Here is a 286,486-nt window from a genome sequence, read left to right as displayed (position 1 = left end):
GTAAGTAAGGGGGTAACTGGTGGGCTGAGGGGGAAGGGCCCGCTGTGGGGGGGCCGCTCCTCACCCGCTTGCTCCTGGCACAGGGGGGCTTCGCGGCGCCCAAACGGTGGCGCCGCCTCTTCACCTTGCCGCCGGCCGCTCCTCCTCCTCCTCCTCCTCCTCCTCCTCCTCCTCCTGCTCCTCCTCCTCCTGATCGGGCTCCTGGGCTGCCGCCCGGCGCCCCGCCGCCACCGGCCCTGCCACCGCCGGCCATGCCGCTGCCGGTCGCGCCGCTACCGGTCGCGCCGCCCGAGGCCATACCGCCCCCCCCCCGCGTTCGGTGCCGTCACGGGGCCCCCCCGCCCCCCGCCGCCACGCGCCGCGGGGCCTGCCCTGCCCCTCGTGGGAATAAAAATGTTGTTTTTGCAGAGTTACGTTGTTTAAAGGTAAGGAATGGGGTATCGAGGTGTGCTTGCAGCGATAAGAACGCTTAGCAGGCGACCTTGTAAAATGCAGACAACCAGACTCCGTAGAACAATTCGGGGAAAATCACGGTGTTGAGTCAAGTCAGGTAAGTGAAGAACCATTATCGCTTCAACCAGTAAAAAAGTCGAAAGAAATTCGAAATTTAACAGGCCGGCAACTGAAGGCCATGCATTGTCTGGGAAGCATCAGACAGATTGTGAGCCTGGATCACCCCCTCAGTGGGGAAACAGGGGAGGGTCCCGTCATCAAAAAGTATATAAACTGGGTTTTGGAACCAGCAGGGGCGCTCCTGCTCGTGGGACGCCCGCCACTGCGATCGCGAATAAATTCCTGCTTCGCTGAGCTCCTCGCCTGAGCCCAAGTTATTGGCTACGGAGTGTTTCTCACAATTTGGGGGCTCGTCCGGGAGCCAGTCGCCTACTGGGGAGCCCCACCGCCGCAGCAGCAGGAAGGCATGCCCCGCTGATTTCAGCGGTCCTGTGCATCGACGGCGGCGGTTCTGCGGAGAGCTGACAGAGGGCCCGAGACTGATGAAAGAGGCAGGATCCGTGAAGGAGTGGGGAAGGGAAGAAGGCAGGCACTCCGGCTTTGAGAATTGATCCGGTAACTCTGTGCACAGACCAAGGTAAGAAATAGGAAGTATTGCCTTGGGGGTCGGGTGAGACTCTGTGTGCCGTGTGATTGAGACGTACTTTTGTACGGAGCGAGTGTGGAGTCCTGATCCGCGGTTCCGCAGCTCCGCGAGGGGCGCGGCCGGAGACGGACGAAGCGTGAGATAAGGGAGAGAAAGGAAGAGTCTCGGGAAATGTGGTGTATGGTAAGCCCTTGCACGGGGAAGTGCTTGGCAATACACCAGGGAAATTTGGTGTGCGGTAGTCCTCGCACGGACGGGACGCCCGCCACTGCGATCGCGAATAAATTCCTGCTTCGCCGAGCTCCTCGCCTGAGCCCAAGTTATTGGCTACGGAGTTGTTATAAATGACTGAGTCCCAAATAGGATTACAATCAGAGTTTACAATTTATTAAACGAATAGAGGCAAGCAAACAGCGCTGGGTGCGCCGGGAGTCTCTGCTCCACCGGGACGCACACCTGTTACGTAAGGCGGCTGGTTTTTATGCTCCTAGGCTAATACATATTCATTACTACTTCTAGAAGAGGCAGGGTTATTATAATTGGTTTCCCGAATCCGAAGTCCTCCCAGCTGCGCCTGCTTATCAGTCTCTGTTACTTTCTCAGGGGCCGCTCGAACAGGGAGACAGGGAGGCTCATATTTTCCTCCTTATCTAGTGGTCCAGGGAGACAGGGAGACAGGAAGGCTCTTATTCTTCCTCCTTATCTAGTGGTCTCTTGGCCGGCTATCAGAAGTTACTGCACATCCGTGCAAAGTCAGCAGTTTTTCTCCGAAGAAATCCCTTTGTTCTTTTCTCGCCTAAACCCAGGCCTCAATGTTAACCCTTCAAAACCCCTTAGTGGCACGAATTGCTGGACCATTTCTTACAATTCCTCCCTTTTTTTTTTTTTAATCATCAATTCGTGTCTCTCCTTCAACCTTTGTCAGTAACAATTGGATTTCATCAGTCAGTTCTCGGGGTGTCCACTTCTTAAGCATCATTATCGACATGTCACCTTTTCTCTCCACTGAAGTCATCACAAATTGGGTGCTATTTATTACTCGCCGTATCAACAACGTAAAGCAAGGTATCATACAAGGTATAAACAATAATGTCATTACACCACATAAAAATAAAAACAGCATCCTTTTAACCCATGGTTCACCAGGCAACCATGAAAAGAAATCCCAATCCATACCCTTCCAAGTTTGTACTGGGACGTGGGCTAGCTTTCTAATTTCCTTTGTTATCTGCTTGACCACTTTTCCATTATCATCAATCTGTAGACAACAATTAGAATCGTTCAGTTTTCCACATACTCCCCCTTCTTCTGCTAGTAAATAGTCTAAGACCATTCTATGTTGGAATATAGCATTTCTCATTTGAGTGGATTGGTCAGCCAAAAGATCCAAGGCTGTCGCTGTTTGATTTGTTACAACTTCGAGGATAGCTTGCAACCTAATTATTCGGTTCAAATTATAAATAGGTTCTCGGGCTCCTGATATCAACTCATTTGGGTTCCAGGTAGCTGGCCCATAATGCTGTATGATTCTTTCAGGAGGCCATTCATCCTTTCCCCATTTTTGGGCACTATCCCCGGATAAGGAAGTATCAATAGATCGTTTTACTCTGTTCAGGTCATCATATAATCTTATTCCTAAATGATTTCCTTGTGTTTGTGACAATAAAAAGAACAAGGGTCTTATGTACCCCCCATAGCATATTCCCGACCAGTTTCCAGGTAGCCTCTTGTAAGCATGTTTGCCACACACCCAATAATGTCCCTTTAGGGCCCACGTCCCGTTTGGAAAATGACCATCCCATCCATCTTTACCCTTTGGGGCGTGATAATACAGAGTGTCCTTGTTACCGAGTGGTCCTGTTACAATGTCTGCCCCGTTTGTACTCGTATATGCACGCTTCCAAGCTCCCACGTTGGGTTTCCACTTACAGTCACAATTCAGTTCTCTTTGGCGACCTGTCATATTATAAGCCTTTTTCGCCGTCCAATCTTGAGAGTGTGGGAAGCGCCTTCAATCATGGGGTTGGGCCCGCTTTCAGAGCTTGTGTTACCATTCAGCCCTTCAGGGTGATCCAGCTCCTGGAAAAACTAATCACAATTTTATTATGGGTTTAAAAGGTTCTCATGTTATTTTTCTCAGGACAAACTGATCTTGGTGTGGGAGAAGTCCGGTCGAGGCACTCTCACTCGGCGGTCAATACCCATAGGGGTTGCCTCCCTCGGTAGACCATACACGCCGCAGTGGAGGGTCCTACCCCGGTCTTGCCTTCTCCCTTTCCTCCCTTCAGCCTTGTCCTCATTATCCAGTGCCCTTAATTCATGCAGAACCTCATTGCTGGGATATCAGTTCCTCTTTAGTCTCAGTTTCAGTTCCCCAGGAGTGGACTCAACCCTCCAGGCTTCGGTAGTTATTGGTCCTTTTATTCTGGATGCGTGGGTCCAACCCCTTCTTGCTGTTCTCACAGCTGTTTCAGTAGTAAGTAAAACAAGGTACAGTCCCTCCCATCGGGGGTTCAATGATTCTTCTCTCCAGGTTTTTATTAAGACCTTGTCTCCTGGTTGTATTTTATGAATAGCAAATCCTAAAGGTGGTGTCTGAGTCATCATCCCAATTTCTCTTATCTCCTGTAATCTCCTTCCAATGGTAATTATGTATTTCTGGATACTATGATCCTCAACTACATTGTTCCCTAGGGGCATCCCTTGAGAATAAGGCATACCATATAACATTTCATATGATGATAACCAGTCTCACTGTGTGGTTTAGTTCTTATGTTTAAAAGTGCCAATGGTAAGCATTTCGTCCAGGGCAGCTGCGTCTCGATCATTAACTTAGCCAATTGTTGTTTTATTGTTTGATTCATCCTTTCTACTTTCCCTGAGCTTTGTGGGTGCCACGGAGTGTGGTATTCCCACTGAATACCTTTCAAGGGGTACATCCTTCAAATCTTTGTGGCTGGCGTATGTTCGATTATTTCCACACAATTGTGTTCCAACGGTCCTTCTTCTGGAACGGTTCCTAGAAATACTGCTGGATATAACAGGTTAGTCGTTTTCAAGGTTATGTCATCTTGTTCAGTTAGGATTGCCTGATATTTCATCATCCGGCTGGGTGATAACCAGTGCCCCCCCCCCCCCTTTGTTCCAAAACGGTTGTTACCATATGTGGTCCAAAAACTTCAATACGTTTTCCCATTTGAAGGCAAATAATTTTCTACTATCTTTATCAAGAGGTATGCAAAAGAAGGCATCCTTTAAATCTATCACGGTAAACCATTTATATTTCTCTTTCACAGATGTTAACAATGTGTAAGGATTAGCTACTACCGGGTGAATATCCTTTGTTATTTCATTTATTGCTCTAAGATCTTGTACAGATCTATACTCGCCATTCGGCTTCTTTACTGGAAAAATTGGAGTATTGTATTCCGATTTACATTCTTCCAGAATCTGATATTTGAGAAATTTGTCAATAATTTTCACTATTCCCGTGCCTAGCTTCTATCTTAAGTGGATATTGTTTGATTCAAACAGGTTTGGCTCCTTCCTTTAATTCCACCTTTACCAGTTGTGCCAGTTTCGACTTCCCTGGTACATCTGTTTCCCGTATTGTTGCTATAACTGCATTTTCTACTTCTCTTGGAATATTAACAAAGGGTTTATCTTTGATCATTAGGATTTGGCCTACTTTGGACTCAGGTACCTTCATTATTAATTCTCCATCCTCAAAGGTTATTGTTGCATCTAATTTGGCTAATAGATCCCGTCCCAAGAGTGGCATCGGGCATTCTGGTACATACTAAAATTTATGGGTTAGTTCCTTACCCCCAAAACGCAAATCAAGGGGTCGTAAGAATGACCATTCTTCCTCTTTCCCTGTGGCTCCAATTATTGTAGTTGTCTTAGTTCCTAATCGTCCTTTTAAACTATTTAACACTGAATATGTTGCTCCTATTACATTTACAGCCTAATTAACACAGAGAAAGAAGCTCCCATAACCAACAAAAAATTCAAGCCTGTCTTCGTTTCCTAGCTTTATTTCAACTAGTGGACCTGCTAGGGTAGATGCCCCAGGTCCCCATCATTCCTGACTGTTGTTTGTCCTGCAGCCTAAGACAATTTCTTTCTGATATCAGGGGCTGATTGCCCTGGAAAGAGGTTAGCCAGTTGCCTCTCTCTCTCTCTTTTTTTTTTTTTTTTTTTTTTTTTTTTTAAGCCAGGTCCACTTTTTTTTTTTTTTTCATTGCATTTCAAAGTTGGTCCAGAAATTCAAAAATTCCATAAATTCCATAGGGGTTTCTTTTGGACCTTGTTGGAACAGATTCTCAATTCCCAATAGCCAATTTAACCAGATTTTAGTATTTACATAATTTCCGGGGTGATTAGGGTCTCAGTGAGGGGGTCGGTCAGGGGAATGCAATCATTGAAAGTTCCCTGAGCGGTCCCATTGGCAATCTGAGCTCACACAGGAACTCAGGTTGTTTCAAGAGTTAGCTGCTTTTCTGTTTCTACGACAACTCTCTCGGACCCATCACGGTCCCCCTGCCCCAGAGGGCTCACACCGCGATTTAGAGATCTCAGCCTCGGGTTGAGGCGGAACTATTAACATTCCTACATCCTCTTCCCCTGCTCATTCAACTTCAAACAGCTCTGTTAAATACTACATGCCACACAGCCTTTAACACCTTCAACAACCCTTTTAACACTTCCTTTATCTTTCTCCAGCCCGTACTTTTCTAATGCCAACACCAAAGGCTCAGTCAGGGGCCAACTTAATTCCAAACCTTTTCCCTCCAACATGCTGAAACAACATATCACTATACAACATTTCATCCTATTTTCCTTCTCTCCTCAAAAACATTAATTGCAAGACACTGTTATTGATCCATAAAGTGGCCATTTAGTTTATATAGTGGCCACCATTGATTGCAATACTTAGTGAAAGTCCTCTTGCTTTCTGTGCCCCCATTTCTAACAATATCCTTCCAATGTGCCACTATGCACCCAAGGAGGCTTTTTCTTTTTTAGGACGTCTTTTTTTTTTTTTTTTTTTTTTTTTTTTTGGATTTTCCCCTTTTCCTTGATTTCCCATTCCCTTTTATTTATTTATATTAGTTACTGTCCCTTGTTTCAATTTCCACACAAACCTTTTTATTGCAGGTTTTTACTATCTTTTCCTAATCTTCTTCCCAAATGTCCCAATTCTCTGGGATTAAACTCTTCTTTCCACATACAAACTTTACTATTTCAGATTATTAATGAGCCCCATTCCAATCATAAATCCGCAGGACTTCGGAAAAACACCTGAAGCACTCAGCCTTCTGTCTTCTAGACAAACAATAACACCTTTTCCACAAAATTTACATTTCAACAAGACCGAATTTCAAGCCGAATGCTAATTTTTCTCATGCACTTTGTTAGTAAGCCTACACAAAACAAGGAATCACTCCTGTGTATCCGTCAAGATGGGGGTTTAAAAAGGTATTGAGGCCTAAATAAATTCGCTCTCCCCCTTCTTACCAAATTCCCAGGGCTCAGGCCCGAACCACCAAAGAAGTGACTCTCCGTTCTACCACTTTGATAATCAGTCAGCCCCGCTCCCCCGATACTTGGGAAACTGACCGAACACCACCGCGAATATACCCAAACTTCTAAACTGTTACTTAGATAATGCTCCCACCTTCCTCCTTGACACAGTCAAAACATTTAAGAACAAAACAGGATTACAAGATGCACCACCGGGGTGGATTGTTAGGATATAGAGGTGGTAGGTTATCCAATGACTCCCATTCATCATCTTTTTCCTGTTTTTTTTTTTTTTTTTTTTTTTTTTTTTCTCTTCTTCTTCAAACTTCTCGTCTGCTTTTAGTGTAAATATTGAGGCTGGAAAAGGACGTGAAGTCCTGATCCATAATCCTGCATAATCACTTTCCTCCTGGCTAAAAGGTTCCTTTGAATTAACATGTATATTTAAGGCCTGGCAAACCCAGTCTTCAAAGGATCCGAAAACGGGCCAAAAGACATGTGGTCTTAAAGGCTCCTTTGGCCATTCTGTCATACAATACTGAACCATTTTTAATTTACTTTTTTCCTTTTCTGGGGCCCCTATCGTTCCAATTTCTAATCATTATCCCTAATGGACTTTCTGGTGGTATGTCTGGTAATTTGCTCCCTTTTCTCTGGTCCCGGGTCTTCAATTTTGTCTGACCCATCTAGGAATTTTACTGTGGCAATTCCTACAGCCCTTGGTTGCCTTAGTGAGAGTGTCTTGCAGGGGGTTTAGGACCTATCACCCACCCACGAATCCTATAGGAATCGCTTCGGTCCTTCACCGGCCAAGTCCCTCGCGGGAGATTGGAACCGCGGTTAGAAGACCTCCACAATCGCTTCGGAACTACGTTCCGTCTCAATCACACTCTCACACACACAGGCAACCGAATCCCACCCAACCGAACGGTATACACATTAAATACTTACGACTCCGTCGTCTTCGTTCGGATCTTCGCGCGCAGAATTACGGGCAAAATATAGTGCTGCAGCCGGCAAAGGGAGCTCATAAAAAAATCTAAATCTTTGCTTGCCCTTATTCAGGTTCAGGATGGTGTTAGCCCCGACCTGACTCGAACAGGAGCCACCAAATGGTGGGGGCGCCCCTCCTAGATCAAGTCAGAATTCAGGAACCAAGACCATCCCGGACGAGCCCCCAATTGTTATAAATGACTGAGTCCCAAATAGGATTACAATCAGAGTTTACAATTTATTAAACGAATAGAGGCAAGCAAACAGCGCTGGGTGCGCCGGGAGTCTCTGCTCCACCGGGACGCACACCTGTTACGTAAGGCGGCTGGTTTTTATGCTCCTAGGCTAATACATATTCATTACTACTTCTAGAAGAGGCAGGGTTATTATAATTGGTTTCCCGAATCCGAAGTCCTCCCAGCTGCGCCTGCTTATCAGTCTCTGTTACTTTCTCAGGGGCCGCTCGAACAGGGAGACAGGGAGGCTCATATTTTCCTCCTTATCTAGTGGTCCAGGGAGACAGGGAGACAGGAAGGCTCTTATTCTTCCTCCTTATCTAGTGGTCTCTTGGCCGGCTATCAGAAGTTACTGCACATCCGTGCAAAGTCAGCAGTTTTTCTCCGAAGAAATCCCTTTGTTCTTTTCTCGCCTAAACCCAGGCCTCAATGTTAACCCTTCAAAACCCCTTAGTGGCACGAATTGCTGGACCATTTCTTACAGAGTGTTTCTCACACCCTCCCCCTCCCTCCCTCGCGCGCCCCCTCCCCTCACGGGAACGCGCGCCCCCCCCCTCCCGCTGCCGCTCCCGTTCCTCGCCCCGCCCCGGTCCCGTCCCGGTCCCGCCGCCCTCCCGCTCCCGCCCTCAGGACCCGGCCGCCATAATGAACCCCGGCCCGGCCACCGTAAGCACGGGGCTAGGAGTCACCTCCAGAGCCTCCCCGCGCCGTGGCGCCGACCGCTGGTGTGCCGCAGCACCGCGCCGGGCGTGGGACGGCGCCCCGAGCCCACAGTGCTCGTCAGAAAAGCCCCGCACCGACAACCGATACCCCCGCACCGACAACCAACAGCCCCCACGCCGACAACCAACGCACAAGCAGTGTTTTAGGCCGGATTCGTGGCCCCGTTGGTCCGGGAAGCAGTCGTCACGCTAAATTCTACCCCACGGCAGGGGAACGATGGGCATCGTGACAGATCGCCGCCCCAGAAAATAAACACATAAATAAAGAATAAAAACGATAACGGGACATGAATCGTGCCCTTAATAACAGACATTGGGCAGTGAAATCACCGACTTTGCAACAATACGTGCTCAGGGAACTGACTAAAACCCCTCCTGCATCGGCCATGTAATAGCTAGGCAAACATCACATAATACTTCCCTCCCTCATGTACACCAAACCTATTAAGGCAACCATAGTAGTGTGATAACGTGATTTTTCTTCTCCAGATCAGCGTCAAAGGCAGCTACGCTAGGTTTGCTAAGTTCAAACGCTGCTTTATTTATTTATTTGAATTCCATTTTTCTTATTTAGAAGGATTTCCATAGGGTGACAGGCCTTTAATGACACTCACGACTCAGAAACATTTGCCGATGCAGTCAAACGGTGTCTATTAACGCGAGGCACTGAAGTTAATTGGTATTAAAAATGAGCCAAAACGAAAGGCAAGTATCTGCGTGTCCAGCAGAATGACAGCGATCATCACCATTTGATCAACCTTCCCTGTGAGGTCTATCTGCAAGTTACTTTGAGGTAGTGCTAGAAAGAAGCGGTTAGTCCAGAGCATCCCTGCAAAAAGAAACATCCACGGCTTAAGTACCATTTACTCTTTTGGTATCCTTTTAAGTACTTTTTACCCGTTTCGGACTCCTGCCTTTTCCCGGCTCACTGATGACAGCCTTAGTAGCCCCTCAAGCTACTGTCCTACAGCCTTTCCCATCAGTGAAGAGATAGGAAAAACCCCACTACTTCTTGGAAGAGAAAACCAGCAGGTTTTTGAATAAAAGCACTCTCTGTTGCAGCTAGGTACAACGAAAAGAGTTTATGAAATCATTACGGGACATTCTTGTAGAAAACTTCCTCAAGCTTGGAAGAAAAAAAAACATTTCAGCTAAGTAAAACAGAAAATAACTGGAAGAAGTGAAGTATGGCGGTGTTGGAAAAGTTGCTTCAAAGACTTGTTTAATTAAAAAGAAGGAAAAAAGCAAGTTCCTACTGCAATCCCATCTTTGTCAAACTGATGGCGGGCACCAGTACGATGTGTTCAGCTAACACAGGCTGGAAGTTGTAACTGCAGCTGTGAAGTTTACCCAGTAAAAAGACTCCGCAAAGCATTCTAGCAGTTCCGATGCAATCACTGCTTCCTGAATTTGTGACTCACGGTTAACACGGCAGTACAGGAAGAAGTCTGGCATTCACTGTGCTCTTACGGTAAAGAATCTGCACTGCGCACACCATCCCAAGCCAGGTATGCGCTCCTAACAGGAAAGGACGATAGGCTGATAAGTCTCAGCAGAGGGAAAAAGACATCAGAGAACTACTTTATAACAGCAGCACGCGGGCTGCAACCAACGTTCTCTTCCTCTCATCATTTTCATTTCTGTGGACTCCAAGAGAATACACTCCCAACATTTTTCAGCTCTGGAGAACAAACAGCCCAACCAATCTCATTCACTGAACTACAAAACTGGTATTTTCGCTATCTAGTCCGGAAAAGGAGGCGCACGTCTCTAACGTACAGTGTAGAGACCTTGTTAATAGGCAAAGTCTGCATAAAATAGGTGGCCACAGCCTGATTTTCTGACGTTCAGGGCCTTGGGTCACACACCACCACAGCATCAGACTTAATGAAGTCACCAATCTATGTGGGCCTCTCGTTACACAGGTCACATGTTATGGACCAACCTCTCAAAGGCCAAAAACCAGCACTGATACTGCCGGGCCAACACATATCTGTAGCATCCCATTTCTGGGTGACAACACAATGAATGTTTCCACAAAGTACTCGATGCAACCTAACTACTGTGTTTGGTGATGCAAAGCAAGCCGTGTCAAAGCAGGGTAGCACCCAGGCACATTCCTGGAAGATGTTTTGCTGCTCACGTTGAAGAAAATAGATAAAAAAATCCTGTGCAGTTTGCACTTCTGAGCTCAAGTACCACAGCTATGCACTACAATTGAAGTGGCATCAAACCTTGTAAGGTTTTGAAGCTTCAGCACTGCCATCCAAATTCAAGGAGGCTGCATCTATTATCTTGAATTTGCCCCAGCTCAGTCCCCTGAAACAATTCCATAGACACGTACAAGCAACCCTTTTCCCACCCAAATTCTTTGCTTCATCTATTGCACCTCTACCTTGTGTCATATTCTTATTAATCTGCCCCTCAAAAGACTCCCTGGCTCACACAAAGAAGCAACCCAACAAATCCCTGTTCCCAGCCACGTTGCTTTCATGCTTTGGGAAGAGTTAACTGCAACAGCTCTAACTGTGATGCCACCTCACCCCCTCCACCTATGTGAGGTTCTTTGCCTTCTGTCTCCTCCTACGTCTACACCTGCACTAGAACCAGGAAGAATGTGCTTCCTACAATACTCCAAGAGCCTCTTCTGTTTCAGGATGTCATCATTTCAATTCAGGACTGAAAGTATTCCTAGCAAAAACCCAACAGCTAATAGCTAACAGAAGCAGTTGCTGGTGATCAGCTACAAGCAACCTGGAAGTACTGAGGAGTCACAAAAGAGAATTTGCATTATATTTAAGAACAGCATGCAGCTTAGGACCACTGCTTTCACTGACTACACTAAGCCATAAAAAAGAATTGGATTCTTACCTGCCATCACAGCAATTATGGTTTATGTTGCCCCCAAAACACACACGGCAGTACCAGAACTGTGTCAACTAGCTTTAACAGCTTCCCCAGCTATTAAGTACAGTAATTTCTGCTTCCTTTTTTTTCTTGGAGGAATATTCTTTTGTTTCCAGCCTCACTTACTTATTATACACACTGTTAATTAGCAACTATTTCTCCATACTCATAGGGTTATGGAGTCCCTATGACTGGAAAAGACTCTGTACCCTTCAAGATAAGAACAGCATAAAGGCAGCAACTCGCAAGACTGCTCTAGCTTAAAGCAAAGCTTTCCTCATTGCTCTCATCTCCTTTGACTTGAGTACTGTCATCCTTCTACCAGAGCTTTAAAAACTTCATTACCACGAATGAAGGAAGACCAGAGCAATCAGAGAGGGTAGCAGAGGGTATAACTTAAGGAGCTGTTACTAGGATTTTTTTGTTGTTCCTGGTGGACTATTTTTCTCCTTGCCAGCAAGGAGGGAAAACCAGCAAGTTGTTTTCTCCAAGATTTTTTTTTTTTAGGTTTAAGAACACGGATTATGTTGTAGCAATTTCTTCGCTGTAAAGCGTCAGCTGAGAAGTCTAACAGTAAGAAGGGCAAGGGAAAACTGAATGCTGATGCAGAGAGTGCCAGCAGACATCATCCTCATTCCACGGGATGTTTGTAGCTATGGCAGTTGAAGTCTACACTTCCATATGCTTAACATACCCTATTTATAAGCCAATTTTAGCTGACCTAGCATGTATCAGTAGTACAGTTAGAGCCAGCAGCCTGCAGGAAAAAGTGGGCACAGGTGTTTCCATAGCAAGGCCTGTGAGTGTCTCCCATACATACTTCCAGTCTAAGCAAGCACATGAAAGGCTTGGCTTGTCGCTTACCTAAGGAACCAGGAAAACAAGGGGAAGCTAGATTTTGCTTGTGTCCTAATGCCCATATAAAAATAAAGACAGATGAAATACCCTTACTACCTTGTTAAATTCCATAAGCCGGAAGAGAACATGCTGCACACAGGTACAAGTAAAATCCCTTGCTGGCAGGTTTGCAGAAACAAATTTTTTATTTACACAGGCAAGTCTATCTTTAGACCCCATTTACCTCTTTACATTTCTCGAATATTTACATGACTTCATGATGCTCCAAGAAGGGAGTGATGAACAAAAAGATTACAGAAACTGTCAAAAGCATAGCAAAAAAAACCCAACCTATCATTGTGCTTTAAAACTTATGAGCTAGAATAATGTAGAAGAAATGTAGTTTTAGCACTTTGGTCCTAACGGTCATGCTCTAGAAGACGCTTAAATAGCAGAAGGGATTTCAGAAGTGACCGTATCCAGAGGTTGCCAGTGACAATTCATGAGTGAATCGTAGAGTTCTTCGCTTGTCTCCGTGAATTGTCTGTTCATTTCATCAACATCCAAGTAGAGCTGTGGATCTGAAAATAAAAGCCTGGTAAGTCCAAGTATCAAATCTGAGGCATGCGCACAAAAAAACTTCACGTGAAATGGCTAATAAAATGTATTTTAAGCTAAGCGTAATAAGCTATTAGATCTACTAATTTTAGTGAGGTATTTAGTCCTCTAAAATTTTGAGCCTCACAGCTCCAACTTTTGGGAATTTTTATATTAGAAGGCTGGGACTAGAACTGTCTTTCAAGATAAAGACAAAGACAATGTTTAAGATAGTAAAGATAACGTTTACGGATAATCAGCCATGAAACCCTCTCAAGAGTCATTTAATTCACTTCTACGGCAATACACGTTACATAGGATAGTTTCTAAACACTAACACAAAATGCCTCCACGTGAGGAACTTTGCAAACCTTCCAGGACACAAATATGTTTTGTACCGTATTTGTAAGTGCAAGCTGAATCCTCCTTTTGGAATCTGCAACATAAGCTTTTACCTCAGGGTGGAGAACAAAGCTTTTGCATATTACTGAGTTTCTAATATAAAATCTGTTTAGCGGAACCAATACAAAGAACAAAATTCTGTATTAGACCATTTTCAAATGGGAATGAAGGCACAGGTACAAGAAACCTGCTGCGAAGCATTGACAGTGTCCCGTTTTACTTGATGCGGTCAGTGTATGCTGTATCAGCTTTAAAACCCCAGCTGATTGCAGATCAACCCCACAGAGGTTTGACCTCAGCTGAATTTTCAAGATGTTCTTCATCCAGTAGAGGTTGGCTTGTATTGTTAAAAGGCACAAGGATGGCTAAACTCAAGTGACAATGATAGAACCCTTATTACCGTCAGTAATTAGGTCATCACCGATTGCAGTCATAACTGAAGATTCCTGAAAGACAGAAAAGGCTAAGTTTAATCATAACTCATTTCAGAAAGCATCACAGATTCAAAGTGCTGCAGTCTCAACCCATTCCTTCTTCCTACAACTACAAGGATAGATGGCATTTTATCTACTTATTTTTAGAAGAAAGCCAATATTACAGTACAGGTTGGAAGGGACCTCCGGAGGTCACAACTAATACATTGACCACGATAAGACCACTTACAACAACTGTTTAATTTGCTTTAAGCAAAGCAAATCAGAAGAACAGGAACAGAAGAAGCGTACGCAATTATGCTGTCAAAACCATTCTTTGGTATGCGTGAACAAATAATGGTGTATAAATCACTAATTCTATGGATTTACTATTTAAGCACTTAAATACAAACACCTCTGAATGGAATCTGCTCTTTTAACTTCACACTAAGCAGAAAGCATGTTTTCAACTTCGGATTCTTTTTGCTGATTCACACAAATCTGTACAACATATTATCTGTGAAATATTTTCTTTACAGCAAGCGTGCACTATCTTTACCTCAAAAACAGCTGGAGCCATTAAAGAATCTCCTAAAGAGCAGTCTCCAACAGCTTGCATGCTGTCATAGGGAGCATAGGAGCTGTAGTTGTAGTCAGCGTAAGCATCGTAACTCCTCTGCGAGTGGTAGTTCTGGTAATCTTGGCAATAAGCATTATAGTTGTATGACTGGTACCGCTGCAATTCTGCTTTCAGTCTGAAACATGAGAAGTTGCATACAGTCAGAGAACAGAAACTGTAAACCCAGTTCTGAACTTAAACAATTTGTCAGCTTACATACTTCAAAACTTAAAAGGAAGCTTTCCTAAACAGTCACCTAAGTGACAGCTTAAGTCACAGCTCAAAACCTCATTTCTATAGAAGCAAGCATCCTCACCTTTGCCAATACCAGAAGGAATTGTTCTCATGGATTAACTCCAGAGCCTTGACATGGTTACCTGTACACATCAAGTATTTTTAGCGTTGGCATAAGCAAGCTGCTGCTAAGTCTCTGTGCTTTGCTAAAGATTGATTTAAGACCAGAGACATTTATCAAGCACAGCTGCTTTAAAGATGCAGTCTTAACCCTTCTATCTTTTGTTTGGTTAATTACTAGATCTTATTTCCAGAAAGAAGTGAATGGAGTCAGATTATCCATTTCAAAGAAGCATCTGACACCGCCTGTCAGTTTGCCATGTCTACCTCCACCTGCTCAGTTTTTTTGTTTGTTTAAAGTCCATTAAACATTCAACAGCTGCCAACTATACCGCTCAGGTGAAGTCAGTCTTGCTTAACAACACAATCGCGATTCTCCAGCGTGACGCCTTATTATTAGTGGGAGAATTACAAAATACACTGGTTCTTAAGAAGAAAGGGCCAGCTGATTAGCTTTCACTACTTTCCCTTTCAAGATTTTCTCAGGGGCAGCTTCAGACTAATGACAAGAACCAAGACAAGTGCTATCTGTACTAAAACTGAGGTACACTGCATAAAGAACATTCAGATAACCCAGCTGCATATTCAAAAAAATCCGCTGTTTAGACTTGTCTTCACTGATTCTGTACAGGCAGACCTCCTGTGTTTGCAGTGCCCAGTTTCTCTGACTTGAATTGGGGATGCAGAGAAGTGAGTTCTATGCTTTTGGGGAAGAATACAAGCTGAAGGCATTCTGAAATAGCTTCCAAACTAAGCAAACATGAGGGACAAACTAATCCAATGGCTGGGTATTTCAATGCTAAGAGAGCACGGTACTCAGCCATTCAGAAATGTATTACTGATGTGTATTTTAATACCTACATTTGTTTCAATACTGCAAAGCTACACAAGTTCTAATAAAGAGGTAATCCATTGTCTTGTTACTGTAGTAAACAAACAGAAGATACATCACCTTAGGTCTTCTGCTTCCAACTGCACTCTTCCTACATACAGTTGTGTAGGGAAGGAAAATCTGAAAATACTGTTGACGTTCTTCTGGATAGCCGAAGCAAGAAAACATGTTTGTGGCTTATTCTTGTTTTCAAAATAAAACAATATTAATTTAATCAAAAAATTTTGGCAAAGAAGTTTGGACAGTGCTCTCTTGGAGAAGAGCATTTCCATTCTAAAGCAGAAGGAGGCAACATTTGCAGAATTATGCTAGGTAAACAGAAACAGAAGTGTCATTTTTTACTATTTAACAGAACGCACAAGCTAACCTCATGAACATACTGAAATTGTTTATATGAAGTCCTGTTTTGTCAGTATCCTGGATCAAAGTTCATCAAATTTGGTATCAATTCTTTAACCGTTCAGAGACCTGAATTGCCTTAAATAAGTGATAGAACTGAGCCGGTAGAGTAAGAAACCCTCTCAGGAAGTGCTAAGCTTTAAACTCCCCATTGCCCTAAGCTCATGAAAAGCAAAGAATAGCATTCTAAACCTGTTCTAGTAATAACGCCTTTGGCTTTCTCCCTGCGTTCCCATTTTTCCCCCCCACTTCTTTCCTGTCAACCCACTGTAAAACTAGTTATGTGCTTCTCTCAAACTAGAGGGAAAGCTCTAAGAACAAGAACTCCCTAGCATATAAAACCACTTCTTGTCCCTTCTACCTTATGCAGGCCCAAACCTGAAAATATTTTCCAATGCATTCAGCTTTGCTACTGTTGAGAAACAAGGCTGGTTACAATGGCAGCTAAGCCCAAGTTGCGCTGTCTGGCTAGACTTAACAGTTGGATTCCCCCAGCCATCCTGAAGCAGGTTGATGAATCCAGGGAGTCAAAACATAGGACTTCTGCATTTCTGGTTTTGTAGACTGCATCCTGTGTACAGCCACTACAGCAAGGGCCACAGACTTTCCAAAGGCAGAGCTACAAGAATCTGATTATTTAGAATAACTGTATCAATGCACAACTCCTTGGTTACCTTTTAGAAATTCCTATGCTCAGCCGGATTCCTTTTCCCCCCAGACCTGGTGCGTTCTGGCAGTCTTGCAGTGCCCTCATCTGATCACCTTGCTCACCAAATCTGACATAGGCATACCCTCTACTATTTTCAAAAGGGAGAAAACCAATTCTGGTATGCATAACAGTTACAAAGCTAACGAATTCAGTTTCTGTCTTCTACAAAAAACAGAAGATAGCAGCTACTATAGCTTCTATTACTTAAGCAACCTCTCTGGCATGTGCACGTGCACAGAAAAGGCTTTCACCAAATTAAAAAACTTGGGCCAGGAGCAAAAAGCTTATTCCTTGGTAGCATTAAGATGCAACTCACTGAGAGCCAGCAAAACAATACATTTTAAGTGCTCTCTGCGTAAGTAATCAGATTCCATATTTCTGCATATACAGCAGTTAATCAGTTAGCACTAACCCACTCCTTTTGGAGCCACAAACTTTATTGGTCACAAACACCAAGAGCTGGCTGTAATTATCTGAACCAGTATTAACCGGTACCTCTGAACTCTTCAAACAAAAATATCTTTCAGGTGCTCTTAGAAGAACAACATCAATTGCCTGCAACAATTTGATGGCTTTGCTAAACGGAGCACTGAAAAGCACAGTGGTACAGTTTCTTTTGTAGCCTGTTCAGAAATTATAGCCCCGTGCCTACAGCTTCAAATCAGGCCAAGCTTACCAGCCCAACTCTTACAGCTTAAGTTCACTGCACTCGAATGCCTTCAAGACGTGCTTTTAGGAGCCATGGAGAAGAACCCTCTGGTAAGACCACCATTATAAAGTACTGAGTGTTGTTTTACACTTAAAATAGAACTATCTGTTACAGTCATTCATCAGCTTTCCCTAGGCTGCTGCTCTCTCACTACTGAATGTGATCCTGCTCTCAGTTTCCCACTAACTTTTTCCCCCAGCGTTTATGGCCTCTTTTCATCTATGACACTTTTAAGGGACTACACCGTGTTGAAAAATGCTGGTTAACATTTCCTTTTACACAAGGTGCCTCATCGAATTTTCCTGACTAAACCAAACCCCAGAACCTTAACTAGAAGAGGAAGCACACAAACACACACGCCTCCCTGGCCACCATATCTCCCCAAAACATATCTGTTCAGTAACAGACCAACTGTAAGAATACTGCGATTAAAATCAGTATAGCTCTATACACTGCTTTTGTTCGGGATTACTAGCTAATGTCCTTTCCCTTACCCCTTCTGGAATTAATACTGAATTCTGTACTCCAAAACGTGGTTCTTAAGTCATACAAATGACATTTAACAATCAGAATTTTTCCACACAGTGATCCTCAATAAAAACTTCAATCCTCTACTGCAGTCTTTCAACAAATTAAAGGAATACAAAACTGGCTAATAACTGTTCAGTGATTTTTGGACCTTTGTAGCACTAGAGTAACAGCAGTACACTCTGCAGCATAGTTGCAAGTACGTGGGAATAAGATACTCTCTCTCATCTCTTTTTTTCTCTGAAAAGTGTGAGGCCTCTATTTCACCCTACTAAAGATTTTACCACCAACTGTACTGCTAGCATTGAGACACTGCAACTTCTGTGCTTGTATGAGATGCAGGACAGGTTCCTTAAGGTGTCGCAATTTTTTGTCTAAACCTAGTGTTGAGATCAAAAAAGGGATTGCTACTAATTGCGTACGTATCAATAACCAGGACAGAAGACATGCTGCATATAGGAATTAAACTTTTTCTAAAGCTCTAGTACATGAACATATCAAATCCCGCAGATTTTTTCTAGTATGGTTTCAGAGGTCTTACTTGATGGACATAAGCGCACAAGTGAAGACAAAAGATATTCTGTTTACCTGAAGTACATGAAGGTTTGAACTACATTCTAGTCCTGATCTTTCCAGTCAAAACTGTTTAAAAAACAACCCACCAAACAGTAAAACAAACAAGAAAACCCCATGCTTCCTCTCTACATAAAACTTTTCACAATTGTGTTTTCTGCCCACCACCTGGCTTTAAAAAGTATACGAACTTCTTTGAAAGATCATGTTTTTAGTCTGAACTCCAAATGAACAACGTGTAGGGCATGTAAAGAACAAGCACGTCATTAATGAAAGCTTTTCTCTAAAAAGGATAAACTTATTCTTGGGGAAAAGTGTGGAAACAGATGTTATCTAGGCAATATTCCTACAGGAAAAACGAATAATTTTGCCACACCTCAAAGGAAAAAATAATTGTGCTTAACAGGTAAGAAAATAAAAAAAATCAGAGCAAACCAAAAAATAAATCACAGAATATGCATCCTCGTTTTAATCATTAAGGATTACCTTTGAGCTCTGCTTTGGTGCTTGGCTTTGCACTTTCACAGGCTACACACTTCGTGGCCTCTGCTTTGTTTTGAACCAAGCAGGTCTCCCAATCCCAGCTTCCTTCAGGCTTCTTGAATTTGTCTAAATCCAGAAATTCTCCAGAAGGAGCAGAAAATGCAGATGCACTGCTACTGGTCACAGGTGTTGGACCCTCTGTGAGACAAACAAGACAGTTAACCATCCTGTTTGAACATGAACTATAAAATGAACATTAACTTTTAAATTTGATTTGTCAAATCCCACAGAAATGTTCAAAACTACTCCGCAACTCCCCCCCCCCCGCCCCTGAAAAAAATAAAAGCCACCAAAAACCCACAAAGAAACAAAGAAACAAACAAAAAAACCAGAGTGGAACTCAAAGCTTCCAAACAACACACAACTCTGTTCAGCACACAAGCTTCTGCTGCTGTTGACCACAGTGTAACCTCCATAAAGAGGCCTGACAGGTGCCTTTTAAAAAAAAGGTGCCTTTTAAGAGAGAAGCAGAAGATAACGCTTCAAATTCAAAACCGGAAAGACAAGAATGGCTCTTCCCTTCCACAGCACACGCAGAAAACTTTTATCCTAGTATTACTTGCATCGCTCTTCCTCCTGACAAGTGCAACGTAACCGTGCAATTCACTGCACCATGGTCACAGTAAACCCCTCATTTCCAAAATTCCTCCTTGCAATGGCAAGAGCCTCAGACAAAGATGCCGACTGACCGCTCAGAGGTTGGAAGTCCAAGAGAATCAACTCTGTCTGAAATCCATTATCTTACCTCATGAAATTTCAGTCTTACCGCACAGGATGATTACAAAAGCCCGGTCTAGTCCATCTTAATTTGTTTCTTCCACGATATATTTGCACAGGTGTTTTTCGATGTAATGGCATGTTAAATGACATTTAGAGTCAAAGTTAGAATTAGAATCGTATTTTAAAAACAATACAACCACGCTCAAAATCAATTACGGTCACACACAATGGGAAACAACCCAGTACTGCCCTGAAGAAGTTACCCAGCGGGTCACTCGCTTTCTTGAAGCCTACCACTGACCTTCATAGGCATCTCTCTGCTTTAGCTTAAGACTAGTTAAGACTACACTGTCTTGAAATCTGGCTTCACATCTCCCCTCAATTACATACAAACGGTGAGTAGAGGCATTTTGGACACATTCTGTAATTTTTTTTACTTATTTTTTGAAAGAGAAAAACGCAGTCATTTTTAACTCTTTCTATGGAGTTCTCATTTTCGCCAGTGAAAAATCACTATGTTGTTTTTAAATTAAGTCACTCACTTCAGCCACCTTCCCTCACCAGCTGCAAAGCCGGGGGTATCTGCATTGATCCAGCTCCGTACTAATACATTTCACAATCAGTTCAATTTATGCGACAGGCTGGAACCTGGGCTGAGACCTCTGAAGTGCCTGTAAACCAATCCTGCAGACAGCCGCTAACCCATCAACCGTACCTGGGAATCGTGTTGCTTAAAATATTCCATATATGCAACGTACTTTTATTCTGTACAAGATTCACAGAGGCTAGGATGGAAACAACAGGAAAAAAAGGACCATACCTGGTTTCTCAGACTGACAGGCTACACATTTGTTATCTTCCGTCTTATTTGGTACAAGGCATATTCCACAGTCCCAAGAGCCTTTCGCCTTCTTAAATTTGTCTCCAAAGCCCAGAGTGGCTGTTGTGTCAGTGCTGCTCGAGGAGGATGTCACTGTCACCGAGCTGTCTGTGACCACTGGTCATGTCAGAGCAGGCATTACTCCCGTTCCAGGTTTTGGTGTCTCACATGCTATACATTTTGTAGCTTCCGGTTTGTTTTGGACAAGACATGTATCACAATCCCACGTTCCAGGTACTGTTTTGAATTTGTCTCCAAAGCCCAGCATCCCTGCTGGGGGCGCTGCTGGCTTTGAGGTGTCGCATTGACTTGAACTTACTGTCTGTTTCATACTCTCAACTGTTGACGCTTTAGTAGCTTGACAAGTTACACATTTGTCCTTTATGTCTTTGTTTTGCAGAAAAGGGTCACATGTATCAGATTGCCAGTACGATGCTTGTTTAGAAGTCTCTTTACCTGCAGAAAAAGTTGTTATTGCAGGCCTAGTATAAACCACTGTGCTTGTTGTAGGTTGTGCAGACGTAGAAGAGCGTGTTTTCAACAATCCAAAGTCTAGGAAGCAAGAAAAAAAAGTCTTCCTGTTAGCGCAGCACCTCACTACATGTAACTAAGTGACTTTACTAGAGGGCAAAAATTTCAACTCAGGTGCCAATGGTTACAACTAGACATTCAGACCGAGCGCAACAGGAAGTCCCCAGAAATCTTATCTAAACGGATGAAATTTCATCTGCTGCACTGGGTCACAACAGAACATTTCGTTAAAGCTTCATTTAACTCTTTGTTTCCAAGCAAGCTTTAAATCAACATTTTCACTGGTCGATACAAGTACAAACAGACAGTAGCTGACTGAAATCTGACAGTCCAACGTGGAATGGAAATAATACAATTTGATTAAGACGCGATGCCCAATCGAATCAGATTTCTAAAGCTCCTCCTTCCGTAGCAGATGACTCAAATCTACTCCAGTAACTGTACAGAAGTTTGTACTCGGAGCAGCAATCCATACGGTATTTTCCCACAGATGCTGAATATTAATTAAATAATAAAAACTCAAGACAATTGAACAACTGTCTAATTTTCTATAATTAGGACAACTCCTTATTTAAAAGGTGGCAATTTTAACAGGAAAGACAAGCTACTAATACAGAAAGACTAAAGGAAATGCATCTTAAACAGCAGCTCAAGTTGCTTGTAAATCTACCTTGAACATAGTTGTTTTGTGGTTTGTTTGTTGGTTTTTTTTAATCAAAAATGAAGTCTTCGAACAATGTGGATTTAGATTCTGCTTCTTTTAAACCGATAAAGAAAGTGAATGTCACTTCACTCAGAGGTCTTTCCTTAAACAAAATGCACAATGTATTTTCTCTCACTTAGCTCTTTCCAACAGAGAAATGTGCTGCCTTCTTAACAAGTATGTAAGTTAGAAGAAGACTTTTGGGAAAAGATCAAATTCAATAAAGCCCTTTTTCTTAAAAGATATCTTTTCCACAGACACACTTTATGAAACTGTTGAAAACAATTGCAATTGCTTAAAAACAAAATTCAGAAAAGGGTTTTTAACGTAAAACACTCCACTTCTGTTTGCAGTTTAAATTTTAATCCACAGGAGCCATTGTAAGCTAAGGCCCAAAGATTCGCAGCTTTCGCCATGTATTTGGAACTGAAGCTCTTTCCTATTCTTTCTTCACCTGGGCTGAAGGTGGGACAGGAGTGTTGAGTTTTACAAACATTTCCTTTTCAATTCCACAAATTGTATTTACTTAAAATGAAACACCGATTATCTGGCTAATTCTCTTAGTACCTCATTTACAATTACATCCTAACACGTAAAGGAGATGCAACCCATCTGCTTTTCATCTTGCAGTTTTACTTCCAGCAACAAACACCACTTAGAATAGAAGGGGGCAGATGCACCCTAACAAACGCAGCGCTTAATGTAATGCTCTCCTACATTCATATTTATAGCAGATACTCTATTAACCATAAGTCGTGTGTTGGTTTTTTTTTAATAAAAAATGCTAGCGTATTTTTTGCAGCATCTTTTTAAAAGGAGTTCATTATCTCACCAGGATTTTTTAGAACGTCTAAGACGCTTCCTTCCTTTAATACGTGGGCAGTGGTGAAGGGACCACCAGCAAAATCTTTGACCTCCTCTTTCTGTGTGTTGATGTTGGTTGAGGTGGTGGTGTCTTTTGAAACAAAAGAAAACAAAAACAGCTTTCACAATGTGACCTAGTTAGAGCAGATTATACTCACTTTTGTTAGAAACAAGAATTTCCAGCTTTCATGCTTCTCACATAAGAATCTTCACAAATTCTACTTACTTTGCAATGCTTTATGATTACAAGCAAAACAAAAAGCAACAAAACAAAACAAAAATTATAAAAGCAGATCTGTCACTGGAAAAATACTGCAGAAGTCCAACACTGCCTGGAATTGCTAGCATGCGCAGACAGGACAGATTGAAGATTTAATAAAGAAAAAAAGGAAAATCAGCACTTCAGATCTGAAGTGCTAAAGTTTCAGTTACCTAGGGTAAGAAAGGGCGTCACTGGAGTACCACTGGGTCCAGAAAGTTCTGCCGATTTTACAACGGGAACACTAAATGTAAACCCAATCTGCTATGAACAAGAGAGGTTTTTCAGATTCTCAAGCCACAGGAACTCCAATCGAATGCACACACAAAACCAAATCTGAAAGCTGCTCTTCACATTTGTAGCACGCATGCTGAATGACAAATTATAAGCCAGAAGCCTACATACTTTTCTCCATCAAGGCAGATTCTGCTTTAGTGTTCTGCAACAGCCTACTAAATGCCTAAGAAAAAAAGTCAAGCTCCTTTATTATTTTACTTACAGAAGACGTAGGTAGCACTTCTGCCTCAGTAGATTTCACAACTGGAGATGAAAACGCAAACTCAGGACTGCTAACAGTACTTGTTGGTTGTATCTGTATTTTCAAAAGAATTAAAGGTTTATATTTAAGAGCAACAACTACCTGAATTCACTACCCAACAGAAGTCCCGCAGTGACGTCGAAAAACCTGATGTTTGAGTTATTTTGCAGATAAAAGTAATAATAAAACACAGGGAAGTTTCCAAGTGGGTATAGGACAATATCTTCAAAACCAAATTCCAGAAACTGAGAGGAAAAGCTGGAGATGCTACTTAGGTCTAAATGCACGGAAAAGCAAGCCAGGAAGCTGAAGAACGGCAAACTCAGCCCAATGATACTCCAAGAACTTCAGCAAACACCTCAACATGTTAAAGCAGCTGTCTACTTCAAACCGTACAAAAAATATTTCAAGTACTCTGGAACAGATTAATGTTTATTTTATTGCAATAATATGCCAATTATTGCACCCTAGGCTCATTCTATGTGAGGCTCATATGACCACGTTACCTCTAATTTAATAACTTAAATAAAGTTGTGGTTTAACCATTGCAGGCAACTAAGCACCACACAGCCACTCGCTCACTCCCTCCAAGTGGAACAGGGAAAAGAACTGGAAATAAAGAAGTAAAGTTGTTAAATTTGAGGTAGCATTAATGACTCATCGCATGTAATGGCTACCTGGAAAGACAAATGCCATAACCCTGTACATACTCCCCACTCCTTCCCCTTCTTTCCCCCAGCATTTATTGCTGAGCACGATGCTAAATGGTGTGGAATATCCCTTCAGTCCTCTGGGCTCCGCTGTCCCGGCTGAGTGCCCTCCCAGCCTCTTGTGCATCCCCGACCTCCTCGCTGGCAGGGCAGCGTGAGAAACAGAAAAGGACTTGTCACTGTGTAAGCACTGCTCAGCAACAGCTAAAACACCAGTGCCTTACCAACACTGTTTTGCTCACAAATCTGCAACACAGCATCATCTACTACGAAGAAAATTAACTCTACCCCTGCCCAAACCACTATAAATAACTTGGCATAAAGTCCACACCCCCCTTCCCCCGCAGACTTCCACAGCATTTGAAGCAGTTATACAATCACGTTAAATGGGAGTTGGCAGGCTCTAAGACTGAGAGAAGCAGAATCAAAACATTTATGCCTTTTTCCCCAAACTGGCATACAACCCCAATTCATTCAGCTGCGTAGAAACTAATATTTGTTAGTTTCATGAGCACCACAGAAAAAGTCAACTCGCAATAAAGCAGTATACTCATTGTAAACATTATTTATAGCATAAAGATTTACCTTGCCCGCCGCCGTCGCTGCTGCATCTGCCATGCCTGCCGCCTCCGTTGAATTTGCCACGCTTGTCGTTGCCGCTGTTGACCTTGATATGTCCTTTGTCATCAGTAGATATGGCATGCCCGCCGCCATTATTGGATATGTCAAGCCTGAGGGCACTGTTGAACACGTTATGCCCGACGTCGCCGTTGTATAAATCATGTCCTCCACCTCCTCCTCTGATAGATCTGTCAAGTCCTCCACCTCCGATGGATCTGTCATGCCCTCCACCTCTGATGGATCTGTCATGCCCTCCACCTCTGATGGATTTGCCATGCCCGTCGCAGCTGCTGGAGTTGCCGTGCTCATTGCTGCTGTTGAAACAGCGCTCGGTGACGCTGAGACAGCGCTACTACCAATGAAACTAGAATTGAACTGAGGCAGCGATGCAGCACTGATGGGTAGGGGTATTTTCGGTAGCACTGGTTCCTCCACTTCCTAAAGTTGCAAATTTTAATTTTTCTTATACAAGACATACTACTTTCTCACCCCATCCCACCCAATTTATTAACAAAATTAAATAGAACAAAAATCCATACAAATTAAGAGAAAGCAAGTTTCCAGAAGAAATCCCGATCTCCCCACCTCTGTCTACCACGTCATTTTAATTTATGGCAGGCCTGCTTCCACATTATACTCTATTCAACAACTGTACAGCAAGAACACTGAAAGTTAACTCAAAACCTGTGCGGAACAGAGATGCACAGATCACATTTTTTTTCTTTCTTCTCTGTACTTTAGTCATCAAAGCTCTAGAGAAGCATCATCCTTTCTAACTACCCTCGCATGGCTTCAATTAAGAGTACACTCTCAAGACAAGTGAGAAAGTGTTCCTCTTGCAAAATTAGGCAGGATAGCTGCCAAAGTTTCTAAAGTCATTACAGCAGTGAACGTGGAAAAAGGTAATGTTTAAAGAAGCAGGTAGGTTCAACAACCAAACTAAACACAAAAAGCACCAAAGAAAGTCAGACTAGCAGCACTGAAGATTGTGTTCTGGTAAATACAGTCTATACAATGTATCAGGATGCAAATATAAAAATCAGAAAACAGCCTCTTAACAACTTCAATTTTCATCCCTGCCACTTACTTTATTTGATTACTAAGATTGGATGAGTTATGTTTTAAATGGCATAGAAAATCTGACCAAAATTTGTACAGTACTATCATGATCTACTTAGAAATGACTAGGCAGGGATGTAAGTTGGTACTACTGATATTCAGTGCATCCTGTAGCTTACATCTGTTTCACAGTTTTGATTTGAAAAGTTTATGGAACTTTTGATATTTGGACCATTATTTTATTTGCGTTACAGGAATAAACAACAGTGTTTACGATTTCTTTATATTGCATCATCCAGAAGTCCCATTTAATGATTTGTAACTTAAATTAACTTAAATACTTAATATTAACTTAATATTAATTAAATACTTAATGTTAACGTAAATACTTAAATTAACTTACAGGCAGCTTATATAACATCCAATAAAAGAAAAAATAATCTGAATATTCATGGTCATAGTTTTATGGAATAGATTTTTCCTATTAAAATGAGAAAAAAACTCTCTCACAATGAGTTTGGTGAGTATCAAAAACTGAGTCATCGTTAGCAGACATGCAGAATGCTCTCTTCTACTACTCTTTTTCACACTCTTGGCCTGTATCTTTCTGTATGACTTAAATATGAAACCAAAAATTAAGCTTTTTTTTTTCTTTTTATACTTGGCACTCGTTTCAAGTATCATTCCTGTAGAAAAACTATACAAACCTTCACCAAAACATTACTTCTCCTCTTAGGACTCATTCATTCAATTGCTAACGAGAAATGTTATAGTTTGAAAAATCTCCAAGGTAAGAGAATTAAAAATTTCAAAATTACATAAGCAAAGTTCAGGTATTCAAACACAGGAAATCAATTGGAGCCTGCTCTGAAACCCACAAGAAAACAAAAACAATGCAAAAATAAAGCGGTATTGTTATAATTTACTATGATGCAATAAAACTGACACACTTAGCTAGTTACTTCAGTAAGCTCAGTGACAGCAATTAATTTAAGAGTCACTTACCTGTTCTTGTACAGCTCTTGATAAATAGTGTATTCCTCTTTCCCTTCTCATTTTGCCGCCTCCGCTACTCACTCCTGAAGACAGACCACTGGACGCAGCAGTACTGAATTTGTAGCTGGTCACATTGCTAGCACACGACAGTACAGAAGTTGGGGGAAACAAGAGAAAAAAAAATTACCAGCCAAATTTTTTTTTCAAGATATTAGAGCTGTTATTAGTCCTAGAATTGAAACCTGCTGATCAGAAAAAAACTAAAGCTGTCTCACAAGTTGCTAAACGCTGGTAAATACTTGATGTTCTAAATAGGAAAAACTTTATTAACAGCAGCAATGAAAAGGACATACATAAGTGCACCGTTCACATGGGAACAATGACTAAGCCAGAAGACCTGAAATAGAAGAGCTGATTTAGATTGTTATTTTCCAGTGCTTCCTTTAAATAGGACTGGTTCTCTGATTCTGCGATGCACGTGTATCTTTTGCAGGGATATAAAAGAACAGCTCACAAAAATACAGAAAGAGTGCACATATGCACACATACACATGGGAAACACTGCCAACAGCTCTGATAGAATAGGGATGCCTTAGACTTGTGTGGCAAGGTAATATGGCCTAAGCTTCAGAAGCAGCTCTGGCTTTCATGTGGCCATCAGCAGGAACAGCAGAGGTGTTTGGGTATGCCAACATTCCAGAAGTCTTTTCAGACATGAATACAGATCCCTTTTGTAAGGCATACAAAGGCGTTTTTCTGGTACTTAAAAAAGCCTAGCTCAAAACCAGAAAGATATCCTAATCCAAGAGCAAATGGGGAAAAAATAACCCAAACCAGAAGTGGAATAGGGAATAACTCTAACAAAAGTACTATGGCAAGAAAATGAAGTATGCCTGGAAAAACCGTGACATCAAAGCTTATCTTGCAGCCAATCAGTCAGTCAGTACAGAAGTGCATTAGATCGCACTGGAAGACACCAGGTCAAACTCCCACAATACTGAGGAGGAGAACTGGTCTAAACTTGTCAAATACTTGACAACAGCCTGCTTAGCACTGTAACTGCATAGAGGAAGACAGATCCCTAAGGCAGATGCTCAGACTTTTCTCTAATCCAAACTGTCAATCCATTAGAATTCTGAAAAAAAGTCTTACATCAAAATAGATCTTCATTCAGACAACTATCGCTTGCCCATAATAGCCCATATTCCTCTTTCTGTTAACACCTGTGAGCTTCAAGGGGGCAAAGACAGTTGTCAGCCTTCAAGCAAGTCTAATCTACAATTGGACTCAGGATATAAAATATATATATATATACACACACACGCATAGATATATAGCATTGGTGGGCCAGAGATTTACTGAGTATTCCAACTCAACTGTCCAAAGGGACTCTTGCCAGCAGATCAGTGTGGTGCTCCTGCTCCAGAACATGGCACCCAACAGAGACCAGCATCACAAAAAACACTACCACCACTACCTACTCTACAAACAAAAGGTAGGGCACTGCAATAAACTTTGTGAACGAAATCAAAAGCAGTATGAGTTTGCTGTATCTCCTTCCTAAATGGAGAAGTAGAAAGGAGTTCTAGCAAAGACAATTTAGAACAGTTTGAAAAAAACATAATTACAACCCAGCACCTGATTGCACCTGTACCAGAACCTTAAAGCCAGTCGCTTCCACCCCTAAAAAGGTGGTTGTTGTGAAGTCCAACTTTTAGATGCCAAAACAAAGTGTTGAGTTCTTTCTGCAAGCCAAAGAATGCCCATGGTCACCTAAGAATTGCTTGGCAGATGAGCATAGAGTCAACAAAATTCCCTGCTACTGTTCTTTGAAAAGAGCGGCCCCCCTAAAAACCGAGTGCAAAGTCCCTTAACTCAAGCATTATTACCCAAAACACCATTTGCCCAGAAGGAAAAGCCATCAATATTATCTGGAGGATAACTCATTTGACCTAAACCAAGAAAGCAGTATAACACAAAGCAGTCTCCTCAAGAAGAAATTCAATTAATTCTGCTGGATTTTTTTTATTTTAGAGATGAGTTAGCATTTGGCCTCAAATGATCCTAAAGAACACATGGTCTTCATGTGAACTCAAAGCAGACAATTAACTTCATCATGAAAGGAGTATTAAAAAAAAGAATAATAAATCATAAATCTTCCTCCATGTTTTTGCTTAAAAAATAAAGAAAAAAACACATCAATAAACATCCTCCTGAACTGTAACTCACTTCCCCTACTTCACCTTCTAAAGAATGCTTCAGAAAGAATCATCCCATTAGGACAGAGCTTTCAAACTGCAAGCAATTAAATAGCTAAAACTAATAGCTTTTCCCCTAGGGAACATTAGGAGGGACAAATTATTTTGTTATAAGTAAACTGAGTTATAAACCATGAAATATCTGTCAAAGCAAAATTTGTAACGCTACAGATTTAGTTAAACTACAAAATGAGCCATATTTCCTGTAGAAGGAAAAAATTAGGCCTCCAATAGCAAAGATCCTTTCTGTGGATACAGAAAACGTGCCTCGTTTCCCATCTTCGTATCCTACTCAGAAGATAAACTTGGGATAAAAAGTGGTGTATCAGTACTTTTATTCTTGCTCATCTTCCTTCCTTTCATAAAAACAACAATTTTCTCAAAGTTATATTGATCTTCAAACACAATCCAGACTTTGCAGCTGCCTCAAAATACAAAATTTTCATTGGATTTCCCATTCCTTTTACTGAGAACTGTCACCACCTTTCAGGTGCAGACCATACTGAAAAAGGAGATGTCTTTCTTCCTTCAAGTAAGTTTTAAATTAATAGATGTCATACCTTTCAGATGGTTCTGCTCGCTGTTCTGCAGGCAAAGTCTTCTCTCTCATCCCCTGCAAGTTAAGTTTAGTTCAAGACTTAGCTGAATATGTACAGAATACACAAAGTACCAACAACCACTTCATGTGGTTTTTTGTGGTTTTTATTTTATTTATTTATTTTTAATTTTATAGCACTGAATACACCTCACCTACTTAACGTTGTTCCCTAATTCAGCATTGTGGGTACAGTTCAGTTAAATTTTGGGGCTAAAGTAAGCACACTGGTTCACTCAGCATTGAGGACAAACTGATAGAACACTAAATCAAATTTGTCAAATCCTCTAACAAAGAAAGTAATTATTTTAAACAAAATGACAAAAATTGTGTGTGGGTGGGAGAGTTTTCATCAAAACTTGTGTTTACCAACCCCGTAAAAGGGACATACTTTTCTGTTTTCTGTCATTTATGAACAAACAAGGAAAAAAAAAAAACTCTACCCCCCTAAAAACTAAGCAGTTGCTGCTACATTCATTTTAGAACTTTACCAAATGGAGATTGTGCTGGCTAAACAATACAGAGATTGAAAGAGTTAAAAGCAATAAGCAACCAGTATTACTGTCCACTTTGATTTCCAGCCTAAGAAGCCCATACACTTAACACGTGGTCATTTGTACACTCAGACTGATACTGGAAACACAGATGTTTTCGCAGAAAGAGATGCCCATTTAATTTTATGGAAAATTTATCAGACTCCATCTACTCCAAAGCAATCAAAACCGATAACTCAGCACATTGTCAGAACTCTCACTTGGAGCACATAGCTCACCTGGAATAGTTTACACAGAACACGAGCATGTTTCATCAGTGACAGCTTTGTGTACATGAGAATATAAAAGGAAAACATTTCTGTCTTTTAATATTCTTTCACTGAGAACAGGATGACTCAATAGCACATCATGACATCGTGAAAACAACCACAAGACACTGAGTGTTCCAAAAACAGAATTAAATCCATAAAAGCTCAATCTATTTCACAATGGTTCCCACTGCCTTAAAGCTCGCCTCAAACATACTATCAGTACTTTTTGCAAAGATAGGATAACAATTGGTTTGAGAAACATTCCAAGACTGGAAAAAAAAAACAGGCACATAAAGACTCAAAAATGTACTCACTTGGTACTTTGTGTCTCCTCTCTGGCAAATTTTGCTGGACTGAGTAGTTGAAGTCGGTGATGGTTCAGAATACCGCGTATAACGCATCGGTTGACGGTTTACCGTTGGTGTCACAAGTCTCTTAACAGGTGGAGGCTGGAATGCATTCTGGGATTCCAGCTTTGAAAGGGAAACAGCAATCAATTTATCCTTACGTCCACCCAAATTAATTCCAATATTTATTGATGAAAACAAATTACAGAACTATAAACCTCCCCCCATCGGTCTTGGCACTCAATGAATACAATTTGAAAATTCTGAAGACCGTTCAACTTGTAGAGGGAAATCACCAGAAAACCAGTAACGAAATCCATAAAGCTATATATAAGTAGCCAAAGTCTGACTGAATTCCATTTCAAAATTTGGCAGTTAGCTTCATAGACAAAATAATTCATGCTACCATAATTAAAATAACCCATGTTCCTAGAATATGCTCCTATCTTTTCCTCTGCCCACACTGTGATTTTTTTTTTTTAGTAGCTTAATTCATTAATTTAACATTTGAAGTGTTAAGCAACTAATTATACAGGCTTCTGGGCTTCACATTCCCTACATTTTCCCTCTTCAAAGTTACACAAACAATAGAACACACTCAAAAAAACCAACTTGTCAGTCTTACAATAATCTCATTCATTAAAATATGATCCAATGCTTTACATGTACATTAGATGCACTTCAAGTAGTGGGTTTGACTTCCCTTTTCAAAGCATTTTCACAGACCAGAGTTAATTTTTAACACAGACCACTGCGTGTTCTGCAAAACTGACTTAACTGAACTGTCAGACAGAAAACAAACCCTAAAGGCTACAAGATTTACCGATGGCTCCGCCTGCGGTCTTAAGGATCAGAAAATACAGTCTTAGGAAGCATGCTATTGTTCAAATCAATACCAACAGGAAATTTTTGTTTACGCTGCAGCTTTAATTTCACAGTATCTCCCAGCTCTTAGTAATAGAATTCACACTCTCTCTAAAGTATATAAAAATACATCTTTCTAAAAAATATTACATTCAGTTTGAAACCTTGAATAAGACATGTTTTATGTAAGTTCACAAATCTACTTCGAGTGAACGATGGTTCATTGCTGGTTTTAAAGGTAAAAAAGAAAAATATTAATTCCCCCAGTTAGGCATTCAATACACCAAGAGCTATTCTGCCTGGTACAGTTCCTTGAAATAAGAAAAATACCACATCACTGCTACCCACTGCAGAAGTTTAGCCCGAGTGCACAAGTGTTCCGTCAACCGCATGTTCACTTTAGCAGGAAAACACACGATCGTCTCCTCAGCAAATAATTGCTTCTCATCACGGGCTACCCTTCTCCCGCCACCATTATGAATTCTAGTATTATGAATAGACAATCTATCTCCTTTCACCCACTGACAGCTGCGTGCAACATTCATTTAGTGGCTGACAATTTCAGGCTCTCTGTTGCAAATCTGGCAGATCTTTCTTAATGCCTTATCACAGGTGTATTGCTATAATATAACTGAGAATTCACACCAGATTTGGTTTTAGTTATTTGGATAATATTTATGATATACTTCACTTCTCCATGCCCTTGTAATTTGGCAGATGGTGAAAAGATGGTCCAGGAAATCTGAGATGTTTGTAAACTCTGAAGTGATTGTAAACTTAATTATACATCCATCCAATCAAGGAATTAGCACAGAAACTTCTTGAGACACTGTCCCTTTTCTCATTAGAACAGAAGATGAAAAGTTTGCACATCTTGTTATTTCCTTCAGTCACCTGATCTTCAAGTGGTCATTTAAGGGTTTTGCAATTTAATAAGCCCAAGGATACCCCTAACTAAAGTCGTCAAAAAAAGATGACTAGTTTTCATTTTTTAAAGAAAATGAAAGGAAATCATGCTTTACCACACCATTATCACCAGTTCTGTGCTACCTCCAAATAGGAATTTAGGAGCGTAAGATTTATAGCGTCGGAAAAGAAAAAGAAAAAAAAAAACCTCTACCCCCCTAAAAACTAAGCAGTTGCTGCTACATTCATTTTAGAACTTTACCAAATGGAGATTGTGCTGGCTAAACAATACAGAGATTGAAAGAGTTAAAAGCAATAAGCAACCAGTATTACTGTCCACTTTGATTTCCAGCCTAAGAAGCCCATACACTTAACAAGTGGTCATTTGTACACTCAGACTGATACTGGAAACACAGATGTTTTCGCAGAAAGAGATGCCCATTTAATTTTATGGAAAATTTATCAGACTCCAACGATGGTTCATCGCTGGTTTTAAAGGTAAAAATGAAAAATATTAATTCCCCCAGTTAGGCATTTAATACACCAAGAGCTATTGTGCCTGGTACAGTTTTGCAATTTAATGATACCCCTAACTAAAGTCATCAAAAAAAGATGACTAGTTTTCATTTTTTAAAGAAAATGAAAGGAAATCATGCTTTACCACAGCATTCTCACCAGTTCTGTGCTACCTCCAAATAGGAATTTAGGAGCGTAAGATTTATAGCGTCGGAAATTAACAATTTTCCTCCTCTTTACTTTGAATGGTGATAAAAAGCACAAAAACTAGTTTTCTGTGCCCGAATGAACACGGAAGTCTGTACAAAGTCTATATGACCACTCAGTCAGTATTTTTCTATTTGTGATCATTTCTTCAAGAGCAAACTTGCCTCAACAGGAATTTTAATATGCAGCTTCACCCCAAGTTGGGGGACAAGATAAAACGACTTGGTGTGTTCTAGAGTTGGTGCTCTCAACTTACAAAGATAACATAATTCTTAACCTGAGTAATCTTCACAGCCCATCATCTACTGTGGATACATGCCAATATTAACTTGATTTGATGTCTATGTTGTCACTGAGGTTTGAGAAAATTTTTCTAATAGTGATAAAGCATTGAAAAAGTTATCTACCTCAGCTAAAGACATTATTGGTTCTTACCTTTCTTCGTTTGGACTGGAAGTCAGTAATATCCGGTTTATCTATGTCCGGAGGCTGAGGAAAAAACAAAGCATAACTATTAGAGGGCAATTTTTTTCTCCTGAGAGAGAGGGTTCCCTGCAACAAAAATGTGGGGGTTCATGGTCAACTTACACAACACAGCAGCAAAACAGATGCCATTCTTTTAGCATCCTGTTGAAAAAACAGCGCAATAAATTAAACCGGCCACAACGTAAGGAAGAATAGTTTTATCTTTATCCTTTGATGGCACATTTACTAAGTTTTATAAACACATGAAGCAAAAACAGATTAAAAGAAGTGCTATTTACCAACAAAGGGCTTGACAGCTTCTCCATTGCCTCCAAGATGCGCCGTGCTGAGGTACTTAACGTAGCGCGGGACCACACAGTTTCTTGTCTAGCTTTCGCTCTCCTTTGTGCCTGAAAAATTAGCATTTTAAGTGTTACAATGGTCAATTCTGAGCTAAAGAGGCATGTATTTTACGTCCCAAGGCTACACTGATGATACAATCAATATATTCTGATGACAGAGAAAAATGCAGTCACTGGGAGTTCAAGCCATAAAGAAGAGAATACATTCGGAGTTTAATGAAGTTTACCTTGGGCCTCAGTGCATCTTGCACGTGCTTGTTGCACGAGCAATAAAAGAACTCCGTACTTGTAAAAGGTCAAGACGGATGATGCCAGGACTGCTAAGGCCTCCGAAGCAGTAATCAGGGAAACAGAACTCAAGAAAAGGCTTGTGGTACAGAAAGCATTTTCAGTAACAACACAGACCTCAGAGTTTCACGATGGTCTAAGTGTACCATCTTAAAATCAGTGTATACAATCATAACCAGGAACTAGTTTTACTTCTCTCTTGCTTCCTCCCTTCCCCCAAGATTAAAGTTGGCTGCAAATCTTTGTCTTAAAAGATAAAGATCTGATTTAAACTGTAACAGATCTAAACATTACACTGAAAAAGTAAACTGTTTATTTGCACCACCTAACTTCAAATATCAGTCGAAAACTTCCTTTGGTGTGACTTTTTTTCTTCCCAGGTTAAACCCCTCATATAACCACACTGTGCTTATCACACGATGTGAAGACAGGAAGCAGACCACGCAGCATGTAAAAACACAAGTGAGACTCACAGAACCACAGAATGGTTAAGGTTGGAAATGACCTCTAGAGATCGCCTGGTCTACCCCCCCGCTCGAGCAGGGCCACCCCGAGCAGGTTGCCCAGGAACATGTCAAGTCAGCTCTTGAAGACCTCCAAAGAGGGAGACTCCACAGCCTCTCTGGGCAACCCGTGCCAGGGCTCCATCACCCGCACAGTGCAAAAGCATTTCCTGATGCTCAGACAGAGCCTCACGTTTCAGTTTGTGCCTGTTGCCTCTTGACCTGGCACTGGGCACCGCTGAAAACACAATGGCTCTCTATGCTCTTTGCACCATCCATTCAGGTATTTATATACACCAATAAGATCCCCCCTGCACCTCCTCTCCTCCATGCTAAACAGGCCCAGCAGTCCCTGCCTCTCCTCAGAGGAGAGGTGCTCCCAGTCCCTTGATCTTCTTGGTGGCCCTTCGCTGGACTCTCTAGTACCTTGCTGTCATTCAAAGCAAGCAGCAAGAAGCAAGCTACTCTCTCCTTTAAAAGCCTAGTATTTTGGTTCCTCTTTTTACCATAATGCAGTAATATTGTAAAAAACAAAAATAGCCGACCAAAGAGGGTTCCCAGCTTTGCACCACAAGGTTTCAAGGTTTCCCGTAAGTGAGGTACTTGTACTGCCCTTTTTCCGTTGCACAAATGGACTGTCAGAACAGAGCCAGCAAACCCGCGTTTTCATTTTCTTCAAATTCCTTTTGATTTATCGATAAAAGTCACTTTCATTTAAATACATTCCTACCAAACCTGATTTGACTTTCCTTTTCGATTCAGCTCTAGCTAATCAGAGTTGTCAGCAGTTTTTATTTGCTATTTCCAAGAACTCTTGGGGGCAAATAACTCTCTCCAAGAACTATATGAATCGTTCAAAACAGAAAGCATGTTACTGCTTATCTTGGGACTGCATTTAGTCCTGCATGCCTCTGTGTACCAGAAGAACAAAGGATCAGCAAAGTTGATTTTAGATATTTTCAAAGACTGCAGGTTTATACAACATATCCATAGCATGAATGTAGGCATGCTTGGAAAAGAAGATCCACAGATAAATATTAGCCAGGTTTATCTACTGTAGCTTTTGCTACCATAAACACAAGTTTTCAAAGTTATGCTGTCATTGGCTTTTTTGCATCAAGTTATTTTAACGTAATGTAGTCAGAGGCAGACAATGGCACTTAAATGGAATTTTTTGAAAGACCTAACAACAGAGGAAACCCCAACTACCAACAACTAGCCCAAACTGTCATTCTTGTTCTTTCTGACAAGTATTACCTGTGGTAAAAACTGTCATTAAAGAATTTAAACAGAAATCAATCTCAGACGTCTATTTTTGTAGACCAAGAGGGCAGAAGAGCAACTGTTACCACATATTCAGCTCCCTGCTCAAAGCTCCTTTGGCAGTGCTGCTTTTTTTATTTCCATCACTATTTCCCACTACACTACTTTTCTCATACCTGATAAGGTTCCGTCTTTGGCTGCCTTGATCTTACAGCTGCACCACCAGCATAGGCCGTCTTTCCGGGGTAAAATGGAGAAAACCCAAGCTGGTTTTGCTTAAAAACAGACGTGCTTCCACGTACCTACGGAAACACAGTATGAGAAGTGGATAGAAAAGCAGGTACACATTCAAACTGATTAAAAGAAATACTGTGCAGTACTTACAGGACACAGTCCTCCAAAAACAAATAAACTGAATGCAGGTTTCTTAGAGCTAGCTGCAGAATGCTGCGAGAGGGAATGAGTTCTTTCATCTTGTGTGGGCCAGAGCAGTGACGATGAAGTATTTTTTAAAACTGCAACATCTGCCAAAATGACGTATGCTAGATGTAAATGCCTCTCGTACGTACAGAACTTTAACAATAAAGATCACACTAATTCAAGTTCTTCAATACAGAAAAATAAGCATGACTTCAGCTTCTTTAAATAGATCAACTTCACGTACAGACTGAAAACCAAGTATCACCTACAAACTTGAAAACTGTTCACAGAGCTGCAAGTAGTTTTCACCAATCTTACCAAGTTAATACTGTGCTTCCAATGCAGGTATTTTTTTCCTTCAGGCTAAGATAAAAGAGGACCGCATAAACATCAGTGCATTTGTACGGACAAAGCTTTTTTCTGTGTTGGTAAAAGGCTGGAGGCCAGCACAGATCATAATCGCACAGGTTTTAAACCTGGAAGATTCCCCAAAGGCTGCTCTAAGAGTTAACGATCTTCTGCCCATGTATGTTTTACGAAGACACACCAGAAAGTTCTAGTGCACTCAGGTTATATTGCTAAAGCCCAGCAACTCTACTCTCAGCTGTACAAAAGTTCTCTGGAAAACCTGCTGAGCACACGTCAGTCCCTGTCTATATGGGGGACTAGAAAAAGCTGCAAACCTGCTGTTCGCCCTTTCAGCGAGAAGACCTACGTACCAACCTACATCGACACGATGCTTATTTTTTATTTTAAAATGGTGTGCTTTCCTCAATGAATTTGGCAAAAGACATGAAAGTATTGACAGCTGAAGCCTTCTACCAAGAAAGGTCAAAAAACAGCCTATAGCTTATGACAGAGTAGTTTCTTTATCTTCTCTTGCTGAAACACAGGAAAACATCTCGTGTTCCTATTTGTCACCTGCACTTATTCACATTTAACCAGCTGTCTGTTAGATATTCTGAGTCACTCTTCCTTCTAGACAATCAGCCTAGTTGTCAAGCTACGGCAAGTCAGCCTGATTTCCTACCGTCCCAGTTCAAAACTTACATATAACCTAGCTGAATGTGTATATTTCAGCATTGACTCTTTCTAACATCAGGGTATCATAAACGTATTCCAAAGCACGCTTCTATTAAAAAGGTGATAGGATTATATACTTCTAAAACACTAAAAATTCAATTTAATTCTCGCATCCAAAGTTGACATTCACCTATTTTATTTACTAAGGTGATGTGGAATATTAAAGAATGCAAGGTACTTCACATTAAAAAAAAAGTCAATTAAACAGAGAACACAAAAATCACCTTCATCAGATGCTCTAGAGGAGGAATCACTGGTTGTTGAGATGTTATCATCGTCTTGTTGAGAGGTAGAATCTTCTATTTCTTTTATCAAGGACAGCCTAGGACTGCCAATGCCAAATACAGAAGATGTCGAGGGCTGACAAGGTGGGACAGGAGAATCCAGCATGGTATAATTCAGACGGCTCCGATGAAGAGAGGGCCTTGTTAACACAACTGGGAAGTTCAGTGCTGATCTACTTGTGGATGGTTCTAGACAAGAACAGGGAGATAATTAGCTTTGCTATAGACAAGCTCACAGAAGCCAAAACCTGTTTCCTATCGACAGCCATGCTATTGCCAAGTTCTAAGCACAAAAAGAGAGAAGCCAAATTTAACTTCTTCCTCACCCAGATACAGTTGCATCTAACTGTCTGGCTACAACAACAACACTGCTTGCGATACACAGTATTAATGTTGCATCCAGAAGTAGTTAACTATGAGGTTTTACAACACCACATTCTGACCCCGTGCTCAAATGCTCTAACGCTGACTTGGCCGTTCACTAAATCAAACATATATACTCCTTCTCCCATGTACAGCTTGCAATAAGCTTTACAAAATTTGAGATTACACGGTAAATTACAGATAACACTGCAGCTTCCATAATATTGGAACAAAGGTTACATTAATCTGAATACACAACATGAAAATGAACGTTTGCAGTACTTTTTTCCCAAGTTCTTCCATATCAGCTCACGTTAGAGGCAAAACATCATCTCCTACCCATTAACTATTGGGATTTTGACCCAAGGGACAAGGATGTTGACCCAAGTAACCAGACGAGCATTTTTCCCTCTTGAAGCAAAGGGTCTGCAAACAATGCTAGTGGCCTGGAATAGGTGGCCTTGAAGTCTATCTTGCTAAATGAATGGAACTATTCATGGGTATTTTGCCTGATGAAAGCCTACTGTCTCTCCCAGGAATCTGGGCAATTCAAATGACTTTGAGCCACTATCCTCTTGATACTTGAACTGAAGCTTAAACTAGTTAGTTCAATCTTCATAACCACTGCAGTACCACTAATTAGCTCTCCAAACCATGAGCAGATTTTTAGGACAGCACCGTTTGAGATACAGAAAGGTATTCAGGCGGAAGGCCACCCAATATAGGCTCCAGCACACTGATACCTCAGAACTGAAGAAACACATTGGTTTCAAAATGTAGTAATAATTAAAAAAAAAAATCTTATTCTTAAGCATAGTAAGCGACACCCACGGACAGCAACATAAGCTGCAAAAGGTTCCAGGGTGTCCACCTGCTCCTGATCTCCTGGAGTTAGCAAGCTTGCAGTGCAGCTGTTCTTACTGAAAGCTCCTTTCACGCAGTTACATAGGAAAGCCAACATGTGTTCCTCAGTCACGAAGACCTTCTCTATTCTTTTCTCCAAACTCATTCCCAAGCTACAGCTACACAGAAAGCCATCAATCTCCTTGTTTACAATTAGATGAGATTGGAGGCAAAGATATTTCCTCCTTATTTTTTGATTCTGCCAACAACAGAAGCAACTGACTTTCCACATTATCTATGGTTACCTACGCACGCTCAGACAAAACTTCTTTACTTATTAAAAGCTGACTTCCCCAAAACAGCTAATTTAAGAGAAACTCAAATAAGAATAGATGCAAATTTATACAACAGGACTACAGGAACAGTGAGAGGCACTGGATATAAGACAAATTAATCTTTCATGAGGTAAAGGAGTTGCAAACCTCGTTGCCAACGGTCCAAATACCTTCTCAAAGACACCCCCTCCCCCCGCGTAGACCTTAAAGTTATTGAATATTTTAAGGATAATAATCTCATAAACCACATCCGTGCACAAGTTCCCCAGTTCACCATCAAGTTAACGAGGAACTTTACTAAATTGATCAAAGCCCAAAACAAAAAAAAAAAACAAAACAAAACAAACAAAGTCGGGACACGAGACGGAATTTTCCTCTGCCATTCTAGCATCTAGTCTTTTGTTTCGAAGACTGCAAAACAAATTAATTTTTTTAATTGCCTTAGGCAATTAGACAGATTTTCATTCCATATCTTTTAAAAGATGGAAAATGCAACCCAGCACACTTGCAAATGACTTATTTTCAGCATTTAGCACCTGGCTAATAGAGTACCTAAAGTTAACTGATGCCTTCCAAGAGCATAAGATGTATGCTTCGTAACTGTGTATACAGTTTAAAGCTAAGACGGTTTCACAAACAGTTGTTTTGACTTTTTTTGGGTTTTTTTCATTCTGTCAAAACCCTCATTCCAATTTCCTTTTGAAATTCAGATTCAAAACTAGAAATCTGTGAATAAATACAGATGGCCAGAATTCCAAATGATTTTTCACATACCTCGTCTACTAATTCCTGCTGGTTCAGGCGTGAATCTCTCATCGATTATGGTATCTTCATCTGAATAATCGTGGTGATAGTTTACCGGAGTCTCCTCCTGGTTTGCAGATTCATTTCTGTCTACACACTCCTCCTCACGCTTATTGAAATACTTCTGCAGCCAGGCCGGTACAATATTTTTCACCGTTTCTGTCATTCTGCTAATTATTCCCTGCTTGAAAGAAAAAACACTTGTTTAATTACAGAAACGCAGTCAACAGCATATGCTGCGATACCACCTTCCACGGACCTTGAAGACAGATATTATACAGCAAATATTCAGAAGACGACGACGAGGTTGATCCCTGGCATAGGATCGCTACACTTCTGGTAAACCTAAAATTCACCTAAGATTGATTTACAACTACCTATCACTTTCTGCACTTCCAAGTGACCTTGGCAAGGTTCAAAGTTTTGAAACCTCTGCCAAAATTCACCAGCAGGTCGTCAATCTGCAAGGCTATCAGGAAACTCTACGCCTGAACAGCTCCTGACCTACAGACTTGTTCCAGGACTCTTCCTCTTCGCACCCTCCCGTGAAAACCAACTAAACCAGAAGTTCAGCAATTATCTACTGCGACAGTCAGGACCATACTACCCATTAAAATCAGTGAATCTAAATATTTTCAATTTTAGTAATGCTGAATTGCAGTGACTATACGCACAAAAAACAGTTCTGCTCTCAACAGTCAGGCTAACCCAGAAGATGTCCTGGAAGAAACACAGCTATAGCTATAGCACCAGCACCTCCTCTTGCAAGAGCCTTCTAAAGCTGTTGCTGTATTTTGTAGAAGACTGACTCTGCGGCATACATCGGGTACGATCGGAGAATTCCCACCTGACCGAAAGCCCCAGGAACTACGGTTAAATAAAAGATAAATTAATATAAATGAATATAATTAATAATAAAAATTAATAATAAAAATTAATATCCAGAAAGCTGACAATCATGAGCTAGGCATCCTGCTAATCATCCCTCCTGCAGGCAGGGGGAAAAAAAAAAGGTAAATTAGATCCAGGACTAGTTCCCAGGAACTTTGAAGCTGCTAACTATACTGTCTACAGTGCCCAGGCACCTTCAGAGCTTAATGGTAAGAGACAGAGGGTTTGGTGGGCTGTAATTACGATCACAAGCACACAAAACACATCTATTTAAGTATTTCTAAGAATCGACTTATCGACTAAAGTTGTAGGGGGAAGGATGAGAAAAACAGCGGGGTAGGGATCAGAACCAGAGGTATAACCTCACAAAATCGCATCGGTCGCTTTCGTGCCTCCCCAACTGCATCACTGAGAGACAATTAACATTAAGCCACAGAACCTTCTGCAGAGTGGACATGATATTGAAGATAAACTGAAATTAATTGACAAATGCTCTAAGCAAGCTATCTGCTCAAAGCTCGTCCTTTTACGTTATGAACATTTGCACGATTCGTCTGGTTACAAAGCTAACTGCTATAATAAATGCACACATGTAACACCTATCAGTTTGTCTATTTATCAAATCATTAAAATTCTTCCCCGATAAGTTACTGTTAATTTGATCTGCGCTGGATGTGCAGCAGCCATTCTCTGTGCAGAATCCCCCAGATATCCCCACGCACGTGTTTGCTCTGGCACACTCTTTAAATAAACCTACTGGAAAACACGCAGAGATAACAGACAATGGAAAAGTTAGAAAACCATCTCCACTGATTATTTTCAATCCACGTGTAAGGTTTATCAGTTAGCTACACAGTGTCGGCACACGCAAGCTATGGCACTTTCAACATTAATGCACTGTTCAAGCCAGAGGTTTCAACGGTTGCTCTGTAAGCGTGGGGAATGTTTGCATTGCCCTTCCAGGCCAGCTTTAGATGGACAAGATTGATTGTCAATATGTGGTATAAGGGACTTGGCATTTCTGCAAGTGATAAAAACCTAATTGAGCAGCTATCCATGCGTAGCGCTCCCTTGGTTTTGCATATGATAATCAATCCCCTCAGCTACGTTGCTCATTTAATAGCGGAGAGGTTTTGGCTGAACAAACATGTGCAGAGGGCATCTCCAGAGCATCTCTCTGGGCGTCCTGACATTTCTTAGCAAAGAGCTGCTGGGAGGGATCTCGGCGCGTCCCCCCTCCAGCACGGGGATTTTCACACCCCGAATTGACGGACCGCTTTCACCGTCAACCTGCTGTACCCTACAGCACAAACGAGAAGCAAAGCCTGGCAGGTAACGTTCAGAGAATTGATGATGGGCTGAGGAGGGGTGCAGGGAGCGGGGAAAGCCCTGGGGGTGGCACTGGGGGTCCTGAGGGCAGCGGGCTGGGGGTGAAGGGGAGGGGGAGGAGGGGGGTAATGGGCTGGGTAGAGGGGTAAGGGGGTAAGTAAGGGGCTGAGGGGGTAACTGAGGGGGTTAGGAAGGGGCTGAGGGGGTAACTGAGGGGGTTAGGAAGGGGCTGAGGGGGTAACTAAGGGGGTAACTAAGCCGTTGAGGGGGTAACTAAGGGGGTAACTAAGCGGTCGAGGGGGTAACTAAGGGGGTAAGGAGGTGGGTAGGGGGTAACTAAGGGGATAAAGGGGCGGGTAAGGTAAGGGGGTAAGTAAGGGGGTAACTGGTGGGCTGAGGGGGAAGGGCCCGCTGTGGGGGGGCCGCTCCTCACCCGCTTGCTCCTGGCACAGGGGGGCTTCGCGGCGCCCAAACGGTGGCGCCGCCTCTTCACCTTGCCGCCGGCCGCTCCTCCTCCTCCTCCTCCTCCTCCTCCTCCTCCTCCTCCTGATCGGGCTCCTGGGCTGCCGCCCGGCGCCCCGCCGCCACCGGCCCTGCCACCGCCGGCCATGCCGCTGCCGGTCGCGCCGCTACCGGTCGCGCCGCCCGAGGCCATACCGCCCCCCCCCCGCGTTCGGTGCCGTCACGGGGCCCCCCCGCCCCCCGCCGCCACGCGCCGCGGGGCCTGCCCTGCCCCTCGTGGGAATAAAAATGTTGTTTTTGCAGAGTTACGTTGTTTAAAGGTAAGGAATGGGGTATCGAGGTGTGCTTGCAGCGATAAGAACGCTTAGCAGGCGACCTTGTAAAATGCAGACAACCAGACTCCGTAGAACAATTCGGGGAAAATCACGGTGTTGAGTCAAGTCAGGTAAGTGAAGAACCATTACCGCTTCAACCAGTAAAAAAGTCGAAAGAAATTCGAAATTTAACAGGCCGGCAACTGAAGGCCATGCATTGTCTGGGAAGCATCAGACAGATTGTGAGCCTGGATCACCCCCTCAGTGGGGAAACAGGGGAGGGTCCCGTCATCAAAAAGTATATAAACTGGGTTTTGGAACCAGCAGGGGCGCTCCTGCTCGTGGGACGCCCGCCACTGCGATCGCGAATAAATTCCTGCTTCGCTGAGCTCCTCGCCTGAGCCCAAGTTATTGGCTACGGAGTGTTTCTCACAATTTGGGGGCTCGTCCGGGAGCCAGTCGCCTACTGGGGAGCCCCACCGCCGCAGCAGCAGGAAGGCATGCCCCGCTGATTTCAGCGGTCCTGTGCATCGACGGCGGCGGTTCTGCGGAGAGCTGACAGAGGGCCCGAGACTGATGAAAGAGGCAGGATCCGTGAAGGAGTGGGGAAGGGAAGAAGGCAGGCACTCCGGCTTTGAGAATTGATCCGGTAACTCTGTGCACAGACCAAGGTAAGAAATAGGAAGTATTGCCTTGGGGGTCGGGTGAGACTCTGTGTGCCGTGTGATTGAGACGTACTTTTGTACGGAGCGAGTGTGGAGTCCTGATCCGCGGTTCCGCAGCTCCGCGAGGGGCGCGGCCGGAGACGGACGAAGCGTGAGATAAGGGAGAGAAAGGAAGAGTCTCGGGAAATGTGGTGTATGGTAAGCCCTTGCACGGGGAAGTGCTTGGCAATACACCAGGGAAATTTGGTGTGCGGTAGTCCTCGCACGGACGGGACGCCCGCCACTGCGATCGCGAATAAATTCCTGCTTCGCCGAGCTCCTCGCCTGAGCCCAAGTTATTGGCTACGGAGTGTTTCTCACACCCTCCCCCTCCCTCCCTCGCGCGCCCCCTCCCCTCACGGGAACGCGCGCCCCCCCCTCCCGCTGCCGCTCCCGTTCCTCGCCCCGCCCCGGTCCCGTCCCGGTCCCGCCGCCCTCCCGCTCCCGCCCTCAGGACCCGGCCGCCATAATGAACCCCGGCCCGGCCACCGTAAGCACGGGGCTAGGAGTCACCTCCAGAGCCTCCCCGCGCCGTGGCGCCGACCGCTGGTGTGCCGCAGCACCGCGCCGGGCGTGGGACGGCGCCCCGAGCCCACAGTGCTCGTCAGAAAAGCCCCGCACCGACAACCGATACCCCCGCACCGACAACCAACAGCCCCCACGCCGACAACCAACGCACAAGCAGTGTTTTAGGCCGGATTCGTGGCCCCGTTGGTCCGGGAGGCAGTCGTCACGCTAAATTCTACCCCACGGCAGGGGAACGATGGGCATCGTGACAGATCGCCGCCCCAGAAAATAAACACATAAATAAAGAATAAAAACGATAACGGGACATGAATCGTGCCCTTAATAACAGACATTGGGCAGTGAAATCACCGACTTTGCAACAATACGTGCTCAGGGAACTGACTAAAACCCCTCCTGCATCGGCCATGTAATAGCTAGGCAAACATCACATAATACTTCCCTCCCTCATGTACACCAAACCTATTAAGGCAACCATAGTAGTGTGATAACGTGATTTTTCTCCTCCAGATCAGCGTCAAAGGCAGCTACGCTAGGTTTGCTCATAAGTTCAAACGCTGCTTTATTTATTTATTTGAATGCCATTTTTCTTATTTAGAAGGATTTCCATAGGGTGACAGGCCTTTAATGACACTCACGACTCAGAAACATTTGCCGATGCAGTCAAACGGTGTCTATTAACGCGAGGCACTGAAGTTAATTGGTATTAGAAATGAGCCAAAACGAAAGGCAAGTATCTGCGTGTCCAGCAGAATGACAGCGATCATCACCATTTGATCAACCTTCCCTGTGAGGTCTATCTGCAAGTTACTTTGAGGTAGCGCTAGAAAGAAGCGGTTGGTTCAGAGCATCCCTGCAAAAAGAAACATCCACGGCTTAAGTACCGTTTACTCTTTTGGTATCCTTTTAAGTACTTTTTACCCGTTTCGGACTCCTGCCTCTTCCCGGCTCACTGATGACAGCATTAGTAGCCCCTCAAGCTACTGTCCTACAGCCTTTCCCATCAGTGAAGAGATAGGAAAAACCCCACTACTTCTTGGAAAAGAAAACCAGCAGGTTTTTGAATAAAAGCACTCTCTGTTGCAGCTAGGTACAACGAAAAGAGTTTATGAAATCATTACGGGACATTCTTGTAGAAAACTTCCTCAAGCTTGGAAGAAAAAAAAACATTTCAGCTAAGTAAAACAGAAAATAACTGGAAGAAGTGAAGTATGGCGGTGTTGGAAAAGTTGCTTCAAAGACTTGTTTAATTAAAAAGAAGGAAAAAAGCAAGTTCCTACTGCAATCCCATCTTTGTCAAACTGATGGCGGGCACCAGTACGATGTGTTCAGCTAACACAGGCTGGAAGTTGTAACTGCAGCTGTGAAGTTTACCCAGTAAAAAGACTCCGCAAAGCATTCTAGCAGTTCCGATGCAATCACTGCTTCCTGAATTTGTGACTCACGGTTAACACGGCAGTACAGGAAGAAGTCTGGCATTCACTGTGCTCTTACGGTAAAGAATCTGCCCTGCGCACACCATCCCAAGCCAGGTATGCGCTCCTAACAGGAAAGGACGATAGGCTGATAAGTCTCAGCAGAGGGAAAAAGACATCAGAGAACTACTTTATAACAGCAGCACGCGGGCTGCAACCAACGTTCTCTTCCTCTCATCATTTTCATTTCTGTGGACTCCAAGAGAATACACTCCCAACATTTTTCAGCTCTGGAGAACAAACAGCCCAACCAATCTCATTCACTGAACTACAAAACTGGTATTTTCGCTATCTAGTCCGGAAAAGGAGGCGCACGTCTCTAACGTACAGTGTAGAGACCTTGTTAATAGGCAAAGTCTGCATAAAATAGGTGGCCACAGCCTGATTTTCTGACGTTCAGGGCCTTGGGTCACACACCACCACAGCATCAGACTTAATGAAGTCACCAATCTATGTGGGCCCCTCATTACACAGGTCACATGTTATGGACCAACCTCTCAAAGGCCAAAAAACAGCACTGATACTGCCGGGCCAACACACATCTGTAGCATCCCATTTCTGGGTGACAACACAATGAATGTTTCCACAAAGTACTCGATGCAACCTAACTACTGTGTTTGGTGATGCAAAGCAAGCCGTGTCAAAGCAGCGTAGCACCCAGGCACATTCCTGGAAGATGTTTTGCTGCTCACGTTGAAGAAAATAGATAAAAAAATCCTGTGCAGTTTGCACTTCTGAGCTCAAGTACCACAGCTATGCACTACAATTGAAGTGGCATCAAAGCTTGTAAGGTTTTGAAGCTTCAGCACTGCCATCCAAATTCAAGGAGGCTGCATCTATTATCTTGAATTTGCCCCAGCTCAGTCCCCTGAAACAATTCCATAGACACGTACAAGCAACCCTTTTCCCACCCAGATTCTTTGCTTCATCTATTGCACCTCTACCTTGTGTCATATTCTTATTAATCTGCCCCTCAAAAGACTCCCTGGCTCACACAAAGAAGCAACCCAACAAATCCCTGTTCCCAGCCACGTTGCTTTCATGCTTTGGGAAGAGTTAACTGCAACAGCTCTAACTGTGATGCCACCTCACCCCCTCCACCTATGTGAGGTTCTTTGCCTTCTGTCTCCTCCTACGTGTACACCTGCACTAGAACCAGGAAGAATGTGCTTCCTACAATACTCCAAGAGCCTCTTCTGTTTCAGGATGTCATCATTTCAATTCAGGACTGAAAGTATTCCTAGCAAAAACCCAACAGCTAATAGCTAACAGAAGCAGTTGCTGGTGATCAGCTACAAGTAACCTGGAAGTACTGAGGAGTCACAAAAGAGAATTTGCATTACATTTAAGAACAGCATGCAGCTTAGGACCACTGCTTTCACTGACTACACTAAGCCATAAAAAAGAATTGGATTCTTACCTGCCATCACAGCAATTATGGTTTATGTTGCCCCCAAAACACACACGGCAGTACCAGAACTGTGTCAACTAGCTTTAACAGCTTCCCCAGCTATTAAGTACAGTAATTTCTGCTTCCTTTTTTTTCTTGGAGGAATATTCTTTTGTTTCCAGCCTCACTTACTTATTATACACACTGTTAATTAGCAACTATTTCTCCTTACTCATAGGGTTATGGAGTCCCTATGACTGGAAAAGACTCTGTACCCTTCAAGATAAAGAACAGCATAAAGGCAGCAACTCGCAAGACTGCTCTAGCTTAAAGCAAAGCTTTCCTCATTGCTCTCATCTCCTTTGACTTGAGTACTGTCATCCTTCTACCAGAGCTTTAAAAACTTCATTACCACGAATGAAGGAAGACCAGAGCAATCAGAGAGGGTAGCAGAGGGTATAACTTAAGGAGCTGTTACTAGGATTTTTTTGTTGTTCCTGGTGGACTATTTTTCTCCTTGCCAGCAAGGAGGGAAAACCAGCAAGTTGTTTTCTCCAAGATTTTTTTTTTTTTAGGTTTAAGAACACGGATTATGTTGTAGCAATTTCTTCGCTGTAAAACGTCAGCTGAGAAGTCTAACAGTAAGAAGGGCAAGGGAAAACTGAATGCTGATGCAGAGAGTGCCAGCAGACATCATCCTCATTCCACGGGATGTTTGTAGCTATGGCAGTTGAAGTCTACACTTCCATATGCTTAACATACCCTATTTATAAGCCAATTTTAGCTGACCTAGCATATATCAGTAGTACAGTTAGAGCCAGCAGCCTGCAGGAAAAAGTGGGCACAGGTGTTTCCATAGCAAGGCCTGTGAGTGTCTCCCATACATACTTCCAGTCTAAGCAAGCACATGAAAGGCTTGGCTTGTCGCTTACCTAAGGAACCAGGAAAACAAGGGAAAGCTAGATTTTGCTTGTGTCCTAATGCCCATATAAAAATAAAGACAGATGAAATACCCTTACTACCTTGTTAAATTCCATAAGCCGGAAGAGAACGTGCTGCACACAGGTACAAGTAAAATCCCTTGCTGGCAGGTTTGCAGAAACAAATTTTTTATTTACACAGGCAAGTCTTATCTTTAAGATAAGACCCCATTTACCTCTTTACATTTCTCGAATATTTACATGACTTCATGATGCTCCAAGAAGAGAGTGATGAACAAAAAGATTACAGAAACTGTCAAAAGCATAGCAAAAAAAACCCAACCTATCATTGTGCTTTAAAACTTATGAGCTAGAATAATGTAGAAGAAATGTAGTTTTAGCACTTTGGTCCTAACGGTCATGCTCTAGAAGACACTTAAATAGCAGAGGGGATTTCAGAAGTGACCGTATCCAGAGGTTGCCAGTGACAATTCATGAGTGAATCGTAGAGTTCTTCGCTTGTCTCCGTGAATTGTCTGTTCATTTCATCAACATCCAAGTAGAGCTGTGGATCTGAAAATAAAAGCCTGGTAAGTCCAAGTATCAAATCTGAGGCATGCGCACAAAAAAACTTCATGTGAAATGGCTAATAAAATGTATTTTAAGCTAAGTGTAATAAGCTATTAGATCTACTAATTTTAGTGAGGTATTTAGTCCTCTAAAATTTTGAGCCTCACAGCTCCAACTTTTGGGAATTTTTATATTAGAAGGCTGGGACTAGAACTGTCTTTCAAGATAAAGACAAAGACAATGTTTAAGATAGTAAAGATAACGTTTACGGATAATCAGCCATGAAACCCTCCCAAGAGTCATTTAATTCACTTCTACGGCAATACACGTTACATAGGATAGTTTCTAAACACTAACACAAAATGCCTCCACGTGAGGAACTTTGCAAACCTTCCAGGACACAAATATGTTTTGTACCGTATTTGTAAGTGCAAGCTGAATCCTCCTTTTGGAATCTGCAACATAAGCTTTTACCTCAGGGTGGAGAACAAAGCTTTTGCATATTACTGAGTTTCTAATATAAAATCTGTTTAGCGGAACCAATACAAAGAACAAAATTCTGTCTTAGACCATTTTCAAATGGGAATGAAGGCACAGGTACAAGAAACCTGCTGCGAAGCATTGACAGTGTCCCGTTTTACTTGATGCGGTCAGTGTATGCTGTATCAGCTTTAAAACCCCAGCTGATTGCAGATCAACCCCACAGAGGTTTGACCTCAGCTGAATTTTCAAGATGTTCTTCATCCAGTAGAGGTTGGCTTGTATTGTTAAAAGGCACAAGGATGGCTAAACTCAAGTGACAATGATAGAACCCTTATTACCGTCAGTAATTAGGTCATCACCGATTGCAGTCATAACTGAAGATTCCTGAAAGACAGAAAAGGCTAAGTTTAATCATAACTCATTTCAGAAAGCATCACAGATTCAAAGTGCTGCAGTCTCAATCCATTCCTTCTTCCTACAACTACAAGGATAGATGGCATTTTATCTATTTATTTTTAGAAGAAAGCCAATATTACAGTACAGGTTGGAAGGGACCTCCGGAGGTCACAACTAATAAATTGACCACGATAAGACCACTTGCAACAACTGTTTAATTTGCTTTAAGCAAAGCAAATCAGAAGAACAGGAACAGAAGAAGCGTACGCAATTATGCTGTCAAAACCATTCTTTGGTATGCGTGAACAAATAATGGTGTATAAATCACTAATTCTATGGATTTACTATTTAAGCACTTAAATACAAACACCTCTGAATGGAATCTGCTCTTTTAACTTCACACTAAGCAGAAAGCATGTTTTCAACTTCGGATTCTTTTTGCTGATTCACACAAATCTGTACAACGTATTATCTGTGAAATATTTTCTTTACAGCAAGCGTGCACTATCTTTACCTCAAAAACAGCTGGAGCCATTAAAGAATCTCCTAAAGAGCAGTCTCCAACAGCTTGCATGCTGTCATAGGGAGCATAGGAGCTGTAGTTGTAGTCAGCGTAAGCATCGTAACTCTTCTGCGAGTGGTAGTTCTGGTAATCTTGGCAATAAGCATTATAGTTGTATGACTGGTACCGCTGCAATTCTGCTTTCAGTCTGAAACATGAGAAGTTGCATACAGTCAGAGAACAAGAGACTGTAAACCCAGTTCTGAACTTAAACAATTTGTCAGCTTACATACTTCAAAGCTTAAAAGGAAGCTTTCCTAAACAGTCACCTAAGTGACAGCTTAAGTCACAGCTCAAAACCTCATTTCTATAGAAGCAAGCATCCTCACCTTTGCCAATACCAGAAGGAATTGTTCTCATGGATTAACTCCAGAGCCTTGACATGGTTACCTGTACACATCAAGTATTTTTAGAGTTGGCATAAGCAAGCTGCTGCTATGTCTCTGTGCTTTGCTAAAGATTGATTTAAGACCAGAGACATTTATCAAGCACAGCTGCTTTAAAGATGCAGTCTTAACCCTTCTATCTTTTGTTTGGTTAATTACTAGATCTTATTTCCAGAAAGAAGTGAATGGAGTCAGATTATCCATTTCAAAGAAGCATCTGACGCTGCCTGTTAGTTTGCCATGTCTACCTCCACCTGCTCAGTTTTTTTGTTTGTTTAAAGTCCATTAAACATTCAACAGCTGCCAACTATACCGCTCAGGTGAAGTCAGTCTTGCTTAACAACACAATCGCGATTCTCCAGCGTGACGCCTTATTATTAGTGGGAGAATTACAAAATACGCTGGTTCTTAAGAAGAAAGGGCCAGCTGATTAGCTTTCACTACTTTCCCTTTCAAGATTTTCTCAGGGGCAGCTTCAGACTAATGACAAGAACCAAGACAAGTGCTATCTGTACTAAAACTGAGGTACACTGCATAAAGAACATTCAGATAACCCAGCTGCATATTCAAAAAAATCCGCTGTTTAGACTTGTCTTCACTGATTCTGTACAGGCAGACCTCCTGTGTCTGCAGTGCCCAGTTTCTCTGACTTGAATTGGGGATGCAGAGAAGTGAGTTCTATGCTTTTGGGGAAGAATACAAGCTGAAGGCATTCTGAAATAGCTTCCAAACTAAGCAAACATGAGGGACAAACTAATCCAATGGCTGGGTATTTCAATGCTAAGAGAGCACGGTACTCAGCCATTCAGAAACGTATTACTGATGTGTATTTTAATACCTACATTTGTTTCAATACTGCAAAGCTACACAAGTTCTAATAAAGAGGTAATCCATTGTCTTGTTACTGTAGTAAACAAACAGAAGATACATCATCTTAGGTCTTCTGCTTCCAACTGCACTCTTCCTACATACAGTTGTGTAGGGAAGGAAAATCTGAAAATACTGTTGACGTTCTTCTGGATAGCCGAAGCAAGAAAACATGCTTGTGGCTTATTCTTGTTTTCAAAATAAAACAATATTAATTTAATCAAAAAATTTTGGCAAAGAAGTTTGGACAGTGCTCTCTTGGAGAAGAGCATTTCCATTCTAAAGCAGAAGGAGGCAACATTTGCAGAATTATGCTAGGTAAACAGAAACAGAAGTGTCATTTTTTACTATTTAACAGAACACACAAGCTAACCTCATGAACATACTGAAATTGTTTATATGAAGTCCTGTTTTGTCAGTATCCTGGATCAAAGTTCATCAAATTTGGTATCAGTTCTTTAACCGTTCAGAGACCTGAATTGCCTTAAATAAGTGATAGAACTGAGCCGGTAGAGTAAGAAACCCTCTCAGGAAGTGCTAAGCTTTAAACTCCCCATTGCCCTAAGCTCATGAAAAGCAAAGAATAGCATTCTAAACCTGTTCTAGTAATAACGCCTTTGGCTTTCCCCCTGCGTTCCCATTTTTCCCCCCCACTTCTTTCCTGTCAACCCACTGTAAAACTAGTTATGTGCTTCTCTCAAACTAGAGGGAAAGCTCTAAGAACAAGAACTCCCTAGCATATAAAACCACTTGTTGTCCCTTCTACCTTATGCAGGCCCAAACCTGAAAATATTTACCAATGCATTCAGCTTTCCTACTGCTGAGAAACAAGGCTGGTTACAATGGCAGCTAAGCCCAAGTTGCGCTGTCTGGCTAGACTTAACAGTTGGATTCCCCCAGCCATCCTGAAGCAGGTTGATGAATCCAGGGAGTCAAAACATAGGACTTCTGCATTTCTGGTTTTGTAGACTGCATCCTGTGTGCAGCCACTACAGCAAGGGCCACAGACTTTCCAAAGGCAGAGCTACAAGAATCTGATTATTTAGAATAACTGTATCAATGCACAACTCCTTGGTTACCTTTTAGAAATTCCTATGCTCAGCCGGATTCCTTTTCCCCCCAGACCTGGTGCGTTCTGGCAGTCTTGCAGTGCCCTCATCTGATCACCTTGCTCACCAAATCTGACATAGGCATACCCTCTACTATTTTCAAAAGGGAGAAAACCAATTCTAGTATGCATAACAGTTACAAAGCTAACGAATTCAATTTCTGTCTTCTACGAAAAACAGAAGATAGCAGCTACTATAGCTTCTATTGCTTAAGCAACCTCTCTGGCATGTGCACGTGCACAGAGAAGGCTTTCACCAAATTAAAAAACTTGGGCCAGAAGCAAAAAGCTTTACAGCAACTTTGTAGCAGCAACTGCTTAGTTTTTTGTGGGGGTAGAGGTTTTTTTTTTTCTTGTTTGTTGATAAATGATTGAAAACCGAAAAGTACGTCCCTTTTACGGGGTTGGTAAACACAAGTTTTGATGAAAACTCTCCCCCCCACACACACAATTTTTGTCATTTTGTTTAAAGTAATTACTTTCTTTGTTAGAGGATTTGACAAATTTGATTTAGTGTTCTATCAGTTTGTCCTCAATGCTGAGTGAAGCAGTGATGCTTACTTTAGCCTCAAAATTTAACTGAACTGTACCCACAATGCTGAATTAGGGAACAACGTTAAGTAGGTGAGGTGTATTCAGTGCTATAAAATTAAAAATAAATAAATAAAATAAAAACCACAAAAAACCACATTAAGTGGTTGTTGGTACTTTGTGTATTCTGTACATATTCAGCTAAGTCTTGAACTAAACTTAACTTGCAGGGGATGAGAGAGAAGACTTTGCCTGCAGAACAGCGAGCAGAACCATCTGAAAGGTATGACATCTATTAATTTAAAACTTACTTGAAGGAAGAAAGAAATCTCCTTTTTCAGTACGGTCTGCATGCCTGTCTTTTTGGAAAGGTGGTGACAGTTCTCAGTAAAAGGAATGTGAAATCCAATGAAAATTTTGTATTTTGAGGGAGCTGCAAAGTCTGGATTGTGTTTGAAGATCAATAGAACTTTGAGAAAATTGTTGTTTTTATGAAAGGAAGGAAGATGAGCAAGAATAAAAGTACTGATACACCACTTTTTATCCCAAGTTTATCTTCTGAGTAGGATACGAAGATGGGAAACGAGGCACGTTATAATGCTGTATCCACAGAAAGGATCTTTGCTATTGGAGGCCTAATTTTTTCCTTCTACAGGAAATATGGCTCATTTTGTAGTTTAACTAAATCTGTAGTGTTACAAATTTTGCTTTGACAGATATTTCATGGTTTATAACTCAGTTTACTTATAACAAAATAATTTGTCCCTCCTAATGTTCCCTAGGGGAAAAGCTATTAGTTTTAGCTATTTAATTGCTTGCAGTTTGAAAGCTCTGTCCTAATGGGATGATTCTTTCTGAAGTATTCTTTAGAAGGTGAAGTAGGGGAAGTGAGTTACAGTTCAGGAGGATGTTTATTGATGTGTTTTTTTCTTTATTTTTTAAGCAAAAACATGGAGGAAGATTTATGATTTATTATTCTTCTTTTTAATACTCCTTTCATGATGAAGTTAATTGTCTGCTTTGAGTTCACATGAAGACCATGTGTTCTTTAGAATCATTTGAGGCCAAATGCTAACTCATCTCTAAAATAAAAAAAATCCAGCAGAATTAATTGAATTTCTTCTTGAGGAGACTGCTTTGTGTTATACTGCTTTCTTGGTTTAGGTCAAATGAGTTATCCTCCAGATAATATTGATGGCTTTTCCTTCTGGGCAAATGGTGTTTTGGGTAATAATGCTTGAGTTAAGGGACTTTGCACTCGGTTTTTAGGGAGTCGCTCTTTTCAAAGAACAGTAGCAGGGAATTTTGTTGACTCTGTGCTCATCTGCCAAGCAATTCTTAGGTGACCATGGGCATTCTTTGGCTTGCAGAAAGAACTCAACACTTTGTTTTGGCATCTAAAAGTTGGACTTCACAACAACCACCTTTTTAGGGGTGGAAGCGACTGGCTTTAAGGTTCTGGTACAGGTGCAATCAGGTGCTGGGTTTTATTTATGTTTTTTTCAATCTGTTCTAAATTGTCTCTGTTAGAACTCCTTTCTACTTCTCCATTTAGGAAGGAGATACAGAAAACTCACACTGCTTTTGATTTCGTTCACAAAGTTTATTGCAGTGCCCTACCTTTTGTTTGTAGAGTAGGTAGTGGTGGTAGTGTTTTTTGTGATGCTGGTCTCTGTTGGGTGCCATGTTCTGGAGCAGGAGCACCACACTGATCTGCTGGCAAGAGTCCCTTTGGACAGTTGAGTTGGAATACTCAGTAAATCTCTGGCCCACCAATGCTATATATCTATGCGTGTGTGTGTGGGTATATATATATTTTATATCCTCAGTCCAATTGTAGATTAGACTTGCTTGAAGGCTGACAACTGTCTTTGCCCCCTTGAAGCTCACAGGTGTTAACAGAAAGAGGAATATGGGCTGTTATGGGCAAGCGATAGTTGTCTGAATGAAGATCTGTTTTGATGTAAGACTTTTTTCAGAATTCTAATGGATTGACAGTTTGGATTAGAGAAAAATCTGAGCATATGCCTTAGGGATCTTTCTTCCTCTATGCAGTTACAGTGCTAAGCAGGCTATATAGCAAACTATAACATTTCTCGTTAGCAATTGAATGAATGAGTCCTAAGAAGAGAAGTTTTGGTGAAGGTTTGTATAGTTTTTCTACAGGAATGATACTTGAAACGAGTGCCAAGTATAAAAAGAAAAAAAAAGCTTAATTTTTGGTTTCATATTTAAGTCACACAGAAAGATACAGGCCAAGAGTGTGAAAAAGAGTAGTAGAAGAGAGCATTCTGCATGTCTGCTAACGATGACTCAGTTTTTGATACTCACCAAACTCATTGTGAGAGAGTTTTTTTCTCATTTTAATAGGAAAAATCTATTCCATAAAACTATGACCATGAATATTCAGATTATTTTTTCTTTTATTGGATGTTATATAAGCTGCCTGTAAGTTAATTTAAGTATTTACGTTAACATTAAGTATTTAATTAATATTAAGTTAATATTAAGTATTTAAGTTAATTTAAGTTTCAAATCATTAAATGGGACTTCCGGATGATGCAATATAAAGAAATCGTAAACACTGTTGTTTATTCCTGTAACACAAATAAAATAATGGTCCAAATATCAAAAGTTCCATAAACTTTTCAAATCAAAACTGTGAAACAGATGTAAGCTACAGGATGCACTGAATATCAGTAGTACCAACTTACATCCCTGCCTAGTCATTTCTAAGTAGATCATGATAGTACTGTACAAATTTCGGTCAGATTTCCTATGCCATTTAAAACATAACTCATCCAATCTTAGTAATCAAATAAAGTAAGTGGCAGGGATGAAAATTGAAGTTGTTAAGAGGCTCTCTTCTGATTTTTATATTTGCATCCTGATACATGGTATAGACTGTATTTACCAGAACACAATCTTCAGTGCTGCTAGTCTGACTTTCTTTGGTGCTTTTTGTGTTTAGTTTGGTTGTTGAACCTACCTGCTTCTTTAAACATTACCTTTTTCCACGTTCACTGCTGTAATGACTTTAGAAACTTTGGCAGCTATCCTGCCTAATTTTGCAAGAGGAACACTTTCTCACTTGTCTTGAGAGTGTACTCTTAATTGAAGCCATGCGAGGGTAGTTAGAAAGGATGATGCTTCTCCAGAGCTTTGATGACTAAAGTATAGAAAAGAAAGAAAAAAAATGTGATCTGTGCGTCTCTGTTCTGCACAGGTTTTGAGTTAACTTTCAGTGTTCTTGCTGTACAGTTGTTGAATAGAGTATAATGTGGAAGCAGGCCTGCCATAAATTAAAATGACGTGGTAGACAGAGGTGGGGAGATCGGGATTTCTTCTGGAAACTTGCTTTCTCTTAATTTGTATGGATTTTTGTTCTATTTAATTTTGTTAATAAATTGGGTGGGATGGGGTGAGAAAGTAGTATGTCTTGTATAAGAAAAATTAAAATTTGCAACTTTAGGAAGTGGAGGAACCAGTGCTACCGAACATACCCCTACCCATCAGTGCTGCATCGCTGCCTCAGTTCAATTCTAGTTTCGTTGGTAGTAGCGCTGTCTCAGCGTCACCGAGCGCTGTTTCAACAGCAGCAATGAGCACGGCAACTCCAGCAGCTGCGACGGGCATGGCAAATCCATCAGAGGTGGAGGGCATGACAGATCCATCAGAGGTGGAGGGCATGACAGATCCATCGGAGGTGGAGGACTTGACAGATCTATCAGAGGAGGAGGTGGAGGACATGATATATACAACGGCGACGTCGGGCATAACGTGTTCAACAGTGCCCTCAGGCTTGACATATCCAATAATGGCGGCGGGCATGCCATATCTACTGATGACAAAGGACATATCAAGGTCAACAGCGGCAACGACAAGCGTGGCAAATTCAACGGAGGCGGCAGGCATGGCAGATGCAGCAGCGACGGCGGCGGGCAAGGTAAATCTTTATGCTATAAATAATGTTTACAATGAGTATACTGCTTTATTGCGAGTTGACTTTTTCTGTGGTGCTCATGAAACTAACAAATATTAGTTTCTACGCAGCTGAATGAATTGGGGTTGTATGCCAGTTTGGGGAAAAAGGCATAAATGTTTTGATTCTGCTTCTCTCAGTCTTAGAGCCTGCCAACTCCCATTTAACGTGATTGTATAACTGCTTCAAATGCTGTGGAAGTCTGCGGGGGAAGGGGGGTGTGGACTTTATGCCAAGTTATTTATAGTGGTTTTGGCAGGGGTAGAGTTAATTTTCTTCGTAGTAGATGATGCTGTGTTGCAGATTTGTGAGCAAAACAGTGTTGGTAAGGCACTGGTGTTTTAGCTGTTGCTGAGCAGTGCTCACACAGTGACAAGTCCTTTTCTGTTTCTCACGCTGCCCTGCCAGCGAGGAGGTCGGGGATGCACAAGAGGCTGGGAGGGCACTCAGCCAGGACAGCGGAGCCCAGAGGACCGAAGGGATATTCCACACCATTTAGCATCGTGCTCAGCAATAAATGCTGGGGGAAAGAAGGGGAAGGAGTGGGGAGTATGTACAGGGTTATGGCATTTGTCTTTCCAGGTAGCCATTACATGCGATGAGTCATTAATGCTACCTCAAATTTAACAACTTTACTTCTTTATTTCCGGTTCTTTTCCCTGTTACACTTGGAGGGAGTGAGCGAGTGGCTGTGTGGTGCTTAGTTGCCTGCAATGGTTAAACCACAACTTTATTTAAGTTATTAAATTAGAGGTAACGTGGTCATATAAGCCTCACATAGAATGAGCCTAGGGTGCAATAATTGGCATATTATTGCAATAAAATAAACATTAATCTGTTCCAGAGTACTTGAAATATTTTTTGTACGGTTTGAAGTAGACAGCTGCTTTAACATGTTGAGGTGTTTGCTGAAGTTCTTGGAGTATCATTGGGCTGAGTTTGCCGTTCTTCAGCTTCCTGGCTTGCTTTTCCGTGCATTTAGACCTAAGTAGCATCTCCAGCTTTTCCTCTCAGTTTCTGGAATTTGGTTTTGAAGATATTGTCCTATACCCACTTGGAAACTTCCCTGTGTTTTATTATTACTTTCATCTGCAAAATAACTCAAACATCAGGTTTTTCGACGTCACTGCGGGACTTCTGTTGGGTAGTGAATTCAGGTAGTTGTTGCTCTTAAATATAAACCTTTAATTCTTTTGAAAATACAGATACAACCAGCAGGTACTGTTAGCAGTCCTGAGTTCGCGTTTTCATCTCCAGTTGTGAAATCTACTGAGGCAGAAGTGCTACCTACGTCTTCTGTAAGTAAAATAATAAAGGAGCTTGACTTTTTTTCTTAGGCATTTAGTAGGCTGTTGCAGAACACTAAAGCAGAATCTGCCTTAATGGAGAAAAGTATGTAGGCTTCTGGCTTATAATTTGTCATTCAGCATGCGTGCTACAAATGTGAAGAGCAGCTTTCAGATTTGGTTTTGTGTGTGCATTCGATTGAAGTTCCTGTGGCTTGAGAATCTGAAAAACCTCTCTTGTTCATAGCAGATTGGGTTTACATTTAGTGTTCCCGTTGTAAAATCGGCAGAACTTTCTGGACCCAGTGGTACTCCAGTGACGCCCTTTCTTACCCTAGGTAACTGAAACTTTAGCACTTCAGATCTGAAGTGCTGATTTTCCTTTTTTTCTTTATTAAATCTTCAATCTGTCTTGTCTGCGCATGCTAGCAATTCCAGGCAGTGTTGGACTTCTGCAGTATTTTTCCAGTGACAGATCTGCTTTTATATTTTTTTTTTGTTTTGTTGCTTTTTGTTTTGCTTGTAATCATAAAGCATTGCAAAGTAAGTAGAATTTGTGAAGAGTCTTATGTGAGAAGCATGAAAGCTGGAAATTCTTGTTTCTAACAAAAGTGAGTATAATCTGCTCTAACTAGGTCACATTGTGAAAGCTGTTTTTGTTTTCTTTTGTTTCAAAAGACACCACCACCTCAACCAACATCAACACACAGAAAGAGGAGGTCAAAGATTTTGCTGGTGGTCCCTTCACCACTGCCCACGTATTAAAGGAAGGAAGCGTCTTAGACGTTCTAAAAAATCCTGGAGAGATAATGAACTCCTTTTAAAAAGATGCTGCAAAAAATACGCTAGCATTTTTTATTAAAAAAAAACCAACACACGACTTATGGTTAATAGAGTATCTGCTATAAATATGAATGTAGGAGAGCATTACATTAAGCGCTGCGTTTGTTAGGGTGCATCTGCCCCCTTCTATTCTAAGTGGTGTTTGTTGCTGGAAGTAAAACTGCAAGATGAAAAGCAGATGGGTTGCATCTCCTTTACGTGTTAGGATGTAATTGTAAATGAGGTACTAAGAGAATTAGCCAGATAATCGGTGTTTCATTTTAAGTAAATACAATTTGTGGAATTGAAAAGGAAATGTTTGTAAAACTCAACACTCCTGTCCCACCTTCAGCCCAGGTGAAGAAAGAATAGGAAAGAGCTTCAGTTCCAAATACATGGCGAAAGCTGCGAATCTTTGGGCCTTAGCTTACAATGGCTCCTGTGGATTAAAATTTAAACTGCAAACAGAAGTGGAGTGTTTTACGTTAAAAACCCTTTTCTGAATTTTGTTTTTAAGCAATTGCAATTGTTTTCAACAGTTTCATAAAGTGTGTCTGTGGAAAAGATATCTTTTAAGAAAAAGGGCTTTATTGAATTTGATCTTTTCCCAAAAGTCTTCTTCTAACTTACATACTTGTTAAGAAGGCAGCACATTTCTCTGTTGGAAAGAGCTAAGTGAGAGAAAATACATTGTGCATTTTGTTTAAGGAAAGACCTCTGAGTGAAGTGACATTCACTTTCTTTATCGGTTTAAAAGAAGCAGAATCTAAATCCACATTGTTCAAAGACTTCATTTTTGACTAAAAAAAACCCAACAAACAAACCACAAAACAACTATGTTCAAGGTAGATTTACAAGCAACTTGAGCTGCTGTTTAAGATGCATTTCCTTTAGTCTTTCTGTATTAGTAGCTTGTCTTTTCTGTTAAAATTGCCACCTTTTAAATAAGGAGTTGTCCTGTGTCCGATGCATTTTGAAAAAGATTATAGAAAATTAGACAGTTGTTCAATTGTCTTGAGTTTTTATTATTTAATTAATATTCAGCATCTGTGGGAAAATACCGTATGGATTGCTGCTCCGAGTACAAACTTCTGTACAGTTACTGGAGTAGATTTGAGTCATCTGCTACGGAAGGAGGAGCTTTAGAAATCTGATTCGATTGGGCATCGCGTCTTAATCAAATTGCATTATTTCCATTCCACGTTGGACTGTCAGATTTCAGTCAGCTACTGTCTGTTTGTACTTGTATCGACCAGTGAAAATGTTGATTTAAAGCTTGCTTGGAAACAAAGAGTTAAATGAAGCTTTAACGAAATGTTCTGTTGTGACCCAGTGCAGCAGATGAAATTTCATCCGTTTAGATAAGATTTCTGGGGACTTCCTGTTGCGCTCGGTCTGAATGTCTAGTTGTAACCATTGGCACCTGGGTTGAAATTTTTGCCCTCTAGTAAAGTCACTTAGTTACATGTAGTGAGGTGCTGGGCTAACAGGAAGACTTTTTTTTCTTGCTTCCTAGACTTTGGATTGTTGAAAACACGCTCTTCTACGTCTGCACAACCTACAACAAGCACAGTGGTTTATACTAGGCCTGCAATAACAACTTTTTCTGCAGGTAAAGAGACTTCTAAACAAGCATCGTACTGGCAATCTGATACATGTGACCCTTTTCTGCAAAACAAAGACATAAAGGACAAATGTGTAACTTGTCAAGCTACTAAAGCGTCAACAGTTGAGAGTATGAAACAGACAGTAAGTTCAAGTCAATGCGACACCTCAAAGCCAGCAGCGCCCCCAGCAGGGATGCTGGGCTTTGGAGACAAATTCAAAACAGTACCTGGAACGTGGGATTGTGATACATGTCTTGTCCAAAACAAACCGGAAGCTACAAAATGTATAGCATGTGAGACACCAAAACCTGGAACGGGAGTAATGCCTGCTCTGACATGACCAGTGGTCACAGACAGCTCGGTGACAGTGACATCCTCCTCGAGCAGCACTGACACAACAGCCACTCTGGGCTTTGGAGACAAATTTAAGAAGGCGAAAGGCTCTTGGGACTGTGGAATATGCCTTGTACCAAATAAGACGGAAGATAACAAATGTGTAGCCTGTCAGTCTGAGAAACCAGGTATGGTCCTTTTTTTCCTGTTGTTTCCATCCTAGCCTCTGTGAATCTTGTACAGAATAAAAGTACGTTGCATATATGGAATATTTTAAGCAACACGATTCCCAGGTACGGTTGATGGGTTAGCGGCTGTCTGCAGGATTGGTTTACAGGCACTTCAGAGGTCTCAGCCCAGGTTCCAGCCTGTCGCATAAATTGAACTGATTGTGAAATGTATTAGTACGGAGCTGGATCAATGCAGATACCCCCGGCTTTGCAGCTGGTGAGGGAAGATGGCTGAAGTGGGTGACTTAATTTAAAAACAACATAGTGATTTTTCACTGGCGAAAATGAGAACTCCATAGAAAGAGTTAAAAATGACTGCGTTTTTCTCTTTCAAAAAATAAGTAAAAAAAATTACAGAATGTGTCCAAAATGCCTCTACTCACCGTTTGTATGTAATTGAGGGGAGATGTGAAGCCAGATTTCAAGACAGTGTAGTCTTAACTAGTCTTAAGCTAAAGCAGAGAGATGCCTATGAAGGTCAGTGGTGGGCTTCAAGAAAGCGAGTGACCCGCTGGGTAACTTCTTCAGGGCAGTACTGGGTTGTTTCCCATTGTGTGTGACCGTAATTGATTTTGAGCGTGGTTGTATTGTTTTTAAAATACGATTCTAATTCTAACTTTGACTCTAAATGTCATTTAACATGCCATTACATCGAAAAACACCTGTGCAAATATATCGTGGAAGAAACAAATTAAGATGGACTAGACCGGGCTTTTGTATTCATCCTGTGCGGTAAGACTGAAATTTCCTGAGGTAAGATAATGGATTTCAGACAGAGTTGATTCTCTTGGACTTCCAACCTCTGAGCGGTCAGTCGGCATCTTTGTCTGAGGCTCTTGCCATTGCAAGGAGGAATTTTGGAAATGAGGGGTTTACTGTGACCATGGTGCAGTGAATTGCACGGTTACGTTGCACTTGTCAAGAGGAAGAGCGATGCAAGTAATACTAGGATAAAAGTTTTCTGCGTGTGCTGTGGAAGGGAAGAGCCATTCTTGTCTTTCCGGTTTTGAATTTGAAGCGTTATCTTCTGCTTCTCTCTTAAAAGGCACCTTTTTTTTAAAAGGCACCTGTCAGGCCTCTTTATGGAGGTTACACTGTGGTCAACAGCAGCAGAAGCTTGTGTGCTGAACAGAGTTGTGTGTTGTTTGGAAGCTTTGAGTTCCACTCTGGTTTTTTTGTTTGTTTCTTTGTTTCTTTGTGGGTTTTTGGTGGCTTTTATTTTTTTCAGGGGCGGGGGGGGGAGTTGTGGAGTAGTTTTGAACATTTCTGTGGGATTTGACAAATCAGATTTAAAAGTTAATGCTCATTTTATAGTTCATGTTCAAACAGGATGGTTAACTGTCTTGTTTGTCTCACAGAGGGTCCAACACCTGTGACCAGTAGCAGTGCATCTGCATTTTCTGCTCCTTCTGGAGAATTTCTGGATTTAGACAAATTCAAGAAGCCTGAAGGAAGCTGGGATTGGGAGACCTGCTTGGTTCAAAACAAAGCAGAGGCCACGAAGTGTGTAGCCTGTGAAAGTGCAAAGCCAAGCACCAAAGCAGAGCTCAAAGGTAATCCTTAATGATTAAAACGAGGATGCATATTCTGTGATTTATTTTTTGGTTTGCTCTGATTTTTTTTATTTTCTTACCTGTTAAGCACAATTATTTTTTCCTTTGAGGTGTGGCAAAATTATTCGTTTTTCCTGTAGGAATATTGCCTAGATAACATCTGTTTCCACACTTTTCCCCAAGAATAAGTTTATCCTTTTTAGAGAAAAGCTTTCATTAATGACGTGCTTGTTCTTTACATGCCCTACACGTTGTTCATTTGGAGTTCAGACTAAAAACATGATCTTTCAAAGAAGTTCGTATACTTTTTAAAGCCAGGTGGTGGGCAGAAAACACAATTGTGAAAAGTTTTATGTAGAGAGGAAGCATGGGGTTTTCTTGTTTGTTTTACTGTTTGGTGGGTTGTTTTTTAAACAGTTTTGACTGGAAAGATCAGGACTAGAATGTAGTTCAAACCTTCATGTACTTCAGGTAAACAGAATATCTTTTGTCTTCACTTGTGCGCTTATGTCCATCAAGTAAGACCTCTGAAACCATACTAGAAAAAATCTGCGGGATTTGATATGTTCATGTACTAGAGCTTTAGAAAAAGTTTAATTCCTATATGCAGCATGTCTTCTGTCCTGGTTATTGATACGTACGCAATTAGTAGCAATCCCTTTTTTGATCTCAACACTAGGTTTAGACAAAAAATTGCGACACCTTAAGGAACCTGTCCTGCATCTCATACAAGCACAGAAGTTGCAGTGTCTCAATGCTAGCAGTACAGTTGGTGGTAAAATCTTTAGTAGGGTGAAATAGAGGCCTCACACTTTTCAGAGAAAAAAAGAGATGAGAGAGAGTATCTTATTCCCACGTACTTGCAACTATGCTGCAGAGTGTACTGCTGTTACTCTAGTGCTACAAAGGTCCAAAAATCACTGAACAGTTATTAGCCAGTTTTGTATTCCTTTAATTTGTTGAAAGACTGCAGTAGAGGATTGAAGTTTTTATTGAGGATCACTGTGTGGAAAAATTCTGATTGTTAAATGTCATTTGTATGACTTAAGAACCGCGTTTTGGAGTACAGAATTCAGTATTAATTCCAGAAGGGGTAAGGGAAAGGACATTAGCTAGTAATCCCGAACAAAAGCAGTGTATAGAGCTATACTGATTTTAATCGCAGTATTCTTACAGTTGGTCTGTTACTGAACAGATATGTTTTGGGGAGATATGGTGGCCAGGGAGGCGTGTGTGTTTGTGTGCTTCCTCTTCTAGTTAAGGTTCTGGGGTTTGGTTTAGTCAGGAAAATTCGATGAGGCACCTTGTGTAAAAGGAAATGTTAACCAGCATTTTTCAACACGGTGTAGTCCCTTAAAAGTGTCATAGATGAAAAGAGGCCATAAACGCTGGGGGAAAAAGTTAGTGGGAAACTGAGAGCAGGATCACATTCAGTAGTGAGAGAGCAGCAGCCTAGGGAAAGCTGATGAATGACTGTAACAGATAGTTCTATTTTAAGTGTAAAACAACACTCAGTACTTTATAATGGTGGTCTTACCAGAGGGTTCTTCTCCATGGCTCCTAAAAGCACGTCTTGAAGGCATTCGAGTGCAGTGAACTTAAGCTGTAAGAGTTGGGCTGGTAAGCTTGGCCTGATTTGAAGCTGTAGGCACGGGGCTATAATTTCTGAACAGGCTACAAAAGAAACTGTACCACTGTGCTTTTCAGTGCTCCGTTTAGCAAAGCCATCAAATTGTTGCAGGCAATTGATGTTGTTCTTCTAAGAGCACCTGAAAGATATTTTTGTTTGAAGAGTTCAGAGGTACCGGTTCCTGAAAGATATTTTTGTTTGAAGAGTTCAGAGGTACCGGTTAATACTGGTTCAGATAATTACAGCCAGCTCTTGGTGTTTGTGACCAATAAAGTTTGTGGCTCCAAAAGGAGTGGGTTAGTGCTAACTGATTAACTGCTGTATATGCAGAAATATGGAATCTGATTACTTATGCAGAGAGCACTTAAAATGTATTGTTTTGCTGGCTCTCAGTGAGTTGCATCTTAATGCTACCAAGGAATAAGCTTTTTGCTCCTGGCCCAAGTTTTTTAATTTGGTGAAAGCCTTTTCTGTGCACGTGCACATGCCAGAGAAGTTGCTTAAGTAATAGAAGCTATAGTAGCTGCTATCTTCTGTTTTTTGTAGAAGACAGAAACTGAATTCGTTAGCTTTGTAACTGTTATGCATACCAGAATTGGTTTTCTCCCTTTTGAAAATAGTAGAGGGTATGCCTATGTCAGATTTGGTGAGCAAGGTGATCAGATGAGGGCACTGCAAGACTGCCAGAACGCACCAGGTCTGGGGGGAAAAGGAATCCGGCTGAGCATAGGAATTTCTAAAAGGTAACCAAGGAGTTGTGCATTGATACAGTTATTCTAAATAATCAGATTCTTGTAGCTCTGCCTTTGGAAAGTCTGTGGCCCTTGCTGTAGTGGCTGTACACAGGATGCAGTCTACAAAACCAGAAATGCAGAAGTCCTATGTTTTGACTCCCTGGATTCATCAACCTGCTTCAGGATGGCTGGGGGAATCCAACTGTTAAGTCTAGCCAGACAGCGCAACTTGGGCTTAGCTGCCATTGTAACCAGCCTTGTTTCTCAACAGTAGCAAAGCTGAATGCATTGGAAAATATTTTCAGGTTTGGGCCTGCATAAGGTAGAAGGGACAAGAAGTGGTTTTATATGCTAGGGAGTTCTTGTTCTTAGAGCTTTCCCTCTAGTTTGAGAGAAGCACATAACTAGTTTTACAGTGGGTTGACAGGAAAGAAGTGGGGGGGAAAAATGGGAACGCAGGGAGAAAGCCAAAGGCGTTATTACTAGAACAGGTTTAGAATGCTATTCTTTGCTTTTCATGAGCTTAGGGCAATGGGGAGTTTAAAGCTTAGCACTTCCTGAGAGGGTTTCTTACTCTACCGGCTCAGTTCTATCACTTATTTAAGGCAATTCAGGTCTCTGAACGGTTAAAGAATTGATACCAAATTTGATGAACTCTGATCCAGGATACTGACAAAACAGGACTTCATATAAACAATTTCAGTATGTTCATGAGGTTAGCTTGTGTGTTCTGTTAAATAGTAAAAAATGACACTTCTGTTTCTGTTTACCTAGCATAATTCTGCAAATGTTGCCTCCTTCTGCTTTAGAATGGAAATGCTCTTCTCCAAGAGAGCACTGTCCAAACTTCTTTGCCAAAATTTTTTGATTAAATTAATATTGTTTTATTTTGAAAACAAGAATAAGCCACAAACATGTTTTCTTGCTTCGGCTATCCAGAAGAACGTCAACAGTATTTTCAGATTTTCCTTCCCTACACAACTGTATGTAGGAAGAGTGCAGTTGGAAGCAGAAGACCTATAGTGATGTATCTTCTGTTTGTTTACTACAGTAACAAGACAATGGATTACCTCTTTATTAGAACTTGTGTAGCTTTGCAGTATTGAAACAAATGTAGGTATTAAAATACACATCAGTAATACGTTTCTGAATGGCTGAGTACCGTGCTCTCTTAGCATTGAAATACCCAGCCATTGGATTAGTTTGTCCCTCATGTTTGCTTAGTTTGGAAGCTATTTCAGAATGCCTTCAGCTTGTATTCTTCCCCAAAAGCATAGAACTCACTTCTCTGCATCCCCAATTCAAGTGAGAGAAACTGGGCACTGCAAACACAGGAGGTCTGCCTGTACAGAATCAGTGAAGACAAGTCTAAACAGCGGATTTTTTTGAATATGCAGCTGGGTTATCTGAATGTTCTTTATGCAGTGTACCTCAGTTTTAGTACAGATAGCACTTGTCTTGGTTCTTGTCATTAGTCTGAAGCTGCCCCTGAGAAAATCTTGAAAGGGAAAGTAGTGAAAGCTAATCAGCTGGCCCTTTCTTCTTAAGAACCAGCGTATTTTGTAATTCTCCCACTAATAATAAGGCGTCATGCTGGAGAATCGCGATTGTGTTGTTAAGCAAGACTGACTTCACCTGAGCGGTATAGTTGGCAGCTGTTGAATGTTTAATGGACTTTAAACAAACAAAAAAACTGAGCAGGTGGAGGTAGACATGGCAAACTGACAGGCGGTGTCAGATGCTTCTTTGAAATGGATAATCTGACTCCATTCACTTCTTTCTGGAAATAAGATCTAGTAATTAACCAAACAAAAGATAGAAGGGTTAAGACTGCATCTTTAAAGCAGCTGTGCTTGATAAATGTCTCTGGTATTAAATCAATCTTTAGCAAAGCACAGAGACTTAGCAGCAGCTTGCTTATGCCAACGCTAAAAATACTTGATGTGTACAGGTAACCATGTCAAGGCTCTGGAGTTAATCCATGAGAACAATTCCTTCTGGTATTGGCAAAGGTGAGGATGCTTGCTTCTATAGAAATGAGGTTTTGAGCTGTGACTTAAGCTGTCACTTAGGTGACTGTTTAGGAAAGCTTCCTTTTAAGCTTTGAAGTATGTAAGCTGACAAATTGTTTAAGTTCAGAACTGGGTTTACAGTCTCTTGTTCTCTGACTGTATGCAACTTCTCATGTTTCAGACTGAAAGCAGAATTGCAGCGGTACCAGTCATACAACTATAATGATTATTGCCAAGATTACCAGAACTACCACTCGCAGAGGAGTTACGATGCTTACGCTGACTACAAATACAGCTCCTATGCTCCCTATGACAGCATGCAAGCTGTTGGAGACTGCTCTTTAGGAGATTCTTTAATGGCTCCAGCTGTTTTTGAGGTAAAGATAGTGCACGCTTGCTGTAAAGAAAATATTTCACAGATAATATGTTGTACAGATTTGTGTGAATCAGCAAAAAGAATCCGAAGTTGAAAACATGCTTTCTGCTTAGTGTGAAGTTAAAAGAGCAGATTCCATTCAGAGGTGTTTGTATTTAAGTGCTTAAATAGTAAATCCATAGAATTAGTGATTTATACACCATTATTTGTTCACGCATACCAAAGAATGGTTTTGACAGCATAATTGCGTACGCTTCTTCTGTTCCTGTTCTTCTGATTTGCTTTGCTTAAAGCAAATTAAACAGTTGTTGTAAGTGGTCTTATCGTGGTCAATGTATTAGTTGTGACCTCCGGAAGTCCCTTCCAACCTGTACTGTAATATTGGCTTTCTTCTAAAAATAAGTAGATAAAATGCCATCTATCCTTGTAGTTGTAGGAAGAAGGAATGGATTGAGACTGCAGCACTTTGAATCTGTGATGCTTTCTGAAATGAGTTATGATTAAACTTAGCCTTTTCTGTCTTTCAGGAATCTTCAGTTATGACTGCAATCGGTGATGACCTAATTACTGACGGTAATAAGGGTTCTATCATTGTCACTTGAGTTTAGCCATCCTTGTGCCTTTTAACAATACAAGCCAACCTCTACTGGATGAAGAACATCTTGAAAGTTCAGCTGAGGTCAAACCTCTGTGGGGTTGATCTGCAATCAGCTGGGGTTTTAAAGCTGATACAGCATACACTGACCGCATCAAGTAAAACGGGACACTGTCAATGCTTCGCAGCAGGTTTCTTGTACCTGTGCCTTCATTCCCATTTGAAAATGGTCTAAGACAGAATTTTGTTCTTTGTATTGGTTCCGCTAAACAGATTTTATATTAGAAACTCAGTAATATGCAAAAGCTTTGTTCTCCACCCTGAGGTAAAAGCTTATGTTGCAGATTCCAAAAGGAGGATTCAGCTTGCACTTACAAATACGGTACAAAACATATTTGTGTCCTGGAAGGTTTGCAAAGTTCCTCACGTGGAGGCATTTTGTGTTAGTGTTTAGAAACTATCCTATGTAACGTGTATTGCCGTAGAAGTGAATTAAATGACTCTTGGGAGGGTTTCATGGCTGATTATCCTTAAACGTTATCTTTACTATCTTAAACATTGTCTTTGTCTTTATCTTGAAAGACAATTCTAGTCCCAGCCTTCTAATATACAAATTCCCAAAAGTTGGAGTTGTGAGGCTCAAAATTTTAGAGGACTAAATACCTCACTAAAATTAGTAGATCTAATAGCTTATTACACTTAGCTTAAAATACATTTTATTAGCCATTTCACGTGAAGTTTTTTTGCGTGCATGCCTCAGATTTGATACTTGGACTTACCAGGCTTTTATTTTCAGATCCACAGCTCTACTTGGATGTTGATGAAATGAACAGACAATTCACGGAGACAAGCGAAGAACTCTACGATTCACTCATGAATTGTCACTGGCAACCTCTGGATACGGTCACTTCTGAAATCCCCTCTGCTATTTAAGTGTCTTCTAGAGCATGACCGTTAGGACCAAAGTGCTAAAACTACATTTCTTCTACATTATTCTAGCTCATAAGTTTTAAAGCACAATGATAGGTTGGGTTTTTTTTGCTATGCTTTTGACAGTTTCTGTAATCTTTTTGTTCATCACTCCCTTCTTGGAGCATCATGAAGTCATGTAAATATTCGAGAAATGTAAAGAGGTAAATGGGGTCTAAAGATAGACTTGCCTGTGTAAATAAAAAATTTGTTTCTGCAAACCTGCCAGCAAGGGATTTTACTTGTACCTGTGTGCAGCACGTTCTCTTCCGGCTTATGGAATTTAACAAGGTAGTAAGGGTATTTCATCTGTCTTTATTTTTATATGGGCATTAGGACACAAGCGAAATCTAGCTTCCCCTTGTTTTCCTGGTTCCTTAGGTAAGCGACAAGCCAAGCCTTTCATGTGCTTGCTTAGACTGGAAGTATGTATGGGAGACACTCACAGGCCTTGCTATGGAAACACCTGTGCCCACTTTTTCCTGCAGGCTGCTGGCTCTAACTGTACTACTGATACATGCTAGGTCAGCTAAAATCGGCTTATAAATAGGGTATGTTAAGCATATGGAAGTGTAGACTTCAACTGCCATAGCTACAAACATCCCGTGGAATGAGGATGATGTCTGCTGGCACTCTCTGCATCAGCATTCAGTTTTCCCTTGCCCTTCTTACTGTTAGACTTCTCAGCTGACGCTTTACAGCGAAGAAATTGCTACAACATAATCCGTGTTCTTAAACCTAAAAAAAAAAAATCTTGGAGAAAACAACTTGCTGGTTTTCCCTCCTTGCTGGCAAGGAGAAAAATAGTCCACCAGGAACAACAAAAAAATCCTAGTAACAGCTCCTTAAGTTATACCCTCTGCTACCCTCTCTGATTGCTCTGGTCTTCCTTCATTCGTGGTAATGAAGTTTTTAAAGCTCTGGTAGAAGGATGACAGTACTCAAGTCAAAGGAGATGAGAGCAATGAGGAAAGCTTTGCTTTAAGCTAGAGCAGTCTTGCGAGTTGCTGCCTTTATGCTGTTCTTGTCTTGAAGGGTACAGAGTCTTTTCCAGTCATAGGGACTCCATAACCCTATGAATATGGAGAAATAGTTGCTAATTAACAGTGTGTATAATAAGTAAGTGAGGCTGTAAGAGGCCGTAAGAGCACAGTGAATGCCAGACTTCTTCCTGTACTGCCGTGTTAACCGTGAGTCACAAATTCAGGAAGCAGTGATTGCATCGGAACTGCTAGAATGCTTTGCGGAGTCTTTTTACTGGGTAAACTTCACAGCTGCAGTTACAACTTCCAGCCTGTGTTAGCTGAACACATCGTACTGGTGCCCGCCATCAGTTTGACAAAGATGGGATTGCAGTAGGAACTTGCTTTTTTCCTTCTTTTTAATTAAACAAGTCTTTGAAGCAACTTTTCCAACACCGCCATACTTCACTTCTTCCAGTTATTTTCTGTTTTACTTAGCTGAAATGTTTTTTTTCTTCCAAGCTTGAGGAAGTTTTCTACAAGAATGTCCCGTAATGATTTCATAAACTCTTTTCATTGTACCTAGCTGCAACAGAGAGTGCTTTTATTCAAAAACCTGCTGGTTTTCTCTTCCAAGAAGCAGTGGGGTTTTTCCTATCTCTTCACTGATGGGAAAGGCTGTAGGACAGTAGCTTGAGGGGCTGCTAATGCTGTCATCAGTGAGCCGGGAAGAGGCAGGAGTCCGAAACGGGTAAAAAGTACTTAAAAGGATACCAAAAGAGTAAACGGTACTTAAGCCGTGGATGTTTCTTTTTGCAGGGATGCTCTGGACCAACCGCTTCTTTCTAGCGCTACCTCAAAGTAACTTGCAGATAGAACTCACAGGGAAGGTTGATCAAATGGTGATGATCGCTGTCATTCTGCTGGACACGCAGATACTTGCCTTTCGTTTTGGCTCATTTTTAATACCAATTAACTTCAGTGCCTCGCGTTAATAGACACCGTTTGACTGCATCGGCAAATGTTTCTGAGTCGTGAGTGTCATTAAAGGCCTGTCACCCTATGGAAATCCTTCTAAATAAGAAAAATGGCATTTAAATAAATAAATAAAGCAGCGTTTGAACTTATGAGCAAACCTAGCGTAGCTGCCTTTGACGCTGATCTGGAGGAGAAAAATCACGTTATCACGCTACTATGGTTGCCTTAATAGGTTTGGTGTACATGAGGGAGGGAAGTATTATGTGATGTTTGCCTAGCTATTACATGGCCGATGCAGGAGGGGTTTTAGTCAGTTCCCTGAGCACGTATTGTTGCAGAAGTCGGTGATTTCACTGCCCAATGTCTGTTATTAAGGGCACGATTCATGTCCCGTTATCGTTTTTATTCTTTATTTATGTGTTTATTTTCTGGGGCGGCGATCTGTCACGATGCCCATCGTTCCCCTGCCGTGGGGTAGAATTTAGCGTGACGACTGCCTCCCGGACCAACGGGGCCACGAATCCGGCCTAAAACACTGCTTGTGCGTTGGTTGTCGGCGTGGGGGCTGTTGGTTGTCGGTGCGGGGGTATCGGTTGTCGGTGCGGGGCTTTTCTGACGAGCACTGTGGGCTCGGGGCGCCGTCCCACGCCCGGCGCGGTGCTGCGGCACACCAGCGGTCGGCGCCACGGCGCGGGGAGGCTCTGGAGGTGACTCCTAGCCCCGTGCTTACGGTGGCCGGGCCGGGGTTCATTATGGCGGCCGGGTCCTGAGGGCGGGAGCGGGAGGGCGGCGGGACCGGGACGGGACCGGGGCGGGGCGAGGAACGGGAGCGGTAGCGGGAGGGGGGGGCGCGCGTTCCCGTGAGGGGAGGGGGCGCGCGAGGGAGGGAGGGGGAGGGTGTGAGAAACACTCCGTAGCCAATAACTTGGGCTCAGGCGAGGAGCTCGGCGAAGCAGGAATTTATTCGCGATCGCAGTGGCGGGCGTCCCGTCCGTGCGAGGACTACCGCACACCAAATTTCCCTGGTGTATTGCCAAGCACTTCCCCGTGCAAGGGCTTACCATACACCACATTTCCCGAGACTCTTCCTTTCTCTCCCTTATCTCACGCTTCGTCCGTCTCCGGCCGCGCCCCTCGCGGAGCTGCGGAACCGCGGATCAGGACTCCACACTCGCTCCGTACAAAAGTACGTCTCAATCACACGGCACACAGAGTCTCACCCGACCCCCAAGGCAATACTTCCTATTTCTTACCTTGGTCTGTGCACAGAGTTACCGGATCAATTCTCAAAGCCGGAGTGCCTGCCTTCTTCCCTTCCCCACTCCTTCACGGATCCTGCCTCTTTCATCAGTCTCGGGCCCTCTGTCAGCTCTCCGCAGAACCGCCGCCGTCGATGCACAGGACCGCTGAAATCAGCGGGGCATGCCTTCCTGCTGCTGCGGCGGTGGGGCTCCCCAGTAGGCGACTGGCTCCCGGACGAGCCCCCAAATTGTGAGAAACACTCCGTAGCCAATAACTTGGGCTCAGGCGAGGAGCTCAGCGAAGCAGGAATTTATTCGCGATCGCAGTGGCGGGCGTCCCACGAGCAGGAGCGCCCCTGCTGGTTCCAAAACCCAGTTTATATACTTTTTGATGACGGGACCCTCCCCTGTTTCCCCACTGAGGGGGTGATCCAGGCTCACAATCTGTCTGATGCTTCCCAGACAATGCATGGCCTTCAGTTGCCGGCCTGTTAAATTTCGAATTTCTTTCGACTTTTTTACTGGTTGAAGCGGTAATGGTTCTTCACTTACCTGACTTGACTCAACACCGTGATTTTCCCCGAATTGTTCTACGGAGTCTGGTTGTCTGCATTTTACAAGGTCGCCTGCTAAGCGTTCTTATCGCTGCAAGCACACCTCGATACCCCATTCCTTACCTTTAAACAACGTAACTCTGCAAAAACAACATTTTTATTCCCACGAGGGGCAGGGCAGGCCCCGCGGCGCGTGGCGGCGGGGGGCGGGGGGGCCCCGTGACGGCACCGAACGCGGGGGGGGGGGCGGTATGGCCTCGGGCGGCGCGACCGGTAGCGGCGCGACCGGCAGCGGCATGGCCGGCGGTGGCAGGGCCGGTGGCGGCGGGGCGCCGGGCGGCAGCCCAGGAGCCCGATCAGGAGGAGGAGGAGCAGGAGGAGGAGGAGGAGGAGGAGGAGCGGCCGGCGGCAAGGTGAAGAGGCGGCGCCACCGTTTGGGCGCCGCGAAGCCCCCCTGTGCCAGGAGCAAGCGGGTGAGGAGCGGCCCCCCCACAGCGGGCCCTTCCCCCTCAGCCCACCAGTTACCCCCTTACTTACCCCCTTACCTTACCCGCCCCTTTATCCCCTTAGTTACCCCCTACCCACCTCCTTACCCCCTTAGTTACCCCCTCGACCGCTTAGTTACCCCCTTAGTTACCCCCTCAACCGTTTAGTTACCCCCTTAGTTACCCCCTCAACCGTTTAGTTACCCCCTTAGTTACCCCCTCAGCCCCTTCCTAACCCCCTCAGTTACCCCCTCAGCCCCTTCCTAACCCCCTCAGTTACCCCCTCAGCCCCTTACTTACCCCCTTACCCCTCTACCCAGCCCATTACCCCCCTCCTCCCCCTCCCCTTCACCCCCAGCCCGCTGCCCTCAGGACCCCCAGTGCCACCCCCAGGGCTTTCCCCGCTCCCTGCACCCCTCCTCAGCCCATCATCAATTCTCTGAACGTTACCTGCCAGGCTTTGCTTCTCGTTTGTGCTGTAGGGTACAGCAGGTTGACGGTGAAAGCGGTCCGTCAATTCGGGGTGTGAAAATCCCCGTGCTGGAGGGGGGACGCGCCGAGATCCCTCCCAGCAGCTCTTTGCTAAGAAATGTCAGGACGCCCAGAGAGATGCTCTGGAGATGCCCTCTGCACATGTTTGCTCAGCCAAAACCTCTCCGCTATTAAATGAGCAACGTAGCTGAGGGGATTGATTATCATATGCAAAACCAAGGGAGCGCTACGCATGGATAGCTGCTCAATTAGGTTTTTATCACTTGCAGAAATGCCAAGTCCCTTATACCACATATTGACAATCAATCTTGTCCATCTAAAGCTGGCCTGGAAGGGCAATGCAAACATTCCCCACGCTTACAGAGCAACCGTTGAAACCTCTGGCTTGAACAGTGCATTAATGTTGAAAGTGCCATAGCTTGCGTGTGCCGACACTGTGTAGCTAACTGATAAACCTTACACGTGGATTGAAAATAATCAGTGGAGATGGTTTTCTAACTTTTCCATTGTCTGTTATCTCTGCGTGTTTTCCAGTAGGTTTATTTAAAGAGTGTGCCAGAGCAAACACGTGCGTGGGGATATCTGGGGGATTCTGCACAGAGAATGGCTGCTGCACATCCAGCGCAGATCAAATTAACAGTAACTTATCGGGGAAGAATTTTAATGATTTGATAAATAGACAAACTGATAGGTGTTACATGTGTGCATTTATTATAGCAGTTAGCTTTGTAACCAGACGAATCGTGCAAATGTTCATAACGTAAAAGGACGAGCTTTGAGCAGATAGCTTGCTTAGAGCATTTGTCAATTAATTTCAGTTTATTTTCAATATCATGTCCACTCTGCAGAAGGTTCTGTGGCTTAATGTTAATTGTCTCTCAGTGATGCAGTTGGGGAGGCACGAAAGCGACCGATGCGATTTTGTGAGGTTATACCTCTGGTTCTGATCCCTACCCCGCTGTTTTTCTCATCCTTCCCCCTACAACTTTAGTCGATAAGTCGATTCTTAGAAATACTTAAATAGATGTGTTTTGTGTGCTTGTGATCATAATTACAGCCCACCAAACCCTCTGTCTCTTACCATTAAGCTCTGAAGGTGCCTGGGCACTGTAGGCAGTATAGTTAGCAGCTTCAAAGTTCCTGGGAACTAGTCCTGGATCTAATTTACCTTTTTTTTTTCCCCCTGCCTGCAGGAGGGATGATTAGCAGGATGCCTAGCTCATGATTGTCAGCTTTCTGGATATTAATTTTTATTATTAATTTTTATTATTAATTTATTCATTTATATTAATGTATCTTTTATTTAACCGTAGTTCCTGGGGCTTTCGGTCAGGTGGGAATTCTCCGATCGTACCCGATGTATGCCGCAGAGTCAGTCTTCTACAAAATACAGCAACAGCTTTAGAAGGCTCTTGCAAGAGGAGGTGCTGGTGCTATAGCTATAGCTGTGTTTCTTCCAGGACATCTTCTGGGTTAGCCTGACTGTTGAGAGCAGAACTGTTTTTTGTGCGTATAGTCACTGCAATTCAGCATTACTAAAATTGAAAATATTTAGATTCACTGATTTTAATGGGTAGTATGGTCCTGACTGTCGCAGTAGATAATTGCTGAACTTCTGGTTTAGTTGGTTTTCACGGGAGGGTGCGAAGAGGAAGAGTCCTGGAACAAGTCTGTAGGTCAGGAGCTGTTCAGGCGTAGAGTTTCCTGATAGCCTTGCAGATTGACGACCTGCTGGTGAATTTTGGCAGAGGTTTCAAAACTTTGAACCTTGCCAAGGTCACTTGGAAGTGCAGACAGTGATAGGTAGTTGTAAATCAATCTTAGGTGAATTTAGGTTTACCAGAAGTGTAGCGATCCTATGCCAGGGATCAACCTCGTCGTCGTCTTCTGAATATTTGCTGTATAATATCTGTCTTCAAGGTCCGTGGAAGGTGGTATCCCAGCATATGCTGTTGACTGTGTTTCTGTAATTAAACAAGTGTTTTTTCTTTCAAGCAGGGATTAATTAGCAGAATGACAGAAACTGTGAAAAATATTGTACCGGCCTGGCTGCAGAAGTATTTCAATAAGCGTGAGGAGGAGTGTGTAGACAGAAATGAATCTGCAAACCAGGAGGAGACTCCGGTAAACTATCACCACGATTATTCAGATGAAGATACCATAATCGATGAGAGATTCACGCCTGAACCAGCAGGAATTAGTAGACGAGGTATGTGAAAAATCATTTGGAATTCTGGCCATCTGTATTTATTCACAGATTTCTAGTTTTGAATCTGAATTTCAAAAGGAAATTGGAATGAGGGTTTTGACAGAATGAAAAAAACCCAAAAAAAGTCAAAACAACTGTTTGTGAAACCGTCTTAGCTTTAAACTGTATACACAGTTACGAAGCATACATCTTATGCTCTTGGAAGGCATCAGTTAACTTTAGGTACTCTATTAGCCAGGTGCTAAATGCTGAAAATAAGTCATTTGCAAGTGTGCTGGGTTGCATTTTCCATCTTTTAAAAGATATGGAATGAAAATCTGTCTAATTGCCTAAGGCAATTAAAAAAATTAATTTGTTTTGCAGTCTTCGAAACAAAAGACTAGATGCTAGAATGGCAGAGGAAAATTCCGTCTCGTGTCCCGACTTTGTTTGTTTTGTTTTGTTTTTTTTTTGTTTTGGGCTTTGATCAATTTAGTAAAGTTCCTCGTTAACTTGATGGTGAACTGGGGAACTTGTGCACGGATGTGGTTTATGAGATTATTATCCTTAAAATATTCAATAACTTTAAGGTCTATGCGGGGGGAGGGGGTGTCTTTGAAAAGGTATTTGGACCGTTGGCAACGAGGTTTGCAACTCCTTTACCTCATGAAAGATTAATTTGTCTTATATCCAGTGCCTCTCACTGTTCCTGTAGTCCTGTTGTATAAATTTGCATCTATTCTTATTTGAGTTTCTCTTAAATTAGCTGTTTTGGGGAAGTCAGCTTTTAATAAGTGAAGAAGTTTTGTCTGAGCGTGCGTAGGTAACCATAGATAATGTGGAAAGTCAGTTGCTTCTGTTGTTGGCAGAATCAAAAAATAAGGAGGAAATATCTTTGCCTCCAATCTCATCTAATTGTAAACAAGGAGATTGATGGCTTTCTGTGTAGCTGTAGCTTGGGAATGAGTTTGGAGAAAAGAATAGAGAAGGTCTTCGTGACTGAGGAACACATGTTGGCTTTCCTATGTAACTGCGTGAAAGGAGCTTTCATTAAGAACAGCTGCACTGCAAGCTTGCTAACTCCAGGAGATCAGGAGCAGGTGGACACCCTGGAACCTTTTGCAGCTTATGTTGCTGTCCGTGGGTGTTGCTTACTATGCTTAAGAATAAGATTTTTTTTTTTAATTATTACTACATTTTGAAACCAATGTGTTTCTTCAGTTCTGAGGTATCAGTGTGCTGGAGCCTATATTGGGTGGCCTTCCGCCTGAATACCTTTCTGTATCTCAAACGGTGCTGTCCTAAAAATCTGCTCATGGTTTGGAGAGCTAATTAGTGGTACTGCAGTGGTTATGAAGATTGAACTAACTAGTTTAAGCTTCAGTTCAAGTATCAAGAGGATAGTGGCTCAAAGTCATTTGAATTGCCCAGATTCCTGGGAGAGACAGTAGGCTTTCATCAGGCAAAATACCCATGAATAGTTCCATTCATTTAGCAAGATAGACTTCAAGGCCACCTATTCCAGGCCACTGGCATTGTTTGCAGACCCTTTGCTTCAAGAGGGAAAAATGCTCATCTGGTTACTTGGGTCAACATCCTTGTCCCTTGGGTCAAAATCCCAATAGTTAATGGGTAGGAGATGATGTTTTGCCTCTAACGTGAGCTGATATGGAAGAACTTGGGAAAAAAGTACTGCAAACGTTCATTTTCATGTTGTGTATTCAGATTAATATAACCTTTGTTCCAATATTATGGAAGCTGCAGTGTTATCTGTAATTTACCGTGTAATCTCAAATTTTGTAAAGCTTATTGCAAGCTGTACATGGGAGAAGGAGTATATATGTTTGATTTAGTGAACGGCCAAGTCAGCGTTAGAGCATTTGAGCACGGGGTCAGAATGTGGTGTTGTAAATCCTCATAGTTAACTACTTCTGGATGCAACATTAATACTGTGTATCGCAAGCAGTGTTGTTGTTGTAGCCAGACAGTTAGATGCAACCGTATCTGGGTGAGGAAGAAGTTAAATTTGGCTTCTCTCTTTTTGCGCTTAGAACTTGGCAATAGCATGGCTGTCGATAGGAAACAGGTTTTGGCTTCTGTGAGCTTGTCTATAGCAAAGCTAATTATCTCCCTGTTCTTGTCTAGAACCATCCACAAGTAGATCAGCACTGAACTTCCCAGTTGTGTTAACAAGGCCCTCTCTTCATCGGAGCCGTCTGAATTATACCATGCTGGATTCTCCTGTCCCACCTTGTCAGCCCTCGACATCTTCTATATTTGGCATTGGCAGTCCTAGGCTGTCCTTCATAAAAGAAATAGAAGATTCTACCTCTCAACAAGACGATGATAACATCTCAACAACCAGTGATTCCTCCTCTAGAGCATCTGATGAAGGTGATTTTTGTGTTCTCTGTTTAATTGACTTTTTTTTTAATGTGAAGTACCTTGCATTCTTTAATATTCCACATCACCTTAGTAAATAAAATAGGTGAATGTCAACTTTGGATGCGAGAATTAAATTGAATTTTTAGTGTTTTAGAAGTATATAATCCTATCACCTTTTTAATAGAAGCGTGCTTTGGAATACGTTTATGATACCCTGATATTAGAAAGAGTCAATGCTGAAATATACACGTTCAGCTAGGTTATATGTAAATTTTGAACTGGGACGGTAGGAAATCAGGCTGACTTGCCGTAGCTTGACAACTAGGCTGATTGTCTAGAAGGAAGAGTGACTCAGAATATCTAACAGACAGCTGGTTAAATGTGAATAAGTGCAGGTGACAAATAGGAACACGAGATGTTTTCCTGTGTTTCAGCAAGAGAAGATAAAGAAACTACTCTGACATAAGCTATAGGCTGTTTTTTGACCTTTCTTGGTAGAAGGCTTCAGCTGTCAATACTTTCATGTCTTTTGCCAAATTCATTGAGGAAAGCACACCATTTTAAAATAAAAAATAAGCATCGTGTCGATGTAGGTTGGTACGTAGGTCTTCTCGCTGAAAGGGCGAACAGCAGGTTTGCAGCTTTTTCTAGTCCCCCATATAGACAGGGACTGACGTGTGCTCAGCAGGTTTTCCAGAGAACTTTTGTACAGCTGAGAGTAGAGTTGCTGGGCTTTAGCAATATAACCTGAGTGCACTAGAACTTTCTGGTGTGTCTTCGTAAAACATACATGGGCAGAAGATTGTTAACTCTTAGAGCAGCCTTTGGGGAATCTTCCAGGTTTAAAACCTGTGCGATTATGATCTGTGCTGGCCTCCAGCCTTTTACCAACACAGAAAAAAGCTTTGTCCGTACAAATGCACTGATGTTTATGCGGTCCTCTTTTATCTTAGCCTGAAGGAAAAAAATACCTGCATTGGAAGCACAGTATTAACTTGGTAAGATTGGTGAAAACTACTTGCAGCTCTGTGAACAGTTTTCAAGTTTGTAGGTGATACTTGGTTTTCAGTCTGTACGTGAAGTTGATCTATTTAAAGAAGCTGAAGTCATGCTTATTTTTCTGTATTGAAGAACTTGAATTAGTGTGATCTTTATTGTTAAAGTTCTGTACGTACGAGAGGCATTTACATCTAGCATACGTCATTTTGGCAGATGTTGCAGTTTTAAAAAATACTTCATCGTCACTGCTCTGGCCCACACAAGATGAAAGAACTCATTCCCTCTCGCAGCATTCTGCAGCTAGCTCTAAGAAACCTGCATTCAGTTTATTTGTTTTTGGAGGACTGTGTCCTGTAAGTACTGCACAGTATTTCTTTTAATCAGTTTGAATGTGTACCTGTTTTTCTATCCACTTCTCATACTGTGTTTCCGTAGGTACGTGGAAGCACGTCTGTTTTTAAGCAAAACCAGCTTGGGTTTTCTCCATTTTACCCCGGAAAGACGGCCTATGCCGGTGGTGCAGCTGTAAGATCAAGGCAGCCAAAGACGGAACCTTATCAGGTATGAGAAAAGTAGTGTAGTGGGAAATAGTGATGGAAATAAAAAAAGCAGCACTGCCAAAGGAGCTTTGAGCAGGGAGCTGAATATGTGGTAACAGTTGCTCTTCTGCCCTCTTGGTCTACAAAAATAGACGTCTGAGATTGATTTCTGTTTAAATTCTTTAATGACAGTTTTTACCACAGGTAATACTTGTCAGAAAGAACAAGAATGACAGTTTGGGCTAGTTGTTGGTAGTTGGGGTTTCCTCTGTTGTTAGGTCTTTCAAAAAATTCCATTTAAGTGCCATTGTCTGCCTCTGACTACATTACGTTAAAATAACTTGATGCAAAAAAGCCAATGACAGCATAACTTTGAAAACTTGTGTTTATGGTAGCAAAAGCTACAGTAGTCAAACCTGGCTAATATTTATCTGTGGATCTTCTTTTCCAAGCATGCCTACATTCATGCTATGGATATGTTGTATAAACCTGCAGTCTTTGAAAATATCTAAAATCAACTTTGCTGATCCTTTGTTCTTCTGGTACACAGAGGCATGCAGGACTAAATGCAGTCCCAAGATAAGCAGTAACATGCTTTCTGTTTTGAACGATTCATATAGTTCTTGGAGAGAGTTATTTGCCCCCAAGAGTTCTTGGAAATAGCAAATAAAAACTGCTGACAACTCTGATTAGCTAGAGCTGAATCGAAAAGGAAAGTCAAATCAGGTTTGGTAGGAATGTATTTAAATGAAAGTGACTTTTATCGATAAATCAAAAGGAATTTGAAGAAAATGAAAACGCGGGTTTGCTGGCTCTGTTCTGACAGTCCATTTGTGCAACGGAAAAAGGGCAGTACAAGTACCTCACTTACGGGAAACCTTGAAACCTTGTGGTGCAAAGCTGGGAACCCTCTTTGGTCGGCTATTTTTGTTTTTTACAATATTACTGCATTATGGTAAAAAGAGGAACCAAAATACTAGGCTTTTAAAGGAGAGAGTAGCTTGCTTCTTGCTGCTTGCTGTGAATGACAGCAAGGTACTAGAGAGTCCAGCGAAGGGCCACCAAGAAGATCAAGGGACTGGGAGCACCTCTCCTCTGAGGAGAGGCAGGGACTGCTGGGCCTGTTTAGCATGGAGGAGATGAGGTTCAGGGGGGATCTTATTGGTGTATATAAATACCTGAATGGATGGTGCAAAGAGCATAGAGAGCCATTGTGTTTTCAGCGGTGCCCAGTGCCAGGTCAAGAGGCAACAGGCACAAACTGAAACGTGAGGCTCTGTCTGAGCATCAGGAAATGCTTTTGCACTGTGCGGGTGATGGAGCCCTGGCACGGGTTGCCCGGAGAGGCTGTGGAGTCTCCCTCTTTGGAGGTCTTCAAGAGCTGACTTGACATGGTCCTGGGCAACCTGCTCGGGGTGGCCCTGCTTGAGCGGGGGGGTAGACCAGGCGATCTCTAGAGGTCACTTCCAACCTTAACCATTCTGTGGTTCTGTGAGTCTCACTTGTGTTTTTACATGCTGCGTGGTCTGCTTCCTGTCTTCACATCGTGTGATAAGCACAGTGTGGTTATATGAGGGGTTTAACCTGGGAAGAAAAAAAGTCACACCAAAGGAAGTTTTCGACTGATATTTGAAGTTGGGTGGTGCAAATAAACAGTTTACTTTTTCAGTGTAATGTTTAGATCTGTTACAGTTTAAATCAGATCTTTATCTTTTAAGACAAAGATTTGCAGCCAACTTTAATCTTGGGGGAAGGGAGGAAGCAAGAGAGAAGTAAAACTAGTTCCTGGTTATGATTGTATACACTGATTTTAAGATGGTACACTTAGACCATCGTGAAACTCTGAGGTCTGTGTTGTTACTGAAAATGCTTTCTGTACCACAAGCCTTTTCTTGAGTTCTGTTTCCCTGATTACTGCTTCGGAGGCCTTAGCAGTCCTAGCATCATCCGTCTTGACCTTTTACAAGTACGGAGTTCTTTTATTGCTCGTGCAACAAGCACGTGCAAGATGCACTGAGGCCCAAGGTAAACTTCATTAAACTCCGAATGTATTCTCTTCTTTATGGCTTAAACTCCCAGTGACTGCATTTTTCTCTGTCATCAGAATATATTGATTGTATCATCAGTGTAGCCTTGGGACATAAAATACATGCCTCTTTAGCTCAGAATTGACCATTGTAACACTTAAAATGCTAATTTTTCAGGCACAAAAGAGAGCGAAAGCTGGACAAGAAACTGTGTGGTCCCACGCTACCTTAAGTACCTCAGCACGGCGCATCTTGGAGGCAATGGAGAAGCTGTCAAGCCCTTTGTTGGTAAATAGCACTTCTTTTAATCTGTTTTTGCTTCATGTGTTTATAAAACTTAGTAAATGTGCCATCAAAGCATAAAGATAAAATTATTCTTCCTTACGTTGTGGCCGGTTTAATTTATTGCGCTGTTTTTTCAACAGGATGCTAAAAGAATGGCATCTGTTTTGCTGCTGTGTTGTGTAAGTTGACCATGAACCCCCACATTTTTGTTGCAGGGAACCCTCTCTCTCAGGAGAAAAAAATTGCCCTCTAATAGTTATGCTTTGTTTTTTCCTCAGCCTCCGGACATAGATAAACTGGATATTACTGACTTCCAGTCCAAACGAAGAAAGGTAAGAACCAATAATGTCTTAAGCTGAGGTAGATAACTTTTTCAATGCTTTATCACTATTAGAAAAATTTTCTCAAACCTCAGTGACAACATAGACATCAAATCAAGTTAATATTGGCATGTATCCACAGTAGATGATGGGCTGTGAAGATTACTCAGGTTAAGAATTATGTTATCTTTGTAAGTTGAGAGCAACAACTCTAGAACACACCAAGTCGTTTTATCTTGTCCCCCAACTTGGGGTGAAGCTGCATATTAAAATTCCTGTTGAGGCAAGTTTTCTCTTGAAGAAATGATCACAAATAGAAAAATACTGATTGAGTGGTCATATAGACTTTGTACAGACTTCCGTGTTCATTCGGGCACAGAAAACTAGTTTTTGTGCTTTTTATCACCATTCAAAGTAAAGAGGAGGAAAATTGTTAATTTCCGACGCTATAAATCTTACGCTCCTAAATTCCTATTTGGAGGTAGCACAGAACTGGTGAGAATGCTGTGGTAAAGCATGATTTCCTTTCATTTTGTTTAAAAAATGAAAACTAGTCATCTTTTTTTGATGACTTTAGTTAGGGGTATCATTAAATTGCAAAACTGTACCAGGCAGAATAGCTCTTGGTGTATTAAATGCCTAACTGGGGGAATTAATATTTTTCATTTTTACCTTTAAAACCAGCGATGAACCATCGTTGGAGTCTGATAAATTTTCCATAAAATTAAATGGGCATCTCTTTCTGCGAAAACATCTGTGTTTCCAGTATCAGTCTGAGTGTACAAATGACCACTTGTTAAGTGTATGGGCTTCTTAGGCTGGAAATCAAAGTGGACAGTAATACTGGTTGCTTATTGCTTTTAACTCTTTCAATCTCTGTATTGTTTAGCCAGCACAATCTCCATTTGGTAAAGTTCTAAAATGAATGTAGCAGCAACTGCTTAGTTTTTAGGGGGGTAGAGGTTTTTTTTTTTCTTTTTCTTTTCCGACGCTATAAATCTTACGCTCCTAAATTCCTATTTGGAGGTAGCACAGAACTGGTGATAATGCTGTGGTAAAGCATGATTTCCTTTCATTTTGTTTAAAAAATGAAAACTAGTCATCTTTTTTTGATGACTTTAGTTAGGGGTATCCTTGGGCTTATTAAATTGCAAAACCCTTAGATGACCACTTGAAGATCAGGTGACTGAAGGAAATAACAAGATGTGCAAACTTTTCATCTTCTGTTCTAATGAGCAAAGGGACAGTGTCTCAAGAAGTTTCTGTGCTAATTCCTTGATTGGATGGATGTATAATTAAGTTTACAATCACTTCAGAGTTTACAAACATCTCAGATTTCCTGGACCATCTTTTCACCATCTGCCAAATTACAAGGGCATGGAGAAGTGAAGTATATCATAAATATTATCCAAATAACTAAAACCAAATCTGGTGTGAATTCTCAGTTATATTATAGCAATACACCTGTGATAAGGCATTAAGAAAGATCTGCCAGATTTGCAACAGAGAGCCTGAAATTGTCAGCCACTAAATGAATGTTGCACGCAGCTGTCAGTGGGTGAAAGGAGATAGATTGTCTATTCATAATACTAGAATTCATAATGGTGGCGGGAGAAGGGTAGCCCGTGATGAGAAGCAATTATTTGCTGAGGAGACGATCGTGTGTTTTCCTGCTAAAGTGAACATGCGGTTGACGGAACACTTGTGCACTCAGGCTAAACTTCTGCAGTGGGTAGCAGTGATGTGGTATTTTTCTTATTTCAAGGAGCTGTACCAGGCAGAATAGCTCTTGGTGTATTGAATGCCTAACTGGGGGAATTAATATTTTTCTTTTTTACCTTTAAAACCAGCAATGAACCATCGTTCACTCGAAGTAGATTTGTGAACTTACATAAAACATGTCTTATTCAAGGTTTCAAACTGAATGTAATATTTTTTAGAAAGATGTATTTTTATATACTTTAGAGAGAGTGTGAATTCTATTACTAAGAGCTGGGAGATACTGTGAAATTAAAGCTGCAGCGTAAACAAAAATTTCCTGTTGGTATTGATTTGAACAATAGCATGCTTCCTAAGACTGTATTTTCTGATCCTTAAGACCGCAGGCGGAGCCATCGGTAAATCTTGTAGCCTTTAGGGTTTGTTTTCTGTCTGACAGTTCAGTTAAGTCAGTTTTGCAGAACACGCAGTGGTCTGTGTTAAAAATTAACTCTGGTCTGTGAAAATGCTTTGAAAAGGGAAGTCAAACCCACTACGTGAAGTGCATCTAATGCACATGTAAAGCATTGGATCATATTTTAATGAATGAGATTATTGTAAGACTGACAAGTTGGTTTTTTTGAGTGTGTTCTATTGTTTGTGTAACTTTGAAGAGGGAAAATGTAGGGGATGTGAAGCCCAGAAGCCTGTATAATTAGTTGCTTAACACTTCGAATGTTAAATTAATGAATTAAGCTACTGAAAAAAAAAAATCACAGTGTGGGCAGAGGAAAAGATAGGAGCATATTCTAGGAACATGGGTTATTTTAATTATGGTAGCATGAATTATTTTGTCTATGAAGCTAACTGCCAAATTTTGAAATGGAATTCAGTCAGACTTTGGCTACTTATATATAGCTTTATGGATTTCGTTACTGGTTTTCTGGTGATTTCCCTCTACAAGTTGAACGGTCTTCAGAATTTTCAAATCGTATTCACTGAGTGCCAAGACCGATGGGGGGAGGTTTATAGTTCTGTAATTTGTTTTCATCAATAAATATTGGAATTAATTTGGGTGGACGTAAGGATAAATTGATTGCTGTTTCCCTTTCAAAGCTGGAATCCCAGAATGCATTCCAGCCTCCACCTGTTAAGAGACTTGTGACACCAACGGTAAACCGTCAACCGATGCGTTATACGCGGTATTCTGAACCATCACCGACTTCAACTACTCAGTCCAGCAAAATTTGCCAGAGAGTAGACACAAAGTTCCAAGTGAGTACATTTTTGAGTCCTTATGTGCCTGTTTTTTTTTTCCAGTCTTGGAATGTTTCTCAAACCAATTGTTATCCTATCTTTGCAAAAAGTACTGATAGTATGTTTGAGGCGAGCTTTAAGGCAGTGGGAACCATTGTGAAATAGATTGAGCTTTTATGGATTTAATTCTGTTTTTGGAACACTCAGTGTCTTGTGGTTGTTTTCACGATGTCATGATGTGCTATTGAGTCATCCTGTTGTCAGTGAAAGAATATTAAAAGACAGAAATGTTTTCCTTTTATATTCTCATGTACACAAAGCTGTCACTGATGAAACATGCTCGTGTTCTGTGTAAACTATTCCAGGTGAGCTATGTGCTCCCAGTGAGAGTTCTGACAATGTGCTGAGTTATCGGTTTTGATTGCTTTGGAGTAGATGGAGTCTAATAAATTTTCCATAAAATTAAATGGGCATCTCTTTCTGCGAAAACATCTGTGTTTCCAGTATCAGTCTGAGTGTACAAATGACCACGTGTTAAGTGTATGGGCTTCTTAGGCTGGAAATCAAAGTGGACAGTAATACTGGTTGCTTATTGCTTTTAACTCTTTCAATCTCTGTATTGTTTAGCCAGCACAATCTCCATTTGGTAAAGTTCTAAAATGAATGTAGCAGCAACTGCTTAGTTTTTAGGGGGGTAGAGGTTTTTTTTTTCCTTGTTTGTTCATAAATGACAGAAAACAGAAAAGTATGTCCCTTTTACGGGGTTGGTAAACACAAGTTTTGATGAAAACTCTCCCCCCCACACACACAATTTTTGTCATTTTGTTTAAAATAATTACTTTCTTTGTTAGAGGATTTGACAAATTTGATTTAGTGTTCTATCAGTTTGTCCTCAATGCTGAGTGAAGCAGTGATGCTTACTTTAGCCCCAAAATTTAACTGAACTGTACCCACAATGCTGAATTAGGGAACAACGTTAAGTAGGTGAGGTGTATTCAGTGCTATAAAATTAAAAATAAATAAATAAAATAAAAACCACAAAAAACCACATGAAGTGGTTGTTGGTACTTTGTGTATTCTGTACATATTCAGCTAAGTCTTGAACTAAACTTAACTTGCAGGGGATGAGAGAGAAGACTTTGCCTGCAGAACAGCGAGCAGAACCATCTGAAAGGTATGACATCTATTAATTTAAAACTTACTTGAAGGAAGAAAGACATCTCCTTTTTCAGTACAGTCTGCACCTGAAAGGTGGTGACAGTTCTCAGTAAAAGGAATGGGAAATCCAATGAAAATTTTGTATTTTGAGGGAGCTGCAAAGTCTGGATTGTGTTTGAAGATCAATATAACTTTGAGAAAATTGTTGTTTTTATGAACGGAAGGAAGATGAGCAAGAATAAAAGTACTGATACACCACTTTTTATCCCAAGTTTATCTTCTGAGTAGGATACGAAGATGGGAAATGAGGCACGTTTTCTGTATCCACAGAAAGGATCTTTGCTATTGGAGGCCTAATTTTTTCCTTCTACAGGAAATATGGCTCATTTTGTAGTTTAACTAAATCTGTAGCGTTACAAATTTTGCTTTGACAGATATTTCATGGTTTATAACTCAGTTTACTTATAACAAAATAATTTGTCCCTCCTAATGTTCCCTAGGGGAAAAGCTATTAGTTTTAGCTATTTAATTGCTTGCAGTTTGAAAGCTCTGTCCTAATGGGATGATTCTTTCTGAAGTATTCTTTAGAAGGTGAAGTAGGGGAAGTGAGTTACAGTTCAGGAGGATGTTTATTGATGTGTTTTTTTCTTTATTTTTTAAGCAAAAACATGGAGGAAGATTTATGATTTATTATTCTTTTTTTTAATACTCCTTTCATGATGAAGTTAATTGTCTGCTTTGAGTTCACATGAAGACCATGTGTTCTTTAGGATCATTTGAGGCCAAATGCTAACTCATCTCTAAAATAAAAAAAATCCAGCAGAATTAATTGAATTTCTTCTTGAGGAGACTGCTTTGTGTTATACTGCTTTCTTGGTTTAGGTCAAATGAGTTATCCTCCAGATAATATTGATGGCTCTTCCTTCTGGGCAAATGGTGTTTTGGGTAATAATGCTTGAGTTAAGAGACTTTGCACTCGGTTTTTAGGGAGTCGCTCTTTTCAAAGAACAGTAGCAGGGAATTTTGTTGACTCTATGCTCATCTGCCAAGCAATTCTTATGTGACCATGGGCATTCTTTGGCTTGCAGAAAGAACTCAACACTTTGTTTTGGCATCTAAAAGTTGGACTTCACAACAACCACCTTTTTAGGGGTGGAAGCGACTGGCTTTAAGGTTCTGGTACAGGTGCAATCAGGTGCTGGGTTGTAATTATGTTTTTTTCAAACTGTTCTAAATTGTCTCTGTTAGAACTCCTTTCTACTTCTCCATTTAGGAAGGAGATAGAGCAAACTCATACTGCTTTTGATTTCGTTCACAAAGTTTATTGCAGTGCCCTACCTTTTGTTTGTAGAGTAGGTAGTGGTGGTAGTGTTTTTTGTGATGCTGGTCTCTGTTGGGTGCCATGTTCTGGAGCAGGAGCACCACACTGATCTGCTGGCAAGAGTCCCTTTGGACAGTTGAGTTGGAATACTCAGTAAATCTCTGGCCCACCAATGCTATATATCTGTGTGTGTGTGTGTGTGTGTATATATTTTAAACCTGAGTCCAATTGTAGATTAGACTTGCTTGAAGGCTGACAATTGTCTTTGCCCCCTTGAAGCTCACAGGTGTTAACAGAAAGAGGAATATGGGCTGTTATGGGCAAGCGATAGTTGTCTGAATGAAGATCTATTTTGATGTAAGACTTTTTTCAGAATTCTAATGGATTGACAGTTTGGATTAGAGAAAAGTCTGAGCATATGCCTTAGGGATCTGTCTTCCTCTATGCAGTTACAGTGCTAAGCAGGCTGTTGTCAAGTATTTGACAAGTTTAGACCAGTTCTCCTCCTCAGTATTGTGGGAGTTTGACCTGGTGTCTTCCAGTGCGATCTAATGCACTTCTGTACTGACTGACTGATTGGCTGCAAGATAAGCTTTGATGTCACGGTTTTTCCAGGCATACTTCATTTTCTTGCCATAGTACTTTTGTTAGAGTTATTCCCTATTCCACTTCTGGTTTGGGTTATTTTTTCCCCATTTGCTCTTGGATTAGGATATCTTTCTGGTTTTGAGCTAGGCTTTTTTAAGTACCAGAAAAACGCCTTTGTATGCCTTACAAAAGGGATCTGTATTCATGTCTGAAAAGACTTCTGGAATGTTGGCATACCCAAACACCTCTGCTGTTTCTGCTGATGGCCACATGAAAGCCAGAGCTGCTTCTGAAGCTTAGGCCATATTACCTTGCCACACAAGTCTAAGGCATCCCTATTCTATCAGAGCTGTTGGCAGTGTTTCCCATGTGTATGTGTGCATATGTGCACTCTTTCTGTATTTTTGTGAGCTGTTCTTTTATATCCCTGCAAAAGATACACGTGCATCGCAGAATCAGAGAACCAGTCCTATTTAAAGGAAGCACTGGAAAATAACAATCTAAATCAGCTCTTCTATTTCAGGTCTTCTGGCTTAGTCATTGTTCCCGTGTGAACGGTGCACTTATGTATGTCCTTTTCATTGCTGCTGTTAATAAAGTTTTTCCTATTTAGAACATCAAGTATTTACCAGCGTTTAGCAACTTGTGAGACAGCTTTAGTTTTTTTCTGATCAGCAGGTTTCAATTCTAGGACTAATAACAGCTCTAATATCTTGAAAAAAAAATTTGGCTGGTAATTTTTTTTTCTCTTGTTTCCCCCAACTTCTGTACTGTCGTGTGCTAGCAATGTGACCAGCTACAAATTCAGTACTGCTGCGTCCAATGGTCTGTCTTCAGGAGTGAGTAGCGGAGGCGGCAAAATGAGAAGGGAAAGAGGAATACACTATTTATCAAGAGCTGTACAAGAACAGGTAAGTGACTCTTAAATTAATTGCTGTCACTGAGCTTACTGAAGTAACTAGCTAAGTGTGTCAGTTTTATTGCATCATAGTAAATTATAACAATACCGCTTTATTTTTGCATTGTTTTTGTTTTCTTGTGGGTTTCAGAGCAGGCTCCAATTGATTTCCTGTGTTTGAATACCTGAACTTTGCTTATGTAATTTTGAAATTTTTAATTCTCTTACCTTGGAGATTCTTCAAACTATAACATTTCTCGTTAGCAATTGAATGAATGAGTCCTAAGAAGAGAAGTTTTGGTGAAGGTTTGTATAGTTTTTCTACAGGAATGATACTTGAAACGAGTGCCAAGTATAAAAAGAAAAAAAAAGCTTAATTTTTGGTTTCATATTTAAGTCATACAGAAAGATACAGGCCAAGAGTGTGAAAAAGAGTAGTAGAAGAGAGCATTCTGCATGTCTGCTAACGATGACTCAGTTTTTGATACTCACCAAACTCATTGTGAGAGAGTTTTTTTCTCATTTTAATAGGAAAAATCTATTCCATAAAACTATGACCATGAATATTCAGATTATTTTTTCTTTTATTGGATGTTATATAAGCTGCCTGTAAGTTAATTTAAGTATTTACGTTAACATTAAGTATTTAATTAATATTAAGTTAATATTAAGTATTTAAGTTAATTTAAGTTTCAAATCATTAAATGGGACTTCCAGATGATGCAATATAAAGAAATCATAAACACTGTTGTTTATTCCTGTAACGCAAATAAAATAATGGTCCAAATATCAAAAGTTCCATAAACTTTTCAAATCAAAACTGTGAAACAGATGTAAGCTACAGGATGCACTGAATATCAGTAGTACCAACTTACATCCCTTCCTAGTCATTTCTAAGTAGATCATGATAGTACTGTACAAATTTTGGTCAGATTTCCTATGCCATTTAAAACATAACTCATCCAATCTTAGTAATCAAATAAAGTAAGTGGCAGGGATGAAAATTGAAGTTGTTAAGAGGCTGTTTTCTGATTTTTATATTTGCATCCTGATACATGGTATAGACTGTATTTACCAGAACACAATCTTCAGTGCTGCTAGTCTGACTTTCTTTGGTGCTTTTTGTGTTTAGTTTGGTTGTTGAACCTACCTGCTTCTTTAAACATTACCTTTTTCCACGTTCACTGCTGTAGTGACTTTAGAAACTTTGGCAGCTATCCCGCCTAATTTTGCAAGAGGAACACTTTCTCACTTGTCTTGAGAGTGTACTCTTAATTGAAGCCATGCGAGGGTAGTTAGAAAGGATGATGCTTCTCCAGAGCTTTGATGACTAAAGTATAGAAAAGAAAGAAAAAAAATGTGATCTGTGCATCTCTGTTCTGCACAGGTTTTGAGTTAACTTTCAGTGTTCTTGCTGTACAGTTGTTGAATAGAGTATAATGTGGAAGCAGGCCTGCCATAAATTAAAATGACGTGGTAGACAGAGGTGGGGAGATCGGGATTTCTTCTGGAAACTTGCTTTCTCTTAATTTGTATGGATTTTTGTTCTATTTAATTTTGTTAATAAATTGGGTGGGATGGGGTGAGAAAGTAGTATGTCTTGTATAAGAAAAATTAAAATTTGCAACTTTAGGAAGTGGAGGAACCAGTGCTACCGAACATACCCCTACCCATCAGTGCTGCATCGCTGCCTCAGTTCAATTCTAGTTTCGTTGGTAGTAGCGCTGTCTCAGCGTCACCGAGCGCTGTTTCAACAGCAGCAATGAGCACGGCAACTCCAGCAGCTGCGACGGGCATGGCAAATCCATCAGAGGTGGAGGGCATGACAGATCCATCAGAGGTGGAGGGCATGACAGATCCATCAGAGGTGGAGGACTTGACAGATCTATCAGAGGAGGAGGTGGAGGACATGATTTATACAACGGCGACGTCAGGCATAACGTGTTCAACAGTGCCCTCAGGCTTGACATGTCCAATAATGGCGGCGGGCATGCCATACCTGCTGATGACAAAGGACATATCAAGGTCAACAGCGGCAACGACAAGCGTGGCAAATTCAACGGAGGCGGCAGGCATGGCAGATGCAGCAGCGATGGCGGCGGGCAAGGTAAATCTTTATGCTATAAATAATGTTTACAATGAGTATACTGCTTTATTGCGAGTTGACTTTTTCTGTGGTGCTCATGAAACTAACAAATATTAGTTTCTACGCAGCTGAATGAATTGGGGTTGTATGCCAGTTTGGGGAAAAAGGCATAAATGTTTTGATTCTGCTTCTCTCAGTCTTAGAGCCTGCCAACTCCCATTTAACGTGATTGTATAACTGCTTCAAATGCTGTGGAAGTCTGCGGGGGAAGGGGGGTGTGGACTTTATGCCAAGTTATTTATAGTGGTTTTGGCAGGGGTAGAGTTAATTTTCTTCGTAGTAGATGATGCTGTGTTGCAGATTTGTGAGCAAAACAGTGTTGGTAAGGCACTGGTGTTTTAGCTGTTGCTGAGCAGTGCTTACACAGTGACAAGTCCTTTTCTGTGTCTCACGCTGCCCTGCCAGCGAGGAGGTCGGGGATGCACAAGAGGCTGGGAGGGCACTCAGCCAGGACAGCGGAGCCCAGAGGACCGAAGGGATATTCCACACCATTTAGCATCGTGCTCAGCAATAAATGCTGGGGGAAAGAAGGGGAAGGAGTGGGGAGTATGTACAGGGTTATGGCATTTGTCTTTCCAGGTAGCCATTACATGCGATGAGTCATTAATGCTACCTCAAATTTAACAACTTTACTTCTTTACTTCCAGTTCTTTTCCCTGTTCCATTTGGAGGGAGTGAGCGAGTGGCTGTGTGGTGCTTAGTTGCCTGCAATGGTTAAACCACAACTTTATTTAAGTTATTAAATTAGAGGTAACGTGGTCATATAAGCCTCACATAGAATGAGCCTAGGGTGCAATAATTGGCATATTATTGCAATAAAATAAACATTAATCTGTTCCAGAGTACTTGAAATATTTTTTGTACGGTTTGAAGTAGACAGCTGCTTTAACATGTTGAGGTGTTTGCTGAAGTTCTTGGAGTATCATTGGGCTGAGTTTGCCGTTCTTCAGCTTCCTGGCTTGCTTTTCCGTGCATTTAGACCTAAGTAGCATCTCCAGCTTTTCCTCTCAGTTTCTGGAATTTGGTTTTGAAGATATTGTCCTATACCCACTTGGAAACTTCCCTGTGTTTTATTATTACTTTTATCTGCAAAATAACTCAAACATCAGGTTTTTCGACGTCACTGCGGGACTTCTGTTGGGTAGTGAATTCAGGTAGTTGTTGCTCTTAAATATAAACCTTTAATTCTTTTGAAAATACAGATACAACCAACAAGTACTGTTAGCAGTCCTGAGTTTGCGTTTTCATCTCCAGTTGTGAAATCTACTGAGGCAGAAGTGCTACCTACGTCTTCTGTAAGTAAAATAATAAAGGAGCTTGACTTTTTTTCTTAGGCATTTAGTAGGCTGTTGCAGAACACTAAAGCAGAATCTGCCTTGATGGAGAAAAGTATGTAGGCTTCTGGCTTATAATTTGTCATTCAGCATGCGTGCTACAAATGTGAAGAGCAGCTTTCAGATTTGGTTTTGTGTGTGCATTCGATTGAAGTTCCTGTGGCTTGAGAATCTGAAAAATCTCTCTTGTTCATAGCAGATTGGGTTTACATTTAGTGTTCCCGTTGTAAAATCGGCAGAACTTTCTGGACCCAGTGGTACTCCAGTGACGCCCTTTCTTACCCTAGGTAACTGAAACTTTAGCACTTCAGATCTGAAGTGCTGATTTTCCTTTTTTTCTTTATTAAATCTTCAATCTGTCCTGTCTGCGCATGCTAGCAATTCCAGGCAGTGTTGGACTTCTGCAGTATTTTTCCAGTGACAGATCTGCTTTTATATTTTTTTTTTTGTTTTGTTGCTTTTTGTTTTGCTTGTAATCATAAAGCATTGCAAAGTAAGTAGAATTTGTGAAGATTCTTATGTGAGAAGCATGAAAGCTGGAAATTCTTGTTTCTAACAAAAGTGAGTATAATCTGCTCTAACTAGGTCACATTGTGAAAGCTGTTTTTGTTTTCTTTTGTTTCAAAAGACACCACCACCTCAACCAACATCAACACACAGAAAGAGGAGGTCAAAGATTTTGCTGGTGGTCCCTTCACCACTGCCCACGTCTTAAAGGAAGGAAGCGTCTTAGACGTTCTAAAAAATCCTGGAGAGATAATGAACTCCTTTTAAAAAGATGCTGCAAAAAATACGCTAGCATTTTTTATTAAAAAAAAACCAACACACGACTTATGGTTAATAGAGTATCTGCTATAAATATGAATGTAGGAGAGCATTACATTAAGCGCTGCGTTTGTTAGGGTGCATCTGCCCCCTTCTATTCTAAGTGGTGTTTGTTGCTGGAAGTAAAACTGCAAGATGAAAAGCAGATGGGTTGCATCTCCTTTACGTGTTAGGATGTAATTGTAAATGAGGTACTAAGAGAATTAGCCAGATAATCGGTGTTTCATTTTAAGTAAATACAATTTGTGGAATTGAAAAGGAAATGTTTGTAAAACTCAACACTCCTGTCCCACCTTCAGCCCAGGTGAAGAAAGAATAGGAAAGAGCTTCAGTTCCAAATACATGGCGAAAGCTGCGAATCTGTGGGCCTTAGCTTACAATGGCTCCTGTGGATTAAAATTTAAACTGCAAACAGAAGTGGAGTGTTTTACGTTAAAAACCCTTTTCTGAATTTTGTTTTTAAGCAATTGCAATTGTTTTCAACAGTTTCATAAAGTGTGTCTGTGGAAAAGATATCTCTTAAGAAAAAGGGCTTTATTGAATTTGATCTTTTCCCAAAAGTCTTCTTCTAACTTACATACTTGTGAAGAAGGCAGCACATTTCTCTACTGGAAAGAGCTAAGTGAGAGAAAATACATTGTGCATTTTGTTTAAGGAAAGACCTCTGAGTGAAGTGACATTCACTTTCTTTATCGGTTTAAAAGAAGCAGAATCTAAATCCACATTGTTCAAAGACTTCATTTTTGACTAAAAAAAAACCAACAAACAAACCACAAAACAACTATGTTCAAGGTAGATTTACAAGCAACTTGAGCTGCTGTTTAAGATGCATTTCCTTTAGTCTTTCTGTATTAGTAGCTTGTCTTTCCTGTTAAAATTGCCACCTTTTAAATAAGGAGTTGTCCTGTGTCCGATGCATTTTGAAAAAGATTATAGAAAATTAGACAGTTGTTCAATTGTCTTGAGTTTTTATTATTTAATTAATATTCAGCATCTGTGGGAAAATACCGCATGGATTGCTGCTCCGAGTACAAACTTCTGTACAGTTACTGGAGTAGATTTGAGTCATCTGCTACGGAAGGAGGAGCTTTAGAAATTTGATTCGATTGGGCATCGCGTCTTAATCAAATTGTATTATTTCCATTCCACGTTGGACTGTCAGATTTCAGTCAGCTACTGTCTGTTTGTACTTGTATCGACCAGTGAAAATGTTGATTTAAAGCTTGCTTGGAAACAAAGAGTTAAATGAAGCTTTAACGAAATGTTCTGTTGTGACCCAGTGCAGCAGATGAAATTTCATCCGTTTAGATAAGATTTCTGGGGACTTCCTGTTGCGCTCGGTCTGAATGTCTAGTTGTAACCATTGGCACCTGAGTTGAAATTTTTGCCCTCTAGTAAAGTCACTTAGTTACATGTAGTGAGGTGCTGCGCTAACAGGAAGACTTTTTTTTCTTGCTTCCTAGACTTTGGATTGTTGAAAACACGCTCTTCTACGTCTGCACAACCTACAACAAGCACAGTGGTTTATACTAGGCCTGCAATAACAACTTTTTCTGCAGGTAAAGAGACTTCTAAACAAGCATCGTACTGGCAATCTGATACATGTGACCCTTTTCTGCAAAACAAAGACATAAAGGACAAATGTGTAACTTGTCAAGCTACTAAAGCCTCAACAGTTGAGAGTATGAAACAGACAGTAAGTTCAAGTCAATGCGACACCTCAAAGCCAGCAGCGCCCCCAGCAGGGATGCTGGGCTTTGGAGACAAATTCAAAACAGTACCTGGAACGTGGGATTGTGATACATGTCTTGTCCAAAACAAACCGGAAGCTACAAAATGTATAGCATGTGAGACACCAAAACCTGGAACGGGAGTAATGCCTGCTCTGACATGACCAGTGGTCACAGACAGCTCGGTGACAGTGACATCCTCCTCGAGCAGCACTGACACAACAGCCACTCTGGGCTTTGTAGACAAATTTAAGAAGGCGAAAGGCTCTTGGGACTGTGGAATATGCCTTGTACCAAATAAGACGGAAGATAACAAATGTGTAGCCTGTCAGTCTGAGAAACCAGGTATGGTCCTTTTTTTCCTGTTGTTTCCATCCTAGCCTCTGTGAATCTTGTACAGAATAAAAGTACGTTGCATATATGGAATATTTTAAGCAACAGGATTCCCAGGTACGGTTGATGGGTTAGCGGCTGTCTGCAGGATTGGTTTACAGGCACTTCAGAGGTCTCAGCCCAGGTTCCAGCCTGTCGCATAAATTGAACTGATTGTGAAATGTATTAGTACGGAGCTGGATCAATGCAGATACCCCCGGCTTTGCAGCTGGTGAGGGAAGATGGCTGAAGTGAGTGACTTAATTTAAAAACAACATAGTGATTTTTCACTGGCGAAAATGAGAACTCCATAGAAAGAGTTAAAAATGACTGCGTTTTTCTCTTTCAAAAAATAAGTAAAAAAAATTACAGAATGTGTCCAAAATGCCTCTACTCACCGTTTGTATGTAATTGAGGGGAGATGTGAAGCCAGATTTCAAGACAGTGTAGTCTTAACTAGTCTTAAGCTAAAGCAGAGAGATGCCTATGAAGGTCAGTGGTAGGCTTCAAGAAAGCGAGTGACCCGCTGGGTAACTTCTTCAGGGCAGTACTGGGTTGTTTCCCATTGTGTGTGACCGTAATTGATTTTGAGCGTGGTTGTATTGTTTTTAAAATACGATTCTAATTCTAACTTTGACTCTAAAAGTCATTTAACATGCCATTACATCGAAAAACACCTGTGCAAATATATCGTGGAAGAAACAAATTAAGATGGACTAGACCGGGCTTTTGTAATCATCCTGTGCGGTAAGACTGAAATTTCCTGAGGTAAGATAATGGATTTCAGACAGAGTTGATTCTCTTGGACTTCCAACCTCTGAGCGGTCAGTCGGAAATGAGGGGTTTACTGTGACCATGGTGCAGTGAATTGCACGGTTACGTTGCACTTGTCAGGAGGAAGAGCGATGCAAGTAATACTAGGATAAAAGTTTTCTGCGTGTGCCGTGGAAGGGAAGAGCCATTCTTGTCTTTCCGGTTTTGAATTTGAAGCGTTATCTTCTGCTTCTCTCTTAAAAGGCACCTTTTTTTTAAAAGGCACCTGTCAGGCCTCTTTATGGAGGTTACACTGTCGTCAACAGCAGCAGAAGCTTGTGTGCTGAACAGAGTTGTGTGTTGTTTGGAAGCTTTGAGTTCCACTCTGGTTTTTTTGTTTGTTTGTTTGTTTCTTTGTGGGTTTTTGGTGGCTTTTATTTTTTTCAGGGGCGGGGGGGGGGGAATTGCGGAGTAGTTTTGAACATTTCTGTGGGATTTGACAAATCAAATTTAAAAGTTAATGTTCATTTTATAGTTCATGTTCAAACAGGATGGTTAACTGTCTTGTTTGTCTCACAGAGGGTCCAACACCTGTGACCAGTAGCAGTGCATCTGCATTTTCTGCTCCTTCTGGAGAATTTCTGGATTTAGACAAATTTAAGAAGCCTGAAGGAAGCTGGGATTGGGAGACCTGCTTGGTTCAAAACAAAGCAGAGGCCACGAAGTGTGTAGCCTGTGAAAGTGCAAAGCCAAGCACCAAAGCAGAGCTCAGAGGTAATACTTAATGATTAAAACGAGGATGCATATTCTGTGATTTATTTTTTGGTTTGCTCTGATTTTTTTTATTTTCTTACCTGTTAAGCACAATTATTTTTTCCTTTGAGGTGTGGCAAAATTATTCGTTTTTCCTGTAGGAATATTGCCTAGATAACTTCTGTTTCCACACTTTTCCCCAAGAATAAGTTTATCCTTTTTAGAGAAAAGCTTTCATTAATGACGTGCTTGTTCTTTACATGCCCTACACGTTGTTCATTTGGAGTTCAGACTAAAAACATGATCTTTCAAAGAAGTTCGTATACTTTTTAAAGCCAGGTGGTGGGCAGAAAACACAGTTGTGAAAAGTTTTATGTAGAGAGGAAGCATGGGGTTTTCTTGTTTGTTTTACTGTTTGGTTGGTTGTTTGTTAAACAGTTTTGACTGGAAAGATCAGGACTAGAATGTAGTTCAAGCCTTCACGTACTGCAGATACACCGTGGGTTACGGACTTGACATTCACTTATTTCTGCAGGTTTTGGTACTGCGACTGCGTCCACAAAATGCTGCCTTGCCATCATTTACATTCGGTGTTCACTCAGAGTGTTCAGGTGCAGAGTCTGCAGCTGCCTCACAGTTTATTTTGGGAAGGACAGAAGAGAAGCAGGATTCTGTCACTACTGCTGCTCCGTTAGTGTTTGGAAAGAAAGCTGACACTGAAGAGTCAAAGACACAGCCTAGCTTTTCAGTTGGGAAGTCCGAGCGTACAAAAGAAGAGAGCACAGCAAAACCTATGTTCAACTTCAGTTTCGTTAAACCATCAGAGAAGGAACCTGAGCAAGCAAAGCCAGCTTTTTCATTTGGGGTCCAAACCAGTACTTCAGGTAAACAGAGTATCTTTTGTCTTCACTTGTGCGCTTATGTCCATCAAGTAAGACCTCTGAAACCATACTAGAAAAAATCTGCGGGATTTGATATGTTCATGTACTAGAGCTTTAGAAAAAGTTTAATTCCTATATGCAGCATGTCTTCTGTCCTGGTTATTGATACGTACGAAATTAGTAGCAATCCCTTTTTTGATCTCAACACTAGGTTTAGACAAAAAATTGCGACACCTTAAGGAACCTGTCCTGCATCTCATACAAGCACAGAAGTTGCAGTGTCTCAATGCTAGCAGTACAGTTGGTGGTAAAATCTTTAGTAGGGTGAAATAGAGGCCTCACACTTTTCAGAGAAAAAAAGAGATTATTCCCACATACTTGCAACTATGCTGCAGAGTGTACTGCTGTTACTCTAGTGCTACAAAGGTCCAAAAATCACTGAACAGTTATTAGCCAGTTTTGTATTCCTTTAATTTGTTGAAAGACTGCAGTAGAGGATTGAAGTTTTTATTGAGGATCACTGTGTGGAAAAATTCTGATTGTTAAATGTCATTTGTATGACTTAAGAACCGCGTTTTGGAGTACAGAATTCAGTATTAATTCCAGAAGGGGTAAGGGGAAGGACATTAGCTAGTAATCCCGAACAAAAGCAGTGTATAGAGCTATACTGATTTTAATCGCAGTATTCTTACAGTTGGTCTGTTACTGAACAGATATGTTTTGGGGAGATATGGTGGCCAGGGAGGCGTGTGTGTTTGTGTGCTTCCTCTTCTAGTTAAGGTTCTGGGGTCTGGTTTAGTCAGGAAAATTCGATGAGGCACCTTGTGTAAAAGGAAATGTTAACCAGCATTTTTCAACACGGTGTAGTCCCTTAAAAGTGTCATAGATGAAAAGAGGCCATAACCGCTGGGGGAAAAAGTTAGTGGGAAACTGAGAGCAGGATCACATTCAGTAGTGAGAGAGCAGCAGCCTAGGGAAAGCTGATGAATGACTGTAACAGATAGTTCTATTTTAAGTGTAAAACAACACTCAGTACTTTATAATGGTGGTCTTACCAGAGGGTTCTTCTCCATGGCTCCTAAAAGCACGTCTTGAAGGCATTCGAGTGCAGTGAACTTAAGCTGTAAGAGTTGGGCTGGTAAGCTTGGCCTGATTTGAAGCTGTAGGCATGGGGCTATAATTTCTGAACAGGCTACAAAAGAAACTGTACCACTGTGCTTTTCAGTGCTCCGTTTAGCAAAGCCATCAAATTGTTGCAGGCAATTGATGTTGTTCTTCTAAGAGCACCTGAAAGATATTTTTGTTTGAAGAGTTCAGAGGTACCGGTTAATACTGGTTCAGATAATTACAGCCAGCTCTTGGTGTTTGTGACCAATAAAGTTTGTGGCTCCAAAAGGAGTGGGTTAGTGCTAACTGATTAACTGCTGTATATGCAGAAATATGGAATCTGATTACTTATGCAGAGAGCACTTAAAATGTATTGTTTTGCTGGCTCTCAGTGAGTTGCATCTTAATGCTACCAAGGAATAAGCTTTTTGCTTCTGGCCCAAGTTTTTTAATTTGGTGAAAGCCTTTTCTGTGCACGTGCACATGCCAGAGAGGTTGCTTAAGTAATAGAAGCTATAGTAGCTGCTATCTTCTGTTTTTTGTAGAAGACAGAAACTGAATTCGTTAGCTTTGTAACAGTTATGCATACTAGAGTTGGTTTTCTCCCTTTTGAAAATAGTAGAGGGTATGCCTATGACAGATTTGGTGAGCAAGGTGATCAGATGAGGGCACTGCAAGACTGCCAGAACGCACCAGGTCTGGGGGGAAAAGGAATCCGGCTGAGCATAGGAATTTCTAAAAGGTAACCAAGGAGTTGTGCATTGATACAGTTATTCTAAATAATCAGATTCTTGTAGCTCTGCCTTTGGAAAGTCTGTGGCCCTTGCTGTAGTGCCTGTACACAGGATGCAGTCTACAAAACCAGAAATGCAGAAGTCCTATGTTTTGACTCCCTGGATTCATCAACCTGCTTCAGGATGGCTGGGGGAATCCAACTGTTAAGTCTAGCCAGACAGCGCAACTTGGGCTTAGCTGCCATTGCAACCAGCCTTGTTTCTCAACAGCAGCAAAGCTGAATGCATTGGTAAATATTTTCAGGTTTGGGCCTGTATAAGGTAGAAGGGACAACAAGTGGTTTTATATGCTAGGGAGTTCTTGTTCTTAGAGCTTTCCCTCTAGTTTGAGAGAAGCACATAACTAGTTTTACAGTGGGCTGACAGGAAAGAAGTGGGGGGAAAAAATGGGAACGCAGGGAGAAAGCCAAAGGCGTTATTACTAGAACAGGTTTAGAATGCTATTTTTTGCTTTTCATGAGCTTAGGGCAATGGGGAGTTTAAAGCTTAGCACTTCCTGAGAGGGTTTCTTACTCTACCGGCTCAGTTCTATCACTTATTTAAGGCAATTCAGGTCTCTGAACGGTTAAAGAATTGATACCAAATTTGATGAACTTTGATCCAGGATACTGACAAAACAGGACTTCATATAAACAATTTCAGTATGTTCATGAGGTTAGCTTGTGTGTTCTGTTAAATAGTAAAAAATGACACTTCTGTTTCTGTTTACCTAGCATAATTCTGCAAATGTTGCCTCCTTCTGCTTTAGAATGGAAATGCTCTTCTCCAAGAGAGCACTGTCCAAACTTCTTTGCCAAAATTTTTTGATTAAATTAATATTGTTTTATTTTGAAAACAAGAATAAGCCACAAACATGTTTTCTTGCTTCGGCTATCCAGAAGAACGTCAACAGTATTTTCAGATTTTCCTTCCCTACACAACTGTATGTAGGAAGAGTGCAGTTGGAAGCAGAAGACGTAAGATGATGTATCTTCTGTTTGTTTACTACAGTAACAAGACAATGGATTACCTCTTTATTAGAACTTGTGTAGCTTTGCAGTATTGAAACAAATGTAGGTATTAAAATACACATCAGTAATACGTTTCTGAATGGCTGAGTACCGTGCTCTCTTAGCATTGAAATACCCAGCCATTGGATTAGTTTGTCCCTCATGTTTGCTTAGTTTGGAAGCTATTTCAGAATGCCTTCAGCTTGTATTCTTCCCCAAAAGCATAGAACTCACTTCTCTGCATCCCCAATTCAAGTGAGAGAAACTGGGCACTGCAAACACAGGAGGTCTGCCTGTACAGAATCAGTGAAGACAAGTCTAAACAGCGGATTTTTTTGAATATGCAGCTGGGTTATCTGAATGTTCTTTATGCAGTGTACCTCAGTTTTAGTACAGATAGCACTTGTCTTGGTTCTTGTCATTAGTCTGAAGCTGCCCCTGAGAAAATCTTGAAAGGGAAAGTAGTGAAAGCTAATCAGCTGGCCCTTTCTTCTTAAGAACCAGTGTATTTTGTAATTCTCCCACTAATAATAAGGCGTCATGCTGGAGAATCGCGATTGTGTTGTTAAGCAAGACTGACTTCACCTGAGCGGTATAGTTGGCAGCTGTTGAATGTTTAATGGACTTTAAACAAACAAAAAAACTGAGCAGGTGGAGGTAGACATGGCAAACTGACAGGCAGCGTCAGATGCTTCTTTGAAATGGATAATCTGACTCCATTCACTTCTTTCTGGAAATAAGATCTAGTAATTAACCAAACAAAAGATAGAAGGGTTAAGACTGCATCTTTAAAGCAGCTGTGCTTGATAAATGTCTCTGGTCTTAAATCAATCTTTAGCAAAGCACAGAGACATAGCAGCAGCTTGCTTATGCCAACGCTAAAAATACTTGATGTGTACAGGTAACCATGTCAAGGCTCTGGAGTTAATCCATGAGAACAATTCCTTCTGGTATTGGCAAAGGTGAGGATGCTTGCTTCTATAGAAATGAGGTTTTGAGCTGTGACTTAAGCTGTCACTTAGGTGACTGTTTAGGAAAGCTTCCTTTTAAGCTTTGAAGTATGTAAGCTGACAAATTGTTTAAGTTCAGAACTGGGTTTACAGTCTCTTGTTCTCTGACTGTATGCAACTTCTCATGTTTCAGACTGAAAGCAGAATTGCAGCGGTACCAGTCATACAACCATAATGATTATTGCCAAGATTACCAGAACTACTACTCGCAGAGGAGTTACGATGCTTACGCTGACTACAACTACAGCTCCTATGCTCCCTGTGACAGCATGCAAGCTGTTGGAGACTGCTCTTTAGGAGATTCTTTAATGGCTCCAGCTGTTTTTGAGGTAAAGATAGTGCACGCTTGCTGTAAAGAAAATATTTCACAGATAATACGTTGTACAGATTTGTGTGAATCAGCAAAAAGAATCCGAAGTTGAAAACATGCTTTCTGCTTAGTGTGAAGTTAAAAGAGCAGATTCCATTCAGAGGTGTTTGTATTTAAGTGCTTAAATAGTAAATCCATAGAATTAGTGATTTATACACCATTATTTGTTCACGCATACCAAAGAATGGTTTTGACAGCATAATTGCGTACGCTTCTTCTGTTCCTGTTCTTCTGATTTGCTTTGCTTAAAGCAAATTAAACAGTTGTTGTAAGTGGTCTTATGTAAGTGGTCAATTTATTAGTTGTGACCTCCGGAGGTCCCTTCCAACCTGTACTGTAATATTGGCTTTCTTCTAAAAATAAATAGATAAAATGCCATCTATCCTTGTAGTTGTAGGAAGAAGGAATGGGTTGAGACTGCAGCACTTTGAATCTGTGATGCTTTCTGAAATGAGTTATGATTAAACTTAGCCTTTTCTGTCTTTCAGGAATCTTCAGTTATGACTGCAATCGGTGATGACCTAATTACTGACGGTAATAAGGGTTCTATCATTGTCACTTGAGTTTAGCCATCCTTGTGCCTTTTAACAATACAAGCCAACCTCTACTGGATGAAGAACATCTTGAAAATTCAGCTGAGGTCAAACCTCTGTGGGGTTGATCTGCAATCAGCTGGGGTTTTAAAGCTGATACAGCATACACTGACCGCATCAAGTAAAACGGGACACTGTCAATGCTTCGCAGCAGGTTTCTTGTACCTGTGCCTTCATTCCCATTTGAAAATGGTCTAAGACAGAATTTTGTTCTTTGTATTGGTTCCGCTAAACAGATTTTATATTAGAAGCTCAGTAATATGCAAAAGCTTTGTTCTCCACCCTGAGGTAAAAGCTTATGTTGCAGATTCCAAAAGGAGGATTCAGCTTGCACTTACAAATACGGTACAAAACATATTTGCGTCCTGGAAGGTTTGCAAAGTTCCTCACGTGGAGGCATTTTGTGTTAGTGTTTAGAAACTATCCTATGTAACGTGTATTGCCGTAGAAGTGAATTAAATGACTCTTGGGAGGGTTTCATGGCTGATTATCCTTAAACGTTATCTTTACTATCTTAAACATTGTCTTTGTCTTTATCTTGAAAGACAATTCTAGTCCCAGCCTTCTAATATACAAATTCCCAAAAGTTGGAGTTGTGAGGCTCAAAATTTTAGAGGACTAAATACCTCACTAAAATTAGTAGATCTAATAGCTTATTACACTTAGCTTAAAATACATTTTATTAGCCATTTCACGTGAAGTTTTTTTGTGCGCATGCCTCAGATTTGATACTTGGACTTACCAGGCTTTTATTTTCAGATCCACAGCTCTACTTGGATGTTGATGAAATGAACAGACAATTCACGGAGACAAGCGAAGAACTCTACGATTCACTCATGAATTGTCACTGGCAACCTCTGGATACGGTCACTTCTGAAATCCCCTCTGCTATTTAAGTGTCTTCTAGAGCATGACCGTTAGGACCAAAGTGCTAAAACTACATTTCTTCTACATTATTCTAGCTCATAAGTTTTAAAGCACAATGATAGGTTGGGTTTTTTTTGCTATGCTTTTGACAGTTTCTGTAATCTTTTTGTTCATCACTCTCTTGGAGCACCATGAAGTCATGTAAATATTCGAGAAATGTAAAGAGGTAAATGGGGTCTAAAGATAGACTTGCCTGTGTAAATAAAAAATTTGTTTCTGCAAACCTGCCAGCAAGGGATTTTACTTGTACCTGTGTGCAGCACGTTCTCTTCCGGCTTATGGAATTTAACAAGGTAGTAAGGGTATTTCATCTGTCTTTATTTTTATATGGGCATTAGGACACAAGCAAAATCTAGCTTCCCCTTGTTTTCCTGGTTCCTTAGGTAAGCGACAAGCCAAGCCTTTCATGTGCTTGCTTAGACTGGAAGTATGTATGGGAGACACTCACAGGCCTTGCTATGGAAACACCTGTGCCCACTTTTTCCTGCAGGCTGCTGGCTCTAACTGTACTACTGATACATGCTAGGTCAGCTAAAATCGGCTTATAAATAGGGTATGTTAAGCATATGGAAGTGTAGACTTCAACTGCCATAGCTACAAACATCCCGTGGAATGAGGATGATGTCTGCTGGCACTCTCTGCATCAGCATTCAGTTTTCCCTTGCCCTTCTTACTGTTAGACTTCTCAGCTGACGCTTTACAGCGAAGAAATTGCTACAACATAATCCGTGTTCTTAAACCTAAAAAAAAAAAATCTTGGAGAAAACAACTTGCTGGTTTTCCCTCCTTGCTGGCAAGGAGAAAAATAGTCCACCAGGAACAACAAAAAAATCCTAGTAACAGCTCCTTAAGTTATACCCTCTGCTACCCTCTCTAATTGCTCTGGTCTTCCTTCATTCACGGTAATGAAGTTTTAAAGCTCTGGTAGAAGGATGACAGTACTCAAGTCAAAGGAGATGAGAGCAATGAGGAAAGCTTTGCTTTAAGCTAGAGTAGTCTTGCGAGTTGCTGCCTTTATGCTGTTCTTATCTTGAAGGGTACAGAGTCTTTTCCAGTCATAGGGACTCCATAACCCTATGAATATGGAGAAATAGTTGCTAATTAACAGTGTGTATAATAAGTAAGTGAGGCTGGAAACAAAAGAATATTCCTCCAAGAAAAAAAAGGAAGCAGAAATTACTGTACTTAATAGCTGGGGAAGCTGTTAAAGCTAGTTGACACAGTTCTGGTACTGCCGTGTGTGTTTTGGGGGCAACATAAACCATAATTGCTGTGATGGCAGGTAAGAATCCAGTTCTTTTTTATGGCTTAGTGTAGTCAGTGAAAGCAGTGGTCCTAAGCTGCATGCTGTTCTTAAATGTAATGCAAATTCTCTTTTGTGACTCCTCAGTACTTCCAGGTTACTTGTAGCTGATCACCAGCAACTGCTTCTGTTAGCTATTAGCTGTTGGGTTTTTGCTAGGAATACTTTCAGTCCTGAATTGAAATGATGACATCCTGAAACAGAAGAGGCTCTTGGAGTATTGTAGGAAGCACATTCTTCCTGGTTCTAGTGCAGGTGTACACGTAGGAGGAGACAGAAGGCAAAGAGCCTCACATAGGTGGAGGGGGTGAGGTGGCATCACAGTTAGAGCTGTTGCAGTTAACTCTTCCCAAAGCATGAAAGCAACGTGGCTGGGAACGGGGATTTGTTGGGTTGCTTCTTTGTGTGAGCCAGGGAGTCTTTTGAGGGGCAGATTAATAAGAATATGACACAAGGTAGAGGTGGAATAGATGAAGCAAAGAATCTGGGTGGGAAAAGGGTTGCTTGTACGTGTCTATGGAATTGTTTCAGGGGACTGAGCTGGGGCAAATTCAAGATAATAGATGCAGCCTCCTTGACTTTGGATGGCAGTGCTGAAGCTTCAAAACCTTACAAGGTTTGATGCCACTTCAATTGTAGTGCATAGCTGTGGTACTTGAGCTCAGAAGTGCAAACTGCACAGGATTTTTTTATCTATTTTCTTCAACGTGAGCAGCAAAACATCTTCCAGGAATGTGCCTGGGTGCTATGCTGCTTTGACACGGCTTGCTTTGCATCACCAAACACAGTAGTTAGGTTGCATCGAGTACTTTGTGGAAACATTCATTGTGTTGTCACCCAGAAATGGGATGCTACAGATATGTGTTGGCCCGGCAGTATCAGTGCTGGTTTTTGGCCTTTGAGAGGTTGGTCCATAACATGTGACCTGTGTAACGAGAGGCCCACATAGATTGGTGACTTCATTAAGTCTGATGCTGTGGTGGTGTGTGACCCAAGGCCCTGAACGTCAGAAAATCAGGCTGTGGCCACCTATTTTATGCAGACTTTGCCTATTAACAAGGTCTCTACACTGTACGTTAGAGACGTGCGCCTCCTTTTCCGGACTAGATAGCGAAAATACCAGTTTTGTAGTTCAGTGAATGAGATTGGTTGGGCTGTTTGTTCTCCAGAGCTGAAAAATGTTGGGAGTGTATTCTCTTGGAGTCCACAGAAATGAAAATGATGAGAGGAAGAGAACGTTGGTTGCAGCCCGCGTGCTGCTGTTATAAAGTAGTTCTCTGATGTCTTTTTCCCTCTGCTGAGACTTATCAGCCTATCGTCCTTTCCTGTTAGGAGCGCATACCTGGCTTGGGATGGTGTGCGCAGGGCAGATTCTTTACCGTAAGAGCACAGTGAATGCCAGACTTCTTCCTGTACTGCCGTGTAAACCATGAGTCACAAATTCAGGAAGCAGTGATTGCATCGGAACTGCTAGAATGCTTTGCGGAGTCTTTTTACTGGGTAAACTTCACAGCTGCAGTTACAACTTCCAGCCTGTGTTAGCTGAACACATCGTACTGGTGCCCGCCATCAGTTTGACAAAGATGGGATTGCAGTAGGAACTTGCTTTTTTCCTTCTTTTTAATTAAACAAGTCTTTGAAGCAACTTTTCCAACACCGCCATACTTCACTTCTTCCAGTTATTTTCTGTTTTACTTAGCTGAAATGTTTTTTTTTCTTCCAAGCTTGAGGAAGTTTTCTACAAGAATGTCCCGTAATGATTTCATAAACTCTTTTCGTTGTACCTAGCTGCAACAGAGAGTGCTTTTATTCAAAAACCTGCTGGTTTTCTTTTCCAAGAAGTAGTGGGGTTTTTCCTATCTCTTCACTGATGGGAAAGGCTGTAGGACAGTAGCTTGAGGGGCTACTAATGCTGTCATCAGTGAGCCGGGAAGAGGCAGGAGTCCGAAACGGGTAAAAAGTACTTAAAAGGATACCAAAAGAGTAAACGGTACTTAAGCCGTGGATGTTTCTTTTTGCAGGGATGCTCTGGACTAACCGCTTCTTTCTAGCGCTACCTCAAAGTAACTTGCAGATAGACCTCACAGGGAAGGTTGATCAAATGGTGATGATCGCTGTCATTCTGCTGGACACGCAGATACTTGCCTTTCGTTTTGGCTCATTTTTAATACCAATTAACTTCAGTGCCTCGCGTTAATAGACACCGTTTGACTGCATCGGCAAATGTTTCTGAGTCGTGAGTGTCGTTAAAGGCCTGTCACCTGTTGTGGTTTAACCCGGCTGGCAGCTAAACACCACACAGCCGTTCGCTCACCCTCCCCCCTCCCTCTCTGGGATGGGGGAGAGAAACGGGAAAGTGAAGCCGGTGAGTTGAGATAAAGACAGTTTATTAAGACAGGAATATAATAATAACAATAATAGTAATAATAGTGATAATGATAATAGTATTAATAATAATAATGTGTAAGAAAACAAGTGATGCACAACGCAATTGCTCACCACCCGCTGACCGATGCCCAGCCTATCCCCGAGCAGCCGGCCCCCCACCCCAGCCAGCCACCCCTATGTATTGTTTAGCATGACGCCAGATGGTATGGAATACCCCTTTGGCCAGTTTGGGTCAGCTGTCCTGGGTCTGTCCCCTCCCAGCTCCTGCTGCACCCCCAGCCTGCTCGCTGGCAGGACAGCGAGAAGCCGAAAAGTCCTTGGCCTGGTGTAAACACTGCTCTGCAACAATTAAAACATCAGCATGTTATCAGCGCTCTTCTCATCCTAATCCAAAACATAGCACCCTACCAGCTACTATGAGGGAAAATTAACTCTGTCCTAACTGGAACCAGGACAAACTGCTTCAGCACTTTTGATCTTTTACAAACTCAGCTAAATTATTTAAGTTCTACTTTGGGCACCGTGTTCCTTCATCAGCCAGGATTTTGTGGATAGAGTTGAGTCTTCTTATCACGCGAGGCCAATAAAACAACTGAGTAATTTAAACCTTTGTGGCTGCTCCCACCCCCAACACTTTCCCATTCCCATGACGACTTCTCATCCCCCAAATGACTTCTCACCCCCAGGTCTCACTCGGGGACCCACCACCCGCAGCCGCTCCCCATCAGGAGCAGACATCCCCAAACCAATTGGCGACGCGGGCAGCGGCAGAGGGCTGCGTTCAGCCCCCACCCCCCCCACCCCCCCCCGCTGACCGATGCAGGAAATAAGTGCAGGCAGAGGCTTTGCAGGGTGGAACAGTTTGTAATTTATTCCCGGGGTAATTAATTGTGGCTGCCACCCCCAGCCCGTCCCCAGGTGAGGCCCGGCCGCCTGCTCAGGCGGGGGGCCCGGCCTGCCGGCCCGTGCGGTCTCCGGCCCCCGGCTCCTCCTGCCTGACCCTATGCAGCCAGGACGTGTCCCCGACGTCGTCGTCCTGCTGGGACCTTGGCAGTCTGCGCCCCACCTGCCCCGCGTGCCAGGAGAAGCTCCTGACGAGCTCTCCTGCCATGGAGGGGCTGCGCTCCCTGCGCCGGGGCGAGACGCTGCGGGAGCGGTAGCTGGAGGGGCTCGTCTGGCGCTGCTGCTGCTGCTGCCGCTGCCCCAGCCGTGCGTTGCGCTGGAACCTCCTGCGTGGTCGTCGGGCCAGGCGCACGATGCCAATGATGTGCCCGCGGCACAGCGGGCAGGTGTCTCTTTCGGCAGCCCAGACGTGGACACACTCCAGGCAGAAGATGTGCCTGCAGGGGTCGATGCGAGCCGCGCTGGACATGCGCTCCAAACAGATGGGGCACGTCTCCTCCTCGGGGGCCTCCTCTGGCTGCCGCCGTGGCCGCCAGCTCATGATGCCTGTGGCCGCCGCAACGTGGAGCTGGTTTTCGTCTGGGGGAGGCTGCCCTGGTGCCAGGCACTTAGCAGCAGCCTGGGGTCTTCAGCACCCCCCGGGTCGCCGGCAGGACCTCGATGCCTTGCGTGTCGCTGTCTGGATCTCGACGCTTGGCGTGACACCAGCAGGACTACTGCAGATAGGAGCAGGAAGAAAACATTGCCCCTGTTGGCAGCACTGACAGAGATCACCTGACTGTTGCGAGAAAATGCTGATGTGAGATGGCTGCTCCATGCTGACAGAAGCCAAGCAAGGAGAGCGGTATTAGGCTAATTAAGAAAAGCCATCTCGGAAGAGACCGAACCCAAGAGTGGGCCAAGGAGTGGGCCCTAAGGTATCAAGAATAAAGTGTCACTTCAATTACGTTCAAATACGTGAGACTCCCATCAAGTCAGTGCTTGATGGGCACCCCGAGACCCTGGTGATGTCACCCTATTGCCTCACAAGAGGTGGCTGGCTATAAATGCCCTGAGCGGCGCGCCTGCGGCCAGTCCAGCTGGCGGTATCGAAAGCTCGAGGTCCTAAGGCTGGAAGGAAAGAGAGAGGCGGAGGTGTGCCGAGAGGCACACGCGAAGCCATTGCTGTTGCACCCGAGCCATCGAGGTCCTTCGGTAATGTTCTCAAATCTATAGACATCTATCTGCCTCATCTGTCCTAAGCGCGGTCTTGCCATGTATAACCTACCACAAGCAGATTTGCCATTCTAACGGCAATGTCTGCAATCCATACACAGAACAGTTACCGCTACAGTACTCTAGACAATTGGTTGAACCTAGAAAGCTGATGTCTCTTTGCTGCTGCAATGTTTTCTTCCTGCTCCTATCTGCAGTAGTCCTGCTGGTGTCACGCCAAGCGTCGAGATCCAGACAGCGACACGCAAGGCATCGAGGTCCTGCCGGCGACCCGGGGGGTGCTGAAGACCCCAGGCTGCTGCTAAGTGCCTGGCACCAGGGCAGCCTCCCCCAGACGAAAACCAGCTCCACGTTGCGGCGGCCACAGGCATCATGAGCTGGCGGCCACGGCGGCAGCCAGAGGAGGCCCCCGAGGAGGAGACGTGCCCCATCTGTTTGGAGCGCATGTCCAGCGCGGCTCGCATCGACCCCTGCAGGCACATCTTCTGCCTGGAGTGTGTCCACGTCTGGGCTGCCGAAAGAGACACCTGCCCGCTGTGCCGCGGGCACATCATTGGCATCGTGCGCCTGGCCCGACGACCACGCAGGAGGTTCCAGCGCAACGCACGGCTGGGGCAGCGGCAGCAGCAGCAGCAGCGCCAGACGAGCCCCTCCAGCTACCGCTCCCGCAGCGTCTCGCCCCGGCGCAGGGAGCGCAGCCCCTCCATGGCAGGAGAGCTCGTCAGGAGCTTCTCCTGGCACGCGGGGCAGGTGGGGCGCAGACTGCCAAGGTCCCAGCAGGACGACGACGTCGGGGACACGTCCTGGCTGCATAGGGTCAGGCAGGAGGAGCCGGGGGCTGGAGACCGCACGGGCCGGCAGGCCGGGCCCCCCGCCTGAGCAGGCGGCCGGGCCTCACCTGGGGACGGGCTGGGGGTGGCAGCCACAATTAATTACCCCGGGAATAAATTACAAACTGTTCCACCCTGCAAAGCCTCTGCCTGCACTTATTTCCTGCATCGGTCAGCGGGGGGGGGTGGGGGGGGTGGGGGCTGAACGCAGCCCTCTGCCGCTGCCCGCGTCGCCAATTGGTTTGGGGATGTCTGCTCCTGATGGGGAGCGGCTGCGGGTGGTGGGTCCCCGAGTGAGACCTGGGGGTGAGAAGTCATTTGGGGGATGAGAAGTCGTCATGGGAATGGGAAAGTGTTGGGGGTGGGAGCAGCCACAAAGGTTTAAATTACTCAGTTGTTTTATTGGCCTCGCGTGATAAGAAGACTCAACTCTATCCACAAAATCCTGGCTGATGAAGGAACACGGTGCCCAAAGTAGAACTTAAATAATTTAGCTGAGTTTGTAAAAGATCAAAAGTGCTGAAGCAGTTTGTCCTGGTTCCAGTTAGGACAGAGTTAATTTTCCCTCATAGTAGCTGGTAGGGTGCTATGTTTTGGATTAGGATGAGAAGAGCGCTGATAACATGCTGATGTTTTAATTGTTGCAGAGCAGTGTTTACACCAGGCCAAGGACTTTTCGGCTTCTCGCTCTGTCCTGCCAGCGAGCAGGCTGGGGGTGCAGCAGGAGCTGGGAGGGGACAGACCCAGGACAGCTGACCCAAACTGGCCAAAGGGGTATTCCATACCATCTGGCGTCATGCTAAACAATACATAGGGGTGGCTGGCTGGGGTGGGGGGCCGGCTGCTAGGGGATAGGCTGGGCATCGGTCAGCGGGTGGTGAGCAATTGCATTGTGCATCACTTGTTTTCTTACACATTATTATTATTAATACTATTACCATTATCACTATTATTACTATTATTGTTATTATTATATTCCTGTCTTAATAAACTGTCTTTATCTCAACTCACCGGCTTCACTTTCCCGTTTCTCTCCCCCATCCCAGAGAGGGAGGGGGGAGGGTGAGCGAACGGCTGTGTGGTGTTTAGCTGCCAGCCGGGTTAAACCACAACAGGTGACAGGCCTTTAACGACACTCACGACTCAGAAACATTTGCCGATGCAGTCAAACGGTGTCTATTAACGCGAGGCACTGAAGTTAATTGGTATTAAAAATGAGCCAAAACGAAAGGCAAGTATCTGCGTGTCCAGCAGAATGACAGCGATCATCACCATTTGATCAACCTTCCCTGTGAGTTCTATCTGCAAGTTACTTTGAGGTAGCGCTAGAAAGAAGCGGTTGGTCCAGAGCATCCCTGCAAAAAGAAACATCCACGGCTTAAGTACCGTTTACTCTTTTGGTATCCTTTTAAGTACTTTTTACCCGTTTCGGACTCCTGCCTCTTCCCGGCTCACTGATGACAGCATTAGCAGCCCCTCAAGCTACTGTCCTACAGCCTTTCCCATCAGTGAAGAGATAGGAAAAACCCCACTGCTTCTTGGAAGAGAAAACCAGCAGGTTTTTGAATAAAAGCACTCTCTGTTGCAGCTAGGTACAATGAAAAGAGTTTATGAAATCATTACGGGACATTCTTGTAGAAAACTTCCTCAAGCTTGGAAGAAAAAAAACATTTCAGCTAAGTAAAACAGAAAATAACTGAAAGAAGTGAAGTATGGCGGTGTTGGAAAAGTTGCTTCAAAGACTTGTTTAATTAAAAAGAAGGAAAAAAGCAAGTTCCTACTGCAATCCCATCTTTGTCAAACTGATGGCGGGCACCAGTACGATGTGTTCAGCTAACACAGGCTGGAAGTTGTAACTGCAGCTGTGAAGTTTACCCAGTAAAAAGACTCCGCAAAGCATTCTAGCAGTTCCGATGCAATCACTGCTTCCTGAATTTGTGACTCACGGTTAACACGGCAGTACAGGAAGAAGTCTGGCATTCACTGTGCTCTTACGGTAAAGAATCTGCCCTGCGCACACCATCCCAAGCCAGGTATGCGCTCCTAACAGGAAAGGACGATAGGCTGATAAGTCTCAGCAGAGGGAAAAAGACATCAGAGAACTACTTTATAACAGCAGCACGCGGGCTGCAACCAACGTTCTCTTCCTCTCATCATTTTCATTTCTGTGGACTCCAAGAGAATACACTCCCAACATTTTTCAGCTCTGGAGAACAAACAGCCCAACCAATCTCATTCACTGAACTACAAAACTGGTATTTTCGCTATCTAGTCCGGAAAAGGAGGCGCACGTCTCTAACGTACAGTGTAGAGACCTTGTTAATAGGCAAAGTCTGCATAAAATAGGTGGCCACAGCCTGATTTTCTGACGTTCAGGGCCTTGGGTCACACACCACCACAGCATCAGACTTAATGAAGTCACCAATCTATGTGGGCCTCTCGTTACACAGGTCACATGTTATGGACCAACCTCTCAAAGGCCAAAAACCAGCACTGATACTGCCGGGCCAACACATATCTGTAGCATCCCATTTCTGGGTGACAACACAATGAATGTTTCCACAAAGTACTCGATGCAACCTAACTACTGTGTTTGGTGATGCAAAGCAAGCCGTGTCAAAGCAGCATAGCACCCAGGCACATTCCTGGAAGATGTTTTGCTGCTCACGTTGAAGAAAATAGATAAAAAAATCCTGTGCAGTTTGCACTTCTGAGCTCAAGTACCACAGCTATGCACTACAATTGAAGTGGCATCAAACCTTGTAAGGTTTTGAAGCTTCAGCACTGCCATCCAAAGTCAAGGAGGCTGCATCTATTATCTTGAATTTGCCCCAGCTCAGTCCCCTGAAACAATTCCATAGACACGTACAAGCAACCCTTTTCCCACCCAGATTCTTTGCTTCATCTATTCCACCTCTACCTTGTGTCATATTCTTATTAATCTGCCCCTCAAAAGACTCCCTGGCTCACACAAAGAAGCAACCCAACAAATCCCCGTTCCCAGCCACGTTGCTTTCATGCTTTGGGAAGAGTTAACTGCAACAGCTCTAACTGTGATGCCACCTCACCCCCTCCACCTATGTGAGGCTCTTTGCCTTCTGTCTCCTCCTACGTGTACACCTGCACTAGAACCAGGAAGAATGTGCTTCCTACAATACTCCAAGAGCCTCTTCTGTTTCAGGATGTCATCATTTCAATTCAGGACTGAAAGTATTCCTAGCAAAAACCCAACAGCTAATAGCTAACAGAAGCAGTTGCTGGTGATCAGCTACAAGTAACCTGGAAGTACTGAGGAGTCACAAAAGAGAATTTGCATTACATTTAAGAACAGCATGCAGCTTAGGACCACTGCTTTCACTGACTACACTAAGCCATAAAAAAGAACTGGATTCTTACCTGCCATCACAGCAATTATGGTTTATGTTGCCCCCAAAACACACACGGCAGTACCAGAACTGTGTCAACTAGCTTTAACAGCTTCCCCAGCTATTAAGTACAGTAATTTCTGCTTCCTTTTTTTTCTTGGAGGAATATTCTTTTGTTTCCAGCCTCACTTACTTATTATACACACTGTTAATTAGCAACTATTTCTCCATATTCATAGGGTTATGGAGTCCCTATGACTGGAAAAGACTCTGTACCCTTCAAGATAAGAACAGCATAAAGGCAGCAACTCGCAAGACTACTCTAGCTTAAAGCAAAGCTTTCCTCATTGCTCTCATCTCCTTTGACTTGAGTACTGTCATCCTTCTACCAGAGCTTTAAAACTTCATTACCGTGAATGAAGGAAGACCAGAGCAATTAGAGAGGGTAGCAGAGGGTATAACTTAAGGAGCTGTTACTAGGATTTTTTTGTTGTTCCTGGTGGACTATTTTTCTCCTTGCCAGCAAGGAGGGAAAACCAGCAAGTTGTTTTCTCCAAGATTTTTTTTTTTTAGGTTTAAGAACACGGATTATGTTGTAGCAATTTCTTCGCTGTAAAGCGTCAGCTGAGAAGTCTAACAGTAAGAAGGGCAAGGGAAAACTGAATGCTGATGCAGAGAGTGCCAGCAGACATCATCCTCATTCCACGGGATGTTTGTAGCTATGGCAGTTGAAGTCTACACTTCCATATGCTTAACATACCCTATTTATAAGCCGATTTTAGCTGACCTAGCATGTATCAGTAGTACAGTTAGAGCCAGCAGCCTGCAGGAAAAAGTGGGCACAGGTGTTTCCATAGCAAGGCCTGTGAGTGTCTCCCATACATACTTCCAGTCTAAGCAAGCACATGAAAGGCTTGGCTTGTCGCTTACCTAAGGAACCAGGAAAACAAGGGGAAGCTAGATTTTGCTTGTGTCCTAATGCCCATATAAAAATAAAGACAGATGAAATACCCTTACTACCTTGTTAAATTCCATAAGCCGGAAGAGAACGTGCTGCACACAGGTACAAGTAAAATCCCTTGCTGGCAGGTTTGCAGAAACAAATTTTTTATTTACACAGGCAAGTCTATCTTTAGACCCCATTTACCTCTTTACATTTCTCGAATATTTACATGACTTCATGGTGCTCCAAGAGAGTGATGAACAAAAAGATTACAGAAACTGTCAAAAGCATAGCAAAAAAAACCCAACCTATCATTGTGCTTTAAAACTTATGAGCTAGAATAATGTAGAAGAAATGTAGTTTTAGCACTTTGGTCCTAACGGTCATGCTCTAGAAGACACTTAAATAGCAGAGGGGATTTCAGAAGTGACCGTATCCAGAGGTTGCCAGTGACAATTCATGAGTGAATCGTAGAGTTCTTCGCTTGTCTCCGTGAATTGTCTGTTCATTTCATCAACATCCAAGTAGAGCTGTGGATCTGAAAATAAAAGCCTGGTAAGTCCAAGTATCAAATCTGAGGCATGCGCACAAAAAAACTTCACGTGAAATGGCTAATAAAATGTATTTTAAGCTAAGTGTAATAAGCTATTAGATCTACTAATTTTAGTGAGGTATTTAGTCCTCTAAAATTTTGAGCCTCACAACTCCAACTTTTGGGAATTTGTATATTAGAAGGCTGGGACTAGAATTGTCTTTCAAGATAAAGACAAAGACAATGTTTAAGATAGTAAAGATAACGTTTAAGGATAATCAGCCATGAAACCCTCCCAAGAGTCATTTAATTCACTTCTACGGCAATACACGTTACATAGGATAGTTTCTAAACACTAACACAAAATGCCTCCACGTGAGGAACTTTGCAAACCTTCCAGGACGCAAATATGTTTTGTACCGTATTTGTAAGTGCAAGCTGAATCCTCCTTTTGGAATCTGCAACATAAGCTTTTACCTCAGGGTGGAGAACAAAGCTTTTGCATATTACTGAGCTTCTAATATAAAATCTGTTTAGCGGAACCAATACAAAGAACAAAATTCTGTCTTAGACCATTTTCAAATGGGAATGAAGGCACAGGTACAAGAAACCTGCTGCGAAGCATTGACAGTGTCCCGTTTTACTTGATGCGGTCAGTGTATGCTGTATCAGCTTTAAAACCCCAGCTGATTGCAGATCAACCCCACAGAGGTTTGACCTCAGCTGAATTTTCAAGATGTTCTTCATCCAGTAGAGGTTGGCTTGTATTGTTAAAAGGCACAAGGATGGCTAAACTCAAGTGACAATGATAGAACCCTTATTACCGTCAGTAATTAGGTCATCACCGATTGCAGTCATAACTGAAGATTCCTGAAAGACAGAAAAGGCTAAGTTTAATCATAACTCATTTCAGAAAGCATCACAGATTCAAAGTGCTGCAGTCTCAACCCATTCCTTCTTCCTACAACTACAAGGATAGATGGCATTTTATCTATTTATTTTTAGAAGAAAGCCAATATTACAGTACAGGTTGGAAGGGACCTCCGGAGGTCACAACTAATAAATTGACCACTTACATAAGACCACTTACAACAACTGTTTAATTTGCTTTAAGCAAAGCAAATCAGAAGAACAGGAACAGAAGAAGCGTACGCAATTATGCTGTCAAAACCATTCTTTGGTATGCGTGAACAAATAATGGTGTATAAATCACTAATTCTATGGATTTACTATTTAAGCACTTAAATACAAACACCTCTGAATGGAATCTGCTCTTTTAACTTCACACTAAGCAGAAAGCATGTTTTCAACTTCGGATTCTTTTTGCTGATTCACACAAATCTGTACAACGTATTATCTGTGAAATATTTTCTTTACAGCAAGCGTGCACTATCTTTACCTCAAAAACAGCTGGAGCCATTAAAGAATCTCCTAAAGAGCAGTCTCCAACAGCTTGCATGCTGTCACAGGGAGCATAGGAGCTGTAGTTGTAGTCAGCGTAAGCATCGTAACTCCTCTGCGAGTAGTAGTTCTGGTAATCTTGGCAATAATCATTATGGTTGTATGACTGGTACCGCTGCAATTCTGCTTTCAGTCTGAAACATGAGAAGTTGCATACAGTCAGAGAACAAGAGACTGTAAACCCAGTTCTGAACTTAAACAATTTGTCAGCTTACATACTTCAAAGCTTAAAAGGAAGCTTTCCTAAACAGTCACCTAAGTGACAGCTTAAGTCACAGCTCAAAACCTCATTTCTATAGAAGCAAGCATCCTCACCTTTGCCAATACCAGAAGGAATTGTTCTCATGGATTAACTCCAGAGCCTTGACATGGTTACCTGTACACATCAAGTATTTTTAGCGTTGGCATAAGCAAGCTGCTGCTATGTCTCTGTGCTTTGCTAAAGATTGATTTAAGACCAGAGACATTTATCAAGCACAGCTGCTTTAAAGATGCAGTCTTAACCCTTCTATCTTTTGTTTGGTTAATTACTAGATCTTATTTCCAGAAAGAAGTGAATGGAGTCAGATTATCCATTTCAAAGAAGCATCTGACGCTGCCTGTCAGTTTGCCATGTCTACCTCCACCTGCTCAGTTTTTTTGTTTGTTTAAAGTCCATTAAACATTCAACAGCTGCCAACTATACCGCTCAGGTGAAGTCAGTCTTGCTTAACAACACAATCGCGATTCTCCAGCATGACGCCTTATTATTAGTGGGAGAATTACAAAATACACTGGTTCTTAAGAAGAAAGGGCCAGCTGATTAGCTTTCACTACTTTCCCTTTCAAGATTTTCTCAGGGGCAGCTTCAGACTAATGACAAGAACCAAGACAAGTGCTATCTGTACTAAAACTGAGGTACACTGCATAAAGAACATTCAGATAACCCAGCTGCATATTCAAAAAAATCCGCTGTTTAGACTTGTCTTCACTGATTCTGTACAGGCAGACCTCCTGTGTCTGCAGTGCCCAGTTTCTCTGACTTGAATTGGGGATGCAGAGAAGTGAGTTCTATGCTTTTGGGGAAGAATACAAGCTGAAGGCATTCTGAAATAGCTTCCAAACTCAGCAAACATGAGGGACAAACTAATCCAATGGCTGGGTATTTCAATGCTAAGAGAGCACGGTACTCAGCCATTCAGAAACGTATTACTGATGTGTATTTTAATACCTACATTTGTTTCAATACTGCAAAGCTACACAAGTTCTAATAAAGAGGTAATCCATTGTCTTGTTACTGTAGTAAACAAACAGAAGATACATCATCTTAGGTCTTCTGCTTCCAACTGCACTCTTCCTACATACAGTTGTGTAGGGAAGGAAAATCTGAAAATACTGTTGACGTTCTTCTGGATAGCCGAAGCAAGAAAACATGTTTGTGGCTTATTCTTGTTTTCAAAATAAAACAATATTAATTTAATCAAAAAATTTTGGCAAAGAAGTTTGGACAGTGCTCTCTTGGAGAAGAGCATTTCCATTCTAAAGCAGAAGGAGGCAACATTTGCAGAATTATGCTAGGTAAACAGAAACAGAAGTGTCATTTTTTACTATTTAACAGAACACACAAGCTAACCTCATGAACATACTGAAATTGTTTATATGAAGTCCTGTTTTGTCAGTATCCTGAATCAAAGTTCATCAAATTTGGTATCAATTCTTTAACCGTTCAGAGACCTGAATTGCCTTAAATAAGTGATAGAACTGAGCCGGTAGAGTAAGAAACCCTCTCAGGAAGTGCTAAGCTTTAAACTCCCCATTGCCCTAAGCTCATGAAAAGCAAAGAATAGCATTTTAAACCTGTTCTAGTAATAACGCCTTTGGCTTTCCCCCTGCGTTCCCATTTTTCCCCCCCACTTCTTTCCTGTCAACCCACTATAAAACTAGTTATGTGCTTCTCTCAAACTAGAGGGAAAGCTCTAAGAACAAGAACTCCCTAGCATATAAAACCACTTGTTGTCCCTTCTACCTTATGCAGGCCCAAACCTGAAAATATTTACCAATGCATTCAGCTTTGCTGCTGTTGAGAAACAAGGCTGGTTACAATGGCAGCTAAGCCCAAGTTGCGCTGTCTGGCTAGACTTAACAGTTGGATTCCCCCAGCCATCCTGAAGCAGGTTGATGAATCCAGGGAGTCAAAACATAGGACTTCTGCATTTCTGGTTTTGTAGACTGCATCCTGTGTGCAGCCACTACAGCAAGGGCCACAGACTTTCCAAAGGCAGAGCTACAAGAATCTGATTATTTAGAATAACTGTATCAATGCACAACTCCTTGGTTACCTTTTAGAAATTCCTATGCTCAGCCGGATTCCTTTTCCCCCCAGACCTGGTGCGTTCTGGCAGTCTTGCAGTGCCCTCATCTGATCACCTTGCTCACCAAATCTGACATAGGCATACCCTCTACTATTTTCAAAAGGGAGAAAACCAATTCTAGTATGCATAACAGTTACAAAGCTAACGAATTCAGTTTCTGTCTTCTACAAAAAACAGAAGATAGCAGCTACTATAGCTTCTATTACTTAAGCAACCTCTCTGGCATGTGCACGTGCACAGAAAAGGCTTTCACCAAATTAAAACACTTGGGCCAGAAGCAAAAAGCTTATTCCTTGGTAGCATTAAGATGCAACTCACTGAGAGCCAGCAAAACAATACATTTTAAGTGCTCTCTGCGTAAGTAATCAGATTCCATATTTCTGCATATACAGCAGTTAATCAGTTAGCACTAACCCACTCCTTTTGGAGCCACAAACTTTATTGGTCACAAACACCAAGAGCTGGCTGTAATTATCTGAACCAGTATTAACCGGTACCTCTGAACTCTTCAAACAAAAATATCTTTCAGGTGCTCTTAGAAGAACAACATCAATTGCCTGCAACAATTTGATGGCTTTGCTAAACGGAGCACTGAAAAGCACAGTGGTACAGTTTCTTTTGTAGCCTGTTCAGAAATTATAGCCCCGTGCCTACAGCTTCAAATCAGGCCAATCTTACCAGCCCAACTCTTACAGCTTAAGTTCACTGCACTCGAATGCCTTCAAGACGTGCTTTTAGGAGCCATGGAGAAGAACCCTCTGGTAAGACCACCATTATAAAGTACTGAGTGTTGTTTTACACTTAAAATAGAACTATCTGTTACAGTCATTCATCAGCTTTCCCTAGGCTGCTGCTCTCTCACTACTGAATGTGATCCTGCTCTCAGTTTCCCACTAACTTTTTCCCCCAGCGGTTATGGCCTCTTTTCATCTATGACACTTTTAAGGGACTACACCGTGTTGAAAAATGCTGGTTAACATTTCCTTTTACACAAGGTGCCTCATCGAATTTTCCTGACTAAACCAAACCCCAGAACCTTAACTAGAAGAGGAAGCACACAAACACACACGCCTCCCTGGCCACCATATCTCCCCAAAACATATCTGTTCAGTAACAGACCAACTGTAAGAATACTGCGATTAAAATCAGTATAGCTCTATACACTGCTTTTGTTCGGGATTACTAGCTAATGTCCTTCCCCTTACCCCTTCTGGAATTAATACTGAATTCTGTACTCCAAAACGCGGTTCTTAAGTCATACAAATGACATTTAACAATCAGAATTTTTCCACACAGTGATCCTCAATAAAAACTTCAATCCTCTACTGCAGTCTTTCAACAAATTAAAGGAATACAAAACTGGCTAATAACTGTTCAGTGATTTTTGGACCTTTGTAGCACTAGAGTAACAGCAGTACACTCTGCAGCATAGTTGCAAGTATGTGGGAATAATCTCTTTTTTTCTCTGAAAGGTGTGAGGCCTCTATTTCACCCTACTAAAGATTTTACCACCAACTGTACTGCTAGCATTGAGACACTGCAACTTCTGTGCTTGTATGAGATGCAGGACAGGTTCCTTAAGGTGTCGCAATTTTTCGTCTAAACCTAGTGTTGAGATGCTGTGTCTTTGACTCTTCAGTATCAGCTTTCTTTCCAAACACTAACGGAGCAGCAGTAGTGACAGAATCCTGCTTCTCTTCTGTCCTTCCCAAAATAAACTGTGAGGCAGCTGCAGACTCTGCACCTGAACGCTCTGAGTGAACACCGAATGTAAATGATGGCAAGGCAGCATTTTGTGGACGCAGTCGCAGTACCAAAACCTGCAGAAATAAGTGAATGTCAAGTCCGTAACCCACGGTGTATCTGCAGTACGTGAAGGTTTGAACTACATTCTAGTCCTGATCTTTCCAGTCAAAACTGTTTAAAAAACAACCCACCAAACAGTAAAACAAACAAGAAAACCCCATGCTTCCTCTCTACATAAAACTTTTCACAACTGTGTTTTCTGCCCACCACCTGGCTTTAAAAAGTATACGAACTTCTTTGAAAGATCATGTTTTTAGTCTGAACTCCAAATGAACAACGTGTAGGGCATGTAAAGAACAAGCACGTCATTAATGAAAGCTTTTCTCTAAAAAGGATAAACTTATTCTTGGGGAAAAGTGTGGAAACAGATGTTATCTAGGCAATATTCCTACAGGAAAAACGAATAATTTTGCCACACCTCAAAGGAAAAAATAATTGTGCTTAACAGGTAAGAAAATAAAAAAAATCAGAGCAAACCAAAAAATAAATCACAGAATATGCATCCTCGTTTTAATCATTAAGTATTACCTTTGAGCTCTGCTTTGGTGCTTGGCTTTGCACTTTCACAGGCTACACACTTCGTGGCCTCTGCTTTGTTTTGAACCAAGCAGGTCTCCCAATCCCAGCTTCCTTCAGGCTTCTTGAATTTGTCTAAATCCAGAAATTCTCCAGAAGGAGCAGAAAATGCAGATGCACTGCTACTGGTCACAGGTGTTGGACCCTCTGTGAGACAAACAAGACAGTTAACCATCCTGTTTGAACATGAACTATAAAATGAGCATTAACTTTTAAATTTGATTTGTCAAATCCCACAGAAATGTTCAAAACTACTCCGCAACTCCCCCCCCCGCCCCTGAAGAAAATAAAAGCCACCAAAAACCCACAAAGAAACAAAGAAACAAACAAAAAAACCAGAGTGGAACTCAAAGCTTCCAAACAACACACAACTCTGTTCAGCACACAAGCTTCTGCTGCTGTTGACGACAGTGTAACCTCCATAAAGAGGCCTGACAGGTGCCTTTTAAAAAAAAAGGTGCCTTTTAAGAGAGAAGCAGAAGATAACGCTTCAAATTCAAAACCGGAAAGACAAGAAGGGCTCTTCCCTTCCACGGCACACGCAGAAAACTTTTATCCTAGTATTACTTGCATCGCTCTTCCTCCTGACAAGTGCAACGTAACCGTGCAATTCACTGCACCATGGTCACAGTAAACCCCTCATTTCCAAAATTCCTCCTTGCAATGGCAAGAGCCTCAGACAAAGATGCCGACTGACCGCTCAGAGGTTGGAAGTCCAAGAGAATCAACTCTGTCTGAAATCCATTATCTTACCTCATGAAATTTCAGTCTTACCGCACAGGATGATTACAAAAGCCCGGTCTAGTCCACCTTAATTTGTTTCTTCCAGGATATATTTGCACAGGTGTTTTTCGATGTAATGGCATGTTAAATGACATTTAGAGTCAAAGTTAGAATTAGAATCGTATTTTAAAAACAATACAACCACGCTCAAAATCAATTACGGTCACACACAATGGGAAACAACCCAGTACTGCCCTGAAGAAGTTATCCAGCGGGTCACTCGCTTTCTTGAAGCCTACCACTGACCTTCATAGGCATCTCTCTGCTTTAGCTTAAGACTAGTTAAGACTACACTGTCTTGAAATCTGGCTTCACATCTCCCCTCAATTACATACAAACGGTGAGTAGAGGCATTTTGGCCACATTCTGTAATTTTTTTTACTTATTTTTTGAAAGAGAAAAACGCAGTCATTTTTAACTCTTTCTATGGAGTTCTCATTTTCGCCAGTGAAAAATCACTATGTTGTTTTTAAATTAAGTCACTCACTTCAGCCATCTTCCCTCACCAGCTGCAAAGCCGGGGGTATCTGCATTGATCCAGCTCCGTACTAATACATTTCACAATCAGTTCAATTTATGCGACAGGCTGGAACCTGGGCTGAGACCTCTGAAGTGCCTGTAAACCAATCCTGCAGACAGCCGCTAACCCATCAACCGTACCTGGGAATCGTGTTGCTTAAAATATTCCATATATGCAACGTACTTTTATTCTGTACAAGATTCACAGAGGCTAGGATGGAAACAACAGGAAAAAAAGGACCATACCTGGTTTCTCAGACTGACAGGCTACACATTTGTTATCTTCCGTCTTATTTGGTACAAGGCATATTCCACAGTCCCAAGAGCCTTTCGCCTTCTTAAATTTGTCTCCAAAGCCCAGAGTGGCTGTTGTGTCAGTGCTGCTCGAGGAGGATGTCACTGTCACCGAGCTGTCTGTGACCACTGGTCATGTCAGAGCAGGCATTACTCCCGTTCCAGGTTTTGGTGTCTCACATGCTATACATTTTGTAGCTTCCGGTTTGTTTTGGACAAGACATGTATCACAATCCCACGTTCCAGGTACTGTTTTGAATTTGTCTCCAAAGCCCAGCATCCCTGCTGGGGGCGCTGCTGGCTTTGAGGTGTCGCATTGACTTGAACTTACTGTCTGTTTCATACTCTCAACTGTTGAGGCTTTAGTAGCTTGACAAGTTACACATTTGTCCTTTATGTCTTTGTTTTGCAGAAAAGGGTCACATGTATCAGATTGCCAGTACGATGCTTGTTTAGAAGTCTCTTTACCTGCAGAAAAAGTTGTTATTGCAGGCCTAGTATAAACCACTGTGCTTGTTGTAGGTTGTGCAGACGTAGAAGAGCGTGTTTTCAACAATCCAAAGTCTAGGAAGCAAGAAAAAAAAGTCTTCCTGTTAGCGCAGCACCTCACTACATGTAACTAAGTGACTTTACTAGAGGGCAAAAATTTCAACTCAGGTGCCAATGGTTACAACTAGACATTCAGACCGAGCGCAACAGGAAGTCCCCAGAAATCTTATCTAAACGGATGAAATTTCATCTGCTGCACTGGGTCACAACAGAACATTTCGTTAAAGCTTCATTTAACTCTTTGTTTCCAAGCAAGCTTTAAATCAACATTTTCACTGGTCGATACAAGTACAAACAGACAGTAGCTGACTGAAATCTGACAGTCCAACGTGGAATGGAAATAATACAATTTGATTAAGACGCGATGCCCAATCGAATCAAATTTCTAAAGCTCCTCCTTCCGTAGCAGATGACTCAAATCTACTCCAGTAACTGTACAGAAGTTTGTACTCGGAGCAGCAATCCATACGGTATTTTCCCACAGATGCTGAATATTAATTAAATAATAAAAACTCAAGACAATTGAACAACTGTCTAATTTTCTATAATCTTTTTCAAAATGCATCGGACACAGGACAACTCCTTATTTAAAAGGTGGCAATTTTAACAGAAAAGACAAGCTACTAATACAGAAAGACTAAAGGAAATGCATCTTAAACAGCAGCTCAAGTTGCTTGTAAATCTACCTTGAACATAGTTGTTTTGTGGTTTGTTTGTTGGTTTTTTTTAAGTCAAAAATGAAGTCTTTGAACAATGTGGATTTAGATTCTGCTTCTTTTAAACCGATAAAGAAAGTGAATGTCACTTCACTCAGAGGTCTTCCCTTAAACAAAATGCACAATGTATTTTCTCTCACTTAGCTCTTTCCAGTAGAGAAATGTGCTGCCTTCTTCACAAGTATGTAAGTTAGAAGAAGACTTTTGGGAAAAGATCAAATTCAATAAAGCCCTTTTTCTTAAAAGATATCTTTTCCACAGACACACTTTATGAAACTGTTGAAAACAATTGCAATTGCTTAAAAACAAAATTCAGAAAAGGGTTTTTAACGTAAAACACTCCACTTCTGTTTGCAGTTTAAATTTTAATCCACAGGAGCCATTGTAAGCTAAGGCCCAAAGATTCGCAGCTTTCGCCATGTATTTGGAACTGAAGCTCTTTCCTATTCTTTCTTCACCTGGGCTGAAGGTGGGACAGGAGTGTTGAGTTTTACAAACATTTCCTTTTCAATTCCACAAATTGTATTTACTTAAAATGAAACACCGATTATCTGGCTAATTCTCTTAGTACCTCATTTACAATTACATCCTAATACGTAAAGGAGATGCAACCCATCTGCTTTTCATCTTGCAGTTTTACTTCCAGCAACAAACACCACTTAGAATAGAAGGGGGCAGATGCACCCTAACAAACGCAGCGCTTAATGTAATGCTCTCCTACATTCATATTTATAGCAGATACTCTATTAACCATAAGTCGTGTGTTGGTTTTTTTTTTAATAAAAAATGCTAGCGTATTTTTTGCAGCATCTTTTTAAAAGGAGTTCATTATCTCTCCAGGATTTTTTAGAACGTCTAAGACGCTTCCTTCCTTTAATACGTGGGCAGTGGTGAAGGGACCACCAGCAAAATCTTTGACCTCCTCTTTCTGTGTGTTGATGTTGGTTGAGGTGGTGGTGTCTTTTGAAACAAAAGAAAACAAAAACAGCTTTCACAATGTGACCTAGTTAGAGCAGATTATACTCACTTTTGTTAGAAACAAGAATTTCCAGCTTTCATGCTTCTCACATAAGAATCTTCACAAATTCTACTTACTTTGCAATGCTTTATGATTACAAGCAAAACAAAAAGCAACAAAACAAAACAAAAATTATAAAAGCAGATCTGTCACTGGAAAAATACTGCAGAAGTCCAACACTGCCTGGAATTGCTAGCATGCGCAGACAGGACAGATTGAAGATTTAATAAAGAAAAAAAGGAAAATCAGCACTTCAGATCTGAAGTGCTAAAGTTTCAGTTACCTAGGGTAAGAAAGGGCGTCACTGGAGTACCACTGGGTCCAGAAAGTTCTGCCGATTTTACAACGGGAACACTAAATGTAAACCCAATCTGCTATGAACAAGAGAGGTTTTTCAGATTCTCAAGCCACAGGAACTTCAATCGAATGCACACACAAAACCAAATCTGAAAGCTGCTCTTCACATTTGTAGCACGCATGCTGAATGACAAATTATAAGCCAGAAGCCTACATACTTTTCTCCATCAAGGCAGATTCTGCTTTAGTGTTCTGCAACAGCCTACTAAATGCCTAAGAAAAAAAGTCAAGCTCCTTTATTATTTTACTTACAGAAGACGTAGGTAGCACTTCTGCCTCAGTAGATTTCACAACTGGAGATGAAAACGCAAACTCAGGACTGCTAACAGTACTTGTTGGTTGTATCTGTATTTTCAAAAGAATTAAAGGTTTATATTTAAGAGCAACAACTACCTGAATTCACTACCCAACAGAAGTCCCGCAGTGACGTCGAAAAACCTGATGTTTGAGTTATTTTGCAGATAAAAGTAATAATAAAACACAGGGAAGTTTCCAAGTGGGTATAGGACAATATCTTCAAAACCAAATTCCAGAAACTGAGAGGAAAAGCTGGAGATGCTACTTAGGTCTAAATGCACGGAAAAGCAAGCCAGGAAGCTGAAGAACGGCAAACTCAGCCCAATGATACTCCAAGAACTTCAGCAAACACCTCAACATGTTAAAGCAGCTGTCTACTTCAAACCGTACAAAAAATATTTCAAGTACTCTGGAACAGATTAATGTTTATTTTATTGCAATAATATGCCAATTATTGCACCCTAGGCTCATTCTATGTGAGGCTTATATGACCACGTTACCTCTAATTTAATAACTTAAATAAAGTTGTGGTTTAACCATTGCAGGCAACTAAGCACCACACAGCCACTCGCTCACTCCCTCCAAATGGAACAGGGAAAAGAACTGGAAGTAAAGAAGTAAAGTTGTTAAATTTGAGGTAGCATTAATGACTCATCGCATGTAATGGCTACCTGGAAAGACAAATGCCATAACCCTGTACATACTCCCCACTCCTTCCCCTTCTTTCCCCCAGCATTTATTGCTGAGCACGATGCTAAATGGTGTGGAATATCCCTTCGGTCCTCTGGGCTCCGCTGTCCTGGCTGAGTGCCCTCCCAGCCTCTTGTGCATCCCCGACCTCCTCGCTGGCAGGGCAGCGTGAGAAACAGAAAAGGACTTGTCACTGTGTAAGCACTGCTCAGCAACAGCTAAAACACCAGTGCCTTACCAACACTGTTTTGCTCACAAATCTGCAACACAGCATCATCTACTACGAAGAAAATTAACTCTACCCCTGCCAAAACCACTATAAATAACTTGGCATAAAGTCCACACCCCCCTTCCCCCGCAGACTTCCACAGCATTTGAAGCAGTTATACAATCACGTTAAATGGGAGTTGGCAGGCTCTAAGACTGAGAGAAGCAGAATCAAAACATTTATGCCTTTTTCCCCAAACTGGCATACAACCCCAATTCATTCAGCTGCGTAGAAACTAATATTTGTTAGTTTCATGAGCACCACAGAAAAAGTCAACTCGCAATAAAGCAGTATACTCATTGTAAACATTATTTATAGCATAAAGATTTACCTTGCCCGCCGCCGTCGCTGCTGCATCTGCCATGCCTGCCGCCTCCGTTGAATTTGCCACGCTTGTCGTTGCCGCTGTTGACTTTGCCTTGTCCTTTGTCATCAGCAGATATGGCATGCCCGCCGCCATTATTGGATATGTCAAGCCTGAGGGCACTGTTGAACACGTTATGCCCGACGTCGCCGTTGTATATATCATGTCCTCCACCTCCTCCTCTGATAGATCTGTCAAGTCCTCCACCTCCGATGGATCTGTCATGCCCTCCACCTCTGATGGATCTGTCATGCCCTCCACCTCTGATGGATTTGCCATGCCCGTCGCAGCTGCTGGAGTTGCCGTGCTCATTGCTGCTGTTGAAACAGCGCTCGGTGACGCTGAGACAGCGCTACTACCAACGAAACTAGAATTGAACTGAGGCAGCGATGCAGCACTGATGGGTAGGGGTATGTTCGGTAGCACTGGTTCCTCCACTTCCTAAAGTTGCAAATTTTAATTTTTCTTATACAAGACATACTACTTTCTCACCCCATCCCACCCAATTTATTAACAAAATTAAATAGAACAAAAATCCATACAAATTAAGAGAAAGCAAGTTTCCAGAAGAAATCCCGATCTCCCCACCTCTGTCTACCACGTCATTTTAATTTATGGCAGGCCTGCTTCCACATTATACTCTATTCAACAACTGTACAGCAAGAACACTGAAAGTTAACTCAAAACCTGTGCAGAACAGAGAGGCACAGATCACATTTTCTTTCTTTCTTTTCTATACTTTAGTCATCAAAGCTCTGGAGAAGCATCATCCTTTCTAACTACCCTCGCATGGCTTCAATTAAGAGTACACTCTCAAGACAAGTGAGAAAGTGTTCCTCTTGCAAAATTAGGCAGGATAGCTGCCAAAGTTTCTAAAGTCACTACAGCAGTGAACGTGGAAAAAGGTAATGTTTAAAGAAGCAGGTAGGTTCAACAACCAAACTAAACACAAAAAGCACCAAAGAAAGTCAGACTAGCAGCACTGAAGATTGTGTTCTGGTAAATACAGTCTATACCATGTATCAGGATGCAAATATAAAAATCAGAAGAGAGCCTCTTAACAACTTCAATTTTCATCCCTGCCACTTACTTTATTTGATTACTAAGATTGGATGAGTTATGTTTTAAATGGCATAGAAAATCTGACCGAAATTTGTACAGTACTATCATGATCTACTTAGAAATGACTAGGCAGGGATGTAAGTTGGTACTACTGATATTCAGTGCATCCTGTAGCTTACATCTGTTTCACAGTTTTGATTTGAAAAGTTTATGGAACCTTTGATATTTGGACCATTATTTTATTTGTGTTACAGGAATAAACAACAGTGTTTACGATTTCTTTATATTGCATCATCCAGAAGTCCCATTTAATGATTTGAAACTTAAATTAACTTAAATACTTAATATTAACTTAATATTAATTAAATACTTAATGTTAACATAAATACTTAAATTAACTTACAGGCAGCTTATATAACATCCAATAAAAGAAAAAATAATCTGAATATTCATGGTCATAGTTTTATGGAATAGATTTTTCCTATTAAAATGAGAAAAAAACTCTCTCACAATGAGTTTGGTGAGTATCAAAAACTGAGTCATCGTTAGCAGACATGCAGAATGCTGTCTTCTACTACTCTTTTTCACACTCTTGGCCTGTATCTTTCTGTATGACTTAAATATGAAACCAAAAATTAAGCTTTTTTTTTCTTTTTATACTTGGCACTCGTTTCAAGTATCATTCCTTTAGAAAAACTATACAAACCTTCACCAAAACTTCTCTTCTTAGGACTCATTCATTCAATTGCTAACGAGAAATGTTATAGTTTGAAGAATCTCCAAGGTAAGAGAATTAAAAATTTCAAAATTACATAAGCAAAGTTCAGGTATTCAAACACAGGAAATCAATTGGAGCCTGCTCTGAAACCCACAAGAAAACAAAAACAATGCAAAAATAAAGCGGTATTGTTATAATTTACTATGATGCAATAAAACTGACACACTTAGCTAGTTACTTCAGTAAGCTCAGTGACAGCAATTAATTTAAGAGTCACTTACCTGTTCTTGTACAGCTCTTGATAAATAGTGTATTCCTCTTTCCCTTCTCATTTTGCCACCTCCGCTACTCACTCCTGAAGACAGACCATTGGACGCAGCAGTACTGAATTTGTAGCTGGTCACATTGCTAGCACACGACAGTACAGAAGTTGGGGGAAACAAGAGAAAAAAAAATTACCAGCCAAATTTTTTTTTCAAGATATTAGAGCTGTTATTAGTCCTAGAATTGAAACCTGCTGATCAGAAAAAAACTAAAGCTGTCTCACAAGTTGCTAAACGCTGGTAAATACTTGATGTTCTAAATAGGAAAAACTTTATTAACAGCAGCAATGAAAAGGACATACATAAGTGCACCGTTCACACGGGAACAATGACTAAGCCAGAAGACCTGAAATAGAAGAGCTGATTTAGATTGTTATTTTCCAGTGCTTCCTTTAAATAGGACTGGTTCTCTGATTCTGCGATGCACGTGTATCTTTTGCAGGGATATAAAAGAACAGCTCACAAAAATACAGAAAGAGTGCACATATGCACACATACACATGGGAAACACTGCCAACAGCTCTGATAGAATAGGGACGCCTTAGACTTGTGTGGCAAGGTAATATGGCCTAAGCTTCAGAAGCAGCTCTGGCTTTCGTGTGGCCATCAGCAGGAACAGCAGAGGTGTTTGGGTATGCCAACATTCCAGAAGTCTTTTCAGACATGAATACAGATCCCTTTTGTAAGGCATACAAAGGCGTTTTTCTGGTACTTAAAAAAGCCTAGCTCAAAACCAGAAAGATATCCTAATCCAAGAGCAAATGGGGAAAAAATAACCCAAACCAGAAGTGAAATAGGGAATAACTCTAACAAAAGTACTATGGCAAGAAAATGAAGTATGCCTGGAAAAACTGTGACATCAAAGCTTATCTTGCAGCCAATCAGTCAGTCAGTACAGAAGTGCATTAGATCGCACTGGAAGACACCAGGTCAAACTCCCACAATACTGAGGAGGAGAACTGGTCTAAACTTGTCAAATACTTGACAACAGCCTGCTTAGCACTGTAACTGCATAGAGGAAGACAGATCCCTAAGGCATATGCTCAGACTTTTCTCTAATCCGAACTGTCAATCCATTAGAATTCTGAAAAAAGTCTTACATCAAAATAGATCTTCATTCAGACAACTATCGCTTGCCCGTAACAGCCCATATTCCTCTTTCTGTTAACACCTGTGAGCTTCAAGGGGGCAAAGACAGCTGTCAGCCTTCAAGCAAGTCTAATCTACAATTGGACTCAGGATATAAAATATATATATATACACACACACGCATAGATATATAGCATTGGTGGGCCAGAGATTTACTGAGTATTCCAACTCAACTGTCCAAAGGGACTCTTGCCAGCAGATCAGTGTGGTGCTCCTGCTCCAGAACATGGCACCCAACAGAGACCAGCATCACAAAAAACACTACCACCACTACCTACTCTACAAACAAAAGGTAGGGCACTGCAATAAACTTTGTGAACGAAATCAAAAGCAGTGTGAGTTTTCTGTATCTCCTTCCTAAATGGAGAAGTAGAAAGGAGTTCTAACAGAGACAATTTAGAACAGTTTGAAAAAAACATAATTAAAACCCAGCACCTGATTGCACCTGTACCAGAACCTTAAAGCCAGTCGCTTCCACCCCTAAAAAGGTGGTTGTTGTGAAGTCCAACTTTTAGATGCCAAAACAAAGTGTTGAGTTCTTTCTGCAAGCCAAAGAATGCCCATGGTCACATAAGAATTGCTTGGCAGATGAGCATAGAGTCAACAAAATTCCCTGCTACTGTTCTTTGAAAAGAGCGACTCCCTAAAAACAGAGTGCAAAGTCCCTTAACTCAAGCATTATTACCCAAAACACCATTTGCCCAGAAGGAAAAGCCATCAATATTATCTGGAGGATAACTCATTTGACCTAAACCAAGAAAGCAGTATAACACAAAGCAGTCTCCTCAAGAAGAAATTCAATTAATTCTGCTGGATTTTTTTTATTTTAGAGATGAGTTAGCATTTGGCCTCAAATGATCCTAAAGAACACATGGTCTTCATGTGAACTCAAAGCAGACAATTAACTTCATCATGAAAGGAGTATTAAAAAAATGAATAATAAATCATAAATCTTCCTCCATGTTTTTGCTTAAAAAATAAAGAAAAAAACACATCAATAAACATCCTCCTGAACTGTAACTCACTTCCCCTACTTCACCTTCTAAAGAATACTTCAGAAAGAATCATCCCATTAGGACAGAGCTTTCAAACTGCAAGCAATTAAATAGCTAAAACTAATAGCTTTTCCCCTAGGGAACATTAGGAGGGACAAATTATTTTGTTATAAGTAAACTGAGTTATAAACCATGAAATATCTGTCAAAGCAAAATTTGTAACGCTACAGATTTAGTTAAACTACAAAATGAGCCATATTTCCTGTAGAAGGAAAAAATTAGGCCTCCAATAGCAAAGATCCTTTCTGTGGATACAGCATTATAACGTGCCTCGTTTCCCATCTTCGTATCCTACTCAGAAGATAAACTTGGGATAAAAAGCGGTGTATCAGTACTTTTATTCTTGCTCATCTTCCTTCCTTTCATAAAAACAACAATTTTCTCAAAGTTATATTGATCTTCAAACACAATCCAGACTTTGCAGCTCCCTCAAAATACAAAATTTTCATTGGATTTCCCATTCCTTTTACTGAGAACTGTCACCACCTTTCAGGTGCAGACCGTACTGAAAAAGGAGATTTCTTTCTTTCTTCAAGTAAGTTTTAAATTAATAGATGTCATACCTTTCAGATGGTTCTGCTCGCTGTTCTGCAGGCAAAGTCTTCTCTCTCATCCCCTGCAAGTTAAGTTTAGTTCAAGACTTAGCTGAATATGTACAGCATACACAAAGTACCAACAACCACTTCATGTGGTTTTTTTGTGGTTTTTATTTTATTTATTTATTTTTAATTTTATAGCACTGAATACACCTCACCTACTTAACGTTGTTCCGTAATTCAGCATTGTGGGTACAGTTCAGTTAAATTTTGGGGCTAAAGTAAGCATCACTGCTTCACTCAGCATTGAGGACAAACTGATAGAACACTAAATCAAATTTGTCAAATCCTCTAACAAAGAAAGTAATTATTTTAAACAAAATGACAAAAATTGTGTGTGTGGGGGGGAGAGTTTTCATCAAAACTTGTGTTTACCAGCCCCGTAAAAGGGACATACTTTTCTGTTTTCTATCATTTATCAACAAACAAGAAAAAAAAAAACTCTACCCCCCTAAAAACTAAGCAGTTGCTGCTACATTCATTTTAGAACTTTACCAAATGGAGATTGTGCTGGCTAAACAATACAGAGATTGAAAGAGTTAAAAGCAATAAGCAACCAGTATTACTGACCACTTTGATTTCCAGCCTAAGAAGCCCATACACTTAACACGTGGTCATTTGTACACTCAGACTGATACTGGAAACACAGATGTTTTCGCAGAAAGAGATGCCCATTTAATTTTATGGAAAATTTATTAGACTCCATCTACTCCAAAGCAATCAAAACCGATAACTCAGCACATTGTCAGAACTCTCACTTGGAGCACATAGCTCACCTGGAATAGTTTACACAGAACACGGGCATGTTTCATCAGTGACAGCTTTGTGTACATGAGAATATAAAAGGAAAACATTTCTGTCTTTTAATATTCTTTCACTGACAACAGGATGACTCAATAGCACATCATGACATCGTGAAAACAACCACAAGACACTGAGTGTTCCAAAAACAGAATTAAATCCATAAAAGCTCAATCTATTTCACAATGGTTCCCACTGCCTTAAAGCTCGCCTCAAACATACTATCAGTACTTTTTGCAAAGATAGGATAACAATTGGTTTGAGAAACATTCCAAGACTGGAAAAAAAAAACAGGCACATAAAGACTCAAAAATGTACTCACTTGGTACTTTGTGTCTCCTCTCTGGCAAATTTTGCTGGACTGAGTAGTTGAAGTCGGTGATGGTTCAGAATACCGCGTATAACGCATCGGCTGACGGTTTACTGTTGGTGTCACAAGTCTCTTAACAGGTGGAGGCTGGAATGCATTCTGGGATTCCAGCTTTGAAAGGGAAACAGCAATCAATTTATCCTTACGTCCACCCAAATTAATTCCAATATTTATTGATGAAAACAAATTACAGAACTATAAACCTCCCCCCATCGGTCTTGGCACTCAGTGAATACAATTTGAAAATTCTGAAGACCGTTCAACTTGTAGAGGGAAATCACCAGAAAACCAGTAACAAAATCCATAAAGCTATATATAAGTAGCCAAAGTCTGACTGAATTCCATTTCAAAATTTGGCAGTTAGCTTCATAGACAAAATAATTCATGCTACCATAATTAAAATAACCCATGTTCCTAGAATATGCTCCTATCTTTTCCTCTGCCCACACTGTGATTTTTTTTTTTAGTAGCTTAATTCATTAATTTAACATTCGAAGTGTTAAGCAACTAATTATACAGGCTTCTGGGCTTCACATTCCCTACATTTTCCCTCTTCAAAGTTACACAAACAATAGAACACACTCAAAAAAAAACCAACTTGTCAATCTTACAATAATCTCATTCATTAAAATATGATCCAATGCTTTACATGTGCATTAGATGCACTTCAAGTAGTGGGTTTGACTTCCCTTTTCAAAGCATTTTCACAGACCAGAGTTAATTTTTAACACAGACCACTGCGTGTTCTGCAAAACTGACTTAACTGAACTGTCAGACAGAAAACAAACCCTAAAGGCTACAAGATTTACCGATGGCTCCGCCTGCGGTCTTAAGGATCAGAAAATACAGTCTTAGGAAGCATGCTATTGTTCAAATCAATACCAACAGGAAATTGTTTACGCTGCAGCTTTAATTTCACAGTATCTCCCAGCTCTTAGTAATAGGATTCACACTCTCTCTAAAGTATACAAAAATACATCTTTCTAAAAAATATTACATTCAGTTTGAAACCTTGAATAAGACATGTTTTATGTAAGTTCACAAATCTACTTCGAGTGAACGACGGTTCATTGCTGGTTTTAAAGGTAAAAAAGAAAAATATTAATTCCCCCAGTTAGGCATTCAATACACCAAGAGCTATTCTGCCTGGTACAGTTCCTTGAAATAAGAAAAATACCACATCACTGCTACCCACCGCAGAAGTTTAGCCCGAGTGCACAAGTGTTCCGTCAACCGCATGTTCACTTTAGCAGGAAAACAAACGATCATCTCCTCAGCAAATAATTGCTTCTCATTGCGGGCTACCCTTCTCCCGCCACCATTATGAATTCTAGTATTATGAATAGACAATCTATCTCCTTTCACCCACTGACAGCTGCGTGCAACATTCATTTAGTGGCTGACAATTTCAGGCTCTCTGTTGCAAATCTGGCAGATCTTTCTTAATGCCTTATCACAGGTATATTGCTATAATATAACTGAGAATTCACACCAGATTTGGTTTTAGTTATTTGGATAATATTTATGATATACTTCACTTCTCCATGCCCTTGTAATTTGGCAGATGGTGAAAAGATGGTCCAGGAAATCTGAGATGTTTGTAAACTCTGAAGTGATTGTAAACTTAATTATACATCCATCCAATCAAGGAATTAGCACAGAAACTTCTTGAGACACTGTCCCTTTGCTCATTAGAACAGAAGATGAAAAGTTTGCACATCTTGTTATTTCCTTCAGTCACCTGATCTTCAAGTGGTCATTTAAGGGTTTTGCAATTTAATAAGCCCAAGGATACCCCTAACTAAAGTCGTCAAAAAAAGATGACTAGTTTTCATTTTTTAAAGAAAATGAAAGGAAATCATGCTTTACCACAGCATTATCACCAGTTCTGTGCTACCTCCAAATAGGAATTTAGGAGCGTTAAGATTTATAGCGTCGAAAAAGAAAAAGAAAAAAAAAACCTCTACCCCCCTAAAAACTAAGCAGTTGCTGCTACATTCATTTTAGAACTTTACCAAATGGAGATTGTGCTGGCTAAACAATACAGAGATTGAAAGAGTTAAAAGCAATAAGCAACCAGTATTACTGTCCACTTTGATTTCCAGCCTAAGAAGCCCATACACTTAACAAGTGGTCATTTGTACACTCAGACTGATACTGGAAACACAGATGTTTTCGCAGAAAGAGATGCCCATTTAATTTTATGGAAAATTTATCAGACTCCAACGATGGTTCATCGCTGGTTTTAAAGGTAAAAATGAAAAATATTAATTCCCCCAGTTAGGCATTTAATACACCAAGAGCTATTGTGCCTGGTACAGTTTTGCAGTTTAATGATACCCCTAACTAAAGTCATCAAAAAAAGATGACTAGTTTTCATTTTTTAAACAAAATGAAAGGAAATCATGCTTTACCACAGCATTATCACCAGTTCTGTGCTACCTCCAAATAGGAATTTAGGAGCGTAAGATTTATAGCGTCGGAAATTAACAATTTTCCTCCTCTTTACTTTGAATGGTGATAAAAAGCACAAAAACTAGTTTTCTGTGCCCGAATGAACACGGAAGTCTGTACAAAGTCTATATGACCACTCAATCAGTATTTTTCTATTTGTGATCATTTCTTCAAGAGAAAACTTGCCTCAACAGGAATTTTAATATGCAGCTTCACCCCAAGTTGGGGGACAAGATAAAACGACTTGGTGTGTTCTAGAGTTGTTGCTCTCAACTTACAAAGATAACATAATTCTTAACCTGAGTAATCTTCACAACCCATCATCTATTGTGGATACATGCCAATATTAACTTGATTTGATGTCTATGTTGTCACTGAGGTTTGAGAAAATTTTTCTAATAGTGATAAAGCATTGAAAAAGTTATCTACCTCAGCTTAAGTCATTATTGGTTCTTACCTTTCTTCGTTTGGACTGGAAGTCAGTAATATCCGGTTTATCTATGTCCGGAGGCTAAGGGATAAAACAAAGCATAAATATTAGAGGGCATTTTTTTTTTTCCTGAGAGAGAGGGTTCCCTGCAACAAAAATGTGGGGGTTCATGGTCAACTTACACAACACAGCGGCAAAACAGATGCCATTCTTTTAGCATCCTGTTGAAAAAACAGCGCAATAAATTAAACCGGCCACAACGTAAGGAAGAATAGTTTTATCTTTATGCTTTGATGGCACATTTACTAAGTTTTATAAACACATGAAGCAAAAACAGATTAAAAGAAGTGCTATTTACCAACAAAGGGCTTGACAGCTTCTCCATTGCCTCCAAGATGCGCCGTGCTGAGGTACTTAACGTAGCGCGGGACCGCACAGTTTCTTGTCTAGCTTTCGCTCTCCTTTGTGCCTGAAAAATTAGCATTTTAAGTGTTACAATGGTCAATTCTGAGCTAAAGAGGCATGTATTTTACGTCCCAAGGCTACACTGATGATACAATCAATATATTCTGATGACAGAGAAAAATGCAGTCACTGGGAGTTTAAGCCATAAAGAAGAGAATACATTCGGAGTTTAATGAAGTTTACCTTGGGCCTCAGTGCATCTTGCACGTGCTTGTTGCACGAGCAATAAAAGAACTCCGTACTTGTAAAAGGTCAAGACGGATGATGCTAGGACTGCTAAGGCCTCCGAAGCAGTAATCAGGGAAACAGAACTCAAGAAAAGGCTTGTGGTACAGAAAGCATTTTCAGTAACAACACAGACCTCAGAGTTTCACGATGGTCTAAGTGTACCATCTTAAAATCAGTGTATACAATCATAACCAGGAACTAGTTTTACTTCTCTCTTGCTTCCTCCCTTCCCCCAAGATTAAAGTTGGCTGCAAATCTTTGTCTTAAAAGATAAAGATCTGATTTAAACTGTAACAGATCTAAACATTACACTGAAAAAGTAAACTGTTTATTTGCACCACCCAACTTCAAATATCAGTCAAAAACTTCCTTTGGTGTGACTTTTTTTCTTCCCAGGTTAAACCCCTCATATAACCACACTGTGCTTATCACACGATGTGAAGACAGGAAGCAGACCACGCAGCATGTAAAAACACAAGTGAGACTCACAGAACCACAGAATGGTTAAGGTTGGAAGTGACCTCTAGAGATCGCCTGGTCTACCCCCCCGCTCAAGCAGGGCCACCCCGAGCAAGTTGCCCAGGACCATGTCAAGTCAGCTCTTGAAGACCTCCAAAGAGGGAGACTCCACAGCCTCTCCGGGCAACCTGTGCCAGGGCTCCATCACCCGCACAGTGCAAAAGCATTTCCTGATGCTCAGACAGAGCCTCACGTTTCAGTTTGTGCCTGTTGCCTCTTGACCTGGCACTGGGCACCGCTGAAAACACAATGGCTCTCTATGCTCTTTGCACCATCCATTCAGGTATTTATATACACCAATAAGATCCCCCCTGCACCTCCTCTCCTCCATGCTAAACAGGCCCAGCAGTCCCTGCCTCTCCTCAGAGGAGAGGTGCTCCCAGTCCCTTGATCATCTTGGTGGCCCTTCGCTGGACTCTCTAGTACCTTGCTGTCATTCACAGCAAGCAGCAAGAAGCAAGCTACTCTCTCCTTTAAAAGCCTAGTATTTTGGTTCCTCTTTTTACCATAATGCAGTAATATTGTAAAAAACAAAAATAGCCGACCAAAGAGGGTTCCCAGCTTTGCACCACAAGGTTTCAAGGTTTCCCGTAAGTGAGGTACTTGTACTGCCCTTTTTCCGTTGCACAAATGGACTGTCAGAACAGAGCCAGCAAACCCGCGTTTTCATTTTCTTCAAATTCCTTTTGATTTATCGATAAAAGTCACTTTCATTTAAATACATTCCTACCAAACCTGACTTGACTTTCCTTTTCGATTCAGCTCTAGCTAATCAGAGTTGTCAGCAGTTTTTATTTGCTATTTCCAAGAACACTTGGGGGCAAATAACTCTCTCCAAGAACTATATGAATCGTTCAAAACAGAAAGCATGTTACTGCTTATCTTGAGACTGCATTTAGTCCTGCATGCCTCTGTGTACCAGAAGAACAAAGGATCAGCAAAGTTGATTTTAGATATTTTCAAAGACTGCAGGTTTATACAACATATCCATAGCATGAATGTAGGCATGCTTGGAAAAGAAGATCCACAGATAAATATTAGCCAGGTTTGACTACTACATTTGACTACTAATACTACACTACTTTTGTCATACCCGGTAAGGTTCCGTTCTTCGCTGCCTTGATCTTACAGCTGCACCACCATAGGTCGTCTTTCCGGGGTAAAATGGAGAAAACCCAAGCTGGTTTTGCTTAAAAACAGATGTGCTTCCACGTGCCTACGGAAACACAGTACGATAGGTGGATAGAAAAACAGGTACACATTCAAACTGATTAAAAGAAATACTGTGCAGTACTTACAGGACACAGTCCTCCAAAAGCAGATAAACCGAATGCGGGTTTCTTAGAGCTAGCTGCAGAATGCTGCGAGAGGGAATGAGTTCTTTCAGCTCCTGCGGGCAAGAGCAGTGATGATGAAGTATTTTTTAAAACTGCAACATCTGCCAAAATGACGTATGCTAGATGTAAATGCCTCTCGTACGTACAGAACTTTAACAATAAAGATCACACTAATTCAAGTTCTTCAATACAGAAAAATAAGCATGACTTCAGCTTCCTTAAATAGATCAACTTCACGTACAGACTGAAAACCAAGTATCACCTACAAACTTGAAAACTGTTCACAGAGCTGCAAGTAGTTTTCAGCAATCTTACCAAGTTAATACTGTGCTTCCAATGCAGATATTTTTTTCCTTCAGGCTAAGATAAAAGAGGACCGCATAAACATCAGTGCATTTGTACGGACAAAGCTTTTTTCTGTGTTGGTAAAAGGCTGGAGGCCAGCACAGATCATAATCGCATAGGTTTTAAACCTGGAAGATTCCCCAAAGGCTGCTCTAAGAGTTAACGATCTTCTGCCCATGTATGTTTTACGAAGACACACCAGAAAGTTCTAGTGCACTCAGGTTATATTGCTAAAGCCCAGCAACTCTACTCTACTACTCAGCTGTACAAAAGTTCTCTGGAAAACCTGCTGAGCACACGTCAGTCCCTGTCTATATGGGGGACTAGAAAAAGCTGCAAACCTGCTGTTCGCCCTTTCAGCGAGAAGACCTACGTACCAACCTACATCGACACGATGCTTATTTTTTATTTTAAAATGGTGTGCTTTCCTCAATGAATTTGGCAAAAGACATGAAAGTATTGACAGCTGAAGCCTTCTACCAAGAAAGGTCAAAAAACAGCCTATAGCTTATGTCAGAGTAGTTTCTTTATCTTCTCTTGCTGAAACACAGGAAAACATCTCGTGTTCCTATTTGTCACCTGCACTTATTCACATTTAACCAGCTGTCTGTTAGATATTCTGAGTCACTCTTCCTTCTAGACAATCAGCCTAGTTGTCAAGCTACGGCAAGTCAGCCTGATTTCCTACCGTCCCAGTTCAAAATTTACATATAACCTAGCTGAATGTGTATATTTCAGCATTGACTCTTTCTAACATCAGGGTATCATAAACGTATTCCAAAGCACGCTTCTATTAAAAAGGTGATAGGATTATATACTTCTAAAACACTAAAAATTCAATTTAATTCTCGCATCCAAAGTTGACATTCACCTATTTTATTTACTAAGGTGATGTGGAATATTAAAGAACGCAAGGTACTTCACATTAAAAAAAAAGTCAATTAAACAGAGAACACAAAAATCACCTTCATCAGATGCTCTAGAGGAGGAATCACTGGTTGTTGAGATGTTATCATCGTCTTGTTGAGAGGTAGAATCTTCTATTTCTTTTATCAAGGACAGCCTAGGACTGCCAATGCCAAATACAGAAGATGTCGAGGGCTGACAAGGTGGGACAGGAGAATCCAGCATGGTATAATTCAGACGGCTCCGATGAAGAGAGGGCCTTGTTAACACAACTGGGAAGTTCAGTGCTGATCTACTTGTGGATGGTTCTAGACAAGAACAGGGAGATAATTAGCTTTGCTATAGACAAGCTCACAGAAGCCAAAACCTGTTTCCTATCGACAGCCATGCTATTGCCAAGTTCTAAGCGCAAAAAGAGAGAAGCCAAATTTAACTTCTTCCTCACCCAGATACGGTTGCATCTAACTGTCTGGCTACAACAACAACACTGCTTGCGATACACAGTATTAATGTTGCATCCAGAAGTAGTTAACTATGAGGTTTTACAACACCACATTCTGACCCCGTGCTCAAATGCTCTAACGCTGACTTGGCCGTTCACTAAATCAAACATATATACTCCTTCTCCCATGTACAGCTTGCAATAAGCTTTACAAAATTTGAGATTACACGGTAAATTACAGATAACACTGCAGCTTCCATAATATTGGAACAAAGGTTACATTAATCTGAATACACAACATGAAAATGAACGTTTGCAGTACTTTTTTCCCAAGTTCTTCCATATCAGCTCACGTTAGAGGCAAAACATCATCTCCTACCCATTAACTATTGGGATTTTGACCCAAGGGACAAGGATGTTGACCCAAGTAACCAGACGAGCATTTTTCCCTCTTGAAGCAAAGGGTCTGCAAACAATGCCAGTGGCCTGGAATAGGTGGCCTTGAAGTCTATCTTGCTAAATGAATGGAACTATTCATGGGTATTTTGCCTGATGAAAGCCTACTGTCTCTCCCAGGAATCTGGGCAATTCAAATGACTTTGAGCCACTATCCTCTTGATACTTGAACTGAAGCTTAAACTAGTTAGTTCAATCTTCATAACCACTGCAGTACCACTAATTAGCTCTCCAAACCATGAGCAGATTTTTAGGACAGCACCGTTTGAGATACAGAAAGTTCTTCAGGCGGAAGGCCACCCAATATAGGCTCCAGCACACTGATACCTCAGAACTGAAGAAACACATTGGTTTCAAAATGTAGTAATAATTAAAAAAAAAAATCTTATTCTTAAGCATAGTAAGCGACACCCACGGACAGCAACATAAGCTGCAAAAGGTTCCAGGGTGTCCACCTGCTCCTGATTTCCTGGAGTTAGCAAGCTTGCAGTGCAGCTGTTCTTACTGAAAGCTCCTTTCACGCAGTTACATAGGAAAGCCAACATGTGTTCCTCAGTCACGAAGACCTTCTCTATTCTTTTCTCCAAACTCATTCCCAAGCTACAGCTACACAGAAAGCCATCAATCTCCTTGTTTACAATTAGATGAGATTGGAGGCAAAGATATTTCCTCCTTATTTTTTGATTCTGCCAACAACAGAAGCAACTGACTTTCCACATTATCTATGGTTACCTACGCACGCTCAGACAAAACTTCTTTACTTATTAAAAGCTGACTTCCCCAAAACAGCTAATTTAAGAGAAACTCAAATAAGAATAGATGCAAATTTATACAACAGGACTACAGGAACAGTGAGAGGCACTGGATATAAGACAAATTAATCTTTCATGAGGTAAAGGAGTTGCAAACCTCGTTGCCAACGGTCCAAATACCTTCTCAAAGACACCCCCTCCCCCCGCGTAGACCTTAAAGTTATTGAATATTTTAAGGATAATAATCTCATAAACCACATCCGTGCACAAGTTCCCCAGTTCACCATCAAGTTAACGAGGAACTTTACTAAATTGATCAAAGCCCAAAACAAAAAAAAAACAAAACAAAACAAACAAAGTCGGGACACGAGACGGAATTTTCCTCTGCCATTCTAGCATCTAGTCTTTTGTTTCGAAGACTGCAAAACAAATTAATTTTTTTAATTGCCTTAGGCAATTAGACAGATTTTCATTCCATATCTTTTAAAAGATGGAAAATGCAACCCAGCACACTTGCAAATGACTTATTTTCAGCATTTAGCACCTGGCTAATAGAGTACCTAAAGTTAACTGATGCCTTCCAAGAGCATAAGATGTATGCTTCGTAACTGTGTATACAGTTTAAAGCTAAGACGGTTTCACAAACAGTTGTTTTGACTTTTTTTGGGTTTTTTTCATTCTGTCAAAACCCTCATTCCAATTTCCTTTTGAAATTCAGATTCAAAACTAGAAATCTGTGAATAAATACAGATGGCCAGAATTCCAAATGATTTTTCACATACCTCGTCTACTAATTCCTGCTGGTTCAGGCGTGAAACTCTCATCGATTATGGTATCTTCATCTGAATAATCGTGATGATAGTTTACCGGAGTCTCCTCCTGGTTTGCAGATTCATTTCTGTCTACACACTCCTCCTCACGCTTATTGAAATACTTCTGCAGCCAGGCCGGTACAATATTTTTCACCGTTTCTGTCATTCTGCTAATTATTCCCTGCTTGAAAGAAAAAACACTTGTTTAATTACAGAAACACAGTCAACAGCATATGCTGGGATACCACCTTCCACGGACCTTGAAGACAGATATTATACAGCAAATATTCAGAAGATGACGACGAGGTTGATCCCTGGCATAGGATCGCTACACTTCTGGTAAACCTAAAATTCACCTAAGATTGATTTACAACTACCTATCACTTTCTGCACTTCCAAGTGACCTTGGCAAGGTTCAAAGTTTTGAAACCTCTGCCAAAATTCATCAGCAGGTCGTCAATCTGCAAGGCTATCAGGAAACTCTACGCCTGAACAGCTCCTGACCTACAGACTTGTTCCAGGACTCTTCCTCTTCGCACCCTCCCGTGAAAACCAACTAAACCAGAAGTTCAGCAATTATCTACTGCGACAGTCAGGACCATACTACCCATTAAAATCAGTGAATCTAAATATTTTCAATTTTAGTAATGCTGAATTGCAGTGACTATACGCACAAAAAACAGTTCTGCTCTCAACAGTCAGGCTAACCCAGAAGATGTCCTGCAAGAAACACAGCTATAGCTATAGCACCAGCACCTCCTCTTGCAAGAGCCTTCTAAAGCTGTTGCTGTATTTTGTAGAAGACTGACTCTGCGGCATACATCGGGTACGATCGGAGAATTCCCACCTGACCGAAAGCCCCAGGAACTACGGTTAAATAAAAGATACATTAATATAAATGAATATAATTAATAATAAAAATTAATAATAAAAATTAATATCCAGAAAGCTGACAATCATGAGCTAGGCATCCTGCTAATCATCCCTCCTGCAGGCAGGGGGAAAAAAAAAAGGTAAATTAGATCCAGGACTAGTTCCCAGGAACTTTGAAGCTGCTAACTATACTGTCTACAGTGCCCAGGCACCTTCAGAGCTTAATGGTAAGAGACAGAGGGTTTCGTGGGCTGTAATTACGATCACAAGCACACAAAACACATCTATTTAAGTATTTCTAAGAATCGACTTATCGACTAAAGTTGTAGGGGGAAGGATGAGAAAAACAGCGGGGTAGGGATCAGAACCAGAGGTATAACCTCACAAAATCGCATCGGTCGCTTTCGTGCCTCCCCAACTGCATCACTGAGAGACAATTAACATTAAGCCACAGAACCTTCTGCAGAGTGGACATGATATTGAAAATAAACTGAAATTAATTGACAAATGCTCTAAGCAAGCTATCTGCTCAAAGCTCGTCCTTTTACGTTATGAACATTTGCACGATTCGTCTGGTTACAAAGCTAACTGCTATAATAAATGCACACATGTAACATCTATCAGTTTGTCTATTTATCAAATCATTAAAATTCTTCCCCGATAAGTTACTGTTAATTTGATCTGCGCTGGATGTGCAGCAGCCATTCTCTGTGCAGAATCCCCCAGATATCCCCACGCACGTGTTTGCTCTGGCACACTCTTTAAATAAACCTACTGGAAAACACGCAGAGATAACAGACAATGGAAAAGTTAGAAAACCATCTCCACTGATTATTTTTAATCCACGTGTAAGGTTTATCAGTTAGCTACACAGTGTCGGCACACGCAAGCTATGGCACTTTCAACATTAATGCACTGTTCAAGCCAGAGGTTTCAACGGTTGCTCTGTAAGCGTGGGGAATGTTTGCATTGCCCTTCCAGGCCAGCTTTAGATGGACAAGATTGATTGTCAATATATGGTATAAGGGACTTGGCATTTCTGCAAGTGATAAAAACCTAATTGAGCAGCTATCCATGCGTAGCGCTCCCTTGGTTTTGCATATGATAATCAATCCCCTCAGCTACGTTGCTCATTTAATAGCGGAGAGGTTTTGGCTGAACAAACATGTGCAGAGGGCATCTCCAGAGCATCTCCCTGGGCGTCCTGACATTTCTTAGCAAAGAGCTGCTGGGAGGGATCTCGGCGCGTCCCCCCTCCAGCACGGGGATTTTCACACCCCGAATTGACGGACCGCTTTCACCGTCAACCTGCTGTACCCTACAGCACAAACGAGAAGCAAAGCCTGGCAGGTAACGTTCAGAGAATTGATGATGGGCTGAGGAGGGGTGCAGGGAGCGGGGAAAGCCCTGGGGGTGGCACTGGGGGTCCTGAGGGCAGCGGGCTGGGGGTGAAGGGGAGGGGGAGGAGGGGGGTAATGGGCTGGGTAGAGGGGTAAGGGGGTAAGTAAGGGGCTGAGGGGATAACTGAGGGGGTTAGGAAGGGGCTGAGGGGGTAACTAAGGGGGTAACTAAGCCGTTGAGGGGGTAACTAAGGGGGTAAGGAGGTGGGTAGGGGGTAACTAAGGGGATAAAGGGGCGGGTAAGGTAAGGGGGTAAGTAAGGGGGTAACTAAACGGTTGAGGGGGTAACTAAGGGGGTAACTAAGCCGTTGAGGGGGTAACTAAGGGGGTAACTAAGCGGTCGAGGGGGTAACTAAGGGGGTAAGGAGGTGGGTAGGGGGTAACTAAGGGGATAAAGGGGCGGGTAAGGTAAGGGGGTAAGTAAGGGGGTAACTGGTGGGCTGAGGGGGAAGGGCCCGCTGTGGGGGGGCCGCTCCTCACCCGCTTGCTCCTGGCACAGGGGGGCTTCGCGGCGCCCAAACGGTGGCGCCGCCTCTTCACCTTGCCGCCGGCCGCTCCTCCTCCTCCTCCTCCTCCTCCTCCTCCTCCTCCTCCTCCTGCTCCTCCTCCTCCTGATCGGGCTCCTGGGCTGCCGCCCGGCGCCCCGCCGCCACCGGCCCTGCCACCGCCGGCCATGCCGCTGCCGGTCGCGCCGCTACCGGTCGCGCCGCCCGAGGCCATACCGCCCCCCCCCCCGCGTTCGGTGCCGTCACGGGGCCCCCCCGCCCCCCGCTGCCACGCGCCGCGGGGCCTGCCCTGCCCCTCGTGGGAATAAAAATGTTGTTTTTGCAGAGTTACGTTGTTTAAAGGTAAGGAATGGGGTATCGAGGTGTGCTTGCAGCGATAAGAACGCTTAGCAGGCGACCTTGTAAAATGCAGACAACCAGACTCCGTAGAACAATTCGGGGAAAATCACGGTGTTGAGTCAAGTCAGGTAAGTGAAGAAACATTACCGCTTCAACCAGTAAAAAAGTCAAAAGAAATTCGAAATTTAACAGGCCGGCAACTGAAGGCCATGCATTGTCTGGGAAGCATCAGACAGATTGTGAGCCTGGATCACCCCCTCAGCGGGGAAACAGGGGAGGGTCCCGTCATCAAAAAGTATATAAACTGGGTTTTGGAACCAGCAGGGGCGCTCCTGCTCGTGGGACGCCCGCCACTGCGATCGCGAATAAATTCCTGCTTCGCTGAGCTCCTCGCCTGAGCCCAAGTTATTGGCTACGGAGTGTTTCTCACAATTTGGGGGCTCGTCCGGGAGCCAGTCGCCTACTGGGGAGCCCCACCGCCGCAGCAGCAGGAAGGCATGCCCCGCTGATTTCAGCGGTCCTGTGCATCGACGGCGGCGGTTCTGCGGAGAGCTGACAGAGGGCCCGAGACTGATGAAAGAGGCAGGATCCGTGAAGGAGTGGGGAAGGGAAGAAGGCAGGCACTCCGGCTTTGAGAATTGATCCGGTAACTCTGTGCACAGACCAAGGTAAGAAATAGGAAGTATTGCCTTGGGGGTCGGGTGAGACTCTGTGTGCCGTGTGATTGAGACGTACTTTTGTACGGAGCGAGTGTGGAGTCCTGATCCGCGGTTCCGCAGCTCCGCGAGGGGCGCGGCCGGAGACGGACGAAGCGTGAGATAAGGGAGAGAAAGGAAGAGTCTCGGGAAATGTGGTGTATGGTAAGCCCTTGCACGGGGAAGTGCTTGGCAATACACCAGGGAAATTTGGTGTGCGGTAGTCCTCGCACGGACGGGACGCCCGCCACTGCGATCGCGAATAAATTCCTGCTTCGCCGAGCTCCTCGCCTGAGCCCAAGTTATTGGCTACGGAGTGTTTCTCACACCCTCCCCCTCCCTCCCTCGCGCGCCCCCTCCCCTCACGGGAACGCGCGCCCCCCCCTCCCGCTGCCGCTCCCGTTCCTCGCCCCGCCCCGGTCCCGTCCCGGTCCCGCCGCCCTCCCGCTCCCGCCCTCAGGACCCGGCCGCCATAATGAACCCCGGCCCGGCCACCGTAAGCACGGGGCTAGGAGTCACCTCCAGAGCCTCCCCGCGCCGTGGCGCCGACCGCTGGTGTGCCGCAGCACCGCGCCGGGCGTGGGACGGCGCCCCGAGCCCACAGTGCTCGTCAGAAAAGCCCCGCACCGACAACCGATACCCCCGCACCGACAACCAACAGCCCCCACGCCGACAACCAACGCACAAGCAGTGTTTTAGGCCGGATTCGTGGCCCCGTTGGTCCGGGAGGCAGTCGTCACGCTAAATTCTACCCCACGGCAGGGGAACGATGGGCATCGTGACAGATCGCCGCCCCAGAAAATAAACACATAAATAAAGAATAAAAACGATAACGGGACATGAATCGTGCCCTTAATAACAGACATTGGGCAGTGAAATCACCGACTTCTGCAACAATACGTGCTCAGGGAACTGACTAAAACCCCTCCTGCATCGGCCATGTAATAGCTAGGCAAACATCACATAATACTTCCCTCCCTCATGTACACCAAACCTATTAAGGCAACCATAGTAGCGTGATAACGTGATTTTTCTCCTCCAGATCAGCGTCAAAGGCAGCTACGCTAGGTTTGCTCATAAGTTCAAACGCTGCTTTATTTATTTATTTAAATGCCATTTTTCTTATTTAGAAGGATTTCCATAGGGTGACAGGCCTTTAATGACACTCACGACTCAGAAACATTTGCCGATGCAGTCAAACGGTGTCTATTAACGCGAGGCACTGAAGTTAATTGGTATTAAAAATGAGCCAAAACGAAAGGCAAGTATCTGCGTGTCCAGCAGAATGACAGCGATCATCACCATTTGATCAACCTTCCCTGTGAGTTCTATCTGCAAGTTACTTTGAGGTAGCGCTAGAAAGAAGCGGTTGGTCCAGAGCATCCCTGCAAAAAGAAACATCCACGGCTTAAGTACCGTTTACTCTTTTGGTATCCTTTTAAGTACTTTTTACCCGTTTCGGACTCCTGCCTCTTCCCGGCTCACTGATGACAGCATTAGCAGCCCCTCAAGCTACTGTCCTACAGCCTTTCCCATCAGTGAAGAGATAGGAAAAACCCCACTGCTTCTTGGAAGAGAAAACCAGCAGGTTTTTGAATAAAAGCACTCTCTGTTGCAGCTAGGTACAATGAAAAGAGTTTATGAAATCATTACGGGACATTCTTGTAGAAAACTTCCTCAAGCTTGGAAGAAAAAAAACATTTCAGCTAAGTAAAACAGAAAATAACTGGAAGAAGTGAAGTATGGCGGTGTTGGAAAAGTTGCTTCAAAGACTTGTTTAATTAAAAAGAAGGAAAAAAGCAAGTTCCTACTGCAATCCCATCTTTGTCAAACTGATGGCGGGCACCAGTACGATGTGTTCAGCTAACACAGGCTGGAAGTTGTAACTGCAGCTGTGAAGTTTACCCAGTAAAAAGACTCCGCAAAGCATTCTAGCAGTTCCGATGCAATCACTGCTTCCTGAATTTGTGACTCACGGTTAACACGGCAGTACAGGAAGAAGTCTGGCATTCACTGTGCTCTTACGGTAAAGAATCTGCCCTGCGCACACCATCCCAAGCCAGGTATGCGCTCCTAACAGGAAAGGACGATAGGCTGATAAGTCTCAGCAGAGGGAAAAAGACATCAGAGAACTACTTTATAACAGCAGCACGCGGGCTGCAACCAACGTTCTCTTCCTCTCATCATTTTCATTTCTGTGGACTCCAAGAGAATACACTCCCAACATTTTTCAGCTCTGGAGAACAAACAGCCCAACCAATCTCATTCACTGAACTACAAAACTGGTATTTTTGCTATCTAGTCCGGAAAAGGAGGCGCACGTCTCTAACGTACAGTGTAGAGACCTTGTTAATAGGCAAAGTCTGCATAAAATAGGTGGCCACAGCCTGATTTTCTGACGTTCAGGGCCTTGGGTCACACACCACCACAGCATCAGACTTAATGAAGTCACCAATCTATGTGGGCCTCTCGTTACACAGGTCACATGTTATGGACCAACCTCTCAAAGGCCAAAAACCAGCACTGATACTGCCGGGCCAACACATATCTGTAGCATCCCATTTCTGGGTGACAACACAATGAATGTTTCCACAAAGTACTCGATGCAACCTAACTACTGTGTTTGGTGATGCAAAGCAAGCCGTGTCAAAGCAGCGTAGCACCCAGGCACATTCCTGGAAGATGTTTTGCTGCTCACATTGAAGAAAATAGATAAAAAAATCCTGTGCAGTTTGCACTTCTGAGCTCAAGTACCACAGCTATGCACTGCAATTGAAGTGGCATCAAACCTTGTAAGGTTTTGAAGCTTCAGCACTGCCATCCAAATTCAAGGAGGCTGCATCTATTATCTTGAATTTGCCCCAGCTCAGTCCCCTGAAACAATTCCATAGACACGTACAAGCAACCCTTTTCCCACCCAGATTCTTTGCTTCATCTATTCCACCTCTACCTTGTGTCATATTCTTATTAATCTGCCCCTCAAAAGACTCCCTGGCTCACACAAAGAAGCAACCCAACAAATCCCTGTTCCCAGCCACGTTGCTTTCATGCTTTGGGAAGAGTTAACTGCAACAGCTCTAACTGTGATGCCACCTCACCCCCTCCACCTATGTGAGGTTCTTTGCCTTCTGTCTCCTCCTACGTGTACACCTGCACTAGAACCAGGAAGAATGTGCTTCCTACAATACTCCAAGAGCCTCTTCTGTTTCAGGATGTCATCATTTCAATTCAGGACTGAAAGTATTCCTAGCAAAAACCCAACAGCTAATAGCTAACAGAAGCAGTTGCTGGTGATCAGCTACAAGTAACCTGGAAGTACTGAGGAGTCACAAAAGAGAATTTGCATTACATTTAAGAACAGCATGCAGCTTAGGACCACTGCTTTCACTGACTACACTAAGCCATAAAAAAGAATTGGATTCTTACCTGCCATCACAGCAATTATGGTTTATGTTGCCCCCAAAACACACACGGCAGTACCAGAACTGTGTCAACTAGCTTTAACAGCTTCCCCAGCTATTAAGTACAGTAATTTCTGCTTCCTTTTTTTTCTTGGAGGAATATTCTTTTGTTTCCAGCCTCACTTACTTATTATACACACTGTTAATTAGCAACTATTTCTCCATACTCATAGGGTTATGGAGTCCCTATGACTGGAAAAGACTCTGTACCCTTCAAGATAAGAACAGCATAAAGGCAGCAACTCGCAAGACTGCTCTAGCTTAAAGCAAAGCTTTCCTCATTGCTCTCATCTCCTTTGACTTGAGTGCTGTCATCCTTCTACCAGAGCTTTAAAAACTTCATTACCACGAATGAAGGAAGACCAGAGCAATCAGAGAGGGTAGCAGAGGGTATAACTTAAGGAGCTGTTACTAGGATTTTTTTGTTGTTCCTGGTGGACTATTTTTCTCCTTGCCAGCAAGGAGGGAAAACCAGCAAGTTGTTTTCTCCAAGATTTTTTTTTTTTAGGTTTAAGAACACGGATTATGTTGTAGCAATTTCTTCGCTGTAAAGCGTCAGCTGAGAAGTCTAACAGTAAGAAGGGCAAGGGAAAACTGAATGCTGATGCAGAGAGTGCCAGCAGACATCATCCTCATTCCACGGGATGTTTGTAGCTATGGCAGTTGAAGTCTACACTTCCATATGCTTAACATACCCTATTTATAAGCCAATTTTAGCTGACCTAGCATGTATCAGTAGTACAGTTAGAGCCAGCAGCCTGCAGGAAAAAGTGGGCACAGGTGTTTCCATAGCAAGGCCTGTGAGTGTCTCCCATACATACTTCCAGTCTAAGCAAGCACATGAAAGGCTTGGCTTGTCGCTTACCTAAGGAACCAGGAAAACAAGGGGAAGCTAGATTTTGCTTGTGTCCTAATGCCCATATAAAAATAAAGACAGATGAAATACCCTTACTACCTTGTTAAATTCCATAAGCCGGAAGAGAACGTGCTGCACACAGGTACAAGTAAAATCCCTTGCTGGCAGGTTTGCAGAAACAAATTTTTTATTTACACAGGCAAGTCTATCTTTAGACCCCATTTACCTCTTTACATTTCTCGAATATTTACATGACTTCATGATGCTCCAAGAAGGGAGTGATGAACAAAAAGATTACAGAAACTGTCAAAAGCATAGCAAAAAAAACCCAACCTATCATTGTGCTTTAAAACTTATGAGCTAGAATAATGTAGAAGAAATGTAGTTTTAGCACTTTGGTCCTAACGGTCATGCTCTAGAAGACACTTAAATAGCAGAGGGGATTTCAGAAGTGACCGTATCCAGAGGTTGCCAGTGACAATTCATGAGTGAATCGTAGAGTTCTTCGCTTGTCTCCGTGAATTGTCTGTTCATTTCATCAACATCCAAGTAGAGCTGTGGATCTGAAAATAAAAGCCTGGTAAGTCCAAGTATCAAATCTGAGGCATGCGCACAAAAAAACTTCACGTGAAATGGCTAATAAAATGTATTTTAAGCTAAGTGTAATAAGCTATTAGATCTACTAATTTTAGTGAGGTATTTAGTCCTCTAAAATTTTGAGCCTCACAACTCCAACTTTTGGGAATTTGTATATTAGAAGGCTGGGACTAGAACTGTCTTTCAAGATAAAGACAAAGACAATGTTTAAGATAGTAAAGATAACGTTTACGGATAATCAGCCATGAAACCCTCCCAAGAGTCATTTAATTCACTTCTACGGCAATACACGTTACATAGGATAGTTTCTAAACACTAACACAAAATGCCTCCACGTGAGGAACTTTGCAAACCTTCCAGGACACAAATATGTTTTGTACCGTATTTGTAAGTGCAAGCTGAATCCTCCTTTTGGAATCTGCAACATAAGCTTTTACCTCAGGGTGGAGAACAAAGCTTTTGCATATTACTGAGTTTCTAATATAAAATCTGTTTAGCGGAACCAATACAAAGAACAAAATTCTGTCTTAGACCATTTTCAAATGGGAATGAAGGCACAGGTACAAGAAACCTGCTGCGAAGCATTGACAGTGTCCCGTTTTACTTGATGCGGTCAGTGTATGCTGTATCAGCTTTAAAACCCCAGCTGATTGCAGATCAACCCCACAGAGGTTTGACCTCAGCTGAACTTTCAAGATGTTCTTCATCCAGTAGAGGTTGGCTTGTATTGTTAAAAGGCACAAGTATGGCTAAACTCAAGTGACAATGACAGAACCCTTATTACCGTCAGTAATTAGGTCATCACCGATTGCAGTCATAACTGAAGATTCCTGAAAGACAGAAAAGGCTAAGTTTAATCATAACTCATTTCAGAAAGCATCACAGATTCAAAGTGCTGCAGTCTCAACCCATTCCTTCTTCCTACAACTACAAGGATAGATGGCATTTTATCTACTTATTTTTAGAAGAAAGCCAATATTACAGTACAGGTTGGAAGGGACCTCCGGAGGTCACAACTAATACATTGACCACGATAAGACCACTTACAACAACTGTTTAATTTGCTTTAAGCAAAGCAAATCAGAAGAACAGGAACAGAAGAAGCGTACGCAATTATGCTGTCAAAACCATTCTTTGGTATGCGTGAACAAATAATGGTGTATAAATCACTAATTCTATGGATTTACTATTTAAGCACTTAAATACAAACACCTCTGAATGGAATCTGCTCTTTTAACTTCACACTAAGCAGAAAGCATGTTTTCAACTTCGGATTCTTTTTGCTGATTCACACAAATCTGTACAACGTATTATCTGTGAAATATTTTCTTTACAGCAAGCGTGCAGTATCTTTACCTCAAAAACAGCTGGAGCCATTAAAGAATCTCCTAAAGAGCAGTCTCCAACAGCTTGCATGCTGTCATAGGGAGCATAGGAGCTGTAGTTGTAGTCAGCGTGAGCATCTTAACTCCTCTGCGAGTGGTAGTTCTGGTAATCTTGGCAATAAGCATTATAGTTGTATGACTGGTACCGCTGCAATTCTGCTTTCAGTCTGAAACATGAGAAGTTGCATACAGTCAGAGAACAGAAACTGTAAACCCAGTTCTGAACTTAAACAATTTGTCAGCTTACATACTTCAAAACTTAAAAGGAAGCTTTCCTAAACAGTCACCTAAGTGACAGCTTAAGTCACAGCTCAAAACCTCATTTCTGTAGAAGCAAGCATCCTCACCTTTGCCAATACCAGAAGGAATTGTTCTCATGGATTAACTCCAGAGCCTTGACATGGTTACCTGTACACATCAAGTATTTTTAGCGTTGGCATAAGCAAGCTGCTGCTAAGTCTCTGTGCTTTGCTAAAGATTGATTTAAGACCAGAGACATTTATCAAGCACAGCTGCTTTAAAGATGCAGTCTTAACCCTTCTATCTTTTGTTTGGTTAATTACTAGATCTTATTTCCAGAAAGAAGTGAATGGAGTCAGATTATCCATTTCAAAGAAGCATCTGACGCTGCCTGTCAGTTTGCCATGTCTACCTCCACCTGCTCAGTTTTTTTGTTTGTTTAAAGTCCATTAAACATTCAACAGCTGCCAACTATACCGCTCAGGTGAAGTCAGTCTTGCTTAACAACACAATCGCGATTCTCCAGCATGACGCCTTATTATTAGTGGGAGAATTACAAAATACGCTGGTTCTTAAGAAGAAAGGGCCAGCTGATTAGCTTTCACTACTTTCCCTTTCAAGATTTTCTCAGGGGCAGCTTCAGACTAATGACAAGAACCAAGACAAGTGCTATCTGTACTAAAACTGAGGTACACTGCATAAAGAACATTCAGATAACCCAGCTGCATATTCAAAAAAATCCGCTGTTTAGACTTGTCTTCACTGATTCTGTACAGGCAGACCTCCTGTGTCTGCAGTGCCCAGTTTCTCTCACTTGAATTGGGGATGCAGAGAAGTGAGTTCTATGCTTTTGGGGAAGAATACAAGCTGAAGGCATTCTGAAATAGCTTCCAAACTAAGCAAACATGAGGGACAAACTAATCCAATGGCTGGGTATTTCAATGCTAAGAGAGCACGGTACTCAGCCATTCAGAAACGTATTACTGATGTGTATTTTAATACCTACATTTGTTTCAATACTGCAAAGCTACACAAGTTCTAATAAAGAGGTAATCCATTGTCTTGTTACTGTAGTAAACAAACAGAAGATACATCATCTTACGTCTTCTGCTTCCAACTGCACTCTTCCTACATACAGTTGTGTAGGGAAGGAAAATCTGAAAATACTGTTGACGTTCTTCTGGATAGCCGAAGCAAGAAAACATGTTTGTGGCTTATTCTTGTTTTCAAAATAAAACAATATTAATTTAATCAAAAAATTTTGGCAAAGAAGTTTGGACAGTGCTCTCTTGGAGAAGAGCATTTCCATTCTAAAGCAGAAGGAGGCAACATTTGCAGAATTATGCTAGGTAAACAGAAACAGAAGTGTCATTTTTTACTATTTAACAGAACGCACAAGCTAACCTCATGAACATACTGAAATTGTTTATATGAAGTCCTGTTTTGTCAGTATCCTGGATCAAAGTTCATCAAATTTGGTATCAATTCTTTAACCGTTCAGAGACCTGAATTGCCTTAAATAAGTGATAGAACTGAGCCGGTAGAGTAAGAAACCCTCTCAGGAAGTGCTAAGCTTTAAACTCCCCATTGCCCTAAGCTCATGAAAAGCAAAGAATAGCATTCTAAACCTGTTCTAGTAATAACGCCTTTGGCTTTCTCCCTGCGTTCCCATTTTTCCCCCCCACTTCTTTCCTTTCAACCCACTGTAAAACTAGTTATGTGCTTCTCTCAAACTAGAGGGAAAGCTCTAAGAACAAGAACTCCCTAGCATATAAAACCACTTGTTGTCCCTTCTACCTTATGCAGGCCCAAACCTGAAAATATTTACCAATGCATTCAGCTTTGCTACTGTTGAGAAACAAGGCTGGTTACAATGGCAGCTAAGCCCAAGTTGCGCTGTCTGGCTAGACTTAACAGTTGGATTCCCCCAGCCATCCTGAAGCAGGTTGATGAATCCAGGGAGTCAAAACATAGGACTTCTGCATTTCTGGTTTTGTAGACTGCATCCTGTGTGCAGCCACTACAGCAAGGGCCACAGACTTTCCAAAGGCAGAGCTACAAGAATCTGATTATTTAGAATAACTGTATCAATGCACAACTCCTTGGTTACCTTTTAGAAATTCCTATGCTCAGCCGGATTCCTTTTCCCCCCAGACCTGGTGCGTTCTGGCAGTCTTGCAGTGCCCTCATCTGATCACCTTGCTCACCAAATCTGTCATAGGCATACCCTCTACTATTTTCAAAAGGGAGAAAACCAATTCTGGTATGCATAACAGTTACAAAGCTAACGAATTCAATTTCTGTCTTCTACAAAAAACAGAAGATAGCAGCTACTATAGCTTCTATTACTTAAGCAACCTCTCTGGCATGTGCACGTGCACAGAAAAGGCTTTCACCAAATTAAAAAACTTGGGCCAGAAACAAAAAGCTTTGCAGCAACTTTCTAGCAGCAACTGCTTAGTTTTTTGTGGGGGTAGAGTTTTTTTTTTTTTTCTTGTTTGTTGATAAATGACAGAAAACAGAAAAGTATGTCCCTTTTACGGGGTTGGCAAACACAAGTTTTGATGAAAACTCTCCCCCCCACACACAATTTTTGTCATTTTGTTTAAAGTAATTACTTTCTTTGTTAGAGGATTTGACAAATTTGATTTAGTGTTCTATCAGTTTGTCCTCAATGCTGAGTGAAGCAGTGATGCTTACTTTAGCCCCAAAATTTAACTGAACTGTACCCACAATGCTGAATTAGGGAACAACGTTAAGTAGGTGAGGTGTATTCAGTGCTATAAAATTAAAAATAAATAAATAAAATAAAAACCACAAAAAACCACATGAAGTGGTTGTTGGTACTTTGTGTATTCTGTACATATTCAGCTAAGTCTTGAACTAAACTTAACTTGCAGGGGATGAGAGAGAAGACTTTGCCTGCAGAACAGCGAGCAGAACCATCTGAAAGGTATGACATCTATTAATTTAAAACTTACTTGAAGGAAGAAAGAAATCTCCTTTTTCAGTACGGTCTGCACCTGAAAGGTGGTGACAGTTCTCAGTAAAAGGAATGGGAAATCCAATGAAAATTTTGTATTTTGAGGGAGCTGCAAAGTCTGGATTGTGTTTGAAGATCAATATAACTTTGAGAAAATTGTTGTTTTTATGAAAGGAAGGAAGATGAGCAAGAATAAAAGTACTGATACACCACTTTTTATCCCAAGTTTATCTTCTGAGTAGGATACGAAGATGGGAAACGAGGCACGTTATAATGCTGTATCCACAGAAAGGATCTTTGCTATTGGAGGCCTAATTTTTTCCTTCTACAGGAAATATGGCTCATTTTGTAGTTTAACTAAATCTGTAGCGTTACAAATTTTGCTTTGACAGATATTTCATGGTTTATAACTCAGTTTACTTATAACAAAATAATTTGTCCCTCCTAATGTTCCCTAGGGGAAAAGCTATTAGTTTTAGCTATTTAATTGCTTGCAGTTTGAAAGCTCTGTCCTAATGGGATGATTCTTTCTGAAGCATTCTTTAGAAGGTGAAGTAGGGGAAGTGAGTTACAGTTCAGGAGGATGTTTATTGATGTGTTTTTTTCTTTATTTTTTAAGCAAAAACATGGAGGAAGATTTATGATTTATTATTCTTTTTTTTAATACTCCTTTCATGATGAAGTTAATTGTCTGCTTTGAGTTCACATGAAGACCATGTGTTCTTTAGGATCATTTGAGGCCAAATGCTAACTCATCTCTAAAATAAAAAAAATCCAGCAGAATTAATTGAATTTCTTCTTGAGGAGACTGCTTTGTGTTATACTGCTTTCTTGGTTTAGGTCAAATGAGTTATCCTCCAGATAATATTGATGGCTTTTCCTTCTGGGCAAATGGTGTTTTGGGTAATAATGCTTGAGTTAAGGGACTTTGCACTCGGTTTTTAGGGGGTTGCTCTTTTCAAAGAACAGTAGCAGGGAATTTTGTCGACTCTATGCTCATCTGCCAAGCAATTCTTATGTGACCATGGGCATTCTTTGGCTTGCAGAAAGAACTCAACACTTTGTTTTGGCATCTAAAAGTTGGACTTCACAACAACCACCTTTTCAGGGGTGGAAGCGACTGGCTTTAAGGTTCTGGTACAGGTGCAATCAGGTGCTGGGTTTTAATTATGTTTTTTTCAAACTGTTCTAAATTGTCTCTGTTAGAACTCCTTTCTACTTCTCCATTTAGGAAGGAGATACAGCAAACTCATACTGCTTTTGATTTCGTTCACAAAGTTTATTGCAGTGCCCTACCTTTTGTTTGTAGAGTAGGTAGTGGTGGTAGTGTTTTTTGTGATGCTGGTCTCTGTTGGGTGCCATGTTCTGGAGCAGGAGCACCACACTGATCTGCTGGCAAGAGTCCCTTTGGACAGTTGAGTTGGAATACTCAGTAAATCTCTGGCCCACCAATGCTATATATCTATGTGTGTGTGTGTATATATATATATATTTTATATCCTGAGTCCAATTGTAGATTAGACTTGCTTGAAGGCTGACAACTGTCTTTGCCCCCTTGAAGCTCACAGGTGTTAACAGAAAGAGGAATATGGGCTGTTATGGGCAAGCGATAGTTGTCTGAATGAAGATCTATTTTGATGTAAGACTTTTTTCAGAATTCTAATGGATTGACAGTTCGGATTAGAGAAAAGTCTGAGCATATGCCTTAGGGATCTGTCTTCCTCTATGCAGTTACAGTGCTAAGCAGGCTGTTGTCAAGTATTTGACAAGTTTAGACCAGTTCTCCTCCTCAGTATTGTGGGAGTTTGACCTGGTGTCTTCCAGTGCGATCTAATGCACTTTTGTACTGACTGACTGATTGGCTGCAAGATAAGCTTTGATGTCACGGTTTTTCCAGGCATACTTCATTTTCTTGCCATAGTACTTTTGTTAGAGTTATTCCCTATTCCACTTCTGGTTTGGGTTATTTTTTCCCCATTTCCTCTTGGATTAGGATATCTTTCTGGTTATGTGCTAGGCTTTTTTAAGTACCAGAAAAATGCCTTTGTATGCCTTACAAAAGGGATCTGTATTCATGTCTGAAAAGACTTCTGGAATGTTGGCATACCCAAACACCTCTGCTGTTCCTGCTGATGGCCACATGAAAGCCAGAGCTGCTTCTGAAGCTTAGGCCATATTACCTTGCCACACAAGTCTGAGGCGTCCCTATTCTATCAGAGCTGTTGGCAGTGTTTCCCATGTGTATGTGTGCATATGTGCACTCTTTCTGTATTTTTGTGAGCTGTTCTTTTATATCCCTGCAAAAGATACATGTGCATCGCAGAATCAGAGAACCAGTCCTATTTAAAGGAAGCACTGGAAAATAACAATCTAAATCAGCTCTTCTATTTCAGGTCTTCTGGCTTAGTCATTGTTCCCATGTGAACGGTGCACTTATGTATGTCCTTTTCATTGCTGCTGTTAATAAAGTTTTTCCTATTTAGAACATCAAGTATTTACCAGCGTTTAGCAACTTGTGAGACAGCTTTAGTTTTTTTCTGATCAGCAGGTTTCAATTCTAGGACTAATAACAGCTCTAATATCTTGAAAAAAAAATTTGGCTGGTAATTTCTTTTTCTCTTTTTTCCCCCAACTTCTGTACTGTCGTGTGCTAGCAATGTGACCAGCTACAAATTCAGTACTGCTGCGTCCAATGGTCTGTCTTCAGGAGTGAGTAGCGGAGGCGGCAGAATGAGAAGGGAAAGAGGAATACACTATTTATCAGGAGCTGTACAAGAACAGGTAAGTGACTCTTAAATTAATTGCTGTCACTGAGCTTACTGAAGTAACTAGCTAAGTGTGTCAGTTTTATTGCATCATAGTAAATTATAACAATACCGCTTTATTTTTGCATTGTTTTTGTTTTCTTGTGGGTTTCAGAGCAGGCTCCAATTGATTTCCTGTGTTTGAATACCTGAACTTTGCTTATGTAATTTTGAAATTTTTAATTCTCTTACCTTCTCTTCAGATTCTTCAAACTATAACATTTCTCGTTAGCAATTGAATGAATGAGTCCTAAGAAGAGAAGTTTTGGTGAAGGTTTGTATAGTTTTTCTACAGGAATGATACTTGAAACGAGTGCCAAGTATAAAAAGAAAAAAAAAGCTTAATTTTTGGTTTCATATTTAAGTCATACAGAAAGATACAGGCCAAGAGTGTGAAAAAGAGTAGTAGAAGACAGCATTCTGCATGTCTGCTAACGATGACTCAGTTTTTGATACTCACCAAACTCATTGTGAGAGAGTTTTTTTCTCATTTTAATAGGAAAAATCTATTCCATAAAACTATGACCATGAATATTCAGATTATTTTTTCTTTTATTGGATGTTATATAAGCTGCCTGTAAGTTAATTTAAGTATTTATGTTAACATTAAGTATTTAATTAATATTAAGTTAATATTAAGTATTTAAGTTAATTTAAGTTTCAAATCATTAAATGGGACTTCTGGATGATGCAATATAAAGAAATCGTAAACACTGTTGTTTATTCCTGTAACGCAAATAAAATAATGGTCCAAATATCAAAAGTTCCATAAACTTTTCAAATCAAAACTGTGAAACAGATGTAAGCTACAGGATGCACTGAATATCAGTAGTACCAACTTACATCCCTGCCTAGTCATTTCTAAGTAGATCATGATAGTACTGTACAAATTTCGGTCAGATTTTCTATGCCATTTAAAACATAACTCATCCAATCTTAGTAATCAAATAAAGTAAGTGGCAGGGATGAAAATTGAAGTTGTTAAGAGGCTCTCTTCTGATTTTTATATTTGCATCCTGATACATGGTATAGACTGTATTTACCAGAACACAATCTTCAGTGCTGCTAGTCTGACTTTCTTTGGTGCTTTTTGTGTTTAGTTTGGTTGTTGAACCTACCTGCTTCTTTAAACATTACCTTTTTCCACGTTCACTGCTGTAATGACTTTAGAAACTTTGGCAGCTATCCTGCCTAATTTTGCAAGAGGAACACTTTCTCACTTGTCTTGAGAGTGTACTCTTAATTGAAGCCATGCGAGGGTAGTTAGAAAGGATGATGCTTCTCTAGAGCTTTGATGACTAAAGTATAGAAAAGAAAGAAAAAAAATGTGATCTGTGCGTCTCTGTTCTGCACAGGTTTTGAGTTAACTTTCAGTGTTCTTGCTGTACAGTTGTTGAATAGAGTATAATGTGGAAGCAGGCCTGCCATAAATTAAAATGACGTGGTAGACAGAGGTGGGGAGATCGGGATTTCTTCTGGAAACTTGCTTTCTCTTAATTTGTATGGATTTTTGTTCTATTTAATTTTGTTAATAAATTGGGTGGGATGGGGTGAGAAAGTAGTATGTCTTGTATAAGAAAAATTAAAATTTGCAACTTTAGGAAGTGGAGGAACCAGTGCTACCGAAAATACCCCTACCCATCAGTGCTGCATCGCTGCCTCAGTTCAATTCTAGTTTCATTGGTAGTAGCGCTGTCTCAGCGTCACCGAGCGCTGTTTCAACAGCAGCAATGAGCACGGCAACTCCAGCAGCTGCGACGGGCATGGCAAATCCATCAGAGGTGGAGGGCATGACAGATCCATCAGAGGTGGAGGGCATGACAGATCCATCGGAGGTGGAGGACTTGACAGATCTATCAGAGGAGGAGGTGGAGGACATGATATATACAACAGCGACGTCGGGCATAACATGTTCAACAGTGCCCTCAGGCTTGACATGTCCAATAATGGCGGCGGGCATGCCATATCTGCTGATGAGAAAGGACATATCAAGGTCAACAGCGGCAACGACAAGCGTGGCAAATTCAACGGAGGCGGCAGGCATGGCAGATGCAGCAGCGACGGCAGCGGGCAAGGTAAATCTTTATGCTATAAATAATGTTTACAATGAGTATACTGCTTTATTGCGAGTTGACTTTTTCTGTGGTGCTCATGAAACTAACAAATATTAGTTTCTACGCAGCTGAATGAATTGGGGTTGTATGCCAGTTTGGGGAAAAAGGCATAAATGTTTTGATTCTGCTTCTCTCAGTCTTAGAGCCTGCCAACTCCCATTTAACGTGATTGTATAACTGCTTCAAATGCTGTGGAAGTCTGCGGGGGAAGGGGGGTGTGGACTTTATGCCACGTTATTTATAGTGGTTTTGGCAGGGGTAGAGTTAATTTTCTTCGTAGTAGATGATGCTGTGTTGCAGATTTGTGAGCAAAACAGTGTTGGTAAGGCACTGGTGTTTTAGCTGTTGCTGAGCAGTGCTTACACAGTGACAAGTCCTTTTCTGTGTCTCACGCTGCCCTGCCAGCGAGGAGGTCGGGGATGCACAAGAGGCTGGGAGGGCACTCAGCCAGGACAGCGGAGCCCAGAGGACCGAAGGGATATTCCACACCATTTAGCATCGTGCTCAGCAATAAATGCTGGGGGAAAGAAGGGGAAGGAGTGGGGAGTATGTACAGGGTTATGGCATTTGTCTTTCCAGGTAGCCATTACATGCGATGAGTCATTAATGCTACCTCAAATTTAACAACTTTACTTCTTTATTTCCAGTTCTTTTCCCTGTTCCACTTGGAGGGAGTGAGCGAGTGGCTGTGTGGTGCTTAGTTGCCTGCAATGGTTAAACCACAACTTTATTTAAGTTATTAAATTAGAGGTAACGTGGTCATATAAGCCTCACATAGAATGAGCCTAGGGTGCAATAATTGGCATATTATTGCAATAAAATAAACATTAATCTGTTCCAGAGTACTTGAAATATTTTTTGTACGGTTTGAAGTAGACAGCTGCTTTAACATGTTGAGGTGTTTGCTGAAGTTCTTGGAGTATCATTGGGCTGAGTTTGCCGTTCTTCAGCTTCCTGGCTTGCTTTTCCGTGCATTTAGACCTAAGTAGCATCTCCAGCTTTTCCTCTCAGTTTCTGGAATTTGGTTTTGAAGATATTGTCCTATACCCACTTGGAAACTTCCCTGTGTTTTATTATTACTTTTATCTGCAAAATAACTCAAACATCAGGTTTTTCGACGTCACTGCGGGACTTCTGTTGGGTAGTGAATTCAAGTAGTTGTTGCTCTTAAATATAAACCTTTAATTCTTTTGAAAATACAGATACAACCAACAAGTACTGTTAGCAGTCCTGAGTTTGCGTTTTCATCTCCAGTTGTGAAATCTACTGAGGCAGAAGTGCTACCTACGTCTTCTGTAAGTAAAATAATAAAGGAGCTTGACTTTTTTTCTTAGGCATTTAGTAGGCTGTTGCAGAACACTAAAGCAGAATCTGCCTTGATGGAGAAAAGTATGTAGGCTTCTGGCTTATAATTTGTCATTCAGCATGCGTGCTACAAATGTGAAGAGCAGCTTTCAGATTTGGTTTTGTGTGTGCATTCGATTGAAGTTCCTGTGGCTTGAGAATCTGAAAAACCTCTCTTGTTCATAGCAGATTGGGTTTACATTTAGTGTTCCCGTTGTAAAATCGGCAGAACTTTCTGGACCCAGTGGTACTCCAGTGACGCCCTTTCTTACCCTAGGTAACTGAAACTTTAGCACTTCAGATCTGAAGTGCTGATTTTCCTTTTTTTCTTTATTAAATCTTCAATCTGTCCTGTCTGCGCATGCTAGCAATTCCAGGCAGTGTTGGACTTCTGCAGTATTTTTCCAGTGACAGATCTGCTTTTATAATTTTTGTTTTGTTTTGTTGCTTTTTGTTTTGCTTGTAATCATAAAGCATTGCAAAGTAAGTAGAATTTGTGAAGATTCTTATGTGAGAAGCATGAAGCTGGAAATTCTTGTTTCTAACAAAAGTGAGTATAATCTGCTCTAACTAGGTCACATTGTGAAAGCTGGTTTTGTTTTCTTTTGTTTCAAAAGACACCACCACCTCAACCAACATCAACACACAGAAAGAGGAGGTCAAAGATTTTGCTGGTGGTCCCTTCACCACTGCCCACGTCTTAAAGGAAGGAAGCGTCTTAGACGTTCTAAAAAATCCTGGTGAGATAATGAACTCCTTTTAAAAAGATGCTGCAAAAAATACGCTAGCATTTTTTATTAAAAAAAAACAAACACACGACTTATGGTTAATAGAGTATCTGCTATAAATATGAATGTAGGAGAGCATTACATTAAGCGCTGCGTTTGTTAGGGTGCATCTGCCCCCTTCTATTCTAAGTGGTGTTTGTTGCTGGAAGTAAAACTGCAAGATGAAAAGCAGATGGGTTGCATCTCCTTTACGTGTTAGGATGTAATTGTAAATGAGGTACTAAGAGAATTAGCCAGATAATCGGTGTTTCATTTTAAGTAAATACAATTTGTGGAATTGAAAAGGAAATGTTTGTAAAGCTCAACACTCCTGTCCCACCTTCAGCCCAGGTGAAGAAAGAATAGGAAAGAGCTTCAGTTCCAAATACATGGCGAAAGCTGCGAATCTTTGGGCCTTAGCTTACAATGGCTCCTGTGGATTAAAATTTAAACTGCAAACAGAAGTGGAGTGTTTTACGTTAAAAACCCTTTTCTGAATTTTGTTTTTAAGCAATTGCAATTGTTTTCAACAGTTTCATAAAGTGTGTCTGTGGAAAAGATATCTTTTAAGAAAAAGGGCTTTATTGAGTTTGATCTTTTCCCAAAAGTCTTCTTCTAACTTACATACTTGTTAAGAAGGCAGCACATTTCTCTACTGGAAAGAGCTAAGTGAGAGAAAATACATTGTGCATTTTGTTTAAGGGAAGACCTCTGAGTGAAGTGACATTCACTTTCTTTATCGGTTTAAAAGAAGCAGAATCTAAATCCACATTGTTCAAAGACTTCATTTTTGACTAAAAAAAAACCAACAAACAAACCACAAAACAACTATGTTCAAGGTAGATTTACAAGCAACTTGAGCTGCTGTTTAAGATGCATTTCCTTTAGTCTTTCTGTATTAGTAGCTTGTCTTTTCTGTTAAAATTGCCACCTTTTAAATAAGGAGTTGTCCTGTGTCCGATGCATTTTGAAAAAGATTATAGAAAATTAGACAGTTGTTCAATTGTCTTGAGTTTTTATTATTTAATTAATATTCAGCATCTGTGGGAAAATACCGTATGGATTGCTGCTCCGAGTACAAACTTCTGTACAGTTACTGGAGTAGATTTGAGTCATCTGCTACGGAAGGAGGAGCTTTAGAAATTTGATTCGATTGGGCATCGCGTCTTAATCAAATTGTATTATTTCCATTCCACGTTGGACTGTCAGATTTCAGTCAGCTACTGTCTGTTTGTACTTGTATCGACCAGTGAAAATGTTGATTTAAAGCTTGCTTGGAAACAAAGAGTTAAATGAAGCTTTAACGAAATGTTCTGTTGTGACCCAGTGCAGCAGATGAAATTTCATCCGTTTAGATAAGATTTCTGGGGACTTCCTGTTGCGCTCGGTCTGAATGTCTAGTTGTAACCATTGGCACCTGAGTTGAAATTTTTGCCCTCTAGTAAAGTCACTTAGTTACATGTAGTGAGGTGCTGCGCTAACAGGAAGACTTTTTTTTCTTGCTTCCTAGACTTTGGATTGTTGAAAACACGCTCTTCTACGTCTGCACAACCTACAACAAGCACAGTGGTTTATACTAGGCCTGCAATAACAACTTTTTCTGCAGGTAAAGAGACTTCTAAACAAGCATCGTACTGGCAATCTGATACATGTGACCCTTTTCTGCAAAACAAAGACATAAAGGACAAATGTGTAACTTGTCAAGCTACTAAAGCCTCAACAGTTGAGAGTATGAAACAGACAGTAAGTTCAAGTCAATGCGACACCTCAAAGCCAGCAGCGCCCCCAGCAGGGATGCTGGGCTTTGGAGACAAATTCAAAACAGTACCTGGAACGTGGGATTGTGATACATGTCTTGTCCAAAACAAACCGGAAGCTACAAAATGTATAGCATGTGAGACACCAAAACCTGGAACGGGAGTAATGCCTGCTCTGACATGACCAGTGGTCACAGACAGCTCGGTGACAGTGACATCCTCCTCGAGCAGCACTGACACAACAGCCACTCTGGGCTTTGGAGACAAATTTAAGAAGGCGAAAGGCTCTTGGGACTGTGGAATATGCCTTGTACCAAATAAGACGGAAGATAACAAATGTGTAGCCTGTCAGTCTGAGAAACCAGGTATGGTCCTTTTTTTCCTGTTGTTTCCATCCTAGCCTCTGTGAATCTTGTACAGAATAAAAGTACGTTGCATATATGGAATATTTTAAGCAACACGATTCCCAGGTACGGTTGATGGGTTAGCGGCTGTCTGCAGGATTGGTTTACAGGCACTTCAGAGGTCTCAGCCCAGGTTCCAGCCTGTCGCATAAATTGAACTGATTGTGAAATGTATTAGTACGGAGCTGGATCAATGCAGATACCCCCGGCTTTGCAGCTGGTGAGGGAAGATGGCTGAAGTGAGTGACTTAATTTAAAAACAACATAGTGATTTTTCACTGGCGAAAATGAGAACTCCATAGAAAGAGTTAAAAATGACTGCGTTTTTCTCTTTCAAAAAATAAGTAAAAAAAATTACAGAATGTGTCCAAAATGCCTCTACTCACCGTTTGTATGTAATTGAGGGGAGATGTGAAGCCAGATTTCAAGACAGTGTAGTCTTAACTAGTCTTAAGCTAAAGCAGAGAGATGCCTATGAAGGTCAGTGGTAGGCTTCAAGAAAGCGAGTGACCCGCTGGATAACTTCTTCAGGGCAGTACTGGGTTGTTTCCCATTGTGTGTGACCGTAATTGATTTTGAGCGTGGTTGTATTGTTTTTAAAATACGATTCTAATTCTAACTTTGACTCTAAATGTCATTTAACATGCCATTACATCGAAAAACACCTGTGCAAATATATCCTGGAAGAAACAAATTAAGGTGGACTAGACCGGGCTTTTGTAATCATCCTGTGCGGTAAGACTGAAATTTCATGAGGTAAGATAATGGATTTCAGACAGAGTTGATTCTCTTGGACTTCCAACCTCTGAGCGGTCAGTCGGCATCTTTGTCTGAGGCTCTTGCCATTGCAAGGAGGAATTTTGGAAATGAGGGGTTTACTGTGACCATGGTGCAGTGAATTGCACGGTTACGTTGCACTTGTCAGGAGGAAGAGCGATGCAAGTAATACTAGGATAAAAGTTTTCTGCGTGTGCCGTGGAAGGGAAGAGCCATTCTTGTCTTTCCGGTTTTGAATTTGAAGCGTTATCTTCTGCTTCTCTCTTAAAAGGCACCTTTTTTTTTAAAAGGCACCTGTCAGGCCTCTTTATGGAGGTTACACTGTCGTCAACAGCAGCAGAAGCTTGTGTGCTGAACAGAGTTGTGTGTTGTTTGGAAGCTTTGAGTTCCACTCTGGTTTTTTTGTTTGTTTCTTTGTTTCTTTGTGGGTTTTTGGTGGCTTTTATTTTCTTCAGGGGCGGGGGGGGGAGTTGCGGAGTAGTTTTGAACATTTCTGTGGGATTTGACAAATCAAATTTAAAAGTTAATGCTCATTTTATAGTTCATGTTCAAACAGGATGGTTAACTGTCTTGTTTGTCTCACAGAGGGTCCAACACCTGTGACCAGTAGCAGTGCATCTGCATTTTCTGCTCCTTCTGGAGAATTTCTGGATTTAGACAAATTCAAGAAGCCTGAAGGAAGCTGGGATTGGGAGACCTGCTTGGTTCAAAACAAAGCAGAGGCCACGAAGTGTGTAGCCTGTGAAAGTGCAAAGCCAAGCACCAAAGCAGAGCTCAAAGGTAATACTTAATGATTAAAACGAGGATGCATATTCTGTGATTTATTTTTTGGTTTGCTCTGATTTTTTTTATTTTCTTACCTGTTAAGCACAATTATTTTTTCCTTTGAGGTGTGGCAAAATTATTCGTTTTTCCTGTAGGAATATTGCCTAGATAACATCTGTTTCCACACTTTTCCCCAAGAATAAGTTTATCCTTTTTAGAGAAAAGCTTTCATTAATGACGTGCTTGTTCTTTACATGCCCTACACGTTGTTCATTTGGAGTTCAGACTAAAAACATGATCTTTCAAAGAAGTTCGTATACTTTTTAAAGCCAGGTGGTGGGCAGAAAACACAATTGTGAAAAGTTTTATGTAGAGAGGAAGCATGGGGTTTTCTTGTTTGTTTTACTGTTTGGTTGGTTGTTTGTTAAACAGTTTTGACTGGAAAGATCAGGACTAGAATGTAGTTCAAACCTTCATGTACTGCAGATACACCGTGGGTTACGGACTTGACATTCACTTATTTCTGCAGGTTTTGGTACTGCGACTGCGTCCACAAAATGCTGCCTTGCCATCATTTACATTCGGTGTTCACTCAGAGTGTTCAGGTGCAGAGTCTGCAGCTGCCTCACAGTTTATTTTGGGAAGGACAGAAGAGAAGCAGGATTCTGTCACTACTGCTGCTCCGTTAGTGTTTGGAAAGAAAGCTGACACTGAAGAGTCAAAGACACAGCCTAGCTTTTCAGTTGGGAAGTCCGAGCGTACAAAAGAAGAGAGCACAGCAAAACCTATGTTCAACTTCAGTTTCGTTAAACCATCAGAGAAGGAACCTGAGCAAGCAAAGCCAGCTTTTTCATTTGGGGTCCAAACCAGTACTTCAGGTAAACAGAATATCTTTTGTCTTCACTTGTGCGCTTATGTCCATCAAGTAAGACCTCTGAAACCATACTAGAAAAAATCTGCGGGATTTGATATGTTCATGTACTAGAGCTTTAGAAAAAGTTTAATTCCTATATGCAGCATGTCTTCTGTCCTGGTTATTGATACGTACGCAATTAGTAGCAATCCCTTTTTTGATCTCAACACTAGGTTTAGACAAAAAATTGCGACACCTTAAGGAACCTGTCCTGCATCTCATACAAGCACAGAAGTTGCAGTGTCTCAATGCTAGCAGTACAGTTGGTGGTAAAATCTTTAGTAGGGTGAAATAGAGGCCTCACACTTTTCAGAGAAAAAAAGAGATGAGAGAGAGTATCTTATTCCCACGTACTTGCAACTATGCTGCAGAGTGTACTGCTGTTACTCTAGTGCTACAAAGGTCCAAAAATCACTGAACAGTTATTAGCCAGTTTTGTATTCCTTTAATTTGTTGAAAGACTGCAGTAGAGGATTGAAGTTTTTATTGAGGATCACTGTGTGGAAAAATTCTGATTGTTAAATGTCATTTGTATGACTTAAGAACCACGTTTTGGAGTACAGAATTCAGTATTAATTCCAGAAGGGGTAAGGGAAAGGACATTAGCTAGTAATCCCGAACAAAAGCAGTGTATAGAGCTATACTGATTTTAATTGCAGTATTCTTACAGTTGGTCTGTTACTGAACAGATATGTTTTGGGGAGATATGGTGGCCAGGGAGGCGTGTGTGTTTGTGTGCTTCCTCTTCTAGTTAAGGTTCTGGGGTTTGGTTTAGTCAGGAAAATTCGATGAGGCACCTTGTGTAAAAGGAAATGTTAACCAGCATTTTTCAACACGGTGTAGTCCCTTAAAAGTGTCATAGATGAAAAGAGGCCATAAACGCTGGGGGAAAAAGTTAGTGGGAAACTGAGAGCAGGATCACATTCAGTAGTGAGAGAGCGGCAGCCTAGGGAAAGCTGATGAATGACTGTAACAGATAGTTCTATTTTAAGTGTAAAACAACACTCAGTACTTTATAATGGTGGTCTTACCAGAGGGTTCTTCTCCATGGCTCCTAAAAGCACGTCTTGAAGGCATTCGAGTGCAGTGAACTTAAGCTGTAAGAGTTGGGCTGGTAAGCTTGGCCTGATTTGAAGCTGTAGGCACGGGGCTATAATTTCTGAACAGGCTACAAAAGAAACTGTACCACTGTGCTTTTCAGTGCTCCGTTTAGCAAAGCCATCAAATTGTTGCAGGCAATTGATGTTGTTCTTCTAAGAGCACCTGAAAGATATTTTTGTTTGAAGAGTTCAGAGGTACCGGTTAATACTGGTTCAGATAATTACAGCCAGCTCTTGGTGTTTGTGACCAATAAAGTTTGTGGCTCCAAAAGGAGTGGGTTAGTGCTAACTGATTAACTGCTGTATATGCAGAAATATGGAATCTGATTACTTACGCAGAGAGCACTTAAAATGTATTGTTTTGCTGGCTCTCAGTGAGTTGCATCTTAATGCTACCAAGGAATAAGCTTTTTGCTTCTGGCCCAAGTTTTTTAATTTGGTGAAAGCCTTTTCTGTGCACGTGCACATGCCAGAGAGGTTGCTTAAGTAATAGAAGCTATAGTAGCTGCTATCTTCTGTTTTTTGTAGAAGACAGAAACTGAATTCGTTAGCTTTGTAACTGTTATGCATACCAGAATTGGTTTTCTCCCTTTTGAAAATAGTAGAGGGTATGCCTATGACAGATTTGGTGAGCAAGGTGATCAGATGAGGGCACTGCAAGACTGCCAGAACGCACCAGGTCTGGGGGGAAAAGGAATCCGGCTAAGCATAGGAATTTCTAAAAGGTAACCAAGGAGTTGTGCATTGATACAGTTATTCTAAATAATCAGATTCTTGTAGCTCTGCCTTTGGAAAGTCTGTGGCCCTTGCTGTAGTGGCTGCACACAGGATGCAGTCTACAAAACCAGAAATGCAGAAGTCCTATGTTTTGACTCCCTGGATTCATCAACCTGCTTCAGGATGGCTGGGGGAATCCAACTGTTAAGTCTAGCCAGACAGCGCAACTTGGGCTTAGCTGCCATTGTAACCAGCCTTGTTTCTCAACAGTAGTAAAGCTGAATGCATTGGTAAATATTTTCAGGTTTGGGCCTGCATAAGGTAGAAGGGACAACAAGTGGTTTTATGTGCTAGGGAGTTCTTGTTCTTAGAGCTTTCCCTCTAGTTTGAGAGAAGCACATAACTAGTTTTACAGTGGGTTGACAGGAAAGAAGTGGGGGGGAAAAATGGGAACGCAGGGAGAAAGCCAAAGGCGTTATTACTAGAACAGGTTTAGAATGCTATTCTTTGCTTTTCATGAGCTTAGGGCAATGGGGAGTTTAAAGCTTAGCACTTCCTGAGAGGGTTTCTTACTCTACCGGCTCAGTTCTATCACTTATTTAAGGCAATTCAGGTCTCTGAACGGTTAAAGAATTGATACCAAATTTGATGAACTTTGATCCAGGATACTGACAAAACAGGACTTCATATAAACAATTTCAGTATGTTCATGAGGTTAGCTTGTGCGTTCTGTTAAATAGTAAAAAATGACACTTCTGTTTCTGTTTACCTAGCATAATTCTGCAAATGTTGCCTCCTTCTGCTTTAGAATGGAAATGCTCTTCTCCAAGAGAGCACTGTCCAAACTTCTTTGCCAAAAATTTTTGATTAAATTAATATTGTTTTATTTTGAAAACAAGAATAAGCCACAAACATGTTTTCTTGCTTCGGCTATCCAGAAGAACGTCAACAGTATTTTCAGATTTTCCTTCCCTACACAACTGTATGTAGGAAGAGTGCAGTTGGAAGCAGAAGACGTAAGATGATGTATCTTCTGTTTGTTTACTACAGTAACAAGACAATGGATTACCTCTTTATTAGAACTTGTGTAGCTTTGCAGTATTGAAACAAATGTAGGTATTAAAATACACATCAGTAATACGTTTCTGAATGGCTGAGTACCGTGCTCTCTTAGCATTGAAATACCCAGCCATTGGATTAGTTTGTCCCTCATGTTTGCTTAGTTTGGAAGCTATTTCAGAATGCCTTCAGCTTGTATTCTTCCCCAAAAGCATAGAACTCACTTCTCTGCATCCCCAATTCAAGTGAGAGAAACTGGGCACTGCAAACACAGGAGGTCTGCCTGTACAGAATCAGTGAAGACAAGTCTAAACAGCGGATTTTTTTGAATATGCAGCTGGGTTATCTGAATGTTCTTTATGCAGTGTACCTCAGTTTTAGTACAGATAGCACTTGTCTTGGTTCTTGTCATTAGTCTGAAGCTGCCCCTGAGAAAATCTTGAAAGGGAAAGTAGTGAAAGCTAATCAGCTGGCCCTTTCTTCTTAAGAACCAGTGTATTTTGTAATTCTCCCACTAATAATAAGGCGTCACGCTGGAGAATCGCGATTGTGTTGTTAAGCAAGACTGACTTCACCTGAGCGGTATAGTTGGCAGCTGTTGAATGTTTAATGGACTTTAAACAAACAAAAAAACTGAGCAGGTGGAGGTAGACATGGCAAACTGACAGGCAGCGTCAGATGCTTCTTTGAAATGGATAATCTGACTCCATTCACTTCTTTCTGGAAATAAGATCTAGTAATTAACCAAACAAAAGATAGAAGGGTTAAGACTGCATCTTTAAAGCAGCTGTGCTTGATAAATGTCTCTGGTCTTAAATCAATCTTTAGCAAAGCACAGAGACTTAGCAGCAGCTTGCTTATGCCAACGCTAAAAATACTTGATGTGTACAGGTAACCATGTCAAGGCTCTGGAGTTAATCCATGAGAACAATTCCTTCTGGTATTGGCAAAGGTGAGGATGCTTGCTTCTATAGAAATGAGGTTTTGAGCTGTGACTTAAGCTGTCACTTAGGTGACTGTTTAGGAAAGCTTCCTTTTAAGTTTTGAAGTATGTAAGCTGACAAATTGTTTAAGTTCAGAACTGGGTTTACAGTTTCTGTTCTCTGACTGTATGCAACTTCTCATGTTTCAGACTGAAAGCAGAATTGCAGCGGTACCAGTCATACAACTATAATGCTTATTGCCAAGATTACCAGAACTACCACTCGCAGAGGAGTTACGATGCTTACGCTGACTACAACTACAGCTCCTATGCTCCCTATGACAGCATGCAAGCTGTTGGAGACTGCTCTTTAGGAGATTCTTTAATGGCTCCAGCTGTTTTTGAGGTAAAGATAGTGCACGCTTGCTGTAAAGAAAATATTTCACAGATAATACGTTGTACAGATTTGTGTGAATCAGCAAAAAGAATCCGAAGTTGAAAACATGCTTTCTGCTTAGTGTGAAGTTAAAAGAGCAGATTCCATTCAGAGGTGTTTGTATTTAAGTGCTTAAATAGTAAATCCATAGAATTAGTGATTTATACACCATTATTTGTTCACGCATACCAAAGAATGGTTTTGACAGCATAATTGCGTACGCTTCTTCTGTTCCTGTTCTTCTGATTTGCTTTGCTTAAAGCAAATTAAACAGTTGTTGTAAGTGGTCTTATCGTGGTCAATGTATTAGTTGTGACCTCCGGAGGTCCCTTCCAACCTGTACTGTAATATTGGCTTTCTTCTAAAAATAAGTAGATAAAATGCCATCTATCCTTGTAGTTGTAGGAAGAAGGAATGGGTTGAGACTGCAGCACTTTGAATCTGTGATGCTTTCTGAAATGAGTTATGATTAAACTTAGCCTTTTCTGTCTTTCAGGAATCTTCAGTTATGACTGCAATCGGTGATGACCTAATTACTGACGGTAATAAGGGTTCTGTCATTGTCACTTGAGTTTAGCCATACTTGTGCCTTTTAACAATACAAGCCAACCTCTACTGGATGAAGAACATCTTGAAAATTCAGCTGAGGTCAAACCTCTGTGGGGTTGATCTGCAATCAGCTGGGGTTTTAAAGCTGATACAGCATACACTGACCGCATCAAGTAAAACGGGACACTGTCAATGCTTCGCAGCAGGTTTCTTGTACCTGTGCCTTCATTCCCATTTGAAAATGGTCTAATACAGAATTTTGTTCTTTGTATTGGTTCCGCTAAACAGATTTTATATTAGAAACTCAGTAATATGCAAAAGCTTTGTTCTCCACCCTGAGGTAAAAGCTTATGTTGCAGATTCCAAAAGGAGGATTCAGCTTGCACTTACAAATACAGTACAAAACATATTTGTGTCCTGGAAGGTTTGCAAAGTTCCTCACGTGGAGGCATTTTGTGTTAGTGTTTAGAAACTATCCTATGTAACGTGTATTGCCGTAGAAGTGAATTAAATGACTCTTGGGAGGGTTTCATGGCTGATTATCCGTAAACGTTATCTTTACTATCTTAAACATTGTCTTTGTCTTTATCTTGAAAGACAGTTCTAGTCCCAGCCTTCTAATATACAAATTCCCAAAAGTTGGAGCTGTGAGGCTCAAAATTTTAGAGGACTAAATACCTCACTAAAATTAGTAGATCTAATAGCTTATTACACTTAGCTTAAAATACATTTTATTAGCCATTTCACGTGAAGTTTTTTTGTGCGCATGCCTCAGATTTGATACTTGGACTTACCAGGCTTTTATTTTCAGATCCACAGCTCTACTTGGATGTTGATGAAATGAACAGACAATTCACGGAGACAAGCGAAGAACTCTACGATTCACTCATGAATTGTCACTGGCAACCTCTGGATACGGTCACTTCTGAAATCCCCTCTGCTATTTAAGCGTCTTCTAGAGCATGACCGTTATGACCAAAGTGCTAAAACTACATTTCTTCTACATTATTCTAGCTCATAAGTTTTAAAGCACAATGATAGGTTGGGTTTTTTTTGCTATGCTTTTGACAGTTTCTGTAATCTTTTTGTTCATCACTCCCTTCTTGGAGCATCATGAAGTCATGTAAATATTCGAGAAATGTAAAGAGGTAAATGGGGTCTAAAGATAGACTTGCCTGTGTAAATAAAAAATTTGTTTCTGCAAACCTGCCAGCAAGGGATTTTACTTGTACCTGTGTGCAGCATGTTCTCTTCCGGCTTATGGAATTTAACAAGGTAGTAAGGGTATTTCATCTGTCTTTATTTTTATATGGGCATTAGGACACAAGCAAAATCTAGCTTCCCCTTGTTTTCCTGGTTCCTTAGGTAAGCGACAAGCCAAGCCTTTCATGTGCTTGCTTAGACTGGAAGTATGTATGGGAGACACTCACAGGCCTTGCTATGGAAACACCTGTGCCCACTTTTTCCTGCAGGCTGCTGGCTCTAACTGTACTACTGATACATGCTAGGTCAGCTAAAATTGGCTTATAAATAGGGTATGTTAAGCATATGGAAGTGTAGACTTCAACTGCCATAGCTACAAACATCCCGTGGAATGAGGATGATGTCTGCTGGCACTCTCTGCATCAGCATTCAGTTTTCCCTTGCCCTTCTTACTGTTAGACTTCTCAGCTGACGCTTTACAGCGAAGAAATTGCTACAACATAATCCGTGTTCTTAAACCTAAAAAAAAAAAATCTTGGAGAAAACAACTTGCTGGTTTTCCCTCCTTGCTGGCAAGGAGAAAAATAGTCCACCAGGAACAACAAAAAAATCCTAGTAACAGCTCCTTAAGTTATACCCTCTGCTACCCTCTCTGATTGCTCTGGTCTTCCTTCATTCGTGGTAATGAAGTTTTTAAAGCTCTGGTAGAAGGATGACAGCACTCAAGTCAAAGGAGATGAGAGCAATGAGGAAAGCTTTGCTTTAAGCTAGAGCAGTCTTGCGAGTTGCTGCCTTTATGCTGTTCTTATCTTGAAGGGTACAGAGTCTTTTCCAGTCATAGGGACTCCATAACCCTATGAGTATGGAGAAATAGTTGCTAATTAACAGTGTGTATAATAAGTAAGTGAGGCTGGAAACAAAAGAATATTCCTCCAAGAAAAAAAAGGAAGCAGAAATTACTGTACTTAATAGCTGGGGAAGCTGTTAAAGCTAGTTGACACAGTTCTGGTACTGCCGTGTGTGTTTTGGGGGCAACATAAACCATAATTGCTGTGATGGCAGGTAAGAATCCAATTCTTTTTTATGGCTTAGTGTAGTCAGTGAAAGCAGTGGTCCTAAGCTGCATGCTGTTCTTAAATGTAATGCAAATTCTCTTTTGTGACTCCTCAGTACTTCCAGGTTACTTGTAGCTGATCACCAGCAACTGCTTCTGTTAGCTATTAGCTGTTGGGTTTTTGCTAGGAATACTTTCAGTCCTGAATTGAAATGATGACATCCTGAAACAGAAGAGGCTCTTGGAGTATTGTAGGAAGCACATTCTTCCTGGTTCTAGTGCAGGTGTACACGTAGGAGGAGACAGAAGGCAAAGAACCTCACATAGGTGGAGGGGGTGAGGTGGCATCACAGTTAGAGCTGTTGCAGTTAACTCTTCCCAAAGCATGAAAGCAACGTGGCTGGGAACAGGGATTTGTTGGGTTGCTTCTTTGTGTGAGCCAGGGAGTCTTTTGAGGGGCAGATTAATAAGAATATGACACAAGGTAGAGGTGGAATAGATGAAGCAAAGAATTTGGGTGGGAAAAGGGTTGCTTGTACATGTCTATGGAATTGTTTCAGGGGACTGAGCTGGGGCAAATTCAAGATAATAGATGCAGCCTCCTTGAATTTGGATGGCAGTGCTGAAGCTTCAAAACCTTACAAGGTTTGATGCCACTGCAATTGTAGTGCATAGCTGTGGTACTTGAGCTCAGAAGTGCAAACTGCACAGGATTTTTTTATCTATTTTCTTCAACGTGAGCAGCAAAACATCTTCCAGGAATGTGCCTGGGTGCTACGCTGCTTTGACACGGCTTGCTTTGCATCACCAAACACAGTAGTTAGGTTGCATCGAGTACTTTGTGGAAACATTCATTGTGTTGTCACCCAGAAATGGGATGCTACAGATGTGTGTTGGCCCGGCAGTATCAGTGCTGGTTTTTGGCCTTTGAGAGGTTGGTCCATAACATGTGACCTGTGTAACGAGAGGCCCACATAGATTGGTGACTTCATTAAGTCTGATGCTGTGGTGGTGTGTGACCCAAGGCCCTGAACGTCAGAAAATCAGGCTGTGGCCACCTATTTTATGCAGACTTTGCCTATTAACAAGGTCTCTACACTGTACGTTAGAGACGTGCGCCTCCTTTTCCGGACTAGATAGCGAAAATACCAGTTTTGTAGTTCAGTGAATGAGATTGGTTGGGCTGTTTGTTCTCCAGAGCTGAAAAATGTTGGGAGTGTATTCTCTTGGAGTCCACAGAAATGAAAATGATGAGAGGAAGAGAACGTTGGTTGCAGCCCGCGTGCTGCTGTTATAAAGTAGTTCTCTGATGTCTTTTTCCCTCTGCTGAGACTTATCAGCCTATCGTCCTTTCCTGTTAGGAGCGCATACCTGGCTTGGGATGGTGTGCGCAGGGCAGATTCTTTACCGTAAGAGCACAGTGAATGCCAGACTTCTTCCTGTACTGCCGTGTTAACCGTGAGTCACAAATTCAGGAAGCAGTGATTGCATCGGAACTGCTAGAATGCTTTGCGGAGTCTTTTTACTGGGTAAACTTCACAGCTGCAGTTACAACTTCCAGCCTGTGTTAGCTGAACACATCGTACTGGTGCCCGCCATCAGTTTGACAAAGATGGGATTGCAGTAGGAACTTGCTTTTTTCCTTCTTTTTAATTAAACAAGTCTTTGAAGCAACTTTTCCAACACCGCCATACTTCACTTCTTCCAGTTATTTTCTGTTTTACTTAGCTGAAATGTTTTTTTTTCTTCCAAGCTTGAGGAAGTTTTCTACAAGAATGTCCCGTAATGATTTCATAAACTCTTTTCGTTGTACCTAGCTGCAACAGAGAGTGCTTTTATTCAAAAACCTGCTGGTTTTCTTTTCCAAGAAGTAGTGGGGTTTTTCCTATCTCTTCACTGATGGGAAAGGCTGTAGGACAGTAGCTTGAGGGGCTACTAATGCTGTCATCAGTGAGCCGGGAAGAGGCAGGAGTCCGAAACGGGTAAAAAGTACTTAAAAGGATACCAAAAGAGTAAACGGTACTTAAGCCGTGGATGTTTCTTTTTGCAGGGATGCTCTGAACCAACCGCTTCTTTCTAGCGCTACCTCAAAGTAACTTGCAGATAGACCTCACAGGGAAGGTTGATCAAATGGTGATGATCGCTGTCATTCTGCTGGACACGCAGATACTTGCCTTTCGTTTTGGCTCATTTCTAATACCAATTAACTTCAGTGCCTCGCGTTAATAGACACCGTTTGACTGCATCGGCAAATGTTTCTGAGTCGTGAGTGTCATTAAAGGCCTGTCACCCTATGGAAATCCTTCTAAATAAGAAAAATGGCATTCAAATAAATAAATAAAGCAGCGTTTGAACTTATGAGCAAACCTAGCGTAGCTGCCTTTGACGCTGATCTGGAGGAGAAAAATCACGTTATCACACTACTATGGTTGCCTTAATAGGTTTGGTGTACATGAGGGAGGGAAGTATTATGTGATGTTTGCCTAGCTATTACATGGCCGATGCAGGAGGGGTTTTAGTCAGTTCCCTGAGCACGTATTGTTGCAAAGTCGGTGATTTCACTGCCCAATGTCTGTTATTAAGGGCACGATTCATGTCCCGTTATCGTTTTTATTCTTTATTTATGTGTTTATTTTCTGGGGCGGCGATCTGTCACGATGCCCATCGTTCCCCTGCCGTGGGGTAGAATTTAGCGTGACGACTGCCTCCCGGACCAACGGGGCCACGAATCCGGCCTAAAACACTGCTTGTGCGTTGGTTGTCGGTGTGGGGGCTGTTGGTTGTCGGTGCGGGGGTATCGGTTGTCGGTGCGGGGCTTTTCTGACGAGCACTGTGGGCTCGGGGCGCCGTCCCACGCCCGGCGCGGTGCTGCGGCACACCAGCGGTCGGCGCCACGGCGCGGGGAGGCTCTGGAGGTGACTCCTAGCCCCGTGCTTACGGTGGCCGGGCCGGGGTTCATTATGGCGGCCGGGTCCTGAGGGCGGGAGCGGGAGGGCGGCGGGACCGGGACGGGACCGGGGCGGGGCGAGGAACGGGAGCGGCAGCGGGAGGGGGGGGCGCGCGTTCCCGTGAGGGGAGGGGGCGCGCGAGGGAGGGAGGGGGAGGGTGTGAGAAACACTCCGTAGCCAATAACTTGGGCTCAGGCGAGGAGCTCGGCGAAGCAGGAATTTATTCGCGATCGCAGTGGCGGGCGTCCCGTCCGTGCGAGGACTACCGCACACCAAATTTCCCTGGTGTATTGCCAAGCACTTCCCCGTGCAAGGGCTTACCATACACCACATTTCCCGAGACTCTTCCTTTCTCTCCCTTATCTCACGCTTCGTCCGTCTCCGGCCGCGCCCCTCGCGGAGCTGCGGAACCGCGGATCAGGACTCCACACTCGCTCCGTACAAAAGTACGTCTCAATCACACGGCACACAGAGTCTCACCCGACCCCCAAGGCAATACTTCCTATTTCTTACCTTGGTCTGTGCACAGAGTTACCGGATCAATTCTCAAAGCCGGAGTGCCTGCCTTCTTCCCTTCCCCACTCCTTCACGGATCCTGCCTCTTTCATCAGTCTCGGGCCCTCTGTCAGCTCTCCGCAGAACCGCCGCCGTCGATGCACAGGACCGCTGAAATCAGCGGGGCATGCCTTCCTGCTGCTGCGGCGGTGGGGCTCCCCAGTAGGCGACTGGCTCCCGGACGAGCCCCCAAATTGTGAGAAACACTCCGTAGCCAATAACTTGGGCTCAGGCGAGGAGCTCAGCGAAGCAGGAATTTATTCGCGATCGCAGTGGCGGGCGTCCCACGAGCAGGAGCGCCCCTGCTGGTTCCAAAACCCAGTTTATATACTTTTTGATGACGGGACCCTCCCCTGTTTCCCCACTGAGGGGGTGATCCAGGCTCACAATCTGTCTGATGCTTCCCAGACAATGCATGGCCTTCAGTTGCCGGCCTGTTAAATTTCGAATTTCTTTCGACTTTTTTACTGGTTGAAGCGGTAATGGTTCTTCACTTACCTGACTTGACTCAACACCGTGATTTTCCCCGAATTGTTCTACGGAGTCTGGTTGTCTGCATTTTACAAGGTCGCCTGCTAAGCGTTCTTATCGCTGCAAGCACACCTCGATACCCCATTCCTTACCTTTAAACAACGTAACTCTGCAAAAACAACATTTTTATTCCCACGAGGGGCAGGGCAGGCCCCGCGGCGCGTGGCGGCGGGGGGCGGGGGGGCCCCGTGACGGCACCGAACGCGGGGGGGGGGCGGTATGGCCTCGGGCGGCGCGACCGGTAGCGGCGCGACCGGCAGCGGCATGGCCGGCGGTGGCAGGGCCGGTGGCGGCGGGGCGCCGGGCGGCAGCCCAGGAGCCCGATCAGGAGGAGGAGGAGCAGGAGGAGGAGGAGGAGGAGGAGGAGGAGGAGGAGGAGCGGCCGGCGGCAAGGTGAAGAGGCGGCGCCACCGTTTGGGCGCCGCGAAGCCCCCCTGTGCCAGGAGCAAGCGGGTGAGGAGCGGCCCCCCCACAGCGGGCCCTTCCCCCTCAGCCCGCCAGTTACCCCCTTACTTACCCCCTTACCTTACCCGCCCCTTTATCCCCTTAGTTACCCCCTACCCACCTCCTTACCCCCTTAGTTACCCCCTCGACCGCTTAGTTACCCCCTTAGTTACCCCCTCAACGGCTTAGTTACCCCCTTAGTTACCCCCTCAACCGTTTAGTTACCCCCTTAGTTACCCCCTCAGCCCCTTCCTAACCCCCTCAGTTACCCCCTCAGCCCCTTCCTAACCCCCTCAGTTACCCCCTCAGCCCCTTACTTACCCCCTTACCCCTCTACCCAGCCCATTACCCCCCTCCTCCCCCTCCCCTTCACCCCCAGCCCGCTGCCCTCAGGACCCCCAGTGCCACCCCCAGGGCTTTCCCCGCTCCCTGCACCCCTCCTCAGCCCATCATCAATTCTCTGAACGTTACCTGCCAGGCTTTGCTTCTCGTTTGTGCTGTAGGGTACAGCAGGTTGATGGTGAAAGCGGTCCGTCAATTCGGGGTGTGAAAATCCCCGTGCTGGAGGGGGGACGCGCCGAGATCCCTCCCAGCAGCTCTTTGCTAAGAAATGTCAGGACGCCCAGGGAGATGCTCTGGAGATGCCCTCTGCACATGTTTGTTCAGCCAAAACCTCTCCGCTATTAAATGAGCAACGTAGCTGAGGGGATTGATTATCATATGCAAAACCAAGGGAGCGCTACGCATGGATAGCTGCTCAATTAGGTTTTTATCACTTGCAGAAATGCCAAGTCCCTTATACCATATATTGACAATCAATCTTGTCCATCTAAAGCTGGCCTGGAAGGGCAATGCAAACATTCCCCACGCTTACAGAGCAACCGTTGAAACCTCTGGCTTGAACAGTGCATTAATGTTGAAAGTGCCATAGCTTGCGTGTGCCGACACTGTGTAGCTAACTGATAAACCTTACACGTGGATTAAAAATAATCAGTGGAGATGGTTTTCTAACTTTTCCATTGTCTGTTATCTCTGCGTGTTTTCCAGTAGGTTTATTTAAAGAGTGTGCCAGAGCAAACACGTGCGTGGGGATATCTGGGGGATTCTGCACAGAGAATGGCTGCTGCACATCCAGCGCAGATCAAATTAACAGTAACTTATCGGGGAAGAATTTTAATGATTTGATAAATAGACAAACTGATAGGTGTTACATGTGTGCATTTATTATAGCAGTTAGCTTTGTAACCAGACGAATCGTGCAAATGTTCATAACGTAAAAGGACGAGCTTTGAGCAGATAGCTTGCTTAGAGCATTTGTCAATTAATTTCAGTTTATTTTCAATATCATGTCCACTCTGCAGAAGGTTCTGTGGCTTAATGTTAATTGTCTCTCAGTGATGCAGTTGGGGAGGCACGAAAGCGACCGATGCGATTTTGTGAGGTTATACCTCTGGTTCTGATCCCTACCCCGCTGTTTTTCTCATCCTTCCCCCTACAACTTTAGTCGATAAGTCGATTCTTAGAAATACTTAAATAGATGTGTTTTGTGTGCTTGTGATCGTAATTACAGCCCACGAAACCCTCTGTCTCTTACCATTAAGCTCTGAAGGTGCCTGGGCACTGTAGACAGTATAGTTAGCAGCTTCAAAGTTCCTGGGAACTAGTCCTGGATCTAATTTACCTTTTTTTTTTCCCCCTGCCTGCAGGAGGGATGATTAGCAGGATGCCTAGCTCATGATTGTCAGCTTTCTGGATATTAATTTTTATTATTAATTTTTATTATTAATTATATTCATTTATATTAATGTATCTTTTATTTAACCGTAGTTCCTGGGGCTTTCGGTCAGGTGGGAATTCTCCGATCGTACCCGATGTATGCCGCAGAGTCAGTCTTCTACAAAATACAGCAACAGCTTTAGAAGGCTCTTGCAAGAGGAGGTGCTGGTGCTATAGCTATAGCTGTGTTTCTTGCAGGACATCTTCTGGGTTAGCCTGACTGTTGAGAGCAGAACTGTTTTTTGTGCGTATAGTCACTGCAATTCAGCATTACTAAAATTGAAAATATTTAGATTCACTGATTTTAATGGGTAGTATGGTCCTGACTGTCGCAGTAGATAATTGCTGAACTTCTGGTTTAGTTGGTTTTCACGGGAGGGTGCGAAGAGGAAGAGTCCTGGAACAAGTCTGTAGGTCAGGAGCTGTTCAGGCGTAGAGTTTCCTGATAGCCTTGCAGATTGACGACCTGCTGATGAATTTTGGCAGAGGTTTCAAAACTTTGAACCTTGCCAAGGTCACTTGGAAGTGCAGAAAGTGATAGGTAGTTGTAAATCAATCTTAGGTGAATTTTAGGTTTACCAGAAGTGTAGCGATCCTATGCCAGGGATCAACCTCGTCGTCATCTTCTGAATATTTGCTGTATAATATCTGTCTTCAAGGTCCGTGGAAGGTGGTATCCCAGCATATGCTGTTGACTGTGTTTCTGTAATTAAACAAGTGTTTTTTCTTTCAAGCAGGGAATAATTAGCAGAATGACAGAAACGGTGAAAAATATTGTACCGGCCTGGCTGCAGAAGTATTTCAATAAGCGTGAGGAGGAGTGTGTAGACAGAAATGAATCTGCAAACCAGGAGGAGACTCCGGTAAACTATCATCACGATTATTCAGATGAAGATACCATAATCGATGAGAGTTTCACGCCTGAACCAGCAGGAATTAGTAGACGAGGTATGTGAAAAATCATTTGGAATTCTGGCCATCTGTATTTATTCACAGATTTCTAGTTTTGAATCTGAATTTCAAAAGGAAATTGGAATGAGGGTTTTGACAGAATGAAAAAAAACCAAAAAAAGTCAAAACAACTGTTTGTGAAACCGTCTTAGCTTTAAACTGTATACACAGTTACGAAGCATACATCTTATGCTCTTGGAAGGCATCAGTTAACTTTAGGTACTCTATTAGCCAGGTGCTAAATGCTGAAAATAAGTCATTTGCAAGTGTGCTGGGTTGCATTTTCCATCTTTTAAAAGATATGGAATGAAAATCTGTCTAATTGCCTAAGGCAATTAAAAAAATTAATTTGTTTTGCAGTCTTCGAAACAAAAGACTAGATGCTAGAATGGCAGAGGAAAATTCCGTCTCGTGTCCCGACTTTGTTTGTTTTGTTTTGTTTTTTTTTTGTTTTGGGCTTTGATCAATTTAGTAAAGTTCCTCGTTAACTTGATGGTGAACTGGGGAACTTGTGCACGGATGTGGTTTATGAGATTATTATCCTTAAAATATTCAATAACTTTAAGGTCTACGCGGGGGGAGGGGGTGTCTTTGAGAAGGTATTTGGACCGTTGGCAACGAGGTTTGCAACTCCTTTACCTCATGAAAGATTAATTTGTCTTATATCCAGTGCCTCTCACTGTTCCTGTAGTCCTGTTGTATAAATTTGCATCTATTCTTATTTGAGTTTCTCTTAAATTAGCTGTTTTGGGGAAGTCAGCTTTTAATAAGTAAAGAAGTTTTGTCTGAGCGTGCGTAGGTAACCATAGATAATGTGGAAAGTCAGTTGCTTCTGTTGTTGGCAGAATCAAAAAATAAGGAGGAAATATCTTTGCCTCCAATCTCATCTAATTGTAAACAAGGAGATTGATGGCTTTCTGTGTAGCTGTAGCTTGGGAATGAGTTTGGAGAAAAGAATAGAGAAGGTCTTCGTGACTGAGGAACACATGTTGGCTTTCCTATGTAACTGCGTGAAAGGAGCTTTCAGTAAGAACAGCTGCACTGCAAGCTTGCTAACTCCAGGAGATCAGGAGCAGGTGGACACCCTGGAACCTTTTGCAGCTTATGTTGCTGTCCGTGGGTGTCGCTTACTATGCTTAAGAATAAGATTTTTTTTTTTAATTATTACTACATTTTGAAACCAATGTGTTTCTTCAGTTCTGAGGTATCAGTGTGCTGGAGCCTATATTGGGTGGCCTTCCGCCTGAAGAACTTTCTGTATCTCAAACGGTGCTGTCCTAAAAATCTGCTCATGGTTTGGAGAGCTAATTAGTGGTACTGCAGTGGTTATGAAGATTGAACTAACTAGTTTAAGCTTCAGTTCAAGTATCAAGAGGATAGTGGCTCAAAGTCATTTGAATTGCCCAGATTCCTGGGAGAGACAGTAGGCTTTCATCAGGCAAAATACCCATGAATAGTTCCATTCATTTAGCAAGATAGACTTCAAGGCCACCTATTCCAGGCCACTGGCATTGTTTGCAGACCCTTTGCTTCAAGAGGGAAAAATGCTCGTCTGGTTACTTGGGTCAACATCCTTGTCCCTTGGGTCAAAATCCCAATAGTTAATGGGTAGGAGATGATGTTTTGCCTCTAACGTGAGCTGATATGGAAGAACTTGGGAAAAAAGTACTGCAAACGTTCATTTTCATGTTGTGTATTCAGATTAATGTAACCTTTGTTCCAATATTATGGAAGCTGCAGTGTTATCTGTAATTTACCGTGTAATCTCAAATTTTGTAAAGCTTATTGCAAGCTGTACATGGGAGAAGGAGTATATATGTTTGATTTAGTGAACGGCCAAGTCAGCGTTAGAGCATTTGAGCACGGGGTCAGAATGTGGTGTTGTAAAACCTCATAGTTAACTACTTCTGGATGCAACATTAATACTGTGTATCGCAAGCAGTGTTGTTGTTGTAGCCAGACAGTTAGATGCAACCGTATCTGGGTGAGGAAGAAGTTAAATTTGGCTTCTCTCTTTTTGCGCTTAGAACTTGGCAATAGCATGGCTGTCGATAGGAAACAGGTTTTGGCTTCTGTGAGCTTGTCTATAGCAAAGCTAATTATCTCCCTGTTCTTGTCTAGAACCATCCACAAGTAGATCAGCACTGAACTTCCCAGTTGTGTTAACAAGGCCCTCTCTTCATCGGAGCCGTCTGAATTATACCATGCTGGATTCTCCTGTCCCACCTTGTCAGCCCTCGACATCTTCTGTATTTGGCATTGGCAGTCCTAGGCTGTCCTTGATAAAAGAAATAGAAGATTCTACCTCTCAACAAGACGATGATAACATCTCAACAACCAGTGATTCCTCCTCTAGAGCATCTGATGAAGGTGATTTTTGTGTTCTCTGTTTAATTGACTTTTTTTTTAATGTGAAGTACCTTGCGTTCTTTAATATTCCACATCACCTTAGTAAATAAAATAGGTGAATGTCAACTTTGGATGCGAGAATTAAATTGAATTTTTAGTGTTTTAGAAGTATATAATCCTATCACCTTTTTAATAGAAGCGTGCTTTGGAATACGTTTATGATACCCTGATGTTAGAAAGAGTCAATGCTGAAATATACACATTCAGCTAGGTTATATGTAAATTTTGAACTGGGACGGTAGGAAATCAGGCTGACTTGCCGTAGCTTGACAACTAGGCTGATTGTCTAGAAGGAAGAGTGACTCAGAATATCTAACAGACAGCTGGTTAAATGTGAATAAGTGCAGGTGACAAATAGGAACACGAGATGTTTTCCTGTGTTTCAGCAAGAGAAGATAAAGAAACTACTCTGACATAAGCTATAGGCTGTTTTTTGACCTTTCTTGGTAGAAGGCTTCAGCTGTCAATACTTTTCATGTCTTTTGCCAAATTCATTGAGGAAAGCACACCATTTTAAAATAAAAAATAAGCATCGTGTCGATGTAGGTTGGTACCTAGGTCTTCTCGCTGAAAGGGCGAACAGCAGGTTTGCAGCTTTTTCTAGTCCCCCATATAGACAGGGACTGACGTGTGCTCAGCAGGTTTTCCAGAGAACTTTTGTACAGCTGAGTAGTAGAGTAGAGTTGCTGGGCTTTAGCAATATAACCTGAGTGCACTAGAACTTTCTGGTGTGTCTTCGTAAAACATACATGGGCAGAAGATCGTTAACTCTTAGAGCAGCCTTTGGGGAATCTTCCAGGTTTAAAACCTATGCGATTATGATCTGTGCTGGCCTCCAGCCTTTTACCAACACAGAAAAAAGCTTTGTCCGTACAAATGCACTGATGTTTATGCGGTCCTCTTTTATCTTAGCCTGAAGGAAAAAAATATCTGCATTGGAAGCACAGTATTAACTTGGTAAGATTGCTGAAAACTACTTGCAGCTCTGTGAACAGTTTTCAAGTTTGTAGGTGATACTTGGTTTTCAGTCTGTACGTGAAGTTGATCTATTTAAGGAAGCTGAAGTCATGCTTTTTTTTCTGTATTGAAGAACTTGAATTAGTGTGATCTTTATTGTTAAAGTTCTGTACGTACGAGAGGCATTTACATCTAGCATACGTCATTTTGGCAGATGTTGCAGTTTTAAAAAATACTTCATCATCACTGCTCTTGCCCGCAGGAGCTGAAAGAACTCATTCCCTCTCGCAGCATTCTGCAGCTAGCTCTAAGAAACCCGCATTCGGTTTATCTGCTTTTGGAGGACTGTGTCCTGTAAGTACTGCACAGTATTTCTTTTAATCAGTTTGAATGTGTACCTGTTTTTCTATCCACCTATCGTACTGTGTTTCCGTAGGCACGTGGAAGCACATCTGTTTTTAAGCAAAACCAGCTTGGGTTTTCTCCATTTTACCCCGGAAAGACGACCTATGGTGGTGCAGCTGTAAGATCAAGGCAGCGAAGAACGGAACCTTACCGGGTATGACAAAAGTAGTGTAGTATTAGTAGTCAAATGTAGTAGTCAAACCTGGCTAATATTTATCTGTGGATCTTCTTTTCCAAGCATGCCTACATTCATGCTATGGATATGTTGTATAAACCTGCAGTCTTTGAAAATATCTAAAATCAACTTTGCTGATCCTTTGTTCTTCTGGTACACAGAGGCATGCAGGACTAAATGCAGTCTCAAGATAAGCAGTAACATGCTTTCTGTTTTGAACGATTCATATAGTTCTTGGAGAGAGTTATTTGCCCCCAAGTGTTCTTGGAAATAGCAAATAAAAACTGCTGACAACTCTGATTAGCTAGAGCTGAATCGAAAAGGAAAGTCAAGTCAGGTTTGGTAGGAATGTATTTAAATGAAAGTGACTTTTATCGATAAATCAAAAGGAATTTGAAGAAAATGAAAACGCGGGTTTGCTGGCTCTGTTCTGACAGTCCATTTGTGCAACGGAAAAAGGGCAGTACAAGTACCTCACTTACGGGAAACCTTGAAACCTTGTGGTGCAAAGCTGGGAACCCTCTTTGGTCGGCTATTTTTGTTTTTTACAATATTACTGCATTATGGTAAAAAGAGGAACCAAAATACTAGGCTTTTAAAGGAGAGAGTAGCTTGCTTCTTGCTGCTTGCTGTGAATGACAGCAAGGTACTAGAGAGTCCAGCGAAGGGCCACCAAGATGATCAAGGGACTGGGAGCACCTCTCCTCTGAGGAGAGGCAGGGACTGCTGGGCCTGTTTAGCATGGAGGAGAGGAGGTGCAGGGGGGATCTTATTGGTGTATATAAATACCTGAATGGATGGTGCAAAGAGCATAGAGAGCCATTGTGTTTTCAGCGGTGCCCAGTGCCAGGTCAAGAGGCAACAGGCACAAACTGAAACGTGAGGCTCTGTCTGAGCATCAGGAAATGCTTTTGCACTGTGCGGGTGATGGAGCCCTGGCACAGGTTGCCCGGAGAGGCTGTGGAGTCTCCCTCTTTGGAGGTCTTCAAGAGCTGACTTGACATGGTCCTGGGCAACCTGCTCGGGGTGGCCCTGCTTGAGCGGGGGGGTAGACCAGGCGATCTCTAGAGGTCACTTCCAACCTTAACCATTCTGTGGTTCTGTGAGTCTCACTTGTGTTTTTACATGCTGCGTGGTCTGCTTCCTGTCTTCACATCGTGTGATAAGCACAGTGTGGTTATATGAGGGGTTTAACCTGGGAAGAAAAAAAGTCACACCAAAGGAAGTTTTTGACTGATATTTGAAGTTGGGTGGTGCAAATAAACAGTTTACTTTTTCAGTGTAATGTTTAGATCTGTTACAGTTTAAATCAGATCTTTATCTTTTAAGACAAAGATTTGCAGCCAACTTTAATCTTGGGGGAAGGGAGGAAGCAAGAGAGAAGTAAAACTAGTTCCTGGTTATGATTGTATACACTGATTTTAAGATGGTACACTTAGACCATCGTGAAACTCTGAGGTCTGTGTTGTTACTGAAAATGCTTTCTGTACCACAAGCCTTTTCTTGAGTTCTGTTTCCCTGATTACTGCTTCGGAGGCCTTAGCAGTCCTAGCATCATCCGTCTTGACCTTTTACAAGTACGGAGTTCTTTTATTGCTCGTGCAACAAGCACGTGCAAGATGCACTGAGGCCCAAGGTAAACTTCATTAAACTCCGAATGTATTCTCTTCTTTATGGCTTAAACTCCCAGTGACTGCATTTTTCTCTGTCATCAGAATATATTGATTGTATCATCAGTGTAGCCTTGGGACGTAAAATACATGCCTCTTTAGCTCAGAATTGACCATTGTAACACTTAAAATGCTAATTTTTCAGGCACAAAGGAGAGCGAAAGCTAGACAAGAAACTGTGCGGTCCCGCGCTACGTTAAGTACCTCAGCACGGCGCATCTTGGAGGCAATGGAGAAGCTGTCAAGCCCTTTGTTGGTAAATAGCACTTCTTTTAATCTGTTTTTGCTTCATGTGTTTATAAAACTTAGTAAATGTGCCATCAAAGCATAAAGATAAAACTATTCTTCCTTACGTTGTGGCCGGTTTAATTTATTGCGCTGTTTTTTCAACAGGATGCTAAAAGAATGGCATCTGTTTTGCCGCTGTGTTGTGTAAGTTGACCATGAACCCCCACATTTTTGTTGCAGGGAACCCTCTCTCTCAGGAAAAAAAAAAATGCCCTCTAATATTTATGCTTTGTTTTATCCCTTAGCCTCCGGACATAGATAAACCGGATATTACTGACTTCCAGTCCAAACGAAGAAAGGTAAGAACCAATAATGTCTTAAGCTGAGGTAGATAACTTTTTCAATGCTTTATCACTATTAGAAAAATTTTCTCAAACCTCAGTGACAACATAGACATCAAATCAAGTTAATATTGGCATGTATCCACAATAGATGATGGGTTGTGAAGATTACTCAGGTTAAGAATTATGTTATCTTTGTAAGTTGAGAGCAACAACTCTAGAACACACCAAGTCGTTTTATCTTGTCCCCCAACTTGGGGTGAAGCTGCATATTAAAATTCCTGTTGAGGCAAGTTTTCTCTTGAAGAAATGATCACAAATAGAAAAATACTGATTGAGTGGTCATATAGACTTTGTACAGACTTCCGTGTTCATTCGGGCACAGAAAACTAGTTTTTGTGCTTTTTATCACCATTCAAAGTAAAGAGGAGGAAAATTGTTAATTTCCGACGCTATAAATCTTACGCTCCTAAATTCCTATTTGGAGGTAGCACAGAACTGGCGATAATGCTGTGGTAAAGCATGATTTCCTTTCATTTTCTTTAAAAAATGAAAACTAGTCATCTTTTTTTGATGACTTTAGTTAGGGGTATCATTAAACTGCAAAACTGTACCAGGCACAATAGCTCTTGGTGTATTAAATGCCTAACTGGGGGAATTAATATTTTTCATTTTTACCTTTAAAACCAGCGATGAACCATCGTTGGAGTCTGATAAATTTTCCATAAAATTAAATGGGCATCTCTTTCTGCGAAAACATCTGTGTTTCCAGTATCAGTCTGAGTGTACAAATGACCACTTGTTAAGTGTATGGGCTTCTTAGGCTGGAAATCAAAGTGGACAGTAATACTGGTTGCTTATTGCTTTTAACTCTTTCAATCTCTGTATTGTTTAGCCAGCACAATCTCCATTTGGTAAAGTTCTAAAATGAATGTAGCAGCAACTGCTTAGTTTTTAGGGGGGTAGAGGTTTTTTTTTTCTTTTTCTTTTTCGACGCTATAAATCTTAACGCTCCTAAATTCCTATTTGGAGGTAGCACAGAACTGGTGATAATGCTGTGGTAAAGCATGATTTCCTTTCATTTTCTTTAAAAAATGAAAACTAGTCATCTTTTTTTGATGACTTTAGTTAGGGGTATTCTTGGGCTTATTAAATTGCAAAACCCTTAAATGACCACTTGAAGATCAGGTGACTGAAGGAAATAACAAGATGTGCAAACTTTTCATCTTCTGTTCTAATGAGCAAAGGGACAGTGTCTCAAGAAGTTTCTGTGCTAATTCCTTGATTGGATGGATGTATAATTAAGTTTACAATCACTTCAGAGTTTACAAACATCTCAGATTTCCTGGACCATCTTTTCACCATCTGCCAAATTACAAGGGCATGGAGAAGTGAAGTATATCATAAATATTATCCAAATAACTAAAACCAAATCTGGTGTGAATTCTCAGTTATATTATAGCAATATACCTGTGATAAGGCATTAAGAAAGATCTGCCAGATTTGCAACAGAGAGCCTGAAATTGTCAGCCACTAAATGAATGTTGCACGCAGCTGTCAGTGGGTGAAAGGAGATAGATTGTCTATTCATAATACTAGAATTCATAATGGTGGCGGGAGAAGGGTAGCCCGCAATGAGAAGCAATTATTTGCTGAGGAGATGATCGTTTGTTTTCCTGCTAAAGTGAACATGCGGTTGACGGAACACTTGTGCACTCAGGCTAAACTTCTGCGGTGGGTAGCAGTGATGTGGTATTTTTCTTATTTCAAGGAACTGTACCAGGCAGAATAGCTCTTGGTGTATTGAATGCCTAACTGGGGGAATTAATATTTTTCTTTTTTACCTTTAAAACCAGCAATGAACCGTCGTTCACTCGAAGTAGATTTGTGAACTTACATAAAACATGTCTTATTCAAGGTTTCAAACTGAATGTAATATTTTTTAGAAAGATGTATTTTTGTATACTTTAGAGAGAGTGTGAATCCTATTACTAAGAGCTGGGAGATACTGTGAAATTAAAGCTGCAGCGTAAACAATTTCCTGTTGGTATTGATTTGAACAATAGCATGCTTCCTAAGACTGTATTTTCTGATCCTTAAGACCGCAGGCGGAGCCATCGGTAAATCTTGTAGCCTTTAGGGTTTGTTTTCTGTCTGACAGTTCAGTTAAGTCAGTTTTGCAGAACACGCAGTGGTCTGTGTTAAAAATTAACTCTGGTCTGTGAAAATGCTTTGAAAAGGGAAGTCAAACCCACTACTTGAAGTGCATCTAATGCACATGTAAAGCATTGGATCATATTTTAATGAATGAGATTATTGTAAGATTGACAAGTTGTTTTTTTTTTGAGTGTGTTCTATTGTTTGTGTAACTTTGAAGAGGGAAAATGTAGGGAATGTGAAGCCCAGAAGCCTGTATAATTAGTTGCTTAACACTTCGAATGTTAAATTAATGAATTAAGCTACTAAAAAAAAAAATCACAGTGTGGGCAGAGGAAAAGATAGGAGCATATTCTAGGAACATGGGTTATTTTAATTATGGTAGCATGAATTATTTTGTCTATGAAGCTAACTGCCAAATTTTGAAATGGAATTCAGTCAGACTTTGGCTACTTATATATAGCTTTATGGATTTTGTTACTGGTTTTCTGGTGATTTCCCTCTACAAGTTGAACGGTCTTCAGAATTTTCAAATTGTATTCACTGAGTGCCAAGACCGATGGGGGGAGGTTTATAGTTCTGTAATTTGTTTTCATCAATAAATATTGGAATTAATTTGGGTGGACGTAAGGATAAATTGATTGCTGTTTCCCTTTCAAAGCTGGAATCCCAGAATGCATTCCAGCCTCCACCTGTTAAGAGACTTGTGACACCAACAGTAAACCGTCAGCCGATGCGTTATACGCGGTATTCTGAACCATCACCGACTTCAACTACTCAGTCCAGCAAAATTTGCCAGAGAGGAGACACAAAGTACCAAGTGAGTACATTTTTGAGTCTTTATGTGCCTGTTTTTTTTTTCCAGTCTTGGAATGTTTCTCAAACCAATTGTTATCCTATCTTTGCAAAAAGTACTGATAGTATGTTTGAGGCGAGCTTTAAGGCAGTGGGAACCATTGTGAAATAGATTGAGCTTTTATGGATTTAATTCTGTTTTTGGAACACTCAGTGTCTTGTGGTTGTTTTCACGATGTCATGATGTGCTATTGAGTCATCCTGTTGTCAGTGAAAGAATATTAAAAGACAGAAATGTTTTCCTTTTATATTCTCATGTACACAAAGCTGTCACTGATGAAACATGCCCGTGTTCTGTGTAAACTATTCCAGGTGAGCTATGTGCTCCAAGTGAGAGTTCTGACAATGTGCTGAGTTATCGGTTTTGATTGCTTTGGAGTAGATGGAGTCTAATAAATTTTCCATAAAATTAAATGGGCATCTCTTTCTGCGAAAACATCTGTGTTTCCAGTATCAGTCTGAGTGTACAAATGACCACGTGTTAAGTGTATGGGCTTCTTAGGCTGGAAATCAAAGTGGTCAGTAATACTGGTTGCTTATTGCTTTTAACTCTTTCAATCTCTGTATTGTTTAGCCAGCACAATCTCCATTTGGTAAAGTTCTAAAATGAATGTAGCAGCAACTGCTTAGTTTTTAGGGGGGTAGAGTTTTTTTTTTTCTTGTTTGTTGATAAATGATAGAAAACAGAAAAGTATGTCCCTTTTACGGGGCTGGTAAACACAAGTTTTGATGAAAACTCTCCCCCCCACACACACAATTTTTGTCATTTTGTTTAAAATAATTACTTTCTTTGTTAGAGGATTTGACAAATTTGATTTAGTGTTCTATCAGTTTGTCCTCAATGCTGAGTGAAGCAGTGATGCTTACTTTAGCCCCAAAATTTAACTGAACTGTACCCACAATGCTGAATTACGGAACAACGTTAAGTAGGTGAGGTGTATTCAGTGCTATAAAATTAAAAATAAATAAATAAAATAAAAACCACAAAAAAACCACATGAAGTGGTTGTTGGTACTTTGTGTATGCTGTACATATTCAGCTAAGTCTTGAACTAAACTTAACTTGCAGGGGATGAGAGAGAAGACTTTGCCTGCAGAACAGCGAGCAGAACCATCTGAAAGGTATGACATCTATTAATTTAAAACTTACTTGAAGAAAGAAAGAAATCTCCTTTTTCAGTACGGTCTGCACCTGAAAGGTGGTGACAGTTCTCAGTAAAAGGAATGGGAAATCCAATGAAAATTTTGTATTTTGAGGGAGCTGCAAAGTCTGGATTGTGTTTGAAGATCAATATAACTTTGAGAAAATTGTTGTTTTTATGAAAGGAAGGAAGATGAGCAAGAATAAAAGTACTGATACACCGCTTTTTATCCCAAGTTTATCTTCTGAGTAGGATACGAAGATGGGAAACGAGGCACGTTATAATGCTGTATCCACAGAAAGGATCTTTGCTATTGGAGGCCTAATTTTTTCCTTCTACAGGAAATATGGCTCATTTTGTAGTTTAACTAAATCTGTAGCGTTACAAATTTTGCTTTGACAGATATTTCATGGTTTATAACTCAGTTTACTTATAACAAAATAATTTGTCCCTCCTAATGTTCCCTAGGGGAAAAGCTATTAGTTTTAGCTATTTAATTGCTTGCAGTTTGAAAGCTCTGTCCTAATGGGATGATTCTTTCTGAAGTATTCTTTAGAAGGTGAAGTAGGGGAAGTGAGTTACAGTTCAGGAGGATGTTTATTGATGTGTTTTTTTCTTTATTTTTTAAGCAAAAACATGGAGGAAGATTTATGATTTATTATTCATTTTTTTAATACTCCTTTCATGATGAAGTTAATTGTCTGCTTTGAGTTCACATGAAGACCATGTGTTCTTTAGGATCATTTGAGGCCAAATGCTAACTCATCTCTAAAATAAAAAAAATCCAGCAGAATTAATTGAATTTCTTCTTGAGGAGACTGCTTTGTGTTATACTGCTTTCTTGGTTTAGGTCAAATGAGTTATCCTCCAGATAATATTGATGGCTTTTCCTTCTGGGCAAATGGTGTTTTGGGTAATAATGCTTGAGTTAAGGGACTTTGCACTCGGTTTTTAGGGAGTCGCTCTTTTCAAAGAACAGTAGCAGGGAATTTTGTTGACTCTATGCTCATCTGCCAAGCAATTCTTATGTGACCATGGGCATTCTTTGGCTTGCAGAAAGAACTCAACACTTTGTTTTGGCATCTAAAAGTTGGACTTCACAACAACCACCTTTTTAGGGGTGGAAGCGACTGGCTTTAAGGTTCTGGTACAGGTGCAATCAGGTGCTGGGTTTTAATTATGTTTTTTTCAAACTGTTCTAAATTGTCTCTGTTAGAACTCCTTTCTACTTCTCCATTTAGGAAGGAGATACAGAAAACTCACACTGCTTTTGATTTCGTTCACAAAGTTTATTGCAGTGCCCTACCTTTTGTTTGTAGAGTAGGTAGTGGTGGTAGTGTTTTTTGTGATGCTGGTCTCTGTTGGGTGCCATGTTCTGGAGCAGGAGCACCACACTGATCTGCTGGCAAGAGTCCCTTTGGACAGTTGAGTTGGAATACTCAGTAAATCTCTGGCCCACCAATGCTATATATCTATGCGTGTGTGTGTATATATATATATTTTATATCCTGAGTCCAATTGTAGATTAGACTTGCTTGAAGGCTGACAGCTGTCTTTGCCCCCTTGAAGCTCACAGGTGTTAACAGAAAGAGGAATATGGGCTGTTACGGGCAAGCGATAGTTGTCTGAATGAAGATCTATTTTGATGTAAGACTTTTTTCAGAATTCTAATGGATTGACAGTTCGGATTAGAGAAAAGTCTGAGCATATGCCTTAGGGATCTGTCTTCCTCTATGCAGTTACAGTGCTAAGCAGGCTGTTGTCAAGTATTTGACAAGTTTAGACCAGTTCTCCTCCTCAGTATTGTGGGAGTTTGACCTGGTGTCTTCCAGTGCGATCTAATGCACTTCTGTACTGACTGACTGATTGGCTGCAAGATAAGCTTTGATGTCACAGTTTTTCCAGGCATACTTCATTTTCTTGCCATAGTACTTTTGTTAGAGTTATTCCCTATTTCACTTCTGGTTTGGGTTATTTTTTCCCCATTTGCTCTTGGATTAGGATATCTTTCTGGTTTTGAGCTAGGCTTTTTTAAGTACCAGAAAAACGCCTTTGTATGCCTTACAAAAGGGATCTGTATTCATGTCTGAAAAGACTTCTGGAATGTTGGCATACCCAAACACCTCTGCTGTTCCTGCTGATGGCCACACGAAAGCCAGAGCTGCTTCTGAAGCTTAGGCCATATTACCTTGCCACACAAGTCTAAGGCGTCCCTATTCTATCAGAGCTGTTGGCAGTGTTTCCCATGTGTATGTGTGCATATGTGCACTCTTTCTGTATTTTTGTGAGCTGTTCTTTTATATCCCTGCAAAAGATACACGTGCATCGCAGAATCAGAGAACCAGTCCTATTTAAAGGAAGCACTGGAAAATAACAATCTAAATCAGCTCTTCTATTTCAGGTCTTCTGGCTTAGTCATTGTTCCCGTGTGAACGGTGCACTTATGTATGTCCTTTTCATTGCTGCTGTTAATAAAGTTTTTCCTATTTAGAACATCAAGTATTTACCAGCGTTTAGCAACTTGTGAGACAGCTTTAGTTTTTTTCTGATCAGCAGGTTTCAATTCTAGGACTAATAACAGCTCTAATATCTTGAAAAAAAAATTTGGCTGGTAATTTTTTTTTCTCTTGTTTCCCCCAACTTCTGTACTGTCGTGTGCTAGCAATGTGGCCAGCTACAAATTCAGTACTGCTGCGTCCAATGGTCTGTCTTCAGGAGTGAGTAGCGGAGGTGGCAAAATGAGAAGGGAAAGAGGAATACACTATTTATCAAGAGCTGTACAAGAACAGGTAAGTGACTCTTAAATTAATTGCTGTCACTGAGCTTACTGAAGTAACTAGCTAAGTGTGTCAGTTTTATTGCATCATAGTAAATTATAACAATACCGCTTTATTTTTGCATTGTTTTTGTTTTCTTGTGGGTTTCAGAGCAGGCTCCAATTGATTTCCTGTGTTTGAATACCTGAACTTTGCTTATGTAATTTTGAAATTTTTAATTCTCTTACCTTGGAGATTCTTCAAACTATAACATTTCTCGTTAGCAATTGAATGAATGAGTCCTAAGAAGAGAAGTTTTGGTGAAGGTTTGTATAGTTTTTCTAAAGGAATGATACTTGAAACGAGTGCCAAGTATAAAAAGAAAAAAAAAGCTTAATTTTTGGTTTCATATTTAAGTCATACAGAAAGATACAGGCCAAGAGTGTGAAAAAGAGTAGTAGAAGACAGCATTCTGCATGTCTGCTAACGATGACTCAGTTTTTGATACTCACCAAACTCATTGTGAGAGAGTTTTTTTCTCATTTTAATAGGAAAAATCTATTCCATAAAACTATGACCATGAATATTCAGATTATTTTTTCTTTTATTGGATGTTATATAAGCTGCCTGTAAGTTAATTTAAGTATTTATGTTAACATTAAGTATTTAATTAATATTAAGTTAATATTAAGTATTTAAGTTAATTTAAGTTTCAAATCATTAAATGGGACTTCTGGATGATGCAATATAAAGAAATCGTAAACACTGTTGTTTATTCCTGTAACACAAATAAAATAATGGTCCAAATATCAAAGGTTCCATAAACTTTTCAAATCAAAACTGTGAAACAGATGTAAGCTACAGGATGCACTGAATATCAGTAGTACCAACTTACATCCCTGCCTAGTCATTTCTAAGTAGATCATGATAGTACTGTACAAATTTCGGTCAGATTTTCTATGCCATTTAAAACATAACTCATCCAATCTTAGTAATCAAATAAAGTAAGTGGCAGGGATGAAAATTGAAGTTGTTAAGAGGCTCTCTTCTGATTTTTATATTTGCATCCTGATACATGGTATAGACTGTATTTACCAGAACACAATCTTCAGTGCTGCTAGTCTGACTTTCTTTGGTGCTTTTTGTGTTTAGTTTGGTTGTTGAACCTACCTGCTTCTTTAAACATTACCTTTTTCCACGTTCACTGCTGTAGTGACTTTAGAAACTTTGGCAGCTATCCTGCCTAATTTTGCAAGAGGAACACTTTCTCACTTGTCTTGAGAGTGTACTCTTAATTGAAGCCATGCGAGGGTAGTTAGAAAGGATGATGCTTCTCCAGAGCTTTGATGACTAAAGTATAGAAAAGAAAGAAAGAAAATGTGATCTGTGCCTCTCTGTTCTGCACAGGTTTTGAGTTAACTTTCAGTGTTCTTGCTGTACAGTTGTTGAATAGAGTATAATGTGGAAGCAGGCCTGCCATAAATTAAAATGACGTGGTAGACAGAGGTGGGGAGATCGGGATTTCTTCTGGAAACTTGCTTTCTCTTAATTTGTATGGATTTTTGTTCTATTTAATTTTGTTAATAAATTGGGTGGGATGGGGTGAGAAAGTAGTATGTCTTGTATAAGAAAAATTAAAATTTGCAACTTTAGGAAGTGGAGGAACCAGTGCTACCGAACATACCCCTACCCATCAGTGCTGCATCGCTGCCTCAGTTCAATTCTAGTTTCGTTGGTAGTAGCGCTGTCTCAGCGTCACCGAGCGCTGTTTCAACAGCAGCAATGAGCACGGCAACTCCAGCAGCTGCGACGGGCATGGCAAATCCATCAGAGGTGGAGGGCATGACAGATCCATCAGAGGTGGAGGGCATGACAGATCCATCGGAGGTGGAGGACTTGACAGATCTATCAGAGGAGGAGGTGGAGGACATGATATATACAACGGCGACGTCGGGCATAACGTGTTCAACAGTGCCCTCAGGCTTGACATATCCAATAATGGCGGCGGGCATGCCATATCTGCTGATGACAAAGGACAAGGCAAAGTCAACAGCGGCAACGACAAGCGTGGCAAATTCAACGGAGGCGGCAGGCATGGCAGATGCAGCAGCGACGGCGGCGGGCAAGGTAAATCTTTATGCTATAAATAATGTTTACAATGAGTATACTGCTTTATTGCGAGTTGACTTTTTCTGTGGTGCTCATGAAACTAACAAATATTAGTTTCTACGCAGCTGAATGAATTGGGGTTGTATGCCAGTTTGGGGAAAAAGGCATAAATGTTTTGATTCTGCTTCTCTCAGTCTTAGAGCCTGCCAACTCCCATTTAACGTGATTGTATAACTGCTTCAAATGCTGTGGAAGTCTGCGGGGGAAGGGGGGTGTGGACTTTATGCCAAGTTATTTATAGTGGTTTTGGCAGGGGTAGAGTTAATTTTCTTCGTAGTAGATGATGCTGTGTTGCAGATTTGTGAGCAAAACAGTGTTGGTAAGGCACTGGTGTTTTAGCTGTTGCTGAGCAGTGCTTACACAGTGACAAGTCCTTTTCTGTTTCTCACGCTGCCCTGCCAGCGAGGAGGTCGGGGATGCACAAGAGGCTGGGAGGGCACTCAGCCAGGACAGCGGAGCCCAGAGGACCGAAGGGATATTCCACACCATTTAGCATCGTGCTCAGCAATAAATGCTGGGGGAAAGAAGGGGAAGGAGTGGGGAGTATGTACAGGGTTATGGCATTTGTCTTTCCAGGTAGCCATTACATGCGATGAGTCATTAATGCTACCTCAAATTTAACAACTTTACTTCTTTACTTCCAGTTCTTTTCCCTGTTCCATTTGGAGGGAGTGAGCGAGTGGCTGTGTGGTGCTTAGTTGCCTGCAATGGTTAAACCACAACTTTATTTAAGTTATTAAATTAGAGGTAACGTGGTCATATAAGCCTCACATAGAATGAGCCTAGGGTGCAATAATTGGCATATTATTGCAATAAAATAAACATTAATCTGTTCCAGAGTACTTGAAATATTTTTTGTACGGTTTGAAGTAGACAGCTGCTTTAACATGTTGAGGTGTTTGCTGAAGTTCTTGGAGTATCATTGGGCTGAGTTTGCCGTTCTTCAGCTTCCTGGCTTGCTTTTCCGTGCATTTAGACCTAAGTAGCATCTCCAGCTTTTCCTCTCAGTTTCTGGAATTTGGTTTTGAAGATATTGTCCTATACCCACTTGGAAACTTCCCTGTGTTTTATTATTACTTTTATCTGCAAAATAACTCAAACATCAGGTTTTTCGACGTCACTGCGGGACTTCTGTTGGGTAGTGAATTCAGGTAGTTGTTGCTCTTAAATATAAACCTTTAATTCTTTTGAAAATACAGATACAACCAACAAGTACTGTTAGCAGTCCTGAGTTTGCGTTTTCATCTCCAGTTGTGAAATCTACTGAGGCAGAAGTGCTACCTACGTCTTCTGTAAGTAAAATAATAAAGGAGCTTGACTTTTTTTCTTAGGCATTTAGTAGGCTGTTGCAGAACACTAAAGCAGAATCTGCCTTGATGGAGAAAAGTATGTAGGCTTCTGGCTTATAATTTGTCATTCAGCATGCGTGCTACAAATGTGAAGAGCAGCTTTCAGATTTGGTTTTGTGTGTGCATTCGATTGAAGTTCCTGTGGCTTGAGAATCTGAAAAACCTCTCTTGTTCATAGCAGATTGGGTTTACATTTAGTGTTCCCGTTGTAAAATCGGCAGAACTTTCTGGACCCAGTGGTACTCCAGTGACGCCCTTTCTTACCCTAGGTAACTGAAACTTTAGCACTTCAGATCTGAAGTGCTGATTTTCCTTTTTTTCTTTATTAAATCTTCAATCTGTCCTGTCTGCGCATGCTAGCAATTCCAGGCAGTGTTGGACTTCTGCAGTATTTTTCCAGTGACAGATCTGCTTTTATAATTTTTGTTTTGTTTTGTTGCTTTTTGTTTTGCTTGTAATCATAAAGCATTGCAAAGTAAGTAGAATTTGTGAAGATTCTTATGTGAGAAGCATGAAAGCTGGAAATTCTTGTTTCTAACAAAAGTGAGTATAATCTGCTCTAACTAGGTCACATTGTGAAAGCTGTTTTTGTTTTCTTTTGTTTCAAAAGACACCACCACCTCAACCAACATCAACACACAGAAAGAGGAGGTCAAAGATTTTGCTGGTGGTCCCTTCACCACTGCCCACGTATTAAAGGAAGGAAGCGTCTTAGACGTTCTAAAAAATCCTGGAGAGATAATGAACTCCTTTTAAAAAGATGCTGCAAAAAATACGCTAGCATTTTTTATTAAAAAAAAAACCAACACACGACTTATGGTTAATAGAGTATCTGCTATAAATATGAATGTAGGAGAGCATTACATTAAGCGCTGCGTTTGTTAGGGTGCATCTGCCCCCTTCTATTCTAAGTGGTGTTTGTTGCTGGAAGTAAAACTGCAAGATGAAAAGCAGATGGGTTGCATCTCCTTTACGTATTAGGATGTAATTGTAAATGAGGTACTAAGAGAATTAGCCAGATAATCGGTGTTTCATTTTAAGTAAATACAATTTGTGGAATTGAAAAGGAAATGTTTGTAAAACTCAACACTCCTGTCCCACCTTCAGCCCAGGTGAAGAAAGAATAGGAAAGAGCTTCAGTTCCAAATACATGGCGAAAGCTGCGAATCTTTGGGCCTTAGCTTACAATGGCTCCTGTGGATTAAAATTTAAACTGCAAACAGAAGTGGAGTGTTTTACGTTAAAAACCCTTTTCTGAATTTTGTTTTTAAGCAATTGCAATTGTTTTCAACAGTTTCATAAAGTGTGTCTGTGGAAAAGATATCTTTTAAGAAAAAGGGCTTTATTGAATTTGATCTTTTCCCAAAAGTCTTCTTCTAACTTACATACTTGTGAAGAAGGCAGCACATTTCTCTACTGGAAAGAGCTAAGTGAGAGAAAATACATTGTGCATTTTGTTTAAGGGAAGACCTCTGAGTGAAGTGACATTCACTTTCTTTATCGGTTTAAAAGAAGCAGAATCTAAATCCACATTGTTCAAAGACTTCATTTTTGACTTAAAAAAAACCAACAAACAAACCACAAAACAACTATGTTCAAGGTAGATTTACAAGCAACTTGAGCTGCTGTTTAAGATGCATTTCCTTTAGTCTTTCTGTATTAGTAGCTTGTCTTTTCTGTTAAAATTGCCACCTTTTAAATAAGGAGTTGTCCTGTGTCCGATGCATTTTGAAAAAGATTATAGAAAATTAGACAGTTGTTCAATTGTCTTGAGTTTTTATTATTTAATTAATATTCAGCATCTGTGGGAAAATACCGTATGGATTGCTGCTCCGAGTACAAACTTCTGTACAGTTACTGGAGTAGATTTGAGTCATCTGCTACGGAAGGAGGAGCTTTAGAAATTTGATTCGATTGGGCATCGCGTCTTAATCAAATTGTATTATTTCCATTCCACGTTGGACTGTCAGATTTCAGTCAGCTACTGTCTGTTTGTACTTGTATCGACCAGTGAAAATGTTGATTTAAAGCTTGCTTGGAAACAAAGAGTTAAATGAAGCTTTAACGAAATGTTCTGTTGTGACCCAGTGCAGCAGATGAAATTTCATCCGTTTAGATAAGATTTCTGGGGACTTCCTGTTGCGCTCGGTCTGAATGTCTAGTTGTAACCATTGGCACCTGAGTTGAAATTTTTGCCCTCTAGTAAAGTCACTTAGTTACATGTAGTGAGGTGCTGCGCTAACAGGAAGACTTTTTTTTCTTGCTTCCTAGACTTTGGATTGTTGAAAACACGCTCTTCTACGTCTGCACAACCTACAACAAGCACGGTGGTTTATACTAGGCCTGCAATAACAACTTTTTCTGCAGGTAAAGAGACTTCTAAACAAGCATCGTACTGGCAATCTGATACATGTGACCCTTTTCTGCAAAACAAAGACATAAAGGACAAATGTGTAACTTGTCAAGCTACTAAAGCCTCAACAGTTGAGAGTATGAAACAGACAGTAAGTTCAAGTCAATGCGACACCTCAAAGCCAGCAGCGCCCCCAGCAGGGATGCTGGGCTTTGGAGACAAATTCAAAACAGTACCTGGAACGTGGGATTGTGATACATGTCTTGTCCAAAACAAACCGGAAGCTACAAAATGTATAGCATGTGAGACACCAAAACCTGGAACGGGAGTAATGCCTGCTCTGACATGACCAGTGGTCACAGACAGCTCGGTGACAGTGACATCCTCCTCGAGCAGCACTGACACAACAGCCACTCTGGGCTTTGGAGACAAATTTAAGAAGGCGAAAGGCTCTTGGGACTGTGGAATATGCCTTGTACCAAATAAGATGGAAGATAACAAATGTGTAGCCTGTCAGTCTGAGAAACCAGGTATGGTCCTTTTTTTCCTGTTGTTTCCATCCTAGCCTCTGTGAATCTTGTACAGAATAAAAGTACGTTGCATATATGGAATATTTTAAGCAACACGATTCCCAGGTACGGTTGATGGGTTAGCGGCTGTCTGCAGGATTGGTTTACAGGCACTTCAGAGGTCTCAGCCCAGGTTCCAGCCTGTCGCATAAATTGAACTGATTGTGAAATGTATTAGTACGGAGCTGGATCAATGCAGATACCCCCGGCTTTGCAGCTGGTGAGGGAAGATGGCTGAAGTGAGTGACTTAATTTAAAAACAACATAGTGATTTTTCACTGGCGAAAATGAGAACTCCATAGAAAGAGTTAAAAATGACTGCGTTTTTCTCTTTCAAAAAATAAGTAAAAAAAATTACAGAATGTGTCCAAAATGCCTCTACTCACCGTTTGTATGTAATTGAGGGGAGATGTGAAGCCAGATTTCAAGACAGTGTAGTCTTAACTAGTCTTAAGCTAAAGCAGAGAGATGCCTATGAAGGTCAGTGGTAGGCTTCAAGAAAGCGAGTGACCCGCTGGATAACTTCTTCAGGGCAGTACTGGGTTGTTTCCCATTGTGTGTGACCGTAATTGATTTTGAGCGTGGTTGTATTGTTTTTAAAATACGATTCTAATTCTAACTTTGACTCTAAATGTCATTTAACATGCCATTACATCGAAAAACACCTGTGCAAATATATCCTGGAAGAAACAAATTAAGGTGGACTAGACCGGGCTTTTGTAATCATCCTGTGCGGTAAGACTGAAATTTCATGAGGTAAGATAATGGATTTCAGACAGAGTTGATTCTCTTGGACTTCCAACCTCTGAGCGGTCAGTCGGCATCTTTGTCTGAGGCTCTTGCCATTGCAAGGAGGAATTTTGGAAATGAGGGGTTTACTGTGACCATGGTGCAGTGAATTGCACGGTTACGTTGCACTTGTCAGGAGGAAGAGCGATGCAAGTAATACTAGGATAAAAGTTTTCTGCGTGTGCCGTGGAAGGGAAGAGCCATTCTTGTCTTTCCGGTTTTGAATTTGAAGCGTTATCTTCTGCTTCTCTCTTAAAAGGCACCTTTTTTTTTAAAAGGCACCTGTCAGGCCTCTTTATGGAGGTTACACTGTCGTCAACAGCAGCAGAAGCTTGTGTGCTGAACAGAGTTGTGTGTTGTTTGGAAGCTTTGAGTTCCACTCTGGTTTTTTTGTTTGTTTCTTTGTTTCTTTGTGGGTTTTTGGTGGCTTTTATTTTCTTCAGGGGCGGGGGGGGGAGTTGCGGAGTAGTTTTGAACATTTCTGTGGGATTTGACAAATCAAATTTAAAAGTTAATGCTCATTTTATAGTTCATGTTCAAACAGGATGGTTAACTGTCTTGTTTGTCTCACAGAGGGTCCAACACCTGTGACCAGTAGCAGTGCATCTGCATTTTCTGCTCCTTCTGGAGAATTTCTGGATTTAGACAAATTCAAGAAGCCTGAAGGAAGCTGGGATTGGGAGACCTGCTTGGTTCAAAACAAAGCAGAGGCCACGAAGTGTGTAGCCTGTGAAAGTGCAAAGCCAAGCACCAAAGCAGAGCTCAAAGGTAATACTTAATGATTAAAACGAGGATGCATATTCTGTGATTTATTTTTTGGTTTGCTCTGATTTTTTTTATTTTCTTACCTGTTAAGCACAATTATTTTTTCCTTTGAGGTGTGGCAAAATTATTCGTTTTTCCTGTAGGAATATTGCCTAGATAACATCTGTTTCCACACTTTTCCCCAAGAATAAGTTTATCCTTTTTAGAGAAAAGCTTTCATTAATGACGTGCTTGTTCTTTACATGCCCTACACGTTGTTCATTTGGAGTTCAGACTAAAAACATGATCTTTCAAAGAAGTTCGTATACTTTTTAAAGCCAGGTGGTGGGCAGAAAACACAGTTGTGAAAAGTTTTATGTAGAGAGGAAGCATGGGGTTTTCTTGTTTGTTTTACTGTTTGGTGGGTTGTTTTTTAAACAGTTTTGACTGGAAAGATCAGGACTAGAATGTAGTTCAAACCTTCACGTACTGCAGATACACCGTGGGTTACGGACTTGACATTCACTTATTTCTGCAGGTTTTGGTACTGCGACTGCGTCCACAAAATGCTGCCTTGCCATCATTTACATTCGGTGTTCACTCAGAGCGTTCAGGTGCAGAGTCTGCAGCTGCCTCACAGTTTATTTTGGGAAGGACAGAAGAGAAGCAGGATTCTGTCACTACTGCTGCTCCGTTAGTGTTTGGAAAGAAAGCTGATACTGAAGAGTCAAAGACACAGCATCTCAACACTAGGTTTAGACGAAAAATTGCGACACCTTAAGGAACCTGTCCTGCATCTCATACAAGCACAGAAGTTGCAGTGTCTCAATGCTAGCAGTACAGTTGGTGGTAAAATCTTTAGTAGGGTGAAATAGAGGCCTCACACCTTTCAGAGAAAAAAAGAGATTATTCCCACATACTTGCAACTATGCTGCAGAGTGTACTGCTGTTACTCTAGTGCTACAAAGGTCCAAAAATCACTGAACAGTTATTAGCCAGTTTTGTATTCCTTTAATTTGTTGAAAGACTGCAGTAGAGGATTGAAGTTTTTATTGAGGATCACTGTGTGGAAAAATTCTGATTGTTAAATGTCATTTGTATGACTTAAGAACCGCGTTTTGGAGTACAGAATTCAGTATTAATTCCAGAAGGGGTAAGGGGAAGGACATTAGCTAGTAATCCCGAACAAAAGCAGTGTATAGAGCTATACTGATTTTAATCGCAGTATTCTTACAGTTGGTCTGTTACTGAACAGATATGTTTTGGGGAGATATGGTGGCCAGGGAGGCGTGTGTGTTTGTGTGCTTCCTCTTCTAGTTAAGGTTCTGGGGTTTGGTTTAGTCAGGAAAATTCGATGAGGCACCTTGTGTAAAAGGAAATGTTAACCAGCATTTTTCAACACGGTGTAGTCCCTTAAAAGTGTCATAGATGAAAAGAGGCCATAACCGCTGGGGGAAAAAGTTAGTGGGAAACTGAGAGCAGGATCACATTCAGTAGTGAGAGAGCAGCAGCCTAGGGAAAGCTGATGAATGACTGTAACAGATAGTTCTATTTTAAGTGTAAAACAACACTCAGTACTTTATAATGGTGGTCTTACCAGAGGGTTCTTCTCCATGGCTCCTAAAAGCACGTCTTGAAGGCATTCGAGTGCAGTGAACTTAAGCTGTAAGAGTTGGGCTGGTAAGATTGGCCTGATTTGAAGCTGTAGGCACGGGGCTATAATTTCTGAACAGGCTACAAAAGAAACTGTACCACTGTGCTTTTCAGTGCTCCGTTTAGCAAAGCCATCAAATTGTTGCAGGCAATTGATGTTGTTCTTCTAAGAGCACCTGAAAGATATTTTTGTTTGAAGAGTTCAGAGGTACCGGTTAATACTGGTTCAGATAATTACAGCCAGCTCTTGGTGTTTGTGACCAATAAAGTTTGTGGCTCCAAAAGGAGTGGGTTAGTGCTAACTGATTAACTGCTGTATATGCAGAAATATGGAATCTGATTACTTACGCAGAGAGCACTTAAAATGTATTGTTTTGCTGGCTCTCAGTGAGTTGCATCTTAATGCTACCAAGGAATAAGCTTTTTGCTTCTGGCCCAAGTGTTTTAATTTGGTGAAAGCCTTTTCTGTGCACGTGCACATGCCAGAGAGGTTGCTTAAGTAATAGAAGCTATAGTAGCTGCTATCTTCTGTTTTTTGTAGAAGACAGAAACTGAATTCGTTAGCTTTGTAACTGTTATGCATACTAGAATTGGTTTTCTCCCTTTTGAAAATAGTAGAGGGTATGCCTATGTCAGATTTGGTGAGCAAGGTGATCAGATGAGGGCACTGCAAGACTGCCAGAACGCACCAGGTCTGGGGGGAAAAGGAATCCGGCTGAGCATAGGAATTTCTAAAAGGTAACCAAGGAGTTGTGCATTGATACAGTTATTCTAAATAATCAGATTCTTGTAGCTCTGCCTTTGGAAAGTCTGTGGCCCTTGCTGTAGTGGCTGCACACAGGATGCAGTCTACAAAACCAGAAATGCAGAAGTCCTATGTTTTGACTCCCTGGATTCATCAACCTGCTTCAGGATGGCTGGGGGAATCCAACTGTTAAGTCTAGCCAGACAGCGCAACTTGGGCTTAGCTGCCATTGTAACCAGCCTTGTTTCTCAACAGCAGCAAAGCTGAATGCATTGGTAAATATTTTCAGGTTTGGGCCTGCATAAGGTAGAAGGGACAACAAGTGGTTTTATATGCTAGGGAGTTCTTGTTCTTAGAGCTTTCCCTCTAGTTTGAGAGAAGCACATAACTAGTTTTATAGTGGGTTGACAGGAAAGAAGTGGGGGGGAAAAATGGGAACGCAGGGGGAAAGCCAAAGGCGTTATTACTAGAACAGGTTTAAAATGCTATTCTTTGCTTTTCATGAGCTTAGGGCAATGGGGAGTTTAAAGCTTAGCACTTCCTGAGAGGGTTTCTTACTCTACCGGCTCAGTTCTATCACTTATTTAAGGCAATTCAGGTCTCTGAACGGTTAAAGAATTGATACCAAATTTGATGAACTTTGATTCAGGATACTGACAAAACAGGACTTCATATAAACAATTTCAGTATGTTCATGAGGTTAGCTTGTGTGTTCTGTTAAATAGTAAAAAATGACACTTCTGTTTCTGTTTACCTAGCATAATTCTGCAAATGTTGCCTCCTTCTGCTTTAGAATGGAAATGCTCTTCTCCAAGAGAGCACTGTCCAAACTTCTTTGCCAAAATTTTTTGATTAAATTAATATTGTTTTATTTTGAAAACAAGAATAAGCCACAAACATGTTTTCTTGCTTCGGCTATCCAGAAGAACGTCAACAGTATTTTCAGATTTTCCTTCCCTACACAACTGTATGTAGGAAGAGTGCAGTTGGAAGCAGAAGACCTAAGATGATGTATCTTCTGTTTGTTTACTACAGTAACAAGACAATGGATTACCTCTTTATTAGAACTTGTGTAGCTTTGCAGTATTGAAACAAATGTAGGTATTAAAATACACATCAGTAATACGTTTCTGAATGGCTGAGTACCGTGCTCTCTTAGCATTGAAATACCCAGCCATTGGATTAGTTTGTCCCTCATGTTTGCTGAGTTTGGAAGCTATTTCAGAATGCCTTCAGCTTGTATTCTTCCCCAAAAGCATAGAACTCACTTCTCTGCATCCCCAATTCAAGTCAGAGAAACTGGGCACTGCAGACACAGGAGGTCTGCCTGTACAGAATCAGTGAAGACAAGTCTAAACAGCGGATTTTTTTGAATATGCAGCTGGGTTATCTGAATGTTCTTTATGCAGTGTACCTCAGTTTTAGTACAGATAGCACTTGTCTTGGTTCTTGTCATTAGTCTGAAGCTGCCCCTGAGAAAATCTTGAAAGGGAAAGTAGTGAAAGCTAATCAGCTGGCCCTTTCTTCTTAAGAACCAGCGTATTTTGTAATTCTCCCACTAATAATAAGGCGTCATGCTGGAGAATCGCGATTGTGTTGTTAAGCAAGACTGACTTCACCTGAGCGGTATAGTTGGCAGCTGTTGAATGTTTAATGGACTTTAAACAAACAAAAAAACTGAGCAGGTGGAGGTAGACATGGCAAACTGACAGGCAGCGTCAGATGCTTCTTTGAAATGGATAATCTGACTCCATTCACTTCTTTCTGGAAATAAGATCTAGTAATTAACCAAACAAAAGATAGAAGGGTTAAGACTGCATCTTTAAAGCAGCTGTGCTTGATAAATGTCTCTGGTCTTAAATCAATCTTTAGCAAAGCACAGAGACATAGCAGCAGCTTGCTTATGCCAACGCTAAAAATACTTGATGTGTACAGGTAACCATGTCAAGGCTCTGGAGTTAATCCATGAGAACAATTCCTTCTGGTATTGGCAAAGGTGAGGATGCTTGCTTCTATAGAAATGAGGTTTTGAGCTGTGACTTAAGCTGTCACTTAGGTGACTGTTTAGGAAAGCTTCCTTTTAAGCTTTGAAGTATGTAAGCTGACAAATTGTTTAAGTTCAGAACTGGGTTTACAGTCTCTTGTTCTCTGACTGTATGCAACTTCTCATGTTTCAGACTGAAAGCAGAATTGCAGCGGTACCAGTCATGCAACTATAATGCTTATTGCCAAGATTACCAGAACTACCACTCGCAGAGGAGTTACGATGCTTACGCTGACTACAACTACAGCTCCTATGCTCCCTATGACAGCATGCAAGCTGTTGGAGACTGCTCTTTAGGAGATTCTTTAATGGCTCCAGCTGTTTTTGAGGTAAAGATAGTGCACGCTTGCTGTAAAGAAAATATTTCACAGATAATACGTTGTACAGATTTGTGTGAATCAGCAAAAAGAATCCGAAGTTGAAAACATGCTTTCTGCTTAGTGTGAAGTTAAAAGAGCAGATTCCATTCAGAGGTGTTTGTATTTAAGTGCTTAAATAGTAAATCCATAGAATTAGTGATTTATACACCATTATTTGTTCACGCATACCAAAGAATGGTTTTGACAGCATAATTGCGTACGCTTCTTCTGTTCCTGTTCTTCTGATTTGCTTTGCTTAAAGCAAATTAAACAGTTGTTGTAAGTGGACTTATCGTGGTCAATGTATTAGTTGTGACCTCCGGAGGTCCCTTCCAACCTGTACTGTAATATTGGCTTTCTTCTAAAAATAAGTAGATAAAATGCCATCTATCCTTGTAGTTGTAGGAAGAAGGAATGGGTTGAGACTGCAGCACTTTGAATCTGTGATGCTTTCTGAAATGAGTTATGATTAAACTTAGCCTTTTCTGTCTTTCAGGAATCTTCAGTTATGACTGCAATCGGTGATGACCTAATTACTGACGGTAATAAGGGTTCTATCATTGTCACTTGAGTTTAGCCATCCTTGTGCCTTTTAACAATACAAGCCAACCTCTACTGGATGAAGAACATCTTGAAAATTCAGCTGAGGTCAAACCTCTGTGGGGTTGATCTGCAATCAGCTGGGGTTTTAAAGCTGATACAGCATACACTGACCGCATCAAGTAAAACGGGACACTGTCAATGCTTCGCAGCAGGTTTCTTGTACCTGTGCCTTCATTCCCATTTGAAAATGGTCTAAGACAGAATTTTGTTCTTTGTATTGGTTCCGCTAAACAGATTTTATATTAGAAACTCAGTAATATGCAAAAGCTTTGTTCTCCACCCTGAGGTAAAAGCTTATGTTGCAGATTCCAAAAGGAGGATTCAGCTTGCACTTACAAATACGGTACAAAACATATTTGTGTCCTGGAAGGTTTGCAAAGTTCCTCACGTGGAGGCATTTTGTGTTAGTGTTTAGAAACTATCCTATGTAACGTGTATTGCCGTAGAAGTGAATTAAATGACTCTTGGGAGGGTTTCATGGCTGATTATCCGTAAACGTTATCTTTACTATCTTAAACATTGTCTTTGTCTTTATCTTGAAAGACAGTTCTAGTCCCAGCCTTCTAATATACAAATTCCCAAAAGTTGGAGTTGTGAGGCTCAAAATTTTAGAGGACTAAATACCTCACTAAAATTAGTAGATCTAATAGCTTATTACACTTAGCTTAAAATACATTTTATTAGCCATTTCACGTGAAGTTTTTTTGTGCGCATGCCTCAGATTTGATACTTGGACTTACCAGGCTTTTATTTTCAGATCCACAGCTCTACTTGGATGTTGATGAAATGAACAGACAATTCACGGAGACAAGCGAAGAACTCTACGATTCACTCATGAATTGTCACTGGCAACCTCTGGATACGGTCACTTCTGAAATCCCCTCTGCTATTTAAGTGTCTTCTAGAGCATGACCGTTAGGACCAAAGTGCTAAAACTACATTTCTTCTACATTATTCTAGCTCATAAGTTTTAAAGCACAATGATAGGTTGGGTTTTTTTTGCTATGCTTTTGACAGTTTCTGTAATCTTTTTGTTCATCACTCCCTTCTTGGAGCATCATGAAGTCATGTAAATATTCGAGAAATGTAAAGAGGTAAATGGGGTCTAAAGATAGACTTGCCTGTGTAAATAAAAAATTTGTTTCTGCAAACCTGCCAGCAAGGGATTTTACTTGTACCTGTGTGCAGCACGTTCTCTTCCGGCTTATGGAATTTAACAAGGTAGTAAGGGTATTTCATCTGTCTTTATTTTTATATGGGCATTAGGACACAAGCAAAATCTAGCTTCCCCTTGTTTTCCTGGTTCCTTAGGTAAGCGACAAGCCAAGCCTTTCATGTGCTTGCTTAGACTGGAAGTATGTATGGGAGACACTCACAGGCCTTGCTATGGAAACACCTGTGCCCACTTTTTCCTGCAGGCTGCTGGCTCTAACTGTACTACTGATACATGCTAGGTCAGCTAAAATTGGCTTATAAATAGGGTATGTTAAGCATATGGAAGTGTAGACTTCAACTGCCATAGCTACAAACATCCCGTGGAATGAGGATGATGTCTGCTGGCACTCTCTGCATCAGCATTCAGTTTTCCCTTGCCCTTCTTACTGTTAGACTTCTCAGCTGACGCTTTACAGCGAAGAAATTGCTACAACATAATCCGTGTTCTTAAACCTAAAAAAAAAAAATCTTGGAGAAAACAACTTGCTGGTTTTCCCTCCTTGCTGGCAAGGAGAAAAATAGTCCACCAGGAACAACAAAAAAATCCTAGTAACAGCTCCTTAAGTTATACCCTCTGCTACCCTCTCTGATTGCTCTGGTCTTCCTTCATTCGTGGTAATGAAGTTTTTAAAGCTCTGGTAGAAGGATGACAGCACTCAAGTCAAAGGAGATGAGAGCAATGAGGAAAGCTTTGCTTTAAGCTAGAGCAGTCTTGCGAGTTGCTGCCTTTATGCTGTTCTTATCTTGAAGGGTACAGAGTCTTTTCCAGTCATAGGGACTCCATAACCCTATGAGTATGGAGAAATAGTTGCTAATTAACAGTGTGTATAATAAGTAAGTGAGGCTGGAAACAAAAGAATATTCCTCCAAGAAAAAAAAGGAAGCAGAAATTACTGTACTTAATAGCTGGGGAAGCTGTTAAAGCTAGTTGACACAGTTCTGGTACTGCCGTGTGTGTTTTGGGGGCAACATAAACCATAATTGCTGTGATGGCAGGTAAGAATCCAATTCTTTTTTATGGCTTAGTGTAGTCAGTGAAAGCAGTGGTCCTAAGCTGCATGCTGTTCTTAAATGTAATGCAAATTCTCTTTTGTGACTCCTCAGTACTTCCAGGTTACTTGTAGCTGATCACCAGCAACTGCTTCTGTTAGCTATTAGCTGTTGGGTTTTTGCTAGGAATACTTTCAGTCCTGAATTGAAATGATGACATCCTGAAACAGAAGAGGCTCTTGGAGTATTGTAGGAAGCACATTCTTCCTGGTTCTAGTGCAGGTGTACACGTAGGAGGAGACAGAAGGCAAAGAACCTCACATAGGTGGAGGGGGTGAGGTGGCATCACAGTTAGAGCTGTTGCAGTTAACTCTTCCCAAAGCATGAAAGCAACGTGGCTGGGAACAGGGATTTGTTGGGTTGCTTCTTTGTGTGAGCCAGGGAGTCTTTTGAGGGGCAGATTAATAAGAATATGACACAAGGTAGAGGTGGAATAGATGAAGCAAAGAATTTGGGTGGGAAAAGGGTTGCTTGTACGTGTCTATGGAATTGTTTCAGGGGACTGAGCTGGGGCAAATTCAAGATAATAGATGCAGCCTCCTTGAATTTGGATGGCAGTGCTGAAGCTTCAAAACCTTACAAGGTTTGATGCCACTGCAATTGTAGTGCATAGCTGTGGTACTTGAGCTCAGAAGTGCAAACTGCACAGGATTTTTTTATCTATTTTCTTCAACGTGAGCAGCAAAACATCTTCCAGGAATGTGCCTGGGTGCTACGCTGCTTTGACACGGCTTGCTTTGCATCACCAAACACAGTAGTTAGGTTGCATCGAGTACTTTGTGGAAACATTCATTGTGTTGTCACCCAGAAATGGGATGCTACAGATGTGTGTTGGCCCGGCAGTATCAGTGCTGGTTTTTGGCCTTTGAGAGGTTGGTCCATAACATGTGACCTGTGTAACGAGAGGCCCACATAGATTGGTGACTTCATTAAGTCTGATGCTGTGGTGGTGTGTGACCCAAGGCCCTGAACGTCAGAAAATCAGGCTGTGGCCACCTATTTTATGCAGACTTTGCCTATTAACAAGGTCTCTACACTGTACGTTAGAGACGTGCGCCTCCTTTTCCGGACTAGATAGCGAAAATACCAGTTTTGTAGTTCAGTGAATGAGATTGGTTGGGCTGTTTGTTCTCCAGAGCTGAAAAATGTTGGGAGTGTATTCTCTTGGAGTCCACAGAAATGAAAATGATGAGAGGAAGAGAACGTTGGTTGCAGCCCGCGTGCTGCTGTTATAAAGTAGTTCTCTGATGTCTTTTTCCCTCTGCTGAGACTTATCAGCCTATCGTCCTTTCCTGTTAGGAGCGCATACCTGGCTTGGGATGGTGTGCGCAGGGCAGATTCTTTACCGTAAGAGCACAGTGAATGCCAGACTTCTTCCTGTACTGCCGTGTTAACCGTGAGTCACAAATTCAGGAAGCAGTGATTGCATCGGAACTGCTAGAATGCTTTGCGGAGTCTTTTTACTGGGTAAACTTCACAGCTGCAGTTACAACTTCCAGCCTGTGTTAGCTGAACACATCGTACTGGTGCCCGCCATCAGTTTGACAAAGATGGGATTGCAGTAGGAACTTGCTTTTTTCCTTCTTTTTAATTAAACAAGTCTTTGAAGCAACTTTTCCAACACCGCCATACTTCACTTCTTCCAGTTATTTTCTGTTTTACTTAGCTGAAATGTTTTTTTTTCTTCCAAGCTTGAGGAAGTTTTCTACAAGAATGTCCCGTAATGATTTCATAAACTCTTTTCGTTGTACCTAGCTGCAACAGAGAGTGCTTTTATTCAAAAACCTGCTGGTTTTCTTTTCCAAGAAGTAGTGGGGTTTTTCCTATCTCTTCACTGATGGGAAAGGCTGTAGGACAGTAGCTTGAGGGGCTACTAATGCTGTCATCAGTGAGCCGGGAAGAGGCAGGAGTCCGAAACGGGTAAAAAGTACTTAAAAGGATACCAAAAGAGTAAACGGTACTTAAGCCGTGGATGTTTCTTTTTGCAGGGATGCTCTGAACCAACCGCTTCTTTCTAGCGCTACCTCAAAGTAACTTGCAGATAGACCTCACAGGGAAGGTTGATCAAATGGTGATGATCGCTGTCATTCTGCTGGACACGCAGATACTTGCCTTTCGTTTTGGCTCATTTCTAATACCAATTAACTTCAGTGCCTCGCGTTAATAGACACCGTTTGACTGCATCGGCAAATGTTTCTGAGTCGTGAGTGTCGTTAAAGGCCTGTCACCCTATGGAAATCCTTCTAAATAAGAAAAATGGCATTCAAATAAATAAATAAAGCAGCGTTTGAACTTATGAGCAAACCTAGCGTAGCTGCCTTTGACGCTGATCTGGAGGAGAAAAATCACGTTATCACACTACTATGGTTGCCTTAATAGGTTTGGTGTACATGAGGGAGGGAAGTATTATGTGATGTTTGCCTAGCTATTACATGGCCGATGCAGGAGGGGTTTTAGTCAGTTCCCTGAGCACGTATTGTTGCAAAGTCGGTGATTTCACTGCCCAATGTCTGTTATTAAGGGCACGATTCATGTCCCGTTATCGTTTTTATTCTTTATTTATGTGTTTATTTTCTGGGGCGGCGATCTGTCACGATGCCCATCGTTCCCCTGCCGTGGGGTAGAATTTAGCGTGACGACTGCCTCCCGGACCAACGGGGCCACGAATCCGGCCTAAAACACTGCTTGTGCGTTGGTTGTCGGCGTGGGGGCTGTTGGTTGTCGGTGCGGGGGTATCGGTTGTCGGTGCGGGGCTTTTCTGACGAGCGCTGTGGGCTCGGGGCGCCGTCCCACGCCCGGCGCGGTGCTGCGGCACACCAGCGGTCGGCGCCACGGCGCGGGGAGGCTCTGGAGGTGACTCCTAGCCCCGTGCTTACGGTGGCCGGGCCGGGGTTCATTATGGCGGCCGGGTCCTGAGGGCGGGAGCGGGAGGGCGGCGGGACCGGGACGGGACCGGGGCGGGGCGAGGAACGGGAGCGGCAGCGGGAGGGGGGGGCGCGCGTTCCCGTGAGGGGAGGGGGCGCGCGAGGGAGGGAGGGGGAGGGTGTGAGAAACACTCCGTAGCCAATAACTTGGGCTCAGGCGAGGAGCTCGGCGAAGCAGGAATTTATTCGCGATCGCAGTGGCGGGCGTCCCGTCCGTGCGAGGACTACCGCACACCAAATTTCCCTGGTGTATTGCCAAGCACTTCCCCGTGCAAGGGCTTACCATACACCACATTTCCCGAGACTCTTCCTTTCTCTCCCTTATCTCACGCTTCGTCCGTCTCCGGCCGCGCCCCTCGCGGAGCTGCGGAACCGCGGATCAGGACTCCACACTCGCTCCGTACAAAAGTACGTCTCAATCACACGGCACACAGAGTCTCACCCGACCCCCAAGGCAATACTTCCTATTTCTTACCTTGGTCTGTGCACAGAGTTACCGGATCAATTCTCAAAGCCGGAGTGCCTGCCTTCTTCCCTTCCCCACTCCTTCACGGATCCTGCCTCTTTCATCAGTCTCGGGCCCTCTGTCAGCTCTCCGCAGAACCGCCGCCGTCGATGCACAGGACCGCTGAAATCAGCGGGGCATGCCTTCCTGCTGCTGCGGCGGTGGGGCTCCCCAGTAGGCGACTGGCTCCCGGACGAGCCCCCAAATTGTGAGAAACACTCCGTAGCCAATAACTTGGGCTCAGGCGAGGAGCTCAGCGAAGCAGGAATTTATTCGCGATCGCAGTGGCGGGCGTCCCACGAGCAGGAGCGCCCCTGCTGGTTCCAAAACCCAGTTTATATACTTTTTGATGACGGGACCCTCCCCTGTTTCCCCACTGAGGGGGTGATCCAGGCTCACAATCTGTCTGATGCTTCCCAGACAATGCATGGCCTTCAGTTGCCGGCCTGTTAAATTTCGAATTTCTTTCGACTTTTTTACTGGTTGAAGCGGTAATGGTTCTTCACTTACCTGACTTGACTCAACACCGTGATTTTCCCCGAATTGTTCTACGGAGTCTGGTTGTCTGCATTTTACAAGGTCGCCTGCTAAGCGTTCTTATCGCTGCAAGCACACCTCGATACCCCATTCCTTACCTTTAAACAACGTAACTCTGCAAAAACAACATTTTTATTCCCACGAGGGGCAGGGCAGGCCCCGCGGCGCGTGGCGGCGGGGGGCGGGGGGGCCCCGTGACGGCACCGAACGCGGGGGGGGGGCGGTATGGCCTCGGGCGGCGCGACCGGTAGCGGCGCGACCGGCAGCGGCATGGCCGGCGGTGGCAGGGCCGGTGGCGGCGGGGCGCCGGGCGGCAGCCCAGGAGCCCGATCAGGAGGAGGAGGAGCAGGAGGAGGAGGAGGAGGAGGAGGAGGAGGAGGAGGAGCGGCCGGCGGCAAGGTGAAGAGGCGGCGCCACCGTTTGGGCGCCGCGAAGCCCCCCTGTGCCAGGAGCAAGCGGGTGAGGAGCGGCCCCCCCACAGCGGGCCCTTCCCCCTCAGCCCGCCAGTTACCCCCTTACTTACCCCCTTACCTTACCCGCCCCTTTATCCCCTTAGTTACCCCCTACCCACCTCCTTACCCCCTTAGTTACCCCCTCGACCGCTTAGTTACCCCCTTAGTTACCCCCTCAACGGCTTAGTTACCCCCTTAGTTACCCCCTCAACCGTTTAGTTACCCCCTTACTTACCCCCTTACCTTACCCGCCCCTTTATCCCCTTAGTTACCCCCTACCCACCTCCTTACCCCCTTAGTTACCCCCTCAACGGCTTAGTTACCCCCTTAGTTACCCCCTCAGCCCCTTCCTAACCCCCTCAGTTATCCCCTCAGCCCCTTACTTACCCCCTTACCCCTCTACCCAGCCCATTACCCCCCTCCTCCCCCTCCCCTTCACCCCCAGCCCGCTGCCCTCAGGACCCCCAGTGCCACCCCCAGGGCTTTCCCCGCTCCCTGCACCCCTCCTCAGCCCATCATCAATTCTCTGAACGTTACCTGCCAGGCTTTGCTTCTCGTTTGTGCTGTAGGGTACAGCAGGTTGACGGTGAAAGCGGTCCGTCAATTCGGGGTGTGAAAATCCCCGTGCTGGAGGGGGGACGCGCCGAGATCCCTCCCAGCAGCTCTTTGCTAAGAAATGTCAGGACGCCCAGGGAGATGCTCTGGAGATGCCCTCTGCACATGTTTGTTCAGCCAAAACCTCTCCGCTATTAAATGAGCAACGTAGCTGAGGGGATTGATTATCATATGCAAAACCAAGGGAGCGCTACGCATGGATAGCTGCTCAATTAGGTTTTTATCACTTGCAGAAATGCCAAGTCCCTTATACCATATATTGACAATCAATCTTGTCCATCTAAAGCTGGCCTGGAAGGGCAATGCAAACATTCCCCACGCTTACAGAGCAACCGTTGAAACCTCTGGCTTGAACAGTGCATTAATGTTGAAAGTGCCATAGCTTGCGTGTGCCGACACTGTGTAGCTAACTGATAAACCTTACACGTGGATTAAAAATAATCAGTGGAGATGGTTTTCTAACTTTTCCATTGTCTGTTATCTCTGCGTGTTTTCCAGTAGGTTTATTTAAAGAGTGTGCCAGAGCAAACACGTGCGTGGGGATATCTGGGGGATTCTGCACAGAGAATGGCTGCTGCACATCCAGCGCAGATCAAATTAACAGTAACTTATCGGGGAAGAATTTTAATGATTTGATAAATAGACAAACTGATAGATGTTACATGTGTGCATTTATTATAGCAGTTAGCTTTGTAACCAGACGAATCGTGCAAATGTTCATAACGTAAAAGGACGAGCTTTGAGCAGATAGCTTGCTTAGAGCATTTGTCAATTAATTTCAGTTTATTTTCAATATCATGTCCACTCTGCAGAAGGTTCTGTGGCTTAATGTTAATTGTCTCTCAGTGATGCAGTTGGGGAGGCACGAAAGCGACCGATGCGATTTTGTGAGGTTATACCTCTGGTTCTGATCCCTACCCCGCTGTTTTTCTCATCCTTCCCCCTACAACTTTAGTCGATAAGTCGATTCTTAGAAATACTTAAATAGATGTGTTTTGTGTGCTTGTGATCGTAATTACAGCCCACGAAACCCTCTGTCTCTTACCATTAAGCTCTGAAGGTGCCTGGGCACTGTAGACAGTATAGTTAGCAGCTTCAAAGTTCCTGGGAACTAGTCCTGGATCTAATTTACCTTTTTTTTTTCCCCCTGCCTGCAGGAGGGATGATTAGCAGGATGCCTAGCTCATGATTGTCAGCTTTCTGGATATTAATTTTTATTATTAATTTTTATTATTAATTATATTCATTTATATTAATGTATCTTTTATTTAACCGTAGTTCCTGGGGCTTTCGGTCAGGTGGGAATTCTCCGATCGTACCCGATGTATGCCGCAGAGTCAGTCTTCTACAAAATACAGCAACAGCTTTAGAAGGCTCTTGCAAGAGGAGGTGCTGGTGCTATAGCTATAGCTGTGTTTCTTGCAGGACATCTTCTGGGTTAGCCTGACTGTTGAGAGCAGAACTGTTTTTTGTGCGTATAGTCACTGCAATTCAGCATTACTAAAATTGAAAATATTTAGATTCACTGATTTTAATGGGTAGTATGGTCCTGACTGTCGCAGTAGATAATTGCTGAACTTCTGGTTTAGTTGGTTTTCACGGGAGGGTGCGAAGAGGAAGAGTCCTGGAACAAGTCTGTAGGTCAGGAGCTGTTCAGGCGTAGAGTTTCCTGATAGCCTTGCAGATTGACGACCTGCTGATGAATTTTGGCAGAGGTTTCAAAACTTTGAACCTTGCCAAGGTCACTTGGAAGTGCAGAAAGTGATAGGTAGTTGTAAATCAATCTTAGGTGAATTTTAGGTTTACCAGAAGTGTAGCGATCCTATGCCAGGGATCAACCTCGTCGTCATCTTCTGAATATTTGCTGTATAATATCTGTCTTCAAGGTCCGTGGAAGGTGGTATCCCAGCATATGCTGTTGACTGTGTTTCTGTAATTAAACAAGTGTTTTTTCTTTCAAGCAGGGAATAATTAGCAGAATGACAGAAACGGTGAAAAATATTGTACCGGCCTGGCTGCAGAAGTATTTCAATAAGCGTGAGGAGGAGTGTGTAGACAGAAATGAATCTGCAAACCAGGAGGAGACTCCGGTAAACTATCATCACGATTATTCAGATGAAGATACCATAATCGATGAGAGTTTCACGCCTGAACCAGCAGGAATTAGTAGACGAGGTATGTGAAAAATCATTTGGAATTCTGGCCATCTGTATTTATTCACAGATTTCTAGTTTTGAATCTGAATTTCAAAAGGAAATTGGAATGAGGGTTTTGACAGAATGAAAAAAACCCAAAAAAAGTCAAAACAACTGTTTGTGAAACCGTCTTAGCTTTAAACTGTATACACAGTTACGAAGCATACATCTTATGCTCTTGGAAGGCATCAGTTAACTTTAGGTACTCTATTAGCCAGGTGCTAAATGCTGAAAATAAGTCATTTGCAAGTGTGCTGGGTTGCATTTTCCATCTTTTAAAAGATATGGAATGAAAATCTGTCTAATTGCCTAAGGCAATTAAAAAAATTAATTTGTTTTGCAGTCTTCGAAACAAAAGACTAGATGCTAGAATGGCAGAGGAAAATTCCGTCTCGTGTCCCGACTTTGTTTGTTTTGTTTTGTTTTTTTTTTGTTTTGGGCTTTGATCAATTTAGTAAAGTTCCTCGTTAACTTGATGGTGAACTGGGGAACTTGTGCACGGATGTGGTTTATGAGATTATTATCCTTAAAATATTCAATAACTTTAAGGTCTACGCGGGGGGAGGGGGTGTCTTTGAGAAGGTATTTGGACCGTTGGCAACGAGGTTTGCAACTCCTTTACCTCATGAAAGATTAATTTGTCTTATATCCAGTGCCTCTCACTGTTCCTGTAGTCCTGTTGTATAAATTTGCATCTATTCTTATTTGAGTTTCTCTTAAATTAGCTGTTTTGGGGAAGTCAGCTTTTAATAAGTAAAGAAGTTTTGTCTGAGCGTGCGTAGGTAACCATAGATAATGTGGAAAGTCAGTTGCTTCTGTTGTTGGCAGAATCAAAAAATAAGGAGGAAATATCTTTGCCTCCAATCTCATCTAATTGTAAACAAGGAGATTGATGGCTTTCTGTGTAGCTGTAGCTTGGGAATGAGTTTGGAGAAAAGAATAGAGAAGGTCTTCGTGACTGAGGAACACATGTTGGCTTTCCTATGTAACTGCGTGAAAGGAGCTTTCAGTAAGAACAGCTGCACTGCAAGCTTGCTAACTCCAGGAGATCAGGAGCAGGTGGACACCCTGGAACCTTTTGCAGCTTATGTTGCTGTCCGTGGGTGTCGCTTACTATGCTTAAGAATAAGATTTTTTTTTTTAATTATTACTACATTTTGAAACCAATGTGTTTCTTCAGTTCTGAGGTATCAGTGTGCTGGAGCCTATATTGGGTGGCCTTCCGCCTGAAGAACTTTCTGTATCTCAAACGGTGCTGTCCTAAAAATCTGCTCATGGTTTGGAGAGCTAATTAGTGGTACTGCAGTGGTTATGAAGATTGAACTAACTAGTTTAAGCTTCAGTTCAAGTATCAAGAGGATAGTAGCTCAAAGTCATTTGAATTGCCCAGATTCCTGGGAGAGACAGTAGGCTTTCATCAGGCAAAATACCCATGAATAGTTCCATTCATTTAGCAAGATAGACTTCAAGGCCACCTATTCCAGGCCACTGGCATTGTTTGCAGACCCTTTGCTTCAAGAGGGAAAAATGCTCGTCTGGTTACTTGGGTCAACATCCTTGTCCCTTGGGTCAAAATCCCAATAGTTAATGGGTAGGAGATGATGTTTTGCCTCTAACGTGAGCTGATATGGAAGAACTTGGGAAAAAAGTACTGCAAACGTTCATTTTCATGTTGTGTATTCAGATTAATGTAACCTTTGTTCCAATATTATGGAAGCTGCAGTGTTATCTGTAATTTACCGTGTAATCTCAAATTTTGTAAAGCTTATTGCAAGCTGTACATGGGAGAAGGAGTATATATGTTTGATTTAGTGAACGGCCAAGTCAGCGTTAGAGCATTTGAGCACGGGGTCAGAATGTGGTGTTGTAAAACCTCATAGTTAACTACTTCTGGATGCAACATTAATACTGTGTATCGCAAGCAGTGTTGTTGTTGTAGCCAGACAGTTAGATGCAACCGTATCTGGGTGAGGAAGAAGTTAAATTTGGCTTCTCTCTTTTTGCGCTTAGAACTTGGCAATAGCATGGCTGTCGATAGGAAACAGGTTTTGGCTTCTGTGAGCTTGTCTATAGCAAAGCTAATTATCTCCCTGTTCTTGTCTAGAACCATCCACAAGTAGATCAGCACTGAACTTCCCAGTTGTGTTAACAAGGCCCTCTCTTCATCGGAGCCGTCTGAATTATACCATGCTGGATTCTCCTGTCCCACCTTGTCAGCCCTCGACATCTTCTGTATTTGGCATTGGCAGTCCTAGGCTGTCCTTGATAAAAGAAATAGAAGATTCTACCTCTCAACAAGACGATGATAACATCTCAACAACCAGTGATTCCTCCTCTAGAGCATCTGATGAAGGTGATTTTTGTGTTCTCTGTTTAATTGACTTTTTTTTTAATGTGAAGTACCTTGCGTTCTTTAATATTCCACATCACCTTAGTAAATAAAATAGGTGAATGTCAACTTTGGATGCGAGAATTAAATTGAATTTTTAGTGTTTTAGAAGTATATAATCCTATCACCTTTTTAATAGAAGCGTGCTTTGGAATACGTTTATGATACCCTGATGTTAGAAAGAGTCAATGCTGAAATATACACATTCAGCTAGGTTATATGTAAATTTTGAACTGGGACGGTAGGAAATCAGGCTGACTTGCCGTAGCTTGACAACTAGGCTGATTGTCTAGAAGGAAGAGTGACTCAGAATATCTAACAGACAGCTGGTTAAATGTGAATAAGTGCAGGTGACAAATAGGAACACGAGATGTTTTCCTGTGTTTCAGCAAGAGAAGATAAAGAAACTACTCTGACATAAGCTATAGGCTGTTTTTTGACCTTTCTTGGTAGAAGGCTTCAGCTGTCAATACTTTCATGTCTTTTGCCAAATTCATTGAGGAAAGCACACCATTTTAAAATAAAAAATAAGCATCGTGTCGATGTAGGTTGGTACGTAGGTCTTCTCGCTGAAAGGGCGAACAGCAGGTTTGCAGCTTTTTCTAGTCCCCCATATAGACAGGGACTGACGTGTGCTCAGCAGGTTTTCCAGAGAACTTTTGTACAGCTGAGTAGTAGAGTAGAGTTGCTGGGCTTTAGCAATATAACCTGAGTGCACTAGAACTTTCTGGTGTGTCTTCGTAAAACATACATGGGCAGAAGATCGTTAACTCTTAGAGCAGCCTTTGGGGAATCTTCCAGGTTTAAAACCTATGCGATTATGATCTGTGCTGGCCTCCAGCCTTTTACCAACACAGAAAAAAGCTTTGTCCGTACAAATGCACTGATGTTTATGCGGTCCTCTTTTATCTTAGCCTGAAGGAAAAAAATATCTGCATTGGAAGCACAGTATTAACTTGGTAAGATTGCTGAAAACTACTTGCAGCTCTGTGAACAGTTTTCAAGTTTGTAGGTGATACTTGGTTTTCAGTCTGTACGTGAAGTTGATCTATTTAAGGAAGCTGAAGTCATGCTTATTTTTCTGTATTGAAGAACTTGAATTAGTGTGATCTTTATTGTTAAAGTTCTGTACGTACGAGAGGCATTTACATCTAGCATACGTCATTTTGGCAGATGTTGCAGTTTTAAAAAATACTTCATCATCACTGCTCTTGCCCGCAGGAGCTGAAAGAACTCATTCCCTCTCGCAGCATTCTGCAGCTAGCTCTAAGAAACCCGCATTCGGTTTATCTGCTTTTGGAGGACTGTGTCCTGTAAGTACTGCACAGTATTTCTTTTAATCAGTTTGAATGTGTACCTGTTTTTCTATCCACCTATCGTACTGTGTTTCCGTAGGCACGTGGAAGCACATCTGTTTTTAAGCAAAACCAGCTTGGGTTTTCTCCATTTTACCCCGGAAAGACGACCTATGGTGGTGCAGCTGTAAGATCAAGGCAGCGAAGAACGGAACCTTACCGGGTATGACAAAAGTAGTGTAGTATTAGTAGTCAAATGTAGTAGTCAAACCTGGCTAATATTTATCTGTGGATCTTCTTTTCCAAGCATGCCTACATTCATGCTATGGATATGTTGTATAAACCTGCAGTCTTTGAAAATATCTAAAATCAACTTTGCTGATCCTTTGTTCTTCTGGTACACAGAGGCATGCAGGACTAAATGCAGTCTCAAGATAAGCAGTAACATGCTTTCTGTTTTGAACGATTCATATAGTTCTTGGAGAGAGTTATTTGCCCCCAAGTGTTCTTGGAAATAGCAAATAAAAACTGCTGACAACTCTGATTAGCTAGAGCTGAATCGAAAAGGAAAGTCAAGTCAGGTTTGGTAGGAATGTATTTAAATGAAAGTGACTTTTATCGATAAATCAAAAGGAATTTGAAGAAAATGAAAACGCGGGTTTGCTGGCTCTGTTCTGACAGTCCATTTGTGCAACGGAAAAAGGGCAGTACAAGTACCTCACTTACGGGAAACCTTGAAACCTTGTGGTGCAAAGCTGGGAACCCTCTTTGGTCGGCTATTTTTGTTTTTTACAATATTACTGCATTATGGTAAAAAGAGGAACCAAAATACTAGGCTTTTAAAGGAGAGAGTAGCTTGCTTCTTGCTGCTTGCTGTGAATGACAGCAAGGTACTAGAGAGTCCAGCGAAGGGCCACCAAGATGATCAAGGGACTGGGAGCACCTCTCCTCTGAGGAGAGGCAGGGACTGCTGGGCCTGTTTAGCATGGAGGAGAGGAGGTGCAGGGGGGATCTTATTGGTGTATATAAATACCTGAATGGATGGTGCAAAGAGCATAGAGAGCCATTGTGTTTTCAGCGGTGCCCAGTGCCAGGTCAAGAGGCAACAGGCACAAACTGAAACGTGAGGCTCTGTCTGAGCATCAGGAAATGCTTTTGCACTGTGCGGGTGATGGAGCCCTGGCACAGGTTGCCCGGAGAGGCTGTGGAGTCTCCCTCTTTGGAGGTCTTCAAGAGCTGACTTGACATGGTCCTGGGCAACCTGCTCGGGGTGGCCCTGCTTGAGCGGGGGGGTAGACCAGGCGATCTCTAGAGGTCACTTCCAACCTTAACCATTCTGTGGTTCTGTGAGTCTCACTTGTGTTTTTACATGCTGCGTGGTCTGCTTCCTGTCTTCACATCGTGTGATAAGCACAGTGTGGTTATATGAGGGGTTTAACCTGGGAAGAAAAAAAGTCACACCAAAGGAAGTTTTTGACTGATATTTGAAGTTGGGTGGTGCAAATAAACAGTTTACTTTTTCAGTGTAATGTTTAGATCTGTTACAGTTTAAATCAGATCTTTATCTTTTAAGACAAAGATTTGCAGCCAACTTTAATCTTGGGGGAAGGGAGGAAGCAAGAGAGAAGTAAAACTAGTTCCTGGTTATGATTGTATACACTGATTTTAAGATGGTACACTTAGACCATCGTGAAACTCTGAGGTCTGTGTTGTTACTGAAAATGCTTTCTGTACCACAAGCCTTTTCTTGAGTTCTGTTTCCCTGATTACTGCTTCGGAGGCCTTAGCAGTCCTAGCATCATCCGTCTTGACCTTTTACAAGTACGGAGTTCTTTTATTGCTCGTGCAACAAGCACGTGCAAGATGCACTGAGGCCCAAGGTAAACTTCATTAAACTCCGAATGTATTCTCTTCTTTATGGCTTAAACTCCCAGTGACTGCATTTTTCTCTGTCATCAGAATATATTGATTGTATCATCAGTGTAGCCTTGGGACGTAAAATACATGCCTCTTTAGCTCAGAATTGACCATTGTAACACTTAAAATGCTAATTTTTCAGGCACAAAGGAGAGCGAAAGCTAGACAAGAAACTGTGCGGTCCCGCGCTACGTTAAGTACCTCAGCACGGCGCATCTTGGAGGCAATGGAGAAGCTGTCAAGCCCTTTGTTGGTAAATAGCACTTCTTTTAATCTGTTTTTGCTTCATGTGTTTATAAAACTTAGTAAATGTGCCATCAAAGCATAAAGATAAAACTATTCTTCCTTACGTTGTGGCCGGTTTAATTTATTGCGCTGTTTTTTCAACAGGATGCTAAAAGAATGGCATCTGTTTTGCCGCTGTGTTGTGTAAGTTGACCATGAACCCCCACATTTTTGTTGCAGGGAACCCTCTCTCTCAGGAAAAAAAAAAATGCCCTCTAATATTTATGCTTTGTTTTATCCCTTAGCCTCCGGACATAGATAAACCGGATATTACTGACTTCCAGTTCAAACGAAGAAAGGTAAGAACCAATAATGTCTTAAGCTGAGGTAGATAACTTTTTCAATGCTTTATCACTATTAGAAAAATTTTCTCAAACCTCAGTGACAACATAGACATCAAATCAAGTTAATATTGGCATGTATCCACAATAGATGATGGGTTGTGAAGATTACTCAGGTTAAGAATTATGTTATCTTTGTAAGTTGAGAGCAACAACTCTAGAACACACCAAGTCGTTTTATCTTGTCCCCCAACTTGGGGTGAAGCTGCATATTAAAATTCCTGTTGAGGCAAGTTTTCTCTTGAAGAAATGATCACAAATAGAAAAATACTGATTGAGTGGTCATATAGACTTTGTACAGACTTCCGTGTTCATTCGGGCACAGAAAACTAGTTTTTGTGCTTTTTATCACCATTCAAAGTAAAGAGGAGGAAAATTGTTAATTTCCGACGCTATAAATCTTACGCTCCTAAATTCCTATTTGGAGGTAGCACAGAACTGGCGATAATGCTGTGGTAAAGCATGATTTCCTTTCATTTTCTTTAAAAAATGAAAACTAGTCATCTTTTTTTGATGACTTTAGTTAGGGGTATCATTAAACTGCAAAACTGTACCAGGCACAATAGCTCTTGGTGTATTAAATGCCTAACTGGGGGAATTAATATTTTTCATTTTTACCTTTAAAACCAGCGATGAACCATCGTTGGAGTCTGATAAATTTTCCATAAAATTAAATGGGCATCTCTTTCTGCGAAAACATCTGTGTTTCCAGTATCAGTCTGAGTGTACAAATGACCACTTGTTAAGTGTATGGGCTTCTTAGGCTGGAAATCAAAGTGGACAGTAATACTGGTTGCTTATTGCTTTTAACTCTTTCAATCTCTGTATTGTTTAGCCAGCACAATCTCCATTTGGTAAAGTTCTAAAATGAATGTAGCAGCAACTGCTTAGTTTTTAGGGGGGTAGAGGTTTTTTTTTTCTTTTTCTTTTTCGACGCTATAAATCTTAACGCTCCTAAATTCCTATTTGGAGGTAGCACAGAACTGGCGATAATGCTGTGGTAAAGCATGATTTCCTTTCATTTTCTTTAAAAAATGAAAACTAGTCATCTTTTTTTGATGACTTTAGTTAGGGGTATCATTAAACTGCAAAACTGTACCAGGCACAATAGCTCTTGGTGTATTAAATGCCTAACTGGGGGAATTAATATTTTTCATTTTTACCTTTAAAACCAGCGATGAACCATCGTTGGAGTCTGATAAATTTTCCATAAAATTAAATGGGCATCTCTTTCTGCGAAAACATCTGTGTTTCCAGTATCAGTCTGAGTGTACAAATGACCACTTGTTAAGTGTATGGGCTTCTTAGGCTGGAAATCAAAGTGGACAGTAATACTGGTTGCTTATTGCTTTTAACTCTTTCAATCTCTGTATTGTTTAGCCAGCACAATCTCCATTTGGTAAAGTTCTAAAATGAATGTAGCAGCAACTGCTTAGTTTTTAGGGGGGTAGAGGTTTTTTTTTTCTTTTTCTTTTTCGACGCTATAAATCTTAACGCTCCTAAATTCCTATTTGGAGGTAGCACAGAACTGGTGATAATGCTGTGGTAAAGCATGATTTCCTTTCATTTTCTTTAAAAAATGAAAACTAGTCATCTTTTTTTGATGACTTTAGTTAGGGGTATTCTTGGGCTTATTAAATTGCAAAACCCTTAAATGACCACTTGAAGATCAGGTGACTGAAGGAAATAACAAGATGTGCAAACTTTTCATCTTCTGTTCTAATGAGCAAAGGGACAGTGTCTCAAGAAGTTTCTGTGCTAATTCCTTGATTGGATGGATGTATAATTAAGTTTACAATCACTTCAGAGTTTACAAACATCTCAGATTTCCTGGACCATCTTTTCACCATCTGCCAAATTACAAGGGCATGGAGAAGTGAAGTATATCATAAATATTATCCAAATAACTAAAACCAAATCTGGTGTGAATTCTCAGTTATATTATAGCAATATACCTGTGATAAGGCATTAAGAAAGATCTGCCAGATTTGCAACAGAGAGCCTGAAATTGTCAGCCACTAAATGAATGTTGCACGCAGCTGTCAGTGGGTGAAAGGAGATAGATTGTCTATTCATAATACTAGAATTCATAATGGTGGCGGGAGAAGGGTAGCCCGCAATGAGAAGCAATTATTTGCTGAGGAGATGATCGTTTGTTTTCCTGCTAAAGTGAACATGCGGTTGACGGAACACTTGTGCACTCAGGCTAAACTTCTGCGGTGGGTAGCAGTGATGTGGTATTTTTCTTATTTCAAGGAACTGTACCAGGCAGAATAGCTCTTGGTGTATTGAATGCCTAACTGGGGGAATTAATATTTTTCTTTTTTACCTTTAAAACCAGCAATGAACCGTCGTTCACTCGAAGTAGATTTGTGAACTTACATAAAACATGTCTTATTCAAGGTTTCAAACTGAATGTAATATTTTTTAGAAAGATGTATTTTTGTATACTTTAGAGAGAGTGTGAATCCTATTACTAAGAGCTGGGAGATACTGTGAAATTAAAGCTGCAGCGTAAACAATTTCCTGTTGGTATTGATTTGAACAATAGCATGCTTCCTAAGACTGTATTTTCTGATCCTTAAGACCGCAGGCGGAGCCATCGGTAAATCTTGTAGCCTTTAGGGTTTGTTTTCTGTCTGACAGTTCAGTTAAGTCAGTTTTGCAGAACACGCAGTGGTCTGTGTTAAAAATTAACTCTGGTCTGTGAAAATGCTTTGAAAAGGGAAGTCAAACCCACTACTTGAAGTGCATCTAATGCACATGTAAAGCATTGGATCATATTTTAATGAATGAGATTATTGTAAGATTGACAAGTTGTTTTTTTTTTGAGTGTGTTCTATTGTTTGTGTAACTTTGAAGAGGGAAAATGTAGGGAATGTGAAGCCCAGAAGCCTGTATAATTAGTTGCTTAACACTTCGAATGTTAAATTAATGAATTAAGCTACTAAAAAAAAAAATCACAGTGTGGGCAGAGGAAAAGATAGGAGCATATTCTAGGAACATGGGTTATTTTAATTATGGTAGCATGAATTATTTTGTCTATGAAGCTAACTGCCAAATTTTGAAATGGAATTCAGTCAGACTTTGGCTACTTATATATAGCTTTATGGATTTTGTTACTGGTTTTCTGGTGATTTCCCTCTACAAGTTGAACGGTCTTCAGAATTTTCAAATTGTATTCACTGAGTGCCAAGACCGATGGGGGGAGGTTTATAGTTCTGTAATTTGTTTTCATCAATAAATATTGGAATTAATTTGGGTGGACGTAAGGATAAATTGATTGCTGTTTCCCTTTCAAAGCTGGAATCCCAGAATGCATTCCAGCCTCCACCTGTTAAGAGACTTGTGACACCAACAGTAAACCGTCAGCCGATGCGTTATACGCGGTATTCTGAACCATCACCGACTTCAACTACTCAGTCCAGCAAAATTTGCCAGAGAGGAGACACAAAGTACCAAGTGAGTACATTTTTGAGTCTTTATGTGCCTGTTTTTTTTTTCCAGTCTTGGAATGTTTCTCAAACCAATTGTTATCCTATCTTTGCAAAAAGTACTGATAGTATGTTTGAGGCGAGCTTTAAGGCAGTGGGAACCATTGTGAAATAGATTGAGCTTTTATGGATTTAATTCTGTTTTTGGAACACTCAGTGTCTTGTGGTTGTTTTCACGATGTCATGATGTGCTATTGAGTCATCCTGTTGTCAGTGAAAGAATATTAAAAGACAGAAATGTTTTCCTTTTATATTCTCATGTACACAAAGCTGTCACTGATGAAACATGCCCGTGTTCTGTGTAAACTATTCCAGGTGAGCTATGTGCTCCAAGTGAGAGTTCTGACAATGTGCTGAGTTATCGGTTTTGATTGCTTTGGAGTAGATGGAGTCTAATAAATTTTCCATAAAATTAAATGGGCATCTCTTTCTGCGAAAACATCTGTGTTTCCAGTATCAGTCTGAGTGTACAAATGACCACGTGTTAAGTGTATGGGCTTCTTAGGCTGGAAATCAAAGTGGTCAGTAATACTGGTTGCTTATTGCTTTTAACTCTTTCAATCTCTGTATTGTTTAGCCAGCACAATCTCCATTTGGTAAAGTTCTAAAATGAATGTAGCAGCAACTGCTTAGTTTTTAGGGGGGTAGAGTTTTTTTTTTTCTTGTTTGTTGATAAATGATAGAAAACAGAAAAGTATGTCCCTTTTACGGGGCTGGTAAACACAAGTTTTGATGAAAACTCTCCCCCCCACACACACAATTTTTGTCATTTTGTTTAAAATAATTACTTTCTTTGTTAGAGGATTTGACAAATTTGATTTAGTGTTCTATCAGTTTGTCCTCAATGCTGAGTGAAGCAGTGATGCTTACTTTAGCCCCAAAATTTAACTGAACTGTACCCACAATGCTGAATTACGGAACAACGTTAAGTAGGTGAGGTGTATTCAGTGCTATAAAATTAAAAATAAATAAATAAAATAAAAACCACAAAAAAACCACATGAAGTGGTTGTTGGTACTTTGTGTATGCTGTACATATTCAGCTAAGTCTTGAACTAAACTTAACTTGCAGGGGATGAGAGAGAAGACTTTGCCTGCAGAACAGCGAGCAGAACCATCTGAAAGGTATGACATCTATTAATTTAAAACTTACTTGAAGAAAGAAAGAAATCTCCTTTTTCAGTACAGTCTGCACCTGAAAGGTGGTGACAGTTCTCAGTAAAAGGAATGGGAAATCCAATGAAAATTTTGTATTTTGAGGGAGCTGCAAAGTCTGGATTGTGTTTGAAGATCAATATAACTTTGAGAAAATTGTTGTTTTTATGAAAGGAAGGAAGATGAGCAAGAATAAAAGTACTGATACACCGCTTTTTATCCCAAGTTTATCTTCTGAGTAGGATACGAAGATGGGAAACGAGGCACGTTATAATGCTGTATCCACAGAAAGGATCTTTGCTATTGGAGGCCTAATTTTTTCCTTCTACAGGAAATATGGCTCATTTTGTAGTTTAACTAAATCTGTAGCGTTACAAATTTTGCTTTGACAGATATTTCATGGTTTATAACTCAGTTTACTTATAACAAAATAATTTGTCCCTCCTAATGTTCCCTAGGGGAAAAGCTATTAGTTTTAGCTATTTAATTGCTTGCAGTTTGAAAGCTCTGTCCTAATGGGATGATTCTTTCTGAAGTATTCTTTAGAAGGTGAAGTAGGGGAAGTGAGTTACAGTTCAGGAGGATGTTTATTGATGTGTTTTTTTCTTTATTTTTTAAGCAAAAACATGGAGGAAGATTTATGATTTATTATTCATTTTTTTAATACTCCTTTCATGATGAAGTTAATTGTCTGCTTTGAGTTCACATGAAGACCATGTGTTCTTTAGGATCATTTGAGGCCAAATGCTAACTCATCTCTAAAATAAAAAAAATCCAGCAGAATTAATTGAATTTCTTCTTGAGGAGACTGCTTTGTGTTATACTGCTTTCTTGGTTTAGGTCAAATGAGTTATCCTCCAGATAATATTGATGGCTTTTCCTTCTGGGCAAATGGTGTTTTGGGTAATAATGCTTGAGTTAAGGGACTTTGCACTCTGTTTTTAGGGAGTCGCTCTTTTCAAAGAACAGTAGCAGGGAATTTTGTTGACTCTATGCTCATCTGCCAAGCAATTCTTATGTGACCATGGGCATTCTTTGGCTTGCAGAAAGAACTCAACACTTTGTTTTGGCATCTAAAAGTTGGACTTCACAACAACCACCTTTTTAGGGGTGGAAGCGACTGGCTTTAAGGTTCTGGTACAGGTGCAATCAGGTGCTGGGTTTTAATTATGTTTTTTTCAAACTGTTCTAAATTGTCTCTGTTAGAACTCCTTTCTACTTCTCCATTTAGGAAGGAGATACAGAAAACTCACACTGCTTTTGATTTCGTTCACAAAGTTTATTGCAGTGCCCTACCTTTTGTTTGTAGAGTAGGTAGTGGTGGTAGTGTTTTTTGTGATGCTGGTCTCTGTTGGGTGCCATGTTCTGGAGCAGGAGCACCACACTGATCTGCTGGCAAGAGTCCCTTTGGACAGTTGAGTTGGAATACTCAGTAAATCTCTGGCCCACCAATGCTATATATCTATGCGTGTGTGTGTATATATATATATTTTATATCCTGAGTCCAATTGTAGATCAGACTTGCTTGAAGGCTGACAGCTGTCTTTGCCCCCTTGAAGCTCACAGGTGTTAACAGAAAGAGGAATATGGGCTGTTACGGGCAAGCGATAGTTGTCTGAATGAAGATCTATTTTGATGTAAGACTTTTTTCAGAATTCTAATGGATTGACAGTTCGGATTAGAGAAAAGTCTGAGCATATGCCTTAGGGATCTGTCTTCCTCTATGCAGTTACAGTGCTAAGCAGGCTGTTGTCAAGTATTTGACAAGTTTAGACCAGTTCTCCTCCTCAGTATTGTGGGAGTTTGACCTGGTGTCTTCCAGTGCGATCTAATGCACTTCTGTACTGACTGACTGATTGGCTGCAAGATAAGCTTTGATGTCACAGTTTTTCCAGGCATACTTCATTTTCTTGCCATAGTACTTTTGTTAGAGTTATTCCCTATTTCACTTCTGGTTTGGGTTATTTTTTCCCCATTTGCTCTTGGATTAGGATATCTTTCTGGTTTTGAGCTAGGCTTTTTTAAGTACCAGAAAAACGCCTTTGTATGCCTTACAAAAGGGATCTGTATTCATGTCTGAAAAGACTTCTGGAATGTTGGCATACCCAAACACCTCTGCTGTTCCTGCTGATGGCCACACGAAAGCCAGAGCTGCTTCTGAAGCTTAGGCCATATTACCTTGCCACACAAGTCTAAGGCGTCCCTATTCTATCAGAGCTGTTGGCAGTGTTTCCCATGTGTATGTGTGCATATGTGCACTCTTTCTGTATTTTTGTGAGCTGTTCTTTTATATCCCTGCAAAAGATACACGTGCATCGCAGAATCAGAGAACCAGTCCTATTTAAAGGAAGCACTGGAAAATAACAATCTAAATCAGCTCTTCTATTTCAGGTCTTCTGGCTTAGTCATTGTTCCCGTGTGAACGGTGCACTTATGTATGTCCTTTTCATTGCTGCTGTTAATAAAGTTTTTCCTATTTAGAACATCAAGTATTTACCAGCGTTTAGCAACTTGTGAGACAGCTTTAGTTTTTTTCTGATCAGCAGGTTTCAATTCTAGGACTAATAACAGCTCTAATATCTTGAAAAAAAAATTTGGCTGGTAATTTTTTTTTCTCTTGTTTCCCCCAACTTCTGTACTGTCGTGTGCTAGCAATGTGACCAGCTACAAATTCAGTACTGCTGCGTCCAATGGTCTGTCTTCAGGAGTGAGTAGCGGAGGTGGCAAAATGAGAAGGGAAAGAGGAATACACTATTTATCAAGAGCTGTACAAGAACAGGTAAGTGACTCTTAAATTAATTGCTGTCACTGAGCTTACTGAAGTAACTAGCTAAGTGTGTCAGTTTTATTGCATCATAGTAAATTATAACAATACCGCTTTATTTTTGCATTGTTTTTGTTTTCTTGTGGGTTTCAGAGCAGGCTCCAATTGATTTCCTGTGTTTGAATACCTGAACTTTGCTTATGTAATTTTGAAATTTTTAATTCTCTTACCTTGGAGATTCTTCAAACTATAACATTTCTCGTTAGCAATTGAATGAATGAGTCCTAAGAAGAGAAGTTTTGGTGAAGGTTTGTATAGTTTTTCTACAGGAATGATACTTGAAACGAGTGCCAAGTATAAAAAGAAAAAAAAAGCTTAATTTTTGGTTTCATATTTAAGTCATACAGAAAGATACAGGCCAAGAGTGTGAAAAAGAGTAGTAGAAGAGAGCATTCTGCATGTCTGCTAACGATGACTCAGTTTTTGATACTCACCAAACTCATTGTGAGAGAGTTTTTTTCTCATTTTAATAGGAAAAATCTATTCCATAAAACTATGACCATGAATATTCAGATTATTTTTTCTTTTATTGGATGTTATATAAGCTGCCTGTAAGTTAATTTAAGTATTTATGTTAACATTAAGTATTTAATTAATATTAAGTTAATATTAAGTATTTAAGTTAATTTAAGTTTCAAATCATTAAATGGGACTTCTGGATGATGCAATATAAAGAAATCGTAAACACTGTTGTTTATTCCTGTAACACAAATAAAATAATGGTCCAAATATCAAAGGTTCCATAAACTTTTCAAATCAAAACTGTGAAACAGATGTAAGCTACAGGATGCACTGAATATCAGTAGTACCAACTTACATCCCTGCCTAGTCATTTCTAAGTAGATCATGATAGTACTGTACAAATTTCGGTCAGATTTTCTATGCCATTTAAAACATAACTCATCCAATCTTAGTAATCAAATAAAGTAAGTGGCAGGGATGAAAATTGAAGTTGTTAAGAGGCTGTTTTCTGATTTTTATATTTGCATCCTGATACATGGTATAGACTGTATTTACCAGAACACAATCTTCAGTGCTGCTAGTCTGACTTTCTTTGGTGCTTTTTGTGTTTAGTTTGGTTGTTGAACCTACCTGCTTCTTTAAACATTACCTTTTTCCACGTTCACTGCTGTAGTGACTTTAGAAACTTTGGCAGCTATCCTGCCTAATTTTGCAAGAGGAACACTTTCTCACTTGTCTTGAGAGTGTACTCTTAATTGAAGCCATGCGAGGGTAGTTAGAAAGGATGATGCTTCTCCAGAGCTTTGATGACTAAAGTATAGAAAAGAAAGAAAGAAAATGTGATCTGTGCCTCTCTGTTCTGCACAGGTTTTGAGTTAACTTTCAGTGTTCTTGCTGTACAGTTGTTGAATAGAGTATAATGTGGAAGCAGGCCTGCCATAAATTAAAATGACGTGGTAGACAGAGGTGGGGAGATCGGGATTTCTTCTGGAAACTTGCTTTCTCTTAATTTGTATGGATTTTTGTTCTATTTAATTTTGTTAATAAATTGGGTGGGATGGGGTGAGAAAGTAGTATGTCTTGTATAAGAAAAATTAAAATTTGCAACTTTAGGAAGTGGAGGAACCAGTGCTACCGAACATACCCCTACCCATCAGTGCTGCATCGCTGCCTCAGTTCAATTCTAGTTTCGTTGGTAGTAGCGCTGTCTCAGCGTCACCGAGCGCTGTTTCAACAGCAGCAATGAGCACGGCAACTCCAGCAGCTGCGACGGGCATGGCAAATCCATCAGAGGTGGAGGGCATGACAGATCCATCAGAGGTGGAGGGCATGACAGATCCATCGGAGGTGGAGGACTTGACAGATCTATCAGAGGAGGAGGTGGAGGACATGATATATACAACGGCGACGTCGGGCATAACGTGTTCAACAGTGCCCTCAGGCTTGACATATCCAATAATGGCGGCGGGCATGCCATATCTGCTGATGACAAAGGACAAGGCAAAGTCAACAGCGGCAACGACAAGCGTGGCAAATTCAACGGAGGCGGCAGGCATGGCAGATGCAGCAGCGACGGCGGCGGGCAAGGTAAATCTTTATGCTATAAATAATGTTTACAATGAGTATACTGCTTTATTGCGAGTTGACTTTTTCTGTGGTGCTCATGAAACTAACAAATATTAGTTTCTACGCAGCTGAATGAATTGGGGTTGTATGCCAGTTTGGGGAAAAAGGCATAAATGTTTTGATTCTGCTTCTCTCAGTCTTAGAGCCTGCCAACTCCCATTTAACGTGATTGTATAACTGCTTCAAATGCTGTGGAAGTCTGCGGGGGAAGGGGGGTGTGGACTTTATGCCAAGTTATTTATAGTGGTTTTGGCAGGGGTAGAGTTAATTTTCTTCGTAGTAGATGATGCTGTGTTGCAGATTTGTGAGCAAAACAGTGTTGGTAAGGCACTGGTGTTTTAGCTGTTGCTGAGCAGTGCTTACACAGTGACAAGTCCTTTTCTGTGTCTCACGCTGCCCTGCCAGCGAGGAGGTCGGGGATGCACAAGAGGCTGGGAGGGCACTCAGCCAGGACAGCGGAGCCCAGAGGACCGAAGGGATATTCCACACCATTTAGCATCGTGCTCAGCAATAAATGCTGGGGGAAAGAAGGGGAAGGAGTGGGGAGTATGTACAGGGTTATGGCATTTGTCTTTCCAGGTAGCCATTACATGCGATGAGTCATTAATGCTACCTCAAATTTAACAACTTTACTTCTTTACTTCCAGTTCTTTTCCCTGTTCCATTTGGAGGGAGTGAGCGAGTGGCTGTGTGGTGCTTAGTTGCCTGCAATGGTTAAACCACAACTTTATTTAAGTTATTAAATTAGAGGTAACGTGGTCATATAAGCCTCACATAGAATGAGCCTAGGGTGCAATAATTGGCATATTATTGCAATAAAATAAACATTAATCTGTTCCAGAGTACTTGAAATATTTTTTGTACGGTTTGAAGTAGACAGCTGCTTTAACATGTTGAGGTGTTTGCTGAAGTTCTTGGAGTATCATTGGGCTGAGTTTGCCGTTCTTCAGCTTCCTGGCTTGCTTTTCCGTGCATTTAGACCTAAGTAGCATCTCCAGCTTTTCCTCTCAGTTTCTGGAATTTGGTTTTGAAGATATTGTCCTATACCCACTTGGAAACTTCCCTGTGTTTTATTATTACTTTTATCTGCAAAATAACTCAAACATCAGGTTTTTCGACGTCACTGCGGGACTTCTGTTGGGTAGTGAATTCAGGTAGTTGTTGCTCTTAAATATAAACCTTTAATTCTTTTGAAAATACAGATACAACCAACAAGTACTGTTAGCAGTCCTGAGTTTGCGTTTTCATCTCCAGTTGTGAAATCTACTGAGGCAGAAGTGCTACCTACGTCTTCTGTAAGTAAAATAATAAAGGAGCTTGACTTTTTTTCTTAGGCATTTAGTAGGCTGTTGCAGAACACTAAAGCAGAATCTGCCTTGATGGAGAAAAGTATGTAGGCTTCTGGCTTATAATTTGTCATTCAGCATGCGTGCTACAAATGTGAAGAGCAGCTTTCAGATTTGGTTTTGTGTGTGCATTCGATTGAAGTTCCTGTGGCTTGAGAATCTGAAAAACCTCTCTTGTTCATAGCAGATTGGGTTTACATTTAGTGTTCCCGTTGTAAAATCGGCAGAACTTTCTGGACCCAGTGGTACTCCAGTGACGCCCTTTCTTACCCTAGGTAACTGAAACTTTAGCACTTCAGATCTGAAGTGCTGATTTTCCTTTTTTTCTTTATTAAATCTTCAATCTGTCCTGTCTGCGCATGCTAGCAATTCCAGGCAGTGTTGGACTTCTGCAGTATTTTTCCAGTGACAGATCTGCTTTTATAATTTTTGTTTTGTTTTGTTGCTTTTTGTTTTGCTTGTAATCATAAAGCATTGCAAAGTAAGTAGAATTTGTGAAGATTCTTATGTGAGAAGCATGAAAGCTGGAAATTCTTGTTTCTAACAAAAGTGAGTATAATCTGCTCTAACTAGGTCACATTGTGAAAGCTGTTTTTGTTTTCTTTTGTTTCAAAAGACACCACCACCTCAACCAACATCAACACACAGAAAGAGGAGGTCAAAGATTTTGCTGGTGGTCCCTTCACCACTGCCCACGTATTAAAGGAAGGAAGCGTCTTAGACGTTCTAAAAAATCCTGGAGAGATAATGAACTCCTTTTAAAAAGATGCTGCAAAAAATACGCTAGCATTTTTTATTAAAAAAAAAACCAACACACGACTTATGGTTAATAGAGTATCTGCTATAAATATGAATGTAGGAGAGCATTACATTAAGCGCTGCGTTTGTTAGGGTGCATCTGCCCCCTTCTATTCTAAGTGGTGTTTGTTGCTGGAAGTAAAACTGCAAGATGAAAAGCAGATGGGTTGCATCTCCTTTACGTATTAGGATGTAATTGTAAATGAGGTACTAAGAGAATTAGCCAGATAATCGGTGTTTCATTTTAAGTAAATACAATTTGTGGAATTGAAAAGGAAATGTTTGTAAAACTCAACACTCCTGTCCCACCTTCAGCCCAGGTGAAGAAAGAATAGGAAAGAGCTTCAGTTCCAAATACATGGCGAAAGCTGCGAATCTTTGGGCCTTAGCTTACAATGGCTCCTGTGGATTAAAATTTAAACTGCAAACAGAAGTGGAGTGTTTTACGTTAAAAACCCTTTTCTGAATTTTGTTTTTAAGCAATTGCAATTGTTTTCAACAGTTTCATAAAGTGTGTCTGTGGAAAAGATATCTTTTAAGAAAAAGGGCTTTATTGAATTTGATCTTTTCCCAAAAGTCTTCTTCTAACTTACATACTTGTGAAGAAGGCAGCACATTTCTCTACTGGAAAGAGCTAAGTGAGAGAAAATACATTGTGCATTTTGTTTAAGGGAAGACCTCTGAGTGAAGTGACATTCACTTTCTTTATCGGTTTAAAAGAAGCAGAATCTAAATCCACATTGTTCAAAGACTTCATTTTTGACTAAAAAAAAACCAACAAACAAACCACAAAACAACTATGTTCAAGGTAGATTTACAAGCAACTTGAGCTGCTGTTTAAGATGCATTTCCTTTAGTCTTTCTGTATTAGTAGCTTGTCTTTTCTGTTAAAATTGCCACCTTTTAAATAAGGAGTTGTCCTGTGTCCGATGCATTTTGAAAAAGATTATAGAAAATTAGACAGTTGTTCAATTGTCTTGAGTTTTTATTATTTAATTAATATTCAGCATCTGTGGGAAAATACCGTATGGATTGCTGCTCCGAGTACAAACTTCTGTACAGTTACTGGAGTAGATTTGAGTCATCTGCTACGGAAGGAGGAGCTTTAGAAATTTGATTCGATTGGGCATCGCGTCTTAATCAAATTGTATTATTTCCATTCCACGTTGGACTGTCAGATTTCAGTCAGCTACTGTCTGTTTGTACTTGTATCGACCAGTGAAAATGTTGATTTAAAGCTTGCTTGGAAACAAAGAGTTAAATGAAGCTTTAACGAAATGTTCTGTTGTGACCCAGTGCAGCAGATGAAATTTCATCCGTTTAGATAAGATTTCTGGGGACTTCCTGTTGCGCTCGGTCTGAATGTCTAGTTGTAACCATTGGCACCTGAGTTGAAATTTTTGCCCTCTAGTAAAGTCACTTAGTTACATGTAGTGAGGTGCTGCGCTAACAGGAAGACTTTTTTTTCTTGCTTCCTAGACTTTGGATTGTTGAAAACACGCTCTTCTACGTCTGCACAACCTACAACAAGCACAGTGGTTTATACTAGGCCTGCAATAACAACTTTTTCTGCAGGTAAAGAGACTTCTAAACAAGCATCGTACTGGCAATCTGATACATGTGACCCTTTTCTGCAAAACAAAGACATAAAGGACAAATGTGTAACTTGTCAAGCTACTAAAGCCTCAACAGTTGAGAGTATGAAACAGACAGTAAGTTCAAGTCAATGCGACACCTCAAAGCCAGCAGCGCCCCCAGCAGGGATGCTGGGCTTTGGAGACAAATTCAAAACAGTACCTGGAACGTGGGATTGTGATACATGTCTTGTCCAAAACAAACCGGAAGCTACAAAATGTATAGCATGTGAGACACCAAAACCTGGAACGGGAGTAATGCCTGCTCTGACATGACCAGTGGTCACAGACAGCTCGGTGACAGTGACATCCTCCTCGAGCAGCACTGACACAACAGCCACTCTGGGCTTTGTAGACAAATTTAAGAAGGCGAAAGGCTCTTGGGACTGTGGAATATGCCTTGTACCAAATAAGACGGAAGATAACAAATGTGTAGCCTGTCAGTCTGAGAAACCAGGTATGGTCCTTTTTTTCCTGTTGTTTCCATCCTAGCCTCTGTGAATCTTGTACAGAATAAAAGTACGTTGCATATATGGAATATTTTAAGCAACACGATTCCCAGGTACGGTTGATGGGTTAGCGGCTGTCTGCAGGATTGGTTTACAGGCACTTCAGAGGTCTCAGCCCAGGTTCCAGCCTGTCGCATAAATTGAACTGATTGTGAAATGTATTAGTACGGAGCTGGATCAATGCAGATACCCCCGGCTTTGCAGCTGGTGAGGGAAGATGGCTGAAGTGAGTGACTTAATTTAAAAACAACATAGTGATTTTTCACTGGCGAAAATGAGAACTCCATAGAAAGAGTTAAAAATGACTGCGTTTTTCTCTTTCAAAAAATAAGTAAAAAAAATTACAGAATGTGTCCAAAATGCCTCTACTCACCGTTTGTATGTAATTGAGGGGAGATGTGAAGCCAGATTTCAAGACAGTGTAGTCTTAACTAGTCTTAAGCTAAAGCAGAGAGATGCCTATGAAGGTCAGTGGTAGGCTTCAAGAAAGCGAGTGACCCGCTGGATAACTTCTTCAGGGCAGTACTGGGTTGTTTCCCATTGTGTGTGACCGTAATTGATTTTGAGCGTGGTTGTATTGTTTTTAAAATACGATTCTAATTCTAACTTTGACTCTAAATGTCATTTAACATGCCATTACATCGAAAAACACCTGTGCAAATATATCCTGGAAGAAACAAATTAAGGTGGACTAGACCGGGCTTTTGTAATCATCCTGTGCGGTAAGACTGAAATTTCATGAGGTAAGATAATGGATTTCAGACAGAGTTGATTCTCTTGGACTTCCAACCTCTGAGCGGTCAGTCGGCATCTTTGTCTGAGGCTCTTGCCATTGCAAGGAGGAATTTTGGAAATGAGGGGTTTACTGTGACCATGGTGCAGTGAATTGCACGGTTACGTTGCACTTGTCAGGAGGAAGAGCGATGCAAGTAATACTAGGATAAAAGTTTTCTGCGTGTGCCGTGGAAGGGAAGAGCCATTCTTGTCTTTCCGGTTTTGAATTTGAAGCGTTATCTTCTGCTTCTCTCTTAAAAGGCACCTTTTTTTTTAAAAGGCACCTGTCAGGCCTCTTTATGGAGGTTACACTGTCGTCAACAGCAGCAGAAGCTTGTGTGCTGAACAGAGTTGTGTGTTGTTTGGAAGCTTTGAGTTCCACTCTGGTTTTTTTGTTTGTTTCTTTGTTTCTTTGTGGGTTTTTGGTGGCTTTTATTTTCTTCAGGGGCGGGGGGGGGAGTTGCGGAGTAGTTTTGAACATTTCTGTGGGATTTGACAAATCAAATTTAAAAGTTAATGCTCATTTTATAGTTCATGTTCAAACAGGATGGTTAACTGTCTTGTTTGTCTCACAGAGGGTCCAACACCTGTGACCAGTAGCAGTGCATCTGCATTTTCTGCTCCTTCTGGAGAATTTCTGGATTTAGACAAATTCAAGAAGCCTGAAGGAAGCTGGGATTGGGAGACCTGCTTGGTTCAAAACAAAGCAGAGGCCACGAAGTGTGTAGCCTGTGAAAGTGCAAAGCCAAGCACCAAAGCAGAGCTCAAAGGTAATACTTAATGATTAAAACGAGGATGCATATTCTGTGATTTATTTTTTGGTTTGCTCTGATTTTTTTTATTTTCTTACCTGTTAAGCACAATTATTTTTTCCTTTGAGGTGTGGCAAAATTATTCGTTTTTCCTGTAGGAATATTGCCTAGATAACATCTGTTTCCACACTTTTCCCCAAGAATAAGTTTATCCTTTTTAGAGAAAAGCTTTCATTAATGACGTGCTTGTTCTTTACATGCCCTACACGTTGTTCATTTGGAGTTCAGACTAAAAACATGATCTTTCAAAGAAGTTCGTATACTTTTTAAAGCCAGGTGGTGGGCAGAAAACACAGTTGTGAAAAGTTTTATGTAGAGAGGAAGCATGGGGTTTTCTTGTTTGTTTTACTGTTTGGTGGGTTGTTTTTTAAACAGTTTTGACTGGAAAGATCAGGACTAGAATGTAGTTCAAACCTTCACGTACTGCAGATACACCGTGGGTTACGGACTTGACATTCACTTATTTCTGCAGGTTTTGGTACTGCGACTGCGTCCACAAAATGCTGCCTTGCCATCATTTACATTCGGTGTTCACTCAGAGCGTTCAGGTGCAGAGTCTGCAGCTGCCTCACAGTTTATTTTGGGAAGGACAGAAGAGAAGCAGGATTCTGTCACTACTGCTGCTCCGTTAGTGTTTGGAAAGAAAGCTGATACTGAAGAGTCAAAGACACAGCATCTCAACACTAGGTTTAGACGAAAAATTGCGACACCTTAAGGAACCTGTCCTGCATCTCATACAAGCACAGAAGTTGCAGTGTCTCAATGCTAGCAGTACAGTTGGTGGTAAAATCTTTAGTAGGGTGAAATAGAGGCCTCACACCTTTCAGAGAAAAAAAGAGATTATTCCCACATACTTGCAACTATGCTGCAGAGTGTACTGCTGTTACTCTAGTGCTACAAAGGTCCAAAAATCACTGAACAGTTATTAGCCAGTTTTGTATTCCTTTAATTTGTTGAAAGACTGCAGTAGAGGATTGAAGTTTTTATTGAGGATCACTGTGTGGAAAAATTCTGATTGTTAAATGTCATTTGTATGACTTAAGAACCGCGTTTTGGAGTACAGAATTCAGTATTAATTCCAGAAGGGGTAAGGGGAAGGACATTAGCTAGTAATCCCGAACAAAAGCAGTGTATAGAGATATACTGATTTTAATCGCAGTATTCTTACAGTTGGTCTGTTACTGAACAGATATGTTTTGGGGAGATATGGTGGCCAGGGAGGCGTGTGTGTTTGTGTGCTTCCTCTTCTAGTTAAGGTTCTGGGGTTTGGTTTAGTCAGGAAAATTCGATGAGGCACCTTGTGTAAAAGGAAATGTTAACCAGCATTTTTCAACACGGTGTAGTCCCTTAAAAGTGTCATAGATGAAAAGAGGCCATAACCGCTGGGGGAAAAAGTTAGTGGGAAACTGAGAGCAGGATCACATTCAGTAGTGAGAGAGCAGCAGCCTAGGGAAAGCTGATGAATGACTGTAACAGATAGTTCTATTTTAAGTGTAAAACAACACTCAGTACTTTATAATGGTGGTCTTACCAGAGGGTTCTTCTCCATGGCTCCTAAAAGCACGTCTTGAAGGCATTCGAGTGCAGTGAACTTAAGCTGTAAGAGTTGGGCTGGTAAGATTGGCCTGATTTGAAGCTGTAGGCACGGGGCTATAATTTCTGAACAGGCTACAAAAGAAACTGTACCACTGTGCTTTTCAGTGCTCCGTTTAGCAAAGCCATCAAATTGTTGCAGGCAATTGATGTTGTTCTTCTAAGAGCACCTGAAAGATATTTTTGTTTGAAGAGTTCAGAGGTACCGGTTAATACTGGTTCAGATAATTACAGCCAGCTCTTGGTGTTTGTGACCAATAAAGTTTGTGGCTCCAAAAGGAGTGGGTTAGTGCTAACTGATTAACTGCTGTATATGCAGAAATATGGAATCTGATTACTTACGCAGAGAGCACTTAAAATGTATTGTTTTGCTGGCTCTCAGTGAGTTGCATCTTAATGCTACCAAGGAATAAGCTTTTTGCTTCTGGCCCAAGTGTTTTAATTTGGTGAAAGCCTTTTCTGTGCACGTGCACATGCCAGAGAGGTTGCTTAAGTAATAGAAGCTATAGTAGCTGCTATCTTCTGTTTTTTGTAGAAGACAGAAACTGAATTCGTTAGCTTTGTAACTGTTATGCATACTAGAATTGGTTTTCTCCCTTTTGAAAATAGTAGAGGGTATGCCTATGTCAGATTTGGTGAGCAAGGTGATCAGATGAGGGCACTGCAAGACTGCCAGAACGCACCAGGTCTGGGGGGAAAAGGAATCCGGCTGAGCATAGGAATTTCTAAAAGGTAACCAAGGAGTTGTGCATTGATACAGTTATTCTAAATAATCAGATTCTTGTAGCTCTGCCTTTGGAAAGTCTGTGGCCCTTGCTGTAGTGGCTGCACACAGGATGCAGTCTACAAAACCAGAAATGCAGAAGTCCTATGTTTTGACTCCCTGGATTCATCAACCTGCTTCAGGATGGCTGGGGGAATCCAACTGTTAAGTCTAGCCAGACAGCGCAACTTGGGCTTAGCTGCCATTGTAACCAGCCTTGTTTCTCAACAGCAGCAAAGCTGAATGCATTGGTAAATATTTTCAGGTTTGGGCCTGCATAAGGTAGAAGGGACAACAAGTGGTTTTATATGCTAGGGAGTTCTTGTTCTTAGAGCTTTCCCTCTAGTTTGAGAGAAGCACATAACTAGTTTTATAGTGGGTTGACAGGAAAGAAGTGGGGGGGAAAAATGGGAACGCAGGGGGAAAGCCAAAGGCGTTATTACTAGAACAGGTTTAAAATGCTATTCTTTGCTTTTCATGAGCTTAGGGCAATGGGGAGTTTAAAGCTTAGCACTTCCTGAGAGGGTTTCTTACTCTACCGGCTCAGTTCTATCACTTATTTAAGGCAATTCAGGTCTCTGAACGGTTAAAGAATTGATACCAAATTTGATGAACTTTGATTCAGGATACTGACAAAACAGGACTTCATATAAACAATTTCAGTATGTTCATGAGGTTAGCTTGTGTGTTCTGTTAAATAGTAAAAAATGACACTTCTGTTTCTGTTTACCTAGCATAATTCTGCAAATGTTGCCTCCTTCTGCTTTAGAATGGAAATGCTCTTCTCCAAGAGAGCACTGTCCAAACTTCTTTGCCAAAATTTTTTGATTAAATTAATATTGTTTTATTTTGAAAACAAGAATAAGCCACAAACATGTTTTCTTGCTTCGGCTATCCAGAAGAACGTCAACAGTATTTTCAGATTTTCCTTCCCTACACAACTGTATGTAGGAAGAGTGCAGTTGGAAGCAGAAGACCTAAGATGATGTATCTTCTGTTTGTTTACTACAGTAACAAGACAATGGATTACCTCTTTATTAGAACTTGTGTAGCTTTGCAGTATTGAAACAAATGTAGGTATTAAAATACACATCAGTAATACGTTTCTGAATGGCTGAGTACCGTGCTCTCTTAGCATTGAAATACCCAGCCATTGGATTAGTTTGTCCCTCATGTTTGCTGAGTTTGGAAGCTATTTCAGAATGCCTTCAGCTTGTATTCTTCCCCAAAAGCATAGAACTCACTTCTCTGCATCCCCAATTCAAGTCAGAGAAACTGGGCACTGCAGACACAGGAGGTCTGCCTGTACAGAATCAGTGAAGACAAGTCTAAACAGCGGATTTTTTTGAATATGCAGCTGGGTTATCTGAATGTTCTTTATGCAGTGTACCTCAGTTTTAGTACAGATAGCACTTGTCTTGGTTCTTGTCATTAGTCTGAAGCTGCCCCTGAGAAAATCTTGAAAGGGAAAGTAGTGAAAGCTAATCAGCTGGCCCTTTCTTCTTAAGAACCAGCGTATTTTGTAATTCTCCCACTAATAATAAGGCGTCATGCTGGAGAATCGCGATTGTGTTGTTAAGCAAGACTGACTTCACCTGAGCGGTATAGTTGGCAGCTGTTGAATGTTTAATGGACTTTAAACAAACAAAAAAACTGAGCAGGTGGAGGTAGACATGGCAAACTGACAGGCAGTGTCAGATGCTTCTTTGAAATGGATAATCTGACTCCATTCACTTCTTTCTGGAAATAAGATCTAGTAATTAACCAAACAAAAGATAGAAGGGTTAAGACTGCATCTTTAAAGCAGCTGTGCTTGATAAATGTCTCTGGTCTTAAATCAATCTTTAGCAAAGCACAGAGACATAGCAGCAGCTTGCTTATGCCAACGCTAAAAATACTTGATGTGTACAGGTAACCATGTCAAGGCTCTGGAGTTAATCCATGAGAACAATTCCTTCTGGTATTGGCAAAGGTGAGGATGCTTGCTTCTATAGAAATGAGGTTTTGAGCTGTGACTTAAGCTGTCACTTAGGTGACTGTTTAGGAAAGCTTCCTTTTAAGCTTTGAAGTATGTAAGCTGACAAATTGTTTAAGTTCAGAACTGGGTTTACAGTCTCTTGTTCTCTGACTGTATGCAACTTCTCATGTTTCAGACTGAAAGCAGAATTGCAGCGGTACCAGTCATGCAACTATAATGATTATTGCCAAGATTACCAGAACTACCACTCGCAGAGGAGTTACGATGCTTACGCTGACTACAACTACAGCTCCTATGCTCCCTATGACAGCATGCAAGCTGTTGGAGACTGCTCTTTAGGAGATTCTTTAATGGCTCCAGCTGTTTTTGAGGTAAAGATAGTGCACGCTTGCTGTAAAGAAAATATTTCACAGATAATACGTTGTACAGATTTGTGTGAATCAGCAAAAAGAATCCGAAGTTGAAAACATGCTTTCTGCTTAGTGTGAAGTTAAAAGAGCAGATTCCATTCAGAGGTGTTTGTATTTAAGTGCTTAAATAGTAAATCCATAGAATTAGTGATTTATACACCATTATTTGTTCACGCATACCAAAGAATGGTTTTGACAGCATAATTGCGTACGCTTCTTCTGTTCCTGTTCTTCTGATTTGCTTTGCTTAAAGCAAATTAAACAGTTGTTTTAAGTGGTCTTATCGTGGTCAATGTATTAGTTGTGACCTCCGGAAGTCCCTTCCAACCTGTACTGTAATATTGGCTTTCTTCTAAAAATAAGTAGATAAAATGCCATCTATCCTTGTAGTTGTAGGAAGAAGGAATGGGTTGAGACTGCAGCACTTTGAATCTGTGATGCTTTCTGAAATGAGTTATGATTAAACTTAGCCTTTTCTGTCTTTCAGGAATCTTCAGTTATGACTGCAATCGGTGATGACCTAATTACTGACGGTAATAAGGGTTCTATCATTGTCACTTGAGTTTAGCCATCCTTGTGCCTTTTAACAATACAAGCCAACCTCTACTGGATGAAGAACATCTTGAAAATTCAGCTGAGGTCAAACCTCTGTGGGGTTGATCTGCAATCAGCTGGGGTTTTAAAGCTGATACAGCATACACTGACCGCATCAAGTAAAACGGGACACTGTCAATGCTTCGCAGCAGGTTTCTTGTACCTGTGCCTTCATTCCCATTTGAAAATGGTCTAAGACAGAATTTTGTTCTTTGTATTGGTTCCGCTAAACAGATTTTATATTAGAAACTCAGTAATATGCAAAAGCTTTGTTCTCCACCCTGAGGTAAAAGCTTATGTTGCAGATTCCAAAAGGAGGATTCAGCTTGCACTTACAAATACGGTACAAAACATATTTGTGTCCTGGAAGGTTTGCAAAGTTCCTCACGTGGAGGCATTTTGTGTTAGTGTTTAGAAACTATCCTATGTAACGTGTATTGCCGTAGAAGTGAATTAAATGACTCTTGGGAGGGTTTCATGGCTGATTATCCGTAAACGTTATCTTTACTATCTTAAACATTGTCTTTGTCTTTATCTTGAAAGACAGTTCTAGTCCCAGCCTTCTAATATACAAATTCCCAAAAGTTGGAGTTGTGAGGCTCAAAATTTTAGAGGACTAAATACCTCACTAAAATTAGTAGATCTAATAGCTTATTACACTTAGCTTAAAATACATTTTATTAGCCATTTCACGTGAAGTTTTTTTGTGCGCATGCCTCAGATTTGATACTTGGACTTACCAGGCTTTTATTTTCAGATCCACAGCTCTACTTGGATGTTGATGAAATGAACAGACAATTCACGGAGACAAGCGAAGAACTCTACGATTCACTCATGAATTGTCACTGGCAACCTCTGGATATGGTCACTTCTGAAATCCCCTCTGCTATTTAAGTGTCTTCTAGAGCATGACCGTTAGGACCAAAGTGCTAAAACTACATTTCTTCTACATTATTCTAGCTCATAAGTTTTAAAGCACAATGATAGGTTGGGTTTTTTTTGCTATGCTTTTGACAGTTTCTGTAATCTTTTTGTTCATCACTCCCTTCTTGGAGCATCATGAAGTCATGTAAATATTCGAGAAATGTAAAGAGGTAAATGGGGTCTAAAGATAGACTTGCCTGTGTAAATAAAAAATTTGTTTCTGCAAACCTGCCAGCAAGGGATTTTACTTGTACCTGTGTGCAGCACGTTCTCTTCCGGCTTATGGAATTTAACAAGGTAGTAAGGGTATTTCATCTGTCTTTATTTTTATATGGGCATTAGGACACAAGCAAAATCTAGCTTCCCCTTGTTTTCCTGGTTCCTTAGGTAAGCGACAAGCCAAGCCTTTCATGTGCTTGCTTAGACTGGAAGTATGTATGGGAGACACTCACAGGCCTTGCTATGGAAACACCTGTGCCCACTTTTTCCTGCAGGCTGCTGGCTCTAACTGTACTACTGATACATGCTAGGTCAGCTAAAATTGGCTTATAAATAGGGTATGTTAAGCATATGGAAGTGTAGACTTCAACTGCCATAGCTACAAACATCCCGTGGAATGAGGATGATGTCTGCTGGCACTCTCTGCATCAGCATTCAGTTTTCCCTTGCCCTTCTTACTGTTAGACTTCTCAGCTGACGCTTTACAGCGAAGAAATTGCTACAACATAATCCGTGTTCTTAAACCTAAAAAAAAAAAATCTTGGAGAAAACAACTTGCTGGTTTTCCCTCCTTGCTGGCAAGGAGAAAAATAGTCCACCAGGAACAACAAAAAAATCCTAGTAACAGCTCCTTAAGTTATACCCTCTGCTACCCTCTCTGATTGCTCTGGTCTTCCTTCATTCGTGGTAATGAAGTTTTTAAAGCTCTGGTAGAAGGATGACAGCACTCAAGTCAAAGGAGATGAGAGCAATGAGGAAAGCTTTGCTTTAAGCTAGAACAGTCTTGCGAGTTGCTGCCTTTATGCTGTTCTTATCTTGAAGGGTACAGAGTCTTTTCCAGTCATAGGGACTCCATAACCCTATGAGTATGGAGAAATAGTTGCTAATTAACAGTGTGTATAATAAGTAAGTGAGGCTGGAAACAAAAGAATATTCCTCCAAGAAAAAAAAGGAAGCAGAAATTACTGTACTTAATAGCTGGGGAAGCTGTTAAAGCTAGTTGACACAGTTCTGGTACTGCCGTGTGTGTTTTGGGGGCAACATAAACCATAATTGCTGTGATGGCAGGTAAGAATCCAATTCTTTTTTATGGCTTAGTGTAGTCAGTGAAAGCAGTGGTCCTAAGCTGCATGCTGTTCTTAAATGTAATGCAAATTCTCTTTTGTGACTCCTCAGTACTTCCAGGTTACTTGTAGCTGATCACCAGCAACTGCTTCTGTTAGCTATTAGCTGTTGGGTTTTTGCTAGGAATACTTTCAGTCCTGAATTGAAATGATGACATCCTGAAACAGAAGAGGCTCTTGGAGTATTGTAGGAAGCACATTCTTCCTGGTTCTAGTGCAGGTGTAGACGTAGGAGGAGACAGAAGGCAAAGAACCTCACATAGGTGGAGGGGGTGAGGTGGCATCACAGTTAGAGCTGTTGCAGTTAACTCTTCCCAAAGCATGAAAGCAACGTGGCTGGGAACAGGGATTTGTTGGGTTGCTTCTTTGTGTGAGCCAGGGAGTCTTTTGAGGGGCAGATTAATAAGAATATGACACAAGGTAGAGGTGGAATAGATGAAGCAAAGAATCTGGGTGGGAAAAGGGTTGCTTGTACGTGTCTATGGAATTGTTTCAGGGGACTGAGCTGGGGCAAATTCAAGATAATAGATGCAGCCTCCTTGAATTTGGATGGCAGTGCTGAAGCTTCAAAACCTTACAAGGTTTGATGCCACTTCAATTGCAGTGCATAGCTGTGGTACTTGAGCTCAGAAGTGCAAACTGCACAGGATTTTTTTATCTATTTTCTTCAATGTGAGCAGCAAAACATCTTCCAGGAATGTGCCTGGGTGCTACGCTGCTTTGACACGGCTTGCTTTGCATCACCAAACACAGTAGTTAGGTTGCATCGAGTACTTTGTGGAAACATTCATTGTGTTGTCACCCAGAAATGGGATGCTACAGATATGTGTTGGCCCGGCAGTATCAGTGCTGGTTTTTGGCCTTTGAGAGGTTGGTCCATAACATGTGACCTGTGTAATGAGAGGCCCACATAGATTGGTGACTTCATTAAGTCTGATGCTGTGGTGGTGTGTGACCCAAGGCCCTGAACGTCAGAAAATCAGGCTGTGGCCACCTATTTTATGCAGACTTTGCCTATTAACAAGGTCTCTACACTGTACGTTAGAGACGTGCGCCTCCTTTTCCGGACTAGATAGCGAAAATACCAGTTTTGTAGTTCAGTGAATGAGATTGGTTGGGCTGTTTGTTCTCCAGAGCTGAAAAATGTTGGGAGTGTATTCTCTTGGAGTCCACAGAAATGAAAATGATGAGAGGAAGAGAACGTTGGTTGCAGCCCGCGTGCTGCTGTTATAAAGTAGTTCTCTGATGTCTTTTTCCCTCTGCTGAGACTTATCAGCCTATCGTCCTTTCCTGTTAGGAGCGCATACCTGGCTTGGGATGGTGTGCGCAGGGCAGATTCTTTACCGTAAGAGCACAGTGAATGCCAGACTTCTTCCTGTACTGCCGTGTTAACCGTGAGTCACAAATTCAGGAAGCAGTGATTGCATCGGAACTGCTAGAATGCTTTGCGGAGTCTTTTTACTGGGTAAACTTCACAGCTGCAGTTACAACTTCCAGCCTGTGTTAGCTGAACACATCGTACTGGTGCCCGCCATCAGTTTGACAAAGATGGGATTGCAGTAGGAACTTGCTTTTTTCCTTCTTTTTAATTAAACAAGTCTTTGAAGCAACTTTTCCAACACCGCCATACTTCACTTCTTTCAGTTATTTTCTGTTTTACTTAGCTGAAATGTTTTTTTTCTTCCAAGCTTGAGGAAGTTTTCTACAAGAATGTCCCGTAATGATTTCATAAACTCTTTTCATTGTACCTAGCTGCAACAGAGAGTGCTTTTATTCAAAAACCTGCTGGTTTTCTCTTCCAAGAAGCAGTGGGGTTTTTCCTATCTCTTCACTGATGGGAAAGGCTGTAGGACAGTAGCTTGAGGGGCTGCTAATGCTGTCATCAGTGAGCCGGGAAGAGGCAGGAGTCCGAAACGGGTAAAAAGTACTTAAAAGGATACCAAAAGAGTAAACGGTACTTAAGCCGTGGATGTTTCTTTTTGCAGGGATGCTCTGGACCAACCGCTTCTTTCTAGCGCTACCTCAAAGTAACTTGCAGATAGAACTCACAGGGAAGGTTGATCAAATGGTGATGATCGCTGTCATTCTGCTGGACACGCAGATACTTGCCTTTCGTTTTGGCTCATTTTTAATACCAATTAACTTCAGTGCCTCGCGTTAATAGACACCGTTTGACTGCATCGGCAAATGTTTCTGAGTCGTGAGTGTCATTAAAGGCCTGTCACCCTATGGAAATCCTTCTAAATAAGAAAAATGGCATTCAAATAAATAAATAAAGCAGCGTTTGAACTTATGAGCAAACCTAGCGTAGCTGCCTTTGACGCTGATCTGGAGGAGAAAAATCACGTTATCACACTACTATGGTTGCCTTAATAGGTTTGGTGTACATGAGGGAGGGAAGTATTATGTGATGTTTGCCTAGCTATTACATGGCCGATGCAGGAGGGGTTTTAGTCAGTTCCCTGAGCACGTATTGTTGCAGAAGTCGGTGATTTCACTGCCCAATGTCTGTTATTAAGGGCACGATTCATGTCCCGTTATCGTTTTTATTCTTTATTTATGTGTTTATTTTCTGGGGCGGCGATCTGTCACGATGCCCATCGTTCCCCTGCCGTGGGGTAGAATTTAGCGTGACGACTGCCTCCCGGACCAACGGGGCCACGAATCCGGCCTAAAACACTGCTTGTGCGTTGGTTGTCGGCGTGGGGGCTGTTGGTTGTCGGTGCGGGGGTATCGGTTGTCGGTGCGGGGCTTTTCTGACGAGCGCTGTGGGCTCGGGGCGCCGTCCCACGCCCGGCGCGGTGCTGCGGCACACCAGCGGTCGGCGCCACGGCGCGGGGAGGCTCTGGAGGTGACTCCTAGCCCCGTGCTTACGGTGGCCGGGCCGGGGTTCATTATGGCGGCCGGGTCCTGAGGGCGGGAGCGGGAGGGCGGCGGGACCGGGACGGGACCGGGGCGGGGCGAGGAACGGGAGCGGCAGCGGGAGGGGGGGGCGCGCGTTCCCGTGAGGGGAGGGGGCGCGCGAGGGAGGGAGGGGGAGGGTGTGAGAAACACTCCGTAGCCAATAACTTGGGCTCAGGCGAGGAGCTCGGCGAAGCAGGAATTTATTCGCGATCGCAGTGGCGGGCGTCCCGTCCGTGCGAGGACTACCGCACACCAAATTTCCCTGGTGTATTGCCAAGCACTTCCCCGTGCAAGGGCTTACCATACACCACATTTCCCGAGACTCTTCCTTTCTCTCCCTTATCTCACGCTTCGTCCGTCTCCGGCCGCGCCCCTCGCGGAGCTGCGGAACCGCGGATCAGGACTCCACACTCGCTCCGTACAAAAGTACGTCTCAATCACACGGCACACAGAGTCTCACCCGACCCCCAAGGCAATACTTCCTATTTCTTACCTTGGTCTGTGCACAGAGTTACCGGATCAATTCTCAAAGCCGGAGTGCCTGCCTTCTTCCCTTCCCCACTCCTTCACGGATCCTGCCTCTTTCATCAGTCTCGGGCCCTCTGTCAGCTCTCCGCAGAACCGCCGCCGTCGATGCACAGGACCGCTGAAATCAGCGGGGCATGCCTTCCTGCTGCTGCGGCGGTGGGGCTCCCCAGTAGGCGACTGGCTCCCGGACGAGCCCCCAAATTGTGAGAAACACTCCGTAGCCAATAACTTGGGCTCAGGCGAGGAGCTCAGCGAAGCAGGAATTTATTCGCGATCGCAGTGGCGGGCGTCCCACGAGCAGGAGCGCCCCTGCTGGTTCCAAAACCCAGTTTATATACTTTTTGATGACGGGACCCTCCCCTGTTTCCCCGCTGAGGGGGTGATCCAGGCTCACAATCTGTCTGATGCTTCCCAGACAATGCATGGCCTTCAGTTGCCGGCCTGTTAAATTTCGAATTTCTTTCGACTTTTTTACTGGTTGAAGCGGTAATGGTTCTTCACTTACCTGACTTGACTCAACACCGTGATTTTCCCCGAATTGTTCTACGGAGTCTGGTTGTCTGCATTTTACAAGGTCGCCTGCTAAGCGTTCTTATCGCTGCAAGCACACCTCGATACCCCATTCCTTACCTTTAAACAACGTAACTCTGCAAAAACAACATTTTTATTCCCACGAGGGGCAGGGCAGGCCCCGCGGCGCGTGGCGGCGGGGGGCGGGGGGGCCCCGTGACGGCACCGAACGCGGGGGGGGGGGCGGTATGGCCTCGGGCGGCGCGACCGGTAGCGGCGCGACCGGCAGCGGCATGGCCGGCGGTGGCAGGGCCGGTGGCGGCGGGGCGCCGGGCGGCAGCCCAGGAGCCCGATCAGGAGGAGGAGGAGCAGGAGGAGGAGGAGGAGGAGGAGGAGGAGGAGGAGGAGGAGCGGCCGGCGGCAAGGTGAAGAGGCGGCGCCACCGTTTGGGCGCCGCGAAGCCCCCCTGTGCCAGGAGCAAGCGGGTGAGGAGCGGCCCCCCCACAGCGGGCCCTTCCCCCTCAGCCCGCCAGTTACCCCCTTACTTACCCCCTTACCTTACCCGCCCCTTTATCCCCTTAGTTACCCCCTACCCACCTCCTTACCCCCTTAGTTACCCCCTCGACCGCTTAGTTACCCCCTTAGTTACCCCCTCAACGGCTTAGTTACCCCCTTAGTTACCCCCTCAACCGTTTAGTTACCCCCTTAGTTACCCCCTCAGCCCCTTCCTAACCCCCTCAGTTACCCCCTCAGCCCCTTCCTAACCCCCTCAGTTACCCCCTCAGCCCCTTACTTACCCCCTTACCCCTCTACCCAGCCCATTACCCCCCTCCTCCCCCTCCCCTTCACCCCCAGCCCGCTGCCCTCAGGACCCCCAGTGCCACCCCCAGGGCTTTCCCCGCTCCCTGCACCCCTCCTCAGCCCATCATCAATTCTCTGAACGTTACCTGCCAGGCTTTGCTTCTCGTTTGTGCTGTAGGGTACAGCAGGTTGATGGTGAAAGCGGTCCGTCAATTCGGGGTGTGAAAATCCCCGTGCTGGAGGGGGGACGCGCCGAGATCCCTCCCAGCAGCTCTTTGCTAAGAAATGTCAGGACGCCCAGGGAGATGCTCTGGAGATGCCCTCTGCACATGTTTGTTCAGCCAAAACCTCTCCGCTATTAAATGAGCAACGTAGCTGAGGGGATTGATTATCATATGCAAAACCAAGGGAGCGCTACGCATGGATAGCTGCTCAATTAGGTTTTTATCACTTGCAGAAATGCCAAGTCCCTTATACCATATATTGACAATCAATCTTGTCCATCTAAAGCTGGCCTGGAAGGGCAATGCAAACATTCCCCACGCTTACAGAGCAACCGTTGAAACCTCTGGCTTGAACAGTGCATTAATGTTGAAAGTGCCATAGCTTGCGTGTGCCGACACTGTGTAGCTAACTGATAAACCTTACACGTGGATTAAAAATAATCAGTGGAGATGGTTTTCTAACTTTTCCATTGTCTGTTATCTCTGCGTGTTTTCCAGTAGGTTTATTTAAAGAGTGTGCCAGAGCAAACACGTGCGTGGGGATATCTGGGGGATTCTGCACAGAGAATGGCTGCTGCACATCCAGCGCAGATCAAATTAACAGTAACTTATCGGGGAAGAATTTTAATGATTTGATAAATAGACAAACTGATAGGTGTTACATGTGTGCATTTATTATAGCAGTTAGCTTTGTAACCAGACGAATCGTGCAAATGTTCATAACGTAAAAGGACGAGCTTTGAGCAGATAGCTTGCTTAGAGCATTTGTCAATTAATTTCAGTTTATTTTCAATATCATGTCCACTCTGCAGAAGGTTCTGTGGCTTAATGTTAATTGTCTCTCAGTGATGCAGTTGGGGAGGCACGAAAGCGACCGATGCGATTTTGTGAGGTTATACCTCTGGTTCTGATCCCTACCCCGCTGTTTTTCTCATCCTTCCCCCTACAACTTTAGTCGATAAGTCGATTCTTAGAAATACTTAAATAGATGTGTTTTGTGTGCTTGTGATCGTAATTACAGCCCACCAAACCCTCTGTCTCTTACCATTAAGCTCTGAAGGTGCCTGGGCACTGTAGACAGTATAGTTAGCAGCTTCAAAGTTCCTGGGAACTAGTCCTGGATCTAATTTACCTTTTTTTTTTCCCCCTGCCTGCAGGAGGGATGATTAGCAGGATGCCTAGCTCATGATTGTCAGCTTTCTGGATATTAATTTTTATTATTAATTTTTATTATTAATTATATTCATTTATATTAATGTATCTTTTATTTAACCGTAGTTCCTGGGGCTTTCGGTCAGGTGGGAATTCTCCGATCGTACCCGATGTATGCCGCAGAGTCAGTCTTCTACAAAATACAGCAACAGCTTTAGAAGGCTCTTGCAAGAGGAGGTGCTGGTGCTATAGCTATAGCTGTGTTTCTTGCAGGACATCTTCTGGGTTAGCCTGACTGTTGAGAGCAGAACTGTTTTTTGTGCGTATAGTCACTGCAATTCAGCATTACTAAAATTGAAAATATTTAGATTCACTGATTTTAATGGGTAGTATGGTCCTGACTGTCGCAGTAGATAATTGCTGAACTTCTGGTTTAGTTGGTTTTCACGGGAGGGTGCGAAGAGGAAGAGTCCTGGAACAAGTCTGTAGGTCAGGAGCTGTTCAGGCGTAGAGTTTCCTGATAGCCTTGCAGATTGACGACCTGCTGATGAATTTTGGCAGAGGTTTCAAAACTTTGAACCTTGCCAAGGTCACTTGGAAGTGCAGAAAGTGATAGGTAGTTGTAAATCAATCTTAGGTGAATTTTAGGTTTACCAGAAGTGTAGCGATCCTATGCCAGGGATCAACCTCGTCGTCATCTTCTGAATATTTGCTGTATAATATCTGTCTTCAAGGTCCGTGGAAGGTGGTATCCCAGCATATGCTGTTGACTGTGTTTCTGTAATTAAACAAGTGTTTTTTCTTTCAAGCAGGGAATAATTAGCAGAATGACAGAAACGGTGAAAAATATTGTACCGGCCTGGCTGCAGAAGTATTTCAATAAGCGTGAGGAGGAGTGTGTAGACAGAAATGAATCTGCAAACCAGGAGGAGACTCCGGTAAACTATCATCACGATTATTCAGATGAAGATACCATAATCGATGAGAGTTTCACGCCTGAACCAGCAGGAATTAGTAGACGAGGTATGTGAAAAATCATTTGGAATTCTGGCCATCTGTATTTATTCACAGATTTCTAGTTTTGAATCTGAATTTCAAAAGGAAATTGGAATGAGGGTTTTGACAGAATGAAAAAAACCCAAAAAAAGTCAAAACAACTGTTTGTGAAACCGTCTTAGCTTTAAACTGTATACACAGTTACGAAGCATACATCTTATGCTCTTGGAAGGCATCAGTTAACTTTAGGTACTCTATTAGCCAGGTGCTAAATGCTGAAAATAAGTCATTTGCAAGTGTGCTGGGTTGCATTTTCCATCTTTTAAAAGATATGGAATGAAAATCTGTCTAATTGCCTAAGGCAATTAAAAAAATTAATTTGTTTTGCAGTCTTCGAAACAAAAGACTAGATGCTAGAATGGCAGAGGAAAATTCCGTCTCGTGTCCCGACTTTGTTTGTTTTGTTTTGTTTTTTTTTTTGTTTTGGGCTTTGATCAATTTAGTAAAGTTCCTCGTTAACTTGATGGTGAACTGGGGAACTTGTGCACGGATGTGGTTTATGAGATTATTATCCTTAAAATATTCAATAACTTTAAGGTCTACGCGGGGGGAGGGGGTGTCTTTGAGAAGGTATTTGGACCGTTGGCAACGAGGTTTGCAACTCCTTTACCTCATGAAAGATTAATTTGTCTTATATCCAGTGCCTCTCACTGTTCCTGTAGTCCTGTTGTATAAATTTGCATCTATTCTTATTTGAGTTTCTCTTAAATTAGCTGTTTTGGGGAAGTCAGCTTTTAATAAGTAAAGAAGTTTTGTCTGAGCGTGCGTAGGTAACCATAGATAATGTGGAAAGTCAGTTGCTTCTGTTGTTGGCAGAATCAAAAAATAAGGAGGAAATATCTTTGCCTCCAATCTCATCTAATTGTAAACAAGGAGATTGATGGCTTTCTGTGTAGCTGTAGCTTGGGAATGAGTTTGGAGAAAAGAATAGAGAAGGTCTTCGTGACTGAGGAACACATGTTGGCTTTCCTATGTAACTGCGTGAAAGGAGCTTTCAGTAAGAACAGCTGCACTGCAAGCTTGCTAACTCCAGGAGATCAGGAGCAGGTGGACACCCTGGAACCTTTTGCAGCTTATGTTGCTGTCCGTGGGTGTCGCTTACTATGCTTAAGAATAAGATTTTTTTTTTTAATTATTACTACATTTTGAAACCAATGTGTTTCTTCAGTTCTGAGGTATCAGTGTGCTGGAGCCTATATTGGGTGGCCTTCCGCCTGAAGAACTTTCTGTATCTCAAACGGTGCTGTCCTAAAAATCTGCTCATGGTTTGGAGAGCTAATTAGTGGTACTGCAGTGGTTATGAAGATTGAACTAACTAGTTTAAGCTTCAGTTCAAGTATCAAGAGGATAGTGGCTCAAAGTCATTTGAATTGCCCAGATTCCTGGGAGAGACAGTAGGCTTTCATCAGGCAAAATACCCATGAATAGTTCCATTCATTTAGCAAGATAGACTTCAAGGCCACCTATTCCAGGCCACTGGCATTGTTTGCAGACCCTTTGCTTCAAGAGGGAAAAATGCTCGTCTGGTTACTTGGGTCAACATCCTTGTCCCTTGGGTCAAAATCCCAATAGTTAATGGGTAGGAGATGATGTTTTGCCTCTAACGTGAGCTGATATGGAAGAACTTGGGAAAAAAGTACTGCAAACGTTCATTTTCATGTTGTGTATTCAGATTAATGTAACCTTTGTTCCAATATTATGGAAGCTGCAGTGTTATCTGTAATTTACCGTGTAATCTCAAATTTTGTAAAGCTTATTGCAAGCTGTACATGGGAGAAGGAGTATATATGTTTGATTTAGTGAACGGCCAAGTCAGCGTTAGAGCATTTGAGCACGGGGTCAGAATGTGGTGTTGTAAAACCTCATAGTTAACTACTTCTGGATGCAACATTAATACTGTGTATCGCAAGCAGTGTTGTTGTTGTAGCCAGACAGTTAGATGCAACCGTATCTGGGTGAGGAAGAAGTTAAATTTGGCTTCTCTCTTTTTGCGCTTAGAACTTGGCAATAGCATGGCTGTCGATAGGAAACAGGTTTTGGCTTCTGTGAGCTTGTCTATAGCAAAGCTAATTATCTCCCTGTTCTTGTCTAGAACCATCCACAAGTAGATCAGCACTGAACTTCCCAGTTGTGTTAACAAGGCCCTCTCTTCATCGGAGCCGTCTGAATTATACCATGCTGGATTCTCCTGTCCCACCTTGTCAGCCCTCGACATCTTCTGTATTTGGCATTGGCAGTCCTAGGCTGTCCTTGATAAAAGAAATAGAAGATTCTACCTCTCAACAAGACGATGATAACATCTCAACAACCAGTGATTCCTCCTCTAGAGCATCTGATGAAGGTGATTTTTGTGTTCTCTGTTTAATTGACTTTTTTTTTAATGTGAAGTACCTTGCGTTCTTTAATATTCCACATCACCTTAGTAAATAAAATAGGTGAATGTCAACTTTGGATGCGAGAATTAAATTGAATTTTTAGTGTTTTAGAAGTATATAATCCTATCACCTTTTTAATAGAAGCGTGCTTTGGAATACGTTTATGATACCCTGATGTTAGAAAGAGTCAATGCTGAAATATACACATTCAGCTAGGTTATATGTAAATTTTGAACTGGGACGGTAGGAAATCAGGCTGACTTGCCGTAGCTTGACAACTAGGCTGATTGTCTAGAAGGAAGAGTGACTCAGAATATCTAACAGACAGCTGGTTAAATGTGAATAAGTGCAGGTGACAAATAGGAACACGAGATGTTTTCCTGTGTTTCAGCAAGAGAAGATAAAGAAACTACTCTGACATAAGCTATAGGCTGTTTTTTGACCTTTCTTGGTAGAAGGCTTCAGCTGTCAATACTTTTCATGTCTTTTGCCAAATTCATTGAGGAAAGCACACCATTTTAAAATAAAAAATAAGCATCGTGTCGATGTAGGTTGGTACGTAGGTCTTCTCGCTGAAAGGGCGAACAGCAGGTTTGCAGCTTTTTCTAGTCCCCCATATAGACAGGGACTGACGTGTGCTCAGCAGGTTTTCCAGAGAACTTTTGTACAGCTGAGTAGTAGAGTAGAGTTGCTGGGCTTTAGCAATATAACCTGAGTGCACTAGAACTTTCTGGTGTGTCTTCGTAAAACATACATGGGCAGAAGATCGTTAACTCTTAGAGCAGCCTTTGGGGAATCTTCCAGGTTTAAAACCTATGCGATTATGATCTGTGCTGGCCTCCAGCCTTTTACCAACACAGAAAAAAGCTTTGTCCGTACAAATGCACTGATGTTTATGCGGTCCTCTTTTATCTTAGCCTGAAGGAAAAAAATATCTGCATTGGAAGCACAGTATTAACTTGGTAAGATTGCTGAAAACTACTTGCAGCTCTGTGAACAGTTTTCAAGTTTGTAGGTGATACTTGGTTTTCAGTCTGTACGTGAAGTTGATCTATTTAAGGAAGCTGAAGTCATGCTTTTTTTTCTGTATTGAAGAACTTGAATTAGTGTGATCTTTATTGTTAAAGTTCTGTACGTACGAGAGGCATTTACATCTAGCATACGTCATTTTGGCAGATGTTGCAGTTTTAAAAAATACTTCATCATCACTGCTCTTGCCCGCAGGAGCTGAAAGAACTCATTCCCTCTCGCAGCATTCTGCAGCTAGCTCTAAGAAACCCGCATTCGGTTTATCTGCTTTTGGAGGACTGTGTCCTGTAAGTACTGCACAGTATTTCTTTTAATCAGTTTGAATGTGTACCTGTTTTTCTATCCACCTATCGTACTGTGTTTCCGTAGGCACGTGGAAGCACATCTGTTTTTAAGCAAAACCAGCTTGGGTTTTCTCCATTTTACCCCGGAAAGACGACCTATGGTGGTGCAGCTGTAAGATCAAGGCAGCGAAGAACGGAACCTTACCGGGTATGACAAAAGTAGTGTAGTATTAGTAGTCAAATGTAGTAGTCAAACCTGGCTAATATTTATCTGTGGATCTTCTTTTCCAAGCATGCCTACATTCATGCTATGGATATGTTGTATAAACCTGCAGTCTTTGAAAATATCTAAAATCAACTTTGCTGATCCTTTGTTCTTCTGGTACACAGAGGCATGCAGGACTAAATGCAGTCTCAAGATAAGCAGTAACATGCTTTCTGTTTTGAACGATTCATATAGTTCTTGGAGAGAGTTATTTGCCCCCAAGTGTTCTTGGAAATAGCAAATAAAAACTGCTGACAACTCTGATTAGCTAGAGCTGAATCGAAAAGGAAAGTCAAGTCAGGTTTGGTAGGAATGTATTTAAATGAAAGTGACTTTTATCGATAAATCAAAAGGAATTTGAAGAAAATGAAAACGCGGGTTTGCTGGCTCTGTTCTGACAGTCCATTTGTGCAACGGAAAAAGGGCAGTACAAGTACCTCACTTACGGGAAACCTTGAAACCTTGTGGTGCAAAGCTGGGAACCCTCTTTGGTCGGCTATTTTTGTTTTTTACAATATTACTGCATTATGGTAAAAAGAGGAACCAAAATACTAGGCTTTTAAAGGAGAGAGTAGCTTGCTTCTTGCTGCTTGCTGTGAATGACAGCAAGGTACTAGAGAGTCCAGCGAAGGGCCACCAAGATGATCAAGGGACTGGGAGCACCTCTCCTCTGAGGAGAGGCAGGGACTGCTGGGCCTGTTTAGCATGGAGGAGAGGAGGTGCAGGGGGGATCTTATTGGTGTATATAAATACCTGAATGGATGGTGCAAAGAGCATAGAGAGCCATTGTGTTTTCAGCGGTGCCCAGTGCCAGGTCAAGAGGCAACAGGCACAAACTGAAACGTGAGGCTCTGTCTGAGCATCAGGAAATGCTTTTGCACTGTGCGGGTGATGGAGCCCTGGCACAGGTTGCCCGGAGAGGCTGTGGAGTCTCCCTCTTTGGAGGTCTTCAAGAGCTGACTTGACATGGTCCTGGGCAACCTGCTCGGGGTGGCCCTGCTTGAGCGGGGGGGTAGACCAGGCGATCTCTAGAGGTCACTTCCAACCTTAACCATTCTGTGGTTCTGTGAGTCTCACTTGTGTTTTTACATGCTGCGTGGTCTGCTTCCTGTTTTCACATCGTGTGATAAGCACAGTGTGGTTATATGAGGGGTTTAACCTGGGAAGAAAAAAAGTCACACCAAAGGAAGTTTTTGACTGATATTTGAAGTTGGGTGGTGCAAATAAACAGTTTACTTTTTCAGTGTAATGTTTAGATCTGTTACAGTTTAAATCAGATCTTTATCTTTTAAGACAAAGATTTGCAGCCAACTTTAATCTTGGGGGAAGGGAGGAAGCAAGAGAGAAGTAAAACTAGTTCCTGGTTATGATTGTATACACTGATTTTAAGATGGTACACTTAGACCATCGTGAAACTCTGAGGTCTGTGTTGTTACTGAAAATGCTTTCTGTACCACAAGCCTTTTCTTGAGTTCTGTTTCCCTGATTACTGCTTCGGAGGCCTTAGCAGTCCTAGCATCATCCGTCTTGACCTTTTACAAGTACGGAGTTCTTTTATTGCTCGTGCAACAAGCACGTGCAAGATGCACTGAGGCCCAAGGTAAACTTCATTAAACTCCGAATGTATTCTCTTCTTTATGGCTTAAACTCCCAGTGACTGCATTTTTCTCTGTCATCAGAATATATTGATTGTATCATCAGTGTAGCCTTGGGACGTAAAATACATGCCTCTTTAGCTCAGAATTGACCATTGTAACACTTAAAATGCTAATTTTTCAGGCACAAAGGAGAGCGAAAGCTAGACAAGAAACTGTGCGGTCCCGCGCTACGTTAAGTACCTCAGCACGGCGCATCTTGGAGGCAATGGAGAAGCTGTCAAGCCCTTTGTTGGTAAATAGCACTTCTTTTAATCTGTTTTTGCTTCATGTGTTTATAAAACTTAGTAAATGTGCCATCAAAGCATAAAGATAAAACTATTCTTCCTTACGTTGTGGCCGGTTTAATTTATTGCGCTGTTTTTTCAACAGGATGCTAAAAGAATGGCATCTGTTTTGCCGCTGTGTTGTGTAAGTTGACCATGAACCCCCACATTTTTGTTGCAGGGAACCCTCTCTCTCAGGAAAAAAAAAAATGCCCTCTAATATTTATGCTTTGTTTTATCCCTTAGCCTCCGGACATAGATAAACCGGATATTACTGACTTCCAGTCCAAACGAAGAAAGGTAAGAACCAATAATGTCTTAAGCTGAGGTAGATAACTTTTTCAATGCTTTATCACTATTAGAAAAATTTTCTCAAACCTCAGTGACAACATAGACATCAAATCAAGTTAATATTGGCATGTATCCACAATAGATGATGGGTTGTGAAGATTACTCAGGTTAAGAATTATGTTATCTTTGTAAGTTGAGAGCAACAACTCTAGAACACACCAAGTCGTTTTATCTTGTCCCACAACTTGGGGTGAAGCTGCATATTAAAATTCCTGTTGAGGCAAGTTTTCTCTTGAAGAAATGATCACAAATAGAAAAATACTGATTGAGTGGTCATATAGACTTTGTACAGACTTCCGTGTTCATTCGGGCACAGAAAACTAGTTTTTGTGCTTTTTATCACCATTCAAAGTAAAGAGGAGGAAAATTGTTAATTTCCGACGCTATAAATCTTACGCTCCTAAATTCCTATTTGGAGGTAGCACAGAACTGGCGATAATGCTGTGGTAAAGCATGATTTCCTTTCATTTTCTTTAAAAAATGAAAACTAGTCATCTTTTTTTGATGACTTTAGTTAGGGGTATCATTAAACTGCAAAACTGTACCAGGCACAATAGCTCTTGGTGTATTAAATGCCTAACTGGGGGAATTAATATTTTTCATTTTTACCTTTAAAACCAGCGATGAACCATCGTTGGAGTCTGATAAATTTTCCATAAAATTAAATGGGCATCTCTTTCTGCGAAAACATCTGTGTTTCCAGTATCAGTCTGAGTGTACAAATGACCACTTGTTAAGTGTATGGGCTTCTTAGGCTGGAAATCAAAGTGGACAGTAATACTGGTTGCTTATTGCTTTTAACTCTTTCAATCTCTGTATTGTTTAGCCAGCACAATCTCCATTTGGTAAAGTTCTAAAATGAATGTAGCAGCAACTGCTTAGTTTTTAGGGGGGTAGAGGTTTTTTTTTTCTTTTTCTTTTTCGACGCTATAAATCTTAACGCTCCTAAATTCCTATTTGGAGGTAGCACAGAACTGGCGATAATGCTGTGGTAAAGCATGATTTCCTTTCATTTTCTTTAAAAAATGAAAACTAGTCATCTTTTTTTGATGACTTTAGTTAGGGGTATCATTAAACTGCAAAACTGTACCAGGCACAATAGCTCTTGGTGTATTAAATGCCTAACTGGGGGAATTAATATTTTTCATTTTTACCTTTAAAACCAGCGATGAACCATCGTTGGAGTCTGATAAATTTTCCATAAAATTAAATGGGCATCTCTTTCTGCGAAAACATCTGTGTTTCCAGTATCAGTCTGAGTGTACAAATGACCACTTGTTAAGTGTATGGGCTTCTTAGGCTGGAAATCAAAGTGGACAGTAATACTGGTTGCTTATTGCTTTTAACTCTTTCAATCTCTGTATTGTTTAGCCAGCACAATCTCCATTTGGTAAAGTTCTAAAATGAATGTAGCAGCAACTGCTTAGTTTTTAGGGGGGTAGAGGTTTTTTTTTTCTTTTTCTTTTTCGACGCTATAAATCTTAACGCTCCTAAATTCCTATTTGGAGGTAGCACAGAACTGGTGATAATGCTGTGGTAAAGCATGATTTCCTTTCATTTTCTTTAAAAAATGAAAACTAGTCATCTTTTTTTGATGACTTTAGTTAGGGGTATTCTTGGGCTTATTAAATTGCAAAACCCTTAAATGACCACTTGAAGATCAGGTGACTGAAGGAAATAACAAGATGTGCAAACTTTTCATCTTCTGTTCTAATGAGCAAAGGGACAGTGTCTCAAGAAGTTTCTGTGCTAATTCCTTGATTGGATGGATGTATAATTAAGTTTACAATCACTTCAGAGTTTACAAACATCTCAGATTTCCTGGACCATCTTTTCACCATCTGCCAAATTACAAGGGCATGGAGAAGTGAAGTATATCATAAATATTATCCAAATAACTAAAACCAAATCTGGTGTGAATTCTCAGTTATATTATAGCAATATACCTGTGATAAGGCATTAAGAAAGATCTGCCAGATTTGCAACAGAGAGCCTGAAATTGTCAGCCACTAAATGAATGTTGCACGCAGCTGTCAGTGGGTGAAAGGAGATAGATTGTCTATTCATAATACTAGAATTCATAATGGTGGCGGGAGAAGGGTAGCCCGCAATGAGAAGCAATTATTTGCTGAGGAGATGATCGTTTGTTTTCCTGCTAAAGTGAACATGCGGTTGACGGAACACTTGTGCACTCAGGCTAAACTTCTGCGGTGGGTAGCAGTGATGTGGTATTTTTCTTATTTCAAGGAACTGTACCAGGCAGAATAGCTCTTGGTGTATTGAATGCCTAACTGGGGGAATTAATATTTTTCTTTTTTACCTTTAAAACCAGCAATGAACCGTCGTTCACTCGAAGTAGATTTGTGAACTTACATAAAACATGTCTTATTCAAGGTTTCAAACTGAATGTAATATTTTTTAGAAAGATGTATTTTTGTATACTTTAGAGAGAGTGTGAATCCTATTACTAAGAGCTGGGAGATACTGTGAAATTAAAGCTGCAGCGTAAACAATTTCCTGTTGGTATTGATTTGAACAATAGCATGCTTCCTAAGACTGTATTTTCTGATCCTTAAGACCGCAGGCGGAGCCATCGGTAAATCTTGTAGCCTTTAGGGTTTGTTTTCTGTCTGACAGTTCAGTTAAGTCAGTTTTGCAGAACACGCAGTGGTCTGTGTTAAAAATTAACTCTGGTCTGTGAAAATGCTTTGAAAAGGGAAGTCAAACCCACTACTTGAAGTGCATCTAATGCACATGTAAAGCATTGGATCATATTTTAATGAATGAGATTATTGTAAGATTGACAAGTTGTTTTTTTTTTGAGTGTGTTCTATTGTTTGTGTAACTTTGAAGAGGGAAAATGTAGGGGATGTGAAGCCCAGAAGCCTGTATAATTAGTTGCTTAACACTTCGAATGTTAAATTAATGAATTAAGCTACTAAAAAAAAAAATCACAGTGTGGGCAGAGGAAAAGATAGGAGCATATTCTAGGAACATGGGTTATTTTAATTATGGTAGCATGAATTATTTTGTCTATGAAGCTAACTGCCAAATTTTGAAATGGAATTCAGTCAGACTTTGGCTACTTATATATAGCTTTATGGATTTTGTTACTGGTTTTCTGGTGATTTCCCTCTACAAGTTGAACGGTCTTCAGAATTTTCAAATTGTATTCACTGAGTGCCAAGACCGATGGGGGGAGGTTTATAGTTCTGTAATTTGTTTTCATCAATAAATATTGGAATTAATTTGGGTGGACGTAAGGATAAATTGATTGCTGTTTCCCTTTCAAAGCTGGAATCCCAGAATGCATTCCAGCCTCCACCTGTTAAGAGACTTGTGACACCAACAGTAAACCGTCAGCCGATGCGTTATACGCGGTATTCTGAACCATCACCGACTTCAACTACTCAGTCCAGCAAAATTTGCCAGAGAGGAGACACAAAGTACCAAGTGAGTACATTTTTGAGTCTTTATGTGCCTGTTTTTTTTTTCCAGTCTTGGAATGTTTCTCAAACCAATTGTTATCCTATCTTTGCAAAAAGTACTGATAGTATGTTTGAGGCGAGCTTTAAGGCAGTGGGAACCATTGTGAAATAGATTGAGCTTTTATGGATTTAATTCTGTTTTTGGAACACTCAGTGTCTTGTGGTTGTTTTCACGATGTCATGATGTGCTATTGAGTCATCCTGTTGTCAGTGAAAGAATATTAAAAGACAGAAATGTTTTCCTTTTATATTCTCATGTACACAAAGCTGTCACTGATGAAACATGCCCGTGTTCTGTGTAAACTATTCCAGGTGAGCTATGTGCTCCAAGTGAGAGTTCTGACAATGTGCTGAGTTATCGGTTTTGATTGCTTTGGAGTAGATGGAGTCTAATAAATTTTCCATAAAATTAAATGGGCATCTCTTTCTGCGAAAACATCTGTGTTTCCAGTATCAGTCTGAGTGTACAAATGACCACGTGTTAAGTGTATGGGCTTCTTAGGCTGGAAATCAAAGTGGTCAGTAATACTGGTTGCTTATTGCTTTTAACTCTTTCAATCTCTGTATTGTTTAGCCAGCACAATCTCCATTTGGTAAAGTTCTAAAATGAATGTAGCAGCAACTGCTTAGTTTTTAGGGGGGTAGAGTTTTTTTTTTTCTTGTTTGTTGATAAATGATAGAAAACAGAAAAGTATGTCCCTTTTACGGGGCTGGTAAACACAAGTTTTGATGAAAACTCTCCCCCCCACACACACAATTTTTGTCATTTTGTTTAAAATAATTACTTTCTTTGTTAGAGGATTTGACAAATTTGATTTAGTGTTCTATCAGTTTGTCCTCAATGCTGAGTGAAGCAGTGATGCTTACTTTAGCCCCAAAATTTAACTGAACTGTACCCACAATGCTGAATTACGGAACAACGTTAAGTAGGTGAGGTGTATTCAGTGCTATAAAATTAAAAATAAATAAATAAAATAAAAACCACAAAAAAACCACATGAAGTGGTTGTTGGTACTTTGTGTATGCTGTACATATTCAGCTAAGTCTTGAACTAAACTTAACTTGCAGGGGATGAGAGAGAAGACTTTGCCTGCAGAACAGCGAGCAGAACCATCTGAAAGGTATGACATCTATTAATTTAAAACTTACTTGAAGAAAGAAAGAAATCTCCTTTTTCAGTACGGTCTGCACCTGAAAGGTGGTGACAGTTCTCAGTAAAAGGAATGGGAAATCCAATGAAAATTTTGTATTTTGAGGGAGCTGCAAAGTCTGGATTGTGTTTGAAGATCAATATAACTTTGAGAAAATTGTTGTTTTTATGAAAGGAAGGAAGATGAGCAAGAATAAAAGTACTGATACACCACTTTTTATCCCAAGTTTATCTTCTGAGTAGGATACGAAGATGGGAAACGAGGCACGTTATAATGCTGTATCCACAGAAAGGATCTTTGCTATTGGAGGCCTAATTTTTTCCTTCTACAGGAAATATGGCTCATTTTGTAGTTTAACTAAATCTGTAGCGTTACAAATTTTGCTTTGACAGATATTTCATGGTTTATAACTCAGTTTACTTATAACAAAATAATTTGTCCCTCCTAATGTTCCCTAGGGGAAAAGCTATTAGTTTTAGCTATTTAATTGCTTGCAGTTTGAAAGCTCTGTCCTAATGGGATGATTCTTTCTGAAGTATTCTTTAGAAGGTGAAGTAGGGGAAGTGAGTTACAGTTCAGGAGGATGTTTATTGATGTGTTTTTTTCTTTATTTTTTAAGCAAAAACATGGAGGAAGATTTATGATTTATTATTCATTTTTTTAATACTCCTTTCATGATGAAGTTAATTGTCTGCTTTGAGTTCACATGAAGACCATGTGTTCTTTAGGATCATTTGAGGCCAAATGCTAACTCATCTCTAAAATAAAAAAAATCCAGCAGAATTAATTGAATTTCTTCTTGAGGAGACTGCTTTGTGTTATACTGCTTTCTTGGTTTAGGTCAAATGAGTTATCCTCCAGATAATATTGATGGCTTTTCCTTCTGGGCAAATGGTGTTTTGGGTAATAATGCTTGAGTTAAGGGACTTTGCACTCTGTTTTTAGGGAGTCGCTCTTTTCAAAGAACAGTAGCAGGGAATTTTGTTGACTCTATGCTCATCTGCCAAGCAATTCTTATGTGACCATGGGCATTCTTTGGCTTGCAGAAAGAACTCAACACTTTGTTTTGGCATCTAAAAGTTGGACTTCACAACAACCACCTTTTTAGGGGTGGAAGCGACTGGCTTTAAGGTTCTGGTACAGGTGCAATCAGGTGCTGGGTTTTAATTATGTTTTTTTCAAACTGTTCTAAATTGTCTCTGTTAGAACTCCTTTCTACTTCTCCATTTAGGAAGGAGATACAGAAAACTCACACTGCTTTTGATTTCGTTCACAAAGTTTATTGCAGTGCCCTACCTTTTGTTTGTAGAGTAGGTAGTGGTGGTAGTGTTTTTTGTGATGCTGGTCTCTGTTGGGTGCCATGTTCTGGAGCAGGAGCACCACACTGATCTGCTGGCAAGAGTCCCTTTGGACAGTTGAGTTGGAATACTCAGTAAATCTCTGGCCCACCAATGCTATATATCTATGCGTGTGTGTGTATATATATATATTTTATATCCTGAGTCCAATTGTAGATTAGACTTGCTTGAAGGCTGACAGCTGTCTTTGCCCCCTTGAAGCTCACAGGTGTTAACAGAAAGAGGAATATGGGCTGTTACGGGCAAGCGATAGTTGTCTGAATGAAGATCTATTTTGATGTAAGACTTTTTTCAGAATTCTAATGGATTGACAGTTCGGATTAGAGAAAAGTCTGAGCATATGCCTTAGGGATCTGTCTTCCTCTATGCAGTTACAGTGCTAAGCAGGCTGTTGTCAAGTATTTGACAAGTTTAGACCAGTTCTCCTCCTCAGTATTGTGGGAGTTTGACCTGGTGTCTTCCAGTGCGATCTAATGCACTTCTGTACTGACTGACTGATTGGCTGCAAGATAAGCTTTGATGTCACAGTTTTTCCAGGCATACTTCATTTTCTTGCCATAGTACTTTTGTTAGAGTTATTCCCTATTTCACTTCTGGTTTGGGTTATTTTTTCCCCATTTGCTCTTGGATTAGGATATCTTTCTGGTTTTGAGCTAGGCTTTTTTAAGTACCAGAAAAACGCCTTTGTATGCCTTACAAAAGGGATCTGTATTCATGTCTGAAAAGACTTCTGGAATGTTGGCATACCCAAACACCTCTGCTGTTCCTGCTGATGGCCACACGAAAGCCAGAGCTGCTTCTGAAGCTTAGGCCATATTACCTTGCCACACAAGTCTAAGGCGTCCCTATTCTATCAGAGCTGTTGGCAGTGTTTCCCATGTGTATGTGTGCATATGTGCACTCTTTCTGTATTTTTGTGAGCTGTTCTTTTATATCCCTGCAAAAGATACACGTGCATCGCAGAATCAGAGAACCAGTCCTATTTAAAGGAAGCACTGGAAAATAACAATCTAAATCAGCTCTTCTATTTCAGGTCTTCTGGCTTAGTCATTGTTCCCGTGTGAACGGTGCACTTATGTATGTCCTTTTCATTGCTGCTGTTAATAAAGTTTTTCCTATTTAGAACATCAAGTATTTACCAGCGTTTAGCAACTTGTGAGACAGCTTTAGTTTTTTTCTGATCAGCAGGTTTCAATTCTAGGACTAATAACAGCTCTAATATCTTGAAAAAAAAATTTGGCTGGTAATTTTTTTTTCTCTTGTTTCCCCCAACTTCTGTACTGTCGTGTGCTAGCAATGTGACCAGCTACAAATTCAGTACTGCTGCGTCCAATGGTCTGTCTTCAGGAGTGAGTAGCGGAGGTGGCAAAATGAGAAGGGAAAGAGGAATACACTATTTATCAAGAGCTGTACAAGAACAGGTAAGTGACTCTTAAATTAATTGCTGTCACTGAGCTTACTGAAGTAACTAGCTAAGTGTGTCAGTTTTATTGCATCATAGTAAATTATAACAATACCGCTTTATTTTTGCATTGTTTTTGTTTTCTTGTGGGTTTCAGAGCAGGCTCCAATTGATTTCCTGTGTTTGAATACCTGAACTTTGCTTATGTAATTTTGAAATTTTTAATTCTCTTACCTTGGAGATTCTTCAAACTATAACATTTCTCGTTAGCAATTGAATGAATGAGTCCTAAGAAGAGAAGTTTTGGTGAAGGTTTGTATAGTTTTTCTAAAGGAATGATACTTGAAACGAGTGCCAAGTATAAAAAGAAAAAAAAAGCTTAATTTTTGGTTTCATATTTAAGTCATACAGAAAGATACAGGCCAAGAGTGTGAAAAAGAGTAGTAGAAGAGAGCATTCTGCATGTCTGCTAACGATGACTCAGTTTTTGATACTCACCAAACTCATTGTGAGAGAGTTTTTTTCTCATTTTAATAGGAAAAATCTATTCCATAAAACTATGACCATGAATATTCAGATTATTTTTTCTTTTATTGGATGTTATATAAGCTGCCTGTAAGTTAATTTAAGTATTTATGTTAACATTAAGTATTTAATTAATATTAAGTTAATATTAAGTATTTAAGTTAATTTAAGTTTCAAATCATTAAATGGGACTTCTGGATGATGCAATATAAAGAAATCGTAAACACTGTTGTTTATTCCTGTAACACAAATAAAATAATGGTCCAAATATCAAAGGTTCCATAAACTTTTCAAATCAAAACTGTGAAACAGATGTAAGCTACAGGATGCACTGAATATCAGTAGTACCAACTTACATCCCTGCCTAGTCATTTCTAAGTAGATCATGATAGTACTGTACAAATTTCGGTCAGATTTTCTATGCCATTTAAAACATAACTCATCCAATCTTAGTAATCAAATAAAGTAAGTGGCAGGGATGAAAATTGAAGTTGTTAAGAGGCTCTCTTCTGATTTTTATATTTGCATCCTGATACATGGTATAGACTGTATTTACCAGAACACAATCTTCAGTGCTGCTAGTCTGACTTTCTTTGGTGCTTTTTGTGTTTAGTTTGGTTGTTGAACCTACCTGCTTCTTTAAACATTACCTTTTTCCACGTTCACTGCTGTAGTGACTTTAGAAACTTTGGCAGCTATCCTGCCTAATTTTGCAAGAGGAACACTTTCTCACTTGTCTTGAGAGTGTACTCTTAATTGAAGCCATGCGAGGGTAGTTAGAAAGGATGATGCTTCTCCAGAGCTTTGATGACTAAAGTATAGAAAAGAAAGAAAGAAAATGTGATCTGTGCCTCTCTGTTCTGCACAGGTTTTGAGTTAACTTTCAGTGTTCTTGCTGTACAGTTGTTGAATAGAGTATAATGTGGAAGCAGGCCTGCCATAAATTAAAATGACGTGGTAGACAGAGGTGGGGAGATCGGGATTTCTTCTGGAAACTTGCTTTCTCTTAATTTGTATGGATTTTTGTTCTATTTAATTTTGTTAATAAATTGGGTGGGATGGGGTGAGAAAGTAGTATGTCTTGTATAAGAAAAATTAAAATTTGCAACTTTAGGAAGTGGAGGAACCAGTGCTACCGAACATACCCCTACCCATCAGTGCTGCATCGCTGCCTCAGTTCAATTCTAGTTTCGTTGGTAGTAGCGCTGTCTCAGCGTCACCGAGCGCTGTTTCAACAGCAGCAATGAGCACGGCAACTCCAGCAGCTGCGACGGGCATGGCAAATCCATCAGAGGTGGAGGGCATGACAGATCCATCAGAGGTGGAGGGCATGACAGATCCATCGGAGGTGGAGGACTTGACAGATCTATCAGAGGAGGAGGTGGAGGACATGATATATACAACGGCGACGTCGGGCATAACGTGTTCAACAGTGCCCTCAGGCTTGACATATCCAATAATGGCGGCGGGCATGCCATATCTGCTGATGACAAAGGACAAGGCAAAGTCAACAGCGGCAACGACAAGCGTGGCAAATTCAACGGAGGCGGCAGGCATGGCAGATGCAGCAGCGACGGCGGCGGGCAAGGTAAATCTTTATGCTATAAATAATGTTTACAATGAGTATACTGCTTTATTGCGAGTTGACTTTTTCTGTGGTGCTCATGAAACTAACAAATATTAGTTTCTACGCAGCTGAATGAATTGGGGTTGTATGCCAGTTTGGGGAAAAAGGCATAAATGTTTTGATTCTGCTTCTCTCAGTCTTAGAGCCTGCCAACTCCCATTTAACGTGATTGTATAACTGCTTCAAATGCTGTGGAAGTCTGCGGGGGAAGGGGGGTGTGGACTTTATGCCAAGTTATTTATAGTGGTTTTGGCAGGGGTAGAGTTAATTTTCTTCGTAGTAGATGATGCTGTGTTGCAGATTTGTGAGCAAAACAGTGTTGGTAAGGCACTGGTGTTTTAGCTGTTGCTGAGCAGTGCTTACACAGTGACAAGTCCTTTTCTGTGTCTCACGCTGCCCTGCCAGCGAGGAGGTCGGGGATGCACAAGAGGCTGGGAGGGCACTCAGCCAGGACAGCGGAGCCCAGAGGACCGAAGGGATATTCCACACCATTTAGCATCGTGCTCAGCAATAAATGCTGGGGGAAAGAAGGGGAAGGAGTGGGGAGTATGTACAGGGTTATGGCATTTGTCTTTCCAGGTAGCCATTACATGCGATGAGTCATTAATGCTACCTCAAATTTAACAACTTTACTTCTTTACTTCCAGTTCTTTTCCCTGTTCCATTTGGAGGGAGTGAGCGAGTGGCTGTGTGGTGCTTAGTTGCCTGCAATGGTTAAACCACAACTTTATTTAAGTTATTAAATTAGAGGTAACGTGGTCATATAAGCCTCACATAGAATGAGCCTAGGGTGCAATAATTGGCATATTATTGCAATAAAATAAACATTAATCTGTTCCAGAGTACTTGAAATATTTTTTGTACGGTTTGAAGTAGACAGCTGCTTTAACATGTTGAGGTGTTTGCTGAAGTTCTTGGAGTATCATTGGGCTGAGTTTGCCGTTCTTCAGCTTCCTGGCTTGCTTTTCCGTGCATTTAGACCTAAGTAGCATCTCCAGCTTTTCCTCTCAGTTTCTGGAATTTGGTTTTGAAGATATTGTCCTATACCCACTTGGAAACTTCCCTGTGTTTTATTATTACTTTTATCTGCAAAATAACTCAAACATCAGGTTTTTCGACGTCACTGCGGGACTTCTGTTGGATAGTGAATTCAGGTAGTTGTTGCTCTTAAATATAAACCTTTAATTCTTTTGAAAATACAGATACAACCAACAAGTACTGTTAGCAGTCCTGAGTTTGCGTTTTCATCTCCAGTTGTGAAATCTACTGAGGCAGAAGTGCTACCTACGTCTTCTGTAAGTAAAATAATAAAGGAGCTTGACTTTTTTTCTTAGGCATTTAGTAGGCTGTTGCAGAACACTAAAGCAGAATCTGCCTTGATGGAGAAAAGTATGTAGGCTTCTGGCTTATAATTTGTCATTCAGCATGCGTGCTACAAATGTGAAGAGCAGCTTTCAGATTTGGTTTTGTGTGTGCATTCGATTGAAGTTCCTGTGGCTTGAGAATCTGAAAAACCTCTCTTGTTCATAGCAGATTGGGTTTACATTTAGTGTTCCCGTTGTAAAATCGGCAGAACTTTCTGGACCCAGTGGTACTCCAGTGACGCCCTTTCTTACCCTAGGTAACTGAAACTTTAGCACTTCAGATCTGAAGTGCTGATTTTCCTTTTTTTCTTTATTAAATCTTCAATCTGTCCTGTCTGCGCATGCTAGCAATTCCAGGCAGTGTTGGACTTCTGCAGTATTTTTCCAGTGACAGATCTGCTTTTATAATTTTTGTTTTGTTTTGTTGCTTTTTGTTTTGCTTGTAATCATAAAGCATTGCAAAGTAAGTAGAATTTGTGAAGATTCTTATGTGAGAAGCATGAAAGCTGGAAATTCTTGTTTCTAACAAAAGTGAGTATAATCTGCTCTAACTAGGTCACATTGTGAAAGCTGTTTTTGTTTTCTTTTGTTTCAAAAGACACCACCACCTCAACCAACATCAACACACAGAAAGAGGAGGTCAAAGATTTTGCTGGTGGTCCCTTCACCACTGCCCACGTATTAAAGGAAGGAAGCGTCTTAGACGTTCTAAAAAATCCTGGAGAGATAATGAACTCCTTTTAAAAAGATGCTGCAAAAAATACGCTAGCATTTTTTATTAAAAAAAAAACCAACACACGACTTATGGTTAATAGAGTATCTGCTATAAATATGAATGTAGGAGAGCATTACATTAAGCGCTGCGTTTGTTAGGGTGCATCTGCCCCCTTCTATTCTAAGTGGTGTTTGTTGCTGGAAGTAAAACTGCAAGATGAAAAGCAGATGGGTTGCATCTCCTTTACGTATTAGGATGTAATTGTAAATGAGGTACTAAGAGAATTAGCCAGATAATCGGTGTTTCATTTTAAGTAAATACAATTTGTGGAATTGAAAAGGAAATGTTTGTAAAACTCAACACTCCTGTCCCACCTTCAGCCCAGGTGAAGAAAGAATAGGAAAGAGCTTCAGTTCCAAATACATGGCGAAAGCTGCGAATCTTTGGGCCTTAGCTTACAATGGCTCCTGTGGATTAAAATTTAAACTGCAAACAGAAGTGGAGTGTTTTACGTTAAAAACCCTTTTCTGAATTTTGTTTTTAAGCAATTGCAATTGTTTTCAACAGTTTCATAAAGTGTGTCTGTGGAAAAGATATCTTTTAAGAAAAAGGGCTTTATTGAATTTGATCTTTTCCCAAAAGTCTTCTTCTAACTTACATACTTGTGAAGAAGGCAGCACATTTCTCTACTGGAAAGAGCTAAGTGAGAGAAAATACATTGTGCATTTTGTTTAAGGAAAGACCTCTGAGTGAAGTGACATTCACTTTCTTTATCGGTTTAAAAGAAGCAGAATCTAAATCCACATTGTTCAAAGACTTCATTTTTGACTAAAAAAAAACCAACAAACAAACCACAAAACAACTATGTTCAAGGTAGATTTACAAGCAACTTGAGCTGCTGTTTAAGATGCATTTCCTTTAGTCTTTCTGTATTAGTAGCTTGTCTTTTCTGTTAAAATTGCCACCTTTTAAATAAGGAGTTGTCCTGTGTCCGATGCATTTTGAAAAAGATTATAGAAAATTAGACAGTTGTTCAATTGTCTTGAGTTTTTATTATTTAATTAATATTCAGCATCTGTGGGAAAATACCGTATGGATTGCTGCTCCGAGTACAAACTTCTGTACAGTTACTGGAGTAGATTTGAGTCATCTGCTACGGAAGGAGGAGCTTTAGAAATTTGATTCGATTGGGCATCGCGTCTTAATCAAATTGTATTATTTCCATTCCACGTTGGACTGTCAGATTTCAGTCAGCTACTGTCTGTTTGTACTTGTATCGACCAGTGAAAATGTTGATTTAAAGCTTGCTTGGAAACAAAGAGTTAAATGAAGCTTTAACGAAATGTTCTGTTGTGACCCAGTGCAGCAGATGAAATTTCATCCGTTTAGATAAGATTTCTGGGGACTTCCTGTTGCGCTCGGTCTGAATGTCTAGTTGTAACCATTGGCACCTGAGTTGAAATTTTTGCCCTCTAGTAAAGTCACTTAGTTACATGTAGTGAGGTGCTGCGCTAACAGGAAGACTTTTTTTTCTTGCTTCCTAGACTTTGGATTGTTGAAAACACGCTCTTCTACGTCTGCACAACCTACAACAAGCACAGTGGTTTATACTAGGCCTGCAATAACAACTTTTTCTGCAGGTAAAGAGACTTCTAAACAAGCATCGTACTGGCAATCTGATACATGTGACCCTTTTCTGCAAAACAAAGACATAAAGGACAAATGTGTAACTTGTCAAGCTACTAAAGCCTCAACAGTTGAGAGTATGAAACAGACAGTAAGTTCAAGTCAATGCGACACCTCAAAGCCAGCAGCGCCCCCAGCAGGGATGCTGGGCTTTGGAGACAAATTCAAAACAGTACCTGGAACGTGGGATTGTGATACATGTCTTGTCCAAAACAAACCGGAAGCTACAAAATGTATAGCATGTGAGACACCAAAACCTGGAACGGGAGTAATGCCTGCTCTGACATGACCAGTGGTCACAGACAGCTCGGTGACAGTGACATCCTCCTCGAGCAGCACTGACACAACAGCCACTCTGGGCTTTGGAGACAAATTTAAGAAGGCGAAAGGCTCTTGGGACTGTGGAATATGCCTTGTACCAAATAAGACGGAAGATAACAAATGTGTAGCCTGTCAGTCTGAGAAACCAGGTATGGTCCTTTTTTTCCTGTTGTTTCCATCCTAGCCTCTGTGAATCTTGTACAGAATAAAAGTACGTTGCATATATGGAATATTTTAAGCAACACGATTCCCAGGTACGGTTGATGGGTTAGCGGCTGTCTGCAGGATTGGTTTACAGGCACTTCAGAGGTCTCAGCCCAGGTTCCAGCCTGTCGCATAAATTGAACTGATTGTGAAATGTATTAGTACGGAGCTGGATCAATGCAGATACCCCCGGCTTTGCAGCTGGTGAGGGAAGATGGCTGAAGTGAGTGACTTAATTTAAAAACAACATAGTGATTTTTCACTGGCGAAAATGAGAACTCCATAGAAAGAGTTAAAAATGACTGCGTTTTTCTCTTTCAAAAAATAAGTAAAAAAAATTACAGAATGTGTCCAAAATGCCTCTACTCACCGTTTGTATGTAATTGAGGGGAGATGTGAAGCCAGATTTCAAGACAGTGTAGTCTTAACTAGTCTTAAGCTAAAGCAGAGAGATGCCTATGAAGGTCAGTGGTAGGCTTCAAGAAAGCGAGTGACCCGCTGGATAACTTCTTCAGGGCAGTACTGGGTTGTTTCCCATTGTGTGTGACCGTAATTGATTTTGAGCGTGGTTGTATTGTTTTTAAAATACGATTCTAATTCTAACTTTGACTCTAAATGTCATTTAACATGCCATTACATCGAAAAACACCTGTGCAAATATATCCTGGAAGAAACAAATTAAGGTGGACTAGACCGGGCTTTTGTAATCATCCTGTGCGGTAAGACTGAAATTTCATGAGGTAAGATAATGGATTTCAGACAGAGTTGATTCTCTTGGACTTCCAACCTCTGAGCGGTCAGTCGGCATCTTTGTCTGAGGCTCTTGCCATTGCAAGGAGGAATTTTGGAAATGAGGGGTTTACTGTGACCATGGTGCAGTGAATTGCACGGTTACGTTGCACTTGTCAGGAGGAAGAGCGATGCAAGTAATACTAGGATAAAAGTTTTCTGCGTGTGCCGTGGAAGGGAAGAGCCATTCTTGTCTTTCCGGTTTTGAATTTGAAGCGTTATCTTCTGCTTCTCTCTTAAAAGGCACCTTTTTTTTTAAAAGGCACCTGTCAGGCCTCTTTATGGAGGTTACACTGTCGTCAACAGCAGCAGAAGCTTGTGTGCTGAACAGAGTTGTGTGTTGTTTGGAAGCTTTGAGTTCCACTCTGGTTTTTTTGTTTGTTTCTTTGTTTCTTTGTGGGTTTTTGGTGGCTTTTATTTTCTTCAGGGGCGGGGGGGGGAGTTGCGGAGTAGTTTTGAACATTTCTGTGGGATTTGACAAATCAAATTTAAAAGTTAATGCTCATTTTATAGTTCATGTTCAAACAGGATGGTTAACTGTCTTGTTTGTCTCACAGAGGGTCCAACACCTGTGACCAGTAGCAGTGCATCTGCATTTTCTGCTCCTTCTGGAGAATTTCTGGATTTAGACAAATTCAAGAAGCCTGAAGGAAGCTGGGATTGGGAGACCTGCTTGGTTCAAAACAAAGCAGAGGCCACGAAGTGTGTAGCCTGTGAAAGTGCAAAGCCAAGCACCAAAGCAGAGCTCAAAGGTAATACTTAATGATTAAAACGAGGATGCATATTCTGTGATTTATTTTTTGGTTTGCTCTGATTTTTTTTATTTTCTTACCTGTTAAGCACAATTATTTTTTCCTTTGAGGTGTGGCAAAATTATTCGTTTTTCCTGTAGGAATATTGCCTAGATAACATCTGTTTCCACACTTTTCCCCAAGAATAAGTTTATCCTTTTTAGAGAAAAGCTTTCATTAATGACGTGCTTGTTCTTTACATGCCCTACACGTTGTTCATTTGGAGTTCAGACTAAAAACATGATCTTTCAAAGAAGTTCGTATACTTTTTAAAGCCAGGTGGTGGGCAGAAAACACAGTTGTGAAAAGTTTTATGTAGAGAGGAAGCATGGGGTTTTCTTGTTTGTTTTACTGTTTGGTGGGTTGTTTTTTAAACAGTTTTGACTGGAAAGATCAGGACTAGAATGTAGTTCAAACCTTCACGTACTGCAGATACACCGTGGGTTACGGACTTGACATTCACTTATTTCTGCAGGTTTTGGTACTGCGACTGCGTCCACAAAATGCTGCCTTGCCATCATTTACATTCGGTGTTCACTCAGAGCGTTCAGGTGCAGAGTCTGCAGCTGCCTCACAGTTTATTTTGGGAAGGACAGAAGAGAAGCAGGATTCTGTCACTACTGCTGCTCCGTTAGTGTTTGGAAAGAAAGCTGATACTGAAGAGTCAAAGACACAGCATCTCAACACTAGGTTTAGACGAAAAATTGCGACACCTTAAGGAACCTGTCCTGCATCTCATACAAGCACAGAAGTTGCAGTGTCTCAATGCTAGCAGTACAGTTGGTGGTAAAATCTTTAGTAGGGTGAAATAGAGGCCTCACACCTTTCAGAGAAAAAAAGAGATTATTCCCACATACTTGCAACTATGCTGCAGAGTGTACTGCTGTTACTCTAGTGCTACAAAGGTCCAAAAATCACTGAACAGTTATTAGCCAGTTTTGTATTCCTTTAATTTGTTGAAAGACTGCAGTAGAGGATTGAAGTTTTTATTGAGGATCACTGTGTGGAAAAATTCTGATTGTTAAATGTCATTTGTATGACTTAAGAACCGCGTTTTGGAGTACAGAATTCAGTATTAATTCCAGAAGGGGTAAGGGGAAGGACATTAGCTAGTAATCCCGAACAAAAGCAGTGTATAGAGCTATACTGATTTTAATCGCAGTATTCTTACAGTTGGTCTGTTACTGAACAGATATGTTTTGGGGAGATATGGTGGCCAGGGAGGCGTGTGTGTTTGTGTGCTTCCTCTTCTAGTTAAGGTTCTGGGGTTTGGTTTAGTCAGGAAAATTCGATGAGGCACCTTGTGTAAAAGGAAATGTTAACCAGCATTTTTCAACACGGTGTAGTCCCTTAAAAGTGTCATAGATGAAAAGAGGCCATAACCGCTGGGGGAAAAAGTTAGTGGGAAACTGAGAGCAGGATCACATTCAGTAGTGAGAGAGCAGCAGCCTAGGGAAAGCTGATGAATGACTGTAACAGATAGTTCTATTTTAAGTGTAAAACAACACTCAGTACTTTATAATGGTGGTCTTACCAGAGGGTTCTTCTCCATGGCTCCTAAAAGCACGTCTTGAAGGCATTCGAGTGCAGTGAACTTAAGCTGTAAGAGTTGGGCTGGTAAGATTGGCCTGATTTGAAGCTGTAGGCACGGGGCTATAATTTCTGAACAGGCTACAAAAGAAACTGTACCACTGTGCTTTTCAGTGCTCCGTTTAGCAAAGCCATCAAATTGTTGCAGGCAATTGATGTTGTTCTTCTAAGAGCACCTGAAAGATATTTTTGTTTGAAGAGTTCAGAGGTACCGGTTAATACTGGTTCAGATAATTACAGCCAGCTCTTGGTGTTTGTGACCAATAAAGTTTGTGGCTCCAAAAGGAGTGGGTTAGTGCTAACTGATTAACTGCTGTATATGCAGAAATATGGAATCTGATTACTTACGCAGAGAGCACTTAAAATGTATTGTTTTGCTGGCTCTCAGTGAGTTGCATCTTAATGCTACCAAGGAATAAGCTTTTTGCTTCTGGCCCAAGTGTTTTAATTTGGTGAAAGCCTTTTCTGTGCACGTGCACATGCCAGAGAGGTTGCTTAAGTAATAGAAGCTATAGTAGCTGCTATCTTCTGTTTTTTGTAGAAGACAGAAACTGAATTCGTTAGCTTTGTAACTGTTATGCATACTAGAATTGGTTTTCTCCCTTTTGAAAATAGTAGAGGGTATGCCTATGTCAGATTTGGTGAGCAAGGTGATCAGATGAGGGCACTGCAAGACTGCCAGAACGCACCAGGTCTGGGGGGAAAAGGAATCCGGCTGAGCATAGGAATTTCTAAAAGGTAACCAAGGAGTTGTGCATTGATACAGTTATTCTAAATAATCAGATTCTTGTAGCTCTGCCTTTGGAAAGTCTGTGGCCCTTGCTGTAGTGGCTGCACACAGGATGCAGTCTACAAAACCAGAAATGCAGAAGTCCTATGTTTTGACTCCCTGGATTCATCAACCTGCTTCAGGATGGCTGGGGGAATCCAACTGTTAAGTCTAGCCAGACAGCGCAACTTGGGCTTAGCTGCCATTGTAACCAGCCTTGTTTCTCAACAGCAGCAAAGCTGAATGCATTGGTAAATATTTTCAGGTTTGGGCCTGCATAAGGTAGAAGGGACAACAAGTGGTTTTATATGCTAGGGAGTTCTTGTTCTTAGAGCTTTCCCTCTAGTTTGAGAGAAGCACATAACTAGTTTTATAGTGGGTTGACAGGAAAGAAGTGGGGGGGAAAAATGGGAACGCAGGGGGAAAGCCAAAGGCGTTATTACTAGAACAGGTTTAAAATGCTATTCTTTGCTTTTCATGAGCTTAGGGCAATGGGGAGTTTAAAGCTTAGCACTTCCTGAGAGGGTTTCTTACTCTACCGGCTCAGTTCTATCACTTATTTAAGGCAATTCAGGTCTCTGAACGGTTAAAGAATTGATACCAAATTTGATGAACTTTGATTCAGGATACTGACAAAACAGGACTTCATATAAACAATTTCAGTATGTTCATGAGGTTAGCTTGTGTGTTCTGTTAAATAGTAAAAAATGACACTTCTGTTTCTGTTTACCTAGCATAATTCTGCAAATGTTGCCTCCTTCTGCTTTAGAATGGAAATGCTCTTCTCCAAGAGAGCACTGTCCAAACTTCTTTGCCAAAATTTTTTGATTAAATTAATATTGTTTTATTTTGAAAACAAGAATAAGCCACAAACATGTTTTCTTGCTTCGGCTATCCAGAAGAACGTCAACAGTATTTTCAGATTTTCCTTCCCTACACAACTGTATGTAGGAAGAGTGCAGTTGGAAGCAGAAGACCTAAGATGATGTATCTTCTGTTTGTTTACTACAGTAACAAGACAATGGATTACCTCTTTATTAGAACTTGTGTAGCTTTGCAGTATTGAAACAAATGTAGGTATTAAAATACACATCAGTAATACGTTTCTGAATGGCTGAGTACCGTGCTCTCTTAGCATTGAAATACCCAGCCATTGGATTAGTTTGTCCCTCATGTTTGCTGAGTTTGGAAGCTATTTCAGAATGCCTTCAGCTTGTATTCTTCCCCAAAAGCATAGAACTCACTTCTCTGCATCCCCAATTCAAGTCAGAGAAACTGGGCACTGCAGACACAGGAGGTCTGCCTGTACAGAATCAGTGAAGACAAGTCTAAACAGCGGATTTTTTTGAATATGCAGCTGGGTTATCTGAATGTTCTTTATGCAGTGTACCTCAGTTTTAGTACAGATAGCACTTGTCTTGGTTCTTGTCATTAGTCTGAAGCTGCCCCTGAGAAAATCTTGAAAGGGAAAGTAGTGAAAGCTAATCAGCTGGCCCTTTCTTCTTAAGAACCAGTGTATTTTGTAATTCTCCCACTAATAATAAGGCGTCATGCTGGAGAATCGCGATTGTGTTGTTAAGCAAGACTGACTTCACCTGAGCGGTATAGTTGGCAGCTGTTGAATGTTTAATGGACTTTAAACAAACAAAAAAACTGAGCAGGTGGAGGTAGACATGGCAAACTGACAGGCAGCGTCAGATGCTTCTTTGAAATGGATAATCTGACTCCATTCACTTCTTTCTGGAAATAAGATCTAGTAATTAACCAAACAAAAGATAGAAGGGTTAAGACTGCATCTTTAAAGCAGCTGTGCTTGATAAATGTCTCTGGTCTTAAATCAATCTTTAGCAAAGCACAGAGACATAGCAGCAGCTTGCTTATGCCAACGCTAAAAATACTTGATGTGTACAGGTAACCATGTCAAGGCTCTGGAGTTAATCCATGAGAACAATTCCTTCTGGTATTGGCAAAGGTGAGGATGCTTGCTTCTATAGAAATGAGGTTTTGAGCTGTGACTTAAGCTGTCACTTAGGTGACTGTTTAGGAAAGCTTCCTTTTAAGCTTTGAAGTATGTAAGCTGACAAATTGTTTAAGTTCAGAACTGGGTTTACAGTCTCTTGTTCTCTGACTGTATGCAACTTCTCATGTTTCAGACTGAAAGCAGAATTGCAGCGGTACCAGTCATACAACCATAATGATTATTGCCAAGATTACCAGAACTACTACTCGCAGAGGAGTTACGATGCTTACGCTGACTACAACTACAGCTCCTATGCTCCCTGTGACAGCATGCAAGCTGTTGGAGACTGCTCTTTAGGAGATTCTTTAATGGCTCCAGCTGTTTTTGAGGTAAAGATAGTGCACGCTTGCTGTAAAGAAAATATTTCACAGATAATACGTTGTACAGATTTGTGTGAATCAGCAAAAAGAATCCGAAGTTGAAAACATGCTTTCTGCTTAGTGTGAAGTTAAAAGAGCAGATTCCATTCAGAGGTGTTTGTATTTAAGTGCTTAAATAGTAAATCCATAGAATTAGTGATTTATACACCATTATTTGTTCACGCATACCAAAGAATGGTTTTGACAGCATAATTGCGTACGCTTCTTCTGTTCCTGTTCTTCTGATTTGCTTTGCTTAAAGCAAATTAAACAGTTGTTGTAAGTGGTCTTATGTAAGTGGTCAATTTATTAGTTGTGACCTCCGGAGGTCCCTTCCAACCTGTACTGTAATATTGGCTTTCTTCTAAAAATAAATAGATAAAATGCCATCTATCCTTGTAGTTGTAGGAAGAAGGAATGGGTTGAGACTGCAGCACTTTGAATCTGTGATGCTTTCTGAAATGAGTTATGATTAAACTTAGCCTTTTCTGTCTTTCAGGAATCTTCAGTTATGACTGCAATCGGTGATGACCTAATTACTGACGGTAATAAGGGTTCTATCATTGTCACTTGAGTTTAGCCATCCTTGTGCCTTTTAACAATACAAGCCAACCTCTACTGGATGAAGAACATCTTGAAAATTCAGCTGAGGTCAAACCTCTGTGGGGTTGATCTGCAATCAGCTGGGGTTTTAAAGCTGATACAGCATACACTGACCGCATCAAGTAAAACGGGACACTGTCAATGCTTCGCAGCAGGTTTCTTGTACCTGTGCCTTCATTCCCATTTGAAAATGGTCTAAGACAGAATTTTGTTCTTTGTATTGGTTCCGCTAAACAGATTTTATATTAGAAGCTCAGTAATATGCAAAAGCTTTGTTCTCCACCCTGAGGTAAAAGCTTATGTTGCAGATTCCAAAAGGAGGATTCAGCTTGCACTTACAAATACGGTACAAAACATATCTTTATCTTGAAAGACAGTTCTAGTCCCAGCCTTCTAATATACAAATTCCCAAAAGTTGGAGTTGTGAGGCTCAAAATTTTAGAGGACTAAATACCTCACTAAAATTAGTAGATCTAATAGCTTATTACACTTAGCTTAAAATACATTTTATTAGCCATTTCACGTGAAGTTTTTTTGTGCGCATGCCTCAGATTTGATACTTGGACTTACCAGGCTTTTATTTTCAGATCCACAGCTCTACTTGGATGTTGATGAAATGAACAGACAATTCACGGAGACAAGCGAAGAACTCTACGATTCACTCATGAATTGTCACTGGCAACCTCTGGATACGGTCACTTCTGAAATCCCCTCTGCTATTTAAGTGTCTTCTAGAGCATGACCGTTAGGACCAAAGTGCTAAAACTACATTTCTTCTACATTATTCTAGCTCATAAGTTTTAAAGCACAATGATAGGTTGGGTTTTTTTTGCTATGCTTTTGACAGTTTCTGTAATCTTTTTGTTCATCACTCTCTTGGAGCACCATGAAGTCATGTAAATATTCGAGAAATGTAAAGAGGTAAATGGGGTCTAAAGATAGACTTGCCTGTGTAAATAAAAAATTTGTTTCTGCAAACCTGCCAGCAAGGGATTTTACTTGTACCTGTGTGCAGCACGTTCTCTTCCGGCTTATGGAATTTAACAAGGTAGTAAGGGTATTTCATCTGTCTTTATTTTTATATGGGCATTAGGACACAAGCAAAATCTAGCTTCCCCTTGTTTTCCTGGTTCCTTAGGTAAGCGACAAGCCAAGCCTTTCATGTGCTTGCTTAGACTGGAAGTATGTATGGGAGACACTCACAGGCCTTGCTATGGAAACACCTGTGCCCACTTTTTCCTGCAGGCTGCTGGCTCTAACTGTACTACTGATACATGCTAGGTCAGCTAAAATCGGCTTATAAATAGGGTATGTTAAGCATATGGAAGTGTAGACTTCAACTGCCATAGCTACAAACATCCCGTGGAATGAGGATGATGTCTGCTGGCACTCTCTGCATCAGCATTCAGTTTTCCCTTGCCCTTCTTACTGTTAGACTTCTCAGCTGACGCTTTACAGCGAAGAAATTGCTACAACATAATCCGTGTTCTTAAACCTAAAAAAAAAAAATCTTGGAGAAAACAACTTGCTGGTTTTCCCTCCTTGCTGGCAAGGAGAAAAATAGTCCACCAGGAACAACAAAAAAATCCTAGTAACAGCTCCTTAAGTTATACCCTCTGCTACCCTCTCTAATTGCTCTGGTCTTCCTTCATTCACGGTAATGAAGTTTTAAAGCTCTGGTAGAAGGATGACAGTACTCAAGTCAAAGGAGATGAGAGCAATGAGGAAAGCTTTGCTTTAAGCTAGAGTAGTCTTGCGAGTTGCTGCCTTTATGCTGTTCTTATCTTGAAGGGTACAGAGTCTTTTCCAGTCATAGGGACTCCATAACCCTATGAATATGGAGAAATAGTTGCTAATTAACAGTGTGTATAATAAGTAAGTGAGGCTGGAAACAAAAGAATATTCCTCCAAGAAAAAAAAGGAAGCAGAAATTACTGTACTTAATAGCTGGGGAAGCTGTTAAAGCTAGTTGACACAGTTCTGGTACTGCCGTGTGTGTTTTGGGGGCAACATAAACCATAATTGCTGTGATGGCAGGTAAGAATCCAGTTCTTTTTTATGGCTTAGTGTAGTCAGTGAAAGCAGTGGTCCTAAGCTGCATGCTGTTCTTAAATGTAATGCAAATTCTCTTTTGTGACTCCTCAGTACTTCCAGGTTACTTGTAGCTGATCACCAGCAACTGCTTCTGTTAGCTATTAGCTGTTGGGTTTTTGCTAGGAATACTTTCAGTCCTGAATTGAAATGATGACATCCTGAAACAGAAGAGGCTCTTGGAGTATTGTAGGAAGCACATTCTTCCTGGTTCTAGTGCAGGTGTACACGTAGGAGGAGACAGAAGGCAAAGAGCCTCACATAGGTGGAGGGGGTGAGGTGGCATCACAGTTAGAGCTGTTGCAGTTAACTCTTCCCAAAGCATGAAAGCAACGTGGCTGGGAACGGGGATTTGTTGGGTTGCTTCTTTGTGTGAGCCAGGGAGTCTTTTGAGGGGCAGATTAATAAGAATATGACACAAGGTAGAGGTGGAATAGATGAAGCAAAGAATCTGGGTGGGAAAAGGGTTGCTTGTACGTGTCTATGGAATTGTTTCAGGGGACTGAGCTGGGGCAAATTCAAGATAATAGATGCAGCCTCCTTGACTTTGGATGGCAGTGCTGAAGCTTCAAAACCTTACAAGGTTTGATGCCACTTCAATTGTAGTGCATAGCTGTGGTACTTGAGCTCAGAAGTGCAAACTGCACAGGATTTTTTTATCTATTTTCTTCAACGTGAGCAGCAAAACATCTTCCAGGAATGTGCCTGGGTGCTATGCTGCTTTGACACGGCTTGCTTTGCATCACCAAACACAGTAGTTAGGTTGCATCGAGTACTTTGTGGAAACATTCATTGTGTTGTCACCCAGAAATGGGATGCTACAGATATGTGTTGGCCCGGCAGTATCAGTGCTGGTTTTTGGCCTTTGAGAGGTTGGTCCATAACATGTGACCTGTGTAACGAGAGGCCCACATAGATTGGTGACTTCATTAAGTCTGATGCTGTGGTGGTGTGTGACCCAAGGCCCTGAACGTCAGAAAATCAGGCTGTGGCCACCTATTTTATGCAGACTTTGCCTATTAACAAGGTCTCTACACTGTACGTTAGAGACGTGCGCCTCCTTTTCCGGACTAGATAGCGAAAATACCAGTTTTGTAGTTCAGTGAATGAGATTGGTTGGGCTGTTTGTTCTCCAGAGCTGAAAAATGTTGGGAGTGTATTCTCTTGGAGTCCACAGAAATGAAAATGATGAGAGGAAGAGAACGTTGGTTGCAGCCCGCGTGCTGCTGTTATAAAGTAGTTCTCTGATGTCTTTTTCCCTCTGCTGAGACTTATCAGCCTATCGTCCTTTCCTGTTAGGAGCGCATACCTGGCTTGGGATGGTGTGCGCAGGGCAGATTCTTTACCGTAAGAGCACAGTGAATGCCAGACTTCTTCCTGTACTGCCGTGTTAACCGTGAGTCACAAATTCAGGAAGCAGTGATTGCATCGGAACTGCTAGAATGCTTTGCGGAGTCTTTTTACTGGGTAAACTTCACAGCTGCAGTTACAACTTCCAGCCTGTGTTAGCTGAACACATCGTACTGGTGCCCGCCATCAGTTTGACAAAGATGGGATTGCAGTAGGAACTTGCTTTTTTCCTTCTTTTTAATTAAACAAGTCTTTGAAGCAACTTTTCCAACACCGCCATACTTCACTTCTTTCAGTTATTTTCTGTTTTACTTAGCTGAAATGTTTTTTTTCTTCCAAGCTTGAGGAAGTTTTCTACAAGAATGTCCCGTAATGATTTCATAAACTCTTTTCATTGTACCTAGCTGCAACAGAGAGTGCTTTTATTCAAAAACCTGCTGGTTTTCTCTTCCAAGAAGCAGTGGGGTTTTTCCTATCTCTTCACTGATGGGAAAGGCTGTAGGACAGTAGCTTGAGGGGCTGCTAATGCTGTCATCAGTGAGCCGGGAAGAGGCAGGAGTCCGAAACGGGTAAAAAGTACTTAAAAGGATACCAAAAGAGTAAACGGTACTTAAGCCGTGGATGTTTCTTTTTGCAGGGATGCTCTGGACCAACCGCTTCTTTCTAGCGCTACCTCAAAGTAACTTGCAGATAGAACTCACAGGGAAGGTTGATCAAATGGTGATGATCGCTGTCATTCTGCTGGACACGCAGATACTTGCCTTTCGTTTTGGCTCATTTTTAATACCAATTAACTTCAGTGCCTCGCGTTAATAGACACCGTTTGACTGCATCGGCAAATGTTTCTGAGTCGTGAGTGTCGTTAAAGGCCTGTCACCTGTTGTGGTTTAACCCGGCTGGCAGCTAAACACCACACAGCCGTTCGCTCACCCTCCCCCCTCCCTCTCTGGGATGGGGGAGAGAAACGGGAAAGTGAAGCCGGTGAGTTGAGATAAAGACAGTTTATTAAGACAGGAATATAATAATAACAATAATAGTAATAATAGTGATAATGGTAATAGTATTAATAATAATAATGTGTAAGAAAACAAGTGATGCACAATGCAATTGCTCACCACCCGCTGACCGATGCCCAGCCTATCCCCTAGCAGCCGGCCCCCCACCCCAGCCAGCCACCCCTATGTATTGTTTAGCATGACGCCAGATGGTATGGAATACCCCTTTGGCCAG

At 41.5% G+C, this 286,486-nt stretch overlaps 8 protein-coding genes, 1 long non-coding RNA gene and 3 pseudogenes across 21 annotated transcripts; 7 read left to right on the top strand and 5 right to left on the bottom strand.

Moving 5' to 3' along the window:
* Nucleotides 1-1,912: 1,912 nt before the first annotated feature.
* LOC308198322 lies at nt 1,913-8,331 on the bottom strand. Its single transcript, XR_013953827.1, has 3 exons — nt 7,577-8,331; nt 4,023-4,130; nt 1,913-3,187 (listed from the first exon to the last, which is right to left on the bottom strand). It is a non-coding gene; the product is annotated as an uncharacterized lncRNA (long non-coding RNA).
* A 767-nt stretch (nt 8,332-9,098) lies between these two features.
* LOC308198060 (tRNA selenocysteine 1-associated protein 1-like) lies at nt 9,099-18,294 on the bottom strand. The gene is made up of 4 exons (XM_080599613.1): nt 15,658-18,294; nt 14,292-14,487; nt 13,720-13,765; nt 9,099-12,901 (listed from the first exon to the last, which is right to left on the bottom strand). Exons 1-4 carry the CDS (start codon nt 15,867-15,869, stop codon nt 12,765-12,767), a joined length of 591 nt encoding a protein of 196 aa, XP_080455739.1. The 5' UTR covers nt 15,870-18,294; the 3' UTR covers nt 9,099-12,764.
* Nucleotides 18,295-18,434: 140 nt separating this feature from the next.
* Nucleotides 18,435-42,738, bottom strand: LOC308197735 (nuclear pore complex protein Nup153-like; annotated as a pseudogene). The gene is made up of 12 exons: nt 40,421-42,738; nt 38,046-38,294; nt 36,703-36,842; nt 36,495-36,620; nt 34,202-34,312; nt 34,026-34,064; nt 33,873-33,926; nt 29,758-29,810; nt 24,849-25,003; nt 23,515-23,555; nt 22,725-22,875; nt 18,435-21,210 (listed from the first exon to the last, which is right to left on the bottom strand). The product of its transcript is annotated as a nuclear pore complex protein Nup153-like (transcript).
* A 12,797-nt stretch (nt 42,739-55,535) lies between these two features.
* Nucleotides 55,536-61,343, top strand: LOC308198063 (uncharacterized protein). Its single transcript, XM_080599617.1, has 2 exons — nt 55,536-57,309; nt 58,551-61,343. The coding sequence occupies exons 1-2, from the start codon at nt 56,965-56,967 to the stop codon at nt 58,680-58,682; spliced, it is 477 nt and encodes a 158-aa protein (XP_080455743.1). The 5' UTR covers nt 55,536-56,964; the 3' UTR covers nt 58,683-61,343.
* A 1,759-nt stretch (nt 61,344-63,102) lies between these two features.
* On the top strand, nt 63,103-174,167 carry LOC308198057 (uncharacterized protein). Of its 5 annotated transcripts, XM_080599606.1 has the most exons (11): nt 94,764-97,042; nt 97,607-97,801; nt 98,316-98,664; nt 156,452-156,504; nt 159,189-159,315; nt 160,940-161,413; nt 162,655-163,536; nt 165,074-167,281; nt 167,796-168,144; nt 172,188-172,383; nt 172,910-174,167. In XM_080599606.1, exons 4-7 carry the CDS (start codon nt 156,455-156,457, stop codon nt 162,784-162,786), a joined length of 783 nt encoding a protein of 260 aa, XP_080455732.1. In that variant the 5' UTR covers nt 94,764-97,042; nt 97,607-97,801; nt 98,316-98,664; nt 156,452-156,454; the 3' UTR covers nt 162,787-163,536; nt 165,074-167,281; nt 167,796-168,144; nt 172,188-172,383; nt 172,910-174,167. The 5 variants fall into 5 exon arrangements, with proteins under 5 accessions (XP_080455733.1, XP_080455732.1, XP_080455730.1 ...); XM_080599604.1 differs by having other exon boundaries at nt 172,188-174,167; XM_080599605.1 differs by having other exon boundaries at nt 97,003-97,021; nt 172,188-174,167.
* LOC308198051 (nuclear pore complex protein Nup153-like) lies at nt 70,638-191,209 on the top strand. 5 transcript variants are annotated; one of them, XM_080599589.1, is made up of 8 exons: nt 70,638-73,700; nt 76,203-76,413; nt 78,538-78,786; nt 79,990-80,129; nt 80,212-80,337; nt 188,186-188,296; nt 188,434-188,472; nt 188,574-191,209. In XM_080599589.1, the coding sequence occupies exons 1-8, from the start codon at nt 73,479-73,481 to the stop codon at nt 188,652-188,654; spliced, it is 1,179 nt and encodes a 392-aa protein (XP_080455715.1). In that variant the 5' UTR covers nt 70,638-73,478; the 3' UTR covers nt 188,655-191,209. The 5 variants fall into 5 exon arrangements, with proteins under 5 accessions (XP_080455715.1, XP_080455714.1, XP_080455717.1 ...); XM_080599588.1 differs by lacking the exons at nt 188,186-188,296; nt 188,434-188,472; nt 188,574-191,209 and adding exons at nt 82,520-82,630; nt 82,768-82,806; nt 82,906-85,188; XM_080599591.1 differs by lacking the exon at nt 188,434-188,472.
* Nucleotides 123,911-134,275, bottom strand: LOC308198056 (uncharacterized protein). Its single transcript, XM_080599603.1, has 5 exons — nt 134,006-134,275; nt 132,850-132,902; nt 130,041-130,167; nt 127,947-128,420; nt 123,911-126,705 (listed from the first exon to the last, which is right to left on the bottom strand). Exons 1-5 carry the CDS (start codon nt 134,090-134,092, stop codon nt 126,574-126,576), a joined length of 873 nt encoding a protein of 290 aa, XP_080455729.1. The 5' UTR covers nt 134,093-134,275; the 3' UTR covers nt 123,911-126,573.
* On the bottom strand, nt 134,988-145,536 carry LOC308198420 (nuclear pore complex protein Nup153-like; the record flags this gene model as incomplete). Its single annotated transcript, XM_080600779.1, has 8 exons — nt 143,170-145,536; nt 140,797-141,045; nt 139,448-139,539; nt 139,243-139,365; nt 137,296-137,406; nt 137,120-137,158; nt 136,965-137,018; nt 134,988-135,011 (listed from the first exon to the last, which is right to left on the bottom strand). The coding sequence occupies exons 1-8, from the start codon at nt 143,363-143,365 to the stop codon at nt 134,988-134,990; spliced, it is 888 nt and encodes a 295-aa protein (XP_080456905.1). The 5' UTR covers nt 143,366-145,536.
* A 107-nt stretch (nt 191,210-191,316) lies between the features above and the next one.
* Nucleotides 191,317-210,046, top strand: LOC308198055 (uncharacterized protein). The gene is made up of 7 exons (XM_080599602.1): nt 191,317-191,586; nt 192,690-192,742; nt 195,425-195,551; nt 197,172-197,645; nt 198,887-203,515; nt 204,030-204,184; nt 208,067-210,046. Exons 1-5 carry the CDS (start codon nt 191,500-191,502, stop codon nt 199,016-199,018), a joined length of 873 nt encoding a protein of 290 aa, XP_080455728.1. The 5' UTR covers nt 191,317-191,499; the 3' UTR covers nt 199,019-203,515; nt 204,030-204,184; nt 208,067-210,046.
* Nucleotides 210,047-216,004: 5,958 nt separating this feature from the next.
* On the top strand, nt 216,005-227,700 carry LOC308198053 (nuclear pore complex protein Nup153-like). 2 transcript variants are annotated; one of them, XM_080599599.1, is made up of 7 exons: nt 216,006-218,368; nt 220,493-220,741; nt 221,999-222,090; nt 222,173-222,295; nt 224,132-224,242; nt 224,380-224,418; nt 224,520-227,700. In XM_080599599.1, the coding sequence occupies exons 1-7, from the start codon at nt 218,173-218,175 to the stop codon at nt 224,598-224,600; spliced, it is 891 nt and encodes a 296-aa protein (XP_080455725.1). In that variant the 5' UTR covers nt 216,006-218,172; the 3' UTR covers nt 224,601-227,700. The 2 variants fall into 2 exon arrangements, with proteins under 2 accessions (XP_080455726.1, XP_080455725.1); XM_080599600.1 differs by lacking the exon at nt 222,173-222,295 and having other exon boundaries at nt 216,005-218,368.
* Nucleotides 227,701-233,878: 6,178 nt separating this feature from the next.
* On the top strand, nt 233,879-251,160 carry LOC308197734 (nuclear pore complex protein Nup153-like; annotated as a pseudogene). The gene is made up of 5 exons: nt 233,879-234,136; nt 235,378-235,470; nt 237,744-240,006; nt 240,521-240,675; nt 244,558-251,160. The product of its transcript is annotated as a nuclear pore complex protein Nup153-like (transcript).
* A 1,590-nt stretch (nt 251,161-252,750) lies between these two features.
* Nucleotides 252,751-280,980, top strand: LOC308197733 (nuclear pore complex protein Nup153-like; annotated as a pseudogene). The gene is made up of 16 exons: nt 252,751-254,795; nt 256,921-257,169; nt 258,428-258,519; nt 258,602-258,724; nt 260,561-260,671; nt 260,809-260,847; nt 260,949-261,024; nt 263,448-263,461; nt 264,264-264,506; nt 265,610-265,662; nt 268,345-268,471; nt 270,092-270,565; nt 271,807-271,932; nt 274,173-274,839; nt 276,241-276,435; nt 276,950-280,980. The product of its transcript is annotated as a nuclear pore complex protein Nup153-like (transcript).
* Nucleotides 280,981-286,486: the final 5,506 nt, after the last annotated feature.

The sequence above is a fragment of the Anser brachyrhynchus genome, assembly GCF_964034855.1.
Source record: "Anser brachyrhynchus genome assembly, chromosome: 7".
Classification (NCBI taxonomy): domain Eukaryota; kingdom Metazoa; phylum Chordata; class Aves; order Anseriformes; family Anatidae; genus Anser; species Anser brachyrhynchus.
Note: the sequence above shows the minus strand (reverse complement) of the source record. Positions and strands in the feature narration are given on the sequence as shown.

Excerpts from the sequence above, each read along its gene's own strand:
- LOC308198060 (XM_080599613.1), bottom strand. The coding sequence starts at position 15,869 with ATGGAAATGCTCTTCTCCAAGAGAGCACTGTCCAAACTTCTTTGCCAA. Across the intron at positions 14,488-15,657 it reads TTGGAAGCAGAAGACCTAAG|ACTGAAAGCAGAATTGCAGC; the intron begins GTGATGTATCTT and ends CTCATGTTTCAG. Across the intron at positions 13,766-14,291 it reads TGGCTCCAGCTGTTTTTGAG|GAATCTTCAGTTATGACTGC; the intron begins GTAAAGATAGTG and ends TCTGTCTTTCAG.
- LOC308198063 (XM_080599617.1), top strand. The coding sequence starts at position 56,965 with ATGAGCACGGCAACTCCAGCAGCTGCGACGGGCATGGCAAATCCATCA. Across the intron at positions 57,310-58,550 it reads CAGCGACGGCGGCGGGCAAG|ATACAACCAGCAGGTACTGT; the intron begins GTAAATCTTTAT and ends TTGAAAATACAG.
- LOC308198051 (XM_080599589.1), top strand. The coding sequence starts at position 73,479 with ATGGCCTCGGGCGGCGCGACCGGTAGCGGCGCGACCGGCAGCGGCATG. Across the intron at positions 76,414-78,537 it reads AGCAGGAATTAGTAGACGAG|AACCATCCACAAGTAGATCA; the intron begins GTATGTGAAAAA and ends GTTCTTGTCTAG. Across the intron at positions 188,473-188,573 it reads CTGTTTTGCCGCTGTGTTGT|CCTCCGGACATAGATAAACC; the intron begins GTAAGTTGACCA and ends TTTATCCCTTAG.
- LOC308198056 (XM_080599603.1), bottom strand. The coding sequence starts at position 134,092 with ATGCGTTATACGCGGTATTCTGAACCATCACCGACTTCAACTACTCAG. Across the intron at positions 130,168-132,849 it reads CGAGCAGAACCATCTGAAAG|CAATGTGACCAGCTACAAAT; the intron begins GTATGACATCTA and ends GTCGTGTGCTAG. Across the intron at positions 128,421-130,040 it reads CAAGAGCTGTACAAGAACAG|GAAGTGGAGGAACCAGTGCT; the intron begins GTAAGTGACTCT and ends TTGCAACTTTAG.
- LOC308198057 (XM_080599607.1), top strand. The coding sequence starts at position 156,455 with ATGAGAGAGAAGACTTTGCCTGCAGAACAGCGAGCAGAACCATCTGAA. Across the intron at positions 159,316-160,939 it reads CAGGAGCTGTACAAGAACAG|GAAGTGGAGGAACCAGTGCT; the intron begins GTAAGTGACTCT and ends TTGCAACTTTAG. Across the intron at positions 161,414-162,654 it reads CAGCGACGGCAGCGGGCAAG|ATACAACCAACAAGTACTGT; the intron begins GTAAATCTTTAT and ends TTGAAAATACAG.
- LOC308198055 (XM_080599602.1), top strand. The coding sequence starts at position 191,500 with ATGCGTTATACGCGGTATTCTGAACCATCACCGACTTCAACTACTCAG. Across the intron at positions 191,587-192,689 it reads GAGGAGACACAAAGTACCAA|GGGATGAGAGAGAAGACTTT; the intron begins GTGAGTACATTT and ends CTTAACTTGCAG. Across the intron at positions 197,646-198,886 it reads CAGCGACGGCGGCGGGCAAG|ATACAACCAACAAGTACTGT; the intron begins GTAAATCTTTAT and ends TTGAAAATACAG.
- LOC308198053 (XM_080599599.1), top strand. The coding sequence starts at position 218,173 with ATGACAGAAACGGTGAAAAATATTGTACCGGCCTGGCTGCAGAAGTAT. Across the intron at positions 222,091-222,172 it reads CTTTTGGAGGACTGTGTCCT|GCACGTGGAAGCACATCTGT; the intron begins GTAAGTACTGCA and ends GTGTTTCCGTAG. Across the intron at positions 224,419-224,519 it reads CTGTTTTGCCGCTGTGTTGT|CCTCCGGACATAGATAAACC; the intron begins GTAAGTTGACCA and ends TTTATCCCTTAG.